The 232,689-nt window shown below is 30.7% G+C and overlaps 9 protein-coding genes and 2 long non-coding RNA genes across 12 annotated transcripts; 5 read left to right on the forward strand and 6 right to left on the reverse strand.

Annotated features, from left to right (window-relative positions):
- Positions 1–78,689: 78,689 nt before the first annotated feature.
- Positions 78,690–81,629, reverse strand: LOC135952191 (uncharacterized). The gene is made up of 2 exons (XR_010576020.1): positions 81,475–81,629; positions 78,690–79,362 (listed from the first exon to the last, which is right to left on the reverse strand). It is a non-coding gene; the product is annotated as an uncharacterized LOC135952191 (long non-coding RNA).
- A 17,608-nt stretch (positions 81,630–99,237) lies between these two features.
- On the forward strand, positions 99,238–106,685 carry LOC135951790 (uncharacterized). Its single transcript, XM_065501514.1, has 4 exons — positions 99,238–99,468; positions 99,557–99,789; positions 106,218–106,388; positions 106,459–106,685. Exons 1-4 carry the CDS (start codon positions 99,271–99,273, stop codon positions 106,682–106,684), a joined length of 828 nt encoding a protein of 275 aa, XP_065357586.1. The 5' UTR covers positions 99,238–99,270; the 3' UTR covers position 106,685.
- Positions 106,686–118,935: 12,250 nt separating this feature from the next.
- On the reverse strand, positions 118,936–120,364 carry LOC135951307 (uncharacterized). The gene is made up of 4 exons (XM_065500930.1): positions 120,164–120,364; positions 119,872–120,095; positions 119,385–119,561; positions 118,936–119,317 (listed from the first exon to the last, which is right to left on the reverse strand). Exons 1-4 carry the CDS (start codon positions 120,362–120,364, stop codon positions 119,098–119,100), a joined length of 822 nt encoding a protein of 273 aa, XP_065357002.1. The 3' UTR covers positions 118,936–119,097.
- A 3,324-nt stretch (positions 120,365–123,688) lies between these two features.
- LOC135951498 (uncharacterized) lies at positions 123,689–125,759 on the reverse strand. The gene is made up of 3 exons (XM_065501156.1): positions 125,252–125,759; positions 124,223–124,402; positions 123,689–124,155 (listed from the first exon to the last, which is right to left on the reverse strand). The coding sequence occupies exons 1-3, from the start codon at positions 125,674–125,676 to the stop codon at positions 123,903–123,905; spliced, it is 858 nt and encodes a 285-aa protein (XP_065357228.1). The 5' UTR covers positions 125,677–125,759; the 3' UTR covers positions 123,689–123,902.
- A 5,671-nt stretch (positions 125,760–131,430) lies between these two features.
- Positions 131,431–134,256, forward strand: LOC135951321 (uncharacterized). The gene is made up of 4 exons (XM_065500955.1): positions 131,431–131,676; positions 131,750–131,982; positions 133,780–133,950; positions 134,022–134,256. The coding sequence occupies exons 1-4, from the start codon at positions 131,479–131,481 to the stop codon at positions 134,245–134,247; spliced, it is 828 nt and encodes a 275-aa protein (XP_065357027.1). The 5' UTR covers positions 131,431–131,478; the 3' UTR covers positions 134,248–134,256.
- A 6,802-nt stretch (positions 134,257–141,058) lies between these two features.
- On the forward strand, positions 141,059–151,095 carry LOC135950512 (uncharacterized). Its single transcript, XM_065500048.1, has 4 exons — positions 141,059–141,256; positions 147,363–147,595; positions 150,623–150,793; positions 150,870–151,095. Exons 1-4 carry the CDS (start codon positions 141,059–141,061, stop codon positions 151,093–151,095), a joined length of 828 nt encoding a protein of 275 aa, XP_065356120.1.
- Positions 151,096–156,285: 5,190 nt separating this feature from the next.
- LOC135951452 (uncharacterized) lies at positions 156,286–157,735 on the reverse strand. The gene is made up of 2 exons (XR_010575974.1): positions 157,652–157,735; positions 156,286–156,885 (listed from the first exon to the last, which is right to left on the reverse strand). It is a non-coding gene; the product is annotated as an uncharacterized LOC135951452 (long non-coding RNA).
- A 7,910-nt stretch (positions 157,736–165,645) lies between these two features.
- On the forward strand, positions 165,646–176,085 carry mAcon1 (Mitochondrial aconitase 1). The gene is made up of 5 exons (XM_065502226.1): positions 165,646–165,805; positions 172,248–173,707; positions 174,608–174,779; positions 174,850–175,353; positions 175,443–176,085. Exons 1-5 carry the CDS (start codon positions 165,776–165,778, stop codon positions 175,632–175,634), a joined length of 2,358 nt encoding a protein of 785 aa, XP_065358298.1. The 5' UTR covers positions 165,646–165,775; the 3' UTR covers positions 175,635–176,085.
- Positions 176,086–186,738: 10,653 nt separating this feature from the next.
- png (pan gu) lies at positions 186,739–187,841 on the reverse strand. The gene is made up of 2 exons (XM_065501204.1): positions 187,645–187,841; positions 186,739–187,581 (listed from the first exon to the last, which is right to left on the reverse strand). Exons 1-2 carry the CDS (start codon positions 187,801–187,803, stop codon positions 186,901–186,903), a joined length of 840 nt encoding a protein of 279 aa, XP_065357276.1. The 5' UTR covers positions 187,804–187,841; the 3' UTR covers positions 186,739–186,900.
- Positions 187,842–195,452: 7,611 nt separating this feature from the next.
- On the reverse strand, positions 195,453–214,365 carry bur (GMP synthase burgundy). Of its 2 annotated transcripts, none has more exons than XM_065499565.1 (10): positions 214,017–214,365; positions 199,893–200,000; positions 199,517–199,821; positions 198,782–199,082; positions 198,254–198,720; positions 197,998–198,190; positions 197,771–197,942; positions 197,483–197,712; positions 197,133–197,324; positions 195,453–197,047 (listed from the first exon to the last, which is right to left on the reverse strand). In XM_065499565.1, the coding sequence occupies exons 2-10, from the start codon at positions 199,980–199,982 to the stop codon at positions 196,946–196,948; spliced, it is 2,052 nt and encodes a 683-aa protein (XP_065355637.1). In that variant the 5' UTR covers positions 199,983–200,000; positions 214,017–214,365; the 3' UTR covers positions 195,453–196,945. The 2 variants fall into 2 exon arrangements, with proteins under 2 accessions (XP_065355637.1, XP_065355636.1); XM_065499564.1 differs by lacking the exon at positions 214,017–214,365 and adding an exon at positions 202,458–202,850.
- Positions 214,366–215,906: 1,541 nt separating this feature from the next.
- Mcm10 (minichromosome maintenance 10 homolog) lies at positions 215,907–218,555 on the forward strand. The gene has a single exon (XM_065501956.1). It carries the CDS (start codon positions 215,957–215,959, stop codon positions 218,372–218,374), a length of 2,418 nt encoding a protein of 805 aa, XP_065358028.1. The 5' UTR covers positions 215,907–215,956; the 3' UTR covers positions 218,375–218,555.
- Positions 218,556–232,689: the final 14,134 nt, after the last annotated feature.

Genomic DNA, 232,689 nt, shown 5'->3' on the forward strand with positions numbered 1-232,689 from the left:
TTAATCTCATGAAATTGCTTTAAGACATCTGAGTGCAGTAAAATATTTGGAAAAAAGTTTTCGTGTTGCAGGAACCTTACAGAGGATGACAAGAAAAGGTTAGCTAAAAAGATATGAAGATTTAGAATATTGAATTTTCAATAATTTGTTTGTGAAAATTTTGGTGTTTATTTGTTGCGGTTAAATTTAAATTTAAATCTGCCAATGATCCAAAAACTGTATTACAACTGTAAAATATAACAATTCAACAATCCCGAGATGGCCTGCGACCTCAAAATATTCGCAATTTGAGTAAAAATTGATTTCATTCTAAAACATTGTAAAACCTTTCGAGATCTAGCACTGTCTTTTCTTAAGGTTTTGATAACCGTAAAATGATGTGCTGTAGTTTTATTATCAATATACCGAAAGAAATGGCACGAGAAGTTTAATTATCGATGTAAAGTTGGGGATTAAACATTATTCATAGATAGTCAGGCTGCCATAAAGGTACTACGTAATAGAAATATTTATGCGGTGATAGTTAGAAAGCTATAAGTATATAAATATCCTCACAACTTAAGTAACGCCGACATTGACATTGTATACAAGACGATAAGTAACAAATTCTGACTCCATTTAGATCTAATGTCTGCCCCAATGTGCATTGTGGAGAATTCCTCCGAGATGTATACAGACGAATTCTTTGTGGAAAATTTAAGAACATTGTAGATCTACTAGCCACGAGTAAACCCCAATTGAATGCTTTAAATCTAGATAACTCGAAGTGTACAGCTGCGAAAAAAAACAGCACAACAACCCAAAAAAACCGCCTTCATGTTTAATGGTTTTTGTAGTATATTTTGAATTTATTCGAGTTTTGAGGACGTCCGACGATAAGCGAGAACCTTTTCCACCAATGTGACAAATTTACTCTCATCTGTCCATAAAATATTCTTCCACTTTTGGACTGGCCAATTTTGATGTTCCTTTGGGAACTTCATGCGCTTAGCGATATGTCTTGCATTTAAAAGAGGAGCCATTCTTGGACTGCACGATTTTAAATTATGTTCTCTGAGACATGTGCGAACTGTTTGTACTGTCGCAGTTATATTAAGGTCCTTTATTAGTTCGGTTACAGCTTTGAAAGGATCCTTTTTGCTGTCGCGGATCAATCTTTTGGCGCGAAGCGGGGTCAGAACTCGTTTACTTCCACGTCTTTCAGTCATCTCTTTGTAATTAATTGCGCTTTGAATCATTTTGTTCCAAAACTCAGCCAATCGACCAACCTCTCTATAAGATTTTCCTTCCGATATTAGTTTTTTGATTATTTCGCGTTTCCCCGCACTGCAGTCTTTTCCACGATCCATTTTATTTAAAATATTTGCTTTTTTAAAAAAAAGTGTCAAAGTGGTGCTATTATTTTTTCCCAACTGTATGTAGGACCCATTGGAAATAGTAATATGAATACTTTCCTAAACGAACGTATGGATGACCAAAATGTACCTATGAAAGCTATCAATCTCTGAGGAGTCACTTTTAACTTAACAAGCAATTCATTAATAAAGACTTCTAAAGGTAGGGTCACACATGGCAAATATTTGACGAAAACGACGTAACCACTAAATAAAATACATTTGAATTCTATTATTTATTTCATAAACTTATTCTACTTGGGATGATTCAAAACAAAAAAAAATTAGTTTAATTTTATTTGATGCTGTTTGATCTCACAAAACAATTGTAAGAGTAACAGTGGTTACGCTTTTTTGAGCAAATATTTGCCATGTGTGACCCTACCTTAAATAACGCAAAAGGTAAGTAGTAGACATTATAATGTATGTTAATCAGTAATGCTACGTCATTGCCAAGTTTTTGCTGGATTAAATATGAAAATAAAAAGTATCTGTCATTTAAATCTCATACCTTTAATTATAAGCAAATCCCAGCACCCAACCTACGCACAAATATACTGATATGCAGCAGCTTATGGTGTTGTTAATGGATCTAAGGTAAGAGCATTTTTACATCCAAATGTCAATCCCATATCTTTATGAATAAATATGACAAAACCTAAAACAAATGTATGTGTGTCATTAAAAAATGTTACAAACTACATTCTCATATTAACAAAAAAACATAAAAACCAACAATAGCAAAATAAAGCTTAAAAATTATGTGTGCAATTAACATTAGTTGAGGAAAAAATTAGAACAAAACCAAAAAAAGTTTTAGAAAAACATATTAATAACCCAGATACGAGTATCAACTAAATCCAAATTATAGCAAAAATAAAAAAAAAAATACAAGGATCAAAAAAGGGTTAAAAGCACAATTTGGGAACAACAAATAGATGATGGCGAAACAAACCGAAATATTTTGTTACAGAAACAAAGAAACCCAAGTAAAACCACACAATGTCGTATTTATTGTAGTGAAAGTAAAAGAAAAACTTTTTTCTACTTATATTATTTTAACTTTTGTTATTTTTGTTTTTTTTTGTGAATTTTGAAAAACCTTAAAAAACCAAATAGACATTATAAGGCACAACTACGGCGACAACAGCAGCAGCGATAACAGCAACAACAGCAACAAAACAAACAGAAATAATATGGGCTAAGGGGAAAATACTGGAAAAATAAAGTCATAATGATGCTTTAAACTGAAATGAAAACAGAAGTACAACAACGACAACAAATAGCCGAATAAAAGAAAAATTAGGACATTGTAACGCAGCAACGCTTACCATGAAATAAACAAGTTCAAGTACAATTTGGTCGATCAAGTCCGATTGCATTGTAGCCTACACAACAACAGAAATTACATATATTTTCTATTTTTTCTAATTCAAATATGTGGTTTTGTAAGTAACGAGATGCTTGTTGAGGGTTTTCATGAATGCTTAGTATCATCAGCAAATGTTGATGTATGAGTGCGATTGTTAGTTGGCATATCAGACAAATATATCAAATATAAGAAAGGTCCCAGGATACTGCCTTGGGGGACTCCAGCTTCAATGGGTTGTGCAGTACTTAAAAAGTTTCCCTCTTTAACCTTAAAAGTTCGACCAGTTAAATAGCTTTCCAACAGCTTATGTGTGTTTGCGGGTAAATTTTGACTCAGTTTGTATATTAATCCAGCATGCCATACCTTATCAAACGCTTGAGAGATGTCGATGAAGAGTGCGGAACAGTATTTCTTTTCTTCAAACGCTTTTCTCACCATATTTACAAGTCTATGGGTTTGTTCGATAGTTCGGAATACAATTGTTTTCAGTTAACATCGGGTACAACTTGTTCATAAGTATCTTCTCAAATAGCTTTGATATATTAGACAATAGGCTGATGGGTCTGTATGATTCTACTTTTGTGTGATCTTTTCCCGGCTTGGGTATCATGTTAACCAGTGAAACCTTCCATTCTGGAGGATAATATTCAAGTCGTAATATAGCATTAAAAATAAAAAGAATTATTTTTATTGCTATCGGGGGTAGCTCCATAAGCATCTTGTTGCTGATCTTGTCCATACCAGGCGCTTTCTTGGGATTTAAATCAACAATAGCATTTTCGATCTCTCGAATCTCAAAACGTAGGGATACGGCTGCTCCAAAATGGGGTGCAACAGGTGGCAACTCAATTGCTTCGTTTGATGTGTTCGGTGTAAATACTTTTTTTAAATGATTAACAAACAGATTCCCTTTTTCAGTATCATTTCTTGCCCAACCACCACTTGAATTTCGCAAAGGGTACTTACATATAACGGGTCTTTTAAGACTTTTTGTTGCTCGCCATAATGAGTAATCCGATTTATTCAATGATTCCATTTTTCGAAATTCCAAGAGTTGTTTAAGTCTTTTTATAAAATCTTTAAGCTTCGATTTTAGTTGGGGGGATCTGTGCAATTGCCACTCTCTGCGAAATCTTCTTTTTTCATTTAAGAGCCGTTCGACATCTGCAGAATTAATTCTATTATATCTGATTTGTCGGGGGGTTTGGGTAGCATGTTGAGCAGCCAGTTTGAGATTTTTATCGAAATTGATAAGAGAGTGATCGATGTTTTCTGGTGTTCTTAGCGGTATGTTTTCCGAGCAATGTGTACTGAGGTATTTTTTATATTTGAGCCAATTTATTCTTGTGCCTGCCATCGCTAAATTACCAGTCGGGGATACAATTTCTAGGGGGCTCAATAAAGTAACAATAGTAGGTGAGTGATCTGAAGATAGTTCCAGCGAGGATTCAATTTGAATCATTTCTCTAGGGATATTTTTCATCACGCTAAAATCTATAACATCCGGTATTTTTCGTGGGTCAGTAGGCCATTAAGTAGGTTGGCCGCTCGAAAGCACATTCAAATCCATTTTAGAAATTGTATCGAACAAAACACGACCTTTAGGGGTAATCAGTCGTGATCCCCAGAATGTGTGTTTAGCATTATAATCGCCAGCAGCCAGGAAACGGGGGCCTAGTGATTTAAAAAATCTATTATATTGACTTTCTGTAATTGTAAATCTAGGGGGTGAGTATATCGATGAAATCACAAAGTTTCGATGAAAATCTTCAAGACAGATTGTAGTAGCTTGAAGATAATCTTCACAAAAATCACACATTAAGTAGTGTTTGATTCGAGTTTTTATTAAAATTGCCGAGCCTCCGCATGCTCTACCTCTGGGATCTTTGGTGTCATATATTACATATCCATTTATTCGAAATGAACTTCTGGACGTCAAATGAGTTTCAGAAACCAGCATTACATCAATTTGTTGGTTTCTTAAAAAATATTCGAGTTCGTTTTTGTGTTGGCGTATGCCGTTTGCATTCCAAAAACATGCAACAAATAATATGAAAATTCTCTAAATTATATTTATCTGTATTACACTAGATGAAAAGGTTGTAATATATTCTAAATATTGTACAAAAATATACTTATTAAATAAAAATTTATTTGAAAATAAGCTATGTAATTTGCAAAAGCAAAGAGGTCTTGTGTCCTCTTTAGAATCCCATGTTTTTCCCAAAACTATAAACTAATTTTTAAGAAAACAAAATATAAAATTTAAGGTCACGAATTGCGAAATATTCTGCCTCAAAGGACCCTAATCATACTAACTCGCCTCTTTCTGATTAAAATATTTGTTGATTATTTAGTACATTAGAATAGAAAACGTTCAAGGGTTAATAAAAGACTAAACCCCATTAACAAGAAGTCTGGTTATATGTTAACTAACAGTTATACTGACAGTCATAGGGTAACATAGAGACGAGACGTAATTGTCAGAAACCTAAGTCTGTTGTCAAAAACCTATCTCTGGCAACAACAAAATACATGCTAGTCAATGTATTTTTTTTTTTGCACCACACATATGATTTGTTATATTTTTGTTTGACTAATCGGAGTGTCTCGTTTCTATGTATAATTCTCTATGCTGACAGTTTTCATTTTAAATATATTTTTAATCGTATAATTTGTCTCATATTTAAGGAATATACATATTTGGAAAATTGGAAGATGCCTATTTGGAGATATGTCTGTTTAGATGAGAAATTAACAGTTTTACTATTGGTATTTTGCACGCATCTATTAACAAATGTGAACTTTGAACAGATATAAAAACCAAACGAAGGGGATTTCGAAATTCTGGAGAAATTAAAATTGTCTACGGCCATGGAAAACATGTATACAGAAGAGTAAAGGTTAACAAATACAATTTTTTTATTGACCTTTTCCGTTTCGCACCAATATTCATTGGGAGTTACGGTAAAACTTCGCACAATAATGTTCTGAAATTACTGCTCAATTGCAGTTTATCAGAATTGTCTTTCTACCATTCAACAGAACACAATTCGTAGTTTTCAGGGATTCCATAGATTGAAGACAATTTTGGCAAAAATTAATAGGAAAGGAAAGAAATCAATGAAGAAGTAGCCGTCTACATTGTAATATCCTCTGAAGAAGAACTTTTATCGAAATCTATTTGAAAACATATGTACCAACTTATAATGATCACCATAGTCCTGCTGTAGGGTATAAAAAACATCGAAAAGTAGAAGATGAACAGAAACATTATGATAAAATTCAAGTGGTTAATGTTGTACATTTTTTGTAAGTGTATGTGTGTGTTTCTATGTGTAGGAAAGTTTTCCACCATTGGGAGTGTGTTTGTATGTGTGTGTGTGTGTGTGTATTAGTGGATTGTATTATTACTGCTGCTGCTCCTCTTGCCGTCTCCGTAATACTTCAGCATGCTGGTTATCTGTATTTAAAGTAATATTTACAGGAAATTCAAGAAAATTGTAATTGTCTATGTAGTGAGTGAGGGAGTACGTAAATGTGTGAGTGTGTCAATATCTGTGTGTGGACTAGTATTCATTCATTCATCAACTATCCAGTAAATGTGTGAATAATATTTGAAACATAATGCGTGCGTGTATGCTGAATACATTCGCATTTGAATAAATCGTGTCATGCCAACCGGTTTTTACTACCACTACAACTACTGCTGCCCCAACTATTATCCTGTAGACAGATGAGTGTAGATGTGTAAGTTTATGTACTAATGACACACATACGAACACATACATACATATCTACATAATTTTAGTCCTAATTTCGTTTTTTTTTTTATTTTTTTTTTCAAATCATTCAGATGTGTTGAATGATAAACAAAATCAGGTCAATAGTGTGTTTTTCATTTATCTTGACAATTTTGTTGTTGTTTTGTTTTACTCCTGCATGTACACGCTGAAATGGTCCGTCGTGTCCCGTTTGGCAAGAAATTAAAAAGGGATGTTGTGCCATATCAGAAACAATATAAGAATATTAAGGATTATTTTTGTGTTTGCATGAATGAAATTGTAAGTAATATAATAACACAGTACAACATTTTTCAGTTCATTGCTTTGGGACTCAATTCTGACAATTGCACGTGAAAGTAGCCCCAAGAATAAGAACTTCTGCGTCATTAGTTTTGTCAAGTTGGCTGCCATAATAATTTAATGACCATACGAATTTTTTTTCCTCAAGGTGGATTTTTATCACTTTTTCTATATTTTAGCACGGTTATATCTCGTATACCGTACGGAATATCTCTTTTGTGGCTGAAGCAAAGTTGTAGATATTGAATAGTAGAAAAAAAGTACGGAACATACCGACCCAAAAAAGGTGCACCCAGTGCCTTAAAAATCGCAAAAATGCCAATTTTTTAACCAATTTTTCACCTTTTTTGCTCAATAACTGGATTACAAATCCAATTATGAACCGATCACCATGAAATTAGGTCGTGTGATTTGTGTCTATATGAAAGTTATTTATCATGACTTTTGTATGTATACCATCATTTTTAACAGATTTATTCACTTTAAAGTGATTTTCGGAAGCGGGTCTTATATGGGAGCTATGACAAATTATGGACCGATCATAAAAGAATTTGGTACATATAATTTGTTCGGCACAAGGATGAAGCCTGTTGAAATTGGCTGAAATCGGTTCATTATTTCACTTAGCCCCCATACAAATGCCCTCCCGAAATTGGACTTTATCGGTCATAAATGTTTAATTTATATATGTATCTACACAAATTTCGCTCAAAATAAGTTTTATATATATAAAATTCATGTCAAAAAATTTTATTATGATCGGTCAATAATTATTCATAGCTCCCATATAAGACCCGCTTCCGAAAATCACTTTAAAGTGAATAAATCTGTTAAAAATGATGGTATACATACAAAATTCATGATTAATAACTTTCATATAGTTACAAATCACATGACCTAATTTCATGGTGATCGGTCCATAATTGGATTTGTAATCCAGTTATTGAGCAAAAAAGGTGAAAAATTGGTTAAAAAATGGGCATTTTTGCGATTTTTAAGGCACTGGGTGCACCTTTTTCGGGTAGGTATGTTCCGTACTTTTTTCCTACTATTCAATATCTACAACTTTGCTTCAGCCACAAAAGAGATATTCCGTACGGTATACGAGATATAACCGTGCTAAAATATAGAAAAAGTGATAAAAATCCACCTTGAGGAAAACAAATTCGTATGGTCATTAAATTATTACGGCAGCCAACTTGACAAAACTAATGATGCAGAAGTTCTTATTTTTGGGGCTACTTTCACGTGCAATTGTCAGAATTGAGTCCCAAAATCATGTGTTGTACTGTGTTAGTATACATACAAATTCTACAACTTAATGTATAGTTACTAGCAAATGCAGTTTTGCTTTTCTGGGCCATTTTCACAATGTACGATTAAAAGTTAACGTGAACTTTAACCGCAAGTTAGGCTAATATGAATTTCAAAATGTACGATTAATTCTTAACTGACACTATTTAACAACAAAGTTGCTGTTAAATATAACCGAATAAATTTCGACGGTTAGCATCTTAATTGTAAGAAATATAATAAAAGAACATGGAAAAACATTTATATTTTTGTAATATTTATAATTTTTAAAAGTGTAAAGCGAAGAAAAGTCAATTTTGCACGGGGTGATCCATATACCACCCGGATATTGCGCTTACAAACCAAACAACAAATGCGCACTTTTCCTTGTTGGTTTTCAGTAATTGTTGTTCAGTTTGTTCTGTAAATTTTACAGTTAGGTACCTTAATATTTTTGAGTTTTATACGTTTTTTTTATTATACCACTAAGAAAACACAGATTATTATTTTTTATGCCGTCTTTTAGACAATTTTTTATATTTCAATCTTTCATTACACTATTTTTCGTAAACAAATGTATGCATTAAAGACCTGCACATGCAGCATTGTTTAACATGAAGACAATTGCCACATGATGCTTTTGTCATGTCATGTTATGTTCTTTTACCTACTTAACAGCAACACGCAAAGGCAATGTATATCAAAACAAAAAACAAATTCAGCATCATTTTAACAACATCATAACACACACAACATTAAAAAAATTAACAGATGCATGGATGACATGGAAAATAATTTCAAGTCATTTAAATCATGTATGAGGCATTGTTTGTATGAGATGATTTCAATTCATTTGTTGTATTTATTGTGTGCAATAAGAAAAAATTGACTATAAAAATACAACTGGAATTTATATTTATATTATATAGAGGTCAAAATAAAAATACGAAAGTACATCAATGGGTTTTTCAATGTTGTTTTGAAAAATTTTACAATATTTAGTAATATTACCTGTTATATTATTACTTAAAAAGGAATACGTTGAATATAAGCCATAAAATGCCAATAATTTTCATGGAATTTAATGTTTTTCACATACATATTTTAAATACTACCTGACTTAGGTACAACCGCTCGAATATTATTAACGGGGCATTTAATAATTACATTGCTAAATAAAACTCCATGAACAAAGCCAATTGGCCTATTAGACGGTGTTTAATTAAAGAAAATTAAATTAATGTATACATCCTTAACGGTGAAGTTTATAATATATTTAATGATATTAAAGACAAACGTGTTTATTATTATACGCGTTGTAAAAACGTGTTTAAATTTAATGAAGTGTCTCTGAATCATTCGCGGCATAATTGCTACAAAAATATAAATCTACGAAAATGTTCCAATGGAACAAATGTATCTGTCCAACGATTTGAAGAAAAAGTGTAGGGCATTTATTGCGTAACTTCACAGAAATTTTTTTCCTATTTTTTGTTTTCAAATAAAATCTAGGAGGCTTGAACAAAATTATTTAAATTTTCTGGTATATTTTTATGTTGTTCAAAAATGTTTGAAATTTTTCTTGGAAAATATTTAATTTTTTTATGATTTTCAGCTATATAATGAGAAAATATGGGCTAAATTTACTGCATTTTTAATACATTTAGAAATATTGGCCAATATTTTTTTTACTTTTCTACTTCTACTTTTATAATTTTTACATTTCTACTTTTTACTTTTATAATTTTTTACTTTTTTACATTTTTACATTTCTACTTTTATAATTTTTTTGCTTTTCTACTTTTTATAATTTTTACTTTTCTACTTTTATAATTTTTACTTTTTTATTTTCTACTTTTCTACTTTTTTACATTTCTACTTTTATAATTTTTTGCTTTTTACTTTTTCTACTTTTCTACTTTTATAATTTTTACTTTTTTCTTTTCTACTTTTTTACATTTCTATTTTTATAATTTTTTGCTTTTCTACTATTTTTTACTTTTCTACTTCTACTTTTATAATTTTTACTTTTTACATTTATACTTTTATAATTTTTTGAACAAAATTATTTAAATTTTCTGGTATATTTTTATGTTGTTCAAAAATGTTTGAAATTTTTCTTGGAAAATATTAAATTTTTTTATGATTTTCAGCTATATAATGAGAAAATATGGGCTAAATTTACTGCATTTTGTAATACATTTAGAAATATTGGCCAATATTGGGATATTATACAAAAATATTTGAACTACATAATGCAATTTATTTTAAAATAGCAACAAATTTGTGTAAAAAAAGCAAACATTTCCTTCATGTACAATTTTATAATATTTATGAACATGTTCTTATTCTGAATGAAAAAAGTTTGTAAAAAATTCTTGTTCGATTAATAATATTTATTAAAAAATTCATTCCAATTATGAATTTCTTTTTCCTGTGTTACACTTTATTATTTATATTTTTTAAAAATCCTTATATTATTTGTTCTAAATATTAAAAAAAAAATATAATGCTAAATAATAATAGTTCTCAGATTTTCACAGTTCAGCAGTTGTGTACAATTTCATTCTGCTATGCAATTTTATTCTGCCTAACAATGCGACACTTGTTAACATGAATTCAATTCATGCTACCACACATAACAACAGCATCATCAATAGTTATAGACATGACATGGCACAACACGGTTTTCGCGGCGCGATGACATGGTACAACATGGTTTTTGCGGCGCGATGACATTGAACAACATGATGTGCGCGTCGACACAACAAAACAAAGCATCAAATTTTGAAGTAAGAAATTTTTCTACAAAATGTTGTCTTGTGCAGGCCTTTAGTATGCATTATTGCCATACTTTCTACTGAATGCTTTGGTTAAGTAATCAAATGATGGTGAAACGTAAATCGGTAACCGTTGGTTAAATTGTCCCTGTTAAACAAACCTACAGTTAGTTAATTTTCCGGTTAAAATGAAATAATCGTACATTGTGAAAATGGCCGATACAAATTATTAATGTTGTTAACAAAAGTGTTGGGAAAATAAAAGATTATAGAAGTTTTGAAATACCAAGTTTATTGATAGCTCTACTGGACAGCCAGTGCAAAACATATTTTTTATACAATATAATTTTAGCACACTAAATACATAGATAGTTTCCACTAAAAACTTTGTTTTTTGCAGTTTTATCTCAGGAACGTGGATTTTAATAGAAAATGCAAAACCTATTGTGGTTTTAAAATCGTCGAAAGTTGGACTTTTAATTACGTACCATTTGTTATTTTAATATGTAAGGATATTGACAAGGAGTATTCGAGTTTTAGTTATTAAAATGGACCCTACATATGCTCCAGGGCGGCGCAATGGGCGCTCAAAGATTCTTTGTTTCCCATACGATTTCAAAGATTTTTATATTTTTGGAAAGCGCTCGGTCTTGAAAAAACTTGCTTGCGTGTACTATTTATCTCTTATAATTTCCGAGTAATAGACATTTCAAAATTTAAAAGTTAACAATACCTTTGTCCTTTTTATGAATAATATAAGGCGTACTTTTGGACCTAATAGACTCGAATTTTTTGTTTTGTTAGACAACAAAAAGACGCTTCCAAAAATATAAAAATTTTAATAACAATTCGCTTTCAAATTATTTTATTTTAATTTCTAAAAGAGAAAAAATTTTATGCAAAATATTAATCGGAAAATTGTATAGTTTCTCTAAAAAACATTATTATATTAGCTGCGACAAAAGCTGCTGACATTTAACTGGAATATTAAAATTTTTCAATTCTTTACACATTCCTGTAAACATCCTTAAAAATTGTAATAACAAATGTTCCTACTCCACTAAGAGAAAAAACATTCAGTTGAATTCCACGTTCTTGAAGTAAATCTGGTGAAAATATCTCGAAAACTAACGGTACAATTTTAAAATTTTGGATTTGTGTTCAGCGTGTCAAAATTATGTATATAAATAAGATGTTATGCCTTTTCAAATATTATAATTTGTAAAATTTGTCTGAAGCGATAAACTAAAGATCATGCTGGCAACACCATCCTCTTTATCGCCGAATACATTCCGGATAATGCGGTTTCCAAGAGATAATACGAATACCATTACCCCTAAAAAAATACATCGCTACCGAAATAACTCTAATATTGGAAATACCGTCACCGTTATTCTACAAATAATTTTAAATTATATAGGTAAACATTCCTTGTACTCAATAATTAAGTTTATTGAAACCTACAAACATTTAGATTTAATATAATAATTACAAACTAAAAAATAAAACGGGTTTAATGAATTTGCCAATTTTCTTTTATTGAACTAAAAGCAGATATTTATGAGAAACAGAAAAAGAATTGTATAAAAATCATGACTGACTCCAAATTCATATGCATTTGAATTTAAAAAAATGCGATTTTTCGCTAGTTTTTGGGAAAAAAAGTAATTTTCTTCATTTAAAGTTATCTAAAAAATGTCTAAAAAGGTGTATTAAGAATTTATACTTTTTGAAAAGCTAACTTTACATTAAATATTTTAAATGAAAACAAATTTGAAAATTGTTGATACCAAGGGGACCAGGTCCATCCAAAAAATGCCAACTTTTTATCTGAAATTCAATTTTAGGGAAAAAATTCTCGAAACGCATACTCGATATCAAAATATAGTAACCCATTTTAGATGGACAAATATGTGTTTAATTGTTTTGTAAAGGGTTCCGATAACCATTTTTGGGATTTTTCAACACCTTTTTGGGAAATGCTGGATTCTTGTTTACAATTTTCAAAATTTGTTTTTATTTTTCTATTTTCAATGGAAAAATGTATATAACTGTAAAATTTTATTAAAAAATATTCATAAATAAAAATTTAATTTCAATTGAAAAATTTGTATCTTTGCAAATGCTCAATAAAAAGCTATTTTTTGTTTCAAAAAAGTATTCCATGAATTTTTTAATTGGCAAAAGTTATATATATTTTTGAAAAGTAGACAAAATCCCCTATCCATTGATATATAACATGTCTACCTAATGTATTTTATGTGGCAAATTAATTAGGGAAAACTTAACAACTTGCATCGAAAGACCTTTTAATATCAGGAGATTAGATTTTAAATCAAACCTTTTGTTCACATCTGTGAACACATGTGCATGTCCAACCCTGCCCTCAAACACATCACACCCACATCAACTGCAACTAACTTCATGTGAGAGATGAAGTTTGCAATTCGCCCCACAAAAACAAACACAATCGATCAACCCTTTGATGCGAGTACGTGCGTGATCCGAACCTTTGAAGAAAAAGTGAAACCCGAATTATAAATATAATTTAGAAACGATAATAAATTTTATATTTACTTACCCTAAACCCTATATTTAAATTAAAACTTATACGTACCTTGAACCCAGTACTTACCGTAAATTGTGAATTAAGTTAATTACTTAAATACTTCCCAAAAATAGAATACATAAACATAATACACTAGCTGACCCGGTGCGCTTCGCCACCCCAATTAGAAGAAAGAAATAGTACTATCAAGTCTCACTTTGTGAATCTACCCAGCAAAAACTTTGCTTACCTAGTAAGCCAGCAAGTATAATTGGAGCAAAGCGATAACTACTTATTATTTGACTGAAACACTACTTACCGTTGTTCGAGATTTTTAAAAAATTCAGGGGTCAAGCTTACAAATGTACTTACAATCAGTTGAGAAATAAGTAGTAAATTCACAACAAGAATATGTAGCTAAAAAAAAAACACAAAAAATATTGCCTTGTGTGGGAATCGAACAGTCACATTATTTGCATGTGTTTGATAGTCAAGCTGCTAACTCACTGCTCCATGTACGAGTTATTTTATTGTAAGTTAACAATAGTTTTAACATCAACATATAAATGAATATGATATGAACAAAAAAATTAATGGCTTTGATAGGTGGCGAACCACTAACCTCCCGTTTTCCAGTCAAACACACTAGATAGCTGTGCTAAATGCAAAAGTTCATTACCAGCCTGCATAAAAATAAGTACTTATTCTAGTAAATAAAATAATGTGCTGGGTAACCACCACTCCTTACAAAAGAATGCATGAAATAACTAGTGGTCATTACAAAAATTCACAAAATTTTTCCTGGGTAATTGTAAATGTCTAATTTCATATTTCTGGGTCCATTATGTGTTCCTAATTTTAAATTTGTAGGTTTATTATTATAAAATATTCAAAAAGTACCATTGCAATAAGGAAATAGTACCATTGATTATCACTTTTAAATTCGCATTCACTAAACCATAACCCGTCAAGTTTGAATTTTAGATTTGTATATCATTTCCTATATTATCAACTAATTTTGTTTCTATAATACTTAAGATTTAATAAATTATCACAAAACCGAAACCGATCGGTTTTTAATTTTTTAAAACCGAAACCGCGGTATCCGCTTGAAGTTTCAATCACTTAGGACCATATACGCTTAATTTCATATTTCTAGGTTCTAGGTCTAGGTGGTGAAGAAATTACAAAAAGTACCAATCGAATAAAGAAAAAGTACAACAAAGTCTCCCCATAGAATTCTCACTTACTTAGGACCATATATGCTTAATTTCATGTTTCTAAGTTCATTGTTATAGAAAATTCAAAAAAGTACTATTAGAATAAGCAAAAAGTACCAAAAAGTCTCCCCCTAGAATTCTCACTCACTTAGGACCATATATGCTTAATTTCATGTCTCTAAGTCCATTGTTAAAGAAAATTAAAAAAAGTACCATTAGAATATAGAAAAGGTACCAAAAAGCAGTCACTTGTAGATTCCCACTCACTCCGGTCTTAATTTCATGTTTTTAGGTTCATTGGTGAAGAAATTACAAAAAGTACCATTCGAATAAAGAAAAAGTACCATAAAGTCTCCCCTTAGAATTCTCACTCACTTAGGACCATATATGCTTAATTTCATGTCTCTAAGTCCATTGTTAAAGAAAATTAAAAAAAGTACCATTAGAATATAGAAAAAGTACCAAAAACCACACACTTGTGGTTACCCACTCACTCGGTTCCATAGAAGCTTTATTTCATGTTTCTAGGTTCATTGGTGAAGAAATTACAAAAAGTACCAATCGAATAAAGAAAAAGTACCAAAAAGTCTCCCCCTAGAATTATCACTTACTTAGGACCATATATGCTTAATTTCATGTTTCTAAGTCCATAGTTATAGAAAATTCAAAAAGTACCATTAGAATAAAGAAAAAGTACCAAAAAGTCTCCCCCTAGAATTCTCACTCACTTATGACCATATATGCTTAATTTCATGTTTCTAAGTCCATAGTTATAGAAAATTCAAAAAAGTAACATTAGAATATAGAAAAAGTACCAAAAAACCCACACTTGTGGTTTCCCACTCACTCGGTTTATATATAAGCTTTATTTCATGTTTCTAGGTTCATTGGTGAAGAAATTACAAAAAGTACCATTCCAATAAAGAAAAAGTACCAAAAAGTCTCCCCCTAGAATTCTCACTCCCTTAGGACCATATATGTTTAATTTCATGATTCTAAGTTCATTGTTATAGAAAATTCAAAAAAGTACTATTAGAATAAACAAAAAGTACCAAAAAGTCTCCCCCTAGAATTCTCACTCACTTAGGACCATATATGCTTAACTTCATATTTCTATGTCCATTATTACAGAAAATTCAAAAAGTACCATTCGAATATAGAAAAAGTACCAAAAAGCAGTCACTTGTAGATTCCCACTCACTCCGGTCTTAATTTCATGTTTTTAGGTTCATTGGTGAAGAAATTACAAAAAGTACCATTCGAATAAAGAAAAAGTACCAAAAAGTCTCCCCCTAGAATTCTCACTCACTTAGGACCATATATGCTTAATTTCATGTCTCTAAGTCCATTTTTAAAGAAAATTCAAAAAAGTACCATTAGAAGAACAAAAAAGTACCTATAGTACAGTTCACACATTTTGGTACCTAAATATTATCCCCTATTCCTAACACTAACTTCACTCAAATACATATCAGCTAACTTTAATGTCGATAACTGAAATAATTTAAAATGTTAAAAAAGTACCATTAGGAGAAAAGTACCAATTTCCCTTTTCTTACTTGAACACCCCTCAAGTTTGAAATTTAAAAATATTCCATTTTGCCAAAATTGTTTATGCTACAGGATGTATCAAAATATTAAAATCTGTGTTAATGTGCCCAAGAATAAATATGTTTTAAAAAAAGTACCAAACTGTTTACCCGGATTTGGCCCAATATACACCTTGGTACTCGAGTTCCAAATAACACCCTGTTAGTTAATTTTTGTATGAATCCAGGAACCAACGTTAAAAAAATTATCAAAATTGGCTTAATAATTTCAAATATAATGTATTTTCCCGATTTTATCCCCTTTTTGGTACCTTTTTTATCCCCATTGAGGTGGTACAATTTCATTCAAATAAATTTCTGTAACGTGGTGGGAGCTCATAATAAAATATTTGTATGTCTATGTCAAATTATAGAAAAACATATTTTATGAAAAAGTACCAAAAATTAACACAATTTTTATCCCTTAAAGGTTCGAATTTCCAAAAAGTACCAAACTTGTATTTTTTATTTTTTGTTAATTAAAGAATACGATTTAAAATTTGTTTCTATGTTTATTGGTTTAAAAGATACATAGGGTGCAAAAAAAGTACCAAAATACAGTTTTTACCCGTTTTCTCCCCTAAAAGTTTCGAATTTCCAAAAAGTACGAAACACCTGTCAGCTTATTTTTTAAATGGAGTAACATGCTATTTTAAGTTTTTTTGTATCTTTATTAGTTTTGAAGATATAAGGTTACCGAATTTACCCGTTTTTACCCTTTTTTACCCCCTAAACGTTCGAATTTCCAAAAATCCCTTCTTATCGGATCGTTTTGGGGAGGGAGGAACCCACAGTTAAAATTTCGTGATTCTAGCTTCAGCCGTTTGGGCTGTGCGATGATGAATCAGTCAGTCAGTCAGTCAGTAACGTTACTCTTTTATATATATAGATAAATGAGAATAAAAGTTAAAATGTTATTATTTACTTTATTTAATTACTAGCTAAAACCCGGTGTGCTTCGCTACCCGTACCGTAAAGATTTACAATATATTTAGTCTATCTAAAATTAGTTTCTGTTCATGTGAAAATCATGGATTTTCTAGATTTAGTCCGCAAACTTGCAAACACTGACGTTGGGCTTTATCAATTGTCATTGCAAATACTAAGCAAATAGGAAACTGTAATCGAATAAAATCAAATGGCATTTCCGAAGTTATAATTCCCAGTTATAAAGGTCGCTCCGATTAGATTGTTCATTAATTGCCTTACTGTAAGTCGAGTGCCATTACAAATACGCAAACAATCATACAAACAAACAAACACACATTGACTTTTATATATACGCCCTCTGTGGCTACTACTCCCATTTTTGCCGCAAATATTTAAACAAACAGTGGAATTGCTCATGCAAAATTTGAGGACTATAGCTATTATAGTTTCCTAAATATTTGATTTTAAAAATTAACTTTGTATGGGAGGTACCACGCCCACTTAAAATTTCAAAACAAAAAGTAGCCTATAGCTCCTTCCAGACATACATAAATATACTGTAAAAATTTCAAGCAAATCGGTTCAGCCGTTTAGCCGTCTATAGATCCCAAACTAATAATAATAAACATACATACATACAGACACACATTCACTTTTATATATGGGGCATTTCATGTCAAGTGAACCAACTTTTGAAATCGATGTCTTCCGATCGGGATGAAATTTGCACCAAGGTTAGCTCTATTGGATAGTAACTCAGACACAATTTTTCAACAACATCGGTCGAGAACTCTCTGAGTTATAGGGGGTAAAATTTTGACAATTTGGTCAAACAGGGGTTTTTTCTTATCCATGTAACTTATTACCTATTGTTCTTAGCAAAATGTGTCCCAAATAGTATAGATAGCTATTTCTTCGATCTTTCGAAAAAAAATATTTAAAAAAAAAAATAAAAAATTTTTAATATTTTTTTTCCGAAATCAAAAACTTTTTTGACTTTTTTTTAAAATGCGTCCTTTTTTTTTTTTTTTCTTAAAATAAAGTTTAGATATTTTCCTTGAACACCTACTTGGTCGCTTAGTGGGATGCGAGTGGGATATCTATCAAAATAAATATTTTGTAACTCAAAACATAAAATTTTTGACTTTTTTTGCAAAATCAGAAACTTTGTTGACTTTTTTTTTCAAAATGGACCCTTTTTTAATCTTTTTTTTTAGGTCAAACAAAAGCTTAGATATTATCCTTGAAGACCCTTTTGGTCGCTTAGTGGGATGCGAGTGGGATATCTATCAAAATAAATATTTTTTAACTCAAGACTTACAATTTTTGACTTTTTTTTTGCAAATACGATTTTTTTCCAAATGGGCCCTTTTTTTAAAATTTTTTTTGTAGTCAAAAGAAAGCTTAGGTCCATTCCTTTAAGATATTTTTAGTCCCTTAGTGGGATGCGAGTGGGATATCTATCAAAATAAATATTTTGTAACGCAAGACATACAATTTTTTATTTTTTTTTTGCAAAATCAAAATTTTTTTCCAATATGGGCCCTTTTTTAATTTTTTTTTTTGCTCAAAAGAAAGCCTAGGTCCATTCCTTTAAGATATTTTTAGTCCCTTAGTGGGATGCGAGTGGGATATCTATCCAATAGAGCTAACCTTGGTGCAAATTTCATCCCGATCGGAAGACATCGATTTCAAAAGTTGGTTCACTTGACATGAAATTCCCCATATATAGAAGATAAGGGTTTCAAATGTATACATACAAATTTTAAAATTTACTTAATATTTTTGGTAGTCCGCGCATTTCTGTACTAAATATTAACATTGATAGCTGCTATAGCTGTCCCTATATACAATTTTTCATCACATCTATGGGAGGTGCCACGCCCACGCCCACTATTGCTATTTTGCCCATTTTTGGCCTAAATAAGTAGTTCATACAAAATTTGAACGCTTTACATACTACAATTATACAGATAGATATGAATTTTAGTATTTAGATTGTTTGGGAGGTGCCACGCCCACTATTTTAGTCCGCCCATTCTTGTCCTAAATATTAAAATTGATGGTAGAATATCCGTACAAAATGTATAGATTCTATCTCTTATTGTATCCCATATATTAGATTTTTTAAATAATCATCATATGGGAGGTGCCACGCCCTCTGTGGCTACTACTCCCATAAATATTTAAACAAACAGTGGAATTGCTCATGCAAAATTTGAGGACTATAGCTATTATAGTTTCCTAAATATTTGATTTTAAAAATTAACTTTGTATGGGAGGTACCACGCCCACTTAAAATTTCAAAACAAAAAGTAGCCTATAGCTCCTTCCAGACATACATAAATATACTGTAAAAATTTCAAGCAAATCGGTTCAGCCGTTTAGCCGTCTATAGATCCCAAACTAATAATAATAAACATACATACATACAGACACACATTCACTTTTATATATATAGATAGATAAGGTCAAGTATTACCCAAACCCTATAACCCGTCAAAACACCTTTAAACTAATGAAAATCGAAATAAATTTTAACTCTCATTCTTTACTTACGAGAAAAATTCTAAATATAAATTTGGTACTTTTTGAAAATTCCAAGCCATGAGGGATAAAAATAGGATTTATTTAGGTACTTTTTCAAAAATTGTGTTTCGCTATAAATATAGATATACAGTGGTGGCCAGGAATTTAAGACAAAAATTGTTTGCTAAATTCCACGTGATTGTCAATTATTTTTTCAAATATTTCCACAACTATGTATGCATGAGGACTGTTTTAACACACAATTGTGTTTTATTCGACTGTGTCAATTCATACATATTCACCACGAACACATAAAATTTTTCTACAACTTTACCAAAAAATTTTTTTTTTAAATAAACATATTTTCTCACATTTATATCATTATATTTTTATTATTATAAAATATTCGGACCAAATCTCGTATTTTTAGTTCCATTAGTTTCGGTCATATCATGTTATTAACAGCGGATGTTCTCTGAGGTGGGTCAACGTATTTCCACATATCTTTGTCCATATATGTTTTACCGATTTTTCCAAACATTTTTCAGAAACTAGAAACATTAATAATAAATTTCATACCCTTAGAGATCCTTTTATTTTGGCTCTATCGCACTTAAAATTCAGTTGATGAAAAAAATTCAAGTATTTGTCTTAAATTGGTGGCCACCACTGTACATATATCGCACCATTCACTTGCTTCGTTTCCGTAACCAAATAATCCAGAATATAATGAAACATAAATGTCCAATACAAATCATGCAAATTTACCTCCTCACTACATTTTACTGCAATCACCCATAAATCAAACCGAATCATTTGAGGTATTGACGACGAAACTGATAAAACGATGGACCGCTGCAGCGATAAAGCGCGCTGTGGTCAATTATTCACTCTACAAATCACATCGAAACACAAACTAGGAAATAAAATATCTAGAAAAATTTTTATTACTCAAATCAATATTCAGTTGAATGTATTTATTTTTCAAAAACTTTAAATTATATCATGGCAGAACAAGCAAGGTACAATTATTAAAAAGTACGTTCTCAATTATACATTCCCTATAACGTCAAACAAAAGAAAATTAGAAAAAAACAAAACGAAATATCTAAGACAAAAATAAATTAATTAAACAAATTTTTGTGTATTTACTTTTTTTCGTGAAATATTCAATTCAAATTTAATTTTTTCCAAATAAATATGTGTTAGTTTTAATATAACGTGCAAAACATTCCGAAAACAAAATAAAAAGTGATGAGAGTAAATGCGTTATTTGACGTTGCAGGGGTAAATATTGAAAACTCTCCCTAATAATTGTACCTGGTTGGTTCTACCATGAATTATATAAAAGTTTATTTAAAAATAATAAAAAAATACATTGCTGACAGCCTACACAGCTATCGCTTTGTATTAGATTTTTATAATTAAGTTTATATACATATGTATGTATGTATACTAAAAGGTTAGAATTATAATAAATAGACAACAACTTTATGATCCGGATACAATTTTAATTTACTTTACTATATCTAGTGATATATTTCATATATCTAATATGTTTATAATTTTTATTTGAATGTGTCAAAGACCGGGCTTTGTTTGGTTTATATTTCATTAAAATATAATTTTTATAGTCTTTATAGTAACGGCTCATTTCAATTTCTTTACTCATCACATCCTGTACATAAAGTACGCCCTGCTCTAGTTCCTTCTTATTGCCAGTTTTCATTTTTCTCCATAAATACTTTTCCAAACTGTAGGGAAGGCCTAGTGACTCGAGTTCTTCCAATTGCTGGTAACCAAAGGGTTCAAAATTTTCACTTCTATATTCATCGCACTTATTGTAGACATCAAAATATTGGTCGGTTATGGATTTATCTCCGGGGTGGGATTCTATTAAATAACAACTTAGTATGTCTGCAGCTGGATGTGTGTGAGCAACTTCTTTAAAACTCATAAAATAAATATTTTTGATTTCTTTTTTAGGCAGTCTATCTAGGACATCGAAGCACTGTTGGGGATCTAAAACTGAACGGTAGTATTTTTTTTTAATTTTAAATGTTTTAATAAATATGGTGATTATAATTTTACCTGCTAATCCAATTAATGCTTGAAGTATTAAAATTATTGCAAATAATAAAATGTGTATTGATTTAATCATTTTGCACAACTAATTCTTAAGTATAAAAGATTTGCATTAGTTGATAAATAAAATGGAACTGTTAATTATTTCAAAAACACATGCTTTTATATAATACGCTGCGCCGCACTGTGGCTCATATCTCAATTTCATCGGCCAAAAGTCCAACATTTTGTTAACTCCGATTTCCGATAATGCCATTCAATAGTAAACACATTGAAACTAAGGTAGCCAAAAAATTAGATAGAAATATTGTCAATTGTGTGCATGGCATGCTGTTAAAGTCAAATATTTTATATCATTTTATAAAAAATGTGATTTTTGTAAATTTGATCAGAAGTAAATTATCATTACTCGCAAACTATTATTGATAATTGGATGATTTTTTTTTGTTATGTTGGTAGGAAATTAGTCTTTAAGAACTTCCCAGTATGCAAAATGATTCGAAGTTATGTCGAAAATGAATCATTTTTTCGTAAAATTTTATCGATATCGACTTCGATATAATGTCGAGAATGTGCGGGTTTTCCTAAGTAGAGTGCAGAGCGATAAAGAGTCGAAAATTATTTATTATTCTGATTCTAATTTTTATCGATATACTATACCTTTTTCGGTATTAAAAATGTTCTAAATTGATTCGATTTCGATTAAATATATGAACAATTTCGAATACTTTATACCATCGAGCAATTTTTTCTTGAAATAATGCATATTCAATACCTTTATTATTATCCAATAATGTTGCGTTAGATGTGTTTTCATTTTCAAATGAAATAAGCTCTGCACATATTTCTGATGTTTGCTGATTATGAGATTCGAATTGTCAAAAAACAACATCAATAATTGGCTGCGCTTTTCATTTAAGACGTCTTTGATCCATTTTTCGTGTTAAACTATATTTTTATGAATATGTTATTGATAGGATAAGAAATAAAATTTTATTTTCTCACAAATTGACAAAAGAATAATATGTATGTATATGCATTTGTCCATTTTGTGCAAAAATAAAATTTGGCATTAAAAAAAAACTCGAACATTATTCGCCATTTCTATAAAATATTAAAATACGATATTCTAAAAAATGTAGAAATGTAGAGCATCATAATAAATTCATATTTTCGATTTTAATTCGAAATAAGTTCGATAAAAAGAACTGACTCGAAATGTTGCATACTGGGTTGTCACTGCTCCGTTTATACCTGATGTGTTATTAATTTTTTTTCTTAGGTACTATAATTTAGTCAAACTTTAATTTCAGTGGAAAAAGGGGTTAAACAAATTTTACTACCAGGAGAAAGGCCAAAGTGTCCTCTTTAAGCCTATATATACTCGTTGACCTGTATGTTGAACACTTTCCAATTAAGTTTTATATAAACTGAATTAATGTCACCTAATTTTATGATGATCGGTACATAATTAGTCATAGCTCCCATATAATGCCCGCTTCCAAAAATCACTTCAATGAGCATAAATCTCTTAAAAATGTTGGTATAAATATAAAATTCAACTGAAATAACTTCCATATAGACATAAATCACACGACTTAATTTCATGGCGATCGGTCCATAATTATCCATATAAGCCCGCTTCCGAAAATCACTTTAACGAGCATAAATCTCTTAAAAATTTTGGTATAAACAAAAAATTCAACACAAATAACTTCCATATAGACATAAATCACACGCCATGAAATTAGGTCGTATAAAAAATTAAAAGTTCAACTTTAACCTTAAATTGCTCAACAACTGCTGAACCGATTTTAATGAAATTCGGTTTTAGAAAACAATTTCTAAAATATCTCTAAAAGAGCAAAAGTTACAGAGTTTTGGCCTATGAAAAACGATAATGAGCCACTGTGCGCCGTAAACAAAATGTAAATTAATTGTGTAACCACAATATATACACACAGCCTCAATAGTGAGTAAAGTTTTTACTCAAACCAGTGATTTTATTAAGATTATGAAAATCATTATGGTCCGACTTAAATCTTTTTTCAGAACCAAATCTATTTATTATTCAGCCTAATCCCCAACAAACCGAAACTTTTAAATTTTAAACAATGGATAGATTTTATTATTTTCATTATCTGGTGTTTACTCACTTTTGGGGCTGTGTGTATGTCATGAAAAAGCACGATTATTGCATGTGTACATGATACAATTTTATAAGCTTAGAAGGTTTTAAAATAATTAAATTGATAAAAATTTGTTTGTTGTATATCCTGATGCACATATTAAATGATGCATTAAAGATTATACATTAGGGTGGGCCGATTTTTAAGGACAAACATTTTTCGATATTGTGTCATCGATTTTTCGATAGATTTTGGCATGAGGAAAAGAAATTTCCACTACGACATGTCAAACAAATTTCAATAAAAGTAAAAAAAAAATTACTTTTATTTTTAAGGTTTTTTAAGTAGGTAATAAAAACAAATCGGCTGATTGAATTTTTTTTCTAATATTTATCCTCATGCCAAAAATCGATTGCAAATCAAATGTGATTTTTGTGAACTGCACTGTGTAGTTAAGTTATTTTCATATAAAGCCTAGTACTCTGTAGAGATGAGCGATCCCGTGATTTTTGAAGAACGTCGTTCTCAGTGAACGTGATTTATTAATCACTGTTCTTTTAAACAGTGACTGTGATCACATTTTGTCTATGTTAAGCAAAATAACAATAATGTTAAGAAGATGTTATCCAAAAACTAATATTTGCTGATTTAAAAACGTCTGTTAAAAAAACATAGGAAAATAACAGAATTAAGCAAATGCAACAAAATGTTAAGAGAACTATCTGATAATAAAATATTAGTAACATATTATGTTACTAATATTTTATTTTACTTATACAATGTGTTGGAGATATATTAATTTATGCGCCTAAAAATATGCAGTAAATGTTGTTACAAGTGAATGTTGAAATATATAAAAGAACGACATTGAACAGTTTGTTGAAATACGTAAAAGAACGATATTAAAAGTACCTGTTACTTTCTCCATTTGTTACCAGTGATTTTTTTTAAAAAAGTTACCAGTGAATGTTGAATAATATAAAAGAACGAACGAATTTAACAGTATGTTGAAAAATGTGGAGTAACGATATTAAAAGTACCTGTTACTACAGTTGTTCCAGTGATTTTTCTAAAACGTTACCAGTGAATGTTGAAAAATATTAAGTAACGATATTTAACAGTATGTTGAAAATATGAAAGAACGACTTAAATGTACCTGTTACTTGCTATATTCAGTAACTGTTGTTACCAGTGATTTTTCAATCACAGTGATTAAATCACAGGTATGGAAATATCGCTCATCTCTAGTACTCTGTTCATATTTGCGAAAAAATATGTTTTTTTCTTGCGAAAAATTTTACATGCTGTTGGTTTTAATTTCGTGCGAAAAAAGTGCTGCGTATGTTATTTCGTGTGGAAAAATAAAGTTGCCAGATGTATTTCACATGTTTTTGTATTTCACATGTTACTGCTTTTGCGAAATTATTTCGCATATCTTTCATTCCAAATATTTTATATGTAGTTTGACAGCATTTCGCACGAAATTTTGAACAGAGTACCTAGCTTAAGACATATGTATGTATCTCTTGTTGGATACAATATGTGGTAAAACTTCACCGACTAAATGTACATTTTTAATTATTCATTCTCTACATATGGATTTTTAAATATAGACATTTGTAAATTTTATTGCTACTTTTAAATAAATTGTAAATTACATATACAACCGCAATAATGCACATAATTATTATTAAAATAAATACCGATGTCAAATATTGAATTAAAATTTAGAAAAGGAATACAAAGAAAATTCTCGAATCAAGAAATTTATCTCCGATACGATAGGTCCAGAAAGTGTTGTCTCATCGTCTTCCCCATTCTGACAACTTCTACAGAAGCCATAATATGAGTGATTTACTTAGAGAACCGACCAGTAATTGTCGCTACTAGATTCCACAGTTGCCACCGCGGAATTATATTCAGACCATTCCATATCATTTTTGTCCTATAAGAAGTCTCTGATTTTGTATAGTTGAATGCAGTACACCGAAAAATCGGTCAATTTCCGCTTCTAACTGCGAAGTATTTGCCAGTTGAGCCGCGATATGATTACCCGGAACGCTACCGTTCTTCGGATGGTTATTCTCCCTTGTATTCAGTTAAATAAAACTTAAACCGTTCAATTTAAAAATTCTCAAGAATACGTAAATTTATTCAAATATTATACAAATTCATTCAACATTAAAATATTGCCATATTACTCGGTATTTATAAATGTATCCAAACATATTTCTGTGTTTATCGTGCCTGCAAATGGCTTGCCGCACAAGATACTTCTTGAGGAATTTTGTTTGTTTTTTGTCCGGTATTGTTCTTGGACATTACCTCGTCCATCAGCCACATAAAAATCTTGACACAACAATAAGTTCTTTACTGAATTGTGATGTGAAACTTTCTGAACTTTATACGACTTCAAAACAGCACTTAGCTCTGCGCACAAAAGAATCAGAGCATTTAACTTTTGCGAGCTGCTTTTCTGATAGAAAGACTTGTTCGACTCCTTTAGCATTACCAATATTTGTTAAACCTTTTTTCTTTCTGATCCAGGTTTCATTCAATGTTCAAGTGTTTCTTATGCTGTTTAATGACTTTGGAAACAGTGACGATGAACCTTCAAGTCTTTTGCTATTTTTTTGAAAGTCCTTATTGGATTTTTTTGTAAAGCTTTAAATATTTTTTTCGGTGACCATTTTGACCGAAATAACAATTGAAAATTAATGATTTGGAAAAGATTAGTGTTTATAAACCGGTTAACCAGTTAACCGAAAAACCAGTTTTTCTTCGAAATGTCGGTTTTTTGCGAACCGGTTAATTTAAAATGTTGATTTTCGGTTAACCAGTTTATCCGGTTTTTATCACTCGGTTAACCGGTTTTTAAAATTTGGGACTAAAATTAATAAATCTCATATTTTTGTGCCTTTTTTATATTCATTGGATAAACATTTGGTCTGATTGGAAACCTAAACTGCTGATTTACAATACAAACCACTTTAGAATAATATTTTTAAGAATTACAATGATTCTAAATTGTAGAGGACGATGAGTTCACTTAAAAACTTTTTCAGAATAAATTGCATATAATGAAACTATTAAAAATTAATTCTAGAAGTTAAGCTATATCTTACTAATGATTCATTATAAATTTAGTGATGATTTTACCAAATTGATTCAAAGATATGTACATCAAAATGACTTCATTAGTGTGTTTTGTTCTTAAAATTTTATTTTATTAATCATTTCGTTAGCTTAGTGTCCAAAGTCCTTTTCAGAAATATTACAGGAGAGAAAAAAACTTTCTAAAATCCATGATTTTAAATATTTTTGAAATCTGATAATGGAGTTTTATTAATTTTAATTGGTATGATTTATAATGACAAATAATCACAGCTAAGAAGAAGTGCGTTTCAATCTTATAGGTTCTTTTTGGGACTTGTAACATTTTCTGTTTCATATCAGAAAGTCGAGGTGATAATAAATTTCAAAATTATCAATTATTTAATTAAAAAATTGGTGATTTATACTTTTCGGTTGAAATTTAATGAATAAATCAATAATTAAAACAAGTATTATATATTTAGTAACATACACAATTTGACTGAGATAATAATTTTGAAATTTTTACAAAATAAAATGGACGTAGCACTTTTACATATTTATATTTATTTAATATTAGGCATTCCTGACTACTAAAATTTTAGAGCTGTGAATACTTTATAGGACATTTTATGTTTTCTACACATACATATGTATATGACGGTTAACCGGTTTTTTCGAAGTCGGTTAACCGAGAAAACGGTTTTTTAAAAAAGGCCAATTTTTGGTTAACCGACAAACCGGTTTTTTAAAAAGTCGATTTTTTATAAACACTAGAAAAGATTAAAAAAAAGAATAATTTGTTGGTCCAAAGAGTATATGATCATATTACATCCAAGATTTTTATAGCTAATTTAAAGATCTACAACAAATTCGTCGTAATTTTTTTAATCATTCATTGTACATTGTCTTTCATTAACAGTCTTATTTTTGGAACATCAAAAATACCAGCTTTTAATTTTTCTGTACACAAACCAGGAAACTTTCTCGAAATTCAGGCAAAACATGGACCAATTTTATCTGATGCCTTTACATACTGCTTCATAATTCTCAATTTGATGTGTAATGAAGATAAAATGATGTTATATCTGGAAATCAATGACGGGTTTATAACATTTTGATTTCCAAAATTTCAACATTTAGTGGAAAAATAATCTCAGAATTCCCAAAAAATATTTAAAAATTCCCAAAAATTGGAATTTTAGAATTTTTGGCATACTAAAACCATACTAAGGAATTTAAAACTGCATTCCGTTTGGTATGCCATGCTTTGGTATTTTAGAACAAATAAACTAAAGCCGAAATTTCGACACAAAATGGATTAAATTGGAAAGGTCCTGTGAAGGACATTTATAAGAAATTTTTAATGTTGAAATAATCCCTGTTTAAAAAATTATACTTATAAATACAAACAAACCTTCAACATTTCCAGTATGAAATTTCGGTACTATTGTCAAATTATATACAACAAATTTGGATATTTCATCAAATTTTTTATATAAAAACAGGTGAAGAAGTCAGGAGATGGGTTGACATTTACAAACTGAATTAAAATAAAAATTCTATTCAAAAAATCTATTCAACTTTTGAAAATTACATTTACAAAAGATTGTGGTTTTAGTGATAGCGGTAATAGATGAAGTGGTGGTGGTACAAAGTAGGTCTGGTAAAATGTTACTACCCAGCAGTTAAGCAAGTAGTCAATGTATTCCTTATATATAGTACAGTAATTGTAACTAATGTGAGATCACTTGGCAGAATCCTATTTATATATTTTGGGAAATTTGACACGTGTTTACTATTTATAGTGCAGATAGAAGTCAAATGATTACATTATACATGACAGGTAATATAATGTCACTTTAGTGTCCCTAAGTAATACAGAGTGAAGTCACTTTAAACGTTTATTCTGTACTGCACTTTTCTGTGAGTAATTCGTAAAAATGGGTTTTTTATACATTGTGTTGATATAATTCTCATAAAGTTTATTTTATTTTTGCTTAAGCTGCCCACACACGGGTGATTTGTGAGTGCGATTTGTTCGTGTTCGACTTGTTAATGGGGCTGTGCGCGTACAAAATCAAAAGTAATTGAACATTTTCAATCACAAATCAGGCGAACAAATCATTTCGTGTGTGGCCAGCTTTAAGTACACTGACATCCCATGTAAACTAGCATGAAATTAATTGTCATTTTAGAGTCTCTAAGGAACCTAGAGTGTAGTCACTTGAAACGTTTATTTTGTACCGCACTTTAGAAATTAGTTATTTTTGTTTACAAGCAATCGGTTATTGAATTGCCTATGATATGTATTTTTTACTGACTATAAAGGGTATATTAGCACCCGCTCATGTTAAAATAACTAGTTATGTAGTAGATCAAATAACCAGTTAGGTAGCTAGTAAGATAACTGACCCTATGTAATCGGTATGTGGACCAGCTATCATACAGTCTCATTGTAATCCAAAAGGGTAAATCGACTCTTTTCATAGGACATGCGCCTGCTGAAATAACTACTTATGTAACTAGTAGTCGCCCTAATTATTAGGTAAAATCACTAGTTCGGGACAGACACCAAGAGCTGCTAGGTAGACTTTTCAAAGTTCTTGTCAGCTATAAAAAGAAAACATTGTTTGTATCTTTTGTATATGAAATACATTTGTGTTGTTATATATCTATGAATGTATTTGCTATTACTTCAATGAAACTATTCCAGCGAAAACAGACACACACTTTTACGAGTACGAGTACAATACAATATATTAATTAATTAGGGCAATGAAACAAACTCAACAGAGTTTTCACTTTTTTCTGTCTAAACAACTAGAACTCTAGTCGTGTCGATGAAGGAGATGGTAGTGTGATGTGGTGGTGGATTTGGAAAAATATTTAAATCCTTAATGTTTACTTTTGTATTTACTTCTTCAATTGAATGTCTTTCGTTCCATTCAGATGCGATGCCGCTAAATACTTGTACTTAGAAAACATCTTAGTAATTTAATTAATTTATGTATGACATACTTTTATTTGAGAGAAAATAATTCGAGGCCCCTTTAAATTTTATCGCCCCATTTACGTTGCCGCACTTTTATATTTTAGCAGCCATGGAAACAGTGTCAAATTATAATTCTGTCACTGTTATGCTCTCAACTTTTGTTGCAGATTAGATGGGATGTTGTGTATTTCATTCAACCTACTGACACATACACATTCGTACGTACCTAGAAATATTATTGAAATTAATTAGAGATTTTAGATACAGACTTACACACTGACACACACATTCATACACCTATAATTCTTTAGTTAATATTGAGAAAACTTTTAATTGAAGCATGTAGAGGATAACAAATATGCAAAACTGAAAGTATTGAATGTTTTAAGGATAATTAAGTACACAGTTCTTTGACGGATTTACAATTTATGTAATTGAAAAAATTTGTATACAATATTTTGATTTCTGTATTAAAACATAATTCAGCACTACAAAGAGTGCAGTCCATAATTATTGGTTTGTTTGCATCCGATAGATTCAATTTGAGCCAATATATTAACATATTTTATTCAACTGACTACTTTGCCATTAAAATTAAAAAAAAACTCATGAAACCAAAGCTACTTTGTTTCTATTTATTACTAGCTTAACCCGGTGAGCTTTTCTAAGCCAATCGTAGTAAAATAAAAAAACTTTAAAGGATTGTATAAAAAATTAAATTAATATCGAAACATTTTTGTAATTGTTAAGGGGGTACCAATATATGTATATGCTTTTGCCATCTATAATGTAAAAATATTACATTGTAATTTTCAAAAACGGATAACAATTTAAAAGAAATTTGAAAACTCCGACTAAAAGTGTTCCCAAAATGTTCGCCTTGTTCCAATCCCGCCCATTTTTAACCCAACTACATACAATGGTAACAAAATAATTCACTCAAAGTCCCACTGTTATAGAGGTTAAGATATTCAGTAATATTATTATTATTGTTATTAGTGAGGCTCTACGCACTGCGACCCAAAGGATCTTTTGTGCAGCCTTAAATTAGTCATCCTAACAGATTTAGGCTACGTATAAAGCCAAGTATTCTATTGGATGAAAGATCAATTATGTCATCCTAACAGATTTAGGCTACGTATAAAGCCAAGTATTCTATTGGATGAAAGATCAATTATGTCCCCCGGGGCCATTAAGGCCCTTCCGAGTCATTTTGTTCTGCATATTGCCAGCATTGGGCAGTCGCATAGAACATGTTCAGAGGTTTCGGCATGGAGTCCACAAAACCTTCACTGTTCATTCTCAACGTTACCTAACATAAATTGGTGATATTTTAAACCACAGTGTCCGGTGAATAATCCAGTAAGAATCCTCAAGTCACCCTTTCCGAGCGAAGGAAACGACTGGGATCTACGTCTGGATAGAGTTATGAATCGTTTGGACTGTCTTAGTCCTGGTAAATTTTCCCAAAATTGGGCAAATTCCGATTCAAGCCAAGAACGAATACGTTCCATAGTGTATCCACGTGGGATGCCAAAGAACGGTTCAGGACCTATAAACGGTTCAGGACCCCTATTCATGTCCAGGTACCCAGCACAATGTAAGTTCATTGTGTGCGCCGAGTTCATTCAAGGATGTCCAGCAGTCCATAACAACACCTGACCTCACTTCATATGATGATAATGCTCTAAGAGCAGCCTGACTATCAGATATGACAAATATTCTATTCCTATCTATATTCTATCCTTAATCTCCTTCTTAAGCATTCATTGGAGCATATAAGAATGGCGTAAATCTCCACCTGAAATATTGATGGGAATGTACCCATTGGAATACCCCTTTGAAAATGGGGACCATAGATACCAGCCCCAGTGTCACCATTAGCCTGTTTGGAACCATCAGTAAACCATACTTGATCGGCATTATTTTGCCACCTTGTCTGATTTAACCACTCGTCCCTTTCAGGTATAAGGACCCTAAAATTCCTATTTAACACCAGAGTTGGTGACATATAATCCGATATTGCAATACTAGGATAATATTCAAAGATGCCTAGAATGCGCATGTGCCCAACCAGATCTCCCGGCATTACACGGGATATTCCCGGATATTCGGGATATTCTGGATGCACTCCTACAGGTCTCCTCCATTACCAATAAGTGTAAGGGTGGGATATGTAGGATTGCACCCAGAGCATGAGTGGGACAGGTCCTCATGGACCCAGTAATGGAGACACATGCCAAGTTTAGAGGCCCTTAAACGTGGGACTCTAAACTTACTTACTGCACAAACTTCGTGCAGTGATAGGAAATTGATTTGTTCTAAGGTTTAAAGACTTTCGCAATTATAGTCCTCCAGATATTCGAAAATAACTAATTACTCTGTATGAGAGGTGCCACGCCCACTTTTCCGATACCTTTCGTTTTCAGCCGAACTACGTTCAATGGTAATCCAATAAATGGTGCAAAGTTTTAAAACTCTCACCATTACATTATTATTCCATAATAACTATGAACTTTTTATGGGAGGTGCCACACCCCTATAGTTCCTTTTAGGTACAAAGGATGACACTATATTTCAAGAAAATTGGCATAAATGTTTACTCGTCTATAAACTTCATTCAAGCAAACAAATAATCCAAAATACACACATTCACTATACCCTACACCACCATAGTGGGAGGGTATTATGCGTTTGTGTAGATGTTTGTTACGCCCAAAAATATTAGTCTAACACCCATCTTAAAGTATACCGATGGACTCAGAATCACATTCCGCCAGTCTGTCTGGTTGGTTGGCTGGCTGTCCATTGATGACATTTCCATTAAATTTAGTACATACAATTATTTTGGCCCAAGGACGAAGCCTATTTAAATTGGATGAAATCGGTCATTTATTTCACCTAGCCCCCATACAAAAGTCCCCCCGAAATTGGACTTTATACGTGATAAATGTTTTATATATACGGAAATCATGTCACCTTATAAGTGGTATAAGTAGAACCAAAACCACAAACGATCATTGTCTTTACATTCTTAATATTTATTATGAAGCGTTTACGATGTACTGCGGTATAAAAAGAGGGAATAAAATCTGTAACTTCTAATTGGTTAGTCCGGTGTGATGGTGACAACTTCCATGGGTATTGGAATTGATTTTTTGATAAATTCATTGTTACAAATTAATAGTTTTACTAATGTTTTAGTCTGGGTGTAGGAATTGTTTATTGAAATTTGTTTTAAAATATTTAAAAGTTAATTGAGTTGGCACTGATTTTATTTGTTTTGGATTGTAAAAATTTTTGAAAAATTTCATCAAACGAAAACTATAATTCAATTGAAAAGGTTCAACATACGGATAAAATTAGTTTCAATTTGTTTTTCAACATCAATTTTTTTAAAAAAAAACGGATTCTAAAGAAATCCTTATATTGTGGTTGAAGGAACGCAAATATTACTTGCGAAAACGGATTTTATTTCTACTTTGGTAAGATTATTAGATTCGTTTGAATTCTGGAGTTTAATTGTTGTAATTTTTTTATTAGGGTTTTGAAAATTGGCTTTATCCTTGTATAGAAAAATTGCAATTGCCTTGTTTGTTTTAATATCCTGCGGATTTTAATTAAATTAATCAATTTCAAATTGTTTGGCCGAGGAAAAGTTTGCAGATTTTGGTGCTTTATCTTTGGCGTTGTCGTTATTGGAAACCACCCTGACAAGGGGTGGAACTGGCCAATTTTAGATATCCTACATTGTTTATAACAACTATTTTCGTAACCCTTTTAATATTTAACCTGATTTATAAATAATCTGAACCAGAACATTCATTTGAATTAAAATCATTCTCGTTGGCCATATTAACATTTTAACATAATCATCTGAGGTGACCAGCTTCATTTTGATCTTAATTTTTACTTAATTTTTTATTCAAATCTTCATAACGTAATTTTATAATTCTTTTCGTGTTTATATTTTTATTTGTGTTCAAATTCTTTAACTTAATTCCAATTTTTTTTTTGTTTAATTTCTGTGTAATATAAAAAAATATGGTCACCTAAATTTAATTTTCGGTTTTAAAAACATTGTATTTTAACAAGTTTAATTTATTATTACATCTATAATCTAACTCCCTTCAGTTTATACAAAAACATCTTTATACGGACACCCTACATACAAGCACTACAACACCTCACATAACCCAACAAACATTCATATTAAACATTTAAACTTACACTTTACATAAAATTATTTAATTATATAAATGGTTGAATAAATACAAGCAACGTTCTTCTGTCATCCGGCGCCTGCTGACTACGTTGGACCATAAAAAAATGTAAGTTTTGACAAATTGTTATTATTATCAACCATTTTCTTATTTTTCTTTATACACACTAACACTATAATTTTATAATCGTAATATTAATATAAATTCAAATATTAATTAATATTTCGAAATTGTTAATTGTTAAAGTTTTGTTGATTTAATTTAAATATTATAAAACCCTATTAATATTACGTTTATACATATCACCCAACAAACATTTCATGTCACCATGTTTCAAATTAAAACCTCCTATTATTATGTGTAAAATTTGTTGAATTTCTAAATTCATTTCCAACTAATTAACCTATTAATGGTGACCAAATTTTAATTTTTTTTTGAAAATATATTAATTATTGATACAATTTAGTATATAATTTTTATTGATTATCGTTTATTTAAATTCTATAAATAAAATAATCCTTTTTGTTATGATTTCAAATATGAAATATTGAATCGTTATTATTCTAATTACGAAAGGTGAAGTTAAGGTATGGGTCAATTAGAGTAGTTCATTTTGTTTAAGTTTTTATTAGGGCTGACAAATAATATGGTTCTCTGTCAGCATGGTGGGTGGGTATCGGATAGGTATAGCAAATTCCATCTTAAGCTATACCAGTATCATTAACCATTTTCCTTTCTTCCTGTTTGTATGCATTACTTTGTGGGTTATCGGCTACCTAAAGTAAAATCTTTTGTAACTGGTTCAAAACATGTAAATTCTTTTGATTATTTGAGAACTTAACACACCCCCCCAACGACGAGCATAGCCGAATTAATAGGTAGCATTGTTCTCAAGGTAATACCCCTATTCTAAGAATCGTTACACCGGTTTGAATGAAATTTCACTTGCGCAAAAAGGAAGTGTTGTCGTTTAACCTTGGGTATGTTAAATTTTTAAAACGATCCAATTTCTTATCTAATAAAAGAGATTATTATAGCTACGACGAGGAGATGTGCATGTGAAATTTCATTCTCACCGGACTAAACGTTTAGAAGTTATAGAATTATTTCCTTCTTTTTTCTATACCAGAGAGCGATGGTGCTTAGAGTGTTCCAAAACAAATAAAATTTTAAAGATATTAAAAATTCCCCAGGCCATTAACGTGTCTCAGGCCACTAGAACAAAAAATGTAGGAACAAAATTAACATATTTCAAGAAATATTAAAATAAAAGCTCAATTTTAATAAAATATACCCATATTAAGTTGTATGTATATGAGTTTTTGTCTTAGTAGGATGCCGTTAACCTATTCGTAGGTATGACCAAAAAAACTCCAATTTAAAATTTTTAAAAATTTTGTTAAACAAATTTCAGAATTTTTTGAACTCACATTGGGATTTATTGACAATACAATGTGAAACAAGTATGACAATACCTCCTATAGTTTTGCTGTACCTGCGATTTAAATTTTGCAATTTTCGAGAAAAACAAATTTTTTGTCAATATTTTGGCGAATGAGCAGAATTTCCTTACTTTTATGAATTTTAAGTAAAACCTATTCAGAATATTATAGTCCAGGTAATTTTAAATGTAATCAGAAAGTTTTACTAAAATCGGAAAACATTAACGCGTAAACCGTGATGGTCAAATTTGTCAATATATTGAATTTCTCATGGAAAAATAGAGAAATGTTTTATATTTTTTAGCCGATTTTGATGAAACTTAAGAAAAATATAATATAAACTCTAGTATTTATAATAACAGCACACAAATGGAAATTAATTCTTAATACACTTGGGATTAAAATGGTGATTATAGAATTACCATTTTCTAAAGTGTTTGATTTAGATATTATGAATCCGTCATCCCTCAATTTTAAACATATTAAAGCTGAATTTTATTATGATACTGATATGAATAAGAAAATTAAAATTTTAAATATACCTTTCTAAAGATAGTGCGATTATCCAACGATCTATCCAGCATAAACCTATGAAAAATAACTATATGTGAACATAAACAAGTATAATTAACAAGGTTTCTACTCAATGATATTAAAGATAATCAAGTTGATGATCCAAGAGGTTGGTGTACCGTTGAGGCAATGATTTTCTAGGAAAGAAATATCTCTAGCACAGTGATAAGTAAGTTCTGTACAGAAGTACATACCTGGAGATTTTCGTGAATTTATAATGTTATATATGTAAGTATTTATTAAATATGTATACTTAGTAGTGAATTATAAATTAAAGTATTTCATCTTAATTTTAAAGCAACATGTAATTTTATATTAGAAATATTATACATTTTAAATATCTTAAATATTTATGTTGTTTGTAAGTCAATAATGTTTCTGACAGATTTTTCTTACTTTTAAATTGTTCCAAGTATTTAAGTTTGGTAAACTTCAATTGTGTACTTTGGAAAATGCTACATCCACTTACAATTATGTATTTATTTTATAATAAACAATTTTCCCTTAATATAAGTACTACATACTTATATACTCTATTGAAAAGCAATAGAAAACGTCTTCAACAATTTACTTCATCTTCGAATTTTTTGTTTTTCACTTTTGACATTTAAACCTAAAAAACCAATTTCGTTGCTATAAATTTAAAAAAAATGTTTGGAAATGAAATGAAAACTTAAACAAAATTATAAACATCAACCTATTTACCAACTAGTAGTAGTATGTAATACATAGAACATATACATATATACACATTTATATGTGTGTATTTGTATAGAAAATAATGATGTTGTGGTAGTTGTTGATAATGATGATATGCTTCATTCTATTACAACTACCAATACGGCACTATGGCACTACGACTACTACAACACTACACTAAACTACACTACCCCCAACTGATAAAACAAATTAAATTCCTTTTTCAAAAATAACTCATACCAATGCAAAATAGAAATACACGAGCACACATACATACACACATATACTAGTACACCAATTTGACAATATTTGGAAAAGTAAGAACGGAAAAACTCATGCTAAATTTAGATTGGTGGCAGTTTGAGTGTGTGCAGCATTTGTGCAGAGTCCAAAAAGGATTTAAACTTTACAATAGAAATTTATCAGTTTCCGTTGAAATATCATGATCATAGCTGATCTCAAGATGTTCGTAAATAATGGTCAAATGATTGATCTAAGGGTATTAGACTGCTCCAATTTTGTAATAACTCTAATTATAATCGCTTCTTTTACATTAAAATGCAAACAGAACAGAAATGTAAAGCCAACATTTTTGCCAAAACTGAAATTATTTTTCGCTTGTAAATCAGTGGTTGGCACTCATAGCCATCCATGATCGAACTCTTTTAACATCAACATAACACGAATATGAGCGTAACACTTTAATGTTATTAAAAAGGAAACAAATTGGAGATTGTGGATAAAAACACAATCAGAAAATTATTTTACAGTACATTAACTAATATTACATGTTTTATTTGTGCGGACCAACAATGCAATTCCATATTTTAGAGCCGATGCTGTACGACTAAGGTTTCCCTATCATCCTAATATATTAAGGAACATTGCCAGGGTGACGGCCTGTATCTAGATTTTTTTTAGAGATAAGCTTAGATTTATTTACGACTTGGAACAAGGAGTTCATCCTTCAGAATTGTATTTACCAACTTCAATTAAAAACATTTCTGGCTTTATAATTTTCGAAAATATGAACCAATTTAAAAGATGGAGTGAAACACATTCAGTTATTTCAATAGTAATTCATCTTTACGAACTTAAACACTGTTAGGTTACATTACGTAAATTGCTCGCGAATTTAGCGAGTCCTAATCCGGACTCTTGTGGTCCTCATGAGAAACAACCGGACTTATGTCTAATTCGATCAGATTCATCCGTGATCATATCCTGATCATGATAGAGACCTGTACCAAGATAAATTATTATATATGTACTCTTGTGAAAAGGGCACATAAAAGGTGTTATATCAATTGAAAAAACTTCTGCAATAAGTATAACGTGGGTACCGTTCTCATATATGTCCACTCAGAACTCCTATCAAAAGCCAAAAGAGTCTTGGTCCTTTTCTTTGCCAGAGAGAGTATAGCAATCTGGATATCCACAAGCCGAGATATTAGACCATCTGAGTTCAGGGCCATTCAACGCTCATTCATTTATCAAAGCCACCGAGGGAGTGAATGTCACTTTCTGCAAGAGTTACGTCCAAGGACGACACAGTAGTTGCGCACTCATTAGCGATTTCTGTTCCCCGGATGTCCTCGTAAAGATCGAACTGGGGCTGCTATACGCCCTCGAATGATCTTTATAGTCAAATTATTTTAAGGCTTGGCAAGTTACAAGCTAAAATAGTATTTATCAAGCTTAAAAATATGTTTTCATTTTAATAAAGCTAATAAGAGCTAATAAATAAAGCTCCTTTTAAGAGAACGGTTCTTAACTAGTTCATTCAATGATTTGCCTGAGATTGTCACTACTGGAACTACGTCAGTATTCTCTAGTTGATAATTTCGTTTTCATTTGTAGTTAAGTATACCCTACACCACCATATTGGGGAGGGTATAATGCGTTTGTGCAGATGTCCGTCCGTCCGTCCAACCTTTTGCCTGGTTGGATGGCTGGCTGTCCATGTAAACCTTGTGCGCAAAGTACAGGTCGCAATTTTGAAGATATTTCGAACAAATTTGGTACATATAATTTTTTCGGCCCAAGGACCAAGCTTATTGAAACTGAAATCGGTCCATTATTTCACCTAGCCCCCATACAAATTTCCTCCCGAAATTGGACTTTATCGGTCATAAATGTATAATTTATATATGTATCTCCACAAATTTCGCTCCGAATAAGTTTTATATATGCGAAATTTATGTCACCAAATTTTCTTACGATAGGTCCATAATTAGTCATAGCTCCCATATAGACCCGATTCCAAAAATCACTTTAACGTACTTCAATCTCTTAAAAATATTGGTATATACACAAAATTCACCATAAATAACTTTCATATAGACATAAATCACACGACCTAATTTCATGGTGATCGGTCCATAATTGGTCATAGCTCCCATATAAGGCCCACTTCCGAAAATCACTCACGAATATAAATTATTGAAATTTTAACAGAAAAATGATTTTGCTCATTTACTTGGTGTAGGGTATTATATACTTTCTTACTTGTTATTATTTAATTTACACACAGTTACTAAAGTATACATACGATGGGTTATATCTATGGTTTGGTGAAAAAAGGAAACTATTTAAGGTTTAAATTAAATATTTTTATTTCTTATATCAAAAAATACAAAAAAATATGAAATTAACATAAAAAAATCAATTCATTACTTTCAAAACTTTAATTATATTAAATTTTACATTATCACATAGTTACTTAAATATACGTACGATTTTAAAAATATGAGTAAAAATCTACATTTCAATATCTTGTGTGACCTCCTTTGGCTTCCACAACAGCTGACAGTCTAGCAGGCATTGACAATGCTAATTTTTTGGTCGTTTCTGTTGAAATTAAATTCCATTCTTCGATCAACGCCTGCTTCAATGTAGGGATGGATGTTACATGCCGTTTTTTAACTGCTCGTTTAAGATGGTCCCATAAATGTTCTATAACATTTAAATCTGGTGATTGTGGTGGATGCTCTAATTGAGTTTTAACATTGTATAGCAACCATTCCTTCACCATCTGCGAAGAATGCTTAGGATCGTTGTCCTGCATAAATATACCATTTCTTTCGAGACCTAGTTTTTCCACGCTGGGGAGGTAGCTGTCCTTCAAAATTTCAATGTACATGGTCTTATCCATAGTTCCCTCAATAAACCTAAGACATCCAACACCACCTGCGGCCATACATCCCCAGACCATCAAAGAGCCTCCCCCATGTTTAACTGTAGAATTAACGTTTTGAGGTAGGAATTCCTTATTCGGTTTTCTCCAAACTTTAGCACGCCCATCACCTCCGAAGACCATAAACTTGCACTCGTCAGTAAATATAACACGTTCCCAAAATGTAGGATCGCTTATGTGGATATTTAAATATTTTTTTGCATACTCTAAGCGTTTTGTTATATTTACGGCTCTAAGCAATGGCTTTTTTCGTGCAACTCTACTAACGAAGCCATTTTTTTTAATGCAGCGACGAACAGTTTGGGTACTAATTTTAATTCCATGGCAGGACTCCACCTCATGTTTAATTTTGACCGCACTTTGCTTTGGATTTTCTTTAATTGATCTAGTAATTGTCCTTTGCATTCTCTCACTGAGCACAGAAGGGCGACCAGATCGTGGTTTACTGGCGTAATTTCCATTTTTTTCAAAATTTTTTATTATTGTTTGCACTGTAGATTTTTTTAAATTTAATATATCTCCTATTTTCTGTAATGATTTCCCTTCATTTTTGAATTTAACAACCAATTTCCGAATATCTTCAGAAATTTCTTTTGATTTTGGCATTTTCACTACTTTTTTTTAATTATTGAGGAAATATTGAAAAATCCTGTGTTAGTCTCACCCAATCAACTTCAACTAAAGAAATAAATTCTATTTTCATAAAATTCTTAGCGGCATTAATAACGGTACATCAAAAAAAAAAGGCGTATGTATACTTCTGTAACATTGCAGAAATGCATTTTAAGTGTTTCATGGTTGTATTTTGTAAATAATGGCAAAAATAACACCAAAAGTGTTGTCAAATTAATAATTAAAGACAAAATTATTAAAAAATATAAAAATATTAGATTAAGAAATATAAAATTCTACAAAAATTAAAATTGGTCTACCGTATGTATACTTTAGTAACTGTGTGTATACATAAAACTATTTTTTGGCTTATTTTTTTAGCAATACAAATTAGTAAATACTAAATACAACAGTTGAATATGGACTTGTTAACTTTGAGAACATTTTTTTCGAAAACTTGATTTTGGACATAAGGTTGATTTTGGACAGTATCTGGAACGAAAAACTAAGCAAACAAAATTAGTCACTCGATTGAAATTGACTGAGAAAAAGAATTTGCAACCATCTCCTTCGACTTGTTACTCGTCTCAAAATCAAGCTTATTTTTCCAGAATGTCAAGACATTTGAATAATCGAATCTGGCAAACCTATCTGGAACACATATTAGCTAGACATGATGATGTCTAAGTTGAGCCAGTGAATGAATGCAGACGAGCAGATATTTACACATAATTGCGTTGGAGTTGAGAGCATTGATTGATGCTAGGTTGTCCATGTAAATATTAATAGAGCTCTGGCTGGAAAATGGTGCAAGTGTAAGGCAGTCTGAGAGATATCAAAAGTCCATGACTCTTTGAGCCATCAGCGTAGATTGAGATCGCGTTGTCGCGAAGAACAAAGTTCATAAAATCTGTGTACACTGTCGAATCTTTCGATTGTGAATAACTACGGATGTCACAACGAATCTTTTTCTAACATATCCTTTTTAATTTAGTGCTGGCTTAAATATACAATTCAGCCCAACTACCTTCATTTGACTATAACTTTCAAATAAGTAATAGATGTGGAGAACCTAAAATTAATAGGGTCTTTAGAGTTCTGACTCCGTGTTTGTATGTAGGTATATATGTATTTAGATGCGTGTGTTTTGTAATTTTACATACATACAGACGCACTACGCAATGCGCAAAAACAAAAATGAATTTTTTTGTTCGGGAAAACTACAAAATTTTTATGGCTGTGCAACATTCAACAAAGTGAAAACCAAACAAAAAGCAAAGTTAACAACCAGTCAACCGTCCAAAAACAGCCTGCTGCCATTATGACATTCAATGCTGCTTCTATTCTCTACCAACCCAACCACCCACCACACTATGCCCAAAGGGAGTGTAAAAACAGTAACAACCATACACAACAAGAATTTTTGACAAGAAGACATACAAACAAAATTGCAAAAATAAAAATATTTAATACAAACAAAAAACGCACAAAGGAAACGGCAGCAACAACATCAGTAGAAACCAACAAGAATCACCACCAGCAGCAGCAGGAGCAACAGCAAGAAAGAAGACTGCTTTTAGTTTCACATTCTTTGAGGGCGAGAAGGAAGAGTGCACGCACACAAGAATCAGGAAAAAAGTCATAGTTATTTCTATATACCTACTGTGTGAATGAGAATGTATATATAAAGTACATTCGTACCCATTAATCTAAAGGAAAATGCGATGGTTTTCTAGGGAATTGGTGGGAAGAAATTTTGGCTAAAAGGGAACAGGAAGAAACAAATATAAAAACAGATTGTAGAGCCTCAACAACATCACCACCTACCCAAAAAATTTTTCATGTTGCTATCAAATCGTAAGAAGCAACAAAACACACAAATACACACATTTATTAAATATTTAAGTCTTGCATTCGCTGTAATACAAACGTCGACCGAACCCCACGATGCCATCACTGCTGCCGACATTAACATTGAAAATTTTATCAACTGACTCACGCAACATACAGAAAACGCAACCGACCCATTAAATTCTACAATCTTCATTCAACGTCTCCAACCATCGTTTAGAGAAAACTTTGCAAGCAAACGTTTCAAAGCATGTTCTACCAGTCAGTCCGCCAGTCAGTCCGCCAGTCAGTCCGCCAGTCAGTCACTCAGTTCGTCTGTCTGCATGTAATACATTTGTGTGGTATTGTTGTTGCCTTAACAACTTAACAACCCTCTTGGCAGGAGTACAATGTGTTTTGCATTTCTCTATATTTCAGTTGGCATTTAGACTAACCGCCTCATGCCATCCCCACTCCTTTAGTCACCACTACTCTGCCACTCTGCCTTAAATATCCAAATACTTCTGGCAATGGCCGAAGAAAGTGCGTTCTTAAACGTCCTTGATTCTTGCATTACAGCTGCGTTAAAATACATACACACTCTCGCTCACACTAAAACTATTGCTGGCCAAAAAGCTTTGTGTGAGGCATTCATAATGCAGAGCATTAAAAAGAGCTTTTGAGCTATAAGCGGAAAAGGATACGAAAAGAGAGAGAGAGAGAGAGTGCGAAACGGAGTGTGAGAAATACTCGTCCTTTAATCTAAATAGTGCGTGAGTATGCACCATCAACATTATGATTTTTATGTTTCTATTTATTTGGGGTTCTTAGAAAATCTACACCGCTGAAGTAATTTTTTTTGTTTGCCTAAGTATAATATTGCCAGATTAAATTCAGATGATTAATAAAAATGTGATACAAATGTGAAGGAAACAAATATGCAGGCGATCTCATATAACAATTCTTTTTTGTTGGAGTTCATATAGAATGGAAATACATACAGCTTTTATCGATCACTTCGTTTTGGCGATATAACGGTATTTTTGAAGTTAAAACATCAAACCATCTTGAAGTTTTTAACTTGATTTTTTTAAGATAACGGCTAATAATACAACATAAGATAAAAAAATTAACAATAAACAATTTTAAACAAAAAGTTATAGGAAAAAGTTTTTTTTTGCTTTTTTTAAGTTTTTTTGGAGTTTAATTGGTGTAAATTTTCGTAAAAAAGTAGATACTTTTTTAAGCAAACTCCAACTTTAACTTTAACAAGTAAGAGTGCTATATTCGGATATGCCGAATCTTATATACCCTTCACCTTTGTTGTGGATGCATTATTTTTTATAATTAGTATATACATATGTATGTACATTGCCCACTTTCAGCGTACAGCATCCTAAATTTATCAAGAACACAAAAAACAACAACAACGCCAAACGAAACAAAACACCAAAAGAAAAAACAAAATACGCAAGGCAATGAAACCAACACACATCCAAACATACGTTTAATTGTATAAAAAACAACCACAACGCCAAAAGAAACAAAACACAAAAAAAAAAAAACCCAAAGCATGCACACCCAAACATACGATTTGTTGTTTTTTTGTCAAAAAAAACCAACACACAACCAAACTAAACTTTAGTTGTATAAAAAACAACAACAACGCCAAAAGAAACAGAACACAAAAAAAAACCAAATACACAAAGCTTGCACATCCATGCATACGTTTTGTTGTTTTTTTGTCAAAGCATGCAATACATTGTGTTTTTTGATGAAATTTTCAGAGGTTGTCTCGGATTTTTGCTCATATCTCCGTTATTTATGGACGGATTTTGCTTATTTTAAATAGCAAAATTCTCGAAAGTATGTCTGACAGAATTGTTGAAGATTTGGATCCCGGAGATATCTGGGGCCTTCACAAAATTGATTTCAACAGACAGACAGACAGACAGACAGACGGACAGACAGACAGACAGACAGACAGACAGACAGACAGACAGACAGACAGACAGACGGACAGACAGACAGACAGACAGACAGACAGACAGACAGACAGACAGACAGACAGACAGACATACAGACAGACAGACAGACAGACAGACAGACAGACAGACAGACAGACAGACAGACAGACAGACAGACAGACAGACAGACAGACAGACAGACAGACAGACAGACAGACAGACAGACAGACAGACAGACAGACAGACAGACAGACAGACAGACAGACAGACAGACAGACAGACAGACAGACAGACAGACAGACATACAGACAGACAGACAGACAGACAGACAGACAGACAGACAGACAGACAGACAGACAGACAGACAGACAGACAGACAGACAGACAGACAGACAGACAGACAGACAGACAGACAGACAGACAGACAGACAGACAGACAGACAGACAGACAGACAGACAGACAGACAGACAGACAGACAGACAGACAGACAGACAGACAGACAGACAGACAGACAGACAGACAGACAGACAGACAGACAGACAGACAGACAGACAGACAGACAGACAGACAGACAGACAGACAGACAGACAGACAGACAGACAGACAGACAGACAGACAGACAGACAGACAGACAGACAGACAGACAGACAGACAGACAGACAGACAGACAGACAGACAGACAGACAGACAGACAGACAGACAGACAGACAGACAGACAGACAGACAGACAGACAGACAGACAGACAGACAGACAGACAGACAGACAGACAGACAGACAGACAGACAGACAGACAGACAGACAGACAGACAGACAGACAGACAGACAGACAGACAGACAGACAGACAGACAGACAGACAGACAGACAGACAGACAGACAGACAGACAGACAGACAGACAGACAGACAGACAGACAGACAGACAGACAGACAGACAGACAGACAGACAGACAGACAGACAGACAGACAGACAGACAGACAGACAGACAGACAGACAGACAGACAGACGGACATGGCTTAATCGACTCCGCTATCTATAAGGATCCAGAATATATATACTTTATAGGGTCGGAAATGAAAAATGTAGAAATTACAAACGGAATGACAAACTTATATATACCCTTCTCACGAAGCTGAAGGGTATAAAAAGGTAAAATATTTTAATGGAAATTCAATTCTGAATTGGCATTCGTTATATTGATAAATGATTGAAAATGTAAAATTCATGTTCAGCATTCGATAACACTATACAACAAAATCAATTTTTTTCCAAAATTACAATGTCCGACCAAAAAATTTTGATAGAGGAGACAAAAAGAAAAGTCACGTGTATCGTCGTTTTGAATGTTTACATCTGAATTTCATTTGAGGGAGGGTTAAAGTTTCCCAACTCTGGCACATAACATTATTGTTAATCGTCATAAGAAACCATGTGATCCTTACATTTTAGGTATAAAATGTGTTTGGCAAAGTTATGTAAAAAGTTACGGAGAATATTTTTGTAGAATATGTTAACCCTCTAAATCCCCAAGGTATGGGTCTTTTTTGTCCTTCTATTAAAAATGAGAAAAAAAACACCATTACAACAGGGATTTAAGGGGTTAAAATGTTCCGCAAAAATATTATCCGTAAAATTTTACTATAAGTCCCTGAATACACCAAAACGGAAAATTCAACCTGAAAGTCAGAAATAAGACATAACAAAAGAGAGCTTAGGGTTTAGCTTGTATAGTGTAATTAGTAATCAAATTAGTCATTTCCCAATGTTGGAATATAAAACAGATCACATTCATATTTTTTTTATACTATCCCCCAAGACATAAAATAACAGTTGATGAATTCATAACTTTTTAAAAACTCTAGGCAATAAATTTATAGCGGCAGGAGATTACACCTAAGGGCAGACAGCTATTAAAAGATATCTCATCTCTTTAACTTGACATTATATCTGGTGGACACCCCACTTATTGGCCTTCAGATCTACAAAAGACTCCTGATTTAATAGATTTTGCAGTCATTAAGAACATCAGACGCAATCAGCTTTCTACAATCTCTTTGTTCGACTTGTCACTATTATATCAATGATCAATCGGCAAAACATCGAAAAACCTTTTTGATTCCCTAATAGACATACTAACTGGCTCAAATATAGAAAGTATGCAAGCTCACACGAATCTCAATATATTTCACTGAAATCCGAGAATGAAATACAAGATGCCATAAACGTGTTCTCGGAAACTTTATCAACTGCAGCAAAAGTACGCTACAACGGCACTGAAAATAATAAATTTTCAACAATCCTACAAAACCTTATAAAGGAAAAGAGAAATCTTAGAAGACAATGACAACTACACCGCTCTCCTACATTGAAAAGTCAACTAAACCATTGTCAAACAACCCTTCATAGTGCACAAAAAACATACTAGGTCCCATAAAGATAAAGCCGAAGTTTCTACCTAATATTTCTCAGATATAACTTTAGCAGCTATTGAAGAGGGATTTCCTCCGGACGGTAAAATGTTCAATCCAGAGAAATTGTGCGAGAATTCCCGGGATTTATTTTCTTTAGTTTTATGTGATGTTTTTTGAACTTGACTTTCTCTAAAAGAGCTCAAAAAGCTCAAAAACTAATGCATAAGATACATACAACAAAGAAGATTTAACCCAAATAGACTAATAATAAGTTTATTATTAAAATTATTGCAAAAACTCGTGAATGTTCAAGGCTGTCACTGCATGGAATTAGTGGAATTATTTTATTATTTAGCTTTTACACAAATAGTAAATATTTATTTTTTCCGAATTAACAGAATTAATTGGAATCTAACGAAGGTCGTACAAAATCTAATGGAAATTGAAGCCATTCCGATACAAATGACAAATAGTGACAGGTTTGTATATCACCAAAATTAGAAATCGATTTAGTTTATCTCTTTATATTAAATTTTTATTGGATTATTGGATATTTATGTCCAATTACATTTTAAAGCCAACGAAATTTTTTATACTTCCTGGATCCCAGGAAATTTAACAATGAATCCCGATTTCCCGAGAAATGAAAAAGTGTGTGAAACGAAAAACTCTAGTGATTACCCCTAAAATACCCATTCAGTAAGAGTTTATTAAAATCTACAGAAGTTCAAATGTAATACAATACAGTTGTCCATTTATTTAAAATTTTTTGTAAATTTGTTTAATATTTTAAGTCAAAAACGTTACCGTAAATTTTTTACTGATACACCAACCAAGGAAAAGTATCCAACCACTTTTCTTCTCCTTTTATTTATTTACCCATACGGCAGCTTTGTTCTCAATTTGTAAACATTCAGCGATAAAAATAATAAAAACAAAACATAAAATCGAAAACCGGAAGCCCATACACAAGGAAGTGAAAGCGCGTATACAAATAAATCGTATTAAAGTAGAAAAAGAACTGCAAAGAGAAGGATATCACACACACACATACCCGTTAGTAAATGTGAATGTGTGAGTGTTGGATAAAAGAGTGTGGAATGCAAAATAAATAAATAACATTACAAGAAGTTTAAGTATTGGGTATTTTTAAGGCTTGGCGCGTAATAAACAACGACGTAAACATTTTCAATTACCACGATAATGAGATTTTACTTACAGTGCGTCATAAGGAAAAGTGAAAGTGATTTTACGTTGCAAAAAAGCTTTCAAAGTGAGAGAGAGTGTATGAGAGAGCGCATCTCAACTGAGACACTTGGCTGACATGCGCATTGCATATAAATTTAGCGGCATATTAATGACAATGCAATGTTATACTAATGCTGCCACCAGGGAAAGAAGGGTTAAACAAATAGCGGTAGGATTTTACCCTCTCGCTTTGTATTGTGTGCGTGCAGTGCTGCTCTCTATTGGCACTTCTTTCCTATGAGTGAAATAAAGCTTTTGCAAATGGTGAGAATGTATTTTCTTCTCCCATAAAGAAACCTGTCTGGAATGAAATTTTACTACAACTTCAACAGTTCTCTTTCTTAGTACAATTTGTTTTTTTTTTGGGGGGGTTTTTGTTCAAATTGAAATAAAGCTTTTTCTCACAGTTTAATGGCTTAAATGTCCTTGGCAAAGCATCAAGCTGAAGGATATATTAATGATGTTATGCAGCTGCGCATAAAAACGTCATTGTTTTCGTTTAACCGCTAAATGTGTGTTAGTATGAGTACATTTGTGCACAGTTGCCAGTCCTTTTTCTTGTTCTATTCTATACTTTATCTTCGCCTTTAGACCTCCTTGTTGTTTTCTTAAAGTCTTTCTTGTTGTTTTCTTCTTCTTATTTAGTATTTCTTGAAGATGTTATCTTTATTTAGTATAAAATATTGTTGCACCACTCTCCCTCCCCCTTTGACAAAAGTTGCTTAACCTCAACCACCAACATTTATACAAACCTGCAATTTGAAACATTTGTATGCGCTGTTTCTATTTGTATTTGTGTCTAAGATTGTGAATGTATTTGTAAGTAAAAGTATATATTTAGTATGAATAAAATGTTGAAAGTGAAAGTTTTTTTATACTATATATGTACAATGTTGGTCAAAACACATTGAACAAAAATTGCTTCTATACTATTTATAGAGGGAAAGTTCGAATCCTGACTTAACTAAAAAAAACAAAATAAATATTTTTGTATTTAATAAGCAGGTCATGTTTGTAGTCAGTAACCCAAAACCGACTTTGACCAAATATATAATTGTCATAGCTCCCATATAAGGCCACTTCCGAAAATCACTCACCAATATAAATTATTGAAATTTTAAAAGAAAAACGTTTTTGCTCATTTATTTAGTGTAGGGTGCAGCAGCTAAGAAAGATGCACGGATTATGAGAAAGTTCAAGAAAGAACCATACAAGTCATGCATTAAACATAGAGTTTCGTGTTCGGTTTTAATCGAAATCGAAACCGCGGTTTTTCAAGTCCTAAAACCGAAACCGACAATTATTCATCGGTTTTTACTTTTAATCTATTTACAGTAGAAAAATTAAAAATTTAGAAATGAAAAACAAACTTTTTCATCCAAAGATTCATTCAAGTATTTCCTGACAATTCAATTGACTGTTTATTTATTTAATTAAAAAAAAAGAATGCAAAGTGTTTTTAAGAAAGACTTAGTTATTTTCAAATATCCAATAAAAGTATGGATCACTGTAAAGTGGATTCTAGCTCATTCGAAACGTATTATTAGAATTAAAAAAGTACCATAAAGACCCATTATTATTGAAAATGCCAAAGAAATGTACCACTAAAATCAACTTTTGCGAATTCTAACTCATTCAGAATCATGTGTGACTAATTTTTGGGTTTATTATTAGAAAATATTTCAAAAGTACTATTACAATAAAGAAATAGTACTATAGCCAACTATTATGTACATAAGTTCCAATTTTCTACAATTGAACCCCCGTCAAGTTTGAAATCAAAGTAATTTCATGATTCAATATTATAGAAAATTCAAAAAGTACAATTTTGAAGAACGAAAAAGTACTTCTTAGATTGGGTTAGTTGTCCTTTTTTGAATCATAATACTATTAATCCGCCTATTCTTGATTATTTCTTTACTGGGAAGCATATTAGCCAACTTAAATGTATATAAGCTAACTAATTTAATATATTAAAAAAATGTAAAATGTACCAATTTTCCTTTATCCTCTTGAACACCCGTCAAGTTTGAATTTCAAATTTGTATAGCATTTCCTATATTATCAATTGATTTTGTTTCTATAACACTTGATATTTAATAAATTATCACAAAACCGACCGAAACCGATCGGTTTCCAATTTTTTAAAACAGAAATCGCGGTTTTGAAATTCTTCGGTTTTTTGTAACTTCTAATTAAACACATTCAAGACAGCAGGCTACCAACTTCTATCTGTCAAAAATAAAATGCACATGTTTATATGAAGACGATTATTTATTATGAAAACGATACAGCACAGCTACCCGGCCACACGATTACTCATGCCGATGTAGCCGAATTAGACTAATTTCTATTTTTGTCAACTACAAAACAGAAATAGTGTTGCTAATATAATAAAAAATGTAAATCTAATTAGTGCTTAAAAAATATATTTTTTTCCTTAATTAATTGAAATAAATTAATAACAGGTACATAATTAATTATAACCATAAATATATTTTTACTCAAAATAATTGTTTCAATCTTAATTACTTTGGAATTTTGTATGGTTATTTGCAGCCAGCAGAATTTGTGTTCGTGTAGCCTGTTGTGTTTAATGCATCAGCTTCAAGAGTAATAGATTCTCTCAATCTGGAGTGAAGTGTACGGACTCACAGTGGTTTAAAAAAGTTCGAGTTGACCCCTCAAATGTGGTCACATAAATTCCATTTATGATCCAAATGATCTGAAATTGTAAATATAAATAGTCCTTGGGAATACCTACACGCTTACATGTGTAGGTTATCTCTATTAGTTGAATAGATATTCAGGTTAATTGATTAATTTTTTTTTAAATTTTGTTCGATCTTTTTCATAAAAAGATCTGCCATATCTGTCAAAATTTATTTTTAAAATATCAGCTATATTGGCGATAAAATTCTAAGTAAAATAAAAGTTGCTAACAAAATATTTTTTTTTTGTAGAAAATATATATATATATCCGAGATACCGAATTATTAAAAAAAAATGTTCTAAACCACTGTGGGACTGTACAAAGTAGAGCAGATTCAGCTGGGCTCAAAAGCTATAGAGCTGCGAAGAAACCATTTATATAGCCATTTATAAAATCGTAAAGCCCACCTTAAATTTGCTTGAGAATTCTTGAACAGGACTGTTGCACAATGGAATACAGATTTAATTTACGATGAATCTAAATTAAGTTTTGTGGATTCGGATTGAATGAGGAGAGTTCGACGACCTGTCAATAACAGACTAAATCGCAAATACTACATATACTGCAACTGTTCAGCATGGAGGCGTACATGTTATGGTATTTAGATGTTTTTCTGGTGAAAACTTATGACCTTTACATACAATTTACGGTATTATGGACAAACAAGTGCATACAGATATATTGCAGGAGAAGATGCTTCTCCATTCCTATGATAAAATGCACTACCAATGAATATTTCAACATTACAATGACCCAAAACACACATGCTAATTAGTTAAAAGGTTTTTAGAATAGGCGTTAATGTCATGCAGTGGCCAGCTCAGACATCCGACCATTAGATAATTTATGATAAATAGTAAATTGAAAGGTATATTGGGAATTGGCACATCGCGATTCAAACAAATTGTATCTAGCTATAAGAAGACATGATCATTTATTCCAGTGAAGTGCCTAAAAGAAGTGTCAGTTATGAAGAATTGATGCAGCTAAATATTAGTATGTGTTATATAATCCAATATATTTTGTCATATGATTTGTATCGTATTTTGTCGTAAATAATACTGAGGATGTATTTTTATTTTACAGTGCATTTATTGTTGCTAAAATCCTAACTTTCTTTAGAATCGGATAAAGGTTACAACGCGAATTTTGTCCAATATGTTTTAACCAATACTGTATGTATGTCTAAGCTATATATTTACATTTTCAATGTCTTCAAGGAAACGACATAATTTTTCTAACTTTCATTTTCTAGTTTCACGGTCCCGGATTTAACGTCTTACATACAAAACACACACTTTAGAATACATTAAAAGCAACAGAAGAAGAATTGAAGGAACTCTTAATTTCTTGCATGTTGTGAATACGTGGGTATGAACGGAATATTTTTGGTTGGTTACCACTAAAATCATATAATTTAGAATAGTTAGCTAATATACAATTACATGTTTCCAATATACATACAAATATTTATTATATATGTATGTGGTTACCGTTACCGCTAAGCTACAGTAACCCTTCACTATTCCCGACATGATCGTAAATAATTTAAATTATAAAAATACAAATATTTGATTTCAATAATACAAAATTTTAAATATTTGATTTTGGTAAATTTAATTCGGGATGAAATTGCAGTTATCACTAAAATACTGTTACCGAAATAACAGCAAATACCTTTACCGCTAAGGTACCGAAATAGTAAAACAGTTCAAACCACATTTAAACTATGGAATTATGACTTTATTTTTTTGACTCCTTTTTCACTAGTGATACCACAATAAATACTCTAAGTAGTTTTTGGATATCAAAATAATTTCAACTGTAAAATTTTCCGCCACATCGAAGATTCCAGAACAAGATTGGTTGTCATGTAAACAATCACGAATGAGATCAATGCTGTCTGGATATCAGTGTAAATCCGAATATTCTATCCCGATATTCGGTAAAACATCAGCCAGTTTGCATCCCTTTTCTCGGTTGAGATCTCAGCGTAAAGAATACTACACTGGTACGGTACGTGAAATATAAAATGCACTCCCACACCAGCATTCGACTTCGAGTCATCATTCAAGAAATCAAATGGGTTCCATTGGGGATATTACACCCTATATTAAAGCAACTGTCGAGGAAAAGCCTGCATGTGCAATAGTTCGCCGATACAGCTCAATATGGTCTAAATAAAAATTAATAAAATAAATGGAATAAACACGAACAAAGCTCCTCCGCTACAGGATCGGCAGTATATACATTCAGGCTAAACATTTTGAATGACAAGAATGTCTTCGGAAGATGGTAGCAGAATTATGGATTTTTTGGATCCCTACTCCATGAATCGGGTAAAATACGACTCCTACCGTTTTTTACAGTCAATGTGCGAATTTAATGTGATAGAAAGCGATAGTTAGCTAGACTATAGATTAATTGTAATGCAACGAAACATATTCTCTGACTGAAATCTACGCTGCAACTCATATAAAGATTTTATAAAGTCAATAACTACACTAGAATACTTTCGTTTGCTAAAGTCATTACTACACATTTTGGAGTAAATTTAACTTGGTTGATTTTTATTTTTTATAATTTGTTATAAATGTGTAAATCAATCATGTTTAACTAGAAAAAAAATAACACCGGTTGTTTCGACTCAGTAGAACACATATATACAGTTTTACATTAGGATGACCCTATATTTATGGTGCCAAAATAAACTTGTCGATGATCTTTTAAGGTGTTGTTGTTAATAAATTTTCATAAATTCATTTAGAATAATCCCTCATATGTTTATAATAGAACGTTTTTTTAATGAAAATTAAATTTTTCATTTTTAATTCATTCTAGTTTTAATTTAATTTTTATGACAATGTTTTATGCAACACTTTGTACAGCTCATTACTTGTATGGACAAATTTCAATTAATTTTACATTATCTTTTTTCGCAAAATCGTCTCTTATACTTTAAAATATATTTTAGTTTCGCAATGAAATTTTCGTTTTTTACCTTGACTTGGTTTGGTCGTCTTTTACAAGCCAGTAAACTTTTATGAATTAGTGACCAATACATATATTGTACATGAATAATTTGGAAGCCAGAAGTTCTGCTCCCTTATTTGCTTTAGCCTTTAAGCGTTTCTGTGGTCAAGAACGCTACATTAGTATGTGAAAAAATTAAGAAATATAACAACATTTTTTCTGTTTCCATTTTTCGATAGCATTTTAGTTTAGTACAAAATGTAGGCTTTTGTTAATAAGAAACACCAAAACGAGTGTTTTTTATATATTAGCAATGAATATGGAACGTAGTGCTAGAAGGTACAAAAGGAGATGGCTAGACGAAACCAGCAAGGACGCAGAAATCGCAGCAGATAGTCATCGTACCGGCGATATGTATAGATCTCTGGGGAAACTCACGAATAGTTATACGAGAAAAAAAAGAGGGAAATAAATCTGTAACTTCTAAACCCTTAGCCCGATTTGAATGGAATTTCACACGCGTAAAGAGGAAGTGCAGTCGAGTTTAAGTTTTGAATTTGGACATCATAAGTCCACCAGGAGCCTCGGGTATGTTCAATTTTAAAAATGATCCTATTTCTTCGTTTGTGTTCCGATTTCAAAAAAATTACATATATGTAGAATCTTCTCGTCAAGCACTGCATAAAACCTCGTCGTAGCTATAAATTATATCTTAAAGCTTAGGAGATATTCGCATTTGAAAATTAAATTTTCACCATTCAAATCGGGCTAAGGGTTTAGAAGTTATAGATTTATTTCCCTCTTTTTTTTCATACCACTGTGCGACATTGCAAAGGCCCCTAAGAGTTGCGACGACAGAAGATCAACAGGTTGAGGTATGGGCGGATCAGTATAGCCGAATGCTTTCGAGGAATGTTCATCCTTTACGAACGGAATGCGTATGTGAGTCTCACGTGGATGACCCATACATCGTTTCCGAATGTCCCACCATTGATGAAATCGCGAATTCAATTAGCAGTCTCAAAGTAAACAAATCTCAAATGTTGACGGAATATCTGCTGAGCTCTTGCAGTCCGACCCACATACGAGTGCTGAAATAATACTGTACATTCTGGGAGAGTGAAAATCTCGACAATGAGCTGACTGAGGGCGTGATAATAAATATACCAAAAAATGGCAATCTCACGGACCTTAATAACTGGAGCGGCATTACTCTACTATATATGATTAATAAGGTAATAGCCCAAATAATTTCCTAAAGGATTTCCGACTGGCTAACACCAACTCTATGGCAGGAACAAGCTGGATTCAGACCCCATAAGTCCATCATCGACCACATAAACAGCCTATGTGTTATTGTGGAACAATCTGTAGAGTGGCGCTCACAATTGTATCTATGCTTCATAGACTTCGAGAAGGCCTAATAAACTAAACCACGATGTGATTTGGAGTTCATTGGCATGTAGGAGAATACCTCTCAAACCTATAAGCCTTATGAAAAGCTTATAACGTAATGCGTCTTGTAGGATAAAACATGGTAAATTGGATAATATTTTCGAGAAACATTTTAACCCGTTAAATCCCTGTTTTAATGTTGTTTTTTGCTCTTTTTTAAAAGAAGGACAAAAAAGACCCTTGAGGATTTGGTGGGTTCTTCGTAACATTTTACATAAATCTGCTGAACACATTTTATACCTAAAATGCAACGATCACATGGTTTCTTATGCCGATTAACAATAATAATGTGCCAGAGTTGGGAAACTTTAACCCCCCCTCAAATGAAATTCAGATGTAAACTTTCAAAACGACGATACACTTGTATTTTTTGTTGTCTCCTTTATCAAAATTTATTTATGACCTTGCAATTATTGTTGGTGTTGCACAGTGTTATAGGACAATTATAAATATTCAGAATAGTCCTTGTACAGGGACTAAGGACAATAACAAATAAAATAATAAAATTTTCACAAATTAGTTCCAAGTACTCTAAGTACTTGGAACTAATTTGTGAAAATTTTCACATAATTTGTCGCATAATCAAAATAATTATGATTTCTCAAACAGTATACATGGTGGACACTTGTATGGGGGTTAGTCACCTAGCATGGACCGATCCCAATTTCAGCCAGTTAGCTAATTTGGGCCTTATCGTGTTTTCAACAGACAGACGGACAGAGGGGCGGACATAGCTCGACAGCCTTAGAATCTTATGAGGACACCGAATATATAAATTATAAACGAAATGACAAACTGAAAAACGCAAAAATCTGTGAGTTAGAACATAATTTTTTTTATAGCGATATCAAAGACGATATTTTCAAAATTACTGTTTCATTTTATTTGGCAGTATCAAATTTTTTAATGGGCCATCCTAATGTTTATATATACATTGTATGTATTTATGTATGTATAACACCCAAAAATATGCTATGTTTTTATTTCTTCCTTTGACATACACTTCTGTAGATGTGAGTGTAAGTAATCACACACTTACATAAATACATGCATTGCAATGTTGGCAGTCATTTGTTTTTTCACACTTTATTTTATAACGTTTTAGTTTTTTTGTTTTTCGCTTTTTGACAAATGTTAAAATAATGTAATTTTGCTTTAGATTTATGGGACATGACTCACTATGCGTGACAAAATAAAAAAATAAGAAAAAACGCAGTATCAAGTCATTTATTTTTCCTTTTTAAGGATTATATGTGTAAAAGTCTAGGTTTTCTTCTTTATTATATTTTTTTATTCTTATATTTTCATGCATGTTCTATCTGTATGTAGAATGTTTTTATTTAATACCTTTACTTTAAAAATAATCACGCAAAAAAATAAATATGTACTTCTCTTTAAAGCCAGTTTTATTATTCCGAAGAAGATTTGATTTAAATTTTCAATTCGGCTTCGTGATTTAAATTGGAAACAAAATTTAAAATTTAAGAATAAGATTATTGGAAGCAATTGCAAGATGTCTTCTCGACGTTATCGTCTAAACTAGATTCGTTTAATTGCGAAATAGTGTAATATTAAATTCTTCATTTAAACATGACACAGTATTTTTAAAAGATTGTGAACTAATTTTTAAGACATAGTCACTGTTCAAAATATTCCAGGAAATAGCTTAAACAAATATACATAGTGGACGATCAATTAAAGTGTGTTTGGTTTGAAATTAAAAGATATTTATAGTCAGTGTGTACTTTCACTGAAAATATCTAATTAAAAAACTTCCATAACAATTTTAAATCACAACACATTACAAACGTTGTTTACATTGAAAGTGAGTAAATGGATGAAGGAAAATATTTGTGTACACAAAACTTATGAAGGTAATAAAAAAACACAGTTAGAAGGAAAGGTGGTGTAGCAGAACTACAGGCTTAACATCCGGTTCCAGTTTCATGTACATGTGTCGTGTTTCTACAGAAATAATGTTGCATTACAACGTGTAACAGCAGACTTACAAACGAAAACTTAACAAATTCTGTGAATGAAAATGTTTGTTGTAAGTTGGGACACAAGAAGCAAGTGTAAGTATGTAAAAGTATATACGCACAGTGGGATCATTCCAAAAAATAAGTGGCAATAAATCTGAATCTTCCAAACTACTGATTGTATAATTAAAAATTTTACTATTTTTACAAAATCTGTAGGGTAGAGTTTAAAAGGCAGATTAATTCCAGTAAATATGTTTATTATAATTTGTAAATAAAAATTAAAAAATAGATGTGATAAACTTAGAATTCAAAGAGGCTGTGCAATATAAATAAACCGGCATATAAATACTCATTGAATCGCTTCAAGAACCTTGCGAAGAACGAGAAAAGGAAATCCTGTAGTGGTGTGGAAGGATCCTTTGAGACTAACCGACTACATAAAATCTATCAATATCTCCGGTTCTGATTTCTGAAACCATGTGTTTGATGGACATGATGGAATAGTAAAGTGACACTTGAGGTCCTACTTGACACTCTGTGACTGAGATTATGCTGATTCTGTTGCTCCGTGTGTTAACTCTGTTTCGATGAACAGGGAAAGAATCCAGTAGACAATGAAAAGCTTCCACCAGTTTAAATCCCCTAGGCCGGATGGCATCATACCTGCTGATCTTCAGAAGAATGAAGAAAGATTTGTACCATGGCTCACTAATATATACACAGCGTGTATCAGATGGACCTATATTCCTACATGGTGTACGAGGTGTAGTCTTCATTCTAAATGGAGGTAAGGCGACTCATACTCAACCAAAGGATTACAGACCAATTATTCTTACATCCTTTCTGCTGAAAACCATACACATGGTTACTGTAACTATTTCAATATTGTTACAGGTTTTTTAACTATATTATATTCACAGTAGCCATTTACATTATTGGGGTAACCATAATATGGTTAATTTACGATTCACATGATTGTATCAACCATATATATGGTTACAGTAAACAAATATATGTTTGTGACAACCATTCATATGATGAAGGACTTATCATATTATGTTGCTCTCGGCTTAAGGCTTATCATAATCTGAGAACAACATATTATGATAAAATTATTCATCATAAATATGGTTGATACAATCATGTGAATCATAAATTAACCATATTATGGTTACCACAATTATGTAAATAGTTACTGTGACTATAATATTGTTAAAAATCTTGTAACACTATTTAAATGGTTACAGTAACCATGGCCAATTATATTTTTTCTATGTGTGTAGAAAGGGTGATTTACGTATACCTGAGAAAGACCATTCCGACAGAACATCTCTTAATCCCAACATGTTGGCTCCATTGAATAGACGCTATCACATAAGTAGTATTTACTTGTGACCTTCCTCGATATTGTCAGGCCCTATGCCATCTTATCTGCGAAGGACAAACTTGGTATTGATCTATGTGTACGCCGAATAGTCAGAAAGATACTCAGTTATAGAGTCAAATGTGCTATCTACTCCTGTAAAAATGCAATTGGTACTGCAGGAGTATTATGTCAAAGAGTATAATTTGGATCTTCAAAGCAGTTGTTAAACCCATCTTGTTTGGCACGCCGAACAACGAGTTCTAAGGACTATCGCGATACTGATTAGTAATTTTTTACTATTTTAAACTGGCTACCAGTTGATTTGATGGTGATAAAAATGGCTCTCAACTCTGCTGTGAGACTTCTTGCTGTTCGTGGCCTGGTAAGGACCTTGTACACATACATAGTAATGTCGAATACGGAATCGCAAAACCTTTATTCGATATGGCAGCGCGGACCCTTGCCTCCTGACGATGTCATAAGGTTATATACTGACGGCTCTAAATGGAGCAATAGGGTCGGTGGAGGTTTCTATATTGAGAACTTTTGGATAAAATCCTTCTTTAGGCTATTTAACTTCTGTACTGCTTTCTGTATTGCCATTGTCTGAGATATTATAGAATATATATTGTGATAGGCTTCCTGGACACGATGGAAATCAGGGTAATTGTATAGCAGATGAATTGGTCAAAAGTGGTGCTATTATTCAAGATGGCTGTACAGCAGAAACTATGTATATGAGACTGAACAAAACAGATGGACCAATGAACTTTCCTGTGCTACAACGAGGTCGACCTGGCCCGTATATGATGCCAGCAGGACGAATCCTTTATTACAGGTCACTGTATAATTGGGACACATGCCCGTTCCGACAAACCAGGTTGGTTTAACTCGGAGACAACGAAAGTATTATAAAACCCAGATGTTTACCCCTTGGGTAGCACAAGGAGTCAGATTTGAATGGACAAAATTGAGCTGCTTGACGAGTGCCTGCCCATGGAACCTAACCTAGAATTTACAAAAAAATCAATATTATCGACCAATGCCTGAAGTAGGGTACAGGTATATATCGATTTAAAAATATCTTATTAGCCATTTATAAAGCTATTTCTTAATAAATATGTCAAATAATAAAAATGTTTGCAAAAAATCTTTTGGAAATATTAAAAACAATTAAGCACCATTTTTGTCAAAATTTATCCATTTTTAAAACTCATTTAAAATTATTGAATTTGATTATTTTTCACGACTATTTTTCATTGCCAAAATACTTTTTACGTTTTATTTCGGAATTTATTAGAAAGTAGTTGATCTCCCCGGCTTCGCCCGGTAGCATTTACTAATGTTAGTTCTTCAATAAAATATGTAAATTTGTACTGCATACTTTAGGGAACTTTTTATTTGCACAGGTTAGAAGCTGAACAGTGTTTTCCTAACCCGAGGTTGTCAACTTTGACACACTGTATTCTAACAAATTTCATTTGTTTAAAGCTTGTGCTCTCCTTTACAATTCGTCCATACATCATTTTGCAATCGGACCAGTAGTTTAGAATATTCAGATTTCTTACCACCTTTTTTTCGATTGACCCCACTGTAATATGATTCAATCATTCTATTTGCATGAAACTGTGTACACAAAACAACACACAAACCCCTTTTTCATTTAATTTAAATTTTTTGAGCAACTTAAAACATCGCACGAAAATTTTTTTATAAACAACCCTGCCAACATTTGGAAGTAGACATTTTTGTTCAATGACTAAAAAGTCATGATTTGGACATTACTGTATATAGTTTTGCATATTAAATATTATAATCAAATTATACATAGTTATAATTAAAATTTATCTTCATAGTGATCAATTCATAATTTTCTTGGCGTTAAGATTTCTATGATGTAATTTTTGCACTAAAATTTCAACTTTTCAAAAATAACAAAATATGATAATCGGCGTTACTTTTTAGTAACAATTTCGATAGGCAGTGTTAAAAGAGAAATAACAAATGTATGTGTATATATGTAAATATGTTTGTATCTATTGGTATGTGAAAATGTGTGTTTGTTTGTTAAGCTGCATAAGTTAGTTTTTATTATCAGCTCTAGTGAAAGTGGTAGATAGTTTGTACTACATTTCGTGTAACTAGTCACTGGGGTTGGTACCTGGGGGAAAAATTAATGGATGGATTGCGGTAGAACTACTAAAATTTTTCCTTTACGAGGGTTGTTCATGTAAAAACTTGTTATCTTATATAGAAGCATCCCGATAGAGGTTCATCTCTAACGATTACCTTCGCACCAAAAACTTTACTTACAAAATAAGCTGAAAAATAATGTGAGCTTGACGAAAAGACTACTTACTATTCTACTGTAAAAAGTACTTATTTTTATTAACTAAAAGAGGGAAATAATTAATAAATAATTTATTGGACTAACAACAAATACATATGTCAAAAAAAATCGTTTAATAATCATAACTGAGTCCAAAGTTATATGCATTTGAATTACAATTTTTCGGAAATTTTTTTTGTGGAAAAAGATACTTTTTTCTTTTTAAGTTATCTAAAAAGTTTCTAAGAAGATTTATAATTAATTTATATTTTTTGAAAAGCAAACTTTACATCAAATATTTTAAACACAAAATAATTTTAAAATTTTTGATACCAAGGGAACCACGTCCATCCAAAGAACTATTTTTTATGTAAAATTCAACTGTAGGATAAAAATTCTCAAATCGCATAGTCGATATCCGATAACCCCGCACCTGGTATGGATATTATAGCCAAAAAACTTAAAAAAATTGCGGGACTCCTGATACCAAATAGAATTTCATAAAAAACAAGTAAGAAAGTATGGTCGGTCAAGCCCGACCATATAATACCCTACACTAAGTAAAAGAGCAAAAACATTTTTCTTTTAAAATTTCAATAATTTATATTTTTGAGTAATTTTCGAAGGTGGGCCTAACATGGGAGCTATGACCAATTATGGACCGATCACCATGCAATTATGTCGTGTGATTTATGTCTATATTAAAGTTAGCTATGTTGAATTTTGTGTGTATACCAACATTTTTAAGCGATTTATGCACGTTAAAGTGATTTTCGGAAGTGGGCCTTATATGGAAGCTATGACCAATTATGGACCGATCACCATGAAATTATTACGTGTGATTTATGTCTATATTCAAGTTAAATATGTTGAATTTTGGGTGTATACTGACATTTTTGGGAGATTTATGCACGTTAAAGTGATTTTCGGAAGCGGGTCTATATGGGAGCTATGACTAATTATGGACCGATCGTAACAAAATTTGGTAACATGAATTTTGTGTATACAAAACTTATTTGGAGCGGAATTTGTGTAGATACATGTATAAATTAAACATTTATGACCGATAAAGTCCAATTTCGGGAGGACATTTGTATGGGGTAGTGTTTATAAAAAACCAACTTTTTAAAAAACCGGTTTGTCGGTTAACCGAAAAATTACCTTTTTTAAAAAACCGGTTTTTCGGTTAACCGACATCGATAAAACCGGTTAAATCGGTTAACCGTCATATATGTGTAGAAAACATAAAATGTACAAAAAAGTACTTTCTGATATGAAAGACAAAATGTTCCAAGTCCCAAAAGGACCTATAAGATGTAAACGTACTTCCACTTAGCTGTGATTATTTGTTATTATAAAAAACTCCATTATCAGATTTCATAAATATTTCAAATAATGAATTTTAGAGCGCTTTTTGTCTCTCCTGTAATATTTCTGAAAAGCTAACGAAATGATTAATAAATTAAAATTTTAAGAACAAAATACACTAATGAAGTCAAATTTATTGAAGGAAGGTATGTACATCGAATTCAATTTAACGTTTGGTAAGATCATCACTAAGTTTTTAATGAATCATTAGTAAGATTTAGCCTAAACTTATAGAATTATGCGGAATTTAATTTTAATTTTTAATAATTTCATTATGTGCAAAAAAGTTTTTAAGTAAACTCATCGTCCTCTATTATTTAGAATCATTGTAATTCTTAAAAATATTAATCTAAAGAGTTTTGTATTGTAAATCAGCAGTTTAGGTTTCAAATCAGTCCAATAATGTGTATACAATGAATATTAAAAATGCACAAAAACGTGAGATTTATCAATTTTAGACTAATATTTTTGGGCGTTACAAACATCTGCACAAACGCATAATACCCTCCCCACTATGGTGGTGTAGGGTATAAATATTCATATTCACTAGAGTTTCCAAAAAAAACATAAGAATTTCAAAACCTCGATTTCTGGTTAAACACGGATCTGTTTTGGATTTTTTCGGTTTTGGGTAATTTACAATTCGCCGCAAAATATTTTTCTTAAATTTCAATAAAGTTATCATAGATTAGTTTATTTCAAGTCGATTGTCAAACTTCTCATACTACCCTCATATTTAAATAAGTACACAAGTACTATAACAACAAACCAACTAACATTTACTACAAGTTTAAATTTATATGGGGTAGTTACAGGCTGCTTTTTCTTCTGCACTATTCTCCTAACATTGTGCTTGGGACATCGATAAGAGTTTTCCCAGCTACAAACATAAATACTTATGTAATAAATATATATATAGTTGGTTGTAAATGTATGCACACAACCATACAAAACATAACATTCAAATGTATAACTTTTTAGACTCTTTGGTGATATTATTTATATTTTGCCTGAAATTCAAAAATGCGTTTTTAGAATTTTTTACTCAAACCTTATTTTTTTTTTAAATGGGCCAGTTTGGATAGGTCTGGGTAATATGATCGCTTAAGTGAGCCAAATTTTACTTTAGATAATTCATATAAAAATTGTATAAAGTCCCGAAGAAAATCTGTGGAGTTTGGACAAAACATCTCAAGTCGAGATAATAAAATATCTTAGTTTTTTTTTATTTTATAATAAAACTAACTTTACAAAACGCTCCGTTTACACTAATCTGCTTCTTTTTACGAATATTAGTTTCCGAGATATAATAAAAAAACGAATCAACTTATTTGGGGTTGTTGTTGATTTGTTTTTGACAATACAACTTAATTCGCAATAACTGTTGAATTTATCGATAATTATTTTATTATTTATCCTTTGTATAATTCTTTGAGACAAATAATACAGTTCTTCAAAGACAAATAATAAAATATTGACTGATAAATTCAACAGTTTTTGCGCTCTTCTGAAAAATTTGAAAATTCCACTTAAATTGTTTTGTCAAAAGAAAAAATATGGAGACTATTTTGTGAAAAAACGTAACAAATACTGCCCTTTTTGCATGTTAGCAATTTTATTTAGAATTTTGTCGCCCTGCATAGACCCGCCATATCAAAAAAAAGAGATCGAGCTAAATTAAAAACAAAAATAAATAAACCTAAATATCTCTTCTACTAAAAGAGATAACCTACACATATTAGACTATTTTTTGTAGATATTCTCAATGACTTTATATATTTTCAATTTCAGCTCATTCAGACCATAAATGGAGATCCGAAGTGACCAATTTGGGGGGAGGGCAACATTCTGGCTGCCATTACCCCTAGGATACTGAACAACTGTAAATCAACTCGAAGACGCCTCAGCTCTAACGATATTCAATTTCGTAATAATATCACCAATTGTTCTCGACATACCGAATTATTAAAAAAAACGTTTGTAAAGCACTTTGCATTGTTAGATATGATCTTCACCCATCTTTCTGGTAACATATGGATTACGAGCCAAAAGAACTGCTCATCATTTGAGGACAAGAACGAATCAAGCCAATTTCGAATACTCAGTTACAAAGTGAAGCGAACCCCAGAGAGAGGGTTCTGCATCAAAACAAATAGTCGGACGGGACATGGTCTAGACTAGATAATAGAGACCATATACTCTGGTCAAAAAAATAATTAAAATCATCAAAATTATGGCTTCAAAATTTAGCACCTTATAACATTCTACCGGATGGTGATTGAGAATTAACAAATACATATGTATATGGGGCATTTCATGTCAAGTTCACCAACTTTTGAAATCGATGTCTTCAGATCGGGATGAAATTTGCACCAAGATCGGTCGAGAACTCTCTGAGTTAGAGGGAGTAAAAATTTGACATTTTGGACAAGCAGGTGTTTTTTCTTATCCATGTAACTTATTACCTATTGTTCTTAGCAAAATGTGTCCCAGATAGTTTAGATAGCTCTTTCTTCAGTCTTTAGAAAAAAAATATTTAAAAAAAAATACAAAATTTTTAATGTTTTTTTTTTCGGACTTGTTGACTTTTTTAAAAATCAGCCCTTTTTCTTAAAATAAAGCTTAGATATTTTAAGAAAAAGGGCCCATTTTGAAAAAAAGGACTAACAGTTTTTGATTTAGAAAAAAAATATTTTTATTTTTAATTTTTTTCTCGACAGATTGATGAAATAGCTATCTAAAATATTTGGGACACATTTTGCTAAGAACAATAGGTAATAAGTTACATGGATGAGAAAAAACAGCTGATTGACCAAATTGTCAAATTTTGACCCTCTCTAACTCAGAGAGTTCTCGACCGATCTTGTTGAAAAATTGTGTCTGAATTACTTGGTGGTTGGTTCACTTCCCATGAAATCCCCCATAAACTAATGTCCCTCTTGCAAACGCTATATATTCACTACAATCAAAAAGCATTTTATTTCGTTTGAGAATGTCTTTCAGGCGCCAAACTGATGCTTAACTTTTACTTGTGAAGATCTGTTGTCTTCATATACATAATAAAGTGCGACAATTGTTAATACTTTCGAGTGTATTGGTACATGTAAGCGTATCTGTGTAGAAGTAAGTGTGCAATTTACTTAAAATGGAAGAACTCCAACTCATACTCCCATAAAATATTGTAAGTTTTGTGCGTTACGCACACATAAACACACATTCTCACATACCAAACATATAAATATTTATATGCATTAGGGTGTTCGAAGGGAACCAAATGTAAATTTTGATACAGATTTCATAAATGATGTCATAAAATTTGATACAATTTAAAAAAAAAACTTTTCATAATACAAGAATGATTAAGCTGATAACTTGGAAAAGGTTTTTGTTTTTAGGACCACCCTAATAGGCATCTATGTATGTATCCCAACATTTTTCCATTTTTTATATTTTAACAAAAAACAAATGAAAACAACAACAAAATAAATGTGCCTATGGCGCCTACACGACATAGTATGAGTTGTTTTCAAAATTCACGCAATTTTATGTTGATGTTCATTCAGTTCACATTGTTGTTGTTTTTCTGGCTGTTTGTGAACATTTTCCTAGAATCCGAAAAATATGTACAAGGAAGAATAAAATACACAAGGGAGACAGGATGGATGTACCGTTAGTTGGAGAACGCATAACATTTGTTGTAGTCGTATCACAACATTTTTAAGCCCACTATATGCACTACACTATTTAAACTAGACCGGCACACATACTTACACATTTTAGTATGTGTGTGAGTGTGTAGGAGGAAGGGGGAGGGGGTTGGTTTATGTCAAGTGGTTGGGTGTTTTGCAGATATTATACACAACCACCAACGCATCCATATGAACATTAAAACTTTTAGTTGAGAAAACTTTGAAAAACTAGGTTGTTTTTCACTCCATAGCCGTAGAAAATGTGCGTTTTTCATTTGCTTGTCTGTGTGTGTGTGGGTGTGTGTGTTTGAGTTCCCTCTGTTTCTGCTGGTGGTTGCTCTTCATCTTGTATCTTCCATTACTATGGAGATTGGAGTGCCTGTTTATAATGATGCTGGTTATTCAGCTATTTTATATTTTATTTTATTTTGTTCTTTTGTTTTGTTTTGTGCTAAGCTCGCATTTTTTATATTCATTTTTCTAATGCTTTTACATTTCCCTGGCATCCTTTCCTAATAAAGTCTACTTGAACCATTTAATTCCACACTACTGCAAGTTAGTGTTTTTCATTATTCGAATCATACATCATCATATTGTTACGTTTTTACATTTTTAAAACGGTGGTTTATTTCCTATAAATAAACCGGATACTTTTGATGGTAAATAAAAGCAGGTTAGTAGTTTAAAATTGTAACAACTCTTTATTCAAATTTACACAACAATTTAATTAGTAACTTTCTTTTAATGCACACACTTTTAAAACACACTCTATAATGTACAAATATACACTGGTAATACAGTTGATGTTACTTCTAACAGCGTCTATCATAAACTGAACACCGACTGCAACCGCCATCTTCCTTCGAGTTGCTTCATGAATGTTCTACTTCTACAATGATCAATTAATGGCTTTTATTCAATGTTGTATATTCTAGCTATGTTAATAATATCCACAGTTATGTTAACTGCGGTTAATCGGCCGGCAAACAACTTTGTTCACAATTAGAAGTCTCCAGAAATATATAGGTTGAGAAACATGGTGCAACTTTAAACCAGCCGTTAAAACCGTTATATTTGAATTCAAATACAAACAAGTTCGTAACAATATGTACGTTTTAATAGTTTTAAAAATTTTAAAGTTAATGGAGATTTTTGGTTAGTTAGTAGATTAAAGCGGATTGTGTTATAAAAATGCAACGGTATAAATTTAACTTAAATTCTGATAATTCAGATACTCAGACAAGGTGAAAAATGATTTTATTCTTAAAATGTTTTGCAAACAAGTTGTTGCACTAAGTAAAGGGTTATTTTTTTAAGTCCGATAGAGCGTATGAAAGTGTTAACTGTCATTAACCCTTTCGGGATGGAATTTTATTTTGGGAACCAAAATATGTATGGTAGACATTTTTGCATATTCTAAAAGATGTGTAAAAAATATTATGTTCAGCATACACAGAAATCCTGAAATCCTCCTTTTATCCTGGGACATATAATCCCAATAAGCATTTTTCGTGGGACATATAATCCCTATCAGTGTTTTTGATGGGTAATTCCAAATAAAAAGATTATTAAACCTTCAGAATATTATTAAATTTAGATGAAAGTACATATTTATTTTTTTTTGTATAACCAACACTCTATATATACAGTGCATTGTGTTGATGTTAGGAAATAAAGTTGTGAGAAGGAGGAAAGAGGAAAGAGGAAGTAGTGTTTGCGGGTTGCAACCTGAGCTTATAATTTGTGTACGCATTTCGATACCAAGTGAAGAACAGCGGACACAGCAACAATACTGGTATAATAAAATAAAAATGGAGAAAGTCGGGTAAAAAGTTTGAAAATTTAATTTTCGAATGTGAATAACTTTGGGATTCCATGACCACGCCCCTAGTGGGCGTGCCAAATTTGATTCAAATCAGACTAAGCGTTTATAAGTTATGTATTTATTTCCCTCTATTTTTAACAATGTTGTGAAATTCATGGCCAAGCTGCATGAATACCGTTATGTTTTTATTTCCATATTATAATGAACTCTTAAACATGGTTTAGGAGTTATTTAGATATGAAATTGCATTGAAAATAAAGAAAATACGAAAGTTTGAAAATTGCTGGGACATATAATCCCAGTAGTGCCGAAAGGGTTAAATCACTTTTTCATCAGTGTTTTCTGGCAAATCTTTATGAGTATAATGACGCTTGAGCAACGCTACCAAATTATCCAAATTTTCTTTGAAAAACTGTCATCGATTCGCTCAACTTATAGATTTATCGCAAATTTTGATTAGGCTCTTTTCTGTCTTAACGGGTTTGTTGATAAAACAAATTGATGCATATGGAGTGAGACCAATCCACAACAGACCCTACTATTCAATTACATCCAAAAAAAATGTCCCTTATTTCTCCAAAAATAAAGCCGGATCGCACGTTATGGTCAATGAAGATCGTTACCGCACCATGATCAATAATTTTTTTTTTTTATAAATTTTTATGGCTCGAGGTGTGCAACTTTGTCATCGAAATTTTGTTAGTCTTTGGCAAAATTAACCCTTTGTCGACCGACGGTACTTATAAGTACCATAACAATAATAAGCTTACAAAATGGAAACAAAACATATTTTGACCCTTTTTGCACAAAAGTACTTTGAAGTACACTATCATCTTTGGAATAATATATATTTTTTGCCTATTAGCAAACTCGCTTACCCAGAATAACTTTGAATTATTTCATGTTCTCATTGTGATGTTCATTTATGTTGTAATGTCAGAAAATACTGTTTCGTAAAATGCCATAAAATTTTTTGTGCATAAGTTTTCCATATATTTTAGGTCCTTAAGTTTCTACATAATTGGAAATTGGAAATCGTGTAAAAAATCTTAATAAAAGATTCCATCGCAAACTGAGTAACCGATTAATCGAATCGAATATGTAATTCACTATTCTGTGACATTGACATTACTTTTGTTGTTTCCACATTAACTCTATTTTTGTATTTTTTTTTTTTTTGTTTTTTGAATGTATGTATTTATGTATGAGAGTGGCGTTGCGTTGTATCTGACTGCCATCATTATTCGTATGATGCTAGCTTTGTAACTACTTTTGATAAAATTTACTATGGCGCCAACTTGTATATTTAATGTTTTTCGTTGGCTGTAGTATTTTCCGTAGGCCCATTTACGTTTTGTAAAAATTTCATTTTGAAAATTATGTTTTTATTTTATTTTGTTGTTTCTTTAGTAGATACGGAAGCTAATAAAAATTAATGCTTTTCATATTGATGTTCGTTCGATGGTTGTTGTTTGTTTGTTTGATGTTTTTGTATGATTAGTGAAAAGGGAAAAATGGGTAAAAACGCTTACGACATTGTAAATAGTCTTGCATAACTTGCGTCCTACTTACCCACTACATTTACTACTACATATTTTATAGAGCAGCCCAACTAACAATTTGCGATACAATCAGGAAACAATTGCTTTAATATTTGCTCTATAAAGAAAAACTACATTTACTTAGCGAAGAAATTCAGTCTCTAATAAATTATGAACTTAATTTGTGCAAAATGAAATTGAATTGACGTCACTGGCACTGTCATTGATTTCTTCGGAATGTTTCATATGAATCGTTTAATATTAAATGTATCTGTAAGATAAAATTGTACATATCAAATTTTGGGTTTAAGTTGTATTTGTTTATTAAAAGTTTTTAATTTTTATAAATAAAATTTAAAATACTGCACTTGCCGGACTACTGGTAATAATAGCTACATGTTTATTTAACCATAAAACTATTTGCGAAACAATTAGAGAAACACATAAATGATACATAGTTATATGTATATTACACCATTTGGTGGCAGCTGTAACAAACATGTTTTTCCAGCTACTTTATGATGAATCTCTACCACCCTGTCATTAATATGTAAATGGAAAAGTAAGAGAAAATTAGTTACACTTGACATCAAATCATCACAGTGCACCAAGTTGCTGTGTAAGAAAGGTAGTGTGTTAATATATTATGCACTAATATAAACAGCATATATTTTTAATACCTACAAAGGGTTGTTTTTTGTTTTTAATTTCAAGTTATTTAGGTATCTATCAAATTTTTGTTGATGCTAGAATTGTTTGTAAGTTTTGTTTTTTAACGCAGTTAAATTTTCATTTAGGCGTAAAACTTGATTTTATTTTGTAGTCAAAAAAAATAACACTTCGCAACATGTTTAATGGTTCAGTTTGTTAGTTGTACTTACAATTCAGTATGTAACAAATAATCTGCAACAAAAAATTGTACTTTCTTGATCGATTTTATTGGAAACAGCCCCTACGCCCTTCGGAATTTGACCACATTGAGCCACATCTTTTAAAAATCCCATTGATCAGAAACCTTGTTGTGTTCCCTATTTATCCCCAAAGTACTTTCCCAGCCTCAAGGGAAATGTGCCCCCTACGGGCAAAATTGTAAAAATACCATTTTTGTGATTTTCGCTCCAATTTTTAGGAATTGCTGGATTCCTATTGACCTTTTGCTAAGTTTTTTACAACTTTTTATTAAGAATGACAAATTTAAAAAACATTGAAAATTTCATTGAGTTTTATTAATAAATAAAGATTTTAATACATATTTATTGAGTTTGTGAAACTAAAATTTATACAAAAAAAATTTCAAGTCAATATCTCAATTAGATTCAAAAATATGCCACTATAAAACTCCGCCCTTCAAAAATATTAGCCTTTTCCATAATAAAAAAAATTTTATAAATTTTCTTAATATTTTGCCGTTTTTTGGCATCATAATCGTCAAATAAAACGCAACAACTCTTATTGGTTAAGAATATCAAAAAAAAGTCATGAATAACGGAAAACGTGCCTGGTTTTAGAAGTCACAAAAAAACCCATAAATTGAAGTCATAACGTAAATGTCCCCTATAATATGAAAAAGTGCAATATTTTTGAAAGATGGAGTTTTAAAGTGACTTATTTTTGAATCTAATTGAGATATTGACGTGAAATTTTTTTTGTAAATACCAAAACCATAGAGAACATAGAGCGGAAACTCGAAAAAAACTCAAACAAAAAAATTACTCAAAAAAGTTACACATACGAGTGTTGTTTTTGTTTTCACATAATTTTTTTTACTAAAACATTCTCACCTTATGTTTTTGACAACTGAGTTAGGTCTTTGACAGGAGAGTTTCCGCTCTATGTGTTTTCTCTATGACCAAAACTATCTAAACAAAAAAAATTAGTTCGGAATAAATGTGGCTCAAAAAAATTTGTCAAATTCCAAGGGGCGTAGGGGCGACACATTCGAAAAATAGGAAATGTTTTTTATACTAAAATGTTTTCCGTAACGATACATTACAGAAAAACATAAAATTGTTATATGTTCTTAAAGAAAGTTTTTTTTAATAAAAACTGTAAAAATCTACTATTTTTTAAATTTTTATTGAAAATCGATTACTTTATGGATCCATAATTGACATTGCTCTGAAATCTTTTGTATATTATTGATAATTTAGTTGTCTAACTAACAAACAAAATTTGACCATTCGGTCGAAAAGTACGTCCTATATTTTTAAAAAGACGGACCAAGCTATGGCAAAATTTTTAAATTTCAATAAATAGCACACGCAAGCATGTTTTTTTCAAGACCAAACCGAGCGCTTTCCAAAAATATAGAAATCTGATGGGAAACAAAAAAATAGCATGTGTTTGAAAATTTTATATGTCGAAGGTTTGAGACCCTGCAGTTTTTATAGGGTCTATCGAATACTTTTCTATGCCCACGTCAAATTTTAACCCGATCGGACCAGCCGTTTAGAAATGCCAGACTTATTTTCAAAAATTTTAATTCTGCTCCACTGTGAATTGGTAACACAGGGCAACAATAAAAAATCATTTCATAAGACGACCCTTGAATGGTAGTAACTGGGTGAAAAGGGAAATTTTGTATTTATTTTGAATAAATCACTTACAAACTTAAAGTTTTAAATATGCATTTACTGGAATATTACATGAAATATACATATGTATGTATATTAGTAAATCCATAATTAAAGGTCAAAAATGCAAAGTACCTTTTTTATACTTTGTTCTAAATTGATAAATATACATATGTATTTGCAAAGTACTTCTTCCATAAGACGTACACAGGCAGCAACTGAAACAATAAACTACTACTAGTGATTTAATCACTGTGATTGAAAAATCACTGGTAACAACAGTTACTGAATATACCAAGTAAAAGGTACATTTAAGTCGTTCTTTCTTTCATATTTTTCAACGTACTGTTAAATGTCGTCGCTTTATATTTTTCAACATTCAATTGTAACGGTTTTAAAAAATCACTGATAACAAATTTAGAAAGTAACAGGTACTTAAATCATTACAGTTTAATGTCGTTCATATACATATGTATGTAATTCATTAAACTGTTAAATGTCGTTCTTTTATATTTATCAACATTCACTGGTAACAACAGTTTGTACATAGTAGAAAGTATACCACACATGGCGTATGTATTAGTAAGAAATAGATTATTCGAATTTTGACAGTTAAAGAACAATCTGGAGTGCAGATGGCAGAGGTTGCAGTCGTGAGTCAGTTTATCTGAGACGCTTTTCGAATAAACTTCAACTGAGTGCCTTAAAGTGTGTTGTGTTTTTCAAGTAAATTCGTGTACATTATAAAGTGTCTGTATTTCTGAGAATTTATAAACGTGTAATTCTGTGGTTGTTGTACATTTTAAATAAATAAAGAGTTGTTACAATTTTCAAACTACTAAACGGCTTTTATTTGCAATCAAAAGTATCCGGTTTATTTAAAGGAAATAAACCAGCGTTTTAAAAAGGTTAAAACGTAACAATATTGTGACAATATGACATGAAAGGAGACCTTGTGAATTGGGCAATAGCATCAGAGTAGTATTTTAAGAAATTTTTTGCTTAAAAAGCAATAACAACATTTTTAAACCGTTGTGAAATATTAGGACATTATGACACTGTGACATGTGAATTGACGGCTAATGTATTCTTCTTAACATAATTTTTATTTTGCTTAACATAGACAAAATGTGATCACGGTCACTGTTTAAAAGAACAGTGATTTATAAATCACGTTCACTGAGAATGACGTTCTTCAAAAATCACGGGATCGCTCATCTCTAATATGTACTGCTTTTTCTGTGTCAATTGATTTCCTGTTTCAATATGAAGAAATTTGATATATTTAAAATTGCGCCCAGTACTTTGTGCACAAGCTTTACACAGCTAGAAGGACGGACTTGATTGATTCCATATCGATTACTATTCTTTAAATTTTATGTAAAATGCATGCATATTTAAAATATTTGAGATGTGATTGTATTTATGTTGCTCACTGTTTGCATGCAAAAGACCACTGAAGTTGTCCTGGCCGTCTTTTAGATTGTGAGTTTTGGGTCGCTCGTATCATCATGTTATTTTGAGTACGAGAAGTATTCCCTAATGCAGTAAAATGATTGCTTTGAGCTAAAAATTCATTTGCTGCTAAATTGTTAGTATATCTTGTGTACACATGAAAATGTATCCACATGAGTGTATTTAAGTGTAGATATTTGAAAGCAGCAGAAAGTGTGAGTCCTAGTTATTTATGTTAGTTTAAAAAAATGCACTTATTTTTTCTTCTGTGCCAATGTTATAAAAAGGGTTAATTTTTCTAACCGTTCAAAATTTGTCTAGTTTTTTGTTTTTTTTTTTCATTTAGCTTAGAATTTATTTTTATTGTTGCTCTTCTTAAGGGATGATGATGATGATGATGGTATTTCCAGTCTAATGCATTAAATCATGTTAATAATTTGTTTAGGGAAATGTGTGTGCACAGGAATGTATTGGAATCGATAATCGAAGCTGTTAAAGAAAAATAATCTATTACAAAAGATGAAAAAGGGTTTTATTTCATGTGTAAGAGGTAAAACTCAAGTGATTTTTATTTGTTAAACACTTTATCAATAGAATTACAAGTATTGCAAATTGACTTTTATTTAGCTACAATTGAATATAATTCAAATGATGAGAAGACATGTTGTTCGAAATACCTTGGACAAATATTTAATCCTATTATTGCAACAACACCATACATATGCTGCACATTATCATGACTAATATATCAGCTGTCTGAATAAGTATTGCTTGAGTTCAAAAAATAACCGAGAAAAAAATACCGGATATTAATATTTTAACTAATTAAGGCATGTGCTTATTGTGAGAAGACCTTGATAGTGAAAACCACAACAATGAAATGATTTATATTAAATGTTTAATATAGACCAGATTTATGCGGTTTTGTTATTTTAGGCCATCAAACATTTTTTACATGGAATATTTTGATCGTGCTTTATTAAATGGGTAAGATTTTAAAAATTACAATAGATGGCATATCTTTAGAACGCGGGTTTTATTTTATAACATACATATCTGTCATTTATTCTCACTTAGTTATTGAACATTATAGTGTAAACAAGAAAGTTTTTTTGCTCGAAAATGTCGAATATTGTACCAAAGAAACGTCATATGCGGGAAATTTAGCTTTACTTCTTTAATTTTAAAACAAGTAAGAAAGTATGTTCGGTCAAGCCCGACCATATAATACCCTACACTAAGTAAATGAGCAAAAACATTTTTCTGTTAAAAATATCAATAATTTATATTCGTGAGTGATTTTCGGAAGTGGGCCTTATATGAGAACTATGACCAATTATCAACCGATCACCATGAAATTATGTCGTGTGATTTATGTCTATATGAAAGTCATTTATGTTAAATTTTGTGTGTATACCAAAATTTTTAAGAGATTTATGCACGTTAAAGTGATTTTTGGAAGAGGGTCTTATATGGGAGCAATAACTAATTATGGAACGATCACAATAAAATTTTCAAATTTGGAGCAAAATTTGTGGATATATCAATATAAATTAAACATTTATGACCGATAAAGTCCAATTTCGGGAGGACATTTGTATGGGGACTAGGTGAAATAATGGACCGAATTCAGCCAGTTTCAATAGGCTTCGTCCTTGGGCCGAAAAAATTATATGTACCAAATTTTATCCAAATAAAATTGCGACCTGTACTTTAATCGACTCAGAAAGTGATTCTAAGTCGATCGGTATACTTTAAGGTGGGTGTTAGACTAATATTTTTGAACGTTACAAACATCTGCACAAACGCATAATACCTTCCCCACTATGGTGGTGTAGGGTATAAAAATGCCGCTGAATCAAACCGATTACTGACCAAAGTTTATGGTGAATATGTTCCATCGGTTTCAGCACACGAGAGAAGGTTTATTCGGTTCAGAAGTGGTGATTTTGACGGCAAAGACCGCCCAAGCCAGCCAAAATAGTTTGAAGACCAAGAATAAGAGGCATTACATGAATATTGTTGTAAAACTCAACAAGAGCTTACAAAATCATTGGGAGCTACTCAAGCAGCAAATTAAAGACGTTTGCGAGCAGCCGGATTTATCTAAAAGCAGGGAAATTGAGTACCATACGAATATAAGCAGAGATACCTTGAAAGAAATGCTGCTTCAACGCTATAAAGAAAATAATTTTTATACCGTATCATAACGATAAAAAACGGATCCATTACTATAAATCGAAGACCGACCAACCAGCCGAATCTACACGAAAGCCTAATTCTCTGTATTTGGTTTGAGCAAAAGTGTCCTATCTATTATGCGGAAATCTGACCAGATTATCACCGAACGCAACTGATACGTTTTTGAGGCCAGCATTGTCCGAAAACGCCCAGAAAATGCGGTCAGGCATGAAACCATAATATTCCATCATGATAACGCTCGGCCACATGTTGCAATACCTGTTTTTATAATTATATTCAAGACCTTACCCCGTCTGACTACTATTTGTTTCGATCGCATAACTTTGGAACAGAGTAGCCGATATTGGCTTGATTCGTTCTTGGCCACAAAAGATGAGCAATTTCATGCAATATATATTTTAAATAATTTTTAGTGCATAGGTCTGGCTTTGTTGTATTGGACTATTAAAAAATAGGATACGAAATGTATTTTAAAGAAATAAATTTCAAAAATTTATTGCCAAAAACTTAATTCCCCCATGCAAATCCATAAAGAATCCAATTAACAATTTTAAATTCACATTTCGTATTTATTAGATTCGAAAAAAAATGTTCAGCTTTTTGAAATATCGTTAAGAACAAAAAAAAACAAGTAAGAGTACTATATTCGGCTGTGCCGAATCTTATATACCCTCCACCTAAATATGATGGTATAACAACTGAATAATATACTTAACAATTGTTAGAAATACTAGTTTTCGCAGACAATATTTTATTTTAAAAGTACATAATATAATTGAAATTCCTATTGGAACGTTGAAATTTAACAATTTATATACTTAATATTTAGTTAATACGTTTGGTCAACATTTTTCCTTTTTTACCAGATTATAAAAAAGGGTATACAAATATATTTAGACAAATTTCAAGCTATTGGGTTGTAGGACTTATATGGGAGCTATGACCTATTATGAGTCGATTGTCATAAAATATTTTAACGTGATTTTTATGTATTTATATTGGAGTTGTTGCGAAATATGGACCAATATTCACAAAATTCAGTAGTATGATTTTAAAAATTACTGATCGGTGTACTATTTTGGTTCAATATATGGAAGCTATTACCTATTATGGACCTAAGTATTTGAGAGCTATTTTTGTACAATTTTATATAAACAACGCCATTATCAAAAGTGGACATTATATGGGAGATATGGTTAATTATGGACCAATATTTTAAAAATCTTGTAGTACGATTCTTGGATACAAATTAGTGATCGGTGTAAAATTTTGGTTCAGTACAGATTACTTTAAATATTTGTGCAGGTTAATGTGTTTTCCGGAAGTGATTCTTATATGGAGGCTATGACCAATTATGGGCCTATCATCGTAACATTTGGTACATCGATTTTTGTGTACATATATTGAACAAATTTGTTTCGAATTTTAACCTGATAACTATATTTGTAAGAAATTTATGAGGATATTAGTGATTTTCGGGAGTGGACCTTATATGGGAGCTATGGTTAAATGTGGACCGATATTCACAAAATCCAGAAGTATGATTACTGGATTCAAATTACTGGATCTGTGCGTAATTTCATTTTGATATCGATATGTTTTTAATACTTTTTAAGGTTAATATCTTTTTTCGGAAATGGGCCTTATAGGGGAGCTATGACCAATTATCGGCCAATCTGCATAAAATTTGGTACAGTGATATCTATATATATGACTATAACTTTTGTCGAATTTTAGTATGATAAATGTATTTATAAGAGATTTATGAGTACTTAACTGATTTTTGGAAGTGGACCTTATATGGGAGCTGTGGTCAAATATGGACCGATATTCACAAAATCCAGTAGTATGATTTCTAAATATAAACTATGGATGTGTGTGAAATTTTGTTTTGATATTGATATTTTTTAGATATTTATGTAGGTTATTGTGTTTTTCGGAAGTGGTCCTTATATGGGAGCTATATCCAATTATCGGCCGATCTTCATAGAATTAGGTACAGCGATTTTTGTATATATGGGGAGTATTAAGTGATTTTCGGAAGTGTACTTTATATGGGGGCTATGGTCAAATATGGGCCGATCCATGAAAAATTTTGTAATATAATTTCTTTTACCACGAAACTTAGTTTTGCTGAATTTCATGTGGATATTCCTATTCTGTAGGCATTTATAGACCATAGAACCATATTTCGGGAAGAAATTTGTATGGGGGCTAGGAGAAATCATGGACCGATTCATATAATTTTCACCAGAGTTACTCCTTTTATCACAAAAGTAACGAGTGCAAAATTTTATGATATTAGCTGCAATAAATTTACAAAAAATGTCCAAAAATATGTGAAAATAATCCATTTTTTTTTGAGGTTGTCCTACAATTTCATTCATAACTTTGGTTCCACTGTACCGATTTCGCTGATTTTCAATACCAAACTGCTTAGGACAATAATAAACATTTTTCTTGCAACTCTATTAAGTTTGTTTGCGTATTTTGGACGTGAGCGTGTTTTACACAGACGGACAGACGGACATGGCTCAATCGTCTTAGAATTTCATAAGGATCAATAATATATATACTTTGTTGGGTCTCAGATGAATATTTGTCAATGTTACACACGGAATGACAAACTTATATATACCCTCATTCACCACTTATGGTGGTGGACTTTTAAACGTTAACCGATTTTGCTCAAATTTACCTCATTTGGATTTTAGATGACGGAGAACAAAATTCAAAAAGTGCAAGATAAGGGCCACCATATTATGTAGCCTAAACTCCCTCCAGCATAAACTCTATTGAAATAAGTTATGATTAAGAAGATTCAAAGATTTTTCTAAGTTGAAATCGCGATTTTTATCTTAATCAAATTCCATGCATCAATTAATTTAATTTTATTTTATTTATGTAATTAATTGATGATGCATTTGCAACAAAATTACAAGTTTTTTCAAAAGTTCCAATTAAACTACATTAATATTTGTTTATTTATTAATTTATTCATTCTTCTAACTCTAAAATTCTACAAAAATATGAAAACAGTTAATAGCAATAAATACTGGAACAATATATTTCATCTCTATAAAATACAATTTTTGGCCAGATCTACTAAATGCTGACGCTTTAACCAATATCTTTTCATTATTACTTTCCATTTCCTCCAGTTTTGCCAATTTATTTTCACTATTATGAAATTGCATTTTCTGGGGACTTTGTTCTCCTTCGATTTTCTGTAAAATTAATTTTTTGTAGTTTTTAAATTCTGTACTTTTTCCAATGTTTTCTTCCATTTTTTTAGCTATATACGAAATACTTTCTAGAATGTGCTCTTTGTTTCTTGCTTTGATTCCATCTTGTAGTAAACCGGCCATTATATGTCCCAATCCTAATTGTATTAACTCATTCAATTGTTTCTTACCAATCGATTCAGCAGTATTCTTTTTATATTCGTTACATTTTTGGTAAATTTCAAAATATTTTCCCATTTCAGATTTTTCACCATCAATGAAACGTGATTCTTTCAAGAAACAACTCAGCATATTTGCGGTTAACGGTGTACTTTCGGTTTCCTTGAATGACATGTCATAGAACTTTTGGATTTTTGATTTTGGTGTAGTGTCCAAGATATCAAAGCAATGCTTGGGATTATTGGCTAAAATGAGATAAATTTTTAAAATTTTCAGAAACTTTTGAGATACAAATTGATAATTGTGAGTAAAATTAAAAACACTCTGCCCCCATATAATCTAGCCAAACTAATTATATAACTTATTATACGCTTTGATTTAATCCTCGATAGGTGGGACATTTTATGCCCGACATTACTGCACAGCGCAGTAATTTGGAAAAAAAGAGGGGATAATTCTGTAATTTCTAAACAGACAGTTCGATTTTAGTAAAATTACCCAATGTTTTGTAAATAGAGTTTTCTTAATTAACAAATGCATGTTTTTTTCAGACTTCCAAATATTATGTTGACCAATTAAACAGGGCAACAAAATCGAAAAAAAATGTACAGGCCTTTTAAACCACTATACTATTTTGATGTATTGTGGCCAATGATCGCTTCAAACGAATTAGTTGGGTTCGGTACAGGTTCCCTCTGAAGGCCCGGCCATAAATAGGACCTTTTGGTCCCACCAAACACAGAGCATAAATTTAGCGCCATGGATATTTGGCATACGATATCTTACGCTTCGGGTTATCGTAATGGATCCATTTTCCACCGCAAGTAATGATTCGTTGCAAAAATGATTTTCTTTTATAGCGTTCAAGCATCATTTCGGACATGCAAAATGTCCTAAATCCCAAAAATTTGTTATAGAAATAGCATCCGAAAGATGCGCATTAATAAAAAGGATGTAAGTTTTTCAAACATCATCAGTTTTTCCTAGCATTCCAAAATTTACTAGCCCCAATTTTTTTAACGTATTTTATCTATCTACACAGAGTTGAAATCTAAATCAACAGGGTAGTGGCTAAATTCTAATTCAACTGCTTAATAATTTTTGAACTTCCCTAGCTGTTCGTGGGAATTAGATGCCATTCGTAAATATGAACAATCTTGCAAAAGTGAACTGGCCTGGTTTTAACTAGTTCATATTATCGCGAGTGCACTGTATATGGTCTAGTTCAAAACCAATAAGTACTGTCGCACCGTATAATATGCCTTTTTATAAATGTTTAAGAAACTAACGAATTTTTGAATTGAATTGAGCGTAATTTTTAATTAGAAATTCTGCTAACCTTTTCGGGACTACTGTGATAATACGTACCAGCAGTTTTTAAATGCAATTTCTTATCTAAATAACACCAAACTGAAATTTTAGCAGCTTGAAGTCGGCGCACAGTAGTATAGAAATAATATAGAGGGAAATAAATCTCTAACTTCTAAACGTTTGGTTCCAAAGAGGAAGTCTAATCGCAAATTATGTCACTTTGGGATACCCTCGCTTGGATTCCGATTTCAAGAAAATTACAAAATAAAGAATCTACTAGTCAAGCACTATAAAAACCCTTATCCCGTATCTGTCAATTATCTCTTATAGCTTAGGAGATATGCGTATTTGAAAATTAAATTTTTAAAATTTTTACACACCTTTTTTGATATCAGAGGGTCAAAATATTTCACGAATTTCTCCATTTTTATTTTATTAGACCAGTATGCCAGTAGATCATACTGGTGAAGACCAGTATGATATCAAAAAGTGTACAAAGATGATATGCTCAGGCTGCAACAACGCTTTGTGTTACAAGTGTTTTGGACCATTCCACAAATTAAATCCCTAATTACATTTCTAAAATGCTATAAATAAGCAAATAAATGTGTACTTTCATCTAAATTTAATAATATTCTGATGTTTTATTCATTTTTTAATTTCGAATCTCCCATCAAGAACACGGATTGTTATTATATGTCCCACTAAAAATGCTTATTGGGATTATATGTCCCAGGATAAAAGGACGATTTCAGGATTTCTGAGTATGCAGAACATAATTCTTTTGCTTATTGGGATTATATGTCCCAGGATAAAAGGACGATTTCAGGATTTCTGAGTATGCAGAACATAATATTTTGTCCTCATCTTTTAGAAAATGCAAAAATTTCTACCGTATATATTTTGGTTCTCAAAATAAAACTCCGTCCCGAATGGGTTAAATTATAAAGTATTGAGTATCCAAATATAAAGTATTGTGAAATATTCAATAATGAAAGTATCGAAATTTACCATCACCAACAATAGTTAATAATAATGCGATTTACCTGATAAAACTGTTACAATTAGCAAAAGTTTTAAAAATGTAAATAAAATTAAACTTTCCATTTTAATTTTATTTAGATTACGAGTATTTAATTGTTTACTTGATTTGTTAAATGATTTATTTGTGATGTTGTCTCTAACAATGGATGAAGATAAACTGAACGTACTATATTAAAAAGAAACATTTCAGTTTTAGAATAAAGACCTAACAAAATGTATTGTAGAATAATATTTATGATAACCACAAGTGACTCAGAATGAAACATACAAATAGATACTGTCAGCAAGATTAGCCATTTACACTAAAGATCGGTTATAACAAACTTCATGAGACTAGGAAAAAATAAGAAAAGTTCTTAAAATTATCTCCACAAACTGACCGGCCGTACCTCTCCTAAAATTACGGAATTATAATATATGCAGAGTCAAAAATTCGTTTTACGCACTTGTATTTATTCCTAGTGTAACATATGGCCGCAACAAATGTTTTCCATTTCAGTTTATCAATAGACACAATTTTCATCTCATTCCTTCTCAATTTGGCTTCTCCAAGTGTTTGCAGGTCTACCAGGTATTCTGGGACCTTTGAGATTTTATTCAACGGATTGTCGAGTTATATCATTTACAGGTTTTCTCATTGTGTTATATATGTTTATGTCTAATAGAACTATCAGTACGTTTCCACAAATGGTTTGAAATTCTAAGAATACGCCTGAGCAATCTGAACTTCTTTAATCCTCAAAAGGATCATTATAACCGAAAATATAATAAGTTAAATTGAAAAATCTCTATTATATTTTAAAGACAAAAAAGTGCGTTTAATTTCAAAAAAAAAAACATCAAATGAAAAACGTTAGTGAATTTTAAAACAACCCTTCCAAAATCAAACAATTTCAAACACTTGAATTCATTGTTAAAGCTAAACGCATCAAACGCATATAAAATAATAAATGAATCTTTTGTTTTACTTTTTCTATAAAACTCAAGAGCACTTGAAGTTTATATTTTATGACAACATTAATTAATTAAAAATCGTTTAATTCCTATAAGTCCTGTGGTTGAATCATCATTTAATATTAAGGTGGAGATTATTAATTCAATATTTTAAGAATGATATTATGCCAAGGGCAACCAGAAATATGTCCAAAAACGGAAAATATACCCTTAAAATTTAAAAACATTTTTTAAAAAAACAAGAATGAGAGCTATATTCCGCTGTGCCAAATCTTATATACCCTTCATCTATTTATACTTCAAAATAAAAATTTTAAATATCACAGTACAACACATGATTTTGGGACTCAATTCTAACAATTGCACGTGAAAGTAGCCCCAAAAATAAGAACTTATGCATCATTAGTTTTGTCAATTTGGCTGCCGTAATAATTTAATGGCCATACGATTTTTTTCCTCAAGGTGGATTTTTATCACTTTTTCTATATTTTAGAACGGTAATATCTCGTATACCGTACGGAATATCTCTTTTGTGCCTGAAGCAAAGTTGTATATATTGAAAAGTAGAGGAAAAGTACGGAACATACCTACCCGAAAAAGGTGCATCCAGTGCCTTAAAAATCGCAAAAATGCCCATTTTTTAAATTTTTTTACCAATTTTTCACCTTTTTTGCTCAATAACTGGATTACAAATCCAATTTGGACCGAACACCATGAAATTAGGTCATGTGATTTGTGTTTATATGAAAGTTATTTATCATGAATTTTGCTTCTATACCATCATTTTTAACAGATTTATTCACTTTAAAGTGATTTTCGGATGCGGGTCTTATATGGGAGCTATGAATAATTATGGACCGATTATAATAAAATTTGGTGACATAAATTTTGTATATATAAAACTTATTTGGAGCGAAATTTGTGTAGATACATACATAAATTAAACATTTATGACCGATAAAGTCCAATTTCGGGAGGACATTTGTATGGGGGCTTGGTGAAATAATAAACCGATTTCAGCCAATTTCAACAGGCTTCGCCCTTGTGCCGAGCAAATTATATGTACCAAATTTTTTAATTTAGTAGGTAAAAAATCGAGGTTGTCCTGATTTTTTCCTTATATCTCAGCCATTTGTGGACCGATTTTGTTGATTTTAAATAGGAAACTTCTCGAACGCATGTCTGACATAATTATTGAAGATTTCGATCCCGAAGATATCTGGGGTCTTCAGAAAATTGATTTCAAAAGACAGACAAACGGACATGGCTTAATCGACTCCGCTATCTATAGGGATCCAGAATATATATACTTTATAGGGTCGGACAATTATATTGTGGAAATTACAAATGGAATGACAAACTTACATATATATATACCCTTCTCACGAAGGTGAAGGGTATAATAAACTAATAAAAAAAGTGCACATAATCCAAAAAAAATACAAACATTTACGTGAAATAATATTGAAATATGTTCTACGTTAAAATCCTAGGAAACTGTAAGAAAACAATTTTCGAATATTGACTCTTGATGCCAGTTCTTATCAAATATGTAAAAAACCTATACAATTTTTAAAAAATCGTTGAGAAATATTAAAAGCAATTAAACTATAAGAGATAACTTAGTGTAATTAACTGGAAACTCTTTACCTTCGCACTTGCTTTGTTATAAAATTTCATTCACTAAAATCTGTACAATTTGGCACCCTGTATCTCTCCTTGTATTCTAACAGATTTATTACCACTGTGCGGTGGATTGACACCACTGTATGGCCTGTATCTTTATTTTTTTTATACAAGCTTGGTGAATTTAATGTAAGTTGTGCACATATTTGAGGTAATTAATAAATTTATTTGACATTACCTTTGTAAGAACAAATAATTAGTCGATTAATTTAATGAATATTTGCTACAAGTTTTAGTACTCAGGGTTATTTTATCAACAATTTTTTTTTTAAATTTAAAAAATTTTTTTTTTGGTTTTTAAAAATTTTTTTTGGTGAAAAAAAATTCGGGTTGAAAAATATTTTTTCCGATTTTGACCCATTGTATGTTCAACTTACTATATACGTCGTTGCAAAGGTCTTTGAAATATCTATCATTAGATATCCATATTGTCTATAATAATGACTTAGTAATACAGATATAGGTCAAAAATCGAGGTTGTCCTGGTTGTCCTTCACCTTCTCACGAAGGTGAAGGGTATATATAACTTAGTGTAATTAAAATGTTAAAATCCTAGGAAACTGTAAGAAAAATATTTTCGAATATTGACTCTTGATGCCAGTTCTTATCAAATATGTAAAAAACTTATACAATTTTTAAAAAATCGTTGGAAATATTAAAAGCAATTAAACTTTAAGAGATAACTTAGTGTAATTAACAGCAAACTCTTTCCCTACGCACGTGCTTTATTATAAAATTTCATTCACTAAAATCCGTATATCTCCTTGTATTCTAACAGGGTGATCACGATTCGTTCATACATCATTTTGCATTCGGATCATTAGTTTAAAAATTAAGATTTATTACCAATGTGCGGTCGATTGACCCTACTGTATGGTCTGGCCTGTATCTTTATTTTTTTTACACAAGCTTGGTGAATTTAATGTAAGTTGTGCAAATATTTCAGGAAATTAATAAATTTATTTGATATTACACATTACCTTTGTGAGAACAAATAATTAGTCGATTAATTTAATGAATATTTGCTACAAGTTTTAGTACTCGGGATTATTTTATCAACAATTTCCTCAATCTGACCATATTTTTATTAAAATTCGAACAATAATAATGTGGCATGGCTGTTACTTTGCGACTTAGTCGATTTTTAAACCTAACTTGTAAGTATGAATATGACATGTAGATGGCTCTTATTTTCAAATTAATAATAACACACGCGCTACCAACCTGTGAAAATTGATGTTCGAAAACTAAAACCACAGCAAAATATATATAGGACGGAAACTCTGCTATCAAAGATTTCAAAAACCTAAGTGGTGAGAATGTATTAGTAAAAAAAACAATCCCAGCAGTTCTAGGATACAGTACCGAACTAGTTTTTACCCATCATTTAGGGTGGGAGCTAGTTACTTTAATAGCCACGTGACTAGTCATTTTAACACGGGCATGTCCTAAGCAGGGAGTCAATTGTCTCTTTTTGAATAAAATGGGACTGTCTAATAGCTGGTCCAAAGTAGGCAACGTTTGGATTCACATACTGGTTACATAGCGTCAGTTACATTACTAGCTTTGTAACTGGTTACTTGATCAGCTACTTGACTAGTTATTTTAACATGTGCATGTCCTAAGCAGGGGTCAATTGACCCTTTTGATTAGAATGTGACTATCTGATAGCTGATCGAAAGTAGTCAACGAAACTGAAAATTATTTATCGAGGAAATGAGGCTGGTCTTGTCCCGTGATAAATGTCCTATTTCTAAATAAACCGTACTAGTATACAATTTTCCAAAGAACATTTAAAGCACTAAAATTTAGATGTAAATGGAATACTGTTCAGTAGTTATGGAAGAACATTTATAAGACGGCCGAAGGGAAAGAGACTGGAGTCCAAGTACACAAATAAGACAGTCATGTTTAGCGGTGACAATAGGACGTGGTGTTGTCCAAGTCATATCATCTATATATATAAAAGAGTAACGTTACTGACTGACTGACTGACTGATTCATCATCGCACAGCCCAAACGGCTGAAGTTAGAATCACGAAATTTTAACTGTGGGTTCCTCCCTCCCCAAAACGATCCGATAAGAAGGGATTTTTGGAAATTCGAACGTTTAGGGGGTAAAAAAGGGTAAAAACGGGTAAATTCGGTAACCTTATATCTTCAAAACTAATAAAGATACAAAAAAACTTAAAATATCATGTTACTCCATTTAAAAAATAAGCTGACAGGTGTTTCGTACTTTTTGGAAATTCGAAACTTTTAGGGGAGAAAACGGGTAAAAACTGTATTTTGGTACTTTTTTTGCACCCTATGTATCTTTTAAACCAATAAACATAGAAACAAATTTTAAATCGTATTCTTTAATTAACAAAAAATAAAAAATACAAGTTTGGTACTTTTTGGAAATTCGAACCTTTAAGGGATAAAAATTGTGTTAATTTTTGGTACTTTTTCATAAAATATGTTTTTCTATAATTTGACATAGACATACAAATATTTTATTATGAGCTCCCACCACGTTACAGAAATTTATTTGAATGAAATTGTACCACCTCAATGGGGATAAAAAAGGTACCAAAAAGGGGATAAAATCGGGAAAATACATTATATTTGAAATTATTAAGCCAATTTTGATCATTTTTTTAACGTTGGTTCCTGGATTCATACAAAAATTAACTAACAGGGTGTTATTTGGAACTCGAGTACCAAGGTGTATATTGGGCCAAATCCGGGTAAACAGTTTGGTACTTTTTTTAAAACATATTTATTCTTGGGCACATTAACACAGATTTTAATATTTTGATACATCCTGTAGCATAAACAATTTTGGCAAAATGGAATATTTTTAAATTTCAAACTTGAGGGGTGTTCAAGTAAGAAAAGGGAAATTGGTACTTTTCTCCTAATGTTACTTTTTTAACATTTTAAATTATTTCAGTTATCGACATTAAAGTTAGCTGATATGTATTTGAGAGAAGTTAGTGTTAGGAATAGGGGATAATATTTAGGTACCAAAATGTGTGAACTGTACTATAGGTACTTTTTTGTTCTTCTAATGGTACTTTTTTGTTCTTCTAATGGTACTTTTTTGAAATTTCTATAATAATGGACTTAGAAACATGAAATTAAACATATATGGTCCTAAGGGAGTGAGAATTCTAGGGGGAGACTTTTTGGTACTTTTTCTTTATTGGAATGGTACTTTTTGTAATTTATTCACCAATGAACCTAGAAACATGAAATAAAGCTATATATAAACCGAGTGAGTGGGAAACCACAAGTGTGGGTTTTTTGGTACTTTTTCTATATTCTAATGGTACTTTTTTGAATTTTCTATAACTATGGACTTAGAAACATGAAATTAAGCATATATGGTCATAAGTGAGTGAGAATTCTAGGGGGAGACTTTTTGGTACTTTTTCATTATTCTAATGGTACTTTTTGAATTTTCTATAACTATGGACTTAGAAACATGAAATTAAGCATATATGGTCCTAAGTGAGTGAGAATTCTAAGGGGAGACTTTTTGGTACTTTTTCTTTATTCGAATGGTACTTTTTGTAATTTCTTCACCAATGAACCTAAAAACATGAAATTAAGACCGGAGTGAGTGGGAATCTACAAGTGACTGCTTTTTGGTACTTTTTCTATATTCTAATGGTACTTTTTGAATTTTCTGTAATAATGGACATAGAAATATGAAGTTAAGCATATATGGTCCTAAGTGAGTGAGAATTCTAGGGGGAGACTTTTTGGTACTTTTTGTTTATTCTAATAGTACTTTTTTGCATTTTCTATAACAATGAACTTAGAAACATGAAATTAAGCATATATGGTCCTAAGTAAGTGAGAATTGGGGAGACTTTGTTGTACTTTTTCTTTATTCGATTGGTACTTTTTGTAATTTCTTCACCAATGAACCTAGAAACATGAAATAAAGCTTATGTGGAACCGAGTGAGTGGGAAACTACAAGTGGGTGCATTTTGGTACTTTTTATATATTCTAATGGTACTTTTTGAATTTTCTATAATACAATGGACCTAGAAATATGAAATTAAGCGTATATGGTCCTAAGTGAGTGAGAATTCTAAGGGGTGACTTTTTGGTACTTTTTCTTTATTCGAATGGTACTTTTTGTAATTTCTTCACCAATGAAGAAATTACAAAAAGTACCAATCATGAAATAAAGCTTATATGAACCCGAGTGACTGGAAAACCACAAGTGTATACTTTTTAGTACTTTTTCTATATTATAATGGTACTTTTTTGAATTTTCTATAACAATGGACTTATAAACACGAAATTAAACATATATAGTCCTAAGTGAGTGAGAAGTCTAGGGGGAGACTTTTTGGTACTTATTCTTTGTTCAAATGGTACTTTTTGTAATTTCTTCACCAATGAACATATAAACATTAAATAAAGGTTATACGGACCCGAGTGGGTGGGTAACTACAAGTGGGTGCTTTTTGGTACTTTTTCTATTTTCTAATAATATAATGGACCTAGACATATGAAATTAAGCTTATATGGTCGTAAGTGATTGAAACTTCAAGCAGATACCGCGGTTTCGGTTTTAAAAAATTAAAAACCGATCGGTTTCGGTTTTGTGATAATTTATTAAATCTTAAGTATTATAGAAACAAAATTAGTTGATAATATAGGAAATGATATACAAATCTAAAATTCAAACTCGACGGGTTATGGTTTAGTGAATGCGAATTTAAAAGTGATAATCAATGGTACTATTTCCTTATTGCAATGGTACTTTTTGAATATTTTATAATAATAAACCTAAAAATTTAAAATTAGGAATACATAATGGACCCAGAAATATGAAATTAGACATTTACAATTAGATTCACAAAGTGAGACTTGATAGTACTATTTCTTTCTTCTAATTGGAGTGGCGAAGCGCACCGGGTCAGCTAGTAATAGATAAAATAACTGGAATCGGATACAGATCTTTTATTTTAAATGATGTTATGTAAAATTATACTTCGAAGGATGTTTTATCAGATGCAGTAGTAAGAGAGTGACAAAATATGTAAAAAGATACGATTGAATCTTTAATTGTCTGTTTTTTCGTTTTAAAACTAATTTCAGCAGACATTTTTAATATCCAAAAAATAATAATTTGGATGGTAAAAGCAGCCCCAATAGTGGATAACAAGATTTGAGAACCTGATGATTCATCCACCAAATTATACTAATTATACTCTATCATTTAATTAACTGTTATAAATACGATTTTCATGTTTTGAAATAAATAATATGAGCTCAATTTCACCAAAAATAAATCGATTTAAAAAATTTTTCATGCATTTAAGTATAAATAATATTATGCGCCTAAAAATATGCAGTAACTGTTGTTACAAGTGAATGTTAAAAAATATAAAGAACGACATTTAACAGTTTGTTGAAATACATAAAAGAACGACATTAAAAGTACCTGTAACAGGTACTTTTAATGTCGTTCTTTCACATATTCCAACATACTGTTAAATGTCGTTCTTTCATATTTTTCAACATTCACTGGTAACGTTTTTAAAAAATCACTGGTAACAAATGGAGAAAGAGTAACAGGTGCATTTAATGTCGTTCTTTCATATATTTCAAAAAACTGTTAAATGTTCTTCATTTATATTTCTCAACAATCACTACAGTAACAACAGTTACTGCATATTTTTAGGCGCATACTTTTATTTATAACTACATGAAAATCCGCGCTTGAAAAATTACTTCTTCTGCAGGATAAGCGTTATAATCTACAAAGTCAAAAGATGAATGTGAAAAATACAAAGATGATTACGTATTGAGGTTGGTATATCGAACTGGACACTATTTCGGTAGAAATTTTTCTCACTAAACCCTTTTTCAAAGTTTTTGATGAGTGCTTTAATTCGGCGTTCTGCTGTAAAATAACTTATTCGACATGATTGGCGCTCTTATCAACAAAATCGGAATGGCAAGTCTATAAATTCGGTATGATTAGTCTTCAATATACGCAGATAGTGTTCTTAACTCATTATTTCGCCAATTTTTTCAAAATTGGTGACACAGTAAGGAAACAGTAAAACACCGTAATGATATGGGGTTGCTTTATATGATGCCACCTTGGACCAATGCAAAGAATCAATGAAATAATGGGAAAAGAAAACCATCTGAGTATTTTGTAGACTCACCATACCAATTTTGTAGTCTCATCATCACGTTTTTATATATAAAAGAGGAAATCCAGCAGAAGAAGTAATTTTTCAATAGGATGGTGACCCAATGCACACGTCAAAAATCGTAAAGAATGGTGTTCCTAGAAAAATTTCTTATTAATGCAGTTATCAGCTCAATGTCTTGACTTCAATCCTATTGAGAATTTTTAGTGAATCGTGAATTGGCGGTTGAAACAATACCGATTAACTCCAACCAATTTGTATGAGCTTTAACAGCGGATTGAGCACGAGAGAGAGAGTATTCCAAAAAAAGTTAATGACAAATTTATAGAAAATATGCCAATGCGTGTAAAATTTTATTTACGTAATAAAGGATTTTGAAAATTTTTTTAAAAAATGCAATTCTTCCCTAAAGATATTGTGGGGTGCAAAATTGAGTACATGCGAGTTATTTTAGTTTTATCTGTTTTTTTATTTAGAACTGGATGTTTTTTGTTTTGAATTGTAATTCATTTTGTTACATATTAGACATAAAATAAATGACTGAAAAAATTTTTGGATTTGCTTTATTAGTTTTATTTTTATTCCATAAGAAGTGAACAAAATAGAAACATGTACTCATTTGAGCTCCCCACTGTATACGAGTGTCTCTCCAACACAGTGTATAAAATAAAATGTTAAGTAACACATCAGTTAGTTCTCTTAAAATTTTGTTGCATAATGTATTCTTCTTAACATAACTGTTATTTTGCTTAACATAGACAAAAGAACAATGATTTATAAATCACGTTCACTGAGAACAGCGCTTCGTTCTTCAAAAATCACGGGATCGCTCATCTCTATTAGGTGGTATTATGCATTTGTGCCGAAAAATATTAATCTAACAGTCTCCTTAAAGTACACCGTTCGTTAACGTTTCACCTAGCCCCCATACAAATGTCCTCCCGAAGTAGGACTTTATCGGTCATAAATGCTTGATTTATATAGATATCCACAAAAATTCATCCACAATTAAATCATAACACCTTTTTGCGTCTCGATTCATAATTGATCATAGCTCCCATGTAAGACCCACTTCCGAAAATTACTCTTAAAAATGTTGGTATCCAGAAAAAACGAATGATTTGACGAAAATAAATTATTGAAATATTAAAATTAAAATTTTTAAAAGATAAATGTTTTTGCTTTCTTACTTGTTATACCCTATACCACCATAGTGGATTGGATATTATGCGTTTATGCTGAAGTTTGTAACGCCTAAAAATATTAGTCTAACAGCCACCTTAATGTACACCAAATGACTCAGAATCACTTGAATCTATTGAAACTGGATGAAATTGGTCCATTATTCCACATAGCCCCGATACTAATTTCCTGCCGAAATAGGACTACATTAATTTAGCACCAAATAAGTTGTATACAGTGCCGGACTTAAATATTCACATAGCATACAGATTTATCATTAATCTTCCATATTTTTTAAACGAAGGCCACAACTTTCGTACGATTTCAAAAAAATATTTATTTACGTATAACTTATTGAAATATATGGAAAAACTAAACATAAGTTGGCACATTTCAGAAAAAAAATTTAACTAATGTTTCGAAGTTCGATTTTAAGGGGACAAAAATATTCACACAGTTTCTAATTTTTAATAGGAAAATTGTTTTTTTTAATAGTTTAATATTTTGTGGAGTAGCCTATCTTTTTAATGACTTCTTTTAATCGTCTTGGCATTGAATCGACCAATTTTTGGTGACGTCAGCTCCATTATTTTGCCATTTTTGTAACAGGGCTTCTTTAAGTTGAGTCTTACTAATAATATGGTGCTTTCCTACACTTTCGGCCAATTTATCCCACAGATGTTCTATGGGATTCATGTCAGGCGATTGCGGTGGAGTCGGGGGAATGTGGGGAACATGATGCACTATTCATATTCGGACGTCATGGGCTGTGTGTTTGGGGTCATTGTATTGTTGAAAATAGAAACGTTCCCAAGCTGTAACTTTAGAGCGCATTGTAGTAGGGTTTCTTTTAAAATATTAAGGTTTTGATTCATTGAACCGTCGATGAAAACTAAGTTTCCTACACCAGATGCAGCCATACAACCCCACAACATGACCCCTTCTCCACCATGTTTGACAGTGTTTACTACATATATATTTCAATAAGTTATATGTAAATAAATATTTTTTTGAAACCCGTACGAAATTTTCGGCCTTCTTTTAAAAAATATGGAAGATTAAAGATAAATCTGTATGCTGTGTGTTTGGGGTCACCTAATTTTATGATCGGTCCAAAAATCACTTTAACGAACATAAATCTCTTAAAAATAGCTTAAATATAATTTAACAAAAATAAGTTTCATATAAAAATATCATGGCGATTGGTTCGCAATTGCTCATAGCTCAGTGTAGGGTATTGTATGGTCGGGATTGACCGACTATACTTTCTTAATTGTTTCTTATGTGTATTTAATATTTGAATTTGAATTGCTTCCAACGTTTTCATAACAGTTGGTTGGTTTGGTTAAATTTACTATTGATTTAAATAAATATAACGACAAATTATATTGTTTTTTTTTACAAATATTCCTAACAAACTACACTTTACAACACTTTTCTGCCATGTCATGTCACATTTTCTTTTAATTTTGCTTTATTTCCTTCTTTCTTTTCTTGAAAAGCAGTAAATCTAAAGCCACGTTTTAGAAAATCACCAAAAATCGTGTGTATGTGTTTATACTCACAATAAAAGATTTATATTATTTAGCAACTGGGGTAATACCTACCCCAATCAAAATTACACCTGTAAGTACTATGTATAATTAATTAATTATGTGTAATTTTACATTAAATTAACTTAATAACAAATTTACAGATTTTATACAGACTAGTTAGTAGCTGACATGAATGCTTTTATTTATTAATCAATACCAATCAATATCAATTAAAGAGGTTTTTAAAATAACTGTGTTATTTGTGAATTCTATATTTGGAAAACGTTTTGAAAATCTCGTTTATTATTCAACTTCGAAATGGCGTGTTGTGAACAAGGTACGATTATTTATACTAAACAAATCATTCTATTTAACATCTACGAATACTATTTAATTTTAATGTATCCATCAGAAAAATGTTCAATTCCTATTAATTACATTCGTGGTTGATCTGTTTTAATACTTTAAATTAGATAAAAAAGAAAGAAAAAGACCAAACTATTTTTTTCAAATTTAAAAAGCTGTTTGAAATCTGTTCGGATCTTAAAAGAGTATTTGCGTATTTGTCTTAATCTTTTTTTATCAAACATGATTTTGGAAAAAAAAAATGATTGTGTGGTAAAAAATATTCAAATGTCTGTTTTGTGTACAAAACTTAATACTCGAGATGCAGCCAAAAATATTTCCAAAATTGATCGGTTTTTAGCTCATATTTCATTGATGGCTCCATAAGATATCTGAGCCTTCAGAAGCATGATTGCAACCGACATTCGGATGGAAGGGCGGATATCGTTAAATGAACTTTACTATCTACATATATGTTATAGGATTGTATGACAAACATCATTCATTCCATGAACGATTTATACAAAAAATACCATTTTCTGATTATGGGTCTTCAGACTTTGTTCAAATTTGACTCACATGTACTATGGAGCCATTTTCTTATTTGATTTTTTTTGTTTTTATTATTTTGAAAAACTCACGATTTAATTCACTATTTTAGATTTTTGAAAAGTGACAAAATATTCTTGTAAAGCTTTTTTCCGATTTGGTTGATTGTGGAACCGTCTGTATTAGTATATATTAGTCCAGTACCCTCCCTCGATAGTTATCTACACAAATTTCGCTCCAAATAAATTTATACGAAAGTCATGTCACCTAAATTTATGATGATCTGTCCATAAACAATTTAAGAATACAATCTTAAATTAAAAATTATAATCTTAAATTAAGATTTATAACAAGAGTGTGATCTTGATTTCAATCGTAAAAAATACGATTTTATTCTTGAATTAAGAATTTTCTCATTTAACGGACTATTAATATTGGAATTGTTTGATTTTGGATGTAAAATCTCGATTTTAGCACGTTTTTTCTCTTAGTTTATCAAAAAATAGCTGAAAATTTAGGGAATTTAAAAAAAATATAGAAAAATAAACAATAAAAAAATGATTGCTTGTATCAACCAGATCAGTTGGGACCAGGGTTGGCAAAATTGATACCATCGTACTTTTTTTGATACTATTTGATGTTCAAAAGTACCGTGGTACTCCCGAGACTCATTTGATACGCACAAATCATATTGATACCGACATTGTAAATAATTTCAGAGAAAATTGCAAACAATTTTATAAAAAGTTTTGTAAAATTTTAAGAGAACGTTTAGATTTCGATGACGATATTTTGGTCTGGTTTAACAAAATGTTTTGAATGGAAAAACTAATAGTATTATTCCGTTTTTAATGAAAATGTTTCCAAACGAAAAAAAATTATTTGAGTCAATTAACACTCAATATAGAACATTGGGCTGATATAATTGAAATTAAACATTATCTAATGAAAATATATGTAATTTTTGTTTAATGGTATCGCAACTAAAATACAAATTAAATGAATTAATATTTTAGTAAAATTGTTTTTATGCTAAATTCCCAATTTTATTGATAAATTCACTGAAATTTATTTTATTGATAAATTCACTGAATTTTCAAATTTTAAATTTTAAATTTGTCTATACCTCATTCATCGGCTAATGTCGAAAGAGTATTTTCAATTCAAAACATTATAAAAACAAAAGAAAGGAACAAACTTCATTGTCTAATCTTATTCAAACCAAATACTTGCTGTTTCAATTTATTCTATGTGTGAATTATTATACGTTTTTCTTGTTAATAAATATTAAAAAAAAATTGTTTTAGTACCCTGGAGTTCAAAAAAGTACTCTCAGTAAAATATTTTGATACCGAAAGAAAAAATCATAACGAAGCGTTAAAAGTTGAAAATTTAAAAATGTGCATTGAAACTTACAATAGTTTTGTTTATGAATTTGATATCTGCACTAACAGTTTCTAACTTACAGCCTAAATCCAATATAAATTATAATCACTAGATTTTGGACATTTTATAGCCTATAAATAACACTCTGCTACAAAATGACACTTTTGTCAGAACTTGAAAAGCCACCTAATAGAGGTTGTAGGCCTAGGTGAGGACATACTAAAACCGTTTTCAAAGCTTTTGAAACACCCTCAAAATTTTGAGTTATTAAAAACGGTTTTAGGGTGGGTCGTAGTACTATAGTACCTCTATCTCATACATTTTTAGACCGATTTCAAAATTTTAAACAATTATGGTTAGGTAAAGAATTATGCTTTCATAAAATGTATGCATAAAATCTATATTCCAATAAATTGTGTAAGTTTTTATAAATAGTTTCGCTTTCTTTTTTACTTTTTTCGTAATTTTTCAAATTCAACAATAGTTATTTTAATTTTTTCCTATGAAACCCTATTTTATTTGCATCATATTTTAAAGACAATTTTATGGATTATAAAATTGCAAAAGTTATTAAACTTTTCAAAAAAAAGTTCGGAAAAATTTACCTTAAAAATTAAAAAATTTACAAATATTTTTTTTTATATACTTTTTTGTTTTGTTTTTATTCATATGGTTGGGGTAGTAAATAATTAAAAAAGGTGTTACTGAAAAGTTGAATAACTTTTAGAATTTTCATCCGATTTAAATAATTAAAACCATGTTTTGTTAAGAACTAAATTATACATATACATTGGTATAAATTTATATAAGCTTCCATATCAAAATAAGCAAAGAAAAACGACTAAAATCAAAAAAGTTGATAAATTCAGTTTTTCTTTTAGATATTCTTTTCTATTAGATACTTATAACTGTCAAATGTATCAAAAAAAGAACGTCATTTTAAAGCGTAGTCAGTTTTCTTTCCAAACATTTTAAAAAATTTATTGTCGAACAAAAAGTTACAGATCGATAATTTGACGAACATCACTGAAAACGGTTTTTTCAGAATAACTTCTGAATTTGAGGGTGTTTCTGAAATTTTTTACACAATTTGTAATGTACTCATCAAGTCTTATAACCCACACCGTGTAATTAATATTAAAAAAAAATAATTTTGGCCGAAAATTATATGGTGGTGTACAAGTGAAACCGAAATTTACCGATTTTTTAAATATTTCAGGTTTATGCATTAATCAAATAAAATTTTGACAATAGCTTTTAATAGATATTGAAATTTACATTAGTTTGAGGTATATATTGCTTATGTCTGATCATCAGAAATTTTTGTACCTCCAAACATAAAGAAGTATACATAGAGCGGAAACTAGAAAAACTCAAATATAATTATTACTCAAAAAATATAACATACGAGTGTTGTTTCCACATACATTCCTACCATGGCAGAATCAACCAGGTACAATTATTAGGGAGAGCTTTCAATCAGTTACCTTGTTATGTCAAACTACAGAAATAAAAGAAACGAAGCAAAATAAAATTGTATATTGTTTCTTCAGATTTACACCACACGCATCACTCCAATCTTTAATTTTATCTGCTACATTTCACATTTTTTATTCAAAAGAACATTTATTAACACTAATTTTATAAGCATTTACTTAAAATTAAATTTGAATATGAGAAATTTTAATATTGTTCAAATTGAAAATATTTTGAAAATTATTTTATTTTCGACGTTTGCTTTTATTGTTTTTCCAGTTTTCTTTAGTTTGTATGTATTTGACATTTAAGGGAAATTATAATTGAGAACATACTTTCTAATAATTGTACCTGGTTTGTTCTGCCATGATTCCTACCAAATAGGTTTTTGACAACTGAATTAGGTCTTTGACAGGAAAGTTTCCCCTATATAGAAATATAAATATATTATCACTTTTTTGCAAAAAAAAAGTGATAATATTCTCAGTCTCATATCTTGCAAACTTGTCATAAAGAACAAAAATTGTGAACATATAAAATCAAAAAAACTTCATCTTCAACATCAAAATCGCAAAATAAAAAAAAATGTTAAAAAATTCGAAATATGTTTAGAAATTAATTTTTTTAAAGCTGCCTAAAAGTATGCTTTAGTTTAGAATAATTTAATAGTTTATGGCCCAAAACACATAATTCCTTTAGTTTTTTCTTACTAACTTATATTGACCTGCCTAAACGGTGTTAGGAATTATTTCTATGAAGTTAATATGTTCTAGAAAGTTGTTTATTGAGAACTTAGGTACATTTTTTTAGTTGATTGTTTCCTTGAATTTTGAACGTTTTTCTATCTATGGACCGGAACAGGGAAAAAAAGGCAAAAAAAAATCCAATTTTTTAAAGTTTTTTGCGATTTTAATCTTGAAGATGAAGTTTTTTTGATTTTGTATGTTCACAATTTTTCTTCTTTATGTCAAGGGCTACAACTTTGCCTCAGAGAGTAAATCAAAATTCTGAACAGTTTGCTAAATATGAGCCTGAGAAAATGATCACTTTTTTTTTGCGAAAATGACACCGAGGGCAGAAATCTTTGTGAAAAACAAAATAAAGTCAAAGTAAAAATTGAAAATTTCAAATTTGAAACTTTAATATCTTTTAAAGTATAAATTAAGTATTAGTAAAATAAATAGGAATTTTGTTAATATCCCATTTGCTTTATAGCGACAATTCATTTAATCTCTGTGCGTATTTGTACAATTTATTTGTACAAACTATAGGTGGTCAACTTTACACCCTGTACCTCACCTTGTATTATAGTTTAATTTTCTTAAATTTTATGTTCTCCTGTACGATTTTTTTGTACATCATTTTATAATCAGACCATTAGTTTAGAATAGACTACATATTTATTATCACTTTTCTTCCGATCGACCCCACATCAGGATTTTTGGGTTCAGCATATGCTAGGAGACTTTCTATTGGCAAGAAAAATTTAAATATTTATAAAAAATAATTAACGGTTCATTTTTAATTTTTGGATCCAATTTTAATATAATTTCTATTATTTTCTTTCTTAAAAAAATATCAAAAGATTGACGCCTGGATTTTTTTCTAGTCAATTTTTCTGGAATAGGCAATTTCAGATTGTATATCTTCACAAGCTAATTCTGAAAAGCTTTTTATATTGATTTTCTAACATTTAACAATGTCCGTCCAGACCTAAAAATTTTACCTATTTACTTCCAACAATCACTTTAACGTCACTGATGTACATATTTTTGATTATTATTGTCGCTTATTGTGAAGAACGAGAATTAAAAGTGCGTAGTTTTCAACCTATTACGAAAATAACCCCCAAATTGGTGGTACACATTTGTTTTCCTCCTTTTCCCATCACAAGGTTTGAGAAAAAAACCTCTATTGAGCCAAAACTATAATAAATATATGGATATTATAATATAGCGAAAGCCTTTTTCCAAACAAACAAAAAAAAAGTCTTTTTTGGACAACATTTACAAAACTCGTGATTAACAATCAATATCTGGTACAAAACTGAAGACTTGATTCAAAAGTTTATTTTTTTGTTTGTTAATTTTTCCGTATTCATCTCACCCATGCGCATTGTTCGGGTAGTATGGGAAGTTTTCACGTTGTCATTGAAAATTACAATGCAAATTTACAAAGTATGTAGTACATTTCCACCCTTATTCGTAATAACATTTAGTATCTAAACATTATCAAATGTTTATTTATTTAAGAAAGTTAAACAAAAAAAGCTTTTATTATAAGAAATATGTATTTACTATTGGAAATTTTGTTAAAAAAAAGGAAAAGAAAAAGAGAAATTATTCTATGTTGTGAGTAAACAAACGTGAACAATACTTTCGTCGCTATATGCTTCTCACGTGCATTCCATCCTCCATACAAAAAAAAAATCTATTATTTAAATAAAAACTGAAAGTGTCAGTCTGACAAAAATCTTTGTTCGTATTAGACCTCGAGTTGTGTGACGTAGAGATGTTAAATAGATTAGTAGAAATTCCCATTAATAAATGGTCAACATTACGTGATTTGTATACAAAACGTAAAGATCGTGCATCATGTTATAATTTATTACAAACTTTTATAAATTGGAAGAACCAGGAACCCGAGCTACCCCTGACCATCTATTCACTGAACGGCGATTGGGAGTCCGATGGTACATTCGTTGCCAAGGTAATATACTATATATGCAATACACAATACTAAGTATATACATATATACGCTTGATCCAACCAATTTCGCTTGTATACATTTTTGCAGTTTTTTAATCAAATATTTTTCAATACGTGCGGAGAGAATCTGCAACATATGTTAAAAGCTTTAAAGTGCTTGGACTCATCGGAATATTATGTATTAGCTGGGTATCAAGACTTTTTGGTACCAGTTGTGAAGCAATATTTAAGGGACTGTGGAGTGGATGAGCAAGAATATAACCCTACGAGTACGTTTTGGTATCATATACCCAAAGAGCAGGCTAAACAATTTACAATCGAGTAAGTAAAACAAACCTAAATGAATAACAAAAATATATATTGGCAAAATCATTTAAAATTTTGTTATTGTAATTAATCTATGAGTATTAGGGTGGCCCCCAACAAAATTTGTGCATGTTTCCAACTAAAATTCATTCAAAGATACCATTTTCTATGTCATGTTTGTCCTGGGTTCAGTATTTGGTGAGCTGTATCAGAGGATAAAAATGTCCTTTTTAATGTTATAAAATCCTTGGACATGTACCTTTTTTGAGAAATGTTTTTTCAGGGTTCAGTATTTGGTTAGCTGAATCAAAGTATAAAAAGGTCCTTCTTTAAGGTCATAAAATCCTTGGTCAAGGACCTTTTTATCCTTTGATCCAGCTCGGCAAATACTGAACCCAAGACAAACATTTCTCAAAAGTTTTGTCTATGGCTCAGGATTTGGTGAGTTGGATCAAGGTATTAAAAGGTCCTTGTTTAAGGTCATAAAATCCTCAGTCAAGGACCTTTTTTGAAAATTGTTTGTCCTGGGTTCAGTATTTGTTGAGCTGGATCAAAGTATTAAAAGGTCCTGTTTTAAGGTCATAAAAACCTTAGTCAACGACCCTTTTATCCTTTGATCCTTCTTACCTGGATCAAGGTATAAAAAGGTCCATAGAAACCTTAGTCAAGGACCTTTTTTGAGAAATATTTGTCCTGTATCAATGTTTAAAAATTTAATTTTTTAAGGTCATAAAAACCTTAGTCAAGGACCTTTTTATCCTTTGGTCCAGCTCACCAAATACTGAACACTGAACAAAATAGTTTGAGAAGTGGTCTCCTCAAACAAACTAAACTTTAATTTTAGTAGGGAATATCGACACCTTATTTTTCATTCACACAAACGGGGCCAGCCTAATAAATATTCGCCATTCGCATTCGATTCGATTCGCTAAAAATATAACTCATAAATACTCTTGTAGGTGTCATTTATTTAAAATTAAAAATGCAAAAAGTCATCAAAGTGCAAAGACACACAACTACTAAGACAAAAGGAAATTTATTTTATTTTTTAAATAAAACACTGACGGAATAGAGCAAAGTATGTTTTTTTATTTAAACATATTTATTCTTATTTCAAACCAAAAAAAACAATCAAATGGCTAACATCTCAAAATCAATTTAAAAATAATTTTGTTTAAAAAAAATTGTGATCATTTAAAAATATGTATTTTAAAAGTGAAAATTCTTAATCTATTGTATAATAAAGTGCTTTAGTACTTACGTATGTATGTATATGTACTGTATATCGTCGTTGCAGCAACAAAAAGTCTCATGTGTAATTTTTCAAATTTTTTTTTATTGATCAGCCAAATATCAGCCAAAATATTCTCAAATACAACAACCATTGGTTTCATACACCTTTCATAGAGATTTGCTCCCCCCGTTAAGTTCTTAAAAACACAATGGGCTTCTTGTTGGCCCAGCGACGGCTATAGAGTATAAAATAATATAAACAATTGATTTTCTGTTTTATTTTTCACAAATCCCTCCTAAGGCCATACATACATCTTTTCGTATAAATTTGAGGTTGCTGAATCCGAATCTGGTAAGAAACATAATTTCTTATAGATTTCTTTTTATTGGCCAATTCTACTACATATTTTTTATTATTCGATGTTACATGAAACACGACTTTTTTTGACTTTCTACTCAATACTATTGGCAAATATTATAATTTGAAAATAACGGAAACGTTTCAAAATTGTATTTTATTTTAAAAAAAAAAAAACACTTAATTACACAAATATTGATATAATTTTACTTTATCCAAGCATGTATCCCGCTTCATTGTTAGTACATAGTGAAAATTTTATTCCAAGCAAAATTTGTATCAAAAACTTTCCAAAATGCAATTAAAGTGCCAATACTATTTTCTTATTTTCATGGACCAAAATAACATTAATGAACGTAAATTTTCGCCAGCTTCATAACATATCGCTCAATTGTGATTATTGTGAAAACATGATCTGTAAAATATTAGGATGATAGGATAACGTTAACAGGCGGGGCAACGCCTCTGAAGGGGCAAAAGCATTTCTTCAAAATATATTGCCCTTCACGAGTTAAAGATTAACGTTGTCCGATTTTAGTAAAGCTTTCTAAACAGGCTTTACTTAAAACTAGCTTAACCCGTTGAGCATCGCTACCCCTATCGTGGTAATTTTAAATAATTTGAAAGGATTTTATAAAAAACTAGTTGACCCGCCCGGCTTGACCGTATATTCCTATTTATTTGCAAATAAAATATCAAAATTGTTACTGCATACTTTAGGGAGCTTTTTTATTACAGTTGACTGGACTCAAAAAAAAAACGCGGTTTTACCCGGAATTTTTTAATTTTTTTCTTTACAATTTTCTCCTGAAAATATCGAATCGAATAAAAAAAATCAGCCAAATCGCTCCAGCCGTTCTCACGTGATGCCATTACATACATGGACCATTTCATTTTTATATAGATATATAGAAGATAGATAGAAGATTAAATAAATATACAGGCCTGTCACACATTTCGTTCGGAATGGTTTCAATTCCGTAGTTTTTATTCCGATCGATTTCGTTTTAGATTCTTCAGATTCCGTGTAATTTGTTAATTCAAAAAATATTTAATAATTCTGTATTTCAGATTTTAATTTGACAGGCAATTGATTAAAATTTTAAGAAAATCAAATAAATACAAACAAATAACAATTCCACTTTGAAAATTGAAAGTGGTTTCATTCCGAAAGAAATTTTCATTTCACTTTTTGTGAAGAAGCAAATTACGGAATTAATTCCACTTTCGATCGGAATGGAATTCTGTGACAGGCCTGATAATAAATACCCGAATTTGGTTGCTACCACCCATTGTTCTCATTAAGTACAGTTCTACCATCGTAAAATTATAAGAAATTGATTCAGACAAAACTTAAAGATAATTGATAATATTTATTCATTTTGTATGTTGGGTTCCATGTTCACCCGCTCATTATCAGACAAATAACGTAAAATTATAAAAGAATCTCACAATTTTAGTTATACAGATATACAAAATTTAATATGTAATTTGTATAGAAGGTTCCACACCCACTGTTCCGATCCAGACAATTTTTAGCTAAACTCCGTACAGTGATAAGAAATAGATTCATACAAAGTTCAATTGAAAACACTATTTGTCGAGGCAATAAATTATAAATTAAATAATAAATTAAAAATTGTGACAATATGCATATGTATAAATATGCATTTTAAATTAAAATATAACCAAATATGCGTTATCAATAAAATATGCCCTAACACATCAAAGAAATTTATATTTGTTTCCCTTTTATTGGTAAAAATATCGGTTTAAAATCAATTTTAAATCAAAGTAGTATCTGTAAATATTCCAAAACCGAAAGACCCGAAAGGTCTAGTGATAACCGTTAGTGAGTTGGACCATTTTAAAAAAAAAGCTTTTTTTTAATTGTTTGTAAATATTTACATTTTCTCCCAAGACAACATATATAACATAGAGTTTCATTAGAATGGGCTTTTCTAGTCTATCTAATGGTTATACGTCATATCCAGCCTGACCTTTAGTATTGCGATATTCCACTATTTGTATGATTGATGAAAAATTTACTTGATTTAAGAAGTGTATCGTTAATTGTATTTTCAATATTAGTACTATTAAAGTTCGTTTGATATCGGGCATTCAATCTGATAAATATCATGTTTCAGACATGCGCAATATGGGTATCAAAATGTTTGTTTTGACAAGTAGATACAGCAGTTCCCTTCCACATTGTATATATTGTGGGAAAAAATGTAAATATTTACAAAAAACTGAAAAAAGCTCTTTTTTTAAAATGGTCCAGCTCACGAACAAATTTTGGGAAACATCATAAAGCAAACCTCTTCATACGAAGTGAGTCGCTAATATAGCAATTTCCTTTTGAAACAAGTATTAAAATTATTGATGGATTGTACAAATTATTGCGTAGAATTCAAATCACCGGTACGCCTAAATTATGAAAAGTATTAACCTGATTCTTTTTACTTTTACTCTCTTAGATATCAACATATATTAGACAGACTCGCAGTCTAATATTATCCCTCAAAATACAGCTTGGTAGGTTTTAAATGTTTCCCAAAACATTTTGTGTCCAGTGATAATCGTTCAAACTGGACCGTTTCTAGATAAGCATTATTATAGTTATTTTTAAATATTTCTATTTTCTCTTAAGTATGATGCAGAGTGGGGAGGAATCAAAATGTTTTGAATATAAATCTGTCATTTCTAACTGGCTGATCCGATTTACATAGGCGTAACTGAGGACTATTCAAGTTTATTTTTTGACGATGGGCACCAAAGACCTCTGAGGAGCGGTCAAATATATAACGGCTAAAATATGCTAATAACAAGCCTTTCGAAATTTAAATTATTTTTGATAAAAGTTTTTAATTTTGGTCTAAGTGTTCAAAAATTCCAAAGACAACAGTTTTAAATTTCCATCTTTATAGTGGGTTTTAAAATGTGTTAACAAACAAACCTTTCATTGAATATTACACAGGGCAACAAAATCGAAAAAATTTTAGAGGCTTTTTAAACGACTTCACAATTTTGATGTATTGTGGTTCCAGTAGTCCAAATAATTCTCCATTTTAAAAAAAAAAATTTTTTTTTAAAATTGTGTTTTTTTGACGTTTCTCCACATAATTTATGATAACTATAAAAGGGTTAGTCCGATATTATTAAAATAAACATAGAAAAGTTTATTAGTTCAAGAAATAACAAACTGAAGCAAACCGATAAAGTAATAAACATGAACAATTTCTGCCGTTTTGGATTTTTCAGGAGTTTTTTGTGCTTTAAAAAACTCATGAAAAATCCAAAGCGGCAGAAATTGTTCAGGTTTATTACTTTATCGCAAACCCACATATATTAGCAACAAACTAAGATATCGATCATAAAAATCGATTGATTCTTTTCGAATTTATTCACAATTACGTGAATTCGCTCATTTTCAAAAATTTTGTTTTTTTGTTTGATATACATAAAATTGAATCGTTAATGTTCTGCTTTTGATTGATTGAATTTTGAAAACATTTTCCCCATACTATGTACAAATTTTCACATAAATTATGTGTTTCAATCGGTTCAGTAGTTTCGGAGTTATAAAAACAAATTGAAGCAAAAAATTTTTTTTTTATGTGAAAATACCAAATTTTTTGGTTTTAAAAAAATCATGAAAAATCGAAAAAGGCAGAAATTGTTCAGATTTATTACTTTATCGTAAAGCCACATGTAATAGCAACAAAATATCATATCGATCATAAAAAGCAATGGATTATTTTCGAATTTATTCAGAATTAGGTGAATTCGCTCATTTTCACAAAATTGTATTTCCTTACAAGCGTGTACTTTGAATGTAAATTTTACATGTGTTTTGTTTTTGTTAGAATTTTCGTTACAATAACAATCGGCTGAAAATCAACTGCTGAAAATCAACTGCCTGCATTTTCTCGGAAATGGTTGCCAGTACCATGGAGCCCAAACAAACTGTCCCTCGTATAAGTCCATGTTTTTGTGCCGATGTCAGTTGCAAAGATTGTGTTTTTTTGTCAAAACTTCATCCCAGACAGCCTGTTTATATACTTTAGTAACCTTCAAAATTAAGTTTGAGCAAAGTCTTTGCAAAAATTAGCTTAGTGTACTTTGCCAAAAAATGCAATTTGATAAATGCTAAGTGAAAAGTTGATAAGTTGTTTTGTGTAATAGGGCCCTGCTCTGTATTTGTATCAATTATGTTTGTAAGTTATTTGAGAGCTTCGGAATAGGCAGACGGACATACATATATCGCTATATCGACTCCGATATCAATAATGATCCAAAATATATGTACAAAACATAATTTTGTTGAAATTTGAGTAAATTTTGTTCACGATTTTTATTTCTTAGTCTTTAATATTACAAGACATTAAACGCAGCATAATTATATAAATTTTAAATGGTTTTATATCGATTCGAAACGATTAAAAGATAATGGTAACGCTAATTTGTATTATTATTTTAGCGGTGACGGTATTTGCTTTATGGGGTCGCAAATGAAAAAAGTGGAAGTTATAAACGGAATGATAAACTTAGTATATTGTACTACATCCTTAGAAACTCATTTTCTGCAAAATATATACATATTTTGTTAGATTTATGTTTAAAATCTCTGAATATATTTTTACACATATATCGCTTCAGTTAGATTTAAATGATCACCATTTGATCGTAATTCGCTTCCACTACATAAACCTTTTTAAATTCTTAACATATTATTTTAACACATAAAATTTGATTTTCGTTACTCTAAATTTCATTATATTCCCATTAAAAATATGCATTTATTTGGAACTTTGAATTTATTTATTAAAAACAATGTATTTCTTTGCAGTCCTCCCAACAATATACAACTAAAGCCTCTAGAAGAATGTCACGTTGAACAGATAAATAACTTATGGTCCCACAGGTTACCATATTCAATTGAATTGATCAGGACACTAATACGCCATAATGACTCGGTTGGTTTATTTGAAGACGACCAACTGGTGGCATGGTGTTTAATGTAAATTAATCAGAAAGAAAAAACAAACATCTTACAACAAACTAAATACCAAATTATTTATATTTTACAGACGTCCTTTGGGGTCTCTTGGACTGCTGCGTGTGTTGGATACTCACAAACGCAGGGGACTCGGCAATTTGGCAGTGCGTTACTTGTCCAAAGTTCTGGCCGAAAAAGATATTGAAGTGGCTGCTACGGTGGTTTTTGATAATGTGCCATCATGTTCCATGTTTGAGAAACTGGGTTTCAAAGTTATTGATAAAGTGTATTGGGCCGATAAGCCAGCTAATAAATGAATATCAATTAAAAAACACCGTTTCATATTCTAGTAACTATGCAATAATGCAGTTTTCAGATTTATATAAGTTACTACACTTCATGCACTGCACGAATAGTAAGAATAGGTACATATGTATGTATGTAAATGCATTATTCAGTATCTATCGGTGAAAACAAATTGGACAAATATCGCGTTGTAATTTTTTTTTTTCAATTCCAAAGAAAGTAAATATTTTAGAAACAACAAGTGCACACTAAAATAAAAATACATCCTCATTATTATTAAATATTAAAGGTATTTACAGACGATAATGCTAAGTATTAATATTTCTCAAAAATGTATGTATTGTCTAAACAAAACTGGTATTCGATTATCAAATATTCATAGATTTTTTAAAACAATTCATACACGTTTTATTTCTAAATACTTCGAGCATAGAGAAATATACATAGAGCGGAAACTAGAAAAAAAAACTCAAACAAAAAAATTATTTAAAAAAAGCACATATACGAGTGTTGTTTTTGTTTTCACTTGGTTTTATTTACTGATACATTCCATCACTTAGGTTTTTGACAAGGTCTTTTGAGTTAGGTCTTTGACAAGAGAGTTTCCGCTCTATGAATATTTATCTATGGCATCGGGTATATACTTATAAATACAAATAAGCCAAACAATAAATGTAAAGATATAAATATAAAAATAAATAAAATTTGCAACAAAACAATAATGAACAACATAAAAAATATTTTGAATACATAAGAAATGTATTTTACAAAATGATTTCTTGACAAACCGGATGGGTTTAATAATATTTAAAATTTAAAAAGTATTAATACACAGAATTGTCATCTGCAAATACCTTAACAACGAAATTTAAGTTCAGTATTTGTTATGATATTTAAAAATTTAACAAAATTAAAAAAGATGAAAAATTATACGACAAAATATATTGGATTACACAGTGCAATAGAAAAAAATAACTATATACGGACAACACTACGTGATAAAAGACCAAAAAAAATACCCGTGTCTCCCAGTTTTGCCCAAAGTCATGCAATTTTTTATGGGCCCCCAAAGATTTGGGCGCTCGGTGTCATTTTTGCAAAAAAGTGATCATTTTCTCAGGCTCATATCTGGCAGACAATTCGGAATTTTGATTTACTCTCCGAGGCAAAGTAGTAGACCTTGTCATAAAGAACAAAAATTATGAACATATAAATCAAAACAACTTCATCTTCAAGATCAAAATCGCAAAAAACTTAAAAAAAAATCGATTTTTTACCTTTTTTCCCCTGTTCTGGTCCATAGGTATCAAACCGTTCAACATTCAAAGAAACAATTAACTACAAAAATGTACCTAAGATCTCAATAAGCAACTTTCTAGAACATATGAACTTCCTAGAAACTATTCTTAACACCGTTTAGGTAGGTCAATATATTAGTAAGAAAAAACTAAAGGACTTAAGTGTTTTGGGCCATAAACTATTAAACTATTATAAACTAAAGCATACTTTTAAGCAGTTTTAAAAAAATTATTTGGAATTTTGCATGACTGGGCAAAACTGGGAGACACGAGTGATTTTTTTTGGGTATTTTATCACATAGTGGTGTCTGTATATGGTTATATTTCCATGATTAAAAAATGTACACACAGTGTTATATAACACATACTAATATTTTGTTGCATAGAACAAATATTCTTTATTGGTGTCATTGTAATAGATGACCATATATCATTTATAGTTGGATACATTTTATGTGGATCTCGATGTTCCAATTCCCGATTAACTTTTCTATTTCCCACATTTTTTATAGAATTAAGGTCGGGTGATTGCGCAGGCCACTGCCTTCCTGTTCTAAAAAGCCTTTCACCAATTTGAATGTGTATTTAGGTCGGGCACACAGTGTTGGAAACTGCATGACATTAACGCCTTCCTGTTCTAAATACCTCTTCACCAATTTTTATGTTTGTTTAGTGTCATTGTCATGTTTAAATATCCATTGGCAGGGCATTTTATAATGGGCCTAATATAGAATCTTCTCCCGGAATAAACTTATTTCTATATCCCTGTTTGTAAATGTCCTTTGTTTCCCCAGAAATGCAACCCTACACCATAACATGTCCGCCTCCATGCTTAACTGTTTCAGTACAGTATTTGGGATTTAGTCTATTATATGAACACATTCCATCAGATTCTAAAAAAATAAATCTAGATTCATCGGAAAATAAAACGAATTTCAGAATATTCCAATTATATTTCCGAAATTTCCATTTGGAGTACCGTTTTATTTTCCGATGAATTTAGATTTAATTTTTTGGATTCTCGAGTCTAATTTTCTGCAATATAAATGGTTTCTAAGCGAACCTATAATTCTGGAAGCTCGCGTGTATGGATATTTTATCCTTAGCTATTGTGTATTTTGATAAACCGCCTCGGTGAATAGTTTCCACAGTTTTTGTTCTTTTATACTAAGTAGTTTAAGAATGATGTTCATTTGAAATTTTTATTTAAAAATTGTAACTTTTTATTTTATTATACCCTTCACCTTCGTTAGAAGGGTATATATAAGTTTGTCATTCCTCTCTTACTCTCTTACTTATTTCTCATTCATCAGTTTAGTCCAATATATTTTGTCGCCTGCTTATTGAATGCAATTTTGTTGTTTTATTAATTTTCTAACTTAAGAATTAATTTTTGTCCAATGTGTTTTTACCGATACTGTACATTTAAGTAACAGTAAATAACTCAAATGTTAATTATTTATTGAATTGAAAAAAAAACTGTAAAATAATTTACTAGAGTCTTAATATAATGACAGATGAAAACATTTAATATTTCGTAGGCTAGTTGCGGACATTTAAACACCTACAAGTATCATCATTACTTATGGTAATTTTAGATACATATCGAATTCATGCCATCTTAAGGAATTCATGCCATCTCCATCTGTTCCGCGATTTTGCAATTAAACTTTAATGGCAATTTGAGGCGCTGGATAACAAAAGACAAAAAATTATAGAGCGATAAATTTACACATCTCTTAACAAGTATCCAACATATCTAAACAGACAGATGAATATTGTTTACCACACGATTAGCTTCAACCATTAAATTATTCCATCAAATCTTCTAGTCGTTGACTTCTGTATAATGTAGGTGACATGATATCCTGAAATAGTTACTAGCGCCGACTTGTTCAGACTGAAAACCCTGTCAGCATTTCCTTCCAATTATCGACTTGGATATGAAGAGAGACGCAAATGGAATCCTATGATGATTGATGACCGATAATTCAACGTTTGTTATTGGATATATACAAACTAGACTAGTGCATACTGTTTCATCATACATTATTGTTTCCATCGTTTTTATCACTAAGAAGGAATGACAATTTACCAGTCGTCGGTATAATTACTAGATTTACGTTATGCCTTCGCGTAATAAGTGTAAATTTCGTAATGTAATAATCATTTTAAAAGGCCCGAAAGTAGAAGAAGCCTATTTAAGTATCATAGTTTTCATGACCACCATATACTTGACTCATCTACGTGACATCATAGAAATTAGTTTGAAAAGCCACGTTATCTGGAGAGATTTTAATTTAAAAGAAAAATTTAAAAAAAAATCCATTTTGGGGGAAAATATTAATTAAATATAGTTTATTTATATAAATTAGTTAATAGCTCTTGTTTCAATTAAAAACTTTAAAAGTAAATTCGGTTGTACCGAATATTATATACCCTTCGAACAAAAAATAAGATAATGATTAAAAACATTTTTTTGGTTGAAAAACAAAATGTTGTTAAACTATTTTTTTCCCGGAACTAAGTCATTGTCGGTCCGAATTTCTAAGGCTTTTGAAAGGTCATTGAAATGCCTTTCATTTGATATCCATATTTACATGACTTAGGAAATATAGGCAAAAATAGGTAATAACAAAAAGGCTGTCCTGAATTTTTGCTCAGATATTTGTGTTCCGATTTTACATACCAACTGAACTATTAGGGGTTCGTGACGAATGTATTGACGAATAAATCATGTTTGTCAGTTATAGAACAGTTCATAACAACAGAGGGACGGCCATCGCTATATCGACTCCGCTATCTATAACGATCCAGAATATATACTGAAGGGTATAAAACTAAATTAATTATAATAATTCTGTATAATAAACAAAATTTGAAAAATGTTTGATAAATGATTGGCAAAATCTGAAACACTTGCTATTTTAGTGTTGCAATTATAATGTTTCAATAATATTTATATAAAATTTAATTAATACTAAAATTTATAAATTCAGAGTTAAAATATTGCGTTTGAATTTGTTTTTTCTTAACCCCATATTAAAATCAAACCAAGTCTTAAGCAATCAATTGTTGAAACAAATAAATACATATTAATTTAGAAGTCGTTAAAATTTATATTATAACTGAATAAAACTGAAATCTAAAATAAATATTAATGAAAAAAATACAACAATCATTGAGAAAATATTTATAAATGAAGTTTATTTTTGCAAAAGGGGCAATTCGTGGCGATGCATATTATTTAAAAAAAATGTGAATTTACCTTAACATTCATAGAAAGATTTTTAACTTTTTGAATATTTTATTTGGAAATTTCGAGTAATCCTTATTTTATGGGATGGTAAAAAATTTATATTTGTCTACGGTTGTAAAAAGATTAACGTTTCTCGCATAGAGAATTATACATAGAGACGAGACACTCCGATTTGTCAAACAAAAACACAACACATCATATGTCTGATACAACAACAATATACATTGAATAGCATCTATTTTGTTGTTGCAGGAGTAATTTAATTTTTTGACAATTACGTCTCGTCTCTATGTTAGCCTACGGATTGAGTAATAATATTCTGAAATTGTTTTATTAAAACGGAGCAATATTATAAAATAATGTCATATTAACCAAATTTATAGTGAAAAATTGGAAAATTAAAATAAAATTGTGATAATTCATATTAGTTCTTGTTACTGAACCACTCTCGAATATTTTATTAATTAGCATAAATCTCTGAATATAAGTAAATTATGACACCAAATTTTATGACAATCGGTCCATAATTAGACATAGCCCCCATATAATGCCCATTTCGAAAATCACTTTAACATACAGAAATATTTTACAATTTTTGCTATCAAAATAAAATTTAACTCAAATAAGTTTTATCGGAAGTGAAATAATCGGAAGTGAAATACCTCGGAATACATCTCGATTGTCGCCTTACATAGAAAAGTCATATAGATTCAAAGTTGACTCAAATGAAATTGAAATCAATTCAAATTAATTGGCTTATTGGCAGAAACTCTACGCTTAGTTTAGATTGTAAACTTCCCTGGTATATCAAAAACGCGAATATACACAAAGATCTAAACGTGCCCATTGTAAAAACTGAAATCTCTAAAAATGTACAAAAATATTTTAAAAAAACTTGAAGTTCACCCAAACCCGCTGGCCCGTAACATATTAGATAACCGTGGCCACACTCGATTAAGAAGGATGGACACAGCAGACCTAATCTAATTTAATCTCCAATTTAACCAAAACAACCATGAATAAAAATTTGTTTGGTCCGGCACTGGCTGGACTAATTAAATAATAATTATTAGATATTAAATATAAGAAAAAACAAGTAAAAGTGCATTGCCCACTTTCAGCGTACAGCATCCTAAATTTATCAAAAACACAAAAAACAACAACAACGCCAAACGAAACAAAACACCAAAAGAAAAAACAAAATAGACAGACAGACAGACAGACATACAGACAGACAGACAGACAGACAGACAGACAGACAGACAGACAGACAGACAGACAGACAGACAGACAGACAGACAGACAGACAGACAGACAGACAGACAGACAGACAGACAGACAGACAGACAGACAGACAGACAGACAGACAGACAGACAGACAGACAGACAGACAGACAGACAGACAGACAGACAGACAGACAGACAGACAGACAGACAGACAGACAGACAGACAGACAGACAGACAGACAGACAGACAGACAGACAGACAGACAGACAGACAGACAGACAGACAGACAGACAGACAGACAGACAGACATGGCTTAATCGACTCCGCTAAACCGAAAACTTATTTTTTCTTTTAAAAAAAATAATTTTATTTTATTTTATTTGATGCTGTTGATCTTACAAAACACTTGTAAGAGTAAACACGTGAAACAAATTTGTACTAAATAAAGTGGTTACACTTTTTTGTGTATAAATTTAAAATCAAAACAATTACATTTTTACAGTAAGAAAAAATTAATCAAAACATGAAAAAACCACCCCATTCCAAGGTTTTTTGTGGAGTGAAGTGGTTAGTTTACTAACCACCGCACAGTGGGTTGAATCGCATCCAAAGTGACGCTTAACTCAGGCAATAATGTTAGATTTTTTCTATATATTTTTTTAAAGATTATGCCTTATTAAGTAAAAACTGAAAAAATTTTAAATAAAAAATTTTATAAAAAAAAATGTTCACAAAAGAAAAAATTTTCAAGTCCATTGAAAAATTTTTTAAAACTGATGTCTTCCGATCGGGACGTAATTTGCACAAAGATAGTCTATTCGGATAGCAATTTTTTTCAACAAGATCGGTCAAGAACACTCTGAGTTAGAGGGATTCCAAATTTAACGCTTTGACCAAACAAGTGTTTTTTCTCATCCCGAGTTACCTCACTTTGAGGCCTTGAGGCTCCCGCGAGTATTTGTGATTTAACTCCAAATTCAAAACTTAAACTCACCTACACCTCCTCTGCCATGGGTAATTTTATTAAAATTGGACAATACGTTTACAATTTACAGAGTTATTTCCATTTTTTTTTTTCATTTATTTAATCTTTTAATAAAATCTTAATTTAAAGAAAGGCGCGCAAACATGCGGAAAATTTTTTTGTTAAAATAAAAGCCTAAATGTTGTATTTTTTTATTATATAGTTTAAAAGCAAACAACTACAAACATATTTAGTTATTATCAATCAAAAATTAAAAATACGCTAAATTTGGAAGATTTAGAAAAAACAAGTAAGAGTGCTATATTCGGCTATGCCGAATCTTATATACCCTTCACCTTTGTTGTGGATGCATTATTATTTTTTATAATAAGTATATAGGTATGTATGTACATTGCCCACTTTCAGCGTACAGCATCCTAAATTTATCAAGAACACAAAAAACAACAACAACGCCAAACGAAACAAAACACCAAAAGAAAAAACAAAAATAAAATACGCAAGGCAATGAAACCAACACACATCCAAACATACGTTTAATTGTATAAAAAACAACAACAACGCCAAAAGAAACAAAACACAAAAGAAAAACAAAATACGCAAAGCATGCACATTCAAACATACGATTTGTTGATTTTTTGTCAAAAAAACCAACACACAACCAAACAAACGTTTAGTTGTATAAAAAACAACAACAACGCCAAAAGAAACAAAACACAAAAAAAAACAAAATACGCATAGCTTGCACATCCAACCATACGTTTTGTTGTTTTTTTGTCAAAGCATGCAATACATTGTGTTTTTTGATGAAATTTTCAGAGGTTGTCTCGGATTTTTGCTCATATCTCCGTTATTTATGGACGGATTTTGCTGATTTTAAATAGCAAAATTCTCGAAAGTATGTCTGACAGAATTGTTGAAGATTTGGATCCCGGAGATATCTGGGGCCTTCAGAAAATTGATTTCAACAGACAGACAGACAGACGGACATGGCTTAATCGACTCCGCTATCTATAAGGATCCAGAATATATATACTTTATAGGGTCGGAAATGAAAAATGTAGAAATTACAAACGGAATGACAAACTTATATATACCCTTCTCACGAAGCTGAAGGGTATAAAAATAAAAATACTTTTCCAAAAAAAATCTAAATAAAAGATTCTTATTCATATACTCAAATATCTGAAATTGATGGTTCCATCATAAAAAGTTAGCTTTTAAATGTTTTTAAAAAAAAAAAAATATTTTATTTGTGTTTAATTTCAATTTTAATTACTTTATCTAAAAATACGAAAAATTTATAAACTAAACTGCAGAAAAAGTATGCAGTCTAGAATAACGATTTTAGCTATTAGTGATGTAGTATTCTGTCTACTTTTACCCGGTACCAAATTTAATAACTTTGACCATGATTCAACCCAACGTGCAATGTTTGTTTCGTATAAATTTTTTGGAAATCGAATATTCATCATAAACGATGACTTTAAAAAATATAATTGTTTAGCAAAATGGCAATAGATGCCAATAAACTAAGTTTTAAAAACTATAGAAAATGTGGTTAGTAAACTGACCACCCAACCGCAAAGAGTAAAGAACTGTTAGGATTGATCGATAATAGACTCTAGGTATATTAAATAACTAACCCCCATTAACAAGAAGTCTGGTTAAGTGCTAACTAATACACTCATAAAAAAAATTGAGTAATCCGTACTTAAATCAATCCGGAGCGGTGTCAATAGTAGGGTAAGTACGGATTTTCTTAAACCGAGTACATAATACTTGATTCAAGTACGGATTCATCAATCCCAAAAATCTTAATTTTAGCTCTCCCTAAGTACGACCGAGATTGAATTAATCTTAAAATGAGCTTGATTCAAGAATTCTAAACTTGTTTTAAGCACGAATTCATACTTGATATAATCCAAAAATCGGATTGATTTAAGAATGTCCGAGATTGAATTAATCCCAAAATGAGCTTGTTTCAAGAATTCTAAACTAGATTTAAGCACGAATTCGTACTTGATATAATCCAAAAATAGGATTGTTTTAAGCCCGAATTCGTACTTGATGTAAGCCAAACTAAGATTGATTTAAGAAAAACACATTATTTTTTATTTTTAATAAATTTTATTTTGTTTTTTTTAATTTAAATTTAATACAATTTAACAATTATTACCTTGCTTAAAACTCGTTTGCCACGGAAGTCATCATCTTCAATTAGCCAATTGTCAACTTTGGATTCAACAGAAATTGTGTCGTCATCGACGCCAAACTATAGAATAAGATTAAGATTTGTTAAATTATATTTGCAAAAATCTGTATTATTAAATTCTTACCTGAATTTTGTCCACTTAAAAGCTTCTTCCTAAATTCGATTCGAAGACCAAGAGGAGGTATTGCTTCCTTAATGTTTTCACCATTGCAAGCTGTTGTATGTTACCTGAGAAGCTAAAAATGTACAAACAAATGATATAATATGAAAACTATTTATAAATTCATTTATAACATTAACTACCTATACGATATTAAAGATTTACCCCCATATTCATAAACAATTTTCAAAGGTTTATAAAACAATAATTCCACACAAAATTCGTTTTATAAAACTTTGATAAATTTAAAAATTATTTATTAATATGAGGATAAATCATTAATATCGTACAGTTATTTTTATATTTTTTCTAAGTGACTGTACTTGTATTTTTGCAATAAGAAACATATTTTTCATTTGTGGTACAAAAATACCATCAGTTCATGGACAAAACGCAGTTATTTATACTAATACACACAACGACGCAAACAACAAATTGTGCACATGTCAATACATATGTAGGTGTTTGTGTGTCTATAATATAGAGTCTATATTATAGACACACAAACATCAAGCACGAGAATTCTTAAACTAAGAACAAAATGCTTGTATTATTTGTTTACAAGTGCAAATTTTGTTGTTTGCGTCTTAAAAAACCTGTTTCTAAACGATATGCGCAACTACATATGTATGTATGTGTGTGTTAGTACAAATGAAAAAATATTTCTTATTGAAAAAATTTGTACGTACATACCACGTTGTACCGTTATTTTGTTTTTAAAGAATTTGTTGCAAATTCAACAGTCTATTTATAAAACATAATATAGTAAGCCAAAAGAAAACATGTAAAAAGAATCATATCCAAAGTTTTCTATTGACTTGCTGTATTATGTTTTATAAATAGAATAACTGTATTTAAAAATAAATCACAATAATAAATAAATTATAGACTTACCTTTTAAATACCCATAAACACTGGGCTGATGAAACTCCTGGAGAAGCTGGAGCAGGAGGGTGTCTTCCTTCTGCCTCACTCATATTTTTTTCACACAACACAAAAAAACACAAAAGACCGAAAACAATACAGAACAACACGGAACACGGAACGCACAACACAGACTGATGAAATTGCTTCTTTATTCATGTAACTAACCGACAGCGCGAGTAGAAAATTACTTTGAGAACAGCTCAGAGAGTAAATTTTATACCGCTCTTTTTCTATTATGGATCAATATAAGAATTTTTTTCTTATTTCAAGTTTTCTTACTCTTAATTTGAAGTTTAAGAATTAACTACTTGATTTAACTTCTCACTTGTACTTAAAACAAGATTTTCTTGCTTAATTCAAGAATTTCGTTCTTGTTTTAAGAAAATTTCCGCTTGATTTTTGTAATCAATCCCGTTTATACTTATTCTAAGTACAAATGAGTATGAATCGTACTTAAATTTTTAAGTACAATTCTGGCTAAATTTGAGTAAAATAAACTTAAATTTAGAAGTGCTTTTTTCTTTCTGTGTAGTTATACTGTCGTTTAATATTATTTTTGTATGAAAACTGTCAGTATAACTATTAGTTAACACATAACCAGACATCGTGTTAATGGTGGTATTTATTAGAGTATTTATTATCAGTAATCATTTGATATTTATACCCTACTCCACCATAGTGGGGAGGGTATTATGCGTTTGTGCAGATGTTTGTAACGCCCAAAAATATTAGTCTAACACCCACCTTAAAGTATACCGATCGACTTAGAATCACTTTCTGAGTCGATTAAACGATGTCCGTCCGTCCGTCCGTTGGCTGGCTGGCTGGCTGGCTGTCCATGTAAACCTTGTGCGCAGAGTACAGGTCGCAATTTTGAAGATATTTCGATCAAATTTGGTACATATTACTTTTTCGGCCCAAGGACCAAGCCTATTGAAACTGGCTGAAATCGGTCCATTATTTCACCTAGCCCCCATACAAATGTCCCCTCGAAATTGGACTTTATCGGTCATAAATATTTAATTTATCTATGTATCTACACAAATTTCGCTCCAAATAAGTTTTATATATACAAAATTCATGTCACCAAATTTTTTTACGATCGGTCCATAATTAGTCATAGCTCCCATATAGACTCGCTTCCGAAAATCACTTTAACGTGCATAAATCGCTTAAAAATTTTGGTATACTCACAAAATTCAATAGTTAACTTTAATATAGACATAAATTACACGACCTAATTTTATGGTGATCGGTCCATAATTGGTCATAGCTCCCATATAAGGCCCACTTCCGAAAATCACTCAAAAATATATATTATTGATATTTTAAAAGAAAAATATTTTTACTCATTTACTTGGTGTAGGGTATTATATGGTCGGGCTTGACCGACCATACTTTCTTACTTGTTTTATAATATATATTGACAAAAACACAAAAAATTTAAAAAACGGTGAAATAGACGAAATTTTTCATTATTTCTGAAATAATGCAATATCTTAAACCACTTCTTAAAATCGGTATAACTATATTAAATTTTAAAAGCTACCTGTTTATACTCATATACTCAGTGTAGGGTATCGGGCTTGGACGACTATACATTGTTACTTGTTTTCACTTATGTTTGATTACTTGACTGTTCTTTGGAATGCAAAGATAAGGCAATTGATTACTTTATACGTCCCAGGTAATCTATGGTGAAGTCAATTTTCACTTTATTGTCTGAATATAATCTAGATTGTATTAGGCCCTAATTTTGTAAATCACGTCACCAAAGTTATATTTATGTAGATAGCAAAAACAAAATTTAAGAAATTTTAAAATTATGTATAAAGCAAAAACAAATTTTGTTTTTGCTAATCCACATAACTATCACTTTGGTGACGTGATTTACAAAATTAGGGCCTTAATTTTAAGTTTGTTTGTACTGCTCTTTAGAAAGCATTTATTAATTTATTAGAGTGTCTCAAGTCATGCATTATAAAACACCAATTATCTTAAAAAGTAATTATAATTTTTTTGTTTAAATTAAACTGTGACTTTAGTTACAGATTTGTTATCATTTCCCTCGAAGGTCGAAATGCATTCTGACTTTTAGTTTTTGTTCTGTCAGCTGTTTTGTGAGTGATGTCTAATTTTAGCACGTGAAATTGTGTGTGTTATTTTTAAAAAAAAAATCAAAGTTTTAATAACTTTTAGTCACCCGATCTATTCGAAATATTTTGTATTAGTTTTCCAATGAAAACGTATCATAATTATTGTTTTTTACACCTAAACCGGCAACAATGATCTGAGGCACTCTTCACCTTTTTGCACCTTGCGGGTTAGAGGGTTAAATTTTCTATATTTTCGAAATTATGGCTCATTGTACATAATAAATACATCCTCCTGGTATTTGAAACCTAGTTTACTAAAAAGTGTCTTCGACACTAAATTATTGTCGTTTATCATTGTGCGTACATCCTCCCCACGTTCAATGATTTTTCGAGAATACATTTCAATCAATATGGTGGCCAAACCTTGTCCCCGATATTCATCCTTAACATGAAGAGTGCCTAGGAAACCACACTGACATCTGAAAATTAAATAAATCATTCATTATATAATTGTGTACATATTTATATTATTAAACTTCCAATTACCTGGTACACCAAGCCACTAATTCATTTGTATATTTTGTATATAAGCCCAAATTTATATTGTATGTAATTAAAGATTGAATAAATTCTAAAGAGCCATTCTGACGCGAGTACCATGTATCGTTGATTAGATTGGCATCTGTAGTCGATAAGGGCCGTAGTACCAGTGTATTAGGAATGCTGAAAAAAAGGTTTACAAAAGTTTCTTAACGAAATAAATTAGGGTTCCTAGGTAAATAAAGAATCTAGTCCATAAATAGATAGAATTGGATCGACTATAATAATGGTAATTAAAAGCCTCTTCAAAATTAAATCCAATTACTAAGTAGATTAATGTTATACAAATATGTAAGCAAGAAATGTATATTTCGCATAAGTTCCGATTATATAATAAATTTAGGAAATTATACGACCAGTCTAAATCTACTATAATTGTTATACGCTAACATTAATTAATCTAGTATAAAATAATTTTAAGAGCAACTCTTACCTAATCTCATTATAGTTTACACAACTTCGATCTCTTTGATAGATTTTAAGAGTAGTCATTCTAATATTTATATTTAGCTCTCTTAAAGTTTTTTCAACTACAGGAAATAAAAGTGCTGGCAATGCGAATATTTTATATTTACGACTCCAATCCCACAACTTCAAAGCATTTAACAACTCGTCCACATTCAGATTTAAAGTGTTAATAAACAATTGATAACGATCCTTTTACCAAAGTACATGAAACAAAAATAATAATCACTCTCTTTTATATAAAAAAAAAAAAAACTTACCAAAATAATAAACAAACCGCTTTCCCTCCAATTGTCGAGCACATAAACTTTGACATGATCAATATTAGGATTCGATTCAAACCAGTGTATAAAATTTGTTAGCGTGTAGTAGCCGTGAGAGGTATTTGGAATATGATTACGATATAAATCGCGTAAATACTTGAGGTCATTTACATCAGTTAAAATTTGTAATTTCGACATTGGTTTTGTTTAATCTTATAGAGCAACAGTGGTTGTTACGAGCTAAACGCGTCAATAATAACTAAAACTCGTTTATTTGCCACTCACCTTTTAACTGTAAATTAATTGTAAAGTATAAAAGCTCATTGTTTTACGAGTACAATCTTTTAAACAATATTTATCGTATGTATAGAAAGAGAAGGTAATTCATTCACATGATGTAACTAATACTTAGATTATGCTCAGCTATTTTATATTGCCAGACATTTAAAAATGTTTCAGAAACAGGAAAAGAAATTATTAAAAACAAGTAAGAGAGCTATATTCGGCTGTGCCGAATCTTATATACCCTTCAACAAATTATACTTCAAAATAAAAATTTTAAATAAAAAATTTTTAGGAAAACAAAATTGATTTTTTTCCAAAGTTGTTTTTTTAATTTTTATTCGAATTGTTTTTTTTAAGTTTTATTAAGTTTTATAATACATATTTAGCAAAAAAAAAAACTTAATTCAAAGGTCTTTGAAATATCTATCATTAGATATCCATATTGACTATTTAATGAGTTAGTAATGCAGATATATGTAGGTCAAAAATCGAGGTCCTGGTTTCTTCTCTCAGCCATTTGTGGACCGATTTTCTCGATTTTAAATAGCAACCGAGCCGGAAGAATTAAACGAGAGGTTTAATTACATATATTCTCTTATTCAGGAAAACAGTACCGAATTCTATTTATATACGGTAATTTAAATAGATGATATTTTCAAAGATTATTGGGCAACTGGAGATGCCCGCAAAGGGGCAAAAAGTGCATTCCTGTCTGGTAAAACTCTAAATTAATTTATCCATGTTTTATTCGAATTATCTATATTAATAAAAGTGATGAGTTTATTTAAATCCTTTTATATTGTATAAATCACGGAAAAAATCGCTAAATAAACTTTAATTTACCATTATTACTGAGGACCAGTAATGCGATCCAGGTTCAAATATGTATCTTAATATTTTACGATTTTAAACTAAAATGCATCTATTAATCTTAAAAATCTACCAAATAACCATATGACCTAAATAATTGTAACAATTTAATGCAATCTGAAAATGTTAGTGACACAGTTTATTAAAAAAAACGCCCCCAAAATCGGCAAATGTTATTCTCTCTTTAGCAATTGCCTTGAAAAAAAATTATATTTCTGTAATTTCTGTTTTGATTGCTTTAATTGATTTTTGTTTTGTTGGTCTTACGTTGAGTTTTGTTTGGTACTTTACCATGTATCAACGCATAAAATTTAGGTTATCAACCGAAAGCATGTGGCCAATTCAAAAATTTCGAGAAATCGTAACTCGGTACAGTTAGGCAACGCAACGCGCTGCACACAGGGATAGCTTCATACATTTTTGAGCAAAAATTATAAGGAGTGGTCGTAGAGCATTGAAATTTGGCACCGAGAATTATATGGACTAAATTAAGAAAAAAATAAAATTTGTTCAAAATCGTCCACGCCCACCGCATAACGCCCATACAATCCAAATCGATTTTTTCGCAGAAAATGTTTCCTATGCTAGCAAAAGTCTAGAAATTTGGTACATATGTACATTTTTTGAAACAAAGGAAGAACACATGCAGAGTTTCAATAAAATCGGTCACGCCCACCGCCCATGAAACCCATAGATAGATACGATTTTTTTTTATATTTCGTTTATATGTTCCGAAAACTTCAGAAAACTATTTTTTTTAATCGAATCGAGACACTCCCAAATTTGATTTTATTAAGGGAAAGTGGGGCTACATTATTTTTTCCCATGGAAAATCAACAATAAAATAATTTTCGGGCATATCTTCATAGCGGTTTATGATACCCCCAATTTTTTTTTTAATTTATAGAGAAATGCCATATTTTTCAAATATGTTAAAGGTAAATGGTATTATCAGGAATGTTATAGTTACAAATGGGACATTTCATGTCAAGTGAACCAACTTTTCAAATCAATGTCTTCCGATCGGGATGAAATTCGCACCAAGGTTAGTTCTATTGGATAGTAATTTGACACAATTTTTCAACAAGAAGCAGTTGTGTTTTCTTATCCATGTAACTTATTACCTATTGTTCTTAGCAAAATGTGTCCCAAATAGTTTAGATAGCTCTTTCTTCAATCTTTCGAAAAAAAATATTTAAAAAAAAATTTTAAAACTTTTTTGACTTTTTTTTAAAATGGGATTCTAAAAAAGGTAAATTTTGCAAAAAAAAATTTAAAATTATATGTTTTGAGTTACAAAACATTTATTTTGATAGATATCGAACTCGCATCCCACTAAGCGACCAAATAGGTCTTCAAGGAAAATATCTGAGCTTTATTTTAAGAAGAAAAAAACAAAAAAGGGACCATTTTGAAAATAAAGTCAAACAAAAGTTTTTCATTTCGGAAAAAAATATTAAAAAAAATTTATTTTTTCTGTTTTTCAAAAGATTGAAGAAATAGCTATCTAAACTATTTGGGACACATTTTGCTAAGAACAATAGGTAATATATTACATGGATAAGAAAAAACACCTGCTTGGCCAAATTGTGAAATTTTGACCTCTGTAACTCAGAGAGTTCTCGAATTACTATCCAATAGAACTTAAATTGGTGCAAATTTCATCCCGATCGGAAGACATCGATTTCAAATTTTGGTTCACTTGACATGAAATGCCCCAAATATAATCCACTGAATTGCGTGAAAATATAAGTTAATTTTAGCTTAACACTCTTGAATTTTTTTAAAAATAAATTACAATTTGTCTTAAAACTATAAGTCCGCATTTCATCTTTAAACATTTCTCTACAAAACTGCATCATTTGATTTTTTAAATTGAGTGGTCGAAAAATAGGGTTTTTGACACCAAAATCCTTCTGTGCGCTGTGTGATCGATCAGAAACAAGTTTATTTTGTAAACTACTGGTACGATTCGTTCGTACAAAGGGACCTACATTTTCAGTAAATTAAATACAGGCAGGCTAATTGAACCACCTCTGGTTTGCAAAATTGTGTACAGCTCGTAACTTGTACAAATATATATAGACAGACTTCTATAACTTTGTTATTAAGCAAAGTTATGTATATTTCTCTAAGTTATATCTTATACTTAAAACGATATTTGGTTTTTATATCCACCACCAAATTGATTTACCCCCATCTTTTTGATGGTTGGTATAAAAACGAAAAATTTAAACTTAAATATAATTTAAATTATAAGATACAAGAAATACAGAATTTTGCTTTATTTTTCTATTTCCTATATTGATTTTGTTATTCCGTTTGTAACACATCGAAATATCCATGGCAGACTAACAAAATTATACATTTTCTGGGTTCTTATAAAATTCATAGACGATCTAGAATGATCAAAATCGTTTGAGTTATGGTTATGATATTTTTCAAAATTTTCTTTAAATACTTATATTGCAGATAATACATAACACATTTTGCATACGTTATTCCTATTATCTATACTATATTATATCCATGTGTCTTTTTAATTTAACAAAACTATTAGTCATTAAATTGTACATGGCAGTTATTCGTTTTCGGGCCACTTAAAATTTTCTATAAGCGGATATGTTCTCAGCCAATAACAACGATCTGTTACTTTGAAATTCAACTTTTCAAACATGCCACGCGATGGTTGATTGTCCTTATTAACCAAAGCCATAACATCATCTCCCTGATTGGCTATACTACGTGAGGTGGCCCGCGCCACAGCTGCTCCCAAACCTAAACGTTTGTAATCATCTTTAACTTGTAAGGCACCCAAAAAACCTCCTTGCAGCCTAAATGAAATAGAAATTAAATATTCAATATTATTTTCAATTAAACAACAATAAAAAGCTTAAATACCGTAAACACCAGGCAACCAATTCATTTGTTGACTCAACATAAATTCCCATATTTATATTCCAATCAATTAAACGTTTAGTCAAAAACAATGAACCATCATGGCGATTGGGCCACAAGGAATTAATAATATCAGCATCAGTGGTGGAACATAGAGGTTTTATAATAAATCCTGGGGGGCAGCTGTAAATGAAAAGCAAATATTTTTTACAATAAAATAGTGACGCCAAGACATATATGTACATTTGAAAAATGGTCTCATCAAACAAACTAAATTTTTATTTTAGTTAGGAACATCGACACCTTATAGGCAAAATTATATGTATGTATATTAGAGTGTCCCTTAGAATTAAATTTTTTGAAATGTTGAAATAGTACCCCCTGAAAACTTTCGTAATGACCTTAAATACCACCAAAAAAATGTTTAGCTTGTTCTAAGAACCGCAACCCGTGCCGACTTTTGATTTAGTTATGAGGTACAAAGGGAAAAAATGCATTTTTTCAGTTTTTTTTTTTAAAAATTTTGCTATTAAGTAATTACTTTTGTAATTTAATTTAAAAGAATTGAAAAAAGACAAAAATTTTTTAAAAAATGTAAAGTTATTAAAAAATCGTGTGTCAGGACACTAAAACAAGAAATGTAGGAACAAAATTAACATATTTGGAGAAATATTAAAACAAAAGTTTATTCCTACTTAAAATATATCCATATTTGCTTTTATATCAGTTTTTATCTTCATAGGATACAGTTAACCTATTCGCAGGTATAACCAAAAAAAATATTTTTTTAACGGAAAATTCCAATTTCAATTTTTTAAAAATTTTGTTAAACAAATTTCAGAATTTTTTGATCATCACATGGGGATTTATTTACAACATAATAGGGAATAAAAATGTGAAAAAAATACCTCCTATAGTTTTTCCGTACCTGCGATATAAATTTTGCGAAAAATTTAATTCTAACGGACACTCTAATGTATACCTTTGTAGCTCCAGAAGCTGTTTAAAACAACTCAAAAATTAATCAATTACCTTACATCCAACAGTTTAGCTTCTGCATTTGACAAATAGTACATCAATGTCAAACTATCATATTCTAAGTTAAGATTTTTACTTTCCACCGTACTCAACACTGCCGGTCTGAAACATTCCAAAAATGAACTGACTTTAAAACCTTTCGACCAATCTAAGTCCATTAGAAGTTCTCTTAAATTCGCACAGTTGTCTTTATTCAAAGAGCCTACAAATAACTGATAACGATCTACAATCACGTAGAGGCCTTCTTCTTTTGTTGACGAATAGATTCTTAGATTTTTCAGTTGTGCATCTTTCTTTTTCCACTTTAAAAAATTATCCAAACAATAATATCCCACACAATTCTGAGGCCAATCACGGTGGTATAAGTCTCGCAATTTTTGTAATTCATCGAGATCTTTTAATTCAAAAAGTTCGTTCATTTTTCAACAATTTTCTTAAAGTTTGCGTATCTTAATAAATAAACACAAAATATTCGCAACTTTCACGCACCCGATTTCGAACGTACTTGTTCGGTTGAAATAAAGTGACTAACACAAATTGCGTTTTGTAGAGAGAGTGAGAGAGAGAATGAATTGGATTCATTAATTGTATCTTTTTGTTGGTATTATAATCTCATCGAGGGTTGCCAACGAACAAAATATGAATTTGCTCCCTGTATTTTCACATTTCACTTATGTTAATGTTTAAAATTTTAGTATAAATAAGTTTTAGTATAAATAATATTTTACCCATGAAGGGTAAAATATTATTTTGTGGCGGTCTCGATTACCAAATCGTTCTATCATTAGGTGAGATACAAGCAAAGACCCTCGATTGCCTAGATTTTTTGATCAAATTGTACGAAAATATACGAGTGTACAACAACAACAAATAAGAGAGCTATATTCGGCTATGCCGAATCTTATATACCCTTCACCAAATTATACTTCAAAATAAAAATTTTAAATATTTTTATGCAAACAAAATTTATTTTTTTTTTCCAAAGTTGTTTTTTTAATTTTTTGGGATAAAAATCTTTTTCGAATTGTTTTTTTAAAATTTTTTAAATCTTAAAATTTTTTTTTAATATTTAGCGAAATAAATATTTAAAAAAAAAATTAAAAATTTTTAATATTTTTTTCCCGTAATCTTTTTTGACTTTTTTTCAAAATGGGCCCTTTTTTTCTTAAAATAAAGCTTAGATATTTTCCTTGAAAACCCTTTTGGTCGCTTTGTGGGATGCGGGTTCGATATCTTTCAAAATAAATTTTTGATTTTTTTTTTTGCAAAATCTAATTTTTCAAAATGGCCACTTTTTTATAATTTTTTTTTTTTGCTCAAGATAAAGCTTAGGTCCATTCCTTTAAGAGGCTTTTGGTCGCTTAGTGGGATGCATGTGGGATATATATCAAAATAAATGTTTCCTAACTCAAGACATACAATTTTGGAGTTAAATCAAAATTCCCAATTGTTTGTAAGATATGAGCCTGCGAAAATTATAATTTTTTGCAAAAATGACACCGAGGCCCCAAATCTTTGAGGGCCCATAAAAAAGTGCATGACTTTGGGCAATACTGAGAGACACTGGTCTTTTTTTTGGTCTTTTATCACGTATTGGTGTCCGTATATGGTTATATTTCCATGACTTAAAAAATTTCACACAGTGTAAGTCAAGACTTTGATATCTCCGAAACTAGTTACAAGCAATGACTCGTTATCAGTAAAAACAGACTTTGTTCATGCAAATGATTAGAAGTTAATTATTCGAATACTGAAGACGATATGTAGTAGTAATAAGTTATAGCAACTCATGAACCAGTTATTGCTGGAGACCCAACAAGCCGCCCTTCAGTTTTCAAATTTGTTGAACCTTTATTATGGGTATTGGTTTAGTCCCCCAAAAATAATAAATTTAAATATACAAATGAAAACACTACCCACAAATATATATTGTTGTACTCAAATTAATTAAAATTAAAAAGCGACAAATAAAGAGTACAATTTTTTATACAATAAATTCTCTTTATTTTAATATCTTTATACCCAACAACAACATAGGAAAAGAGGTTGTTATGTGTATGTGTTAATGCATATAACACCAAAATGTAACAATTGTATCTAACTCCCACCTTAAGGTGTTCCAATAAACTTAAATCCTGAGCGCAAAGTGCAGCAGACAATTTTGTAGATAAGGCTGGTCGATTTAAAAATCGCAGAAGTGACAAGTAAAATCGTACTCTTTTGATCAAAATAAAAGAAACTTTGCCAAAATAAAAGAACCAACCACTAAAATGAATTCTGATGTTCCTTATTTTGACCCAAAGGTCAAATTTTGAAAAATCTCACTTTGGCCCATTTATAGTGCCCCAATCGAGTCTAAATGTATGACCGACCCCCACAGCCCCTGGAACCCGCTGGGGGGTCCCCATACAAAAATTTAAAAAAATCACCATTTTTGGCACTTTACATGATGTATGTATTGTGTAAATTTTGTGTATAGAGCGTATGAAAAATATAAATGTGATGTATGTAATAAATAATATTAATCATGTGTCTATGAGCAGCATAGCTTTATTTTTAAGATTTTGGGTCAAAATAGGGAACATCAGAATTCATTTTAGAAGTTTCTTATTTTGATCCCTAGAATACGATATTCCTTGTCACATGGGCGATTTTTTTGCGTCCCTACAAATCGACCCTCCCTAATGTTCATATACTCAAGCATACTCAGCTTTACAATTGTACTTGTTTTAATTTTAAGGCTTATCAACAAATTAATACTTTCTTCTGCAGATAAAAATTGAGAGACATAATTATAATGAATCGTATATTACAATAATTGTCTTAATATTAACACATTAGGGAATATAAATATTGTTTCTCTTGCCAAGAGATATTATTGGAAATATATGTAAATAATCTTAATAATTTGTAAACATAATAATAATGAGTTAAGAAATGTAAAAGTTGTGATTCCAACGAATTGTAAAATAATATCTACCAATGGTTGGCATAAAGAGAACATGGAACATGTACTATAATATCATGTTATGCACTTTCTTACTGTGATGTTTGTTTCTTTTTTGACAATTTGTATGAACTTCGTTGACATTCGTGTTATTTTTATATAAATAACCGTTCAAAACCGGTGCCTGGTGATTATGATTGCCGATCGCTGATATATACATATGCACAGAAAAACGTACTCATTATAGTTTGAGATAAACGGTTTTCTGTACAAGTAAACATACTTACTTTTATCACTACAGTGAATTACTTAGCTTAACTTTCAATTATTAATTTTTAACCGGATTTTTACTATTTCCACAATAACCATATTCTTTCATAATCCCCCAAATGTATTTTGGAACAAAATGCAATATTCATAATTATGATCATGATTTTTTTCACTTGAGATTTCAAACACTGCAAATATTTACTAACATTTGGAAGTGTGCCATTTTAATTATGTTTATTTAAATTATATTTACCCCCATTATACTGATCCTTCGGATTCCTAATTGTAATCCAATTTCCATATGTATAGAACCTATGTACAATATATGTAAACGTTTATTAACTCAAAAATATGTAACACAAATTTGACATAAAAATCAAAAAAAAAATTATTTTAGCGGTTGATAATAGTTGTTTTTATATAAAATAATAAAATAATCACCCTAATCGTGGTTAGCGTAAACGTCATACGCCTACGACTGTTTCGTACTAGATTAAAGATAAAATGCAAACTGTTTCTTTAATCTAGTACGAAACTGTCGTAGGCGTATGACGTTTACGCCAACCACGATAAGGGGGAATAAAACCAATGTTGTGTGCTATTTTTCAAAATATAAGCATTTTTCAATTTAATAGCTTTTGAAAATCAATGCTGTTAGCAGAAGTCAAGTAGAAACGTAATGAATTTCTGTTTTTATTATATTATATCGGTTACGGTAATTGCACTTATTTCTACCGTTACGGTAGATTGAAGGTAATGATAAATTTTATTAATAACGGTAAACCAAAATTACCGTTATCTTTAAAGAAATCGTACAACTTGTTTTTACATTTAAAACGCATTTACATATTAAAAAACTATTTTTTTTTCAAGTTCTAGTATATTTAATAAAATATTTAACTGTTCTCTTACAATATAGAAACAAAAAATTAAATTAGTTCAACAGCAACAAAAACAAAAATACTCCATTTTAAACGCGTCAAAATAAAGTGTACATTTTAGGGAAATAATAAGAGAAAAACGTGTTTAGTATTTTATTTGACATCCTTTGGCTTTTAAAACAGTTTCAATCCTCCTTGGCATTGTGTCTGCCATTTTTGATGTCACCTTTGTTGGGATTTTGGACCAATCTTCCTGCAGGATTTACTTTACTCTCACAGATCTTCAATGGAATTAAGGTCCGGTAACTCTGGGGGGTGGTCCAATTGTTTCGGTGTATGATACAACAACAATTCTTGAACATGTTTAGAGGTATGCTTCATATCATTCTCCTGTTGTAAGTTCCAAGTTCGGTCTAGATTTTATTTTCTGACGATGGGTTTCAAGTTTTATTTTAGAATTTTTAGATTCTGTTCATCAAAATATCAATAAACATGAGTTTTCCCACGCCACTTGCCGCAATACACCCCCACATCATCACCGAACCACATTTTTTGGTCGAACTTTTGATTTTTGATTCTCCAAATTTTACTTCTTTTTTTACTTCCGAAACTCTCAAACTTGCTTTCGTCCGTAAACAGCACATTAATCCAAAACGATTTTTTTTTTGTTTTTTATACTTTTTTGCAAATTCTCGACATATTTCGTTTGGAAATGTGGGGTTTCCTCTTGGAACTCCACCATATAGACCATTTGCGTGTATCGCTCGACGAAATGTACTGGCACTAACTCTCACTCCAGACGAATCTGTTAATTCTTCGCATAATTTCAATTCACTTACTGTGGGTTCTTTCTTCACAGCTCTCATAATTGATCGTACTTCAAGGTTGTTAAGGAGTTTTGGTCTTCCGGCACATGGCTGATCTTCTAAACTTTCAATTTTTTTTTTTGTTTGTCTATAATTTTTTTACATTATTATGGCTTCCTCCTATTACAGAGATGATTTCACGTACCAATTTGCTTCATTTTTAAATTTTATGAGTTACTCTCTTGTTTCAATTGAAATTTGATTTCCCATTTTGAATTTAAAGTTCTCGTGATCAAACAAGAAAAGCTACAATCTTAAAATCTCATGAGACTAACAGCAAGAACCACAAGAAATAATAATATAGTCAAAAATATAGAATAACAATATATTTTTTTTATGTAACTAGAAAAATCTTTTTGCAATTCCAAATGTGTACACTTTTTTCTGACGCGTTAAAAATGGAGTTTTTTTTTATTTGTGTTACTGTTTTTGTTGCTGTTGAACTAATTTAGTTTTTTGTTTATATATTGTAAGAGAACAATTAGATGTTTTATTAAATATACTAGAACTGGAGAAAAAATTGTTTTCTTAATATGTAAATAAAACAATTTAAATGCAAAAACAAGTTGTACACTTTCTTTTGACGCTGACTGTATGTATTTTTATTTTATATCTTGTTAGATAGACTAGTTTGAGTAGTAGATAATTCAGCAATTTATAATTGCAATAACTACCACTTTTTACCATTTTCAACAGAGTTTGTACGATAGTCACAATTATATGTTTTATTGCGATTGTCGGAAGTGAACCTTACATGGGCCAATTTTAACCTGATAAAGATATTTAAAGGAGTTTTTAGTATTTGAGTGATATTCGAAATTGGACTAATATCATAAAATGTGGTACTGCGATTATTATATACATATATGGGGATCATTAGTTATCAATGTTACACACGGAATGACAAACTTATATACCCTCATTCACCACTTTTGGTGATGGAGGGTATAATAATCAGTTGATGATGTGACACTAGCTTGTTCAGTGTACCCTAGACTATTTCATGTTCAAACACACAATATATTTTTTACTCAATAAATACTCTTTAACAAATAAACTATGGATGACTAGAGTATAACATAATAAGAGAATATTATTAAATATGTATTTATGAAGTCCACAATAGTTATACACGCGGTCATCCCCAATTCAAATGAAAACAAATTATGATATACCAGAGACGGATAATGTCAGTCTGACGAGAGTCTTTGTTCGTATTAGACGTTAGTTTGTATTGTGTGTTTTTGTGAAGCAGTCATGTCAAACAAATTAGTGGAAATACCCATAAACAAATGGCCGACATTACGTGATTTGTATACAAAACGTAAAGATCGTGCATCTTGTTATAATTTTTTACAAACTCTAATCAATTGGAAAAACAAAGAACCCGAATTGCAGCTAAGCATTTATTCACTTAACGGCGATTGGGAGACGGATGGTACATTTGTTGCCAAGGTAAAATATTTAATCTACTAGATATCAAAATAGTGCGTTATCATTACGTTATAAAAATTTATACATTTTCCAGTTTTTATATCAAGTATTTTTTAACACATGTGGAGATAATCAAGAACGTTTGTTGAAGGCTTTGAATTGCTTGGATTCAGCGAAATCTTACACATTGGCTGGGTATCAAGATTTTGTGGTACCCACAGTAGAGCAACATTTTATTGACTCTGGTCTAGATAAGGAAGTATGTAAACCTACTTGTACGGTTTGGTATCATATAACCAAAGAACAGGCTAAACAATTTACAGTCGAGTAAGTAATGAACCTAACGAATGACTATTTATTAAAGAAAAGAACGAATACTTACATACATATCTACATAATAGTTTGTTATTTTTGCAAATGTGTGCTCAAATGTATATTTCCATTCGTAAAATGAATTTCGTATCTCATGAGACTGTTATTTATAAGAACGTGTGTAGTTGAAGCGAAAACACTCACATTTAAGAGAACTTTTTAAAATTCTAAGAGAGATACATACTTCTCTAATTATGAATTCTCTTATGCACACTACCTGAATGATGGGAGGTCAATTGGAATTGTCATTTCGTTTGTAATACAATTACATATTTTTTATGATCCTATAACATTTTAAGGCAATCAATAGAAGCACGAGCGAGTATAAGAACTTATACAAATTAAATTTTACATAAATAGATATAACGTTTGGCATTGAAAATAAGACAAAACAGAAAAGTTTTGAATTCATTACTTTTTATACCCACCAACAAAAATGTAACACATCCAAATATTGTTCGTAGAGCCACAAAAGTATACATATGTATTCTGGGTCTAGATATGTCCGTCCGTCCGTCTGTCTGTCGAAGGCACTATTGGGCCTAGAGAAAATGTCTTATATTCTATGTTGATCAAAAATGTTTGGTATTGAAAATGGAAACAGCAGAACCTGAGTTATGAACTAAAATGTAGGACAACCTACTTTGTGTATCGGTTCATATTTGATATTAAGTTCACTTCCGAAAATCACATAAATATTCATACTTCTCCTATAAATATCGACATCAAGTTGAAATTCGAAAAACACATGAACCGGTATAGAAAACAAGTAAGAAAGCTATATACGGCTATGCCGAAACCAAATTATACTTCAAAATAAAAGTTTTAAATATTTTTAGATAAACAATTTTTTTCCAAAATTGTTTTTTTTTTCATTTTTTGGAATTTTCGAATTGTTTTTTAAATTTTTTTTAATTTGAAAAATTTTTATCTTTGCAAAAACTCAATAATAAAAAGCATTTTTTTTTATTCCATGATTTTTTTAATTCAATCCCCTTTCCATTGATATGTAACTTTTTTTTTACTTGTCAAATTAATTAGGGAAACTTAACAACCACTTCCGAAAAACATAAAACTCTTGTAAATATCGTTATTGAGGTGAAATTCAATACCATTTTTCCTAAATATTCTTTGTTGATCATAAATGTTTGGTATTGAATACGGACAAAATCGGTCCAACCAAAACTAAATTAGAAAAATGTCCTTTCGATTTTTAAAAAAAAAAATTAAAACACAAAACCGGTAAAAGATTTTTATTCAAAATATATAAAAAACCTTGTTCGGACTTACCACTATATATATTTTGTTCCCGAATTTAGCAACTAATATAAAATTAACCAAAAATCGGTGCTCGTATTATGTTGGTAGTGGATACTCGTATATAAGATTCGGCACAGCCGAGTATAATAAGTACATACTATTATTTACTTGTTTAGTATTTATTTAGTTTTTTAGACTTTATTGTTTCAAAGAAAATAGAGATTATATTAAAATGTCCCTTGATGTCAGAAATTCCATATCATTCATAATTGTTCGTAAAAATAACAGCATATTTTCTTAATTCACTACAAAAAACTTAAAATTTAACATTTTTACAGTTCAAATATTTCACGATTCAGTAGTATAAAAATAAATTACATTAAAATCAATAATTAGGTTGTATTAAAATATATTTGAAAATTTACTTGTTATTTTAAAGCTCTATTTTGAATTCTACTCTAAAATCTTCTTATTATTATACTTATTTTGCAGTGCTCCCAGTAATGTACAATTTAAGCCCCTGGAAGAATGTCATGCCGAACATATAAACAGTGTTTGGCCCCACAGAGGTCCCGGTTCGATTGATTTTGTCAAGTTACTCATACGCCAAAATGACTCTGTTGGTTTATTTGATAACAACAATTTGGTGGCTTGGTGTCTAATGTAAGTGAATAACAAATCGTATTTCCCGGCTTAAATAAACTTTCTATGTCTATTTCTTTTATATTTTTTAGCCTTCCTTTGGGTGCTCTGGGTCTGTTGCAGGTTATGGATACGCATAAACGTAAAGGTTTCGGCAATTTGGCAGTACGTTACATGTCCAAACTATTGGCTGAAAAAGAAATTGAAGTCACTGCTCCAGTGGTTATTGATAATGTGGCTTCCCGTGCCATGTTTGAGAAACTAGGTTTTAAAGTTATCGATAAAGTGTATTGGGCTGACAAACCGGCAAATAAATAAAAAGCAATTGATAAAATATACATTATTTATTAATTTTTTAAGATAATTTTCAATATGGACGGATAGAAATGAAATAATATATGATGTGTGCGAGGTATTATTATTTAGAATATGAGATATTGTGTAAATGTCCGATAGGTACAATTTTCAATTGCTTTGCGGCTGAATTTGGTTGTGGAACCAAAAAGTAAATATATTCTGAGACGATCTAGTTCTGGTTTTTGGATAAAAAATAACTGGTCTGTATAAAATTTTGACTGGATATCGATAGTTTTTAAATATACATATATGTACGTTGTGCTTTTCAGAAGAGCTATTACCAATTATAAGCCGATCTTCAAAAGATTCGGTACAGCATTTTTTATAAAATCGAGGACTAGTTATATTGAATTTCAACCTGATATATTTATTTATAAAAGATTTATGAATATTTAAGCGATTGTTGGAAGTGGATCTTATGTGGGGGATATGGTCAAATATGAACCGAAATTCACAAAATGCAGTTGTATGATTATTGGATTCAAATTATTGATCGGTATACAATTTTAGTACGATGTCAATATATCGTTACCTTAATATATAAAGACACTAACTCGTGTTTTTTAAGTCTAGATTTTTTAGCTAAAACGAAAATCTGGGCTTACAAATATTTATAGAGGTTAATCTGCTTTTCGAAATATGTCATTATATGGGAGCTATGACCAATTACAGACAAATCTTCATAACATTCGGTTTAGTGATTTTCATATACTTATATGAAAAGAGTTTGTCCTTTTATTATACGAACAATTCGCATGGTGTTATCCAAAAAAAATTTATCCAGTGTAACAAAAAACGTGTGAAAATTATCAAAGATTGTCAATCGGTTAACCGAAAATCAACATTTTAAATTAACCGGTTCGCAAAAAACCGAGATTTCGAAGAAAAACCGGTTTTTCGGTTAACCAGTTTATAAACACTATCTGGAGGTGACTAGGTCCACTTAAGTGAGTCAAGTTTTACTTTCCACGCTTTTGCATTAGGTTCTCTTTTCGGATCATATACAAATTTTATATAGTCCCGAAGTAAATTTTTTCCTACAATAGAAAATATATAGGGATTTTTCGGGAAAAAACGTAAAAAATACGGCCATTTTTACACGTTCCAACTTTGGATGTGTGTAACTTTTTATAGGGACGACATAACTGTTAGCAAGTCATTTTTATAGTATTCGAAATTTTATCGCAAATATATTGATATTTTAAAAAAAAAAATTGCACATGCGTAGGCCCGACATATCTAAAAAACTAAAAAAATCTACCAAAATTATCCGTTGTAGATCTTCTCTAGGACTCTTTATATTTTAAATATCAGCTCATTCATATCAGCTCGGATCATAAATAGATTTTTTGTGATTTTTTTAAAAAAATGTGAGACCCAAGGTGTCGTGTAATTTTGCTAATTAAGCTTAAAGAGCTATATTTCCAACTTTGGTATCTTTGGTGACCCCCACTGCAATTTTCCGGCAAAAATATTTGAATCCTTAAATGTCCTTTTTGAAAGGACTTTTTTGATTTTCTCGATAAAAAGGGTCAAATTGACCCCTAAAGAGAGGAACTAGAGGGTTAAGATATTCAACAAAAATTCTGCCCATAAAATTCCATAATATTACTCTGACCATAAGAATTCTCTCAGATAATAACTTACAACATTTTTTTCAGTTAGTATAATGCTACCTTCGATAAAAAAAAGAAAACTTTGACCCTCTGTAAATAAAAATTCAGACCAGCTGGTCTATAAGTTTATTTTACAAATGATCTACTCAACATGCTCTTTCAGAATTATAGGGTCACTATTCTCTTCCAATCAAAAAGTTTAAATTTGTTGGACAGTGTAATTAACCGATGGTCATAAAATACACTAGTTTGATATCTGCATTTAACTGATTGATTTCTGTTAAATATTTTTATCGATGTTTTTGTGCGTTACTGAATTTTGGATGTCGGGCTTATATGGGAACTATGGGGTATAATCATAGTTCCCAATCATCAGAAATGTCTGTAATATCGATATTATGTATTTCTGCTGAGTCGATTTTTAAATTTTAACCTGAAAATATATTTAGCATAGATTTGTGAGTATTTAATTGATATTCCGAAGTGGAGCTATAGTCAAATATGGACCGAACCATCAAAATATTGACTTGTGATTTCATTTTACATAAAACTTAATTTTGTATGGATAGGCGACATTTCATGGAATTATCTGTAGTATATTTATAACAAAATAGCAAATTAATTGTGAAAAATTTAAAGTTTTTGTGGGGTTATCTTACTGTTGTCAATAACACAGCTTCATCTGGACTAATTATGCTGAATACCAAACTGTATAAACAATTATGTGTAAACTGAATTAATTTCAATTGTGTATTTTGGACGTGAAAGTGTTTTACACAGCTGTACAGACAAACGGATATAGCTTTATAGAATATTTATATTTTGTTGGGTCTCAGATCAATATTTCTGAGTATTACACACGGAATGACAAACTTATATATACACTACCTGGTTCAATGTACCCTAGACTATTTCATGTTAAAACACACAAAATACTCAATAAATACTGATATACCAGAAACGGATAATGTCAGTCTGATGATAGTCTTTGTTCGTATTAGACGTTAGTTTGTATTGTGTGTTTTTGTGAAGCAGTCATGTCAAACAAATTAGTGGAAATACCCATAAACAAATGGCCGACATTACGTGATTTGTATACAAAACGTAAAGATCGTGCATCTTCTTATAATTTGTTACAAACTCTAATCAATTGGAAAAACAAAGAGCCCGAATTGCAGCTAAGCATTTATTCACTTAACGGCGATTGGGAGGCGGATGGTACATTTGTTGCCAAGGTAAAATATTTAATATACTGCACAGATAAAACAGATTCGTTTAGAAACCAATTGAATTTTATCGGTTGCATGTACTATCACATTCGGTTGAAATTATTGAAATTCGATAGAACATAATGAATACATCAGTGACTATTGTGAATTATTTACTTTCAAATAAAATTTTACTTTTTATTATTTTTTAATTTTTTTTATTTAAAATCAAAAACGAAATACATACATACAAGGTGTATTCAATAAGGTGAAGTTACTAGCACAGCTGATTTATTGTTTGTTTATTTATATTGAGTTTGAAAGTGTCAAATAGTTGTTTACTCTTTGTGGTTGACATTTATAATATTTAAATTGAAAAAATAAAAAACGAAAAATTATTCAAATAAATTTATGAAAATCAATTAAATAAGTTGTGTATTTTGAATTTGCGAGTATTTTACATATACAGCTTAATGCTTAGAACTCCTTTCGCGAATTAGGTTGTGTATTTTGGACTTGTGAGTATTTTAAACAGACAGACAAAGCTAAATGCTGATTTTCATTACAAACTCCTTACAAGAATTAGTTTGTATATTTTGGACTTGCTACAGTTTTACACAAACAGATGGACACTGTTAAATGGATAGTTAAAAAGTTATATTGTAATCACTAAGCTTTTTATTCACGTTCGACGCATTTATAAAAAATTACCAGTAATTTATTTATTTATTTATTTTTTTAATTTTTCTGTTTTGACATTCTCAATCTCTTGACAAATAAAAAATATTGTCTTTGTTGTGTTTGTTGCCGAGACGCTCTCACCTGATTAATACGCCTTGCATACATATTTACAAACTTATGAAATACAATAAATAAAAATTATAGATAATGAAAAAATGTATACCCTCCATGCACTTATGATACATAAAAATACATATATTTGCAAAAAAAAATCATCATTATACTTGTATCCTTTTTCAATATCACTTATTTTGAAAATTTTGACAAATGTGCTGGGAATTAATTTAGCAATGAAACCGCTACAAAATAACTTCAAAATGTGTATGCTAATACACATGTTATCTTCCCGGTTCCAAAATGCATAAATAATATCTCTGAAATTAACTAAAAGTGATCTTTATTAGAACATGACAAGTTAATTAATATTTCTTACCGTTATTGAGATTCTTCTTTTGTGAATTTGTTTGGCACCACAACGGCTAACAGGATGAGGTACTATTTCCTTTCTTTGCGAATACAGGTGAATACCTTAAGACAATTCACCAAATAATTTAATTTTGAACAATTCGATAATCTCGATAAATATGGTCGGTTTTTATTTTACTTTATAATATATTAGCGGTATTTATGATGAAGAGCTCTTGGCCTGGTAAAAGTATAAGAGCAATTTAGTGACTCAAAATGTTACACATTGTGAACGTATGTACCTTTAAAATTTGCTGTCGATAAATTTTATTCTCGAAACATAGATTGCATTTGTAATGCACTTTTCGATTTCTTTCTTCGGATTTGTCCACATTATTTTGTATTCTATTTTTATACCCTTCAGCTTCGTGAGAAGGGTATATATAAGTTTGTCATTCCGTTTGTAATTTCTACATTTTTCATTTTTTCCGACCCTATAAAGTATATATATTCTGGATCCTTATAGATAGCGGAGTCGATTAAGCCATGTCCGTCTGTCTGTCTGTCCGTCTGTCTGTTGAAATCAATTTTCTGAAGGCCCCAGATATCTCCGGGATCCAAATCTTCAACAATTCTGTCAGACATACTTTCGAGAATTTTGCTATTTAAAATCAGCAAAATCCGTCCATAAATAACGGAGATATGAGCAAAAACCCGAGACAACCTCTGAAAATTTCATCAAAAAACACAATGTATTGCATGCTTTGACAAAAAAACAACAAAACGTATGCTTGGATGTGCATTAGGGTGGCCCTTAATAAACGAAAGTTGGATTTTGGCCATTCTCACCCCCCAGTTTGGTGAACATTAGTAAAAAAATCATCCTGAAAAAATTTTAGGTAAATCGGTTGGGGTTAAGACGTGCCGCAAGCCCTCTGAAGTTTTGAGATCCATTTACAAGGGGAAAAATGCATTTTTTCAGTTTTTGTAAAAATTTTGCCATTAAAAAATTACTTTTGTAATTTAATTTAAAAGAATCGAAATATGTACGTAATTGTCGTTCTAATGAGACATAAAAACAGAAATTGGTAAAAAATTGTTAAAGTTATTAAAAATTCGCCAGGCCATTAACGTGTCTCAGGCCACTAGAACAAGAAATGTAGGAACAAAATTAACATATTTTGATAAATATTAAAATAAAAGCTAATTTTTACTTAAAATATGTCCATATATACTTGTATATGAGGTTTTGTCTTCGTAGGATACCGTTAACCTATTCGCAGGTATGAACAAAAAAATAAAATTTTTTTAACGGCAGTTTCAAAACTCCATTTTCAAATTTTTAAAAATTTTGTTAAACAAATTTCAGAATTTTTTGATCATCTCATTGGGATTTATTAAGAATATAATAGGGAATAAAAATGTGAAAAAATTATGAAAATATCTCTTATAGTTTTTCCGTACCTGCGATTTAAATTCTGAAATTTTCGAGAAAAACCAATTATTTGGCAATTTTTAGGCCAATGAGCTCTATTTCCTTAATCTTATGAATTTTAAGCCAAACTTATTCAGAATATTATAGTCCAGATAATTCTAAATATACTCTGAAACTTTTTTTAATCCTTAATCCTTAAATATCCTTTTTGAAAGGACTTTTTTGATTTTCTCGATAAAAAGGGTCAAATTGACCCCTAAAGAGAGGAACTAGAGGGTTAAGATATTCCACAAAAATGATGCCCATAAAATTCCATAATATTACTCTGACCATAAGAATTCTCTCAGATAATAACTTACAACATTTTTTTCAGTTAGTATAATGCTACCTTCGATCAAAAAGATAAAACTTTGACCCACTGTAAACAAAAATTCAGACCAGCTGGTCTATAAGTTTATGCTACAAATGATCTACTCAACATGCTCTTTCAGAATTATAGGGTCACTATTCTCTTCCAATCAAAAAATTTCAATTTGTTGGACAGTGTAATTAACCGATAGTCATAAAATACACCAGTTTGATATCTGCATTTAACTGATTGATTTCTGTTAAATATATTTATCGATGTTTTTGTGCGTTATTGAATTTTTCGGATGTCGGGCTTATATGGGAACTATGGGGTATAATCATAGTTCCCAATCGTCAGAAATATCTGTAATATCGATATTATGTATTTATGCTGAGTCGATTTTTAAATTTTAACCTGAAAATATATTTTGAATAGATTTGTGAGTATTTAATTGATATTCCGAAGTGGAGCTATAGTCAAATATGGACCGAACCATCAAAATATTGACTTGTGATTTAATTTTACATAAAACATAATTTTGTATGGATAGGCGACATTTCATGGAATTATCTGTAGTATATTTATAACAAAATAGCAAATTAATTGTGAAAAATTTAAAGTTTTTGTGGGCTTATCTTACTGTTGTCAATAACACAGCTTCATCTGGACTAATTATGCTGAATACCAAACTGTATAAACAATTATGTGTAAACTGAATTAATTTCAATTGTGTATTTTGGACGTGAAAGTGTTTTACACAGCTGTACAGACAAACGGATATAGCTTTATAGAATATTTATATTTTGTTGGGTCTCAGATCAATATTTCTGAGTATTACACACGGAATGACAAACTTATATATACACTACCTGGTTCAATGTACCCTAGACTATTTCATGTTAAAACACACAAAATACTCAATAAATACTGATATACCAGAAACGGATAATGTCAGTCTGATGATAGTCTTTGTTCGTATTAGACGTTAGTTTGTATTGTGTGTTTTTGTGAAGCAGTCATGTCAAACAAATTAGTGGAAATACCCATAAACAAATGGCCGACATTACGTGATTTGTATACAAAACGTAAAGATCGTGCATCTTCTTATAATTTGTTACAAACTCTAATCAATTGGAAAAACAAAGAGCCCGAATTGCAGCTAAGCATTTATTCACTTAACGGCGATTGGGAGGCGGATGGTACATTTGTTGCCAAGGTAAAATATTTAATATACTGCACAGATAAAACAGATTCGTTTAGAAACCAATTGAATTTTATCGGTTGCATGTACTATCACATTCGGTTGAAATTATTGAAATTCGATAGAACATAATGAATACATCAGTGACTATTGTGAATTATTTACTTTCAAATAAAATTTTACTTTTTATTATTTTTTAATTTTTTTTATTTAAAATCAAAAACGAAATACATACATACAAGGTGTATTCAATAAGGTGAAGTTACTAGCACAGCTGATTTATTGTTTGTTTATTTATATTGAGTTTGAAAGTGTCAAATAGTTGTTTACTCTTTGTGGTTGACATTTATAATATTTAAATTGAAAAAATAAAAAACGAAAAATTATTCAAATAAATTTATGAAAATCAATTAAATAAGTTGTGTATTTTGAATTTGCGAGTATTTTACATATACAGCTTAATGCTTAGAACTCCTTTCGCGAATTAGGTTGTGTATTTTGGACTTGTGAGTATTTTAAACAGACAGACAAAGCTAAATGCTGATTTTCATTACAAACTCCTTACAAGAATTAGTTTGTATATTTTGGACTTGCTACAGTTTTACACAAACAGATGGACACTGTTAAATGGATAGTTAAAAAGTTATATTGTAATCACTAAGCTTTTTATTCACGTTCGACGCATTTATAAAAAATTACCAGTAATTTATTTATTTATTTATTTTTTTAATTTTTCTGTTTTGACATTCTCAATCTCTTGACAAATAAAAAATATTGTCTTTGTTGTGTTTGTTGCCGAGACGCTCTCACCTGATTAATACGCCTTGCATACATATTTACAAACTTATGAAATACAATAAATAAAAATTATAGATAATGAAAAAATGTATACCCTCCATGCACTTATGATACATAAAAATACATATATTTGCAAAAAAAAATCATCATTATACTTGTATCCTTTTTCAATATCACTTATTTTGAAAATTTTGACAAATGTGCTGGGAATTAATTTAGCAATGAAACCGCTACAAAATAACTTCAAAATGTGTATGCTAATACACATGTTATCTTCCCGGTTCCAAAATGCATAAATAATATCTCTGAAATTAACTAAAAGTGATCTTTATTAGAACATGACAAGTTAATTAATATTTCTTACCGTTATTGAGATTCTTCTTTTGTGAATTTGTTTGGCACCACAACGGCTAACAGGATGAGGTACTATTTCCTTTCTTTGCGAATACAGGTGAATACCTTAAGACAATTCACCAAATAATTTAATTTTGAACAATTCGATAATCTCGATAAATATGGTCGGTTTTTATTTTACTTTATAATATATTAGCGGTATTTATGATGAAGAGCTCTTGGCCTGGTAAAAGTATAAGAGCAATTTAGTGACTCAAAATGTTACACATTGTGAACGTATGTACCTTTAAAATTTGCTGTCGATAAATTTTATTCTCGAAACATAGATTGCATTTGTAATGCACTTTTCGATTTCTTTCTTCGGATTTGTCCACATTATTTTGTATTCTATTTTTATACCCTTCAGCTTCGTGAGAAGGGTATATATAAGTTTGTCATTCCGTTTGTAATTTCTACATTTTTCATTTTTTCCGACCCTATAAAGTATATATATTCTGGATCCTTATAGATAGCGGAGTCGATTAAGCCATGTCCGTCTGTCTGTCTGTCCGTCTGTCTGTTGAAATCAATTTTCTGAAGGCCCCAGATATCTCCGGGATCCAAATCTTCAACAATTCTGTCAGACATACTTTCGAGAATTTTGCTATTTAAAATCAGCAAAATCCGTCCATAAATAACGGAGATATGAGCAAAAACCCGAGACAACCTCTGAAAATTTCATCAAAAAACACAATGTATTGCATGCTTTGACAAAAAAACAACAAAACGTATGCTTGGATGTGCATTAGGGTGGCCCTTAATAAACGAAAGTTGGATTTTGGCCATTCTCACCCCCCAGTTTGGTGAACATTAGTAAAAAAATCATCCTGAAAAAATTTTAGGTAAATCGGTTGGGGTTAAGACGTGCCGCAAGCCCTCTGAAGTTTTGAGATCCATTTACAAGGGGAAAAATGCATTTTTTCAGTTTTTGTAAAAATTTTGCCATTAAAAAATTACTTTTGTAATTTAATTTAAAAGAATCGAAATATGTACGTAATTGTCGTTCTAATGAGACATAAAAACAGAAATTGGTAAAAAATTGTTAAAGTTATTAAAAATTCGCCAGGCCATTAACGTGTCTCAGGCCACTAGAACAAGAAATGTAGGAACAAAATTAACATATTTTGATAAATATTAAAATAAAAGCTAATTTTTACTTAAAATATGTCCATATATACTTGTATATGAGGTTTTGTCTTCGTAGGATACCGTTAACCTATTCGCAGGTATGAACAAAAAAATAAAATTTTTTTAACGGCAGTTTCAAAACTCCATTTTCAAATTTTTAAAAATTTTGTTAAACAAATTTCAGAATTTTTTGATCATCTCATTGGGATTTATTAAGAATATAATAGGGAATAAAAATGTGAAAAAATTATGAAAATATCTCTTATAGTTTTTCCGTACCTGCGATTTAAATTCTGAAATTTTCGAGAAAAACCAATTATTTGGCAATTTTTAGGCCAATGAGCTCTATTTCCTTAATCTTATGAATTTTAAGCCAAACTTATTCAGAATATTATAGTCCAGATAATTCTAAATATACTCTGAAACTTTTTTTAATCCTTAATCCTTAAATATCCTTTTTGAAAGGACTTTTTTGATTTTCTCGATAAAAAGGGTCAAATTGACCCCTAAAGAGAGGAACTAGAGGGTTAAGATATTCCACAAAAATGATGCCCATAAAATTCCATAATATTACTCTGACCATAAGAATTCTCTCAGATAATAACTTACAACATTTTTTTCAGTTAGTATAATGCTACCTTCGATCAAAAAGATAAAACTTTGACCCACTGTAAACAAAAATTCAGACCAGCTGGTCTATAAGTTTATGCTACAAATGATCTACTCAACATGCTCTTTCAGAATTATAGGGTCACTATTCTCTTCCAATCAAAAAATTTCAATTTGTTGGACAGTGTAATTAACCGATAGTCATAAAATACACCAGTTTGATATCTGCATTTAACTGATTGATTTCTGTTAAATATATTTATCGATGTTTTTGTGCGTTATTGAATTTTTCGGATGTCGGGCTTATATGGGAACTATGGGGTATAATCATAGTTCCCAATCGTCAGAAATATCTGTAATATCGATATTATGTATTTATGCTGAGTCGATTTTTAAATTTTAACCTGAAAATATATTTTGAATAGATTTGTGAGTATTTAATTGATATTCCGAAGTGGAGCTATAGTCAAATATGGACCGAACCATCAAAATATTGACTTGTGATTTAATTTTACATAAAACATAATTTTGTATGGATAGGCGACATTTCATGGAATTATCTGTAGTATATTTATAACAAAATAGCAAATTAATTGTGAAAAATTTAAAGTTTTTGTGGGCTTATCTTACTGTTGTCAATAACACAGCTTCATCTGGACTAATTATGCTGAATACCAAACTGTATAAACAATTATGTGTAAACTGAATTAATTTCAATTGTGTATTTTGGACGTGAAAGTGTTTTACACAGCTGTACAGACAAACGGATATAGCTTTATAGAATATTTATATTTTGTTGGGTCTCAGATCAATATTTCTGAGTATTACACATGGAATGACAAACTTATATATATACACAAATGGCCGTGCATCTTCTTATAATTTGTTACAAACTCTAATCAATTGGAAAAACAAAGAGCCCGAATTGCAGCTAAGCATTTATTCACTTAACGGCGATTGGGAGGCGGATGGTACATTTGTTGCCAAGGTAAAATATTTAATATACTGCACAGATAAAACAGATTCGTTTAGAAACCAATAGAATTTTATCGGTTGAAATTCGATAGAACATAATGAATACATCAGTGACTATTGTGAATTATTTACTTTCAAATAAAATTTTACTTTTTATTTTTTAATTTTTTTTATTTAAAATCAAAAACGAAATACTTACATATGTATTTACAAACTTATGAAATACAATAAATAAAAATTATAGATAATGAAAAAATGTATACCCTCCATGCACTTATGATACACAAAAATACATATATTTGCAAAAAAAAATCATCTATTATACTTGTTATCCTTTTTCAATATCACTTATTTTGAAAATTTTGACAAATGTGCTGGGAATTAATTTAACAATGAAACCGCTACAAAATAACTTCAAAATGTGTATGCTAATACACATGTTATCTTCCCGGTTCCAAAATGCATAAATAATATCTCTGAAATTAACTAAAAGTGATCTTTATTAGAACATGACAAGTTAATTAATATTTCTTACCAGTTATTTAATTTTATTTGACCTTTTAAATTTATTTTAATATAATAATTATGTATTTATGCTTAAGGTCTTTTTTATAAAAATATTTAATTTTTATTTCAATATTTCGCTACATCAATGTGTAGCATCTTCAGGAAAAAATGTTGTTTAAAAAAGTATATGAACATTTTTAAACATACAAACAAAAATATTAAAGTTAGTTTTTTAAATGAATATAACATAACAAACAAAAATATTGTATTTATAATTAGTTGTGTTATTTCTTATGTACTAGATGTCTGTAAATTTGAGCTACATTCTCGGTATCTGCTTTAAAGTTAATTCTTTGTGTTGTTGGTATATTAATTATTTGTAACATTTCTAACATATAACGACGTTTATAGTTATTTTCTGTATTTAATACTGATACATTTTCAAAGTTTGGATAGTGATTAAATTTTGCACAATGAGAAGATAAAGCAGTTTTTTGTGAATTATTGTCTCTGTATTTTTGGTCAGATTTATGTCCAGCTATTCTTGTTTTTAGTTTATTTTTCGTTGTACCTACATAAACTTTATTACAATTTTCTTTTGTGAATTTGTTTGGCACCACAACGGCTAACAGGATGAGGTACTATTTCCTTTCTTTGCGAATACAGGTGAATACCTTAAGACAATTCACCAAATAATTTAATTTTGAACAATTCGATAATCTCGATAAATATGGTCGGTTTTTATTTTACTTCATAATATATTAGCGGTATTTATGATGAAGAGCTCTTGGCCTGGTAAAAGTGTAAAAGAGCAATTTAGTGACTCAAAATGTTACACATTGTGAACGTATGTACCTTTAAAATTTGCTGTCGATAAATTTTATTCTCGAAACATAGATTGCATTTGTAATGCACTTTTCGATTTATTTCTTCGGATTTGTCCACATTATTTTGTATTCTATTTTTTTCTATAAAATTTATTTAGAAATACCTAATATTGAATTTATTTCCAAAACAAAAATAAAATGTCATGAAATATCAAAAACAAAATAACCTCAAATATGTAGTTTAGAAAGCAAAAGTGTAAAAGAGCAGGTTTTTGCTAAACTGCTATTTTGCTACTTTGCTACTTTGCTAGAGAAAGTACTCTACATTGTGAATACCGCTATTAAGATTTCAAGTTTTTTAAATTTTATTTTTTTATTAACTTTTATTCAAAAATTGCAAAGATTGAACACCGAATATACTGGTATTGCAACCGAACTTGTAATTTTTTTAGAAACAATAGCGGTATTCACTGTTATGTGCGAATGGTATTGCATCATTGCAAATGCAAAATTGTAAAGGTTTTTGTGTGTATTTTGTTATTGGATTACGATAAAATTTTGTATTTGCAATGATGCTAGACCATTCGCACTTAACAGTGAATACCGCTAATGTATGGTTGTAATCACCATTATATATTAATAAACGCTTTATATGTATAATAAATTCAATTCGGTACTCTTTTTCAAATTATTGAATTTAATTTGAATTATACATAAATTGGTTTTTTTGACTGTGTTTTTCTTTTAACTGTTGTTAACATAGAAAATCGGTTGTATTTGTATTTTTTTAACATTTACAATAAAAAATTTATTATTATTATTAAATGTTCGTTATTGCAACCGTTTCCCAATCATTACGTTATAATAACTTATATATTTTGCAGTTTTTATATCAAGTATTTTTTAACACATGTGGAGATAATCCAGAACGTTTGTTGAAAGCTTTGAATTGCTTGGATGCAGCGAAATCTTACACATTGGCTGGGTATCAAGATTTTGTGGTACCCGCAGTAGAGCAACATTTTATGGACTCTGGTCTAGATAAGGAAGTGTGTAAACCAATATGTACGGTTTGGTATCATATAACAAGAGAGCAGGCTAAACAATTTACAATCCAGTAAGTAATGAACCTAACTAATGATAACACAGTGGAACAGTGCAAAAAACACACGATCATGACAGTATACGTTCGACTCTACTACCAAAGTGTAGTAAAACCCTAAACTCAGTTGTTCATTATGGTGACCAATTTTTTTTTATGGTCCCCCAAAGATTCTGAAAATCAGTGGGCCCTCAAAAAATGGTGTCATCAATTTTTGGCCAAAAGCTAATTCAGACTTGGTGATACCGTTTAACTTTATATGGCAATAATAAGAGTCCGCCAAACAAATTTTGTTAACATTTTTTCCCAACAAACAACTTTTTCGTGCACTTTTTTTAAAAAAAAAAATATACTTATATCTGTAGGTTATCTCTTTTAGTTCATGAGATATTTAGGTTTAATTTTTTTTTAAATTTAGCTCGATCTTTTTTTTTTGTATTTTATATATAGGAAGGTCGAAATTTGTTTTTTATATATGACGTATATTTGCGATAAATTCTAAAGAAAATAAAACAAACCTGATAACAATTATTTCGTCCCTATAAAAAGTTACACGCATCCAAAGTTGAGACTTTTTTTATACATATATTTCAACTTTGTATGCGTGTGTTTTTTCCCAAAAAAGTCCCCATATTTTTTCTTTTATATAAAACTAATTTTCTTCAAGACTATATAAATTTTTTTATGATCTGGAAAGAGAACTTAATGCAAAAACGTATAAAGTAAAGTTTGACTCACTTATGCGGACATTGAGCCCCCCCAGCTCTATCCAAACTTGGCCAATTTTGAAACAAAATTTTAGCTTTGAATAAAAAATTCTAAAAACGCAAAGCTCCGATCCTCAAAATCTCTTCATATTTATATAGCACTATATGTTGTTTATATACATACAAAACGTTTTTACTATCACATTTTAGGAATTTTGGTGTTTGAAAACAAAGAATGGCAACAATAGTAATGCAATTGACTTAAGAACATTTAGATCTATATTACTTCCAAATTTTATAGTGATATCTGTAACCGCTTAAATTTTACATTAATTAAAAGTTTATATTTTTCTTGATGGAAAATCACCATATTAAAATCTTTTTAGTTTTTAAGATAAATGACTTCCGAAAAAACACAAAATTAATTCATTTCACTAAAATGTCAATTTTCAAGTCATAATGTTTCCACTGATATCAAAAACTTATATAAAAGCTTATATTTACACTTCAGAAGCTCCACAAACCTTGCCCACTTTCAAAATGTTTTTCATATCTTGCATCAAGTCGGTCTTGCGTGATCAAGATTGGGTAACGTGATGTGCCCGGATCATACTGATTATTATTTGCCCATTCTTCGTTACAGATCTATACACTCGAACATACTTTTTTAACAACAAATCATTGTTTTAGCGTAAAAAATTGTAAAAAACGAAAATTTTTGAGGTACAAAGTGATCTTTGCGAGCTATTTAGAGTGCATAGATGTGTTCAGATTTCATCGACATGTTCACAAGAGTTATTCAGATTTACCGTAGTTACAACTTTGCCAAATAATATTAGTGAAAAATTAGGAGTACCTGGAAGTTATTCTAAAAAAAAGTAAAAAAAAATGTGTCTTCCTATATTTTTTTCAAAAAAAGTGCACGAAAAATTTTTTGGTCAAAAAAAATTTTAACAAGATTTGTTTGGCGGACTCTTAGCTATATTATTGCCATATAAAGTTAAGCGGTATCACCAAGTCTAAATTAGCTCTTGGCCAAAAACTGATGACACAATTTTTTGAGTGCCCACTGATTTTCAGAATTTTTGGGGCCCATACAAAAACAAAATTGGTCACCAAACTGGACAAACTGAGTAGAGGGTTTTATTACCCTTTGGTAGTAGAATCGAACATATACTGTCATGATCGTGTGTTTTTCCAAAAGACTTCATTTGTTGCATAGTGTAATTTATTAACGAAAAGAACGAATATTTACATCCATACATACATATCGTTACCTTAATATAAAAAGGCCCTAACTCGTGTTTTTTTAAGTTGAGATTTTTTGGCAAATATGATATATGAGCGGACCATTTATCAAAATAAACGAAAGTCTGTACTTTAAAAAAAACACGAGTTAGGAGCCCTAACTTAGGGGTAACGATATCTACACAACAGTTTGTAATTTTTGCAAATGTGTGCTCAAAAAGCAGCATTGACTATTTGATTATTTATAATCAAAACTGATTATTTTTATTCTGATGTCTATTTATCAGGGACAGAAAATAATGATTATTATTGCAATTTAAAACAAAAAAAATCATATACTAGAAACAAGACCACCATAGATTTGAGATACATACCAATTTCATTGTCAGCAGATGTACTATCAGAAATCTACTATTATTTATTTATTTTTCATTTTGGTTACTTTTTTTAAAACATTTTGTTATAGACAGATTTTTCAATATTTAAATATACGACCCTAATGAGATCGTATATTTAAGCCCAATATAAGGGTAGACTAATGGTGATGTACTCTGAAAATAAAATGTTTCGATATAGATCAAAAATAGGGCAAAAATCGTGGTTGTTCAGGTTTTTACTTAATTCTCAGCCATTTGTGGGCCGATTTTCTCGATTTTAATTAGCAACCGAGCCGGGAGAATTCCCGATATATTGTTGTATCAATCATGTTTGTAAGTTATTTGGGGGCTACGGATTTCAACATACAGACATGGCTATATCGACTTTGCTATCTATAACGATCCAGAATATATATACTTTGTGGGGTCGCAAATGAAAAATGTAGAAATTACAAACGGAATGATAAACTTATATAGTATACCCTTGCCACTCATGGTGAAGTTGATGTCCCTTCATGTCAGAAATTCTATATCATTCATAAATGTTCGTAAAAAATAACAGCATATTTTCAGTAGTTTAAAATTAAGTTATATTAAAATCAATTATTAGTTAGGTTGTACTAAAATATATTTGGAAATTTTCTTATTATTTTAAAGCTCTATTTTGAATTCTACTATAAAATATACTTATTATTACACTTCTTTTGCAGTGCTCCCAGTAATGTACAATTAAAGCCACTGGAAGAATGTCATGCTGAACATATAAATAGTTTTTGGCCCTTCAGAGCTCCCGGTTCGATTGATTTTGTTAAGTCACTCATACGTCAAAATGACTCTGTTGGTTTATTTGATAACAACAATTTGGTGGCTTGGTGTTTAATGTAAATGAATAATAAATAAATCGTAATTCCCTGCTTAAATAAAATTTATATGTCTATTTTTTTTTATATATTTTAGTCATCTTTTGGGTTCTCTGGGACTGTTGCAGGTTATGGATACGCACAAACGTAAAGGTTTCGGCAATTTGATAGTACGTTACATGTCCAAACTATTGGCTGAAAATGAAATTGAAGTCACTGCTCCAGTGGTTATTGATAATGTGGCTTCTCGTGCCATGTTTGAGAAACTTGGTTTTAAAGTTATCGAAAAAGTGTATTGGGCTGACATAATTGCAAATAAATGAATAGCAATTGATAAAAGATACATTATTTATTTATTTTTTAAGATCATTTCCAATAAGGGCGGATAGAAATGAAATAACTCATGATGTGTGCGAGGTATTATTATTTAAAAGCCCCATGTTCTACATATATAGAATATGAGATATCGTGCAAATGTCCGAGAGGTACAATTTTCAATTGCTTTGCTGCTGAATTTGGTTGTTGAAACAAAAAGTTTTTATATTCAGGCACCTTATAAAATTCTAAGACGATTTAGTTATGTGTGTCCGTCTGTCCCTCCCTCTGTTGAAGGCTCGATAGAACATCGATGGAAGGACTTAGGGGGATAAAATTTTCCAAATAAATATTTGTTGATCAGAAATGTTTGGTATTGAAAATAGGTGAAATTGATCCCATAATTGGAAATCCTCCATTACAAGAACCTCTTCCGAAAACTACTACATACATATATTTTATAAACAACTAAAGTTCAAATTCAACACCACTAATCTTCATATATATACTCACGTTACCCAATCTTGATCACGCAAGACCGGCTTGATGCAAGATATGAAAAAACGTTAAAATTTTGAAAGTGGGCAAATTTTGAAAGTAAATATAAGCTTTTTTAGAAGTTTTTGATATCGGTGGAAACTTTATGACTAGAAGATTGAATTTTAGTGAAATGAATTAATTTTGTGTTTTTTCGGAAGTCATTTATCTTAAAAACTAAAAAGATAAAGATATATTTTTCATGATGGAAAATCACCATAATAAATTCCATCATGAAAAATATAAACTTTGAATTAATGTAAAATTTAAACACAATAAAATTTGAAAGTAATATAGATCTAAATGTTAAGTCAATTGCATTACTATTGTTGTCATTCTTTGTTTTAAACACCGAAATTCCTAAAACGGGGAAAATGAGTTCCAAAAACTAAGTATTTTTAGAAAAGTACCCACTTTGACGTTATTTACAGTGTGATAGTAAAAATGTTTTGTATGTACATTAGAGTGCTCCAAAAAAATAAAATTGCGAATTTTGACCGTCCCCCCCTCTAGAATTGTTCTATGTATTGTAGAAACACATTGTGTAAAATATTAGGATGATAGGATAACGTTAACTGGTGGCGCAACGACGCTGAAGTTTTGAGGTGCATTTATAAGGGGAAAATATGCAATTATTTCAGTTTTTGTAAAAATTTTGCCATTAAATAATGACTTTTACAATTTAATTTAAAAGAATCGAAATGTGTACGTAATTGTCGTTATAATAAGATATAAAAGACAAAAATTGGTGAAAAAATTTTAAAGTTATTAAAAAATCGCCAGGCCATTAACGTGTCTCAGGCCACTAGAACAAGAAATTTATGAACAAAATTAACATATTTTGAGAAATATTAAAATAAAAGCTTATTTTTACTTAAAATATATCCATATTTACTTGTATATGAGTTTTTGTCCTCGTAGGATACCGTTAACCTATTCGCAGGTATGACCAAAAAAATTAAATTTTTTTAACGGCAGTTTCAAAACTCCAATTTCAAATTTTTAAAAATTATGTTAAACAAATTTCAGAATTTTTTGATCATCACATGGGGATTTATTAACAACATAATAGGGAATAAAAATGTGAAAAAAGTATGTCAATACCTCCTATAGTTTTTCCGTACCTGCGATATAAATTTTGCGATTTTCGAGAAAAACTAATTTTTTGGCCAAATGTTGGGGAATGACCAGAATTTCCTTACTGTAATGATTTTTAAATAAAAGCTATTCAGAATAATATAGTCCAGGTAATTTTAAATATAGTCTGAAAGTTTTACTAAAATCGGAAAACTTTAACCCTTAAATCGTGAAGGTCAAAGGTCAATTTTTTCAATATTTGGAATTTCTCATAGAAAGATAGCGAAATATTATATATTTTTGGGCCGATTTTGATGAAACTTAAGAAAAATATAAAATGAAGTCTAGTATTCACAATAACAGTACAAAAATGGAAATTAACCCTTAAGAGTACTTGGGGTCAAAATGAATGTGTTTTTCGTGATTTTAAAAGTTGAGGGTCATTTGGACCCCAAGTGCTATTAAGGGTTAATTTCCATTTTTGTACTGTTATTGTGAATACTTGACTTCATTTTATATTTTTCTTAAGTTTCATCAAAATCGGCCCAAAAACATATAATATTTCGCTATCTTTCCATGAGAAATTCCAAATATTGAAAAAATTGACCTTTGACCTTCACGATTTAAGCGTTAAAGTTTTCCGATTTTAGTAAAACTTTCATACTATATTTAAAATTACCTGGACTATATTATTCTGAATAGCTTTTACTTAAAAATCATTACAGTAAGGAAATTCTGGTCATTCCCCAAAATTTGGCCAAAAAATTAGTTTTTCTCGAAAATCGCAAAATTTATATCGCAGGTACGGAAAAACTATAGGAGGTATTGACATACTTTTTTCACATTTTTATTCCCTATTATGTTGTTAATAAATCCCCATGTGATGATCAAAAAATTCTGAAATTTGTTTAACAAAATTTTTAAAAATTTGAAATTGGAGTTTTGAAACTGCCGTTAAAAAAATTTAATTTTTTTGGTCATACCTGCGAATAGGTTAACGGTATCCTACGAGGACAAAAACTCATATACAAGTAAATATGGATATATTTTAAGTAAAAATAAGCTTTTATTTTAATTTTTCTCAAAATATGTTAATTTTGTTCATAAATTTCTTGTTCTAGTGGCCTGAGACACGTTAATGGCCTGGCGATTTTTTAATAACTTTAACATTTTTTCACCAATTTTTGTCTTTTATATCTTATTATAACGACAATTACGTACACATTTCGATTCTTTTAAATTAAATTGTAAAAGTCATTATTTAATGGCAAAATTTTTACAAAAACTGAAAAAATTGCATATTTTCCCCTGATAAATGCACCTCAAAACTTCAGCGTCGTTGCGCCACCAGTTAACGTTATCCTATCATCCTAATATTTTACACAACGTGTTTCTACAATACATAGAACAATTCTAGATGGGGGGACGGCCTGTACCTAGAAAGTTTTTTTCGTCCATACAATCTTGGAGCACTCTAATGTACATATATAAACAACATATAGGGCTATACAAATATGAAGAGTTTTTGAGGATCGGTGCTTTGCGTTTTTAGAATTTTTTACAATGTCCGGACAATGTCAGCTTAAGTGAGTCAAATTTAACTTTGTACATTTTTGCATTAAATTCTCTTTCCATATCATAAAAAAATTTATATAGTCTTGAAGAAAATTTGTTTTCCATAAAAGAAAAAATATGGGGACTTTTTTGGAAAAAAACACACGCATACAAAGTTGAAATATATAAAAAGATGCTTCAACTTTGGATGCGTGTAACTTTTTATAGGGACGAGATAACTGTTATCAGCTTTGTTTTATTTTCTTTATAATTTTATCGCAAATATATGTCATATATAGAAAACAAATTACGACGACCTTCATATATAAAATACAAAAAAAAAGATCGAGCAATATTTAAAAAAAAAAAAATTAAACCTAAATATTTCTTGAACTAAAAGAGATAACTACAGATATAAGCCTATTTCTGAGACCTTCTCAAGGACTATCTATATTTTAAATTTCAGCTTATTCTGATCATAAATAGCTTTTTGGCCATTTTTTTTAAATATGTGACTTTGAGGGTTCACCCCCTGATCCACATTCCGAACACCTTAGCCGAATAAATAATACAGCACAACATATAAGTGTGGACTTGATCATACTATTTTAACAAAAAATCTTTGCTTTAGCGTTAAAAAATAGTAAAAACGAAAATTGTTAAGGTACAAAGTGATCTTTATGTGCATTTAGGGTGACTGACACGTTCAGAATGCATTGATATGTTCACAAGAGTTATTCAGCCTTACCGTAGCTACAACTTAGCTTATTATTGTTAGTAAAAAATCAGGAGTCCCTGGAAGTTATTCTAGAAAAAGTAAAAAAAAATTGTTCTACCTATATTTTTTTCAAAACAAAGTGCACGAAAAAGCTATTTTTTGGGAAAAAATTTTAACCAAGTCTGAATTAGCTGTTGGCCAAAAATTGATGACACCATTTTTTGAGGGCCCACTGATTTTCAGAATCTTTGGGAGCTCATAAAAAAAATTGGTCACCAAAATGGACAAATAGGGTTTTACTACCCTTTAATAGTAGAGTCGAACGTATACTGTCATGATCGTGTGTTTTTTGCACTGTTACACTGTGTTATTTGCCATAAACTCACAAAATTATATATATTATGTGTCCTTGTAAAATTATAAGACGATCTAGCTATGGATGTACGTCTTAGGAGAATGAAATTTTCCCGAAAATATTCTTTGTTGATCAGAAATGTTTCTTTTTGAGAATGGTGCAAAATCGGACCAATAAAAACAAATTTTGAACTAAATGTCCGTTCGACGTTTAAAAACAATTAAAATGCGAGGGGACCTAAAAACCCGAAATTGAATCGTTAAAAAATTTTAATCAAAATATAGAGGAAACTTAGTTCGGTGCAACATTGTCTAGTAACAGAAAATATAAAACTTACCAAATAGGGTGAACTATATAATTTTTTCGTTACCATAGATAAAAGTAATGATGTATTTATAAGCGTTTGTGGTAAGTATTTGCCTGCAATGACATCACCTTGTAAAAATAGTATTGTGTAAGTAATAATATGTCAGAATTTTAAATTTTTAATTCCATACATGTGATAAGAGAAAATTTGGTTTAAATTTGAAATTTACATAAAACAAGTAAGAAAGTATGGTCGGTCAAGCCCGACCATATAATACCCTACACTAAGGTAAAGAGCAAAAACATTTTTCTTTTAAAAATTCAATAATTTATATTTTTGAGTGATTTTGTGACATGAATTTTTACACCACTATGGTGGTGTAGGGTATAAAAATGGTCTAAGGATCTAGTCCTCACAGTATCAGATTCAATAAAATTAACAATCCCTACAGATTTTGAACAAATACCAAAGAAACGTAAGATTAAAATATAAAATGAAATATTTAAATAATCTTTTGTATAATTGTCTAACAACAAATGACCTTGAAATCCCTACAATAGAAGAATTCTACGAGAATATTGATTAATAATTTTTTAAATTTTACAAAAATATGTATATGTCCGTGCCTTAAGTAAAATATTAATGGTAAATACATTTTATATTAATTTTATTTCAAATTCACTTTTACATCAAAAATTCAAGTCGATTGAAATCTTAATATAAATTTAACTAAAATATTCAATATTTTAATAGAAATGCTATCATAACAACAAATACAATTGAAAATTCAGCAGCAAGAGACTTTTGGCCAGATTTTTTGACAGTTGTCAGTTTGTCATGTACCAATTTTCTATATTTATTATATGGATCACTCATCTCTATCTTCTTGCCCAAATCATCCTGAATGTATTTTATAATTTCATTCGCATTTCTATCATCATGGTTAATGCGGTCTCGTACATGATTGTCCAAATACATAGGTAAACCAATGTTTTCAAGCTCGTCAACATGCTTGAGTTCAATACTAGGCAATTTGAGTTTCTTGTATTCATTGCATTTTTTATACACATCGTAATGTTTTTCAACATCTGATTTAACGCCCTCCTTTCGAGTTTCTTTTAAGTAACACTCAAATACTGTATTTGCTGGTGATGTATTTGCCACATTTTCAACTTTAAATTGATAAATATTATTGATTTGACTCCACGTATATTTATTTAAAACATCAAAGCACTGACTGTAATTATTAGCTGAAAGAGAGGGAATAAATTCTTAGATATTTCACATAATGATCTATAAAATTTTTTAATCACTTAATTTTAAACATTTAAAAACAATTATTTATTCAATGAATATTCTATATCAGGATCAATTATGTCCCAGCACAGGTAGTGCTAAAGCAGTACGAGTTTGATAGTTTCACAGGATCTGCAAACCAATCTGAAATGGGCCACCATTTTTAGATTAATGAAAATAACCCGGTTTTAAGATTTTTATGAAGATTTAGAATTCCTTGCTGGACCTTGATGTTTGGCATTTTATGGACAAATTTAGAATGATTCAAATTGATTCAAAGACACGATATACAACTTGGTTATTATTCAAAATTTATTTTTAACACGTAACAGTCCAAGGCAGCGACTGAGGATTGCCTTACACATCAGCTTTTTTTATTTTTGCAAAATCGGTGTATTTAGGATATATATAAATATTTACAGGGTGTTTGTTTTTTAAATATAAATCGCTTTCAGAGTCCATATGTGGGCTTGAAAATTGTTTGGGCGAACAGCCCACATATGGGCTACAGACTGTTAACGTGTTAAAGCTGTCCACATCAAAATCCGGCAGAATTGGGGAGAAAATTATTGAGATTTATGGATTCAGCAATTAGCTGTTTGAGCAATCAGGTATAATATTAAAGTAAAATCAGGTGGATTATTGTGCCAATTTTTTGTTAATATTTTTTTCGATCTCACGTCTTAATAACTAACTTTCTTTTTTAATAAGTATTCTTACCATATGCAGTCAGGATGATGGAAAATAATAACATAGTAATGCCAATTTGATTAATGTTTCTCATCATGTTTTTACTTGTCGAAGAATTTATTAAAACTGAATCTTAAAAGTCATATAATCTTAAAAGTCATATAATGAAATGAAATTGAATTATAGCTATTTCTGATAAATTCTGCGGTTTCCATTTCAGATATAAATAACTTTTTGTAAGAAACATCACTCTTGCTTTTAATAACAATAGCAATCGAGTTCGTACATACTCTTGGCATCAACATTATTTAAGAATAATGACTTAATGAAAATATATTTATAATAATGTATCGAGGGCCTATATTCAGGAGAGCAAAAAAACAGTTTTTTTCGCATAGAGAATTTTGCATTTTAATAAAATTAAATTATTTTGATTACATGTATGCCAACTGTCAGTTTTTAACGTGATTTATTTAAGATAACGCCTAATAATACAATATAAGATAACATAACCGAAAAAGTGTGTGTCAAGTTTATAAAGATGGTTCCAATTCGAATAAAATTGTATCTGATTCTGTAAATTTCTTTACTGAATTAGTTAAGTTTTAAGTAGAAATTTATAACCGGTTATAACCGGTTAAATTTATAACTGTGTACCTCTTACATATGGGCAATTCCACGATAATGACAACAACGACTGAAAAAACAAAAACCTTCGAAACGTTTTTTCAAGATGATTTGAATAGGAGAAAACACTAAAATGTTAGAGCTTATTACAATATTTCAAGGACAAAAATAATAGTTTAAACTGACTATATTTAATTTGTTTATTTAATTGGTATGTTTTAGGCTAATGCATTAAACACATTCAAGACAACAGGCTACACGACAACACGAACACAAATTCAGCTGGTTACAGTTGTAGTCGTGTGGCAGCTACTGAATTATTTTAAAGACGACAACTACAAAATAAACAGCTGATTTATAATTCAGTGGTGCCACTTTAATAAAAAATAACCGTACAAAATTCCAAAGTAATTAAGATTGAAACAATTATTTTGAGTAAAAATATATATATGGTTATAATTAATTATGTACCTGTTATTAATTTATTTCAATATGGTTATCAGAAACTTTTCTTAATTAAGTAAAAAAAATAAATTTTTTTAAGCACTAATTTGATCTACATTTTTTTATTATATTAGCAACACTATTTCTGTTTTGTAGTTGACAAAAATAGAAATTAGCCTAATTCGGCTACATCGGCATGAGTAGTCGTGTGGCCGTGTAGCTGTGCTGTCGTCAAAATAATCGTCTTCATATAAACGTGTGCATTTTATTTTTGACAGATTGAAGTTGGTAGCCTGCTGTCTTGAATGTGTTTAATGCATAAGATGGCGGCGTAAACTAAGCACCCAATTAGCATGTAGTATGAAATGAATTTGATTAATTGTTTTTTTGCAATTATCAACTTGTTTATTAAAACCGAATATATACACGCAGAGAAAAAATATAGTTGGGCATGGTTACTGTAACCATTTCAATATTGTTACAAGTTTTTTAACTACATTATAGTCACAGTAACCATTTACATGATTGTGGTAACCATATTATGGTTCATTTATGATTCACATGATTGTATCAACCATATATATGGTTACAGTAAACAAATATATGTTTGTTACAACCATTCATATGATGAAGGACTTATCATATTATGTTGCTCTCGGCTTAAGGCTTATCATAATCTGAGAACAACATATTATGATAAAATTATTCATCATAAATATGGTTGCCACAAACATATATATTTGTTTACTGTAACCATATATATGGTTGATACAATCATGTGTATCATAAATTAACCATATTATGGTTACCACAATCATGTAAATAGTTGCTGTGACTATAATATTGTTAAAAATCTTGTAACGCTATTTAAATGGTTACAGTAACCATGCCCAGTTATATTTTTTCTCTGCGTGTATTTTCTATTTATTTTTTAGTTTTTGTATACATGTATTTACAGAATATATGTATGTATATTGTTTTGATATAAGAGAAAATTTTGTCACTTATGGTATGTCACGTACGATATTAAATTTTGTTTATTATAAAATCATCCAAATATTGTTTTTATTGATTGTAAAGGAAAAATTAGAGTGTTCAAAAAAATAACGTCAAATTTAAAAAAACCGGTTTCCGGTTTAACCGAAAAAGTGTGTTTTTGAAAAAACCGGTTTCGATTATTGTCTTTTAAAAATACCGGTTAAGCGGTTTCGGTTTTTGTCTTCAAAAAACCGGCTAACCGGTATATAAAATTTTTCTGTAATGGAAATTTAACATTTTTGAATTCTTTATGCAATTATTTTATATCTTTTACGAAATGTTGTCAAATGCTACAATTTTCTTTAAAATAAATAAATATTTTTAAAAATGGTATCAAAGTTTTTCATAAATATGTTTGAATGAGCTTTTGAAAATATATTTCATTAAAACCGGTTAGCTTTCTTACAAAAACCGGTTTGTCAAAAAACCGAAACCGAAAAACCGGTGAAGTTTACAAAGATGAAAAAAGCGGTTGACCGGTTTCAGTTTTGGATACTCTAGGAAAAATATTTGGTTTAGTGTAAGAAATTAAAAGAAAACATAACGCCTCTCACGATTCCCAAATTTTCGCATATTTTTAAATGTACCTCAAAATTACTTCCGTTTTATGTCACGTACGATATATCCTTATTTCGCTCGATATTTTGGACAACAATGTTTCGAAAGAACTTATTAAACTCTTTACTTTATTTGGAATTTAAAAAATTTATAACGTGAATTTTGTCCAACAAGTTTGGATCGGTACTGTAAATATATTTTGACAAGCCCATTTTTATCATGCGATATTTGGATTTCTGATCTCAGAACTCAAACCCTTGTCTACCACTGAGATGGTCGACAGTTCAGCAATTTACATCGTAAATCGGCAATGACGGATATTGATGTTGAAGAAGAATCAGTCAAATTACTGTCAGTTCCCTTTCCCCTAGAGTTCTTACAAGCATTACTTTTCGTTTAGTACCTTTATACATCATTTGGCGTTTACTGTTCTGGCAAAAATTTTCCATTAATTAATTTAAAATACTAAAGAACGAAATTTGGTTTAACGAAGACCAATTTATTCACCACCCTTCACCATGAATGGTAAGGGCATATACATTTAAGTTTGTCATTCCGTTTGTAATTTTCAAACTTTTCATTTGCGACCCATAAAGTATATATGTATATTCTGGATCGTCGATAGAGTCATGTCCATCTGTCTGTTGAAATAAATTTTACATACATTGCTATATAAAATCGAGAAAATCGAACCACAAATGGCTGAGATATAAGCTAAAAACCACGGCTACTTCGATTTTTCACCATATTTTTTTTTTCACTAAAAATAGTTTTTAACCCTTCGTTACTCGCAACTGATATAGTTGGTACAAATTTTTGATATATATTTATACTGCAATTTTATTTGTATTATTCTTTTAAATACTTTGAATTTAATATTGTTTTTATGTTTTCGAAATAAAAAGTGAAGAGATTATTTACAAATACGCCTTTCTCTTATTGATATCAATTTGATACATTGCGACTAGTCTCGATTGAAAATGATTGCGACTAACGGAGGGTTAATATTCATCGTAAAGTATATTTTGGTGAAGGGTATATAAGATTCGGCACAGCCGAATATAGCAATCTTACTTGTTTAAGTCCAAGTCTAGTGCATGTGTGATTAATGTTAATTCAAAAATAGCAGAACCCATTAACCGCAATATTATTTAGGAATTCAAAAATACTATAATCATTAGCGTAGCTATTTAGAGGGTCATAAGCAGGGCAACCAAAAATATCATGGTTTTTGTTGTGAGTGAACGATTAAAGATATCTTAATGAAATTTCACATAGTTCTGAGGTGTTTATGAGCCCCCAACGTTGCTCAACTCGGGCCTACAAAATTTTAAAAAAATCAAAAATATATTTCTTATCCGAATGTCAAGAAATTTTATATTTATTTAGATAGTACACCAATAACTCAGTTTGCGTCGCTAATTGGGAACAGAGTAACGCGACGCATACCGAAGCACGATATATTTGTACTGATTTTCAATTAATTGGTTCCGTGAATCATTATTTTAGCTGAAAAAATAGAAGCAACTTCGAAGCCATGCGGCGCAAATTGAAACAAAATCGAAGCAAACCGGGGTATTGCTGTACTTGAAAATATCTACAAAAACTATTATTACATGGGTTATCTCTTTGAGATATTTGTGTTGAATTTGTTTAACTTTATTGTTAAAGTTTGTCATTCCGTTTGTAATTTCCACAATATAATATTCCGATCCTATAAAGTATATCGCACTCGTTCAACAATACTGTATTAACTCAAAATTTTAAAATTTTCAGTAGAGGGAAAAAACTGTTTGTGATTACATTTTAAGAGAATTTGAAAATCCGAATACATCATAGTAAGCTAATTCCATTTGAAAATATATTTACAATGTCTTTCTTTAAAACTTTTGAAATTATTGCAAAATAAATCTATTTTTTGAGTTACTACCATTTTTCTGGAACTTCTCGATATTTGTTTGTATTATTTTATCAACAAAACAGAATCAAATCAAAATACAACCAAATTTAAATAAAACGATTTGATTATTTTTATCTTGAATAAAGGCTCACTTCAAAATAATAAAAAAATTTTATGAAAATATACGATGTATTTCTATTTAAATTTTTGTATTAACTCAAAATAATACCTTTTTGTTGATACAAGGTAGTCACTAATTATCACGAAAATGGTCTCAAATATGGTTTTCAAGATGAAAGTGTAATCGGAATACGTAGAAATTTTTTACAGTAGATAGATATTGTTGTTAGTTGATTTCTTGCAAAAAGTGAATTTTTAAAAATTTTGAGTTAATACAGTATTGTTGAACGAGTGCGATATACATTCTGGATCCTTATTAGGGTATTCATTCGACTAATGATCGTTCGATTAATCGAATAATTTCTTACGAATAATTATTCAAACAATTTAAAAAAAAACAATTTTATGTAGAATAATCGAATAAAACGAATAAATGTTCATATACATATTAGGGTATTCAATTAATCGGGTTTCTGGTTTAATCGAGCAAATAATTAATCGAGGTTTAGATTTATTCGGTTAATAATCGGTTAATTTAAAATTATTCGATTAACAGAATAATTTCTATTTTAATTTTAAATTGAAAATACAACTACGAATTTTGTGTACAAAAACATAAAAAACTGCAAATGAGGTATTTGAGATCATTTTTGTAAACATATCGCCTATTTGCTGCAACAACGTGTTTTTTGAACTGAGTAATACAAAATATGCGCCGATCTATAATATTTCATCTAGTTTTATCAGTTTTCAAAAAAGTCAATTATTTTTTGTGTGAGTGTTTTTTTGTTGTAAACTTCAAAATTAAAATTCATGTTTGATAAGTAAAAATTTGGGTTAAATACAGATTAGAAAGATATTAACATCTACTATTTATATTTCTGAAATCGCATGATTTGTTGAAAATTTAATTTAAGAAATAGTAAAATGTCATAAAACATTCAAAAACGTTTTTCTCGAAACGACTTTTTTGGATTATGACGTTGTTGCAGCAAATGAGCGATGTGTGAGTTTTTTATGGTTTTAGTGAGATCTTCTGAAATAATCTTTTACAAAAAGAACATAATTTAAACGATTTTTTTCTTTAGATTTAATAAAACTTTTCTTGGGAAAAAACTCTCTCGCTGATTGTATATGTTGGAGAAATCAAAAGCATGCTAAAGAATATTCTTCTTTGGATTTTTTTAGATTTTGATTAATTTAATAGTTTCGTTTAGTTATGATAAAAGACTCATTTCAAAAAAAGTTTCGCCTATACATGTAAATACAAACAAATTTTCAAAGACATGTAAATTAAATATGTCAATTGTTATACATACTCACTAATCAAGTTTATTGGATGTTCAAAAAATATCTAATTTTAATTTGAAATTTGTATTTGAATTGAAAGGAAAAAAAAAAAATTAAAGTGCAAAAAAAAGGAATTTCAGTTAATCGACACATATTAATCGGTTTATTTGTTATTTGAAAATCGGCAATTTTAAATTATTCGAACAGTTAACCGTCCAAAATTAATCGGTTAACCGATTAAATTGCATACATAATTTCAAATTTAAATAAGTAACAATGACTCACAAAAATTGTATTCTTTCTGAAATTCGACAAATAACTAAAGACAAAGGGACTTTCGATCACTGTAGATGAGTGTTCGGATAGCTCCTCCTATAAATATATAAATATTACTGCAAGAAGTTATAATTCTAAAAACAAATCTTTAAACATTTTTAACTTAGGACTTGAACCAATGAAAATAAAAGGTACGGAATAAAATATTTATTATTTAGCTGGCGAAATATTAGAAGAATCGCAATTGATAATCAAAATATTAACTTACATTAAAGTGGTGTTGAATGTGATGGATAATGTGATTTTGAAAGGTTCGTCGAAAGTGATATTGTGGTTGACATTTATAATGATTACATTGAAATAGATGAATGCTATTCGTAGTAATTGTAACAATAAACGACATTTTTCAATAGGTTATATTGACAATTAAAAAACAAGTAAGAGAGCTATATTCGGTTGTGCCGAATCTTATATACCCTTCACCAAATTATACTTCAAAATAAAAATTTTAAATATTTTTAGGTAAACAAAATTTATTTTTTTTTTTTGCAGTTTTTTAATTTTTTGGAAACAAAAATTTCGAATTGTGTTTTAAAATTTTTTTTTGTTTTTTCAATTTTTTTTTAATATTTAGCGAAAAAACTTTTGGTGAAAAAAAATAGTGTAAAAAAATATTTTTAGATTTTTACCCATTGTAGGTCTAACTTACTATGGTTTTATGTCATTGCAAAGGTCTTTGAAATATCTATCATTAGATATCCATATTGTCTCTTTTAATGACTTAATAATCCAGATATAGGTTAAAAATAGGTAAAAAATCGAGATTGTCCTGGTGTTTTCCTCATATCTCAGCCATTTCTCGAAAGCATGTCTGACAGAATTATTGAAGATTTGGATCCCGAAGATATCTGGGGTCTTCAGAAAATTGATTTCAACAGACAGACGGTCATGGCTTAATCGACCCCGCTATCTATAAGGATCCAGAATATATATACTTAATAGGGTCAGAAATGAAAAATGTAAAAATTACAAACGGAATGACAAACTTATATATACCCTTCTCACGAAGGTGAAGGGTATAATAAGTAATAGTAAAAAAATGGTATCTGAGATCCTTTTCTGAAATCTTTTTATGATTTTATTGAGATCTTCTGAAATAGCCTTTTAAAAAAAGAATATAATTGAAATGTTTTCTTTTTAAACGATTTTTTTTAGTTCTAGTAAAACTTGAAAAGAATTCTCTCACTGATTGTAGATATTGTGATAATCAAAAGTAAGGCATGATAAATAATTTTTGTCTTTTATATATCATTAGAACGACAATTACGCATACATTTCGATTCTTTTAAATTAAATTGCAAATTATTTAATGGCAACATTTTTACAAAAACTTAAAAAACTTAATTTTTTCCACTTTTAAATATACCTCAAATCTTCAACGTCGTTGCGCCAAAAACACGCGGGACGATTGAATTCAAATAAATTTCTATTTTCATTTTCAAAATCTGGTCGCCTTACATTATACATATTTACAAAATTTGTCACGATGACGCATTTCTGTTAGTTTTTACGTATGTACTTATATAAATTAATATCACACATTGGCACAATTCCATTGCTAGAATATTCCACTGTATGAATTATTTCATTGATCTGGTAGCGCTCTCCTTTTTTGTATTTGCGCACGAAAATGAAACAAAGCAAATGTCAAATAAATAAATCGAAGAAAAAATCAAGTGTCACAAAATATTTTTGCCTTGAGAACAGATTCTCTTCTCGTTAGTCGTCAGTCAGAATTGATATCTTCCAGCTGAGAAGGCTGAAGATTCGTTGTGCACCAATTCGGTTATATTAAAAAATAATATTTTAAGGAGTTTTTATAGTTGTGTATTTGGAACATAATGGCCACAGTCAGATTATTGCAATCGCAGGTAAGTTGGCCTTTCCATTCGTGAATTTAATTAAGAAAACTTATTGCTAAAATTTGCAATTTTTTTATCCAAAGTGATTGATTAGTGGTGATTATGTGCAATTTTTAATATTGTTATTAATTCTATATATGGTTTAATAAATAACATTAAGGCTATTTTGTCAACAAGCCATAAACAAAAATATTTGGTTTTTGGAGAACAATTTCAGTCCGGTTGTGCAATAAAAAGGCCAAAAGGAAAAATTACGTTTGCATAAAAAACGGTTCTAACCTCAAATGACTGTTACCTAACCAAATATTCGGTCGTCCATATTAGTGCAAAGACAATAGATTTTTTGTTTCTTTTACATCTTTGGCCACTGCTGGGGTATGAGGGTGGTGTCAGAAAATATTCATTTAGTGGTTTGAAGAAGTTTTTTATCTTGAGGATTAAGTTTTGTTATGCATTAACAAGCCTCATTAAAAATATAACAATATTAAATGAAATAATAAATCTCTTGCAAAAACACCGTCAAAATTCTTTATTGCGTTTAAACGCTGTGACTTTATCAGCATTTATTTTGTTTTTATTTTAAATGCAGCTATTTATTTGTTTTGATTGCCAAAATATATTTTTAAATTTCAGACGAAAGTGATTTTCTTAAATTATATATTTTTCTATAAAAATTAACTTAGCAACACTGCACTAAAAATTGCAGTTTTTTTTTGTAACGTAAACAAAATTTCAACCGGCAATAAATAATTTGTTTACGATGTTTTGATAATTTTTTTAAATAATAATGAAGTAAATATTGATAATTATGTTAATTACATGGTTGTAATATTAAGTAGTTTTTACATGCAAAGTTGATTATTTATCTAGTTGAAGGAGATTCCAAAAGCTTTGTTGTAGTAGCTAATAAAAAAAAATATTGCGGTACATTGAACTTTGATTAGACTGAGCAAAGTTTTTTTCAGGACTGCCTTAATTTTGACTGATGTAGAAATTAAATCGTTTTTATATAAGTCTAACTCAAAATAATTATTTTGAAAGATGAATGTGATCCAATGAAATTCAATTACACTGATTATTTTCAATCAAAAATTAAAACTTTCTAATATTTTTGGCGATAAAATATTCAAATATAGGGAGGTATAGCAGAGAAAAACTATGAGACAGTTTTGGTTATTTCGATAAATGTTTATATTTTTCTGTTTATAGCCAACAAATAAATTAGAAATTTTTTTGTTGTGTTCAAAATAAAATAATGAAAAATTTCTAAATTTAGATACATATTTTTAACTCAATCGAAATTTAATTAAATACCTATACAATTTTCGTTATTGGTTGAACTTTATTAAAAAAAAGTTTGAAAATACATTTTTCGTAAATGAAAACAAAACTAAAATATGATTTCAATTACTGTATTTTCAATAAGTTTTAATACACAGTATCGTCCTCTGTAAATACTTTAATCAATATTAATTTTAAATTAACAATTAAACTATTTGCCAAAAAAAAGTTAGGTCTTGGAACCGATCAATTTTTATATTTATTTTTTTTAACTAGCTCTGTTCGGTTATTCGATATTAGAAGATATTTTATCAGCGAGAGATTTTCCGTTATAAAATATGGTCAAAAAGTATAACAAGCGGCAAATTAAGTACAAAAAGTAAAGATTTTAGGGAATATACATATGTATGTAACTCGAATTGAACGGTTTAATTCGAAGTTCTAATCTGAAATTATTGATATTTAAATAGAATTCTTCAATAGTATAGTTAGGGTAGGTCAATTTTTCGTTCGCATACAAATCGTATTCCCGAATTTTTTTTTAGTTTCAAAATTTTGTCAAATTTATTTAGTTAATTCCTTATCTATGTTTATATTTCTACTAGACATGGATCAAATAATTAAATACAAAGGTCAGGAGAAATGCCCGCGTATTATTAACAATTATCATGCTAATAATTTGCTATAATTGAAACAATTAAAACAAATAAACTTTTCGCACATATGTATGTGTTGAAAATGGGTACAATAACAAATTTCTAATACGTAAAAATGAAAGCATGTGATAACTTTGTTATCAATTGATAGAGGAGCTCATTTTCTTTCCAGTAAAAATTGTGTTACTAGTTATTTAAGCGAGAAAACAAACACTCATGAAAATTATGATAGTAAACATTGAAAGAAAAGGTATTAGAATATAACACTCTAACCACCAGTAACACAAAGTCTAGTTATGTGTTAACTAATAGTTATAATGACAATTTTCATACAAAAATAATTAACAGTATAACTATAAGTTAACGCCTAACCAGACTTCGTGTTAATGGGGGTTAGAGGTTTCCATATAAAACAAGTAATAATGAACATATTTTCATGAGTGTTGCAGCCATACATTCAAATACATAATTGGAATGTGATATAATATTTAGTTTTCCTTTAGACAAAAAATTTACAAATTGATTATGAAATTACTGTAAAGGTTTTTATTGAGAAGATGACAGATATTAATTTGAATAAAGATGAAGACACATTTAAATTTAAGTTATTAAAACTCTAAATTTACGCACGTTGTTTAGAACCGATAAGAACTATGTATAAACTTTGGAAATATATAGTACAATTTAAATCCCATTCATAGTTTGGTTATCTGCTTGTTATCGTAGTAGATATTTTGAAGAACGCTAGAAATTCCCCCAGATTATTTGAAGGCTAAATTAGCAACAAATACCTATTCGCAATCGCGAATATACACAATTTAGTGTAAATGTGTTTATTACAAACAATACTTCATAAATGGATACAATTAGGGTATTCATACGGTCTACTATTTGGTCATATTGTCACAATGTCCTAATATACACATCTGCTCAAAATAATAGATACACCTAATTGGAAAAAATTTAAATGGCGGTAACATTGAAAATTTCCTCGCAAGCGTTAAGAATACATCATATTATTAAAATTTCTATCTGGCAATGTCATGTCAGTCAAAAATCTGGCAACTATTTGCTTTCATGTTGATTTTTAAAAACGAATTTATTTGAATTACAAAAAATTATTTGCTCATAAAAATAGATACACATCAGTAATTTGTAATTTGTTTATATACAATTTTTTTTTTTGTGCAATTTTTTGTTCCTATTTACGTGAAACAGTAAGTATAATTTAAATTTTAGCAACAATTTTATAAAAAATAGGACTCTTTTGAAGAAAATGGGACGAAATCATCATTGTACCGAAGATGAGAAAAAAATTGTTCAAACGATGAGAAATCAAGGAAAATCATTACGGGAAATAGCAAAGAGCATAGGAAGATCATTACATTTTGTCCAAAATGCTTTATCTAAAAAACAAAAAAGAGAAACTCGCGGTAGACCAAAGAAAACCAGTCCAGAAACAGATAGGCGGATCGTCCTTATGGTTAAAAAATACCCTTTCATATCATCGAAAGCTATTTCTGCGGAGCTATGTAACGAAATCAGTCCACAAACAGTTCGTCGTCGTCTTTTACAAGCTAAATTGCCGGGAAGAATTGCCAGAAAAGTGCCACTAATGCGCCAAAAAAATATCAAGACAAGATTAGAATTTGCTAAAGAGCACTTACAATGGTCCGGGTGTGAAGGCGAAAAAAAATGGAGAAATATTTTATGGAGCGACGAAACAAAATAAATTTGTTTGGAAACGACTGCCAAAGAAATGTACGCCGACCAAAAGGAAAAGAATTCCACGTTAAATTTACAAAAAAGACGGTAAAACATGGCGGGGGAAACATAATGGTTTGCGGTTGCTTTTCATGGAATGGTGTTGGTCCGATATTCCGAATAGAAGATACCATGAATGCTAGTGGGTATAGAGACATATTGGAAAACGTAATGCTTCCATATGCATCGGAAAATATGCCATTAATATGGACATTCCAGCAGGACAACGACCCAAAACATAGTTCAAGATTAGTTAAAAACAATCCCCTGATTTAAACCCAATAGAAAACTTGTGGAGTGAATTAAAGATAAGGCTTTCGAAGGAAGTTTTCAAAAATAAAGACGATTTATGGGAGAAAACGCAAAAAATATGGTACGAGATTCCATTGGAGAAGTGTCAGAACTTGATATCCAGTATGCCCAGAAGAGTGGAGAAAGTTTTACAAAACAAAGGTGGATATACTGGATACTAGCTTTACTTTAATAATAAACTAATTTTTTTAAGATAAAATTTATTAGCTTTTGTTTAATAAGAATTTTTAAAAATGTATCTATTATTATGAGCACCAAATTTTTCGAAATTTAAGAAATTTAATTTACTTTATAATATTTATTATTAATTATGAAATATTTTGTTTTTGTTTTTTACTCTCCTTTTAACTATAAATAAAAATCGACTGAATTTTTTTTATAATTTTACAATATACCATTATTTTTTTTCGTTTTTAAAAAATAAATTTTGGTGTATCTATTATTTTGAGCAGATGTGTATTTTGATAGTTTAAACAAATTTTTGTTGTGTTTCAAACAAAAAAGTTCTAAACTAATAACACTATTTGAACTATGTTTATTGTTTTGACATAAAATAATACTTTTTTTGTTTAAAACACAACAACAACTATTATAATATATTAGGACATTATGACAATATGACTAATAGCAGACCATGTGAATACCCCAAATATAATTTCATACAATTTAATTTATTTTTAAATAATTTGCATTATTCTCAATTAAAACACATTCTCAATTGAATGTCGACCTATTTTTGTTTTGTTTTACATAATACGTGTGCAAAAGATTAAACAATAAAACAATAAAAGTGATATTTATTAAAATATAAATACGTACATATGTATTTTATTGTGCGGATAGCAAGACTCTGGAACTTTTTGCCTTTCGTTTAAAAATATTAGACTTTTTAAATACTCACGAATAGCTACTGATGGACAATAAATATAATTATGATATTTATTAATACATATTTTTTTTGATGTGGCTGGGGAGCCTTAATCTAAAGTGATAATTTATTTTTGTTTTTATTGAATTTATTAATTGATAATAAGATAATTGATTATAAGAATCTCAGGTATTATTAACTTGTAATATTGTTATTTTGGCTTATAAGGCTTGATATTACATAAATGAATAAATAAAATAAATAATGCAATCAGCACGAATTAATTCGTTGTTTTAATTGCTTGTACTTCAAATGTATTGAATTCATACCTTTCTATATAGAACTAAATCCATATTGATTCATTCATATTTTCTTTAATTGAATAATTAAATTTGTTTTCAATCTAAATCTATTACATAAAGGTTTTGGACAATTTTATTCATTTAATTTTGTAAATGCTTAAAAGCTAAACATTAACAATGCTGAATGAAGAAAAACAATTTAATCATTCTGAATGAATTCTGTTATAATGAATGAAGCAAATTGAATTAATTAATGCGAAGTTCTTATTAGGATAAACAACCCATTTGTTGGAGCCGAAAATGTTAACGTTATTCCAAACTTAAAGAAAAGTTTAGTTGATATCATTTCTAAAATTGTTTTGTAGACAGGATCAAAGAACAAAATGGGGTTTATTAAATGCTTTTTTGATTATTTTCATATTAGACGCATTATGCAGTTTTATAGTTAAAGTGCAGTTCCAACCTTAATAACAGATTTTTCATAAAAGTTTTAGAAATTTGTGGACTTCAATTAAATTTAAAAGCTAGTAATAGTTAGATAATAATACATATATTTGAAATTAGCTCTAAAAAAACTGCGGTAAAACCTTAAAATTTCTTAAATCTCCTAAATAAATGATTAACAGACATCATAAATAAACTTCCGAAAATCAACTACTATTTATTGTACCTACATAATAAATGACGTTAAATAACGTTTTAGGGTAGCAATAATTAAATGGTTCAATGTCAAGCACATTTACTTAGAGGTTTTTTATTCAAAAATAAAACAATAACAACTGCCAGACAAAGATAGTAGTCACAGTCGGTCAACCATGTGACTTAATATGTATATTAGTTGTTTTTTTTCAGCAAAATTTGTATAGCTAATATTTAACTTTAGAATTTCACCACTAGTTAATGTTGTTTGTGTATTTTCTTAATATTTTGTTTAACTGATAAGAGATAAATATATGAAAATTTTTGCACATTGACAAATGTTATTCTCTTGATATGAAATTGTCAAAATGTAGTATAATTAAAAAAGTTAATACCACCTTTAAAAAGAACAACAAGGTCATGTGTGTGATTGAATGAATGAAAAAGTGAGTGAGTGAATGAGTCGAAATTTGAGTAAACTATGCCGACTTGATTAAATTGTCAGCTTATTAGCGTAATTAACAAGTTTGCCTATCACTCTATCTTTACATCTATCTCTATGTCTGTTTGCATATTTAAATCAATAAGTACTTTTTCAACATATATATATTTGTTTGTTGTCTTTTTAGGTCCGCAAGGCCGGACAATATGGTTTTGATGTACAAGCCCGTCAATTCCATGCTTCCTGCTATACTGCTTCCAAGGTAGCTATGTCGAAATTCGATACCGATGTATTTATGCCTTATGACAAGTTGGCCAAAACTTTGGATATTGTTAAGGGCCGTTTGAATCGTCCTTTGACCCTGTCCGAGAAGATTTTGTACTCTCACTTGGATGATCCCAAAAATCAAGAGATCTCTCGTGGTACATCCTACTTGCGTTTGCGCCCCGATCGTGTTGCTATGCAAGATGCTACCGCTCAAATGGCTCTCTTGCAATTTATTTCTTCAGGCTTGAAGAAGGTTGCTGTCCCCTCTACCGTGCACTGCGATCACTTGATCGAAGCTCAAGTTGGTGGTGTCAAGGATTTGGCTCGTGCCAAGGACTTAAACAAGGAAGTTTACAAATTCTTAGCTAGCGCTTGCGCTAAATACGGCTTGGGATTCTGGAAGCCAGGCAGTGGTATTATCCATCAAATCATTTTGGAAAATTATGCCTTCCCCGGTTTGTTGATGATCGGTACTGATTCTCACACCCCCAACGGTGGTGGTCTTGGCGGTTTGTGCATTGGTGTCGGTGGCGCCGATGCTGTCGATGTAATGGCCAACATCCCATGGGAATTGAAGTGTCCCAATGTTATTGGTGTCCATTTGACCGGCAAGATTAGTGGTTGGACTTCCCCCAAAGATGTCATCTTGAAGGTAGCTGATATCTTGACTGTCAAGGGTGGTACTGGTGCCATCATTGAATACCACGGCAAGGGCGTTGATTCGATTTCTTGCACTGGCATGGCTACTATTTGCAACATGGGTGCTGAAATTGGTGCCACCACCTCCGTATTCCCCTTCAATGACCGTATGTCTGCTTACTTGAAATCCACCGGTCGCTCTGGCATCGCCGACGAAGCCAAGAAATTCCAATCGAAGATCTTGTCTGCCGATAGCAACTGTCAATACGATGAACTCATCGAAATTGACCTGAACACATTGGAACCCCATGTCAACGGTCCCTTCACTCCCGATTTGGCTCATCCCATCAGCAAGCTGGGTGAGAACTCCAAGAAGAACGGCTATCCCTTGGATATTAAGGTTGGTTTGATCGGTTCCTGCACCAACTCCTCTTACGAGGACATGGGTCGTTGCGCCAGCATTGCCAATAACGCCATGCAACACGGTCTCAAATCGAAGATTCCCTTCAACGTAACCCCCGGCTCTGAACAAATCCGTGCTACCATTGAACGTGACGGCATCTCTGATGTTTTCAACAAATTCGGTGGCACCGTCTTGGCCAACGCCTGCGGTCCCTGCATTGGTCAATGGGATCGTAAGGACATCAAGAAGGGCGACAAGAACACCATCGTCACCTCATACAATCGCAACTTCACTGGTCGTAATGATGCCAACCCTGCCACTCATGCCTTCGTTACCAGGTAGGAAACAATGTTTATAAAAATATCTCAATTTTCAAAACAAATACAGAAATCGAGCGTGACGTAGTTAAAAAATTGGTCGGTTGTTGTGCTACTCCATTTTTAATTGTGTTTGTATTGCTGAATTTCCCATTAGTATTTCAAAAGTTTCTAATTGTATTTCTGAAACTTCCATTTGTATTTCAGAATTTTTAAATTATATTTAAAATTTTTCTAATTGTATTTAAGAAATTTTTATTAGTATTCCAATTGGAAATTTCTGAAATACTAGTGAAAATTAGAAATGTCGGACATATAATTGCAAGTTTCTGAAATATATTTGGAATTAGAAAATTTTGAAATTAATTGGAAATTTCTATAGGCCGAAACTGAACCGAACCTAATATTTTGAAAAAGCATTACTGGGCCTAATGCGAAATAAACCGAAACTTCTCAAATGTACTATAAATTTCCAGTAAAACAAATTAGTTATTTTAATTGTTCAGCATGTTTTAGCTTATTTTTAGGTGCCCTGCTACAGCACCCTCTTTACATTCACCCTTATCGCTCACACTTACCCAGCCGTGATAAGGGTGATTGTACACTCCTTTAATGTTGTTTTTTCATCTTCAACTTTATAATGCCATAATCTTTGTTTTTTCCTTATAAAAGGACCGAATACTGAGACCGATTTGTTAACCTAATCAGAAACTGAATATTCAGTCAGGCTCTAGAAATTTCTGAAATATAATTTGAAATTTCGATATACAATTAATAGCTCCTGAAATGCAATTGGAAATAGTGTAGTCAGATTTAAAGGTTTTGGTCAGAAATACAACAACATATCAATATACATATTTATAGTTTAAAGAGTGCTAAAATTTGCAATGATTTCTAAACACGAGAAAAACTCATTTACAGCCCTGAATTGGTAACAGCTCTTTCCATTGCTGGCCGTTTGGATTTCAACCCTCTTACCGATGAATTAACTGGTTCAGATGGCAAGAAATTCAAATTGGATGCTCCCTTCGGTGATGAATTGCCCTCCAAGGGCTTCGACCCCGGCATGGACACCTATGATGCTCCCCCATCTGTAAGTATTGAATATCGTGCATATCGTTTCTCGTAGGCGATCTATAATTGAACCGTGTTTCGCATTGTAGAGTGGCGAAAGCGTGCAAGTTGATGTTGATCCCAAGAGTCAACGTTTGCAATTGTTGTCTCCCTTCGACAAGTGGGACGGCAAAGACTATACCGACTTGACCGTCCTCATCAAGGTCAAGGGCAAGTGTACCACTGATCACATTTCCGCCGCTGGACCCTGGTTGAAATACCGTGGCCATTTGGACAACATCTCCAACAACATGTTCATTGGTGCTACCAACTACGAAAACAATGAAATGAACAACATCAAGAACCAACGTACCGGTCAATGGGGTGGTGTACCCGATGTTGCCCGCGACTACAAGGCCAACAACATCAGATGGGTTGCCGTTGGTGACGATAACTACGGTGAAGGTTCATCTCGCGAACATGCCGCCTTGGAACCCCGTCACTTGGGTGGCCGTGCCATCATTGTCAAATCCTTTGCCCGTATCCACGAAACCAACTTGAAGAAACAAGGTCTATTGCCCTTGACATTCGCCAACCCTGCCGATTACGATAAGGTAAGTACATATAAACACACGTACATAGTTACATAAGTGAATGAACGGAAAATAACAACTTTTAACACGTGTATTTGGTGTGATTTTAGGTTCAACCCACTAGCAAAATCTCTTTGTTGGGTCTTGCCAATTTGGCACCTGGCAAACCAGTCGATTGTGAAATCAAGAATGGCGACAAAGTCGACAAGGTCAAGTTGAATCACACCTTGAACGACCAACAAATTGAATGGTTCAGAGCTGGCAGTGCCCTCAACCGCATGAAGGAAATTTCTGGCAACTAAATCTAAAATCCTACTGCATGTCTGATTTTCCTAATTTATGATTTACTGTTTATCTTGCTTTTCCCGCCAGTTTCTTTATAATTTTTTTTTTTTTAATTTTAGGTCTATAAATAATTTAGTCATTTTGTTCACTTGTTCAATTTACTTCAAGTAATTCTGAATGTTTGAATTAATGAATATATAATTATTTTGTAATTTTGTTGTTTCAATTTATGTTAAAAACAAAGATCGAAATTCGATACACATATTTATATATTTACGATATTGTATTTTTTTAAATTATTAATTATTGTAAAATGCAACAATTAAGAGAAAACAAACATTAAACAGATTGCGAAACACTCATTACACGATATACAATATACTTAATAACAATTTTTATTTAATAAAGAAAAAAGATGAATTTAATTCAGTGAAAAAATTTAAAAAAAAAACATAAAGCACCAAACAATTGTTAATTCATTTTTTATTTACAACATCTACATTAAATTTTAATAGTTGCCAGGAAAATAAATGAGTGAAATAGTTAAGAAAAAAAAAACATTTTCAGTTTGGTAGATAATAACTTCTTCGTTCACAACTATTTATTACGATTACAAAAGATGTTGACGATCTATTGTTACTTAATACACGCATATTTATTATATAAATAGTTCAGATGATGTGATTCAATATTAAATCGATTTAAAATAAAAATTATTTGGCTTTAATTTGTTTGCCATATTTGCAGTAAGTATGTATGTAAGAAGTAATCCTGGTTTCGGCCCTAAATTCATAGGACCCTAAAGTCATAAGATATATTAAAAGAGAGCACAATTCATGGACGGAATCTAACTCTCTCTTAGCTTATGGACACACACTTTCCCGGTTTTGTAAGGATGACGACCAGGGGGACATTGTTTTAGTCATAACTCTAGACAAATTGAAAAAATAGTTACCAGGTCTGGTCGGTTTATTTCCGGTTACAGTATGTTACATCCCGGAGATGGCACTATTTCTTTTGACGGATATCTATAAGATCTGTCTCAGTTGGAGATATCCGCCTAGGGGTGGAGGGATGTTAAGGTAGTTTTCATACATAAAACTGTTGTTAGAGTAAAACGCGTGTGTCTATGTTGAGTGTTACAAAAGAACTGAAAAATCTTATTTATTCTCTCATCTTACTTGCTACTACATTATACTGAAACAACCGTTACTTTAATAGTGATGCTAAAACCAAATGGTTATTCTATTTACAACACCCTTCCTGAATAAACATTTCACTTAACCAATATTAAAATAAATCAATTCAAAAATATAGAAATCAATCAAAATTATACATAAATCAAAAGTTGCAAAAACATAAAATAAAAATTATTATATAAGTCCAAATTGGATTGTAAAATTTCCATATACATCAGCTGGAACGCCTTTTGTAAAGATGTCAGCTAGCATTCTCCTAGTATCCAAATAATCGAGTCTGACTTCTCCATTGTCCAATTTCTCGCGTATAAACTTTATTCGGATGTCAACATGCTTTGTTCTTGATGAATATGAGTTGTTCTGTGCAATTTGAATAGCACTTTTGTTGTCACTATATAAATTCATTGATTCTGAAGGATTTTTAACTAAATCCCGTTCAAGTCGTCGAAGCCATATACATTCTTGAATCGCTGATACTATCGCCATAAACTCAGCCTCAGTTGAAGAGAGTGCCACCGTACGTTGTCTTTTAGAACCCCAGGATACTGCTGCGCCATGCATAGTGAAGATATAACCAGTAGTAGAGCGTCTATCATCAATGCTTCCAGCCCAATCGGCATCACAGTAACCAGTAAGTCCTTCGGATTTGTTGTTGTAGACTAGGCCTTTATCAATGGTGCCCTTTAGGTACCTCATTACACGCTTTACTGCCGACCAATGTGCCCTCCCTGGATTGTTGTTAAAACGACTGAGCATGTTCACGATATAGCAAATATCTGGTCTTGTATTTTGAGCTGCGTATAGTAAGCAACCAACAGCTTCCATATAAGGAACATTTCTCATTTCCTCTTTCTCCTTCTCAGATTTCGGACACATTTCAAGAGACAGCTTTTGGTTTACATCCACTGGTGAACATACTGGATTACAGTCATACATTGAAAATCTTCTTAACACGTCTTCAATATATTTGGATTGATCTATTTTCATCGTACCACCGGACTTCGTAATTCTCATTCCCAGGACTGAAGAAGCTTCTCCTAAATCTTTCATCCGAAAATGATTGGACAGCTTATCCTTAAGTTTGTTCGTCATGTTGATATTGTTGGAAAATACTAACACGTCATCCACATAAATGGCCACATATAAAATATTATCATTATCAGTATTGAAGTATACACACTGATCGGTTTCGCTTCTTTTTAGGCCAAATTCAAGTAGTATACTATTTAGAGTTGTGTTCCAAACACGGCTGGATTGTTTCAATCCATATAGGGCCTTCTTCAAATGACAAACACGGTTACTTCCATCCTTGTAACCATCAGGTTGTTCCATACAAATATCCTGATCAAGATCCCCATTCAGAAATGCAGTTACTGCGTCAAGTTGATGGACGTGTAAACCAAATTTAACAGACAATGCAATTAGAAATCTTATTGATGAATAGCGAACTACTGGAGCAAAAGTCTCATAATAATCAATGCCCTTTTGTTGACTACAGCCTTGTACAACAAGTCTCGCTTTATGACGGATTTTGTTACCACTGGCATCATACTTTGTCTTGAATATCCACTTGCATTTTATTGGCCTCCTTTCAGAAGAAGGATTAGCTAATGTCCACGTCTTATTTAAGGCTAGTGAATTCATTTCATCATCCATTGCTGCACGCCACTGTTTAGCTTCTTTAGATTTCAAGGCTTCTTCGACTGTAACAGGATCACCTGACACAAAACTAGTTGCACAAAAATTGTATTCTTCACCAGATTTTGCTGCTATTCGTTCAGAGCGGCGGACTCTAATATTTTCGGAAGACAGGTTCTCAACACAATGCTCTTCAATCGCATCCTCAAAATTTAGGCTATCTTCCGAGTTAACATCATATTCCACTTTAAGACTGTCAGTTGATACATTGCCCATCTCATCAACAGCTTGAACATCTTTGATCTCAGTCGGCAATTCATTCTCAATACTGGATGACAATTCATTTACGTTACTGGATGGCAATTCAACAATCAATTCCTCCGCTGAATTGGCATTATCCTTTACGCTTTCGACTACAAGATTCGGAACATTATTAGTAAAGTCTACATCATTACTACATACCTGATCTTCCATGAAAACAACATCACGGCTGACCATTATCTTTCCCGTAGCTGGATCGTACAATCTGTATGCCTTGGCCTCCATACCATAACCAACGAAAATACATGGTATGGACTTCGGCTCTAATTTGGAACGCTTCACCTTGGGAGTATGTACAAATGCCTTGCATCCAAAAACACGAATATGGTTAAGGCTTGGCTTCCTACCAGACCATAGCTCCTCTGGACAAACTGAGTGTTTTCTGCATGGTATTCTATTCAACAAATATGCTGCAGTCACAGATGCTTCAGCCCAAAATTTCACGTCAAGACCAGAATCGATTAACATACATCTAACTCGGTCGATGATAGTACGGTTAAGGCGTTCTGAAACGCCATTCTGTTCTGGGGTATATGGTGCCGTCTTTTGATGAATAATCCCGCAATCATTAAATAACTTCTGGAATGAGTTGTTTATATACTCAGTGCCATTGTCCGATCGAAAAATTTTAATTTTATTTGAGCACTGGTTTTCAGCCATAGTTTTAAATTTCTTAAATTCATCGAAAACTTCAGATTTTCTTTTTATCGGCGATAAAAACACTTTACGAGAGTAATCGTCCACAAATATCACAATAAATCGTGCACCAGAAAACGATTTGGTTTTAAATGGTCCCATTACATCTGAATGTACAATTTCCAAAACCTCCTTTGCACGATGACCATCTTCCTTAAATGAATTTCTCACTTGTTTGCCTAGAATACAAACTTCACACTGATCTAAATTCGTCTGAAAATTAAATTCATGATCATTTTTTATCTTCCTTAGAATTTCATCGCAAATATGACCAAAACGACGATGCCATAGCTGAGCATTATTAACGATTAAAGCTTGCTGTGTTTTTTCCTGGGAAACGCAATTTAATTTGTACAAGTTGTTACACAAACTTGCTGTTGCCATGAGTACATTGTCACCATCGAAAATTTCACAATGATTCTGCTCAAAAATTACTCGTTTTCCGTTTGCTGTTAATTGCCTGACTGACAACAAATTTGCACAAAGCTGCGGAACATACTCAACGTCTTTTATAACGGTTCTTATTTCCCCTCCATCAGTAGACAAAAATACGCTTGCATCACCAACACATTCAACCGACAGTTTGTTGTTGTTAGCCACAATTACTTCTTTACCATGAGATGCTCTCTCGTTGTCAAGTATTGTCTTTGTTCTCGACATATGTGTTGTTGCGCCTGAATCGATGTACCATTCATCTGCGTCGACGTCACTTGACGTAAACAGTGACGCTAACAGAATTCTCTCGCTCGACTTTTTTTTCTGCTGCTTTGATCCGTTACTATTTGAGTTTGCATTTTGAACGTTTGGACAATTTTTTATAAAGTGACCTTCCTTTTTACAACCATGACACTTGAACTTTTTTGGCTTTTGATATTTTTTATATGAAACTAATGCATTCTCCTCCCTTTTTATAGGGTTATCGAATTTTGCATCTTGTAAAAGCAAATTCTTCACCATGTCCACAGTTAATTTCGTTTTAGAATTCTCAACAGCCAAAACAAGTGAACGGAAATCCTCCGGCAGACCTGCCAACATCAAGGATGCAACCAGCTCATCATCAATATTCAGTCCGGTATTTTTAACCTTTAAGGAAGTCATAACCATTATGTTGACGTACTCTTCCATTGAGTCAAAATCAGCCAATTTAAGTTGTACCAACTGCTTCAATAGTTCAACTTTTCTAGACAGACCAGTATCCTCAAATGCACACATCAAAGCTTGCCAAGCTTCCTTTGCCGTTGTCGAATTTGCTATATGTGCAAAATTATTCGGCTCTATCATCAACGTTAATTCTGCGAATGCACGTTCATTCATATCAACGTCAACCACACTGGAACCTTCATTTAAACCCGCTTCAACAATTTTCCAACAATTTTTCAATACTAAGTACGATTTAGCATGACGCTTCCAAATATCAAAATTTTCGCGACCACGCAATTTCTCAAATGGAAATGATAAACTCGTTGCCATTTTTTAATCGTTTCACACTTTTTATTAAAAATATTCCAATTGTTCATTTATTTAAATGTTCTATAAAAAAAAATTCCTTTTCTTCTTTACTTTCACTGTGTACAAAGGCCCATAACCTGTTGTTAGAGTAAAACGCGTGTGTCTATGTTGAGTGTTACAAAAGAACTGAAAAATCTTATTTATTCTCTCATCTTACTTGCTACTACATTATACTGAAACAACCGTTACTTTAATAGTGATGCTAAAACCAAATGGTTATTCTATTTACAACAAAAACCGGTAAGGCCAGCTACTGGAAACCAATGGATTTTAGACCTATTAGCCTAACGGCTTTTCTCTTGAAGGCACTAGAACGACTGATAGATAGATCTACATCTAAAGAGCAATATACACATCTGCTCAAAATAATAGATACACCAAAATTTATTTTTTAAAAACGAAAAAAAATAATGGTATATTGTAAAATTATAAAAAAAATTGAGTCGATTTTTATTTATAGTTAAAAGGAGAGTAAAAAACAAAAACAAAATATTTCATAATTAATAATAAATATTATAAAGTAAATTAAATTTCTTAAATTTCGAAAAATTTGGTGCTCATAATAATAGATACATTTTTAAAAATTCTTATTAAACAAAAGCTAATAAATTTTATCTTAAAAAAATTAGTTTATTATTAAAGTAAAGCTAGTATCCAGTATATCCACCTTTGTTTTGTAAAACTTTCTCCACTCTTCTGGGCATACTGGATATCAAGTTCTGACACTTCTCCAATGGAATCTCGTACCATATTTTTTGCGTTTTCTCCCATAAATCGTCTTTATTTTTGAAAACTTCCTTCGAAAGCCTTATCTTTAATTCACTCCACAAGTTTTCTATTGGGTTTAAATCAGGGGATTGGCTGGGCCAGCTTAAAACAGGTACGTTATTCTCCAAGAACCAGTTTTTAACTAATCTTGAACGATGTTTTGGGTCGTTGTCCTGCTGGAATGTCCATATTAATGGCATTTTTTCCGATGCATATGGAAGCATTACGTTTTCCAACATGTCTCTATACCCACTAGCATTCATGGTATCTTCTATTCGGAATATCAGACCAACACCATTCCATGAAAAGCAACCCCAAACCATTATGTTTCCCCCGCCATGTTTTACCGTCTTTTTTGTAAATTTAACGTGGAATTCTTTTCCTTTTGGTCGGCGTACATTTCTTTGGCAGTCGTTTCCAAACAAATTTATTTTTGTTTCGTCGCTCCATAAAATATTTCTCCATTTTTTTTCGCCTTCACACCCGGACCATTGTAAGTGCTCTTTAGCAAATTCTAATCTTGTCTTGATATTTTTTTGGCGCATTAGTGGCACTTTTCTGGCAATTTAGCTTGTAAAAGACGACGACGAACTGTTTGTGGACTGATTTCGTTACATAGCTCCGCAGAAATAGCTTTCGATGATATGAAAGGGTATTTTTTAACCATAAGGACGATCCGCCTATCTGTTTCTGGACTGGTTTTCTTTGGTCTACCGCGAGTTTCTCTTTTTTGTTTTTTAGATAAAGCATTTTGGACAAAATGTAATGATCTTCCTATGCTCTTTGCTATTTCCCGTAATGATTTTCCTTGATTTCTCATCGTTTGAACAATTTTTTTCTCATCTTCGGTACAATGATGATTTCGTTCCATTTTCTTCAAAAGAGTCCTATTTTTTATAAAATTGTTGCTAAAATTTAAATTATACTTACTGTTTCACGTAAATAGGAACAAAAAATTGCACAAAAAAAAAATTGTATATAAACAAATTACAAATTACTGATGTGTATCTATTTTTATGAGCAAATAATTTTTTGTAATTCAAATAAATTCGTTTTTAAAAATCAACATGAAAGCAAATAGTTGCCAGATTTTTGACTGACATGACATTGCCAGATAGAAATTTTAATAATATGATGTATTCTTAACGCTTGCGAGGAAATTTTCAATGTTACCGCCATTTAAATTTTTTCCAATTAGGTGTATCTATTATTTTGAGCAGATGTGTATATGCTGACCTCATTAAGGGTAAGTCTGTTGAGAGTGCGCTTCATGAGGTGATGGGTTGTTTTCGAATGTAGGGTTGGGTGTAAACATAGAATCATTGTCGGAATCGGTTTGGAAAACGACAGAAAAGATATGTTTGACTTTTGAAATCTAATCTAATATTTTGTTTAATCGATAAAGAAATTAATTATAGATCGAATATAAAACCGATAACTTTCGATTTCACGAGACCAATGTACTTTTTCTGTCGTTTTCAAAACCGATTCCGACAACGATTTGCTCCTATGACAACCCCGACTGGGTGGAAAGTTTCAATTTGCCGAAACTAGACAGCGATGATATGATTTAATCAGGGGAGCCAAGTATATAGGGACCTTCCTTGATATCAAATTATCATGAATTAAAAAATGAATAAAAAATCCCCGGAAGTTTTTCCCCGCGGGGAACAAACTCCCGCGGAATTTTTTATTCATAATTGGGCACAGTGTGGTGGTAGGCAATGAGAAAGCGTAGTTATAGGATTGCCAGCGTAGTTATAGGATTGCCATTAGCAGCACCCCACAGTGTGTGCAGTCACTGATGGATCCAAGATGGACTCTGGTACAGGGGCTAAGTTTTATATGGTCGACAAGGATATTAAACGGTCATATAGACTATCTGACGAATGTAACGTTTTCCAGACCGAGATCTTCGCGATCTGAAAGCCACTCGTCACAGTGGGGTCTGACCAGACATGGCTAATACGTGGATCATGATATTAGGGACCGCGGAGTAAGATCTCCTATTTGTCACTACTACAGGCTCAAGATGAAATCTATGACAGATTTCAAGATGAAATTGGGAGTATTGCTGGCTGTAAATTGGGTAACATACTAGATTTTATCATTGGAATAGGTTAAAGGATATTCTACGGTGAATTCTAATCTGTAAACGCTTTTCCCTCTTCACGAAGCTATCGATTTTTCTATTTGTTTCTCCTTTTGCTGTCTCTAAGACACTACCTTTCTTATTCTTTCTTTACGTCCCCTTTTTAGGAATGGCATAATTTTTCTTTATATCTGACTCTTGAAGGGAATCCATCACCCTTTACAAACCAAAACTAAGAACTGTGGTTGTCAATTAGGGTGAATGCACCAGTAGTCGGCAGTTTAACTTTTTTTCAGTTTTTAAAGTGATACCATTATGAGTGCGAACATGGTATTGGGATGTAAATGGGTTATTGTTGTTTAGTAATTTGTATAGTTTTAGACTCAATTAATTCTTTTCAAGCAGTTTTTATTAAATTTGAGCAATTTACGTTTTTTTGAAAAAACACGATTTGTGCCCGAAGTCGGCACCCTTGATCCTAATGTCGGCAATTTGTGTACCAATTGTCGGCATATCATTTTTTATTAAGAAAAGAATAAAATCTTAAAAGAATTCAAGTTATTTTTTATTTAAAATATCAGCCATTTAAATAAATACTAATAAAAACATAAATTAGTGCATTTGAGGTGAAACCACTGTGGGCAAATATCATATCCTACGTTTTTAGACCATCATCCTCAGGATCTGTGTCCAAATCCTCTTCACATGTGCCCCTAACTCGTTTTATCTTCCTTTTTTAATTTGTTTTGGTTTATTTTATTTTTCTATTATGGCCACTGTAATTATGTATATGTTTGCGGTAACCATTTATGTTTATTTTATGTTTAAGTTACCATTCACATCATTGTAGCAATCATATATACATATGATTGTAGTAAATATTTATGTGTTTGTGGCAACCATGTTTATGATGTAATACTTCAACATATTGTGTTGTTCTAGGATTATGGTTATCATATTCTGAGATCAACATATTATGATAAATCATTATCATGAAAATGATTGCCATAAATATATATTTATTTACAATCATGTTAATGGTAACGTAAACATATTATGGTTACCGCAATCATATACAATATCCCAGTGACCATAATATTATTAAAAAACTTTGAACAAATTTTAAATGTACAACTACAACTTGTTGGGATTGGACTTGAACAGTTAAAAGCCTGAAACCAAGTATTTGAATAATTATTTGATAAAGTTGGAGATGAGTAGTGAACAGGTTTCAATGTTTCATTGTGATTTTCTGCAGCTAAAGTTGGCGATACTACCATATTTTCAACTTTTCCTTGTTAATTATGAACGTGCCTGCCTCTATGGTAAGATCACTCACAATTTCAATAGTTTGATAATTTATTTTTAAGTTATTGTTCTCTTCGATAATGTCATCGGAATCAATTCTACGCTCATATTAGGAGCTAGTCGGTTGACTATTTCAAAAGCTAGATCCAAATCCGTTTCTTTTCTCATTTTCAGGCCGATCACCTACTAATAACTCCAACTGATTTAGTAAAGAGCCTGTTTATTAAGGTACCTTACATGATTATTTTAGAGAGAACAGTTTAAAAACTCCTTTATACCATTTCTTTCCGGGTAGATCATATACAAATGGTGTGGTTTGCTGCTCTTCACGATTGATTGAACCGTGTTAAGTTAATCCTCACTTTCTTTGGAATTAGATAACACTGTTTGCGGCCCCATTCTCATAGGACCTTCGGAACCGTATAATTTGTCCTATATTTTTGAACGCGGAACTCCATATTGTTTACTGGCACCTAATATAGAAATCGGGCCTTCTCTCGCATAGAAAATATTTTAAGGCTTTTTCAGGATATTGGTGCATGGGTTTTTTTTCTGGAGTGTCCATATTTGGAATTCTAAGATGTTAGAATTAATAATACCTACTGAATCTCTAAATATTACTCTGTTTAACGATCTCCAGTCAAATAAAAAGCTGCTGCCGAGTTCAGGATGCTTGGTCTCCTATACTCGGCAGTTCTTAAAATGCTCAATTAAAACTGTGCCGACTATTGGGTAAACTCATTTCAAACTCATTTTCTTCAAATCTATTGTCAAGAGAGATGAGTAATAAACAAATTTGTAGAATTTGAGCTTAATACAAAAAATTAGCAATTTTCCTGAAGTCGGCATCACTATGCCGACTATTGAAAATCATAGAAATTTTTGTTCCTAATGACGGCATCAATTAAAATAACCAAAAAAATATTTTTTGTGAAAACTTTCACATTGTAGGTAATATTTAAACAAAGTTTTATCTGTTAACACCACTCTGGTAAAAATATTACTTAAATTGATATGGTTACTAACTTGTTTTAGTTGGCCTTGCCACTAAAAAATTTCTTAAAAAACAGGCACTTCCGCACCAGTTGAAAGATGGTCACTTAATGAGGACAAAAATAGATGAAAATACTCATCTCACCCAAATTTAAACATTACATAAAGATAAATGAGTGTATGTTTAATTAAAGTTAAATCTTACTTTTGTATAAAATTATCGTTATTCTTATTTATTAAGCTTTTAAGTCAAAAATGCCGACTACTGGGTCATGCCGACTATAGGAGCGTTTACCCTATTAGAGTTTTATTTTAATCGAATAAAATATAATCGATTAACTTTTAAAATTTCCTCGATTATTCTAACGAATAGCGATTAATTAATTTAATAAAATGTATTGTATTTAAAACCAGAAAACTTTTAATAACTCGTTTGTTAACAACGAATAGAAATACAAAAAATCGATCGGAATTGAAACCATTCCGAACGAAATGTGTGACATTATTGAAAATAAGGATACACAAACAAGGAAATTTCTCACACGTTCGAATAAGTATTCATTTGTCCCAGAAAAGAGTTTTTATCTACTGGAAATCTAAATTATCATAAAATATGTATTAAATTTATTTAATCATTCGTATTTTAACTACAGAACATTGAGTATTATCAGAATTACATGAAATGACAAATTAACATCAAACATCAAAACGAGTCTTAACATGGACCTCATACAATATTTCAGGGTAATCTAATTCTAATCAATACTTATAATCAAAATATTTATTATAATATGGAATAGTTAGAGCTGGATCCATAGACAGTACTTCGGGTAGGGAAATACGTTGTTGTAAATTAGTCGTTATCATTTGTTCACATAGATTGGCCCACAAGGAACCATATTTGTTACGTATAAAACTGCAGTTCAGTTTATGCCGTGTTAGAACTTTAATTAAATATACCAGATCGTCCATGTTGTGCGCCTGAGAAAATGGACTATGACCCACACACATTTCGTAAAGTATACAACCCAAAGACCATACATCCGACTTGTAGTCATACTTATCACCACGCAAAACCTCTGGAGCCGAATAGAATGCAGTACCTGCTGCGTTGCCATTCGCTTTATTTGGAGAGTGTATTAGAGAAATTCCGAAATCAGCAATTTGGATGTGATCATTTAAATCGATCAATAGATTAGCCGGCTTGAGATCGCGATGGAAAACATGACGTATATGCAAATATTCCAAACCCATTAGGATGTCACAGAAATAACGTAGAATGTTGGCAATGGAAAATCCCACTGCTCGCGATTGATTGATTATATCCATGAGCGTGCCGTTCGCTGCATATTCCATAATTATATTGACAGTTCCGGAATGAACAAATGAACCAATAAACTGTATTATATTTGGATGACGTACCTGCGATATTATATATACCTTGCAAAAGAATTGTAAGTCAATATATTTGGCCATTTCTATGTACATACATGTGTAATTTACCTCTTCCATGATCATTTTCATATCTTGTTTGGGATTCTGCACAATTATACGTTTTACACAAACCATTTGATTATTACGGTACTTGCAGAGAAACACTCTTCCAAAAGTACCGGTTCCCAACACTTTAATTGGCTTCAACGACGGATCTCCCAAATCCATTTGGCTTAAATAAAATTATTAAAAACTAAAAAATACACAATTAACTTAACTCCCTTTCTTTAGCTGCAATCAACAATATCATCAGTGTTAATTAAATAACAAATTTGCATGCGAAAAATATCATTATTAGAACACAGTTTTCAACATTATTGAGAGTTTATAAATACTTGTCGTCAACTAAAATGCAAAATGGCGTAACTAACATTTTAATAATTTTACAGAAGAAGCAAACAACTAGATAAAATAAAACAAGTAAATAGTGAAATATTCGGCTGTGCCGAATCTTATATACCCACCACCAATATAATATTGACACTGAGTTTGTACATTTTGTATAAAAACTTTATATTTGTAAAAATAGCAAATACTGGACTATTTTTAATACCTACTCTATAGACATTTATGTATCATAGAGCCATATTCCGGGAATATATTTGCTAGTAGAAATCATGAACAGTTTCTTAAAATTTTCAACATAAATTGAGCTTTTATATTACGAATTTCAATGAATTGCAAAAAAAAAGTTTTTAAATACTTTTTTTGGAGGTTGTCTCAAAACTCTGGTTCTACTTAGTCCTTCCCAGTAAACCCTATCGTGCATTCAATACACTGACAGACTTTTGTGGGCCTACGATAAATATTTCTATGTCTTACAAACGTAATGACACAATCAATATACCTACATACTCCCATATTTTTTTGTTGGTGCGTACAAAAATAGGTGTGTTTATACAAATGTTTCAATTATATTACTCATGGATTTCAAGTGAATTTTTTGAAAAGATTGCACATATTTCCACATACATTTTATATTTAAACACTTTTTCTTCCTTTTCAGTAAAATTATTGCAGTTATATACGCCCTTTTGTATTTTTGGTGGCGATATAGTAAATATTAAATCACATAAACACTTTTGTATCTTACATATTGCGAATTTGCGACAAAAGTGTTATAACTCAAAAAAACACAGTTTCGTGTAAATTGGATTTGAGAATTTAACATACATACATAGATAATTCGTTATAATATTCAAATAATTGTGTAGGCTTATTAGATTTTAAACGAAACATTTTATGACAACAAATCTTTCTCACTCCGAATATAGCGAACATTTTTGTAAAAAGATAAAACTATCAGAATGGTTTCGTTGTACTCGGTTCAAACAAATAACAATGCTATTTATATTCGGCTATACGGAATCCTATATAACTACCATCCAACCACAAACATTTGCAGGTACACGTGATTTATGTGATTGTTTTGATTCCACAGTGTACAAAATTTTGGGGTTATTATTTTTAGTTTAATAATTTAAAACGCAAGGCCACCGTTTGCATTTTATACAAAATGTTTTTTTGATTTTATTAACATACTAGCTGAACCCGGTCCGCGTTGTTGCCCCTTAGAAAACATCTGTTTTATATTGCATCTCGATATCGATTTTAATATTCAGTGTCGGACAAAGTCGGTGATCCAACCTTCAAAATTAATACATGTAGTGTCATTTCGGTTGGTTTCAATGAATTCAAAAATTTTGTATTTAAATTTCTTATTCATGCACTTAATATGCAAAAGTAAACAAAATTGTTTATCACAGACCGAAAATCATAAATCTGACTTTACAGATTTAGCCGCTAGGCTATTCTGAAGATTCCCTGAAAATTTCATCAAAATCGGTCCAGCCGTTTTTGAGTTCATTCGGAACATACATACATACCCACATACATACAAACATCCATTTTTATATATATATAGACTGCTAGGTTCATGCATTTATTCTTTCTTAAATCTTGAATAAAAGAAGTTCGGTAACATGATATATGAACGGTATAAAATTTTCAGTTATGACACTCTTGTCGCAAATCAGCGATATGATGTAACGGCAGATGTCCGTATGTTTAATTTATAAACTCCTCAATCGATTATCGATGAACAAAAGTACAAACTACTATATTAATCAACAAATCAACAGACGATCACCGATAAAAAAGTGTTGCAACAGGATCACAAAGTGAAGCCCGATGAGCATTTCTAAATAAATCTACGATCTTAAAAAAAATGATTTCTAACATGTTGAATTTTGTATGACTATAAGTGGAGTGAATATTAATTCAGCAAGTCCATAACAAAAACCAATAATTCCACTAGAACAATTTTTTGGATAAACAAATAAATTTATTTAAAATTCAGTAGGATATACACATGTGGACAAAAAATAGGTATGTGCATTATTTTTTAAAAAAGCAATATAAATTGTAAAAATTTACTTCAATAAGGAATATTTCGCATTTTTTATTAAGGAAAACTTTTCTAAAATGAAAATCAAGGATTTCTAGCGGAAATTCATTAATTATGTCAATAACTGTTATTATCCTCAGCAGGGACGAAAATACATTACGCTAGGGATTTATCTGGTAAAAATACCAAAATTTCGGAATTTTTTTTAAAAATTCCTTGTCATTAGTACAAAAAATCTTAGAAATGTGTTCATTTAATTTGTCCCATAGATTTTCCATTGAATTTAGGTAGGGGGATTGACTTGGCTACTAAAAAATTGTAAAGTTCTTCATCCAAAACCATGTACTCCCCAAATTCGACGAGTCCTTAAGAGTCATTATTTTGCTGAAGTCTACATTATGGAGTCATATTTTTTTTCACAATGTGTTAGCATAACTGTTTTCAATAAAGCCTTGCACACATAAACATCCATTGTGTTTTTAATAACGGGTATTGGACCTATTCTATTCAAAGTAATCAAAAAAAAATAGTTTTAGACTACTAGCTATGCCCTAATTTATTTAAAGGACTATACGATTATCAGCAGCTGGAGAGGTGTTTTTATTTTCTCCACATTTCCTAAAGTTCTGTTGCCGATCCTTACCACTAAAAAGATGGCCACGACTCTTCCAAAAGAGTTTTTAATAAGTTTGAATATGAAATTTATTCGTAATTAGTATGATTTTAATGAAAATCATACTTTTTCTACAAAAAATTTGAGTTTTCCCACCTTAAAAAAAAACACACACCTATTTTATTGTCCGTGTCTAAAAGAAATTTAAATAAAAAAAATTATTGAATTTTTTAAAGGATAGATTTCTGCTAGTGGAAATCCTCGATCTTCATCTTAGAAAAGTTTTCCTTAATAAAAAATTTTTACAATTTATATTGCTTTTTTTAAAAAAGTAATGATGCACACACCTATTTTTTGTTCACATGTGTACATATGAGAACATATTAGGGTATCCATTCGAATAATGATCGTTCGATTAATCGGACAATTTTTATGCGAAAAATTATTCAAAGAATTTAAAAATTAAAAAAAAACATTTATGAAATATGTAGATGAAGAACATGATCGAATAATTCGATTAATTTTAAACATGTAATTGAATTATTCGAAATCTCTTGTTTGAATTATTCGTTTTATTCGAACAAAAGAAATAAAATAAATATCCTTTTGTAAAAATCGGCAACTTGGGAAAGACGATTTTTCAAATACATAATTACACACATCAGCACAAACGCATTAACACTCGTCACTATGGTGGTGTAGGCCATAACAATTAATGAAATTCAGATTACGTTGATATAATTCTCTATTTAGTTTTTGCTTAAGTATAATGACATCTAACCAGTAATTAATGGCATTCATATTCAGCCCAATTATGAATAAAAAATTCCGCGGGAGTTTGTTCCCCGGGAGTTTTTTCTCATTGAAATTGAATAGGAAAAATGAGAAAAGGGAAAAAACCAGGGACCGTAACAATTATGACATTTATAATAAAAATCACAACATAATTGTTATTTTCTGATTTTTATTTTTTTTGTCAGAAATAATTGTTATTTTTGATTTTTATTTTTGTCAGGAATATTTGTCAAACTTTGAGTTTTATTTTTTTTTTGTCAGGAATATTTGTCAGACTTGGATTTTTATTTTTTTTGTCAGAAATAATTGTTATTTTTTGATTTTTATTTTTTTTGTCAGATATATTTGTCAGACTTTGATTTTTATTTTTATACCCTTCACCACGAGTGGCAAGGGTATATATAAGTTTGTCATTCCGTTTATAATTTCTACATTTTTCATTTGCGACCCCACAAAGTATATATATTCTGGATCGTTATAGATAGCGAAGTCGATATCGCCATGTCCGTCTATTGAAATCAACTGTATGTTGAAATCAACTTTCCGTAGCCCCCAAATAACTTACAAACATGATTGATACGTCAATATATCGGGAATTCTTCCGGCTCGGTTGCCATTTAAAATCGAGAAAATCGGCCCACAAATGGCTGAGATAACGGGACAACCTCGATTTTTGTCCTATTTTTGATCTATATCTGGATAACTAAGTCATTAATATAGGCATTTTTTTTACCAAAAAAATTTTTTGGTAAAAAAAAGAAAAATGTAGAAATTACAAACGGAATGACAAACTTATATATACCCATGCCACTCACAGTGAAGGGTATAAAAATAAAAATCAAAGTCTGACAAATATATCTGACAAAAAAAATAAAAATCAAAAAATAACAATTATTTCTGACAAAAAAAAATAAAAATCAAAGTCTGACAAATATTCCTGACAAAAAAAATAAAACTCAAAGTTTGACAAATATTCCTGACAAAAAAAAATAAAACTCAAAGTCCGACAAATATTCCTGACAAAAAAAAAATAAAAATCAAAAATAACAATTATTTCTGACAAAAAAAAATAAAAATCAGAAAATAACAATTATTTCTGACAAAAAAAATAAAAATCAAGAATTTAAAAAGCATGTTATTTTATGAAATTATAGTTGAAAACAATCAAAATGGTATGCTTGACTTGACTCTCCGATATTATCCTGTGATGGCTTTTTTCCTTAGAAATTTCAAGAATAATTATTATTTTCGGTCCCTGGAAAAAACTCCCGCGGAATTTTTATTCATAATTGGGCTGATTTTCTTCATTTTTTGTTATAACACAAACACCATCACGGGAGAAAGCTCATAATGAAAATATAAATAAGCTACGTCCAAACTTATATGAAAATTAGTTCTTATCCCACACTATTATTGATCCACCACCAAGTTTGACTGTTGGTAATTGATATCGAAAAGAATACCTTTGTTTTGGTGGTCTGCGTACGTAGTTTTTTTTTCATCTGATCCTAATAAATTAGCTTTGACCAATCAATATATCGTCTCGCAAAATCCAGGCATTTCTTGGCGGGTTATCTGGCGAACAAATTTAATTCAGCTAATCGGCGTCTAGCACTGTTAAAATGAATAGGGACTCCTAGGTGTTCATTTGCGTAACTAGCAGCATCTACTACCGTCTTTCTTGGATCAAATCTGACCAATTTTGCATCTGGCGAGCGTTAGTTTTTCGTGTAACACTTTCTGACTTTCTTTCCAGGTTATTTCTTACGAAGTGTATTTCTATTTTTTTTATTTAAATTCAAAACCAAGCCCATTGCGCCAAATATGTCGGCTGGACCAATTTCGACAAATTTTTTTTTAAATGTCCGTCATAGCCCAACTTAGGTTTTTACGGAAAGGAAAATTGACCACGCCCACTTTTTTCAATTTATCTAAAATCAGAAAACGGCTACACCGATTTGGCTAATTTTTTGTTTAAATGTTCGTTGTTATCCAATTTAAGATATTACTGAAGGAAAGATTGATCTAAAATCGGAAGTGCAATTGTTCATGTTAGCGATTGTCGAATTTCATGAGAAAAATATAAAATTTTACAACATAAACCTGTGTTTTACACTCTTGAACGTAAAATTCTTTTATTATTAACTGCTTTGTTAAAATATAAAACTAAAATTATTAATTAAAATTCGAAACCGAGATCATGAGCAAATATTCATTGAAATAAAATTACATAGCAAATAAAATTACTCATTCGTTGTCATAAAAAAAATTAATTTAGAGGATGCAAACACATTTTTTATATAAGGGGATTCACTAAACTTTAAAAATCGTTTAATCAAAAAACTCAAACTTTTGGCCAAAAATCAATTTTTTATATAAAAATCAAAATATTTAAATTCGCTATTAACTTGGTCAATATGCGTTTAATCAACAAAAAGAGCTCGATCTGTGATCACTCATATTTCAGACCAAAATTCGATTACTTATATAAAAACTCAAAATATCTTAATTCGCTAATAACTTGGCCAATAAGCTTTTAATCAAGAATAGGAGCTCGATCTGTGATCATTCATATTACAGACCAAAATTCGATTACTTATATAAAAACTCACAATATGTTGCAAGTCTTAGGTTTTTGACAACAGACTTGGGGGGTTACTCTCTATTGCGATGCGAAAGAAAAACTACCCTTTACTGCGTTTTCGCATCGCACAAAAATGTGTTTAAAATGTTTTTATTTACAAGTTTTGACATTTCATTTCGCTATTGTTTATTTTGTGGTACCAGTGTTGCTTATTTTTTCAACTTATTTTCCCTTTACTGCGTTTTCGCATCGCACAAAAATGTGTTTAAAATGTTTTTATTTACAAGTTTTGACATTTCATTTCGCTATTGTTTATTTTGTGGTACCAGTGTTGCTTATTTTTTCAACTTATTTTGCGAAAGCGTTTGCATATACGACACAGAGTACTAAAATGAATTCTCGATTTTTTTTTTTTCACAAAAAAAAATTTTTTTATAATTTAAAATAACAATCGAAAAATTTTTTTTTCCAAAAAATGAAAAAAACAACTGGAAAAAAATTAAATTTTGTTTACCTAAAAATATTTAAAATTTTGAAGTATAATTTGGTGAAGGGTATATAAGATTCGGCACAGCCGAATATAGCACTCTTACTTGTTTTTAATTAGGACAGGACAACGTCTGTCGGGTCAGCTAGTATTAAAATAAAAGCTCATTTTACCCATTAATCTGTGATTAGTTTGCGATGCTCATGCAAATCAGCTGATGCTGATGCGCAGACAATGCATCAGCCATTTTTGTGATGCTTGTTTGATGGGTTTTTGCGCATCATATGTTTCACTGTTGCTTTTTAGAACTCATGACATTTGCAGTGTTGGCAACTTTTGCATTTTAGAATGTACTGCGCATCAGATGCAGCGCAGTGATGCATTTCCGAAAAGGCCCATATCCATATTTACTTCAATATGAGTTTTTGTCTTCGTAGGATACCCTTTTCTGCGTTTTCGCATCGCAAAAAAATGTGTTTAAAATGTTTTTATTTACAAGTTTTGTCATTTCATTTCGCTATTGTTTATTTTGTGGTACCAGTGTTGTTTATTTTTCAACTTGTCGTTATTTGCTTTAATCTTTTCTTTATCAAAACTAACAACAAAATGCATTCTTGAAAGTGCATAAAATTTCTTTTTGCATCAAAAGTGGATGAAATTACCATACCATACCACAACTAAGATCTGGATTGAGCAACAGGATCAAAGCCTACTGGTCTCGCATAGACCGTTCCGTCCTCAATATATGCCCTATAGGTGATGGAAGTCCACATGATACCCTCCATCCAGAAACCTATCCAAATTTATGAGTGTATATGCAGTTACAACAGCAGCAGATCTTATGAAATGAGAGAAATTTTGCAATACAAAATTCATTTGATCGCAGCTCAAAATTTAATTATAATTAATATAAAAATGGTATAGATGTTACTTTATGTGTTTTGTTAATTAGTTTCTCATTTATTATTATTTTTAAAAATATGTTTTGTTATAGGCTTTAAATATATATATATATCTATATATTTATATTCAATTTTTTTTTAAAAATGCAGCACATCTATCATACTCTCAGAATCATTATACTTTGTATGTCTCAACTCTATCATCATTATAATTGTAATTTTGTTTTTATTTCTTTTTAATTATTCATATTTCAGATATTTAGATGTATGTTTATATTTATATATATATTTTTGTTCTATATATATATTTTAAATATATATATATATGTATTAATGTATATATTGTAAATGTATTTAATTTTTTATAATTTTATTTATATAATAAACTTTATGACGTTTTATAACAATTTAATTTTGTTAATTTTACATTTAAATAATAGTTATTTCTTTTATTTCCTTTTGTAATTGGTTTAAAATTTTGCTGTCGTTTAATTTATAGAATCTGTATGTGTGAGTGGATTTCATAGAATTTCTTTATATAAATATTGATTAATAGATATTATTTATATTATTATTCTTTGCAGACTTTTTTTATTTAGTTAATATTATTTTAATAAATTTTATTTTACAAAAAGGTTAAAATACAAACGAAAAAATTAAATGGCCAGAAAAAACTGAAAAAAAACTACAATTACAACAAATATGTTTAATTACAACGAATAATTACGAAAGGACGTATGTATAGTATTTTTATGAATTTTTGCCAACATTAACTTATTTTTTGTATGTATAGAACAAATAGAATTAATATGTATATTAAAAATTTATTTTAGTAATATTAAGCTTTAAACGACAAATGAAGAAGGAGTCAAGGACCCAAGGTGTACGGTTTTATTTTTAAACGTTTAAATACATATGTAATTCTAAAATAGAAGTAACGTTATTGTATAAATTCTCTTTACGGCCAGTTGTGTATCATCTTTTCATCCAGAAAATTCTTGTTTACAAATCACTCGAAAATTTTAAAAACTGATCATTTTTCATAAACAAATTGTCTGGAATTAGTTTTTGTTTAACATACAAGAATAAACTGGCAGACAATATCATTTCTATTTTCGTGAAATCCTTGGAATTTATCAAATCTGCTGTTTTAGTTTTTAATTAAAAAAAAAAATCAAATATTTATATTCAAATGAAAGGATTGTTAATTGTAGCAATAATTGTTAATGGCTGTTTGCATATTTGCTGTTGTTATTAATATCAAATGTTTAAAACAAAAAACATTTGATTATGTTGTTTTGTTTGGTAGTTCGTTTTATTTTCTACAACATTTTTCAACATTGTTTTTGAATTGGATTGTATAATTGTATTATTGTTGTTGTTGTTGTATTTATGTTATCAACATTTCATGTTGAGACTGATGTGGATGTTGTTGCTGTTGTATTGTTGAAATTGTTGTGGCGGTGGTAGCGGCAACGGCTGTAGCTGCAGCGAGGGTATAGAGCAAACTCATTTGATTTAATCATTCCCATTCTGTTGTACCCGGTGGTTTTGATGTTAAATCATAAAGGACTCTTGAGATTCCATCCAATTTGGAAATTTGTTGCACCATATTGCGTAGCACCTAACGAGAAATTAAATGCAATTCAAAACAAGCTCTTATTTACTCAAGAACTTTAAATATCTTTAAATTGCTGTTGAATACTTACGGTTAATGGTAACTGTTCGGAACCTGGAATAGCCGGCACTCCAGTCATAAAGTCACTAGTTAAGAATGGTCTCAAAACAATCGATCGACTGCATGATGGTGTACGATTTGTGGGATCTCTATCAAAGTGTACAGGTATTAGAACAACAGGCATTTGTGATATTTTACGATAAAGTCCAGCTTGCATTATAACCTGTAAGAAAAAACATGTATTTTCAGAAAAATTCTAGAATTTTAGCAATAAGAAATAAAACACTTAAAATAGAATTGGATGTCAAAATCTCTGACATTTAGTTTTAAAATATAATTCCATTTAAATGTGAAATTTTCGACTTATTTATAAATACTTACATCGTTAGCTATAGCATCCGCCTGTCTCAGTTGTTTAATAACATAATTGTTAAGGGTGGTGTGGGTGATATCTGTGATTTGATATTGAACCGGTTCGCCAAAGACATAACAAATACGATTGACATTATGTAAAATACGAGGTATTAATTTGGCTAAGAATAACATATCATCCCAATTGGGTTCATGAGAGCTAGAGAGACCAACTACATAACTATAGGTACGGGCATCACCTTAAAATCAAAATATTAAAAAATATTTTAAAAAAAATAGAGAAAAATAAATAATTACCCTGAACACCGACAGAACGTATGGGCAGCACAGTGGCTTGAATTTGAGAATTTGAAGAAATTCGCATGAGTTCTCTTTGTTCAGTTTCTGTTGTGGCTCCGGTTACACGATTTATTAAAGCATGATTCTTTTCCAATTTATTCTTATAGTCGACTATAACACGAGCAATAACCTGTAAACGAAACGTTTTAGAAAAACCAATGAAATGAAGGTAGCAAAGAATTTACTTGTGTCTCCGAATAATCTTTTTCAATAAATGGCTCTTCAGCACATAAAATACGTATGGCTAGACCGGGTCCTGGGAATGGTTGTCTTTCTACCAATTCAGCAGGTAAGCCCAAATCATTGCCTAGTTCTCTAACTTCATCCTTGTGGAAATCACTTAAGGGTTCAACTACACGCCCAGCATTACGAAGCTCTCTAAAAAATGCAAACAAATTTTGTAGATAACCAAACAAAAGTTTTGGATGGTAAATAAAGTACCTTATTAGATCCGTATCATTGTGATGTGTTTTAATGGTGTCCGCTTTCTTGCTGACAGAACTTGAGGCGGACTCAATTAAATCTGGCCTTAAAGTACCCTGTGCCAACATTACTTCCTCTGGCTTTAGTTTCATTTCTGCTACAACATCATTTGTAATCTTTACGAAAATGTCACCAATAATTTTACGCTTTTCCTCGGGATTTATGGTCTGACAAAGCATGGGTGTTTCAACAATCGAGAATTGTCCGGGTCTTTTGATTTGTGTCGTACCTTTTAGGAACGTGTAGGCTTCTTTGCGTACAATTAAATCAATGCCAATATCCCGTAAGGATTTCTCAACCTTTTCACTTTCATCCTTACGCATGAAACCGTTGTCAACATGCACGGCTATGATTTGACTGGGATGTAAAGCATGACGCAATAAGGCAGCACATACAGAAGAATCAACACCTCCACTAACTAGTAACTAAAAATTAATGGAAATAATTAATAAATTATGCTTTGAACTAAACCATTATTTAACTTACCAACACTTTGTTGTTGCCAACTTTATCCTTTATATATTTAACACATTCCTCTTTACGACTGCCCATGGTGAAATTTGGCGTCAAGACACAAATATCGAATAGGAAATTTTGCAGCATTTGTTTACCGCACACAGTTAGATCAACCTCTGGATGAAATTGTACACCGTATATTCGCAAGCTCTCATTATAAATGGCAGTTATAATATTGCTAGAAGAACGTCCACCAACTTTTAACTTTTCACCAACACGATCCACACTATCGCCGTGGGTTAGAAGTACAGTTTGGGTGCGATTCAAACGGCTGAAATTATTTAGAAAATATTGAATATTGGGATTGATATAAAACGTTTCTTTTTTAAAAGTTTAAACAAAGTGTCTTTGCTTTCTTAAAATTTAAAATTTTTAAAAACGTGCATATTTTTAGGGGGTTTTTAAAAACAGTACTTTAAAAAAATACTCCTTTTTAAATGTACCTTTCCATGAAAACTGAGAATCTTCCTGGGTTTTTAAAATTAAGGTATTCTTTTTTTAAAAAGGTATTCTTAAAAATAGTATAAATAACTGTTAAACCACGTGTAGTCCAATTTGATAAGCTTAACAATATTGAAGTGTTCATAGTTTTTTAATCTTGGAGGATTGTATCAGCATTTATTTAAGCTTATAAAATAAACGCTTTCTTTTCCTTCGTAAGCATTTGTCATGCTCCTCTATATTTTTACATCACATAACACTTACTTAAACAATGGACAAGTCGGCTCCACTTCAATCGTGGTCTGGCCATCTTCACGTACATTTTTCCTATGAACTGTACCACCAAATTCTTTATTAATCATTTGCATGCCGTAACAAATACCCAACACAGGTATTTTTAATTTGAAAATATCGGGATCATAACTGGGAGCGTCTTCGGCATAGACGGAATTGGGTCCACCGGAAATAATAATGCCACGATAGCCAGCCGAACGTAAAGTTGCAGCCGATGTTTCTAATGGCAAAATATCTGATTCGACCAATAGTTCACGTACCTTACGATCTATAACCTGTATTCAATGAAAGCATACACATGTATATTAAATAGAGACTAGAAAACATAATAGAGATTAGAAAATACCTTTCCATATTGAGATCCCGCATCTAGAATAGCAACTTTATCATGGCGCAAACCATTTTCCGCAGATAGAAATTTATTTGATGCACTCATGTCTTTATTGTTGCAGCACTAAAAGGAGAAAATATTGAAATTTTATTATAAATTTAAAATAAGTTTAAATTGTCTCTAAAAATAAATACATTATAATAAATAACTTATGAGAGAATTACATTAGGGTGCATAATACAGCACCTTTGTTTTTTTTTAGATTTTAATGTAATTTTCTTAAAAAATTAGTGCGAATCCCATTTTCGATATAAAATTTCACAGAGCTTATGAAATTATTTATATAATTTTTCAGAGAAAAAATTTGGTTTATTTTAGAAATTGCTGTTGGTGCGTGATGTTTTTAATTCCAAATGACCTAAAAAAATTATTTTCATTACTTATACAACATTGGCCATCACGTGGTAGTATGCCAAAAATTTTGTCAAAATCAGTTATATCCCTAATGTACATATACCTTGCGGCTAAGCTAACAGTTCGATAATTAATTTCCTAATTAAAATTATTGATATTTTTGAAAATTTTTTAAACTCTCTTGCTATTAAATTATCTTGTCTTGGAGTAGTAGACCTCGCTCTTCCTCCCAAATGTTGAGTTTTTAGAGACATTTTTTTAATGAAATTTGAAACAGCTGATTTATTAATTAAATATTTATCAAATATAGTTTTTGCTTCAATCCAGCACTAAAATCATTTATTATTTAGCTTTTAAATGTTTGTAAATCTTTTTTAGTTTAAAAGTTTCCATTGTTTTTCTAGGAATAATCATATTCTATAAATGCATTGTTTTAACATTAATGCTTAAAAATGTTGAAATTTACTATACAATAAAAGATAACCTGATAAATTTTAATTTATCTTAGAAACAAACCGGCTTTTTAAATTTACCATAATTTAATTTTATAGCATATTTCTGCTTATTTTAGGTGGCCTGCAACAACCACTTTACATTTCTCATTTCATTAATCGATTAATTTTTCATCTTTAACAGAAGAGTTTTTTGAGGGAACAGTTTTACAGGAAGCTTAAATATATTACAATAAAATATAAGTTTTTTGTATTTCATTAATTACATTAAAAACTTGTTTGACCCAATACCGAATTTTTGGCATCATCCGAATCTGAATATTCGGTCGAACTCTAGAAATATTTTATTATCCATGAATTATTTTAATTGTTTATTAGATGTATGTTTCTTAATTTTAACCCTTTAATGCATATTGTTGCCAATTGTCTACATTCCAGTTCCACTTAATTTTAGACTAATATAAGCTTGATACTAATTCAGAAAACTCAAATGGAGTACGAAATGTTTCAGCTAAAGAAATAATAAATCAAACTAAAGCTAATGGAAATATCTATATACACAAAAATTAAATGGTCCATGTATGTAATGTCATCACGTGAGAACGGCGATTTGGCTGATTTTTTTTATTCGATTCGAAATTTTCAGGAGATAGTTTGTAAAGAAAAAAAATTCAAAAATTCCTGGTAAAACTCGGAAATTCTTTTTTTTGTGAGTCCAGTCAACTGTAATAAAAAAGCTCCTTAAAGTATGCAGTACAAATTTAGATATTTTATTTGCAAATAAATAAAAACAGGAAGGTGTATGTGGGTTGGAGAAACTTGAGGAACTAACATTAGTAAATGCTACCGGGCGAAGCCGGGCGGGCCAACTAGTAATAAATAAAAACCAACTAAATATTTGATACTTTATAGAAAAATAAAAGTAAAAATGCATTTAAGGGTTAAAGAATTTTTCATATTTGTAAATAATAAGAATAAAAAAATAAAAATTTGCAATAAACTCAATTTCTGTGTTTCAGAAAAAATAAAATCTAAAGGACTTAAATTAAGCTGGCCATACACGGATGGTTTGTCAGTTCGATTTATTCGTATTCAACGTCTTGTTACTTGTTAATGGGGCTGTGCGCGAACAAAATCACAAGTAATTTTCAATCACAAATCAGGCGAACAAATCATTCCGAGTGATGCCAGCTTTAGCGATTTAGTTTTTTTTTTTTTTTTGAAACGTTAAACTACAAAAATCTTAACAAGGACCAACATTTTAAAAAAAAATTATTTGAATTTCAAACAAATTTTCAAGAAAGGACGACGTAGGACTCGACGAATTAACAGATATTGTAAAATGCTTTATTGACAAATTTTGTAAACCTTTATAAACATTGTCTCACTTTTCCATGTCTCACTTATTTTTGTAACAATTATGTGTGTTTACTAAAAACCTATAGAAGGAACTAAAATCGTATACAATTTCAAAAGAGTTGCGAAAAATAAAATCAATACGAATTTTCTTTTCTTGTTAATTTGGAAGTTATTGATTTGGAAAGAATGAAAACAATAATAAGAAAAAGCATAAATAAGTATGGATGTGTGTATGTGTATTATATGCATGATATATATGAAATCACAAAGTTAAAACTTTAAAACAAGTACATAAGAATGCATAGTTATGTACTTATCAAGGTGTACAATTATGTATATTATAACAAATACAAACCGGCAATACTTTGAGGAAGACTCTAAGGAACATTCAACATACAAACAGCAAATAATAAGCATTTAAATGGGGTCACAAGTCAATAAAGATTATCAAACATGGAAAAAGTCAATATGCTTTTCTAACATCAAATCCATATAATCGTAACTTCACTTGGTCATAATAACTGCTGTTTTGAAAAGAACAAAATAATGCACGTAATAGCAATATGAATGCAATAATATTTTATGAATTTCAGTGCTACGCCCACTGGTAATTAAATTGTATTTTCTTATTTTTTTATACTATTTATCAATTTTTCACTTGATTCATTGGCACTTTAATGTAATGTTATATCTTAATTTTAATGCATTAAATATGCAATTATAGTTTTGCCACTACAATTATGAACTTCACACAATTCCACAAAGATTTATTTGAAATGTTTTTTTTTTTTTTGGAATCCCGAGTTTTTCAAGCGATTATTGAGAAAATTTAAATAAATTTTTTCACTTGTAAAGGAAAAACAAAAAATAAATGTCATCAGTAGATATAATCAATCTGTGTGTGTGTGTGTGTGAGCAACAAAAAAAAAAGAAAATTGGAATATGTAGCTGTTTTTGCAGTTGTAGTCTTTTGTATTCTTGTCTTTTTATTATTATTTTTAGTTTATTGCGTTCGACTTTCAACCGTAATAATAAATGAAAATATAAAGAAAATTCATACAAATCATATGAGTGGGTCAACTCAGCAAACAACAGCAGATAGACGACAAACAGTCAGACAGACAGACAAACAAACTGACAATAGTATAGTATGTTGTAGTAGTAGCAGCTGCTGCTGCTGTTGCTGCAGTAGCAGTAGAAGAGCATGACAAAAATAACCAGAGAAATGACGTGAATTGAATGAAATCACAACCGAATTATAAACAATGAGAGCGTAAATGTAACATCTTTGCAACAAAAAGTGGAAAATTGTCAAAAATTGGCAAGAAATGCCAAAAGGAAAGAGTAAAAGCTAAAAAATATGATGGTAGATAATTGATGAAAATAAAAATAAACAAAACCGTAAAACCGAATGTATCTGAATAAACATAAACAATGAGATTTTCAATTGATTTTATTTACATACTACATACAATACTATTTACTCAAAATATTAGACACTGTGTACTTTGGAAAACTTTTAATTTGAAGTAGATATTAACTTCATTATTTTGCACAAAGATTGTATATCATTGTTAGACAATACGATGCATTTTAAATAAATGTGCGTGCTAGTATCTATCAAAAAAAATCATAACTTATGTAAACTTAAGTTATGTGAGTGTAATTGACCGACTCACTTTATACGAAAAGAAAAAAGTATTTTTGTTACCCCCTCAAAATATACATTGTTTTATGATGTTTCCCAATATGGAGTAGTTTTCCGATTTAAGGAACCTTTAAGTTGTCAAGCTTGTTCGTTAAATTTAAAAGTCCGTTATATGCATCACTAACTTAAAAATACTTCGTTGGAATGCAAACGATTAACGATTCTTATTTCATAAAAACTCATTAAATCAAATTTAGAAGTACGCAAACAAAACACATGAATCGGAAAGGCCAAACATGTATTTAAAAAAAATAAAACCATTGTTTTTGAGGATTCTATATTGTATTACTATTACCATTTAACACAGCTTTCAAAATGATCACCAGCATCATCACTAGGGTTGTCATTCGAATATGGCCTATTGGCCAAGAAAAAAACATTTTTTATTCGAATGAATACAATTTTTCACTTTAGAATAAATTTATTTTTGAGATAAAAATTTTAAAAAATATTTTTAAATTATCTAAAATATTGAACATCAAAGATGTTCAACATTGAAAATTTTATTAAAAAACGAATTTCTACATTTATTTTTCAATTGATTTTGGATTAAACCCTAAGATCACAACATTATCAAACTTAGCTAAAATATTTATTTATATAACTATTAAGCTTAATTCACTTCGGAAAGCGGAATTAAAAAATGTCAGTAATTCAAAAAAAAAATTACTTAAGGTTATTTTGTAATAGATTTGAATTAAAGAAAATTTTAATTATTCAATATTTGAATGGATTTGAACTAAAGAGAACATGAATAATTCATAAAGGAATTAATTCTATAAAGAATGAATTCAAATATATTAATTCTATATAGAATGAATTATTAACGAAATAAATTCAATACATTTGGAGTAATAAGGAATTGTTAAGAGGATATACACACGTGGACAAAAAAATAGGTGTGTGCATTACTTTATTAAAAAAAGCAATATAAAAGCAATCATAAAAAACTTAGTTACAAAGGCATTTTAACTAAAAAAGAACTTTAGGAAATATTTAGAAAAAAACACCTCACCAGCTGCTGATAATCGTTTAGTCCTTCAACTAAATTAGGGCATAGCAAGTACTCTAGAAGCATTTTATGTGTAACTGGGAAGGTAATACCATTCCTAAAGGCCCAAAAAAGATTCCTCGAAGTAAAATTAGCGATTGCAATAGCTAAAACAATTATCCTGCTTATTCACGCAAAATTTTAATATGAGGTATTAGTTTGGCTTGGCGATTGATAAAAACATAAAAAATCTCATGGTATAGAGCTTTGAATAGAATAGGTACAATTCCCGGTATTAAAAAACCCAATAGATGGTTATGTGTGCAAGGCTTTATTGAAAACAGTTATGTTAACACATTGTGAGAAAAAATATGGCTCCATAATGTAGACTTCAGCAAAATAATCACCCCTATCGCGAATCAACATTTCACATGAAATATTTTCCCTTTTCCTTTTTTCGTTTATCAACTTTGTTCACGTGAAAAAAATTCCCCTTGTTGTGAAATTTTTAGATGGAATTTTGTAAACAATAAACAGCTGTTACGAACAAAATCAACTATTGTGAATGTAAAGTTCATCATGATATTCCCGATAGCAATTTTCCCTTCGAGGGAAATGAATATTTCATGGGAACAAAATTTCACATGTTATTGCCGATAGGGATGAATGACTCCAAGGACTCATCCAATTTGAGGAGTACATAGATTTGGATGAAGAACTTCACAATTTTTTAGTAGCCAAGTCAATCTCCCGACCTAAATTCAATAGAAAACCCATGGGAAAAATTAAAAAAAACATTTCTACGCTTTTCGGTAGTAATGAAATTTTGGTATTTTTACCAGGTAAATCCATATCGTAATGTATTTTCGTTCCTGCTGAGGATAACAACAGTCCGAATTATTATTTATTCAAAACAATAACCGTCTATGACAAATTCTTGTTTAAATTTGATGTTTTCCCAATACACCTATTTTATTGTCCAAGTCAAAAAGAAATTTAAATTAAAAAAAATTCTAGAATTTTTCACAGGCTAGATTTCCGCTAGTGGAAATCCTTGATTTTTATTTTAGAAAAGTTTTCCTTAATAAAAAATGTGAAATATTCCTTATTGAAGTAAATTTTAACAATTTATATAGCTTTTTTTAAAAAAAGTAATGCACACACCTATTTTTTTGTCCACATGTGTATTTAATTTGGTTTTGAAAATTGAATTAAGAATTAATTCCTTCGAACCTTTGTTCCTACACAGAAAAAAGTTTCAACATAAATATTATGATTTGATTTCATTGATTTCAATTCATAACATTTATAAATAATTTCTTAAATATTAAGATTTTGTTAATAGTAAAATTAAATCTAGAAGGCTTGAAAAATATAATTTCAATTTCATTTATATTTTTATGTTGTTGAAAAATGTTTGAAATTTTCCTTGGAAATTTTTTATTTATTTTTATGATTTTCAGCTACAAAATGAGCAAATATGCGCGAAATTGATTTTAAGGGGATGATATGCTTAATGTTTATTTATATTTTATTATGTTTAATGATACATATTTTTAATTTTCAGATATTGTTGATTCATCTTAAAATATTGGCCAATATATGGCTATTATGCAAATAGTTTTGAATTAATTCATTAGATAATGCAATTATAATGCAATTTATTATAAAATATTATTAAATTTATGCAAAAAAAGCAAAAATTTCCGTCATGAACAATTTTATAATATTTATGAAAATGTTCTTAATCTGAATGAAAAAAGTTTGGGAAAAAAAGTCAAGTTCGATTAATAATATTTATACAAAATTCATTCCAATTATGAAATTTTTTTTCTGTGTATGTAATATCTGTAACAGAATTGAAATGATTTTGCAACTAATAAAAAACAATTTAGACAGAAATAATAATCTATGAGCCTTTTACAAGTTAAAAACACTTTGACATCAAAATTCTAAAAACTCTCAATGAACAATAATTATTTTTAATATTTAACAAATGGACACATACATCCATATTATTTTTAAGATAATGAAAATCCTAAAATCTATAAATCGATTAAAATTTAAAAGTTTCGGTTTGTTGGAGATTGGACTGAATAATAAATTTGGTTCTGAACAAAAATATTTAAGTTGGACTATAATGATGTTCATGATATTAAAAAAAATCAAAAAATTCACTGGTGTTTACTCACTTTTGGCGCTATGTATATGTCAGACGCGGATCCAGGTCAACCAATTGGGGGGGTTACAGTGATTTTTTTGATTTTTTTTAAGATCATGAACATTTATTAGTTATACATAATTCCACTTTACTGATATATTTTTACTAAATAAAATGGAATTAGCAGTGACTACTAAAAACTAACCGGTTTTCTAAAAAAGGCAAATTTTCGGTTAACCGACAAACCGGTTTTTTAAAAAGTCAGTTAGGATAAAGTTTGTCAGTTAGGATAAAGTTTGTCTACCTTTGTGATCTCAGATGCATGTAAAGCAGGCGTATATTATTATATTAAAATTAAATATAAAAACAAATTTTAATTGGAATTTTATGTCAACATTCATGGTTTTTTTTAATACGCATAACACGAAACGTCAAATAAAATGTGCAACTTATAAAAGTTTTTGCTCAAATTTTCGGCATATTCACAGAAAAAAGAAATTCATAATTTAAATGAATTTTGTAATAAATATTATTAATCGAACTTGACTTTTTTTCCCAAACTTTTTTCATTCAGAATAAGAACATGTTCATAAATATTATTAATTTGTACATGGCGCAATTTTTTGCTTTTTTTATATAAATTTCGTAATATTTTATAATAAATTGCATTATAATTGTATTGTGTAATGAATTAGTTCAAAAATGTTTGCATAATAGCCATATATTGGCCAATATTTTAAGATGAATCAACAATATCTTAAATTTTAAAAACATCATTAAACATGATAAAACATTCATTAATATTGAAGCATAGCATCTTGTTAAAAAAATGTGTCAATTTCGCGCATATTTTCTCATTTTGAAGCTGAAAAACATAAAAAAATAAAAAAAAATTCCAAGAAAATTTTCAAACATTTTTGAACAATATAAAAATAAAAATGAAATTGAAATTGAAATTATATTTTCCAAGCCTTCTAAATTTTGTTTGAAAACATAAAATATGAAAAAATCATACTATTTAAGAAAGTATTAATAAATGTTATGAATTGAAATCTATGAAATCAAATCATAATATTTATGTTGAAACTTTTTTCTGTGTTATTATTAAATTAAATTATTGAAATTTGATTCCATTTTTGTAACAGTAGAGTTCAATAATGGACTTACACATCTGCTCAAAATAATAGATACACCAAAATTTATTTTTTAAAAACGAAAAAAAATAATGGTATATTGTAAAATTATAAAAAAAATTCAGTCGATTTTTATTTATAGTTAAAAGGAGAGTAAAAAACAAAAACAAAATATTTCATAATTAATAATAAATATTATAAAGTAAATTAAATTTCTTAAATTTCGAAAAATTTGGTGCTCATAATAATAGATACATTTTTAAAAATTCTTATTAAACAAAAGCTAATAAATTTTATCTTAAAAAAATTAGTTTATTATTAAAGTAAAGCTAGTATCCAGTATATCCACCTTTGTTTTGTAAAACTTTCTCCACTCTTCTGGGCATACTGGATATCAAGTTCTGACACTTCTCCAATGGAATCTCGTACCATATTTTTTGCGTTTTCTCCCATAAATCGTCTTTATTTTTGAAAACTTCCTTCGAAAGCCTTATCTTTAATTCACTCCACAAGTTTTCTATTGGGTTTAAATCAGGGGATTGGCTGGGCCAGCTTAAAACAGGTACGTTATTCTCCAAGAACCAGTTTTTAACTAATCTTGAACTATGTTTTGGGTCGTTGTCCTGCTGGAATGTCCATATTAATGGCATATTTTCCGATGCATATGGAAGCATTACGTTTTCCAATATGTCTCTATACCCACTAGCATTCATGGTATCTTCTATTCGGAATATCGGACCAACACCATTCCATGAAAAGCAACCCCAAACCATTATGTTTCCCCCGCCATGTTTTACCGTCTTTTTTGTAAATTTAACGTGGAATTCTTTTCCTTTTGGTCGGCGTACATTTCTTTGGCAGTCGTTTCCAAACAAATTTATTTTTGTTTCGTCGCTCCATAAAATATTTCTCCATTTTTTTTCGCCTTCACACCCGGACCATTGTAAGTGCTCTTTAGCAAATTCTAATCTTGTCTTGATATTTTTTTGGCGATTTAGTGGCACTTTTCTGGCAATTCTTCCCGGCAATTTAGCTTGTAAAAGACGACGACGAACTGTTTGTGGACTGATTTCGTTACATAGCTCCGCAGAAATAGCTTTCGATGATATGAAAGGGTATTTTTTAACCATAAGGACGATCCGCCTATCTGTTTCTGGACTGGTTTTCTTTGGTCTACCGCGAGTTTCTCTTTTTTGTTTTTTAGATAAAGCATTTTGGACAAAATGTAAAGATCTTCCTATGCTCTTTGCTATTTCCCGTAATGATTTTCCTTGATTTCTCATCGTTTGAACAATTTTTTTCTCATCTTCGGTACAATGATGATTTCGTCCCATTTTCTTCAAAAGAGTCCTATTTTTTATAAAATTGTTGCTAAAATTTAAATTATACTTACTGTTTCACGTAAATAGGAACAAAAAATTGCACAAAAAAAAAATTGTATATAAACAAATTACAAATTACTGATGTGTATCTATTTTTATGAGCAAATAATTTTTTGGAATTCAAATAAATTCGTTTTTAAAAATCAACATGAAAGCAAATAGTTGCCAGATTTTTGACTGACATGACATTGCCAGATAGAAATTTTAATAATATGATGTATTCTTAACACTTGCGAGGAAATTTTCAATGTTACCGCCATTTAAATTTTTTCCAATTAGGTGTATCTATTATTTTGAGCAGATGTGTATATATTTTTCTATCCATATTACTGTCCACTATAAAATTGAACTAAATAAAGAGATACAATTGAAGCTAAAATTTAACTCCATAAAGACCTACGATTGAAGCTAAAATAGAACTATATGTTATGCTAAAGTGTGTTATGGGCTTTAAAAATATCTAAAAAACGTATTTGGCGAATCGTGGAACCGCGCAGGGTGGTGTACTATCTCCACTTCTGTGGAATATTGCTATGAATACCCTGTTGGTCAGGATGGACAACAGTCGCGTATGCTGACGATGTTGCAGTATTTATATCTGGTCAATTTCTGGATACAATATCTAGTTGTATAGAATCGACATTAAGTACACTGAGCAAGTGGAGTATATCGAGTGGACTTAGTGTGAATCCCCAAAAAACGTAATTGGTTCTCTTCACTAGGAGGTATAAGATCGATGACTTTAGACCACTGAATGGAATCAGTCTTGAGATCAGGGATAATGCAAAGTACCTTGGCATCATTCTAGATAAGAGATTGTCCTGGAATATGAACATTCAGAACAGGATTAATAAGGCCTATGTGGCCATATATTCCTGCAAACAGGCTATTGGTACTAACTGGAGTATAATGCGGAAAGGTATCAATTGGATCTTCAAAGCAGTCGTTAATGGAGTATTGGTGTGGTGGCATGCCTTGGATAATGCAACCGGAAGGCCGTTGAATAAATTCTAAGGACTATCGCGATACTGATTATAGGCGCTATAAGGCACTTTTTACTACTCTAAACTGGCTACCAGTGGATTTGTTGGTAATACAAATGGCTCTCAACACTGCTGGACACATACATGGTAATTTTGGTTACTGCATCGCAAAACTTTTTTCAACATACATTTCCATATAATGATCCCCAATCGGGATTTATTGCAGCGCGGACTATATTAAAAACTTTGTACTGCTCTTCAGACGGAAATTGCTGCCAAAAGATGATTTGGCCAAAAGGGGTGGACTAATGAACTTTCTGGTGCTACAGAGAGGTCGACTTGGCCCGTATATGATGCCAGCAGGACGAATCTACTTATAGAATACCGTCGTGAGCAAATAAGGCTAATTGTCTCCTTCTTTAAACAGTGTCCTATTTAATTGGGACACATGCTAAAAGAATGGGCCTACGGTACAATTATTACTGTAGAAGCTGCCATAATGAAGAAGAGGAACAGACCTTTCACCTTTTCTGCCAATTTCCGGCTCTGACAAACCTGAGGGAACGCATCCTCGGATTTACATTCCTATCATGCTTGGATGAGCTATCAAGGATGAATCATAGACTAATCTACTCCTTCATCCGGGAATCTGGCTGGTTTAACTTGGAGGCAACGGAGGTATTGTAAATACCATGCTATCTACCCAGGGTTCCTAATTTCCCTAACTTTTTCATTTCCCGGGAGGAAATTAAAAAAGATCTTCATTCCCGGGAATTTTTTAATACCAAATTACACCAAAAACCATTAAAAATTTTTTCGCATAAGTAGTCTTAGAATTTTACCCGTGTTTTAAAATAAGTATATAATAACTCTATTTGGTTGTACAATGTTGATCCAACACTTTTAAAGGTTTATACTATAATAGTGGTATTTAACCGGTCTTTTCCAACACGTTGTTCTAATCAGCGCAAAATCAATAAATTATATTCTTTTAGTAAACAACTTAAGAAATCCGACTATGTTAAATGTGGAAAACATGCGTAGTTCGCTTCGAAAGAGACATTTCGCAAATCTAATTGTTTATACACAAATTTAAACAACTATTATTATTATTTTTCCTAATTATGAATATCCTTAGAAGTTGTAATGTTAGGAGCACTAATAATTCCTTTAAGAACATACAATTTCAATTTGAGTCTTTCTTAATGACCAAATTGATCTGCCAAATTTTAGTTGAGTGACAAAAATTCGTTTATTTCAACCGCAACGGACTATCTGTTGCTAGAGCCGAAATAAGGGTTGATATAATGTAACCATTCGATTAGCAATAAATTTGGCCATCATAACAAATCAGAATATTGTAAAACGTATAAATAAATTCCCGAAAAAATCCCGATAAAAATTTTCCGAAAATTTCTTAAAAAATAATCCCGGGAATTCCCGCGTAGGAACACTATATCTACCCCTTGGATATCACAATGGGATCAGATTTGAATGGACCCAAGTGAGCTACTTGAGAAGCGGCTGCCCATGGAACCTAACCTAACCTATTTGAATGTAATTTTTCTTAATACATGATAAGAAAAAATTATTTTGACTTAAGATTTCAAATTCAAACATATCAAAGTCTGGAATATGTCTAAACCGACTTTGATTAATAGAACTTTCATGGAAATTTTATTTATGGGAAATAATTATGTGAAAACGCTTTTGGAAACAAATAAAATAATTAAATGACATTAATACATTGCGATGTGTGTTCATTGTTTCGTTAGAATTCCAATTCGTATACGAATGCGGTATCCTCTGAAGGATCCGACTTGATCCGTTTATCTTAGATCAAGGAAATAAACTTCGGGAACATCCTCAAACAGAGATCATATATAGGGTTACGCCAGATCACATATACGATGGTTATGTTTTCACTGACGATTCCAAAATAGAAGTAGGCTCAGGTGGAGACGGACACTACAATGTCGTTCAGATTTCCTAATGAAAGTAATGTCTTTCAGGCAAAGATACTGGCCATTCAGAAAATCATAGATCTTGTGATGTAGAACTCCACATGGGGTAATAAGGCGACTACGTGAATAGTCAGACTGTATTAAAGAATGGTCAATGAGCCAAATCTAAGCCGTTACATTACAGAGCCGTAGTCAGGCTGTCAGATCACTTCAACGTACGACTGTGTTGGGTGCCAGGATACTGTAATATTGAAGGTAAAGAAATTAGGGACGACCTAGCAAGTCATGGCTTGGAACTATACTTATAGGTGATGCAGACACCACCAATAAACCATTACCACAGTATAGTATTGAATAACATTATGCTCCGGACTAACTGGTCATGGGATTCTAGAATCTCAAGGTAAGATTGAATACTCCAGGTACCACAATACTACTGGAGCTGAAAAAGATCAGAGTTAGAGTGATCATAGGATTAACAGATGTTACAACGGAACTGCTGTTTATTGTAGTGAGCTGGAACGAAGAGGAATTAGAAACCTTGCAGCATATTATCTGCCATTGCCCAAAACTGCAACGCCACAAGTTTAGGTCGTCAGTTCCAATAATAATTATTCTGAGTACATATTCTGATTCATTGAGGGATTGGATGACTTTATGGTACTCATATTACTAGTAATCTTCATTATTTTGCAGACATCATGTCCTAAGAAATCTCCGGGGATTGTTATTTCTTGAAGTTTTTTCATCTCTTCTATTTCTATGATATTTCTATATCTTTACTAAATTCCGGGAATAACAATAGACTCATATTTCACCGAGTGGAAGTGTACCCTTTTGTAAACTAAACTATGCCGATTCACACGAAATTTATTTTCATCAATTTCATTTGAAATGCATCAATTCTATTTTCATTAGGAACACTTGTTTACCCTTATGGATATAAAAAACATTAGTGTTACTATAATAATGCTTTTATATATTAGATTATCTTTATATCCAAAGGAGATAAAAGGTCATTTCAGATTAAACGTGGAGTGTTAGCCGTATGCAAACCTCACAACCATTTATTTCCATGGTTAATAATATAAATCCAAAGAATTAATTGGTGAAATACAAATTTTTAAATTATTAGTTATAATTGAAAAGATATATTACAAACATGAATAAATTGTAATAAATTTATTTTAAAGCTCAAGAGATAACCTCCTAATCATGTAAATCATGAACAAAGTGATACAAACATGCTTTCCATATTGTTATTAACAAATAACAAGGGCAAAACAGCTGAGTTAAACAAAAAAAAAGCACGTGTAATATTAAATCTATCATCTATGAACCACATTTCTTGTACAAAATGTGATCTATAGTAACAAAAAAAAGTAAGAAAGTGGCAAAGTCCAGTAACTATATGGAAGAAGTTTAGATTAATTGCGTACCCATGAACTAGAGTCGGCCTTGAGTACAAAATTACAATCAAAGGACTTTAATTGCAGCAGTAGAACCCATAATAACAAAATTACAAGTTACATCGAAAAATATATGTAAACTATTGAAAGATTTAGTTTTAATTTATTCAGACTGAAATTTACCTTTTACTGGAGTTTGTGCCGTTGTTTTATTTTATTCTTTCTTTATTACACACTTTTTGCTTCAATGAGGTCCACAAAAAAAATTGCAACAAATTTCTTTTGTGGGTTTATTTTCTTTTCTTTCTTTGTTACTGGTCTACCGATTTTTTTTTCGCAAACTGATTTACAAGAACACTTTTTGATATTTCTTTTGAATTTTCATTAAAATGTTAATTTATATTATTGTTATCTGTATCTTTTACACGCCGTTTTTTTGTAAAATTACTTTAATTAAATATTTTCCGATTTTTTGTTCGCCCAATATGACATATCGGAAAAAATTGCCTGCATATCACAAACAGTGATGACAATTTAGCGATTTCTCTCTTTTTTTTAATTAGTTTAGAAATTCTAAAATTTTAAAACGAAAAGTGTTTTTGAACACTATAGAAATAACACATCACTTAATATATACAAAAAAAAAAAGGTTAGGGAACAAATCAAGATCCCCACAACAGTTTATATTTTTATAATTTTTTTTCTGTTAATATTCATATTTTCTGTATAACTATAGAGCATGCCAAAAATTGTGTTTCTGAACTTATAATTAAAGGAGAAAAGCGAGAGTCAATATTTTCAAGTTACTAGGAATAATCACTCAGTGATTTGCAAAAATTGCAAACATTTTAATATTAAAAGAAAATATTAGCATACATATTTTCACTTGATTTTTACCACACATTTAGCGGGTTTAATAAGGAAAAGTTACCATCATTGAACCAAAATAAATCGGCAACTGTTAAAGAGAAAAAGCTGATGAATTGCAACATCTAAAGAAAATTGTGATTAAAATATACGAACAAAGTAAAATAGACAAAAAAAAGTAAATTGGTTTATTGTAATGTGTTAGAAGAGCACAACTAGTAGATGAAACAATGGCGCCGAAATGTAAATGTCAAAACAAGACTTCGAATTTTTCAAACTCTTTACAGAGTTGTCTCAATCTTAACTAAATAATAACCCAACAAACATCTATCTATCAAATAATATATTAACAAAAGAGTAAATAAGTAAGTAAAGTATGACCCCTTTCACACTAGGCAATTTAGTTGCGCAAGTCTCTTGCCCAACAACAAAACAGCATGCAAAATTTTCTTCTCCTCAACCCGACATTACCTCTGGTATCTACAAACACAAGAGACTTGCGCAACTAAATTGCCTAGTGTGAAAGGGGTCTATTTTATTGAGTTTTTTTTTCTTTACATGAAAGAGTGAAATACAAAATCGACATTTTGATGTATAAAATCTTAAAACTATATACATATTTGTCTTGTTCTAATACACTTTAAAAGATGAAAAGCAACTTGATAAATAAAAATCATATGTTGTTAACATTGAACTGTTAAAATTTATTTTTTAATTAAAATAGGATGAAAAGTCGCAAATATCCTAAATCGAAAAGTTGAATATTCGAAAAGTAAAACTTTTTAGAAATCGAAAAAATTCTATGTCGACATTTTGTTTCAACTATTGAACCCTATTGCTGAGAATTTTTGTTTTTAACCGATGGTGGTTAGATTTTATTCAATTACAATAAAACCGCTGAACAATTTGTTTTGAAATTTAAAGGTAATTTAGATTTCTGTATTGCCGGTTTTCGGCAGGGCGAAGGGACTTAAAACTCACTTTTTCTGCATATCAAAATTTTCTGAAGTGGTTCAAAGTGTAAAAAAATGCATTAATTGTGAAATTATACTTTTTATTTAAAATGCAACTCTTATGCAAAGTACAACTGTTATTCGATAAATCAAACTCTTGACAATGTTATCGTTCAAATATCATCACTAATGAAAAATAGCGCCAACATTTTTTATTTAGATCTTTTATATTTAGTTTGTTGACATCGTTTTATGGCAGAAACCACATTTATTATATGAAGTTATAAATAAACATTGGTAAAAATGACTCCTCAAGAGAAAAATAACGAAGAATCGATTGATGATGATGCTGAAATTATGGCTCTGGAAAAAATTCTCGCCGAAGCTGACGAACGAGAAAATAAAGTTGAGCAGGAAAATCCTTTGCCTCCAAAAATCAAAGAGAAACCACGACCTCAATTAAAAGAAGATAATACATTTGCAGAAGCGTTTGGTTATGAAGTGGACAAGAAACTGGCAAAAGAAATTGAAAAACAAGTGGCTAGTAAAACTGAAGAACTAGATTCATCCGATGATGAAGAAATTAAAAATTTCTTAGAACGTAAGTACAATGAATATGGCTGTGATGTAAATAAAAAACTAAAACAACAAAAGCAAGCGGCAAAAGAAGCAAAGGCTGACTATGAAGTAGACAAGTTCCTGAAGGAAGACAAAAAAAATGGCGCATCTGAAGGTGGTTTGTCTATGCATGTTAAAAATCCACATAATCCAACTAAGAGACAATCTCTTATAAGTCACACATTTAAAAAGTTGCCGGAATCAAAGACAGCAGTTAGTGATAATGGAGAAAGAAAGTCAGTCCACACAACGGCAGCCCACAGTTCTATTTACACCGATCCAGTGTTCGGTTTACGTATGATAAATCCTTTGGTATCCAGCACTATGCTTTCAGAAAGAATGAATGGCCGCAAATCGGTGGCATTCTCTGCAGTAGCTTTTCATACCCAAAGAGGCGACCTTTCTAAGGATTGGGTCATTGCCGGCGTTATTGTGCACAAAAGTCCCGTTCAGAAGAGCAAGAAAGGTCAAAGCTTCTCTATTTGGCGTTTGTCTGATTTGAAAGGCGAAATCAAGACACTGTCATTGTTTCTTTTCGGCGGAGCCCATAAAGACCTATGGAAAACTGCACAGGGCATGTGCATAGCAGTTCTGAATCCCACAATATTCGAAAAACGAGCCGAGAGTAAAGACGTCGCTTGCCTGTCAATAGACACGGCGCAGAAGGTAATGGTGCTGGGACAGTCGAAAGATTTGGGAAATTGCAAGGCGACTAAACGCAATGGAGAAATTTGCAACGCCATAGTAAATCTCAGTGAATGTGACAGCTGTATATTTCATATGCAACAAGAGTTTGGTAAGATGTCGAAACGTTCAGAATTGCAATCGGCTAATGCTGGAAGAGGTTTAAATGATTTGCGCAATAAGGTACTGGGTAAAAGCGAAGTTTTCTATGGAGGACAATCTTTTTCAGCAGTGCCAGCTAAAAAAAGTGCAAAATTAACTCAAAAGGACAATTCTAGAATTAGTTCATTATCAGAGTATGGCGTATCTCCTTTTGCTAGTAGTATTAATCATGCCTCGAAGCCGAAGGCTATGGACGTAGCTAGTGTTCCATATGCATCTCGAGAGGGTCCTGTTTCTAGAATAGCCGGCAATGTCGAAGCTTCTGTCAAGCAACGGATGAAAGATATAGAAAGACTAAAGATTCTGCAGGCAGAATCTGATAGAAAATCCAGCAGCTTAGAACCAAATAATTCAATTACACCCACCACACCTCAAGCTCAAAAAACTAGAGATTCCATATTTGCAACATCACAAACATCCACACCTTGTTCGAGTTCAAAATTACCAGCACCATCTATTTCAACGCCGTCTACAAGTTCAGCAATACCAGAGAAATTTAAAAATCGTGAATTTTCTTTTTCTTCAACCTCGAAATCACCGCAATTATCCAAAGACAACTTTAGCATAGAAGTGAATATCGGTGATCGAAGAGCACATTTTGCAAAAATGAAAGCACTAGAAGTGCTAAAGAAAAAACCCATAGAAAAGGTAAATCCAAATTCTACACGAGGTACGCAAGGCGGTAAACGCCGTGCCATCGATGATTTGAATGAACAGTTTATGTCACACGAATCAAAAAAACAAAAAATAGAAGAGGAACAAAGGGAGCAAGATCGCAAAACTCGTATACAACGTATTATGGATGCCTCTTCATCACACACCAATCTGGTTGATATGCGTGAGCGTGAGGAACAAGATAAATACTTTAGTAAATTAGAAAAGAAGGAGGCTTTGGAAGAAAAAATGTTAAATACCTTTAAAATGCCCTGCAAAGCGGTCATATGCAAGATCTGCAAATATACTGCCTTCTCTGCGTCGGATCGTTGCAAAGAAGAACGCCATCCCTTGAAGGTGATTGATGCCGAAAAACGTTTCTTCAAATGTAAAGATTGCGGCAATCGCACAGCCTCCGTCTTCAAATTACCCAAAGTAAGTTGTAAAAATTGTCAAGGTTCTCGCTGGGAACGTTGTGCTATGATACGCGAGCGCAAGGTGTGCGATGGCACTGAAGGTCTCTCTCTGCGCGGTGACGAAGAATTGTTTATTGGTTCAGTCGCGGGCAAAGCCAATTTAAATTTAGCCGTTCCAGATGATTAATTGTTATTTCGGGTGCTATTTTAGGTAAATTTTGAATTGTATTATTTACGTTTTTTGTTCTCTAGATATTAATTGTACTTTTATTTTAACCTAACTTTGAAGAAATAAATAATTATGGGCTAGTTTTTGGGATAAAGATCTATATTCTACGTTCTTTGTTTAAACCTAGCTTTAACTAAAACTGTTGTTGTTCACTTATTGATTATTTAGTTTGTAATCTGGGTTTAACTGAGCATCATAACATGCTTTAGTAACATCATTATAATTTTTAATATCCATTTTATTTACTTTGCTTTTACTTTTTCTTTTTACAAATAAAGTTATGGACAGTAGCTTTTTTTATAAAAATTTTTTTTACTGAAAAGTATGGGAATGGTAACAAAATTGATGGAAAAACACACTTATAATTTTGACGGCTAAATCAAAAATTATATATTTTCTCTATTGATCAGAAATGTTTGGTATTGAAAAGAGACAATTCAGTTAAAAAAAGAATTGACAGGAATATTATGACAAAAATTAACTAAACGGGTTAAAACAGTAAACAATAATGGATTCAAACATACAAATCGTTGGTATCTTCACCTGCAACCTTGTCCACTTTTTAGTGGACTTTATGAGAGACATAATCGCCATATACATACAGTGATGGACTTAAGTATAGGCACAACAGAAATTTTGTATTTAAAGATTGCATTAGGTCTGTTCATTTACTTTCCCAGTAAATACTTGCAACGAGAGAATAAAATCAAAATTTACAAAATTACTCTCTTAAATTCTCAAAAATAGTAAAAAGTAAATGAACGCTTTTCCAGTAACAATTGTTTTATACACACAATTTTCTTATTTTATTCCTTTCAAAATGTAGAAATACTCACATGTTCTTTAATTTTATTGAAAATTATTTTTCTTTTTTGTTTTGACATTTTTTCACCACAAAAATAAATTTTTAAATAAATAAACAATAACACAAAGCATATAAAATATAAGCTGCTAACTATTACGAGTTCAAAATAGAACTTCCCAGCGGTAAATGAAACAAAGTACCCAGATAATAATCGATAACGTCAGGATGATATTCTAAGCGAGCAATCTAAGTACTTAGAGTATAATCTGTGCGTAATCCAACACATCATGCACTAATTATAACTTCGATTACGATTTAAGCGGATAGTCAGCAGCTATTAATTTTTTTTTGTTTTTTATTTTTCACTAAAATTCACTAAAAATAAATACCTTTTCTTTCTTGTTTATACATGAAAAACAAAATTGATAAAATTTATATTTATGCTGTAAGTGAAGGTGTTGATTTTAGTGCCGTAAAAATTATAAATAAATTAAATGAAAATGGAAGGTTTTTCCTCCAGAAATTTATATATGAAAATATACATAAGTATTCTTTCAAATACGAAATCAGTATGCATGGTACTAACCTTAACTTGCAAATTCAAATAGAATTGTAATCTACATTTATTACATTCTAATTTGCAAGTCTTTATAGGCATATCATCAAGTTCGCTTAGAACTCCGCTTTTAATGTAAATTAAATAGTAGTGACACCTACTGATATTGTAGCTTACATTCTAAGCGAGAGCACACCGATTATACAGCCTATGACACTTTTATGTTAAATCTAAGTGGAAAAATAAGCGAAAGAATCACCAATGACTGCTACGAAATATTGCTTAGATAAGCGCTTACGTAATGTGTATTTTTACCGCTGGGTTGTAATAGTTTGCAACGAGAGAACTCTCTCTAAAATTTATACGCTCTTGATTTTTTCTCTAGCAGTTTTATTCATGTAGAAAGATGAGTTAGTCCGATGGCAGATAAAAAGTACAAAAAGATCTAAAATACGATGGATAAAAGTATAGGCACATTTTTTAGGCATTATCTAGTTATTTAAATTTTAATAATCAAGCAACAATTGTACATCCACAATTACAATTTTTTAGTCATTTACATAAGTAAGAAGTTTCAAAAAGTTTGGAAAATACTTAATTTGTTTGTTATCTTTTTAAAATTATCCCTAACTTCTGAATCTCAGCGCAGAGTAACTTTACATTTGCATAACCAAGGCAAATCGTTTGATGAGATCGGGGAATTAATGAATCGCTGTCGTTTTCCTATACAGACTATTGTAAATAGGTCCAAAGGCAAACAAACTTTGAAAATGTAGTCGTCCTCGAAAATTAACTCAGAAAGAACGTGCTCAAATCGTACGAAAAGTAAGACTTGATCTAAAAATAACATCTTCCCAGGTTGGTGCAAAGGTTAAACAAGATTTTGGCAAAGATGTACACTCCAAAAATGTTCGGAGAACGTTGCATGAAGCTGGTTATAACTCACGTGTGGCTAGACACAAACCGTTAACATTTACTAGTAATCAAAAAAAGGGAGTAGACTATGCCAAACAGTTTGAAAATAAGCAATGTGATTTTTGGGATCAGGTACTGTTCATAGACGAAAGTAAATTTAATATTTTCTGAACTGATGGATGGACACACTAGGATCTTACGAAAGCGTGACACTGTATAAGGCAAAAATGTTTTACAAACAGTAAAGTATGGTGGATAAGACAGTTTACCTTAACATTTGAAAGATAATGTCATAAAAAGAGCAGAGAAGCTAAACTTAATTTTACCATCCAGCAAGACAACGGCTCATGTATTACAGCCTATAATACGGCTCATGTCTTGCCACGCCCCCTGTAGTCCCCAGCCCTAAACAATTTGTGGGAGCAGTTGGAACGAAGAATCCAAAAACTCCCAATTTCAAATAAGACTGAGCTTAACGATGTTTTCTTGGAAGAATGACATAACATAGGCGAAAATAGAACCAAAAAGTTAGTCCACTTCATGCCAAATATACTTATTTTAATGTACAACATATACTACTATAATTTAATCATAAAATAAACTTATAAATTATATAAATAAATTTCTTTTAAAATACCGCTTGTGCCTATACTTAAGTCCATCACTGTATTCAAAATATTCACCAAATTCGAAGTTATTGCAAACGACAATTTGAAAATTTCTATGCTTTCATATGTATATAAAATTAGTATTTTGGAGACAAGGTGTTAAATACAAGGTTTTACAAACATTGGCAAAAGATATACATAAGTGCGGCCTATTACATTCTTTTAAGTTAATGATCCAACATACAGGAATATTTATCTACATACATATTTTGTTAACATTTGCTTTTTATAAAATTTATATACAGTGACTCACAGCTTATTTGATGCAGGTAAAATTATTTTAGAAAATCGAAAATTATTCAATGTTCATTCAATTTATGAATCAAATTTTATATAAAATGTAATGATATATGTCCTGTTATAATGCTGAGGAAAAAAAAATAACAAAAATCAATCTAATTGAAGAAATATTAATGAAAAAAATAATTTTCTCGTTAAAATAAACTCACAGCTTAAATAATGCAGTATATTTTATACATTCTCTGATAATGAAATAACGGCGCAAAGCATTTTTTTTCTGTTTAGGCGCTAAGCTAAGGTAATTTTTAAAGAATTTTTATAAAAAGAAGTTGAAAAGATTTTAAATTTTAAAATGGGAAAACAAACTTCAGTTGAGAAAAGATAAGACGTCATTTGAAACAGTGCAAAATCCAACGATAAATTATTGAAATTGTTGCAATTAGTTCCTCAACTGTCCAGCACATTATATAAAGGTTTCGCAACGAAAATAGAATAGACGATAAGGGTAGATCTGCGCCAAATAAACTATTTAATAATGAAGATAAGATATGGATTGGCCGCAAAGTTAAAGAAAAACACAATTTAAGTGCTCCAAAGTTGAAAAATGTAGTTTAAAAATATTTAAGTTTCACGGGTTCTGCGCAAGGCAAATTTTGATGGAAGGACTGCCCGAAATAAGCCGTTTATAAATACTGTTAATAGAAGACGAAGAATCGAGTTTTGTCGACAACATTTGAACAAAGACATTTCATTCAATATAAGCCTCTGCCATCCGTTTTATTTAATTTTCGAGTTGGTGCTGTAGCAGTGTGTGGAGACATCAAAGAAATGTTTCACCAGGTCCTTGTAGCTCCTGAAGATAGATGCTCTCAAAGATTCCTATGGCGCGACGACAATAGAGAACCTGATTTTTATGAAATGCTCGTTATGACTTTTGGTGCTGCTTGCTCGCCTTGCGTAGCCCATTATGTCAAAGAAACAAATGCCCTAAGCTATCGTGATAAATATCCTCGTGCAGTGAAGTCGATTGTTGATGATTTTGTGGAAGTTTTCCGACGTCAGCATGGGCCATTGAGATTGCCAAACAAGTGCGCGACATTCATAAATCAGCTGGGTTTGAACTACGTAATTTTTCATCGAACTCTTCAAAAGTAATTGTGGCTCTTAAAGGTACAGTGGAAAGTCCGGTGAATTTTTCCAGCGATGTCAACCAGCTACAATCAGAGAAGATACTTGGTATGTATTGGCAACCTAAAGATGATACTTTCAGGTTCAATTTGAAGTTCCACAACGTGAATGCTGATGTTATAGAAGGTATGAGGTGTCCAACAAAACGCGAGCTTTTAAGTGTGGTTATGTCTGTTTTTGATCCACTCGGTTTCCTGAGCTACTACATGATAACGGCAAAGTTACTGATGCGTGAAGTTTGGAGACACAATATACGATGGGATGATGCATTGCCCGGAGAATTAAACGAGATGTGGAATAATTGGCGCCAAGAGCTACAAAATGTCATCCATGTTAAAGTGCCTCGATTTTATTTTAGAAATGGTGTTCCTTCTCGCCTGGAACTACATGTTTTTGTCGACGCTAGTGAGAATGCTGATAATAAAATTGAAGTGACTTGTAGCTGCAAAAACTAGATGTGCTCCTCTGAAAGCAATGAGTATTCCTCGGCTCGAACTTCAGGCTGCTGTATTGGGTACTCGTTTGATGGGTACAATTTTGAAGGAACATTCCATTAAGGTATCAAGATTCGTTTGCTGGAGTGATTCAACCACCGTAGTTAGTTGGATTGGATCTGAAAGCCGAAGATATAAACCTTTTGTTGCCCATAGAATTACTGAGATTCTCGATTCTATTAGCCCAGCAGATTGGAGATGGCTGCCAACAAATCTTAATGTTGCCGATGAAACTACCAGAATGAAAAGCCAGGTTAATTTTTCAGATGATTGCCGCTGGTTTACGGGACCTAAATTTCTATACGAATATGATGATGAATGGCCAAAAACGCAGGAAATACCTACTTGTAGCCTAGACACTGAAGAACTTCGTCCCAAATTTGCTTTGCTGGTAAATACCCCTGTTGTTTTTGAATTCGATAGATTTTCATCATATTTGAAATTAAAACGTACGATTGCCTGGGTGTTACGTTTTATAAATCGTTGCCAAAGGAAGATTGGTCCTGAAGAAGGAAATGGTTTAACTACTGCAGAGTTAAAAAGGGCTGACATTTGTCTTTGCCGTCAAGCCCAACGAGAAAAATTTAGCGCTGAAATTGAAATTATTTGAACCTTTTAGGGGAGAAAACGGGTAAAACTGTATTTTGGTACTTTTTGGCACCCCATGTACATATCTTTGAAACCAATAAACATAGAAACAAATTTTAAATCGTATTCTTTACTTATCACAAAATAACAAATACAAATTCGGAACTTTTTTGGAAATTCGAACCCTTATTTTTGGTACTTTTTTCATAAAATATGTTTTTTCATAATTTGACATAGACATACGAATATTTTATTTTGAGCTCCCACAACGATACAGAAATTTATTTTTTTTAAATAAAATGTTACCACCGCAATGGGGATAAAAAAAGTACGAAAAAAGGGGTAAAACGGGAAAATACATTTTATTTAAAATTATTAAGCCAATTTTTTAAATTGTTTCGAGCGAAAGAGACAAATATATTTTTTTTGCCGTGTCGCCTCAGTATACTTTGTGCCGAGACGCTCTCACCTGATTAATACGCCTTGGAAATATTATTGTCAGTATTTTCTCTAAATTCCTTTCAAGTTGTATTGTACTAAGTAAAGTAGGATTGTGTGGGCGTATCATGGAGACTCTACCCACATGCTGGGCATACATTTGGGATAGCACGGTCTATGTGGGACCAATATGTAATGAGCCAGTTGCTACATCCCGACCTCAGTTTGCTCCGAGTCTGCTGTGGACGACTCCCAAGTACAACATTCATGCGGTATGTTTTTTTTCGGTTTTGTTGGTGATTCTTTGAATGTTGACAGACCAGGAGGAACTGTTTCGACAACATGACGTGTTAAGCTTGTTAGTGCAAGCCACCCATAAGGAATTGGAAGGTTTCAGATGATTGCTCTCTGTCGGATCATAGGTATCTGACATTCTTAATAGAATTACCCCCAGTAACACGAAGTCTGGTTATGTTTTAACTAATAGTTATACTGACAGTTTTCATACAAAAATAATTTTAACCGACAGTATAACTATTAGTTAAGGCCTAACCAGACTTCGTGTTAATGGGGGTTAGTAGTTGAAAAGGAAAAGCCTTTTCTAAACAGGAGGAAAAAAAGACAAGATGGGGATGTGAACCCACATGCACTATAACCAGAACGATATGCCCCGACTGAATCGGGGACGAACAAATTATTTCCTTGGCTTTACACGCTCACAATTGAGTGGTGTAGTGGGGGTCATAACCGGACACTGCACCTTTGGTAACCACGCTAGGAGACTTGGCTTGCCATACTACAACTTCTGCAGAAGTTGTCAAAATGAGGAGGAGGATGAGACTATTTTTCATCTTCTTTGTCACTGTCCGGCATTAGGAGATCTGCGCCTAAGGTTTCTGGGACACCGTTCCCTAAATAGTCTTTCTGAGCTCTCGAATATGAGGCTTGAGGGCATTAATACCTTTATAAGGAAAAGTAATTGGTTAAAAAGACCAGACATGGGGATATCTTTAGAGTAACCTAATTAACCGCCGACTCATTAGCACGCAACTTTTCTTTTTTTTTAAATCTCCTCCCTCTCTCTTTCCTCTGACATCATCTTCTTTACTTTTTCAATCTTCTCATTCTCTCTTTTCACTTCTATCTGTCCCTCTTTTTCTGTTTTTTTCTACTTTCAGGCAACACAAAGGGACCATTGCTTGGACCCACGTGAGCTGCTATTCTTTTCATTCATTTCGTGGCTGCCTGGAAACCTAACCTATGACGTTGTGTTCCTTTACGGGAAGAATATTCGTTTTATCGTGTGGTTGGTGTTCGTGCTTTTAAAGGAGGTAAATAGACTGTCAAAGATTCCAGAATTTGGATTCCATCGACTACGACGCCAAGGTTGAGATTTACCTCCATCGTCCAGGTGGTAAAGAGTGTTGCTGAAGACTTCGCTGGAAATAGCTGCAGGTTACGTGCAGTGAATAAATTATGTATTTGCCGAGATAACCATTCATTCGATCACCCGTCGCCATTATGCAACAGTCACCCGCAGATGATATCACCTTTCTTGTGGTGGTGTTGAGAGATATATTTTAGTTAAACAGGACCCCGCCCTGAGGAACTCTTTGTGTAATTCTACGGGTTGATGAGCATTTGTCTCGAAACTCTACGAACGTCTGGCGGCCACTCAGATTTCTTCAAGTTGTAATTCATTGAGGATTGTAGGATATCCTGAAATATAATAGGGTGGCTGACGGTGTCTAGCTCTTCTACATGACTAGCGCCAAGCGGATCGTCATTTCGCAAATCCTCCGCTCGTAAAGTTTGAGGTGATCATCATACTCATACTTAACAATATTTATAACGTTGTTGATTTCGACTCTACTTGACTCAATTTGTATAGACATGCAAAATAAGTTTGATTCAAATACGAACATTAAAATGCTTATGAGTTTTTTTATTTATCTTTTTCTTTATTGAATCTTTCTTTTGAGAAATTTACTATAAGTATTAAAATCTTAACCTAAACTAAAACTAAAGTTGCTATTGCCGCTGCAATGTCCAACATGAGTGCTCGTTAAAATGATTATCTGGCCAGATCCAGTGCTTCAAATCGCCCCAGTCGTCTATGACCCTCAAATGACAGCAACTCCCTGGCAATGGGATTTGGATAATCCATTAGGTTTGAAAGGTATTTTAAACTCGAGAGTTTGATCTCCTCGCGTATTATGGGGACATTGAGATCCCTATGGATATTAATATTGCGAATGTACCATGGGGCACCTATTATTGTTGTTGTAGCAGCAGTGATTGCTGAGTTGACAGCCCATGGCCGAGTGAACACGGGTCATTCCGGTACGTAGAACCGGCTGTCGTGGGAATGACCTGTTATTGTCGTTAACAGTGCTGACTGCTTTCTTTGCAATTTTTCAACGTTAGATGAGGAGGCTGTTCCCCATAGCTGAATGCCGTATAGCAATATCGGTTTTATAATTGTTTTGTACAAAAGCACTTTGTATTCCAAGTCTAGAGCAGACCGTGGGCCAATTAGCCAGTACAATTGAACTGACTTTAATTTTATTTGTGTAACCTTGGCTTCAATATGGTGGGATCATGTTAAACGACGATCAAGATGGATACCGAGATATCTCACATGTCTCTGTTCGGGAATTTTGATATTATTTATCTGTATGGAAGGGCAACTTTTTCGTCTTAGAGTAAATGTAACTTGAATACATTTTGTTGCATTGACTTTAATTTTCCATTTGTCCAGCCATTTTTCCAAATCGCCGATGTGAGACTGGAGTTGTTTAGAAGCTATTGCGGGGTTTCATGTGTACTTAAAAAAGCGGTATCATCCGCTGCATATCTGCAGTATATAAAATATATAGGGACGGTCCTAGAATACTTCCCTGTGGATATTTTTCGACATGCCGAGATCACATCTTTTGATCTGATTTGGAAAGATCTTTATTGTATGTAATTTTTTACAGTTTATGTACATTCGCAGGTAGTATTTTAGTAATTTTGTGTATTAGTCCATCGTGCCAGACTTTATCGAAGGCTTCGGATATGTCAATAAATAATGTGGAGCAATACTGCTTGCTCTCGAAAGTTTTCCGAATAAGTGTAGTTATCCGATGTACCTGTTCGATAGTACTATGTTTCCTTCTGAAACCAAATTGATGTTCAGGAATAATGCAATTTTCATCAAGGTGCACTATAAGTCTCTCAAGTAACAATTTTTCACAAAGTTTTGAGAATATTGACAAGAGGCTAATTGGGCGATATGTCACTTGAGTAACATCTTTTCCCGGTTTTGGTATCATAACTATATCAGATATTTTCCATAAGGATGGGAAATATCCAAATATGAACAAAATAATTCTCAGTACTGAGTTGTTCAGATTACTTATCATCGTGGTAGCAATTTTATCTATACCACAGTGCAACAGTGAAAAAAAACACACGATCATGACTATATAGGTTCGACTCTACTACCAAAGGGTAGTAAAACCCTCTACTCAGTTTGTCCATTTTGGTGACCGATTTTTTTTTATGGGCCCCCAAAGTTTCTGAAAATCAGTTGGGCCTCTAAAAAAGGTGTCATCAGTTTTTGGTTAACAGCTAATTCAGACTTTGTGATACGGCTTAAATTTATATTGCAATAATATAGCTAAGATTCCGCCAAATAAATTTTGTTACAATTTGTTTCCAAAAAATAGCTTTTTCGTGCACTTTTGTTGAAAAAATATAGGAAGAAAAATTATTTTTTTTACTTTTTTTAGAATAACTTCCAGGGTCTCCTAATTTTTCACTAACAATATTTAGCAAAGTTGTAGCTACGGTAAGGTTGAACAACTCTTGAGAATATATCAATGCATTCTAAACGTGACTAGTCACTCTAAATAGCTCATAAAGATCACTTTGTACCTTAACAATTTTCGTTTTTACTATTTTTTTACGCTAAAACAAAGATTTTTTGTGTGGACTTGATCATACTATTATCAAGTCCACACTTCTATGTTCTGCTGTATTATTTACTCGGCTGAGGTGTTCGGAATTGGGATAGGTGAGTGGACCCTCAATGTCACACATTAAAAAAAATCGCCAAAAAGCCATTTATGATCCGAATGAGCTGAAATTTAAAATGTAGATAGTCCTTGAGAAGGTCTAGGGTAAAATATGCTTTTATCTGTAGGTATCTCTTTTAGTTCAAGAGATATTTAAGTTTATTTTTTTTTTAATTTTGCTCGATCTTTTTTTTGTATTTTATATATGATGGGCCTACGAAAGGTCGAAATTTGTTTTTTATATACGGCGGTATTTGCGATAAAATTCTAAAAAAAATAAAATAAACCTGAAAACATTATTATTATTTCGTCCCTATAAAAAGTTACACGCATCCAAAGTTGAAGCATGTTTTTATATATTTCAACTTTGTATGCGTGTTTTTTTAAAGTTTTTTCCCAAAAAAGTCCCCATATTTTTTCTTTTATAAAAAACTAATTTTCTTCGTGGCTATATATATTTTTTTATGATCTGGAAAGAGAACTTAATGCAAAAACGTATAAAGTAAAATTTGACTATCTTAAGCGGACATTGTACCCCCCAGCCCTATCCAAAGTTGGCCAATTTTGAAACAAAATTTTAGGTTTGAGTAAAAAATTCTAAAAACGCAAAGCACCGATCCTCAAAAGCTCGTCATATTTGTATAGCCCTATATATTGTTTATATATATACAAAACGTGTTTACTATCATACAGGGACCGAAAATAATAATTATTCTTGAAATTTCTAAGGAAAAAAGCCATCACAGGATAATATCGGAGAGTCAAGTCAAGCATACCATTTTGATTGTTTTCAACTATAATTTCATAAAATAACATGCTTTTTAAATTCTTGATTTTTATTTTTTTTGTCAGAAATAATTGTTATTTTCTGATTTTTATTTTTTTTGTCAGAAATAATTGTTATTTTTGATTTTTATTTTTTTTTGTCAGGAATATTTGTCGGACTTTGAGTTTTATTTTTTTTGTCAGGAATATTTGTCAAACTTTGAGTTTTATTTTTTTTGTCAGGAATATTTGTCAGACTTTGATTTTTATTTTTTTTGTCAGAAATAATTGTTATTTTTTGATTTTTATTTTTTTTGTCAGATATATTTGTCAGACTTTGATTTTTATTTTTATACCCTTCACTGTGAGTGGCATGGGTATAAGTTTGTCATTCCGTTTGTAATTTCTACATTTTTCATTTGCGACCCCACAAAGTATATATATTCTGGATCGTTATAGATAGCGAAGTCGATATCGCCATGTCCGTCTGTCCGTCTATTCGGCTGTATGTTGAAATCAACTTTCCGTAGCCCCCAAATAACTTACAAACATGATTGATACATCAATATATCGGGAATTCTTCCGGCTCGGTTGTCATTTAAAATCGGCCCACAAATGGCTGAGATAACGGGACAACCTCGATTTTTGGCCTATTTTTGATCTATATCTGGATAACTAAGTCATTAATATAGGCATTATGGATATCTAATGATAGATATTTCAAAGTCCATTGCAACGATGTATGTATATAAGGCTTTGACCTACAATGGGTCAAAATCGGGAAAAATATTTTTTAACCCGAATTTTTTTTTTTAACAAAAAATTTTTTTGTTGATAAATTTTTTTTTTTACCAAAAATTTTTTTTGTCATAAATTTTTTTTTTTTAACAACAAATTTTTTTTGTCATAAATTTTTTTTTACCAAAAAAATTTATTTTTTTCCAAAAAAATTTTTTTGTCATAAATTTTTTTTACCAAAAAAATTTTTTGGTAAAAAAAAATGCCTATATTAATGACTTAGTTATCCAGATATAGATCAAAAATAGGCCAAAAATCGAGGTTGTCCCGTTATCTCAGCCATTTGTGGGCCGATTTTCTCGATTTTAAATGGCAACCGAGCCGGAAGAATTCCCGATATATTGACGTATCAATCATGTTTGTAAGTTATTTGGGGGCTACGGAAAGTTGATTTCAACATACAGTTGATTTCAATAGACGGACATGGCGATATCGACTTCGCTATCTATAACGATCCAGAATATATATACTTTGTGGGGTCGCAAATGAAAAATGTAGAAATTATAAACGGAATGACAAACTTATATATACCCTTGCCACTCGTGGTGAAGGGTATACAAATAAAAATCAAAGTCTGACAAATATATCTGACAAAAAAAATAAAAATCAAAAAATAACAATTATTTCTGACAAAAAAAAATAAAAATCAAAGTCTGACAAATATTCCTGACAAAAAAAATAAAACTCAATGTTTGACAAATATTCCTGACAAAAAAAAATAAAACTCAAAGTCTGACAAATATTCCTGACAAAAAAAAATAAAAATCAAAAATAACAATTATTTCTGACAAAAAAAATAAAAATCAGAAAATAACAATTATTTCTAACAAAAAAAATAAAACTCAGAAAATAACAATTATGTTGTGATTTTTATTATAAATGTCATAATTGTTACGGTCCCTGCTATCATACTGTAAATAAAACTCATACTTCTAAAAAAAACTCAGTTTTTGGAACACATTTCCCCGTTTTAGGAATTTCGATGTTTGAAAACAAGGAATGGCAACATTAGTGATGCCATTGACTTAAGAACCTTTAGATCTATGTACAGTATTGGCCATAACTAAAGCACCCCCTCAATGGATTTTTTCAAATCATAATTTTTTTGATATAAACGGCTTTTGTTAATGTTTATATAATATTCATTTAGTAAAAGATAATTTTATTAAAAATTAATTTAAAATGATAAATCATATAAAAACTCAAAACGCAATGGACAAAACAAAAGCACCCTCTTATAAGATGTTTAAAAATTTGACTCGGTACTGCATATTTGCAATGTGAATTATCGGGAATCACAATGAATGGACATAAAAATTCCAAAAGATAAAAATATAGGAAGACGTAGTGTGCAAAAGTTAAGTTTTATACAGTTTATTGTGGAAAAAAAACAATGACAAGGAACAAGTACTCCAGTAAATTTAAAATTAAAGTTATTGAAGATTGGAAGACGGGCTTATCACTACATGAATTTAGTAAAAAATATTCAATTAACAGATCAGTTATTTCCAGGCTCGTTTCAAAATTTTTTAAGACTGGTCGAAAATCTCCATTGCATTCTGGAGGTCGTTCGCGAAAAAAACACGATATTATGATTCCTTGATCAAAAGAGCAATACAAAAAGATCCTACAGCATCAGCTATTCAAGTACGAACAAGTTTAAGATTATGCGTTAGCGAAACAACAATCCGTAGAAGAGTAGTAGAAGCCCGATTATTCAGCTGACGACCAGCAAAAAAAAAACATTTCTATCAGCTAAGAACAAGAAAGCTAGACTGAAATTTGCCAAAGCACACATCGACTAGAGTGTCCAAAAATTAAAGACAGTACTGTTCCCTGCCGAATCCAAATACAACTTAAAAAGTTCCGCTGGAATAAGGCGTGTACGCTGACCAAAAGGAGGAAGACTGAATCCTAAGTATTGCAAAGGAACAATTTAACATGGAGGAGGCAATGTAATGGTCTGGGGTTGCTTTTCTGGTCAAGGATTTGGGCCAAATCATAAAATTTATGGGATTATGGATCGGTTCATGTACCGTGATGTATTGAAAGCTGTAATGTTGCCTTATGCCAGTGAAGAGATGCCAATTATAGGGAGCTTCCAAAAGGATAACGATCCTAAGCACCCCTCCAAACTTTGTAAGACTTGGCTACACAGCAATAAGATTCAAGTTCTTCATTGGCCTGGTCAATCTCCCGATCTCATTCCTATTGAGGACTTGTGGCACATTGAAAATAAATCGTGAAAATTGTTGAAATAAGGATCGGTAATTTTCACGATTTATTTCATGCCGTTAAAATAGCCTGGGAAGGAATATCGAAAAACGCCATAAAAACATAATATCTTCTATGCTAAGAGATGTTCCTGTGCCATCCAAAACAAAGGATTTGCAACAAAAAATTAATAAATTTTTTTTTTATAGTATAGCCTTGAAGCGGTGCTTTAGTTTTGTCCGTTTCATTTTCTACCTTAAAATATTTTTTGATTTTAAGTTACCTCTTATAGAAAGGTTAACTTTCAAAGTATTTGTTTATCAATACTAAACATATTAACAAATGAAAATAATACATAATAGATATTTAAAACTTTGATTTTATACAAAAAAATACCATATGAAAAAAATTATTTGAGGGGGTGCTTTAGTTTTGGCCAATGTCTGTAACTGTTCAAATTTTACATTAATTCAAAGTTTTTATTTTTCTTGATGGAAAATCACCATTTTATAATCACCCTTATCGTGGTTGGCGTAAACGCCA

Source organism: Calliphora vicina, chromosome 2 (assembly GCF_958450345.1).
Source record: "Calliphora vicina chromosome 2, idCalVici1.1, whole genome shotgun sequence".
In the NCBI taxonomy this organism is placed as follows: Eukaryota; Metazoa; Arthropoda; class Insecta; order Diptera; family Calliphoridae; genus Calliphora; species Calliphora vicina.

Coding starts and splice junctions, on each gene's coding strand:
- LOC135951790 (XM_065501514.1), top strand. CDS start 99,271: ATGTTAAATAGATTAGTAGAAATTCCCATTAATAAATGGTCAACATTA. Junction 99,469..99,556: donor ATGGTACATTCGTTGCCAAG/GTAATATACTAT, acceptor ACATTTTTGCAG/TTTTTTAATCAAATATTTTT. Junction 106,389..106,458: donor CTGGTGGCATGGTGTTTAAT/GTAAATTAATCA, acceptor TATATTTTACAG/ACGTCCTTTGGGGTCTCTTG.
- LOC135951307 (XM_065500930.1), bottom strand. CDS start 120,364: ATGTCGAAATTACAAATTTTAACTGATGTAAATGACCTCAAGTATTTA. Junction 120,096..120,163: donor GCGGTTTGTTTATTATTTTG/GTAAGTTTTTTT, acceptor CTTTGGTAAAAG/GATCGTTATCAATTGTTTAT. Junction 119,318..119,384: donor TTAGTGGCTTGGTGTACCAG/GTAATTGGAAGT, acceptor TTTAATTTTCAG/ATGTCAGTGTGGTTTCCTAG.
- LOC135951498 (XM_065501156.1), bottom strand. CDS start 125,676: ATGAACGAACTTTTTGAATTAAAAGATCTCGATGAATTACAAAAATTG. Junction 124,403..125,251: donor GCTAAACTGTTGGATGTAAG/GTAATTGATTAA, acceptor TTTCATTTACAG/CTGCCCCCCAGGATTTATTA. Junction 124,156..124,222: donor TTGGTTGCCTGGTGTTTACG/GTATTTAAGCTT, acceptor TATTTCATTTAG/GCTGCAAGGAGGTTTTTTGG.
- LOC135951321 (XM_065500955.1), top strand. CDS start 131,479: ATGTCAAACAAATTAGTGGAAATACCCATAAACAAATGGCCGACATTA. Junction 131,983..133,779: donor GCTAAACAATTTACAGTCGA/GTAAGTAATGAA, acceptor CTTATTTTGCAG/TGCTCCCAGTAATGTACAAT. Junction 133,951..134,021: donor TTGGTGGCTTGGTGTCTAAT/GTAAGTGAATAA, acceptor TATATTTTTTAG/CCTTCCTTTGGGTGCTCTGG.
- LOC135950512 (XM_065500048.1), top strand. CDS start 141,059: ATGTCAAACAAATTAGTGGAAATACCCATAAACAAATGGCCGACATTA. Junction 147,596..150,622: donor GCTAAACAATTTACAATCCA/GTAAGTAATGAA, acceptor CTTCTTTTGCAG/TGCTCCCAGTAATGTACAAT. Junction 150,794..150,869: donor TTGGTGGCTTGGTGTTTAAT/GTAAATGAATAA, acceptor TATATATTTTAG/TCATCTTTTGGGTTCTCTGG.
- mAcon1 (XM_065502226.1), top strand. CDS start 165,776: ATGGCCACAGTCAGATTATTGCAATCGCAG. Junction 165,806..172,247: donor TCAGATTATTGCAATCGCAG/GTAAGTTGGCCT, acceptor TTGTCTTTTTAG/GTCCGCAAGGCCGGACAATA. Junction 173,708..174,607: donor ACTCATGCCTTCGTTACCAG/GTAGGAAACAAT, acceptor ACTCATTTACAG/CCCTGAATTGGTAACAGCTC.
- png (XM_065501204.1), bottom strand. CDS start 187,803: ATGGATTTGGGAGATCCGTCGTTGAAGCCAATTAAAGTGTTGGGAACC. Junction 187,582..187,644: donor TGAAAATGATCATGGAAGAG/GTAAATTACACA, acceptor TTCTTTTGCAAG/GTATATATAATATCGCAGGT.
- bur (XM_065499564.1), bottom strand. CDS start 202,490: ATGTTCCTTAGAGTCTTCCTCAAAGTATTGCCG. Junction 199,083..199,516: donor CCGACTTGTCCATTGTTTAA/GTAAGTGTTATG, acceptor AAATAATTTCAG/CCGTTTGAATCGCACCCAAA. Junction 197,943..197,997: donor AAGATTATTCGGAGACACAA/GTAAATTCTTTG, acceptor TTTCGTTTACAG/GTTATTGCTCGTGTTATAGT.
- Mcm10 (XM_065501956.1), top strand. CDS start 215,957: ATGACTCCTCAAGAGAAAAATAACGAAGAATCGATTGATGATGATGCT.